This window comes from Euleptes europaea, chromosome 9 (genome assembly GCF_029931775.1).
Source record: "Euleptes europaea isolate rEulEur1 chromosome 9, rEulEur1.hap1, whole genome shotgun sequence".
In the NCBI taxonomy this organism is placed as follows: domain Eukaryota; kingdom Metazoa; phylum Chordata; class Lepidosauria; order Squamata; family Sphaerodactylidae; genus Euleptes; species Euleptes europaea.
The window spans coordinates 659,715-931,203 of NC_079320.1; the positions used below are offsets into that span (position 1 = coordinate 659,715).

A 271,489-nucleotide genomic window follows, 5' to 3' on the forward strand; every position below is an offset into this window, starting at 1 on the left:
GATCTGAATAGAAAGATACTGAGCTGGGTGTTGTCAGCATACTGATGGCATCCAATTCAAAAATGTCAAATGATTTCCCCTGAGGGCTTTACATAGAGATTGAATAGCAGGGGGGGACAAGACTGTGTCCTGCAGAACCCTCTGACAAATACCACACTGATAATAACAGTTCTTCAACAGCAACGCTTTGAGTGTGCTCCATAATCATTTAAACCAAGGTCCATTCCCAGATTCTGCCTCCAAATGTTTTAACAAGTTACCCTGGTCCACTGTATCAAAGACTGCAGATGAATCCTTTGCCTACATTCAAACAGAGACCATCAACTACAGCTACATGGGGCATCTCAATCCCATGGCCCAGCCCTGAACCCACACTAAAGAAGGTCAAGAGTACACGAGTCATCCAGAAGGCTTGGTCTTCCACTGCTCTCTCAATCACCTTGCCCAGAAAGGGCAGATCAGACAGGGAGAGAACTGGCCACGTCACTTTTCTCTGGCCATACAATAAACAACAATAAGCAGAAAAGCAGTAGGGGAAGCTTCTGGACCAAAGAGTGAGAGAATTACTAAAGGGTCATGGGGAAACAGAGAATAAGCTGGATGAATTATTTTCATCTGTCCATGAACCAACATCTGTCCATGAACCAACATAAAGGAACTGTAGGGGAGGATAAAGCAATTGCTGGAAAATTAAATGAATTCTTCTCATCTGTCTTCACTGTTGAAGATACAGGGCAGATTCCTTCTCCTGAACAGAGATTTTGGAGAGGGGAAAATGAGGAACTGAGGCAAACAGTGGTAACAAGGCAGGAAGTCCTAGAATGTCTAGACAAACTGCAAACTAACAAGTCACAGGGACCAGACAGTATTCATCCTAGAGTTCTTCAAGAACTCAAATGGGAAATTGCTGAACTTCTAACAAAGATATGCAATATGTCCCTTTGATCAGCCTCTGTACCAGAGGACTGGAGAATGGCCAATGTAACACCCATTTATAAAAAAAGGTTTGAGGGGGGACCCAGGAAATTACAGGCAGTTAGCTTAACGTCTGTTCCGGGTAAATTGGTGGAAAGCATTATTAAAGATAGAATTGTCAAGCATATAGAAGGGCAAGGTCTGCTGGGCAAAACCCAACATGGCTTCTGTAAGGGTAGGTCCTGTCTCACTAGCCTATTAGAGTTTTTTGAAAGCATCAATAAGCATGTGGACAGGAATGAGCCTGTGGGCATTGTGTATTTGGATTTCCAAAAAGCTTTTGACAAAGTCCCCCACCAAAGACTGCTAAGCAAACTTCATAGTCATGGGATAAGAGGACAAGTCCTCTTATGGATTGAGAGCTGGCTGAAAAATAGGAAGCAGAGAGTAGGAAAAAATGGTCAGTTCTCACAATGGCAGGATGTGAGCAGTGGGGTGCCTCAGGGATCTGTGTTGGGACCGGTGCTTTTCAACCTGTTCATCAATGACCTGGAGTTGGGGTTAAACAGTGAAGTAGCCAAGTTTGCAGATAACACCAAATTATTTAGGGTGGTTAAAACAAAATTGGACTGTGAAGAGCTCCAGAAGGATTTCTACATCCTGGAAGAATGGGTATTAAAATGGAAAATGAGATTCAAGGTGAGTAAGTGTAAAGTGATGCATAAAGTGAGGCAAAAGTGTAAAGTGAGGCAAAAAATCCCAGATTCACATATACACTGATGAGATCTGTGCTGGCAGCGACAGACCAAGAAAGGGATCTTGGGGTGGTAGTGGATAGCTCAATGAAGATGTCAACCCAGTGTGCGGCTGCTGTAAAAAAAGGCAAATTCCATGCTGGCTATAATTAGATGAGGAATTGAGAATAAAACTGCTGATATCATACTGCCCTTGCACAAATCTATGGTGAGACCACACTAGGAATACTGTGTACAGTTCTGGTCACCACACCTAAAAGAGGATATTACAGAGCTTGAGAAGGTGCAGAAAAGAGCAACCAAAATGATTAGGGGACTGGAGCAACTGTCCTATGGGAAGCGGTTAAGATGCTTAGGGCTGTTTAGCTTGGAAAGAAGGCGGCTGAGGGGAGACATGATAGAGATCTATAAAATTATGCATGGTTTGGAGAGAGTGGACAGGGAGAGGTTTTTCTCCCTCTCCAATAATACCAGAATGCGAGGTCATCTGCTGAAGCTGGAGGGTGAGAGATTCAAAATAGATAAAAGGAAGTATTTTTTCACACAACGCATAGTTAAATTGTGGAACTCCCTACCCCAGGATGTGGTGATGGCTACCAGCTTGGAGTGGGGAGTGGACATATTCATGGAGTAAAAGGGTATTCATGGCTATTAGTTAGAATGGATACTAGTCATGCTGCATGCCTATTGTCTCTAGTATCAAAGGAGCAGGCCTATTATATTAGGTGCTGTGGAACACATGCAGGATGGTGCTGCTGCGGATGCCTTGCTTGTGGGCTTCTTAGAGGCCCCTGGTTGGCCTCTGTGTGAACAGATGGCTGGACTTGATGGGCTTTGGTCTGATCCAGCAGGGCCTTTCTTATGTTCTTATGTTATGTTCTTATTTCAGGGAGGGTGTGGAAAGACTTTAGTCAAACAGAGGCGCCCAAATAAGTTTTATGGCAAATGGGCCAATTTAAAAAATCACTGGATCTGAGCTGCATACACCCAGCATCACACTATTAAAAAGGAACCCTGGGAGCTGCAGGACCAGGGAGCTTCCAGTCTTGTACTGGGTAGCTGGTACAAAGCGTTAATAAAAACAGACCTGGATTTGGCTTGTTGGATAAGAGGAAGTCCGCAAGTATGCTGAACACACAGAAGAGTGGCTCTTGATGAAGAGAGACAGGCTTTTGTAAAGGAAAGTCCTGCCTCGCCTCGCCAATCTCTTCGCCCCCAGAGCGTCAACAAGCGTGCAGACAGTGGGGCCGTCTGCAAAGCCCACGGGGTGCCAGACAAAGCGCCCCTCCAAAGCCTTCCATGTACTCTTAGGAGCCACAGGATGAGAGAACGGGCCCTTTCCTGGGTTGGCAGCTGGCTGAAACCCGAGCACCCCTAACCGGCGGTCGCCTCAGGAGAGAGGAAAGGCAGGCCTCCTTCACCCGAGAGGCAGCTGGCCGGCGGAACTCCCTGCCACAAGATGTGGCCACGGTCGCCGGTTGAGGCGGTTTTGAGAGGGGCTCGCGCCGGGGGGGGGGGTCGGGATCGATGGCTGGCCGTGAGCCCCGCCAGCCCGGGGGCGAGGGGGGGCGAGGCGGCCTGGGCCGGAGGCGCCTCGGCGAGGGGCAGGCGGGCGGTGACCGCGGGGCCGGACTGGCCGGGAAGCAGGAGGCCGGACGGGGCGGCCCCACCTCGGCCCGAGCCAGCGGGGACCCCCCGCCCGCTCACCCGCCCCCCCGCCCGCTCACCCGCACTCCTGCCCGCCAGCTGCTGAGGGCCGCCATCTTCCAATCCCACAATCCCTCTCGCGGCGAGGCGTGCCTACGACAACGCTGCGGACGCGTTCCGTCACCGGGAAGGGGCGGCGTTCTGGCGCCGGCGCCGCCCCTCTCTGTCGACGTCACGGTTTCGGGCGGGGCTTCGCGTGCTCGGCAGGACCTGTCGCTTGCCGGGGACTGCGCATGCGCGTGAGAGGGAGGCCGGCGAGCTTCTCTCCCGCGGGCTGCGCCGAAGATCCTGCACGTGAGAACGCGCAACAGGCGTTTTTAAGACGCTAAACCTCCGGGTCCCCGAGGTGGCGAACCCTAAAACAAGATTAAAATCATGTGTCAAACAGAACCAATAAAGTCGCAAGGAGGGGACAGAAGGGTCGGGCAGGGCCAGAGAGGGGATGTCAGACAAAACCAAGAAGTCGTCACCCTCCAAAAAAGCATCTGAAGGACAACTTGGGGATCCGGGGAAGTCAGCACAGATTTGTCCCCAACAGGTCCTGCCAGACCAACCTCGTTCCCTTCTTTGATCGAGTGATGAGCTTGCTGGATCTTGGGAAGGCCGCTGACACTGTTTACCTTGATTTCAGTAAAGCTTTTGTCAGGGTCTCGCGTGGTGTTCTGATGGGTTAGAGGACTGTGGACTGGACCCTGAGATAGTTAGGTGGACAGAGAACTGGTTGCAGAACCGCACTCAAAGAGTAGTTGTCAATGGCCTTTCATCTGAATGGAGGGAGGTGTCCAGTGGGGTGCCACAGGCATCCGTTCTGGGACCGGTACTTTTCAGTATTTTTATTAATGATCTGGATGAGGGGGTGGAGGGACTACTCATGAAATTTGCAGATGACACCCCATTGGGAGGAGCGGTGAACACACCAGAAGACGCAGATAGAATTCAACGAGATCTGAACACACTGGAAAAGTGGGCGGATGTGAACAAGATGAGAACTGATGTGTTTTTGAAAGTGAAATTGAAGGTGCCACAAGCAAATAGCAACAGTTTGTGCATGTATGGATGTCAGAGATATCAAGTCATGGATCTCTTTCTGGTCCCTTTTGTTCCAATAGTGTGTAATTGTATAATACATTGCAGATCGCGATATGGGTGCCCGTCATAGGGCCCGTGCTCATTCAATTCAGATTATGAAGGTTGAAGAGATTGCTGCTAGCAAATGCCGCAGACCAGCTGTCAAGCAATTCCATGATTCTAAAATTAAGTTCCCTCTGCCACACAGAGTTCTGCGTCGCCAGCATAAGCCACGTTTCACCAACAAGAGACCAAACACATTCTTCTAAACGAAGGCTTAGTTGGTTCTTGTAGGTTATCCAGGCTGTGTAACCGTGGTCTTGGAATTTTCTTTCCTGACGTTTCGCCAGCAACTGTGGCAGGCATCTTCAGAGTAGTAACACTGAAGGACAGTGTCTCTCGGTGTCAAGTGTGTAGGAAGAGTAATATATAGTCAGAAAGAGGTTGGGTTTGAGCTGAGTACTGTCCTGCAAAAGTAATGTGCTAATCATTGTCCTGTAAGTATCAAGATAATGTGCTAATGAGGGTGTGGTATGTTAATATGGAACCATTGTATCCTGAAGTTATTAACATACCACACCCTCATTAGCACATTATCTTGATACTTACAGGACAATGATTAGCACATTACTTTTGCAGGACAGTACACTTAAAAAAAAAAGATGCAGTTCAACAAGGATAAGTGCCGAGTCCTACATCTGGGTAACAAAAATGAGAGGCACGCATACTGGATGGGGGGATACAATTCTGGGTAGCAGTGTGTGTGAACAAGATCTTGGGGTACGGGTGGACCGTGAGTTATATATGAGCAGCCAGTGTGATGCAGCAGCAAAAAAGGCTCATGAGATCTTGGGGTGCATTAACAGAGGCATAACAACCAAATAGCAAGATGTCATAGTTCCGCTGTACGCTGCATTGGTCAGGCCGCACCTGGAGTCCTGTGTGCAGTTCTGGAGGCCCCAATTCAAAAAGGATGTGGGCAGAATGGAGCAGGTGCAGAGGAGAGCAACGGGGATGATCAGGGGCCTGGAGACTGAGCCCTACGAGGAAAGGCTGAGAGACTTGGGAATGTTTAGTCTGGAGAAGAGAAAGTTGAGGGGGGACATAATTGCTCTTTTTAAGTATTTGAAGGGCTGTCCCTTAGAGGAGGGCAGGGAGCTGTTCCTGTTGGCAGCAGAGGATAGGACTTGCAATAATGGGTTTAAATAGCATGCAAAAAGGTACCAGCTGGATATTAGGGGGAAAAATTTACAGTAAGAGTTGTTTGACAGTGGAATGGGCTCCCTAGGGAGGTGGTGAGCTCTTCCTCACTGGCAATCTTTAAACAGAGGCTGAACAATCACTTGTGAGGGATGTCCTAGGCTGATACTGCATTAAGCAACTGCAGAATGGGGAAAATATGCCTGCTCCACCTAGCCTCAGATAATAACCAAGCTGCAGCATTCTGCACCAACTGGAGTCTCTGAATTGACTTAGACGGGAGTCCCATGTAAAGTGCATTACAGGGGGAGTTCTCTGTTGAGCTTGTGGCTTCGGGTGGCCAGCAGACGAAGGGGCAGCTGCCATGGCTCAGCGGAAGAGCAGCTGCGTGGCATGAGAGAGGTCCCACATTCTGGCCCTGGCAGCCACTGGCGGTAGCAGGCAGTGGGATGGACAGAGCCATGCTCTCTGCTGGAGAGCCCTATCTGGGCCAGAGTCACCAGCATTCTGGCTTGGTACCAGACAGCTTCCTATGTTCCTTCCTCTGGCCAGCCACCTTTCAGCTGGCCATTTCCTGGTGCTGGAAACGCCTTCCCTTTCCTCCAGAAAGCTGCTCAGTCTTCTAACCCCGTAGTTTGCTTCTTACCAGCTAGCGGCTCATTCCAGGGCAGGGAAGGATCTGATCAGGCCAGGCCTCCGCCTGGGGCTGGACCTGCCCACCTCCCTGAGAGCCTCTTCCTGAGCACCTGCCTGGCAGCTCGTCTCTGTCTCCACAAATGGGAGGCTCTTCCCGGACCAGGTTTCCTTCCAGTGCAGTGTGCGGAAGTGGCCGACAGACTCCTGTTCGAGGCTGTCTGGGTCACCCACAGCGCTGCCCCTGCGATCAGATTCAGAGGAGAAGGATTCTTGTTTCCGAAGGATGTTTTCTTATCCAAGACTCCTGCACACTTCGAGATTAATAACACACATTTTATGTGGGTTTCCCGGGGGGGGGGGAGCAGCTGTCATGATATTCAAACAAATCTTGTTGGATGTTGTTTGTTAAGTCTTTCCAGCTCTGTCTCAATGTTGTACATTTGCAAATATTTCAGTGCAAACAGCATATGTAAATATGCGATGCTTGCTCTCTACAGGGAAAGAACTGGCAAATATGTTTTTTCATAAGATGTTTTGGGGAACAAGCAGGACAAACTGGAAATCCTCAACATGTGAAGGAAACACGGACATTGTGTGGGAGTGGGATGCCTTTACTCTTAAAGAGCTTCCCCCAGACGCACCCAAGGCGTAAGGTGTGGAGCCACCTGCCCAGCCCCCTCCCCTTGTGGCATTAAGGGCAGCACCGAAGCAGACCCCCATGCTGGCCATTGGGGCCCAATCCTCCAGGGGATAGTTCTTCTGCACAAGCCAAGCGGGACTCCACTGGAGCTGCACCCTGTCGTTTCGAAGGAGGCTCCTGCAGGAGAGTCCCGCCCCCGGGGTGGAGGTTGTGCTGTGCGTTCCTTAGAGGGACAGCCCTGGGTTCTCCGTCTTGGGCACAGAAACATCTTGGAAGTATCAAAAGCCCTGGACGCCCCTTGTGGGGTGCCAAAAGTAGCAGAAGGCTTTCAAGATGGCTCCAGAGCTTGGAGAGAGGTGTTGGCACTCACTAATGAAGCGGCTGTTCACCGTACAGGAGGAAGAATTCCTGGCAACCCCACGAATAGCCCGCCATGAGCTGCCCCTGTTATTGGACCTGGGAGCTGTACTTCTGTGGCCCCCAAACGCTGGACGCCATTCTTGTCTGCCAGGCAAGTGGCAAACTGACAATAATCTTTCCCTCCCCTGCTAGGCAGAGAGATTTCTTCACATCTTCAAAACATCCCTCCCTAGCAATGCTGTCCACACAAGATAAAACAATACATCGCAACATAAAACACGGCTGTTTCCCTGCTGCCGGAGCACAAGAGCTCGGCCGAAGGGCTCCATCTCAGGCTCCTGCTGCAGCCTGGAAAGGGGGCGGGGGCAGAGAGCCCTTCTTTCCTCCGAGCCCTGCCAAGAAGAAGAGTTGGTTTTTAGATGCCAACTTTCTCTACCATTTAAGGAAGAATCAAACCAGCTTACAATCCCCTTCCTGTGATTCCCCTCCCCACAACAGACACCCCGTGAGGTAGGTAGGGCTGAGAGCGCTTGAAGAGAACAGTGACTAGCCCAAGGTCACCCAGCAGGCTTCATGTGTAGGAGTGGGGAATCAAACCCGGTTCTCCAGAGTCTACCGCTCCAAACCACCGCTCTCAACTACACCACGCTGTGCCCAACCATTTGTCCCAGGCAGTGACTGCATGGGCAGCTCCCCATCCAGCTGATAAAAGGTCCAGATGGTCCCCTGCGTGTGTGATGGATGTTCCACTCCTGGGCTGCCGAGGCAAGCGGAAACGGACACTGTGAAGTGAGTGGAGGGGCCCCTGGGAAGAGAGAGGATGAAGACACCAGCAGCAGGGAAGATTCTGGACAGCAGGTGGCACCCGAGGCCTTCCAGTGAGCCAGGGAAGCGCTGCTGTTTGTGGCACCAGTGCCAGCCCAACCAAAACACCCTCTTCCTTCACCAGCCACAGTAGAATCCAGGCCAGAGTAGGGGCACCCAGAGCCAAGAAGGGCCACGAGATGCCTGCTTGGTCTGCAGGTGTCTTCTGTCCACATGCTGCCTGGCATCCTTCAACAAGCAGCCAACACATGCACACACACACTCTGCATTCCCAGTGTGGGAAAGACACAGCCGGGAGTGAAGCAGACAAATCTCCAAGGGGAGCAGGTGGGGAGGGAGCTCCGTAGGGAAGTGCTTCTCATGTGGATGGGGGGGGGGGGTCCAAGTCAGACATGTTCACGTCCCATTTCTGAACAAACCCCCTTAAGGCCCGCAGCTTCCTAGCCAGACTTCTTTCTCCATGCCTTTGCCTCTGCCCCCCCCCCTGCACCAGTAAGCCTGCATCCCCCAGAGATCAGACTGTCTACTGGCCTCCAGAACACCCCTGGAGGAGGAGGGAATAGAGCTGTCCCGGGGGGGGGGGGGAAGCATACAGGCGCTTTGGATTCTGAGAGGCTCTGAGGACCAGAAAAGCAGGCCAGCGGGCAGAAGGGTGCTCTGGAAGGGAGCATGGCCAAGCAGGACCAGAGCCCAGCCTGCTTCCTGCCTGAAGCATAAAAGAAAGAAAGCCGCTGGGGCTTGTGCCAGCCTGGCAGCCCTTCTGAGTCCCTGGTGCAGAGGAAAGGGTGCCAGCTTGGCCCCATGCCTTTGACGGCTGTGTGCCAGGCAGCAATGGAGTCGATGCAGAAGCTTTTCCCAGCACAGAGACAGTGAGCCTTGTTCTAGAAGGCAGCAGGAGATAGTGCTGAGGGAAAGCCAGGAGGCTGAACCATGTATTTTGTAAAAGTGCACAAGTGGTTACAAAAGCCATGTGCCCAATGTGCACTCTCTTCTGAACTGTTTCTTGGCACAACAATGCCGATTGCAGGGCTTTTGGCTCTGTGTGGTAGACACCTCCCACTTTCTCATTTGAGATTGTGATGCATCCACTCTTCATACAAACCTGCTTTACGTTATGCTTCCAGGGTTGAGGCTGCATGCTGAGTGTTGAAAACAGGTGCTGAAAACTGGTACTTCTGCCAATGCTCCACAAATCTAGCCAAACCAAGCATCTGGCCCAAACAAACTCCTGCCACAGCTTAGGCAGAATCTTGGGGTTACCGCACTTTGTATTCCCAGCGATGTATTAAGAGTTTGAAAATGTTATAAAAACATCGCTTTAAAAGGGTTTTTGGATACCACGGCTTATAAATGGTTGGAAGACGTCTTCACAGCTAAAGGGGCCAAACAAAGTGGGAATAGTATTTTTTATAACACATGCTGTTACCACACTTGTATTCCCAGTGATGTATTAAGAGTTTGAAAATGTTATAGAAAATACTGTTCGCACTTTCTATGTATTCCCACCTATGTGAAAACGTTATAAAAAATACTGTTCACACTTTGCTTGGCCCCTTTAGCTGTGAAGACATCTTCCAACCATTTATAATCCGTGGTATCCAAAAACCCTTTTGAAGCGATGTTTTTTTACAACATTTTCAAACTCTTAATACATTGCTGGGAATACAAAGTGCGGTAACCCCCGTTTTCAAACGATGTATCAAGAGTTTGGAAATGTTATAAAAAACATCGCTTTAAAAGGGTTTTTGGATGCCACAGCTAAAAAATGGTTGGAAGATGTCTTCACAGCTAAAGGGGCCAAACAAAGTGCAAACAGTATTTTTTATAACAGTTTCAAACTCTTAATACATCGCTGGGAATACCTAGTGCGGTAACAGCCTACATCAATGGGAATACATAGCAAGTGTGAACAGTATTTTTTATAACATTTCCAAACTCTTAATACATCAAAATATTGGCGAAGGCTTTCACAGTCAGAGTTCATTGGTTCTTGTAGGTTATCCGGGCTGTGTGACCGTGGTCTTGGTATTTTCTTTCCTGTCTTAATACATCGCTGGGAATACCTAATGCGATAACAACCTACATCAGTGGGAATACATAGAAAGTGCAAACAATATTTTTTATAACATTTTCAGACTCTTAATACATCGCTGGGAATACAAGTGTGGTAACAGCCGATGTCATAGCGTTGAAAGGGTCCATAGAGGCCATCTAGTCCAGCCCCCTGCTCAATGCAGGATCAGCCTAGAGCATCCCTGACAAGTGCTTGACCAGCCTCTGCTTAAAGACTGCCAGTGGAGGGGGGGGGGCTCACCACCTCCCCAGGCAGCCCATTCCCCTGTTGATCAACTCTTACTGTAAAAAAAAAAAAGGTTGGTTTATTGACTGACTTGTTTATTGACTTCATTTATAGTTGCAGTTCTAACTCAGACTCCAAAGGGATTATACGTTTTAAACATGAAACGAAATACCTGCCACACACAATGTTAGGAACAGATTTATTTTTAATGGGCCCCAGATGTCTTCTACCTTCAATTATCAGCAGCTAGTTAATAATTTTGAAGAACGCTTTTAACGCTGTGCCACTACTGTAGGAAACGTCTGGGTCCACCCTGTGGCCTTGGGACACTATCTGAGGGAGGCTCCCTGGGCTCTGCTTGCCGGCCAGACGCTCAATCCACATTGGGCCAGGCCAAGCCCAGACATGCCCCAGGAGAGACCCCTTGCTGACGACCGTCATTGTTCTCCAAGGGCTTCTGGTTTGCCCCAAGCCAAGGGCCAAAGGAACACCTGGGCATCTCCTTAATGGGCCATTAATACCCCCCCCCCACACAAGCAGGGAGGGCTCAGTGGAGCTTTTGCTCTCTGGAGGGAGCACTGGAAAGAAATGGGCTGCTGCCCTTTGTCTGTTTTTGGATATTTCACACAGCCTCATCAGGCCTCTGCCCACAACCTTCCAGCTCAGGATCTCTGCAAGCCACAATTTGCAATCACATTCAGCAAAGACCAGATAATTCGCCAGAGAACTGCAGGGAGGACAAAGCACAGATTGAGGCAAAAGGAACACAGCAGCACTTTTGCTCCTTCAAGTAACTCTGCTAGTTAATGGTTCCTCGTCCACTTGGAGAGAAGTGACTAGTGGAGTTCCTCAGGGATCTGTGCTGGGCCCTGTGTTGTTCAACATCTTTATAAATGATTTGGATGAAGGAATAGAGGGGATGCTTATTAAATTTGCAGATGATACTAAATTGGGAGGGGTAGCAAATAAGGTAGAAGACAGAGCCAAGATGCAGGATGATCTTGACAGGCTGGAGAAGTGGGCTAGAACTAATAAAATGCACTTCAACAAAGACAAATGTAAAGTTCTGCATTTAGGTAAGAAAAATCAAATGCATAATTATAGGATGGGGGAGACTTGTTTGAGCAGTAGTGTGTGTGAAAAGGATCTTGGGGTCTTAGTAGACCAAACACTGAACATGAGTCGGCAGTGTGATGGGGTAGCTAAAAAGGCAAATGCAGTCTTGGGCTGCATCAACAGAAGTATAGTGTCCAGATCACGCAAAGTGATGGTATCGCTCTACTCCACTCTGGTTAGACCTCACCTAGAGTACTGTGTTCAGTTTTGGGCACCACAATTTAAAAAAGATGTAGATAAGCTGGAACGTGTCCAGAGGAGGGCAACAAAGATGGTGAGGGGTCTGGAGACCAAGTCCTATGAGGAAAGGTTGAAGGAGCTGGGTATGTTAGCCTGAAGAGGAGAAGACTGAGAGGGGATATGATAACCATGTTCAAGTACTTGAAGGGCAGTCGTATAGAGGAGGGTGCCGAGTTGTTTTCTGTTGCCCAAGAAGGTTGGACCAGAACCAACGGGTTGAAATTAAATCCAAAGAGTTTCCATCTAGAGATTAGGAAGAATTTTCTAGCTGTTAAGAGTGGTTCCTCAGTGGAACAGGCTTCCTCGGGAGGTGGTGAGCTCTCCTTCCCTGGAGGTTTTTAAGCAGAGGTTGGATGGCCATCTGTCAGCAATGCTGATTCTATGACCTTAGGCAGATGATGAGAGGGAAGGGCATCTTCTTCTGGGCAGGGAGCAGGGGTCACTGGGTGTGTGTGGGAGGAGGTAGTTGTGAATTTCCTGCATTGTGCAGGGGGTTGGACTAGATGACCCTGGTGGTCCCTTCCAACTCTATGGTTCTATGATTCTCTGCATGAACTGTGTGTGTGTGTGGTTTGAAGGTGGGTGAGGAGGCTGATTTCCACCGCAGATGCTGCAACCTGCCCGTGGAGCAGATGGTGCTCGTCCTGCTAGTAACCGTCATACACCTGCTTGATCAGGCCAAGGGGTCTTATTTGTTGGAAAAATCTTGGACCTGATATTTCCGTTTAGTTCGCAGAGTGCTCAAGGTTACAGCTACAGTGGAATCCCACGTGTGCGTGCTCACAGGAACAAAAGAAAAATTTCAGGCTTTTGTTCTAACTCATTTATTGTGGAAATACACTTCTGATTCCAACATTATTCTCTCGGCCCCTGAACCGTGTGCCTCCAGCCGAGATCACTCATCATGTGTGGAGGGCCTGCAGAGAGTAGCTGGGTTCTTGGGGGCGGGGCCTCATCACAGAGGGGCGGGTCAGCTCAGAAATAGGTTTTGCTAACAATTCCAAATTATTGGCAGGACACTTGGGCTCTGTGGGTTCATGGCACATAGTTTGACCCTCTCTGCCCTGTTCTGCTTGAGTGGGGATGAAGCGGGAGGCATCGTCCGCTAGAAGCGCCTCACCGCCAGCATTTGCATCGAACGGCGGTCTTTCGGCAGTGGAAAGTGATGCTGGTCAATGTCAGGGGGTCTAGCAATGCGGGGGCTGGGAAGGGCCGAGTGGATCCCAGCATCCTCAGCCCCATTTGGGTATGCTAATGAATCACAGAACCATAGAATCATAGAGTAGGAAGGGGCCATACAGGCCATCTAGTCGAACCCCCTGCTTAATGCAGGATTAGCCTAGACAAGTGTTCATCCAACCACCGCTGCTTGAAGACAGCCAGTGAGGGGGAGCCTCACCACCTCCCTAGGCAGCCCATTCCACTGCTGAACGACTCTCACTGTAAAAAAATTTCCCCCTAGTGTCCAGCCAGTTCCTTTCCACCCATAATTTATACCTATCCTCTGCTGCCCTCCTCTAAGTGACAGCCCTTCAAATATTGTCGAAGGCTTTCACGGTCAGAGTTCATTGGTTCTTGTAGGTTATCCGGGCTGTGTAACCGTGGTCTTGGAATTTTCTTTCCTGACGTTTCGCCAGCAACTGTGGCAGGCATCCTCTGAAGATGCCTGCCACAGTTGCTGGCGAAACGTCAGGAAAGAAAATTCCAAGACCACGGTTACACAGCCCGGATAACCTACAAGAACCAAAGCCCTTCAAATACTTCAAGAGAGCAATCCTGTCCCCCTCAACCTCCTCCTCTCCAGACTGAACATTCCCAGCTCCCTCAGCCTTTCCTCGCAGGGCTGGGTCTCCAGGCCCCTGGTCATCCTCGTTGCTCTCCTCTGCACCCACTCCATTCTGTCCACATCCTTTTTGAAGCGAGGCCTCCAGAACTGCACATGGTACTCCAGGTACCCCTAGATCTTGTTCACACACAGTGTTACCCAAGATCTAGAGATATGAATGGGCAGAGCAAGAGAAAGCCATGAAGTCCGGCCTCCCTAGGGGGCTGTTAGCAAAAAGGATGAGCGCTGCGACCATCACGTGTGCCAGGCTTCTGGCTGGTGGCAAAGAAATCCCCCAGGCCAGACGCTATGCACCAGAAAGTGCTCAAAGAACTTTCTAGAAAGCTTGCAGAGCTTCTGTCCATCATCTTCCAGACCTCTTGGAGGACAGTAAATGTGCCACAAGACTGGAGGAGCGTGAATGTTATCCCAAACTTCAAAAAAGGGAGGAGGGACGACCCAGGAAACCAGTCAGTCTGACCTCTGTCCCAGGGAAGATATTGGAGCAGATTTTAAAGGGGTTAATCTGCGAGCATCTGAAAGGCAACTTGGTGCTCCGGCCAAGCCAGCATGGTCCTGTCATTTCCTTCTTTGATCGAGTGATGAGCTTGCTGGATCTTGGGAATGCCATTGACGTTGTTTACCTTGATTTCAGTAAAGCTTTTGTCAGGGTCTCACGTGGTGTTCTGATGGGTTAGAGGACTGTGGACTGGACCCTGAGATAGTTAGGTGGATAGAGAACTGGTTGCAGAACTGCACTCAAAGAGTAGTTGTCAATGGCATTTCATCTGAATGGAGGGAGGTATCCAGTGGGGGGTGGGGGGGATGCCACAGGGATCAGTTCTGGGCCCGGTACTTTTCAATATTTTTATTAATGATCTAGTTGAGGGCAAGAGAGGGACTACTCCAGATGACACCAAATTGGGAGGAGCAGCGAACACACCAGAAGATAGAGATAGCATTCAATGAGATCTGAACACACTGGAAAAGTGGGCAAATGTGAACAGGATGTAATTGAACAAGGGTAAGTGCCGAGTTTTACATCTGGGTAACAGAAAAGAAGCAGAAGTGGAAACCAGTAGAGCACCTTCTGCACAGTGGGGTGGTGAATGGCTGTGGGGAGAGTGTAAACTCTGCCCCCCCCCGGTTCCTTTTGAAAGAGGCACAAAGTAGCAGGAAGAGGGGCAACCTGTAGTAATAGGGGAGGGCTAACAATTGCCAGACAAAAAGGCCCACTGTTTTCTCCCCCACACACACACCATCACCCAGCGAGGGTCCAGATGTCCAGGGATCTCACAGAGGAAGAGGCCAGCAGGTCCCCGGTCTGTGTGTGTTCCCTGCAAACAAGGTGGAGATGCACAGTCCATCCATCCTCCCCCCGCCACGGACATGCCAGTTCCCTCCTGGCGAGAGGGAGGGGCAGGTGCTCACACACACCCCATTCTGGGACAGACAAATCCGTGTTTGCCCTTCCCTTCTGCACAGGGGTGTCAAGGAGGGGAAGTGCTGGCATGGGCAGGCGTCCTGGCAGCAGCTGCCCTGGTCCACCCTTTGAACATGTTTGACCACTCTGTTGGTGTGGGGGGTCTTGTTTGTGGAGGTGCCTTTGAAAAGAGGACCCTCCTTCCTAGCATGAGGGGCGGGCCAGGAGACTCAGGCCCCTCCAAATACTGCTCTGCTCATGTTGCCTTTGTCTCTTGGACCTGCTGGGGTTGCTCTTGAGACCAAAAAGGGGCGAGCCTGTTTTACGAGCCGGGTCTTTCATCTCCCCTTTACAAGGCCCTGTTTGCACTGGCTCAAAAGCTCCGCCCACCGCAGACCCCGGGCAAAACCGAGTGGCGAAGGGGCTGGCTGGGCCTTTCATTTCTGGGCGGCCACCTTGAACGTTTATGGCCTCGGAGCCGCAGTCCACCAGCCGGGGGCAATTCGGGCCAACAATCTTTTGCCCCACCCAGGCCAGCAATGCTGGTGCTGGTGCAAAAGTCCAGCCCCTCTTGGCTGAGAAGTGTGGCCGAGTCGTCGCTGAGAATTAGGGTTGCCAACCTCCAAGTAGGGGCTATAGATCTCCTGCTATTACAACTGATCTGAATTTGGGCCTCTGCCCCACAGCTGTAAGTCAGAGGGTGCCAGCTCTGGGTTGGAAAATTCCTAGAGATTTGGGGGTGGAGCCTGGGGAAGGGTGGGCCTTGGAAGGGGAGGGGCCTCAGTGGTGTATAATGCCATAGAGTCCATCCTCCAAAAGGGGCCATTTTCCCTAGGGGATCTGATCTCTGCCGCCTGGGGATATCTCTAGGCCCTACCTGGAGGTTGGCATCCCTAGCCACGAGGCTTGCTGCCAGTTCTATACCACCCTGAGGTGAGAGTTGATGGCTATTAACATTCTCCTTCCTCAATGCAAGAAAAGCAGAGACTTTAAGAGATGAGAGCCAGCAAAGACTCATGTTTGCATCTAGTTGGAAGCTGAGTTGAGTACTGGTGACAGAAAGCTGGTCTCAGCACTGATGGGTATCTTGGGTTGCCAGGTCCCTCTTTGCCACTGGTGGGAGGTTTTTGGGGCGGAGCCTGGAGAGGGCAGGGTTTGGAGAGGGGAGGGACTTCAATGCCATAGAGTCCAACAGGCAAAGCGGCCATTTTCTCCAGGTGAACTGATCTCTATCAGCAGATCAGTTGTAATAGCGGGAAATCTCCAGCTACCACCTGGCAGTTGGCAACCCTACATGTATCATTGCAATGCTCCTTGCTGGGCAATCATGATGTCATGTATGCCTGTTTTCAAAACTAAATGCAATTAAAATTGCAAGCAAATGAATGAACACGTGCAAAGAACGTGTCGTGGACCTGGCTCCTTCCAGCCCCACCCCCACTTGCCACAGCATCTCATATGGATCTTGGATGGTGCAGAAAAGAGGCTCCCTCACAGGAGTGGAGGGGTTTCTGGCTTGTTTTCCTCGCCCCCCCCCCCGCTCTGGGTCTTGTACTAATCCCCCAGCCCCTCCCCGCCCCGCCCCAGCTGTGTTTGATTAAGATGTCTCCAGTGGCTTCTCCCCCAATCTAGCGGCATGCCCAGGGCCTCCTTCCCGCGGTGCCCTTGGTTCAGAGTGAGTGCCCGAAGACGTCGGGGCGGTGGGGGCCCTTTGAGGCCTGGGCTAATCCCCGCTCAGGGAGCAAGCAGGACAAAGGCAGCTCTTCTCCGGGCGCAGGGGGCCTCTCCGCCCGCCGTAATCCAATTGGCCTGCTTCCTTTGATGACCTGGATTATGGCACCCGGGCATTGTTCTCTGGGGGCCGGCATTTCCTCCCTGTTGCAGAGGGGGAATTAGCAGGGCCTTCCATGTAATCCCAAATCGTGCCAGTTCCGCCCAGCGGTGGGTGCTTGGGGCAGTGCCCCAGGGCTGGGCATGAATGGCACCAGCAAGTCAAGCCCCAAGCAAAGCTCTAGGGTTGCCCAGTGGCGGATCTACTATGACGCTAATGAAGCTTAAGCTTCAGGGCCCTGAATCCCGGAGGGGCCCCCTGAAGCAATCTTTTTTCAAAATAAGTGAAATTTTCAGCAAAATCCATGAAGTTTTTTTTAAGGGTTTGTTATTAAAATAAAGCTATTTTAGAGATAGAATCAAAGCCAATGGGTTGAAGTACTTAATACTGACCTTAGAATATGCTCTAATATTAGAGCTGCCAATCTCCAGGTACTAGCTGGTGATCTCCTGCTATTACAACTGATAGAGATCAGTTCACCTGGAGAAAATGACTGCTTTGGCAATAGGACTCTATGGCATTGAAGTCTCTCCCCTCCCCAAACCCCGCCCTCCTCAGGCTCCGCCCCAAAAACCTCCCGCCGGTGGTGAAGAGGGACCTGGCAACCCTATCTAATATCCATTTCATATGGCCTCAAAACATCCCTGTAATTGGTCAAATTTCAAAAAAAAAATTCTTGGGGGCTTGCAGCGCCCAAACCCCCAGCTGTATGGGCTTGCTGAGCTCGCCAGAATCTATTCATAGCTTACATTTTGGCAGCTGGATCCTCTAATCCTTCGTTGGTGCACGGCTTAATAGTTCTACAGCTCAACCCTTAGGCTAGAGCCAATCGGAACCATAAAAAGACATCTGAATTCTCAGTTCAGGCTGCACATGTCTTGCTTGTGCATTTTAACACCAAAAATCAGATTTTCACCTCTTTATCCTAACAAATCCCCTCTGATGACCTCTCTGTTAGAGAATGGATCAATACATCTGCCATAGAACAACCCCACTGAAGAAGATAACAGCGGTTACCCAGACCTCGTTGCTGGTGGGAAGGGGCTCACTGTATGGCCCATTTGTAAGGACTCCACCCCACCACCACCCCAATCTCCGCCATTTGGGCCTCGAGGCCCTTGCGAGGGCAGCCAGGGCCCTTTGGACCTTGTTGGACGATGCCCTGTTGTTCCTGGTTGCGAAGGCCCCCCCCCGGAACAGTTCAAGCTTCAGGGCCCCAAAAATGTAGGCCCGCCACTGGGGTTGTCAGTTCTGGGTTGGGGAATTCTTGGAGGTTTGGGGATAGAGCCTGGGGAGGGCAGGGTTTAGTGAGGGGAGGCACCTCAGTGGGGTACGCTGCCATAGAGTCTGCCCACCAAGGTCTCCAAGAAGAGAGTCAAGCTCAAACAAGAGCCGGGTCGGTCAGGGAACAGCCTTTGGGCGAAGGGCAGGAAGAGAGGGCCAACGCCCCCCCCCCCCTTGCCAAAGCCACCACTCCCCACCTGCTGCATGAGAGGAGGAGGTTTTGCTGTGAAGGTCCAGGTGGTGCTCTGGGAGAGGCTGGAAGGAGGAGGAGAGAGGCAGGCAGGATGGGTGGAGGCCCATGCTGCCAGGGAGAAGGGCTGTTCCCCCGCCCTCCTCCAGGCAAGGTCCTTGCTGGCCCCGCTGCATGCAGCTGGGCTCACTGGCTCTCATCCCACGTCTGGCTCTGAAGCTGTTCCAGACAGCACTCTTAGTGGGCTCTGAGATCTGTGGAGAGATGGCTGGGGTCTCACGAGCTCCCCTTTGTTTAAATGGCCTAAAACGTAATCAGTATCGCTCAGCCCTGAAATGCTGAGGTAATCCTGCACACACCCCACCCTGGAGGGAAAGAGGCGCACAGGCTCTGCCTTTGCAGGACCACCGGGAAGAGGGATTGCCACAGGGTAGGGTTGCCAGGTTCCTCTTTGCCACTGGTGGGAGGTTTTTGGAGCAGAGCCCGAAGAGGGCAGGGTTTGGGGAGGGGAGGGACTTCAATGCTGTAGAGTCCAATTGCCAAAGCGGCCATTTTGTCCAGGTGAACTGATCTCTGTCGGCTGGAGATCAGTTGTAATAGCAGGGGATCACCAGCTAGTACCTGGAGGTTGGCAACCCTGGCATTTAAAGGGCCTATTAAGGCACAGCTGTCTCTGTGCAGGGGAGGGGGCTCGCTTGCCCTCCCCGGGCTCCCCCCTCAAATCTCCAAGAACTTCCCAACCCAGAATTGGCAAGTTTAGGTGGGGGGGACAGGCCCTGGATGTCAAAGCACACCAGTCCTCCCAGTAGCAAGGAGGAACAAAGGGGCTGGGGGAGGCCCCAAGGGCCAGGGTCCTCCAAACTGGGAGTGCCCAAGGGGGCGGACTTGGATTACACTCCCCCCATGCTGCATTTAAGGTTGCTAGCTCAGGGTTGGGAAGTACCGGTACCTGGAGATTTCGGGGGTGGAGCCTGAAGAGGGCGGGGTTTGGAGAGAGGAGCGGCTTCAATGGGGCATAATGCCACAGAGCCCACCTTCCAAAGCTAGGGTTGCCAGCCTCCAGGTACTAGTAGGAGATCTTCTGCTATTATAAGTGATCTTCAGCCGACAGAGATAAGATCACCTGGAGAAAATGGACGCTTTGGCCATTGGACTCTATGACATTGAAGTCCCTCCCCTCCCCAAACCCTGTCGTCCTCAGGCTCCACCCCCCAGTTATTTCCCAACCTCGAGTTGGGAATCTCCAGGTATTTCCCAACCTTGAGTTGGTAGCCCTATCCAAAGCGGCCATTTTCTCCAGGAGAACTGATCTCAGATGTAACAGAGAGAGATCTCCAGCTACCACCTGGAGGTTGGATAAAGATAATGGTATCAAGCTCAGAATGGTATGCAAAGGTGATATATTATTTACAAGTGCAGATGTTATACAGAAATACAAAGAATATGTAGCATAAAGCTACTCAAAGAAGGCAAATAATTTTCAAAGGTAAGTACAATGACTTGTAAAATATATTCGTATATATTAACAATATTCGTATATTCAAAGTCTTATTCGAATTATACTTTGAATATACGAATATTGTTAATGGCAAGACTTCTGTGAAGGAGCAACATTTTAAGGCCACCGGCTGATGAAGCTGTCTTTGGATGGCGAAAGCGTTTAAAGCATCCGGAAAACGCTCCAGCAGAGGCGTGCCTACATCGTTCTCAAGCTCCATTATTTCGTTCTGTAAAGAGAAAAAATTAAGTCATTGTACTTACCTTTGAAAGTATTTTACAAGTCATTGTACTTACCTTTGAAAATTATTTGCCTTCTTTGAGTAGCTTTATGCTACATATTCTTTGTATTTCTGTATAACATCTGCACTTGTAAATAATATATCACTTTTGCATACCATCTTGAGCTTGATACCATTATCTTTATCCAGCTTGTCTAAAGGTATCTGTGCTTGATTTTTGCTTAACCACCTGGAGGTTGGCAACCCTAGGTGCACAGGAAACCACTGTGGGAGCTGGGTGGGCTTCCGAGAGGGCAGGCGCTCCGGCCTGGGTGATGGTCTGCCATTCAAAGGGGGAGTCCAAGCTTGCTCCCCAAGCAGCTCTCTATTCCCTTCACAGCCTTGCTCCCGTAGTCTGCATGGTGGTGGGGGACAGGCAGAAGCTGCTGCCAGGCCCACCGTTGCTTGTGCCACTGCAGGATCGGGGCCACTGTGGGTTTTCCCATCTCTGGCTGGCCTGTTGACTTGATCAGAAGCCAGGGCTCAGTCGGCAGCGGGCACGCGAGACCAAAGGGCCTGCCGGCACAGCCGTGCCAGGCTTTAATGATGCTCCCTGGCGACTCCCCCACCAGCGGTCCCTTTGCTGTGGTGATTAAGAACACATGGTTATTGTCGGGGCCACAAGATAAATCCCCCCACAGCACCGTCCCTGATGGGATTGATTCCCTCCACAATTTGTGATCCCATTGTGGCGGCTTGTTTGCCCCAGGCCGGGGAGTCTGGGAACTGCTTTGGAACCTTCCCTCTGGTCATTAGCATCCCAATTAGAAGAGGACAATGCAGGGCGGGGGGGGGGGAATAGCAGGCAGCCCTTGGATTATGGCTCACTCAAGACTGTACTCCTGCCAAATCAAGGGCCATTTGGTTTATAATTCCCAATTAATTAAGGAAAAAATTAAGGTTCCGGATGTCTTATCTCCTGGGTCTAACACCCTCCATTAAAATGCAAGAGGAGGTGCATCATACATGGGACACCCCATTCAGAGACTGCCACTATGCTTGGGAGATGCCAGGAAGGTATCAAAGGCCTTCCATGCGCTGGAACACGGAGTGCCGGCTGCAGGGGCTGGCGAGGTGGCTAAAACGATGGCCCAGGAGCCAGCGGAGTTGAGCGGCCCTGAGGCTACAGGGGCTGGCGAGGTGGCCCTTGAGAGTCAGCGTGGTGTAATGGTTAAGGGCAGTGGTTTGGAGTGGTGGACTCTGATCTGGAGAACCGGGTTTGATTCCCCACTCCCCCACATGCGCGGCGGAGGCTAATATGGTGAACAAGGTTGGTTTCCCCACTCCTACATATGAAGCCAGCTGGGTGACCTTGGGCTAGTCACATTCTCTCAGCCTCACCTCCCTCATAGGTGTCTGTGGGGGGGGGGGAAAGGGAAGGTTATTGTGAGCCAATTTGATTCTTCCTTAAGTGGTAGAGAAAGTCAGCATGATTTAGAAGAAGAAGAGCTGGTTTTTATATGCCAGCTTTCTCTACCATTTAAGGAAGAATCAAACTGTCTTACAATCACCTTTCCTTCCCCTCCCCACAACAAACACCCTGTGAGGTAGGTGGGGCTGAGAGAGCTCTAAGAGAACTGTGACTGGCCCAAGGTCACCCAGCTGGCTTCATGTGTAGGAGTGGGGGAAACCCAACCCGGTTCACCAGATTAGCCTCCGCCGCTCATGTGTAGGAGGTGGGAAATCAAACCCAGTTCTCCAGATCAGAGTCCACCGCTCCAAACCACTGCTCTTAGCCACTACACCACGCTGGCTAATTTAATTGCTAGATTAATAAACATCACTTTGACAGGGGAATGCCATCAACAGAGAGGATGATTATCCTAAAAGCTGGCCATTTGCTGATAATAAGCTGTGGCTTCTATTCATTCATTTCCATTCTTTTACACTTCTTCATTACCATCAGAAAGATGCCTGTATTGAGGCTTTGGCACTATTCAAATTCATTTCTGTGGGGTGGATCCTTTTTTTTTTTTAAATCATTTGTACCCCACCTTCCCAGTTGGGTCCAGTTTGAAGCCTTTTCCTCCAATCTAAACAGCATTCTTCAGACTTAGGGGGCTCGTCCATTGGAGGAAGACCCCCTTAAGTCAGAGGAAGGCTCCATGAGGATGGTTGGACCCCCACTCCAACTGACCTTTCTGATGAAATTGACCTTTCAGACGAACCAGCCAAAAAGCCTTAGAGTGCCAGACTAGAATCTGGGTGACCCAGGTTCAAATCCCCACACTGCCATAGAAATTTGCTATGAAACCTAGGGCCAGTCACAAACTGTCCTACCTCGTAGGGTTGTTGTGAGGACAACATAGAGGAGAATGACATCAGCTGCTTCAAGTTCCTATTGGCAGGGAAACGCAGGGTATAAATGACCCAAACAAACAAACAGTTATCCTTGCAGGGTGGTGGTGGAGGAGAAATCTACACAATCTCCACAGTGAAAAGGGGTTTGATAAAGCCATAGCTTCAGGCCAGCTCCGCTCTCTCTGCGCTATGGCTGCCCAGCCTCAGAGGATCCCCGTCTGCGTTGCTGGCCACCCTTTCAGGCCCAGACAGGCAATCCACAAAGTAAGGCAGGTAGCTGGCTTCCCGGCATCCATTGTCAAGACCAGTGGGCCAGGAGAGACCCCCAACCCCCACCCCGTGCGGCTTGCATCAGCACCCGATAATCCCAGGCATCCGGTGGGATTCCTGCCTAGAGCCGCCAAGGCTTGCCTGCCTGGGGGCAGCGGCATAACCCCCCCCCACCCCACCCAGGGCCTCAGCCTTCTCCGTCAGGAACTTGTCAAGCCTCAATAACAGATGGAATGTCAAAAGTGGCAGACCTGAAAAGGCTGCTGTGAGAACCATGGAGACAATGCACAGGAAGCGCTTGCAACGCTCAGCCCATGAAGTACCCGAGGAACGGGGTTGCCAACTCCAGGATGAGAAACGCCTGAAGATTTTGGGGTGAAGCCTGAAGAGTAGGGTTGCCAACTCAGTGTTGGGAAATTCCTGAAGATTTGGGGTTGGAGCCTGGGCAAGGGGGAGGCCTCTGTGGGGTATAATGCCACGGAGTCCCCCTTCCAAAGCAGCCATTTCCTCCAGTGGGAACTGATCTCTGGAGATCAGTTGTAATTCAGGGAGACCTGCAGGCCCCAACTGGAGGTTGGGCATCTCTGGGAATAGCAGAGTCAGCTTCTCAGCCGGCAGATTTTAGGTAGGGGCTGCTGAAGAGTGGCTCCGTGGCACTTATTGCTCACTCCACGCTCACTGCTGGGGAGAGCGGCCAATCTGGAGCCAAAAGGTCTTGGCCGGCCCGGGAAACAGATGCCGCTTATTGGACAATTTGGACTAAGATCCGTCACAGTAAACAGTCCATACTTAGCATTAGAAGAAAGCTGATGGTTCTGGGAAACCTGGCTTCAGTTTTTGGTTTCCAGGAAGCCCAGAGATGGCAGGGTGCCCCCCCTCTCTCATCCCCCTCTGCCTGGTTGACAAAGGGCCCTCCTCTGCCCCCCCCCCCAGCCACCATTAGCACTGTGTGCTTGGCTAATGTGTTCCTGTTTAGAAGCTGGAGATTTTCACCCCCTGGTAATGACCTGGGAAATCTCACACCAGTGGGCGAGCTACCCAGGTGGGGGGGGGGGGGAGGCCTCAGCCACCTGCCTCTCGGGGCCAGGAGAGGAGAGCGGGCTTTGTGCCGCCGGAGGGCAAGGCCTCCTTCAACCCCACCTGCCTGGGAGGAAGGAAGGAAGAGTCGCTGGGGAGGGAATGCCCACGGGAGGGACGGATGCCCCCAAGCATTTCAGGGGAATGAAGACAAGAGGGGGGGAGCAGGCAAGGCCAAGCTCCGTGGGGCATTCAGGCAAGGGGGCCACCAGCCCCCCTTTTATAAACAACCTCCCCCCAGCCCAGAGTCCAGGAGTGAAAAGCATTTCCTGGTAACTCCATTAAAGAATGGGGGGCATTAACATTCCAAGCACCTTGACAAGAGATGAAAGGCCCCGGAGGAACGGCTGCCCCCTCCTCCTTCCAGATGTTATTACGGGCTGCCTGAAAGGAGGCTCTTTTTCTGCACAGGCACAATGCTGCTGCTAGCCACTTCAAACACTTCTAATTGATGCTAATGACTATTAGATGGACTGGGGGCTGGTTCCCCATCAAGCGGGGGTGGGGGTTGCATTTTACAATCCCCAGCACACAAAGCCCCATTCGGCCCACTCCTCCACTGGGTTTTTCAGGATCCAGGCTTTTCTCACCCCACACCCCCCTGCTTTCCCCGGCCTCCCTTGGTGCTCTGGGCACCCCCTGGGTTCCATTCCCCTGCTTTGCCCATGAGAAATTTCACACCTACTCTGCCCCCCCTTTCTCTCTGGCCGCCCCTCTGGGAAGGGACTAGCAGCATTTCCATCTTGCTCCAGCTGCTGTCCAAGGGGAAGACTGGAGCAGAGGCCCCCCCAAAGGTGGGGTCCATGCCAGGCCCAACCCTTTGCCCCCCACCCCCCAAGTGGTTGCACCCTGGGGCCCCAGGAGCCGGCCACCACAAGGAGTCCTGGAGCGCCTCTCCGGGACTGCAGGAAGCTTCACAGGCACCCCCGAAACTGCCCCACAGCCCCCACCGCATCCCTGGGTGGTCCGATCTCTTCAGTCTTCTTTAGAGCCGAGGTTCAAATTAGGAAACCGTAAATGGGGCTAGAAAGAAGCTTCTGGGGAATGAGGACAACCTCCAAACCTCTCCAAGCATCTTCAGGAAACCGGCCCACAGGGGATAAAAGCCCGGGTGGAAACCAAATGTCAGAAATGCAACAGCTCAAGCAAAATAACAGAACATGGAGAAACATCCCAGCCAAGACTCCTCTAGATTGGAGCTGATTTTTCATCTTCAAGCTCTGAAGCGATGCTAAAGAGTACATCTCTGAGCATATGCAGAGTGACTATCCATCATCTCATGGTAAAGGCAACTACATCAGATGATGTAGTTTTTTTAAAGAAAGGGGCTGCTGTTGGAGGCTAATGTGGGGGGAGTCCTCCTGCACAAGACTGTCCCAGGAAGCCAGACCCTGGAACTCCACTCTCTATGTATCAGTTCCATCTGCCCCAGGCTGGGGAAGATGTTTCCTCTGGGCATACAGGGAGTGCTTTTTCTCCGTCTCTGAGCAGTGATTATAACAGGCCTATCTGTTTTGGTGCAGATCTTGTTTCTTATGGCGCCACCCCTAAGCAGAATTACACCATAGGCTTAGAATGGGGTGACTCCGTTTGGGAACCACGCAGTCTTGCCCGCCGGACATAATATACCCACCAAAGAAGGGACTTGCTGGGTTAGACCAAAAGGCCAATTGGTCCAGCGTCCGGTTGCCACCTGTGCCCTCCGCAGCCTCACCAAGGTCGTGGGAAACACCGGCTATTTCTATGGCCAGTCCCTTCACAGAACTTGCCCTTTTTACCCCCGCTGCACGTGGACGGACAGCGTCACAGAACTCTCCACCACCACCGCAGCTCCGAGGTCTCTGCCCGTTCAGACCCCTCCAGCGTATATCTGGAGTGAGAATGTTTCCCCCTAATGTGCTGGAACCTCATTTCCCAGTTTGTGGCCCACCCCCCCCTTTGAGTAACACCTGAGGTCCTGATGGGGGGCACCCTCCGTAGCTGAGCAGCCTCGGAAGTCTTTGGCCAGGGACAATGGTCTTTCCTGCAAATTTGACATAGCTTTCAAATTCTGACCTCTCACCTCCCGTGGATCAGTGCCCTTTTCAGATATGACAGACAAGCATACCAGCAGCCTGCCAGGGACAGCTCTCAGGGTCCTGTGCTCATGGCGACCCTCCCACTGTGCAGACTTCCCACAGCCTGTGAGAGGGGCAACGTGCCAGTTTTGCGCATGCACACACAGTTTCTTTGGACGCCACATAAAACCCTGATTCTTCAGGGTGCTGATTTGCGTGTACTGAAGCTGAAAACCCACATGTTGGCCCTTTCAGACAACACGGTGGTCATGCATATGAGGAGGACGAACACTCAGTTCCCAGCCTCTGGGTATGTGTGGACTAAAATGTCTGAAAACATTCATTCTGCCTCAGTTATCCTTTTTTTTCCAGCAGAGACCGACACTAAGACAGTCTCCGTTTTTCTTTAATGTTTGGTCTTCATTTCAGCTGCTGTCCTCCAGAGCTCTGAACCAGCGCTGCCGCCTGACTTTGGCACTAGGGCTGAGCCCTGGACTATTAAAAAGAAATAAGAACAGTCCTGTTAGTACCTCTGAGCATGTGCAGAGTATCCTTATTTTATTGTGTTTTATGTAGTTTTACACTGGAAAACGCTGCAAGGTTCATGCAGAGAATGCCACAGATAAATCCCACACGTATATTATTTGTTCAAACAAAATTGCTGCAGCTGACCCCCCCCCCCCACTTCCCTCATGGAAGAAGGTCTGACCTGAGGCCCCACACCTCTCTCTTGCAAGCATCGCCCCCCGCTGGTGGAAGGGGTGGTTGCAGTGAACGCATGAAGCGGCATTAATCCATTCCAGGTAGAAAAGGGCCAGAGTCCAGTAGCACCTTAAAGACTAACAAAAATATTTTCTGGTAGGGTATGAGCTTTCGTGAGCCACAGCTCACTTCTTCAGAAAGCTCACACCCTACCAGAAAGTATTTTTGTTGGTCTTTAAGGTGCTACTGGACTCTTGCCCTTTTCTACTACTGCAGACAGACTAACACGGCTACCCACTGTGAATTATCCATCCAGATAAATCACGATGGGCAGCCGCGTTCGCCGGTCACGAGCAGCAGGAAAGAGTTCGAGTCCAGGGGCACCTTAAAGACTCACAGAACTTCTGGCAGGGCAGGAGCTAGCTGCAGCTGAAGAAGGGAGCCGTGTGGCTCAGGAAAGCTCCGACCCTGCCAGCAATTCTGTCCGTCTTTCAGGTGCTCCCGGACTCCGGCTCTTTTCTATTGCTCCATCGGGGTCTCAGGCCAAGAGAGGCTTTTCCCAACCCCTGCTGCCTGGTCCTTTTTGTGTATGCCAAGCAGAGGCTCTGCCACTGAGCCAGGCCCCTCCCATAGGGGATGCATTTGAGGATTTGGTGCCTTAGGGCTCCTTTTGGTTCCACAGCAGCCGACTCCCCGGGTGACCCCTCTGAAATCCATCACTTGTGCACTTGTGACTCTCCACTGGAGCAGAGGGTCTTCGGGCAGGCTCAAAACCACGTTGATGGGGAGGGGGTGACTGCAGAGAAGGGGCACTCACTTTCCTGGCCACTGAAAGAGAGCAAGCCCCCAGGGCTACTCAGGAGTAAGACCGAAATGAGACCCGTCGGAGTCCCCTCATTCTCACTCCTAACCCGGCCTGATTCCTGGCTGTCAGCAGCAGGCCGAGGAGGACGGTCCGGCCTGGGGCGAAAGGGAGGAGGAAAACGGCCCCCTCCCTTCGGTCTCGGCCCCGGCTTGCGGGCAAGGGCGGCGCGCTCCGGCTGCTCCGCAAGGAACGGCCCGGGACCGTCGAGGCCCGGCGCGCGCCTCCTCCTGGCCCTGGAGAGCTCCGCGCCCGGGGGGGGGGGGCTGCGCGCCAGCCTGGCACTTGGCCCCAGCCGCGGCTCCGACTGACCCGCGCTCGCCCGCCCGTTCCCACGAGCGCCAGGTGCCGGGCAGGCGGGGGCGCGATGCTCCCGGGGCTGCTCGGCCGCGCCCTCGCGCCCCGCCCTCCCCGCCCCCTATAAAGGGCGGCGCCGGAGCCCCGGCTGTCTGCCCCACGCCGCCAGGATGCTGCGGAGCCCGACGGCCGCCTGGCGGGACCTCCACGCCCCCCCCACCCGGGAGGCGCCGCCGCCGCCGCCCAAGAGCCGCTTCGACATCGAGTCGCTGCTGGCCAAGCCGGAGCCCGCCCGGCCCCGCAGCCCCCCGCCGCCCGCCGCCTGGCCGGCCCCGCGCCTGGCCTGCGCCCTCGGCCTGCTGCCCCTGCCCGCCCTCTACCTGGCCCGCCCGCCCGCCGCCACCCCCACAGGTGAGCCGCCCCGCCCCGCCTGCCCCTCGCGCCCCGACGGCCTTCGGCGGGTGGACGGGCGGGCTGGGGCGTCGGGCGGGGGGGGGGCTGGCTCTCCTGCGTCCTGCCCCGATTCAGCCCGCGCTTAACCGCGCCCCCCGGGCCCGTCCGCTCCGCCGGGTAAAGGTGATGGACTTCCTAGCCCGTCGGGCCCCCGCCTCGCCTTCGGGCTCCAGTTGGAAGCCTCTCTCTCCCCCCCCCCATTGCTCTGCCGCCAAGGGAAGAGGATGCATTTGGAGGGTGGTCTGAACCCCCCCCCCCCGTTGTTGAGGTGCCGGCCGGGTTGTGCCCTCTTCTTTTCCCTTCCAAAGGAGGCGGGCTGGCTTGCCAAGTCCCAAGGGAGGTGTTGTGTTCCGGGCCCAAGCGAGGGCTTTGAAGGCGTCGTGGACCTGGTCCCCGGGCTGGGGTGGTCCCGAGGTTGGTGCGGCTTTCGTCTCTGAGAAGGCGGCGTCTTCCATCGCTGCCCTTTTCAACCACGCCCCAAGCCCTGGCTCTGCTGCGGGCACCTCCTTGGCGGGGCCGCACCTCACCGATGCCTTTTTGGGGGCCGGAAGGGAAGGTGCTGCTCTGCCAGCCGCCAGGACGCCGCCCGGCAGCGTGCGCTACCCATCCGTCCCCAGGTTGGTGGCAGGGCTCTCCCGAACACCCGGAGCCCCGGCTGGCTGGGCAGTTTAGGACGGAGCCCGGGTGGCCGCCTGGCCCCAAGGCTGGCCTGCAGCCTGCCCCGTTGGAGCTGAGCCCTGCTAGCGGTCCTCCTCCAGGAACGTGACCGCCTGCCGCTTGCTTGCAGGGAAGCAGCCCAAATGCGGGGGCATCGAGGGCCGTGGTGCTTGGATGATGCCCTCCGCTTTCCTTGCTGGTCATGCAAGTTTTTCCGGGAGGGGGAGCAAATTCCAGGTTCAGCTGTTGGTGAACTGGGATTGTGGAAGGGGGTTCTTTGATCTTGGACAGCTAATTAAAACAGGTACAGAAATATTAGATTGTTTGCCTTTCAATAGAGATTGAGAGTTAAGTTTGGCCTTATCTTGCTTTAGAGAAGATAATGAGGACATATCAGATGTAGTCACATATGCAGCAGTGTGATTATCTCGTAACTAGTTAAGTACCAGTCCCTTATCTAGATGATAATCGCATGTTTAAGGTAAGACTGTTATTTTTTTCTATAAAAACGCATTGATGTGATAAGCAAATCAGATTTCTCTACACGAAATTCTCACAAGATATTAGGGGAGATTTCTCTGTTACTATAGAAAAATTCCTAAAAGCAGTTCAGGACAATAACTTCAAAGCTCGTTTGCTTTAAATTTTACTTGCTCTAATATGGTTGAAAAATGTTAGGAGCTTTGGTAAATTTGCCACTTGTTTTTGAGGTAGCTATTGGGTTAATTTTCACATGTTTATATTTTCTAACATCTTTTCTAAGAGAACTATTTATCTTTTTCAATAAAAGATAAAATTCTGTGAAGGTTTTCTGTCTGGTTTGCTGGTCTTAGTTCAAAGAACAGAACTCACAATTAATTCATTTGCACTATCAAAAATAAAAAGTTGAAAGACAACTTTGATCAGACAGGTCCTCAGGCTGAATGGCTTAATTAGGTTAATTATTAGGCAACTACTCAGTCCTGATTCTGTGTTGGGGTGCGGGGGTAAAACCCTTGCAGAGGGTGATGCGGGCCCTGGGAGCCTAGCTGGCCCTCTCTTCTGGTTGGCGTCTGCCAGTTGCCCCACCGCAAATGTTGAGAGTGGGACTGTGGAGCTCAGGGTTTTTAGACTCTGTGGCCGGCTAACAGCACTGTGGGGGCAGGCAGAGCAGGTCCCTCCGGGGACTCAAGCCAGAGCCTTTGGCTGTGCTGCCACATAAAAACTTCCTGTATGGGGAAAGGGAGCAATGCAGGGACTCTTCCTCATGGGCTACATTTCTGTGCACGGCCATGCAGACTTCAGCGTCAGGAAGCATTCAAAGTAACACACACACACACACACCCCGAGCGCATACACACACTCTGGTGGTCAGAAGCAGCACAGCCTTGAAAAGGCACACGGCACAGGGCATCTCCTGGATATTTGCCTCTCCTGGTGCTCAGCCTGGCACTCATGATGACCACTTGGCTGCTTTGGGGTGAGGTCTTCTGGGGCACCACGTCTGATGCTCTTGTCTCCCTCTTTGCAATGCCAGGCCTGGAGCTCTCTACATGTGCAGCAGCCCACGCCCTAAGCACTCCCCTTCCGTGGAGATCTGGGGGTCTCTGCAAGATGAAGAGGGTCCGCACAGTCTTTACTCCGGAGCAGCTGGAGCGGCTGGAGAAGGAGTTCCTCAAGCAGCAGTATATGGTGGGCACGGAGCGTGTGGATCTGGCTGCCACCCTGCACCTCACGGAGACGCAGGTAAGGGGAGCCCCCTGTCATTGGCACAGGAGATCTGTCCCTTTCGAAAACAGAAGCTCCACATTCTAGGAGCCAACTAGAATGGGGGTGTTGCCCCCCCTTGTGTGGTTGTTTTTCATATTACAGCTGTTACAAATCTTGCATGGCTTGCTGAGGGAGAACAATCCAAAAACAGCCATTTGGCATTTATGGAGCATTTTAGAGTGTACAGGCATTGTTGTAATGCTTCCCACTGCCCTTTGAGGTAGGCCGGTGTTGTCTCCGTATTGCATTGCCAGAGAGAGAGAGAGAGGGAGGGAGAGACTTGCCCCCAGCAGGCTCGGTGGCATCCACACATAGATGGCCATGACACTGCCTGTTCAGAAAATGTTCATGCAACCTGCAGCTCACAGCCTCAAACAAGGCAATATCATAAAAACATAATATTAAGAAACGTTTAAGAACCGTGACCACCTCAAGCCAAGAAGAAAGGAGTGGGCATCTTTTAATAAATGTGGAATAAATAAATGAAATGGCACAGCCCCCCAGAGCCACAGCGGTCATTGGCAACTGGCTTGTCTTGTCCATGCCAGGGAAATTCAGTTGCCAGAGACGGCTGTAGTGCAGCGGCCAATGAGGTGCGAAGGAAGCAGAGGAGAGGTTTGACTCTCCCGGATCTCAGCTCTTCCTCCCAGCCGCAGGGCAGCAACCGCTCCCGGGGCTCCATCTTCTCCAGTACTGGCTCAAGGGGTTTGGCTATCTCTTTTCATTTTTCAAAATAAAACAGGCAACTTTCTAGCCTTTATGGCTCGAAAACATGAACACAGCAAATTCCTGCTCCAATCTCATAAGCCCGTTGGGTGGCTGGATAACATTTTGGAACTTTCAACCAGATTAAATTATGCAGAGCAAGAGTTAACCATGTCCACTTGCTCAATTCAGTGGCTTCTCTGGAAGGAACTGAAAAAGACAATAACGGGCACTCTGACAGTTGAGGACATGTAGAATCTGACTGAAGAGGATGCCAGCCGAACTAACCAGCAAGCCATAAAGAGCAAACAAGGCGGATGAGGCGGAATGCAGGTGTTACCAAAATTACTGACGTGTTCTAATACTTTGGATACCTTGTAAGCAAGACTCCCTAATTCTCCTGCACTCACCGAGAAAGAGCACACAGCAAATCAGGAAAAATTGCAACTGTGTCAGCCTGAAGTCCTCTCTCTCTCTGGGACATGAGATTATCACAGGCTCTGGCTAAAGAAAGGAAAATAAATGGGAAACCAGTCAAAGCCAGACTAGGAGGAGCACACTGCTAAAAAGCAATAAGGCAAACCACAAGGGTTTTTAAAAAACTATATAAGTTAACTCATTGCCCCCACTGCCTCCTTTTCACTCGAAGGGGCTACCAGCCTGGTCTTTGGGGGCGTTTGCTGTCGAATCTGGGTTAACAATAAGTAAGAGAGATGAGGTCAGGCCTAGAAGGAACATCCTTCCAGAGCAGAGACTGCAGAGTTCAGAGCAGTCCAGCTGACTCTTAATTCCTGGCCCCCCCAGTGTTGGTTCTCACTGTTGGCAGTTTTACCATCGCTGCAGGTGAAGGTGTGGTTCCAGAACAGAAGAATAAAGTGGAGAAAGCAGAGCTTGGAGCAGAAGGCCGCGAAGCTGTCGCAGTTTGGGGCGTCGCAGCCGACTTCCACTGAGCGGCCTGAGGAACAGGACAGTGAAGGAGACCCCGTGGAAGTTGACGTCTAGGCGCTTTGGGGGCTTTCTTGCCCCATCTGCAGATCTTTTTTGTGTGTGCGCACCTCTGGTTTGCACCTGGCTTCTGGGAGGAAGGAGGAGGACCTGATCTGGTCTGGATGCCTCTGAGGGCTCTGCCTGGCAGAACTGAAGGTGAGCTGTGCCCGCCTGCCATCCAGCACTAGCCAGCCTTTTGTTTGGTCCTGCACTACAGGGGTGGCTGCTGTAACCCAGGCAGCAGGATGGTCCAAGGGCCTGGCTGTGTTGCCTGCGTCCATCGTAGGTAGCCGACCAGGTGGCCTCAGAAAGTTCCTCAGCAGAGCGTGATGGACAGCCGCGCCTATGCCTGCCCCTTGTATCTGGGGGCTGGAGGGGGGGCACTGCTGGTCTTCATAACAAGTCCCACGAAGCTGTCCTTGCTCATGTCCAGTGATAGACCCCTCCTCTTTTGGCTCCATGAATTTGTTGGGTTCTCAGTGAAAGCTGCCTTAGCCAGCGCCTCTCTGTGCTGCGTGTGCCAAGGTGTTGAACACACGAAGCTGCCTTATACTGAATCAGACCCTCCTTGGTCCATCAAAGTCAGTACTATCTACTCAGACTGACAGCGGCTCTCCAGGGTCTCAGGCAGAGGTCTTTCACATCACCTACTTGCCTGGTCCCTTTAACTGGAGATGCTGGGGATTGAACCTGGGGCCTTCTGCATGCCAAGCAGATTCTCTGCCACTGAGCCACAGCCCCTCCCCTTAATTATTGTATTGAACACATGAAGCTGCCTTTACTGAATCAGACCTTTGGTTCACCAAAGTCAGTATTGTCAACTCAGACCAGCAGCAGCTCTCCAGGGTCTCAAGCTGAGGTCTTTCACATCACCTACCTGTCTGGTCCCTTTAACTGGAGTTGCCAGGGACTGAACCGGGGACCTTCTGCATGCCAAGTGGATGCTCTGCCACTGAACTACAGGTTTCATAGGCTGGCTTTCTTTGTGGTTTCTTCAGCCCTGAAAGCACAGGAGAGGTGGAGCTCTGAGCAAGATGAAGGGATGAGCCTCATGGATTAGAAGATGGAACCCAAAATCTTTTAGTGAGATTTTGCAATGGTGAGCTTTTGACATTTGAACCAAGTATTGCAAACTGATGTCTTTGGTACACTCTGAGTGCTGATTGCTAAACATTCTTAACATGTTGCCATGTTAACATTACCTTACAGGATCTGGTTATGTTCTGGTTCATGCTCCTTTCTGCACAACTGGGATTGTTGTAAACTAATCTCAAATGAAGGGGATATTAATGCTGGCTCATTTGAGTAGGAAGGATTTTTGTTCCTGCCACGCTGACCCGCCCCATCAGGTGTGCGTGTGGGGCAGAGAGAGATGCAGAGGTCCTTCTTCGGCGCCATCAACGAGGCCAGCTCAAGGCAGCAGCCGGTCCAGTGTCCCTGGACTGGCCCTCTGGGGGCCCCTTCCTCTGGCCCAGGAGGCCTCTGGGAACCGCCTGTTTTTCCTGCTCTGGCCAGTGATGCTGGGGGCTGGGGGAGGGCGCTGCACAAGCCTCCCAGGGCCACACGCTTCCTGCTTTTATCAGCTCTGGTGTGAACCCCTTTGCAGAGCAGGTGATTTCAATCCTCGACTGCCTTGCCCTGTTATGCTCCTTCCGTCAAGCACTCAGCCAGGGGGAGGATGCCTCCTTTAGCAACTGGGAGGGAAGGGAGGATGCATCTTGCCCCCCAGCTGACAGGAAGCTGTTGCCTGCAGCCTTGGACTGGAGGGAGGGGTGTATTCTGGGCACCATCTTTTCCTCTACCCCACACCCTCAGGAGATCTTGCATGCATTGTCTGCAATTGCATGTGTTTATCTAAGGATTGGGGCCAGGGCTGTTTATATATTGTGCCAAAATCTGAATTGTGCAGAGAAGAAGTAATGTAAGAAGAAATAATGTAAGCAGCAAAATCCCAGGCCCTGATCTGCCTGTGCTGTCTTCTGCCTCTTCACCCCAGGCTGCCAGTCAAGGTGGGACTGGCGTTTCCGGGCCTTCCCTTGCAGCCAGAGCCCAGCTCTTGCATAGTTCCTGCTTGCTTGTGCAAGAAGCCTTCCTGCTGGAGCTCTGCCCTGCCCTTCGTTAGGCACTCGGGCTCTGCTCAGCAGGTGCCTGGATGGGGCGTCCTGCCTCCAGGTGGGATCCCTGCCCCTCGGGCTCTTGTCTGCAGAGGCCTCGCCTCCTTGCCTCTCCTGTGCTGGTGCCCCCTGCAGGTTTTGCATTGGCTGTACAGCCCCAGGGGGGTGGGGTCACAGTATTGAGGGGCTCTTCCTTGGAAACTAACTTCCTCCTAGAACCTGCTGGTCTAGTCAGTGATAACCCTCTGTGTGTGTGTGGGGGGGGGGTGTCAACATGATGTCGGCACAGTGACCTCTCTCTGGCAGGAGTGGGGGGGGGGGCTTGATCTTTGTGCAGACGCAACTGGCCTCCAGAAGAAAGCCAGGGTTGCCACTTTCTCCCCTCTGCTAAACTGCTATGAATGGCACAGTCCTTGGCTCAGAGCCTCAGAGCTCTTCTGAAAACTCAGGTTAACACACTCTTCTCCTCCGGCCTTTTTGCAGAGGGGCTGTTTTTTAATGTGAATTTATACACTACAGTTTGGTTATTGAGATGGTAAATCTGAAATATTTATTTATTTTTCCTCTGACACTTTTGTACCATAATAAAACTGAATTACAGGAAAACACAAGCAATGAGTGAATTCTTGGTGGGGGAGGCTGTGAGGGAGGGTGTGCCAGTCAGACATTTACTCCAGAGTAAGTGAGGCTCCTTAATTTTAAGTAAATGAGTTGGACTTGAAGTCCTTTTGGAACCAACGGAACAACAAGTCAAGGCTGGTGCGAGTTGCAGGGTTTCCGGCAGGACTAGTTGGCACTGGATTAGGCCCTCTTGGAGTCTGCGTGGCTGAAGCATCCTGTGCGGACTGCTGTGTGTGACAGAGCCGGGCCCGAGAGAACACCCGGGTCTCCTCAAGTGCAAACCTTTTCTCTGTGAGGTCGGTTTGCAGTTCAGTTACCACCTGTTTCAGGGACTGGTTGCCACATATGTGTAGTGAGGGGCTCAGTCTGGAGAAGGAGTTCCATAATCGTGGGGCTGCCACTGCAAAGGCCCTCTCTTGTGTACCCCCAAAACAAGCTTCTTTGATTGAAGGGGCAGTCAGGAGGGGCCCCTCCCTCTGACCTTAATTCCTGGGCAGGAACATAAGGGGAGAAGATGGTCCTTCAAATACCCCCTGTGTATATAAATGCAAAGACATAACACACACACACACACACAAATCCATGTATCTGAAGCCATTTTGTCCCATCTGCTCACTTCCTCTTTTGCCTTGGTTGAGCATGTGCTGGGGTGATGCGGCTGCAAAAAAGGCGAATGCGATAGCCAGCTGCATTAAGAGAAGCAATGTTATCCAAATTATGGAAAGGGATGGTTCTGTCTACTCTGTGCTAGTCGGCCTCAGCTGGAGAACGGTGTCCACTTCTGGGTGGTACACTTAGATAAAGGGGGGGTTCAACGGAGTCAAAGGAAGAGATTGTGGGGACGAAGATTGGAAAGTCAGTCTTACAGGGAAAGGTTGCATGAGCTGGGCATATGTTCAGTCTGGAGAAGAGATTGCACTCCTCACATACCTGGAGAGCCTGCGCTAAGAGGGCCTGGCCAGGTCAGATGGGCAGGAGGGGCAGGGAGGTAGATTTCAGCGGAACATGAGAAGACTAGAAAGCTGCTGCCCCTTCCAACCTGGGTCTCCCAGAGCCCTAGTCCATCACTGATCCAGGGATCTTCAGTGTGGCACCCATGGCTGCTGTGGTGGCTCCTGCCCACACCTCTCCCTGCTCTAGGAAAGTGTTTTTAGGGAGTGGGCGGGGCTTCTCATTGGCCCTTGGAGTTCTGATTGCCTGGGCTGATTAAAATAATGTTCTTCTGGCAGCAACTCCCAAATAGTGTTCGTTTATATTCTCTCTCTCTCTCCCCCCCCCTAGTTTATTTTTAAAATTACCCCTCTTCTGACCGGAACTTGGGCTTCCTCTGTATGTGTAGCTCCACCTCCTGCAGCAGCTATTTTGGGGTTGCGCCGCCTGGCCTTGCCCAGAGACTTGTGGGTACAAGGGGGTGGGAACGATGGGAGGCACAGCAGCGGAGAGCACCTGGGCTTGGGCCCCAAGGCACAGAGGCCCCAGGGAAAGCCAAACAGCTGTGTGGACAGATTTCCCTGCAATCTGGATCATGCTGGACTAAAGAACACCAAAAAGCCTGAACCGGGTCTGCTCCAGCACCTTGTTTCTCTCTCTGGCCATCCAGGAAGGGCCTGAGTAGCACATGCCTCTGCTCCATCCTCCCCACAATTAGGGTTGCCACCTCTGGGCTGGGAAATCCCTGGAGATTTGGGGGTGGAACTTGAGGGGCACAGGGTTTGGGGATAGGGTTGCCAACCTCCAGATAATTAGTAAACAAAACATTAGCCTGCTGTATAAAGGTTGTAGAATTAAACCAGCAGTATGGAGCCTTTAAATAGAGAAAATATGCATCAATAGCACATGTAAGATAGAATGATATATTCATATCATATACTTGGGAGCATACATTGTTGCCCCAAAATAAATCACAAAGTTACAGATATGATAAGCCGTTAACATTGACGGTAAACTAAACACTAGAGCACAACATGAAATGACACGCGTTGAATTCCCGCGTATTGAAGTGGCTCTTAATGTTCGTAACTTTGAGGTTCCAATCTTCCCCTGTGTGTTAGGGTGCGGTTCTTGCTTTACAGGGATCCGGTTGTCACCCTGTTTCAGCCTTTGTTTGGCCTTAAAAAATAATAAATACAAAGTTCAAAGGCATTGGCTTATAAGGAAGTTTGCCTTATGCTTTCAACTGTTAAGTATAACAATTTTAAAGTCATTGTTGCGCATTAATGATACATTGTATAACTTAATATAAGTATAAGAAAAACATAAAGGTACAAATATACATTACTTACACGCAACTGTTAAGTAACCTGCTTTCGTGTTGGTTAAGGACTGAAATCCTCACTGAGTTCTTAACTCTTTCCCCTCAAGGCTTGAATGTTGATTGCATGCATCTGGTGAATACTCTTTAAGGTACAACGTCTTTATAGGAAACAAGCCATGTCCAGTGCAGTATTATGGCCATGTGGATATAACCTATTGAAAATATGAATGTACTTAGTCTCCTGGCGTCTCAGTATTGTATCAATATCTACTTTATTGTTGTCACGTTTAACATATCTCCAAATAATAAAGAATGATAAATTTTTCTCCAGGAAGTGTTGTGTAAGAGGTGAATCTAGGACCCGATTCCTGATCCTTGAAAGATGTTCACCAATGCGATATTTTATTGGTCTACTAGTTTTCCCAATGTACCAAAGTTGACAGCTACATTTAATGGAAAATATCAATGATTTTGAATCACAATTATTAAAGCTGTTAATGAAAAATTTCTGTCCAGACATGGGATTGGTGATTTCTCGGACAGGTAACATATATTTACGAAATTGACAGGTCCCACATTTAAAATTTCCATTTGGTAAGGTAGACCTTGGTCTAATTTGGGTATTCCTATGTACCACAATATCTCTGATAGATCTGGTGCGTCTATATGCAATGCGAGGAGGTTTAGTGCAACCAGGTATCTGTTGCACTAGGTGCCAATGTTTGTATAAAATATTTCTGACCATAGGGGAAAGAGACGTGTATTGTAACATGCAGGTCAATTGGGAGGTGGATGTCTTAGAGTCTTGTCTTAATAATTCTGCCCTTGTTATAGATTGTGTTCTTTGCATAGCTGACAGTATAACCTTGTTAGGATAATTTCTCTGTTGTAGGGTAAGTCTTTTTTAAGTTGATGAGCTGAATTATTGAAATCAGAGGTTTCAGTTGCATTTCTTTTAAGCCTAAGCAGCTGACTATATGGGAGGTTATTTCTCAGGTGTAAAGGGTGAAATTCTCCTATCTTACATGTGCTATTGATGCATATTTTCTCTATTTAAAGGCTCCATACTGCTGGTTTAATTCTACAACCTCCAGATAATAGCAGAAGATCTCCTGCCATTACAACTGATCTCCAGCCGATAGACATCAGTTCACCTGGAGAAAATGGCAGCTTTGGCCATTAGACTCTATGGCATTGAAGTCCCTCCCCTCCCTAAACTCCATCCTCCTCAGGCTCTGCCCCAAAAACCTCCCGCCAGTTGTGAAGAGGGATCTGGCAACCCTATTTGGGGAAGGACCTCAGCAGGGCATGATGCAGTAGTCTGCTCCCCAAAGCAGCCATTTTCTCCAGGGGGGTGGAGCTCTGCAGCCTGGAGGCCAGTTGTAATTTCGGGAGATCTCCAGGCCTTACCTGGAGGTTGGCAAAGCTACACATAAGCACTGTACAGAGGTGCACTGCCTCTAAACATGGAGGTTTCTCACTGTCCAGCCCCGGAGGGTGCAGCAGTCGAGTAGTACCTCAGAGACCAACAAGATTTTGGGGGTGTCAGCTTTCCAGAGTCACAGCTCCCTTTGTCAGGTAGCCATGGAGGCACCCCCCACCCCCAGTACCCTTGGAAAGCCACCTCCAGCTGGGGTCAAGGAGGGCTGCTTCCATGTTTATTCCCCCAGAAGCATATGAGGGGGGAGCTGTTCGTAAGCAATGGCTGCTCAAGCTTACTGGGTCACTGAACTGTGTTTGAGGCTTTTGTGCAAAACCTGACTTGGCTGCATGGCTGCAATGATCGGCTTCCGTGTCGTGCCGTGGCCAGTGGAGGGCTCTGCTTCCCCACTAATGCCTCGCAATGGGAAGCGGCTGGCAGAGGCCTGGCTGCCCAGCGGGACCGGGCACTTCTCCTCAGGGTGGCTGCCGCCAGAGGCACAGAGGAGGAGCAGATGCCGCCTGCTCTTGGGCCCCTGCCCAGGGGTGCCTCTGCCCTAGGGCTGCCAGGTCCCTCTTCGCCATCGGCAGGAGGTTTTTGGGGCGGAGCCTGAGGGCGGGGTTTGGGGAGGGGAGGGACTTCAATGCCATACAGTCCAATTGCCAAAGCGGCCACTTTCTCCAGGTGAACTGATCTCTGTCGGCTGGAGATCTGTTGTATTAGAAGAACTCCTGCCACCACCTGGCAGTTGGCAACCCTACTCTGCCTTTGCCTTGGGTAACAGTGGGCTGGAGGGCTAGCCAGTCTCAGTCCGAAAGGGCAGGGCACCGGAGTCTGGACCTAGGAGAAGGGAACCGCTGTGTCCGAGTATCCGGAAGCTGCCTCTGGCTTGCAGCTGGCTGGGGGAACCAGGCTCCGGCCCCCTTGCATAAGTGGTCCCTTCTCAGCCTGCCGTGCCCCAAGAGGTTGTTCCACAATAAGATAGCAACAACACCGACTGGGACACTCGACCGAGCATTACAGGCGAGGTGGGTTGTGCTCACTCACAAAGCTGCTGCCTTGAGCCGGGTTGTAGGGCCGCCAGCTCTGCATCGAGAGATTCCTGGCGATTTGGGGTGGGGGTGGTGGTGGAGCCTGGGCAAGGTATGGTTGGCAACTCTAGCTGGATGGCAAACCGGAGTGGGCTTTTCAGGCAGAGGCTGGGAAATGCAACTCAAGCAGCAGCCCCAAGTGGTGCAGACTTCTCAGCTGGCCGCTGCCCTGGGGGACGGCAGGCAGGATGGAGCCCTGCAGAGGCCACAAGTCCTGGGCCCAATCAGCAGCCAGGGCAAAACACACCCCACGGGCACCGGCTCCTCCACCACCACGGCCCGTGCCACTCGAGGCCCAGGCTGAATCCATCCCCATCAGCTTCGTGGCTGGCTGGGCTGAGGGTCTCCTCTCCTTCTCTTGCTCCTGGGTCACCCCTGCTTTGTGAGAACCACTCGATGGGGGAGGGAGGACTAGTTCCACCCACTCTTCCAGCCACTGCCTGGGACTGTTTGAAGCCCCGTGGCCCCACCGGCTCAGCTGCAGTATCAGGAGTTCCTCATGGGGCCGGTGCCATTTGGGGGCTTCTTTGCTCTCAGGAAGATTGTTTCAGAGGGGAGCCCCCTTGGTCTGCGGTAGAACAGCGAGACTCAAGACTGCCAGCACCTGAGAGACCAGCCGGAGTTTCGGGATGGAGGTGGGTCTCAAAGGTACTCCGGGAGGTGACTCTTGCTTTGCTCCCAGGGTCTCCTTTCCGCACTTCTTTTGACGCACCCCCAGCAATTTGGGTAGGGTTGCCAGGTCCCTCTTCGCCACTGGCAGGAGGTTTTTGGGGCAGAGCCTGAGAAGGGCGGGGTTTGAGGAGGGAAGGGACTTGAATGCCATGGAGTCCAATTGCCAAAGCGGCCATTTTCTCCAGGGGAATGGATCTCTGTTGGCTGGAGATCAGTTGTAATAGCAGGAGATTTACCACTTAGCACCTGTAGGTTGGCAACCCTAAGTTTGGGGCCAGCAGCCCTGACTGGGGATGGCAACAGGGGCGGTGCGAAGCGTCCCAACGTTTTTTCTGAAGGGGGGCGCAGTCCTAGTCCTCCCTTGCCCTGAACAGGACCTCCTTCGCCGGGCGGCAGAGCCCTTTGCACCTCGTCCGGGGCCTCCCAGCCTGGTGCCCTTTCTGCCTCCCCCCCACCCTCTGGGTGGCTCCTGTGACGCCAGCTGGGCCAGTCGGGCCGTGGAGCAGAAGGCGGTGGGCCCATCTGCCCGGCCGAGGGTGTCATTGCCAAGCGCAGAGCGGAGCCACCAGCGGAATCGAGAGCGGGGGATTTCTGCCCTTGTTTGTCAACAGGCGCCCCCTCCACTCCGCAGCCCCTCTAAGCTTTGCTACAATTGCCGCTTGCTGTGCAAACAGATTTGGGGGCCGTGTGGTGGCGCCTGCATCCGAAAGAGGTCATTGGGAGCCGCCCGGTGGAATGCTGGGTAATCTAGCGAGTGAATCTGCGCATCACTAACGCCGGATGGAGGCGATTTGCAGAGGAATTGCCCCGCAAGGCCCCCTAATCCTGGCCACCAAATGGGCTTCCGAACTCTCTATATTATTCCAGCATTATTATCTATTGATTGACTTTTAGAAAGGGTAATAATGTAAACAGAATTATGCTTGGGTGGATTGCCTGGCTGGGAGCCCTGCTGCAAAGGGCCGCGTCCCTTTTTAGCATCCACTGAGACAACTGCTGGGAAGCAGCCAAAGGGGCAGCGCCCCACCCCCACCCCCACGATGGGGGCAGAGCTGTGGTTCCCTGGGAGAGAAGGCAGCAACATGGATGTGTGTTTGCGGGGGGCAGGGAATTCAGGTACTTAGAACAAGCCCTTCCCCACCCAGGCTAAACAGGGCTGGATGCAACCCAGAGGTGTTTGCAGCAGTTCTGGGGCTCCTTGAAGACCAACTCCGGCAGCCACCAGCTCAGTTTGGAGGCCTGCTCCACGTGCGCACGCAGAGCACATTTCTGCCCCTTGAATGTGGTATGCTGGCCCTTTCAGAGGCTGAATGTGCATGGGGGGGGGAGGCAAGACGCTTCTCCCTCCCTTGCCTCCAGCCCTCCTCATCAGAGCCTTTTGCATGCGTGCTCAGAGGCATGGGGGCAGAGATGGGGGGCAGGTCCCGACACACACACACCTTCAGCTCCCCCGGTGCTGAAGGGCTCTGGAAGGGCCCAGGCGTGGCAGCCCAAAGTCTGATCAGACTCCATTTTTAAAAATCATTGAATGTCATGATGGGAGCGAAGACAAAAGGTTCCTCTGGCCCACTGGGTCTTCTAAGTAGTCAAGGTATTTTATTCTGCACCTGTGAGAGCATGCCGCATCTCCCCGAGAAGGCATTCCTGGCCCTTGCACGGATCTTGATTGAAAAAGGCCACTACCAGAAACACAGAATCATGGAGTTGGAAGGTACCACCAGGGTCATCTAGTCCAACGCCCTGCACAATGCGGGAATTTCACAACTACCTCCCCCCCAAACCCCCAGTGACCCCCCCCCCACTCCATGTCCAGAAGATGGCCAAGTTGCCTTCCCTCTCACTTTGTAGGTGTCCCTTGCTCAAGAGCGCTGGCAAACCACCGCTGTTAGTCTCTTGCCTGGAAAACCCCAGCAGGGGTCACCATAAGTTGGCGGCGACTTGACGGCACTTTACACACACACTTGCCCAAGAGAGTGACCTAACCCCTCCTCCTGTTCCAACAGGCTCGGCTTTTCTGCTGAAACACTTCCTTAAACTTTGGGGGGAGGGACTTAAAATGGCCACTCAGTCCCTGCTTCAGCTAATAGACAGGAGCCCTTTTTTCTCCTGTCACATCCACACAACCTCCCAGTCCAGTTGAGCAACCCTCCCCCCATCCTCATCCTCATCCTCAGCACACTTCCCCCCTGACCAGCTTTTCTCTGACCTTTTTGCGAAGTCCAAGCGTGTTGGCAGGGCATCTGGGTAGGAAGGTGCCCATTTTCAAAGGACCTGCCCACTCTGGCACCATTTTCTGCCTGGCTTCTTCTGCACCCTGCAATGGGGCATCCCAGAGGCCCTTCATAGTCACACAACCCCTGGGCCTGTATAAAGGAATTCTCCAGATTGTGGCCAGCAGGAACGCTGGACCAGGCTCCGTCCCTGCCTTGGCCCCAGGATGCCCCCAGCCACAGGGTAATGGTGCTACTGCCCAACCCTCCACCCTCAAACGGGGGGCAGGGGGCATTGCATATGCCAGCCCCCCTCAGGCCAGGATCTCCACACCCGGCTTGACCCAGCCTCCCCCAATGGAGCCCTTTGGAATTTGGCTGGCCGGCAACAAGGGCTTCACTGGTGATCTTTTTATGAGCCACAAAATGATGGTTCGTGAAGGACTAATCAGCGATTGAGAAGGAAAGGAGTCGCTGTATCTTCGGAGGTCAGAAGCCGGGCTCCTCGGAAGGAGAGGCGGAGCAGGAATGCCCCCCCCACCAGCTGACATAAAGATAATAAAAATATTTCCCCCATTTCCTTTTTGTGAGATTAATGATAAACTGTCCATCCCCTAAAAGAAGCTGATAAGGCTTCTAATTTTACTTCAAGGCTCGGAAATGCCATTTCTACGCAAAGCAGGGGCACCGAGGCGCCGTCTCCGCTGCCGAGCGGGGCGCTTTTTCCCAGGCGAGACTTTGATAGAATTTTTATTATTATTATTATTTTGTTTTAAACTGGAAATGCCCCCGGAGCTACTGGCGACACGCAAAGCAGCACAATCATATTTTAGTCAAACGAGGCAGAATGGCGCTTGCAGCCAACTTTCAAATTAGCATTTTGAGGGCAAATATTGCAGCCAATTTGAGATAATGAGGCCTGATTATTCAATCCAATGAATGTTAAATAGGGAAGGAGGGGCCCTGCCGCCTTATCTGGCCTGCCTTCGATTGAGTTGCTTTTATTTTTAATCGGTTCACATTTGAACTCGCTGTTTGTTCCCAACGCCCCCTGGCCCCCGCCTGGTCCTTTTGTCAGTGGAAGAAGCGGCTGGGCTCCTTGGGCACGGGGCGGGTGTTTTGCATGGGGAAATTACCGCCGAAAGAGCCTCCTGGCAGGGACAGAGATTGTGCCCCCCAGGACTCCCTGGCAGCCCAATCACAGCTCAGGCAGAGATGACTTTCCAGCGATAGCGTCTCCCCACGGCCTGGCGGCGGGAGAGGAATGAGGGGCTCCCCTTGCCACATTCGCCTTCCCTGCAATGCGGGCCTGTCTTCCCCCCAACTCCTGCATTCGGAAGTGAAACACACCACCATGCAGGCGTGTGCACGTGCGCACCCCCGAAATGCGAGCGACTCCTCAGTGTGACTCCTTTTGGCTTTTGCAGACCTCTGCCCACAACAGCACAAGGGGCTACTGCAACATGAGGGACTGGGCAAAATAACAGCAGGCTCTCACCCTAAGGCAAACCGCCAGCCTTGGCTATGGGGCAGGAAGACTAGGAGAGATGCTTGGACAGAGAAGCAGCCTCGGTGTCCCAATACAATAAGCTCCTGCCAGGGTTCCTCAGCACAAGATGGGGGAAAGACGGCGTCCTGTCTTGGGTCAATAGAATGGCGCCTGTGCTTTTTTGAGTGCCTGGATTGGCACAGTGAGGGTATTTAAAATTTCTGTGGCATCAGAGGGCATTTTCCAGTGCTGGGGAGGGGCCATGCACCCACTTGGCATGTGGAAAGTTGCCGTCTGCAACCGTCCGTCTGCAGCGTGGCCCAGCTGTTGAGGATGATCTCTGGTCGCAGGACTTGCTCTGCTCTGGGCTCTGCAGAGCTGCTGTCAATCAGACACTGCTGAGTTAGGGGGACCAAGGACCCCTCCTGGGTGGAAGGCAGCAGAGGGTGTCTGCCTGGGCCCCTCTGGAAGGCATTTCCCACTGGCCAAACAGGCTCAGGGGGAGAGAAGCTGCTCCTCTGGCCCAGGATCCAGTGCCTCTTGAAAGGCAGAAGGGGTTGAAGACCCTTCCCAGTGACCCATGGCTGAGCCCAGCACACAGCTGCAATCCGCCCTTCCCCAGGACCCCCTATTCAGGCCATGAAAGGGGGAAATGCTTCATTTTGGAAATGGCATCAATGGGCCACCTGATGGCAAGGGGCTCACCACGTGGTGCCCAGGTCCTGCCCACTGTTGTGCCCATGTATAAGGGCTAATATAACATGGGCACAACACCATGACCCTCCCCGATCTCCACACTCGGGCTCTGCATCATGGGGTTTAACTGCAAACCTCCCACTCCCTCCCATCAGACCATTGCCTAAAGACCCACAGGTAGCCCTGGTAGGGTTGCCTGCTCCAGGCTGGGAAATACCTGCAGATTTTGGGGGTGGAGCCAGAAGAGGGCGGGGTTTGAGGATGGGAGGTGTAATGTATGTATATAGTTAGGCGACAGGCAGGGGGAAACTTAGGAGCTTGAGTCCTGGACGAAGGATCCTGTCCTGCATGCGCCATTGGTCCAAACCGGCTCGTGCCATTGGCCCTAAGCCGGCACGCTCCATTGGTAACCCGGGGTTGTTTCCCCCTATCACGGATCAGGGGGGGAGTTGCGCAGGCCGGCCAAGGGAGCATATAAGCAGGGCCGTTTGCACTGTGTTCTCCAGTTCTGTTCTGTTCTTCAATAAACGCATTGTTGTTGGAACTCCATCTCGACCTCCTGTGTCCTCCCCACGCGGACATAACATTGGCAACGAAGGCTGTTAGGCAGTCCAGCTTGCTGCCGAAATCACTCTCACTGAAATCGCCTGTCACAGGCTTTGACATATAGAGCACATGAACATGGTATTGGTGTTGTACATATGTAGAATTATTCAGAATATAGCACAACATACAGAAAATATATTTCCTTTTAAAATACTTAAATGTATTTCCTTTTAAAAGGAAGAAGAATACTCTTATGCAAAAGGCTTTCTGTCTCTTACATTTACATTTCACTGTTCACATTCTTACAGACACCTTAATAAGTTCAAATAACTTATCAAGTAACATTCACTGCCTACTGGAGACTTCCAGTCTATCATTACCAATGGCCTACTGGAGAAATTCCAGCTTGGACATCAGAATCAGTACTGGCTACTGGAATATCCATTAATAGCATACTGCTAGAATTCCAGCAGGATCACAGATGTTAAATGTTATGACATCATAGACAGGTGTACAACTGCACTGTCCAAATTATACAAATATTGTAATGTGAACTATATTATGTTTTATGATTTACATATGGATACTAGGCTCCTAGAAATTAATGTATAGGCTCAGATGAAAGCAATTTTTCTATAGATGAGAATGATACTAAATATGAATATATAGAGTAATGATAAAGCTTAAAACTGATTGTTTATAGTTAGCAATACAGTCTCCTGCCTTGAGAAATTCCAGCATGTTTAGGGAATAGGTGACTTGAAATACTGAAGACTGCTTAAAATAGAGCAGTAATGCACAGCCTCAAGGTAATTGAAATAGTATAAATATAGACCCAGAAAGACTGGTACTTCAGACTTCTCTCTTAGAGAGTCTCAGAAAAGGCTGATTGGTATGTATGGCAGTCAAGGAGGCCCCGGCGGCCAACTCCACCGCCAGGAGCAACCGTACCCAGGACCGTGGCGCCACCGCGCCACTTCGCAAAGCTACCCCCGTCCATTTTGAGGACGCCTGCGACTCTGACTCTGCGGATGAGATGCACAAGATATCCGCCAGACCGCACCAGTCTCAGGGCCCCATGGCTCGACCGTGCGCCAACTGCGGCGACCAGCACAACTGCCGTTCCTGCCGTTTTTGCGACGCCAAGTGCCGGGCTTGCGGCCGGGTTGGCCACATCGCGAAGGTCTGCCGCTCCATGCAGAAGGGCCATCCGGCAGGCCGAACCAGGAAAGACAGCATCGCTCAGCCCGTCCATGACATCGCCGATGATTAGTCCCGCCTCCTACCGCTACCGCCTCACTCCAAGCTGCACAGCATCCACGTGCATCAGGTCCACGGCGTGGAGAAAGTTTCAATCTCCATACGGATCGAGGGCGCCCTCTGTGACATGGAGGTCGACTCAGGCTCGGCCCTCTCCGTGGTTTCTTGGGACACTTTCCGCGCCCTGGAGCGCCACACTGCCTTGCCCAAACTGCAACCAACCGGCGTCCTGATCTCCGACTACCAGCGTCGTCAGGTGCCGGTCTGGGGTGTCGCCTACGTAAACGTCCAGTTCAAGCATCGCTCCAGCCGCCTCCGCCTCATCGTGGTCGATGGGCCCCGCGCCAGCCTCCTGGGCCTTGAGTGGTTCCAGGCCCTTGGGCTCCACATTGGGGGCATTCACCACATCTCCCAGTCCACCCTTGACTCCATCTGGTCCGAGTTTGAGGACGTCTGGAATGGCCCTCTCGGCTGCTACAAGGGGCCGCCTGTTCGCCTGCATGTCGACCCCACCGCCTCCCCCATCCGCCTCAAGCCATGCTGGGTCCCCTTTGCACTCAAGGACCGGATCGACGCTGAGCTCAACCATCTCGTTGCCCAGGGCGTCCTGGTGCCGGTGCCCAACACCAAGTGGGAGACCCTGATAGTGACGCCGTTGAAGGCGAACGACGACGTCCGCATCTGTGCAGATTACAAATGCATGGTGAACAAGGCTCTCCAAAGCCATGCGTACCCGGTGCCAGTGGTCAGTCACCTCCTGGCTTCCCTCACCGGGGGCCGGGTCTTCGCAAAACTCAACCTGGCCCAGGTGTACCAGCAGCTGCCTGTGGACTCTGAGTCGGCCGAGGCGCAGACGATCGTCACCCACCGGGGTGCCTTCCAAGTGACTCGCCTGCAGTTCGGGGTCAGCACGGCCCCGGGCATCTTCCAGAACCTTATGGAGGACCTCCTCAAGGGCTTGCCGGGCGTCGTCCCGTACTTTGACGACATCTTGGTCGCCACCGGCTCTGAAGACGAGCTCCTGCAGCGGGTCTGCTGGGTTCTCAGCTGCTTCTGGGATGCCGGGCTGATGGTCAAGCGGGAGAAGTGCCAGCTGGGCCTGCTGCAGGTGGAGTTTCTGGGCTACCTGATCGACGCAGACGGCATTTACCCCACGCCCGACAAGGTCAAGGCCATCCACTGCGCCCCGCCGCCCCGTTGCAAGCAAGAACTCCAGTCATTCCTGGGGCTCCTCAACTTCTACCACGCCTTCCTGCCCAACAAGGCGTCGGTAGCAGAGCCACTTCACCGCCTGCTGGACAAAGCCACCCTGTGGTCCTGGGGCACGATGCAGCAATGGGCGTTCGAGGCCACCAAGGGTCTCCTCTCCTCTGCAAGTCTTCTTGTACACTTCAATGAGCGCCTGCCGGTGGTATTGACTTGTGATGCCTCACCCTACGGCATCGGCGCTGTCCTGAATCACCTGTTGCCAAGCGGTCGGGAGGCCCCAATCGCCTTTTACTCCCGGACCCTTTCCACGGCAGAGCGCAACTACGCCCAGATTGACCGGGAGGCCCTCGCCGTCCTGGCAGGTGTAAAGAAGTTCCACGACCACCTGTATGGTCGTCCCTTCACCATCATCACGGACCACAAGCCGCTGCTGGGTCTGTTCTTGCCGGATCGCCAGACGCTGAAGATCCTGTTCCCCCACATGCTCTGGTGGTCGATTTTCCTGAACGCCTACGAGTTCAGGCTGCTGCATCGCCCAGGGAACAGCATCGCGAAAGCGGACGCCCTCAGCCACCTGCCGCTCGAGGACACCGATCCGAACCCATCCCCAGCCTACGATGTCATGCTGCTGGAGACCCTACCGGAGCCGCCCCTCCATGCCTCGGACATTGCCGCCCACATTGCTAAGGACCGCACCCTCGCCCGCATTCTCAACTGGGTGGGGAAGGGGTGGCTGGCCGCCAGGCAGAACAGCAAGTTCCAGACGTTCGCCGCATGTCAGCACGAGCTTTCGCTCAATAAGGGGTGCTTGCTCTGGGGGAACCGCGTGGTGGTTCCGGCGAAGCTGCGCACAAAGGTCCTGGAGGCTCTACATGCCTGCCACCTGGGAATTGTGCGCATGAAGGCCCTGGCATGAAGCTATGTATGGTGGCCGGGCATCAACACAGCCATCGAGGAGTGGGTGAGCCATTGCTGGCCATGTCAAGAGTCGCAACCTGAGATGCCGCGAGCCCCGACCCACCACTGGGAGTCCACACACACACCCTGGTCCTGCATCCACATTGACTTCGCAGGGCCTTTTCAGGGTAAGACTTTCCTCATCGTCGTGGACTCCTACTCTAAGTGGCTGGAAGTGGCCGACATCGGATCCATGACATCGCGTGTTGTCATCCGGGAGCTGCGCAAGGTTTTTGCCACCCATGGCTTGCCGGACACCGTGGTCTCCGACAACGGGGCCCAATTCACGTCCTCAGAGTTTAAGGAGTTCCTGGACAAAAACTTAATCCGCCACACAACCTCGGCTCCGTTCCACCCCGCCACCAACGGTCAGGCGGAGAGAATGGTCCGGACGACCAAAGAGGCATTATGGCGCATCGATCGCCATGATTGGGACCGGGGGCTAGCGGAATTCCTCCTTATCCAGCACACCACACCCAACTCTGCGACCGGGAAGTGTCCTGCGGAACTCCCCATGGGCCGCCGGCCAAAAACGCTGCTCGACCGACTGCACCCCGACCTGGCAGCAGAGTACTCCCATCACAAGTCCCCGACAGCCGCCCCGAGAGTTGTGGCACTGGATGCTCCGGTCTACGCCCGCAACTATGGGGCGGGACCCAGCTGGATCCCAGCCACCGTACAGGAGTCAATGGGACTGGTGTCTTACTGGGTCACCACCCCAGAGGGACAACTGCTGCGCCGACACATTGACCAGCTCCGCCGCCGCCCAGCGGACCTGCCCGTCGTTCCTGTCCTAGTAACTCCAACGCATCCTGATACCCCAGCTCAAGACCTGGCAGTGATGCTGGACCACGAGCAGCTGGGGGATCGGTTGTGGCCTAGCGACCCGGCCACCATGGACGACCCAACAGAGGACGCCCCTGCTGCTGCAGAGGCAAGCCCCATGCCGGATTCAGCAGCGACAACCCCCGTTCCCGTGCCACGCCGTTCCCAGCGCACCCGAGCACCCCCAAGACACCTACAGGACTTTGTGTGTTCCTGCATTATCCGGACTTAGGGGGGAGGGGTGTAATGTATGTATATAGTTAGGCGACAGGCAGGGGAAAACTTAGGAGCTTCAGTCCTGGACGAAGGATCCTAAGTCCTGCGTGCGTCATTGGTCCAAACCGGCTTGTGCCATTGGCCCTAAGCCGGCACGCGCCATTGGTAACCCGGGGTTGTTTCCCCTCATCACGAATCGGGGGGGAGTGGCACGGGCCGGCCAAGGGAGCATATAAGCAGGGCCGTTTGCACTGTGTTCTCCAGTTCTGTTCTGTTCTTCAATAAATGCATTGTTGTTGGAACTCTGTCTCGACCTCGTGTGTCCTCCCCACACGGACATAACAGGAGGGACCTCAGCAGGGTATAATGCTATAGAGTCTGCCCTCCAAAGCATTTTCTCCAGGGGAATTGATGCCTCCTGGGTCACCGTTGTCTACGTGCTTGTTCACTTTCTCAAAGAACTCCAAAGGGCGGGTGAGGCAGGACTTCTCTTGCCAGAAGCCAGGCTGATTTTCCCTCCCCGGATACCCCCAGGAAGGGAGAGTCTTTGTGCGCCAGCAGGTCGGCTCCCCTGGAAATGGGCGCTGTGCTGTTGGTGTTGAGGCTCGACTCAAGCTGCCGCCGCCTTCTACAGAGCCTTGAAGATGCCCCACGGCTTCCAATTTCCCAGGGCTAGATCAGAGGCCCCATATGGGCTTCCCCTCTGGGATTCCAGTGGGAAGTTCTTGTCTCACGCAAGCTTGGCTGGAATGAACAAGAGCGGCCTTGCAGAATGGTGTGTCTCCCTCTGAGGAGGCTTTTGCCTCTCATCTGCTGGGGCACAGAGAATAGCCTGCAGGTATGACTGACATTCACCTGGGCCAGATGGAGGGCCTTTGGAGGCCTGTGACTGTCCAGCCAGGGCCTCCCCCACTGAACATGCCCCAGACAGCAGGATGCTTGCCTGTGGGCTTCCTGGAGGCACCTGGTTGGCCACTGTGGGAACTGACTGCTGGACTTGATGGGCCTTGGTCTGATCCAGCAGGGCCTTTCTGATGTTCTTATGAATACTAGTCATGATGCATCCCTATCCTCTCCAGGATCAGAGGAGCATGCCTATTATATTAGGTGCTGTGGAACACCGGCAGGATGTGCTGCTGCAGCCTTCTTGCTTGCGGGCTTCCTAGAGGCACCTCTTTGGCTGCTGTGTGAACAGACTGCTATACTTGATGGGCCTGGGTCTGATCCAGAAGGGCCTTTCCTGTGTTCTTATGTTCTTATGATGCACTGGGGCTGTGCATGCTGCAGGCAAGACCTTAGGGTTGCCAGCCTCCAGGTGAGGGCTGGAGATCTCCTGGAACTACAGCTGTTCTCCAGATGACAGAAATGAGTTCCCCTGGTGAAATGGCTACTTTGGAGGGTGGACTCTATGGCATTATACCCCACTGATGTCCCTCTTCTCCCCAAATCCCACCCTCTGCAATCTCCAGAAATTTCTCATCCCAGAATTGGCAGCCCTAAGGGAAGTGGACCATTCCCAATCTCTTGCCAATGAAAAGAGGGACCCTCTCCTGCCCTCTGCCAGGCCCTGCTGTGCCTGGCCTGCGGCTCTTCCCCTGCCACAAGAATCGTGCCCAGCACCAGCCTCTGCAGTGTGGCAGGAAAAGGGAACATTCCCTCTGTTTTAGTGCTATATATTTTTAGATGTACGTGTTGCTTTTTAGCCCTCTAGGGGTCTAATATATTTTTAAGAGATTTAAATTGTGGAATAGACTGCTTAATCTCCCTGTGGATCTGGTTAAGCAACGTTTTCTGCCCAGGTAGTCCATTAACAGGGAAGCGGAAGGGAAACCTTCTGCTGAGGACAGACCCTGGAATCGTTTTGCCAAGGAATCCTGTCAAGGTACATAATGGACAGTAAATTTATCAGGCCTTGGACCAGAAAACAGGGACTGGCAAATTGCATCGGCTGGAGCAGGCAGGCAGGCACTCTGCACATGCACAGAAGCACCCTTATTTTTCCAGTCGCAGGTTCAAAAGGTTTAGCACCATCTGAACAGGTGAACTCAAGCCCCCTGGGGGTGGGGCTTGTCGTGCCCCTGTGGCTGGTTCTCAGCTGGCCCCATTTGCCCCCCTGCTCCATAAAGGTCCCCCGGATTTGGTGAGCAGATGGTTGGCTCACTTGAATCACGTTAGCTGTGACCTTTCAAGTTTTGCTCCAGATGCAGCCATAAGAGATCTAAGCCCTTCCTGCCCTGCCTGAAAAATTAAACTTTCAAATATCTGTTTTGCAGATAATTGCTAGCCAAAGCAGATAAATTGCTTTGGCTAGCAATTTATCCCACTGTTAGGGCAGCCTGCCAAGGGCAGGTGGAAGAGGATGAAACCAAAAGCCAGCGAGGGGGTTCAGGACCCCCACCTGGATGCTGGCTCTGCAGTGACCCTGAGCCTGAGCCAGGTTCCAAGGAGATGAGGTGGGATTGGAGAATTACCGCCTCACCAGGGAGACAGCGGGCAGCTTTTGCCCTCTCTCTCTGCCGCTGCCCTTCTGCAAACAAAAGGGGATCAATTGGGCAACGTCAGAAGTGACCCTGAAACACAAGGAGAAAAGGGCCGTGGCCAGCAAGGTGCTGAGCTCTGCAGCCATCCAGCCATCCGAGGGTCATTTAGTCACAATAGGATGAGCTGCAGCTTGCTGGGTGGGCCAGAGATGCCAGGGAGGGAGGGGAACGCCCCCCCCCCGGAAGCACCAGGAGCCATTCTAAAGGATGCACAAGAAGCCTGCAGGAGCCAAATCTGGCCCTTCTGAGCTGTGGTGCCCGGCTCATGGAACAGCCCGCCTGCAACCGCCTGCTGTACTGTTATTTGCAGATGCCTCCCTGCAGTCCCGCAGCAAAGGCCCCAGGTGACCACTTGGATGCTGGGGGGGGGGGCAGGTTTCTGCATGTGTTTCCCTTCCTTACAAAAGGAACAAGACTTACTGCCGGATTTGCTGCATGAATACTCGGCTGCCAGCCCCACCATGGTGTTCAAGGGGCCTGCTCCTAAGTCAGTCAGTCTACGTAGTCAGCGTTCCAATTAGTACCCTTGCGCTGTACCTTAAAGAGAGTTTTTTCATGGCCGCTGGCAATGGTCAGCTGTGCTCTCTCGGTGTTATTAAGTGTTGGACATTTATTTAAAGGTGCGTTTTAATTGTTGTCTTCTGCCTTGGGCTGGGAGCTGCAAAGCAAGAGATTCGTTCTGTAAGAAAGTCAATATGGGATGATGGTCTGTGCTCATCGCCAGCTGCGGCCCAGTTCCGAGACCCTGTTGCAGAACACCACATCAAAGCATGAGAACATAAGAAGAGTGATGCTGGATCAGACCAGCAGAGGCCCATCTAGACCAGCATTCTGTTCACTCAGGGGCCGACCAGCTGCCTGTAGGAAGCCCACAAGCAGGACGGCCGCAACAGCATCCTCCCGCCCCCATGCTCCCCAGCAACTGATACAAAGAGGCATTGTTCTGCCTCCGGGACTGGCGGGAGGAGAGATCCATCATGGCTAGTAGCCATCATGACCAGTAACACTCTCCCATGTGCCTTGTCTTCTGTAGTGTCCTCTTTGCTGCCAGGCAAACAGAGGTGAAAGGTACCAGACGGGAGGTCAAGGAAGGTCCTCAGAGCAGGCCTGGATGGGAGCCACATGCAGCCAGTGCTTAGTTGTTGGCGAGACCCTGATTCCAAGGGTTAAAGCAGAGGCTTCTAGGAAGAATATACGAAGACAATGAAGACTGAAGAAGGCAGCCAGACAACTCTGTCTGCCATATGGCGTAAACAAAGCAAAGGAAAGAAAATGATCCAATTAGCACTTGAAACTGCCAATTTCCAGGCTATGTCTAAGATGAGCAAGTGCCCCGGGGAAGAACCTCTCAGTTCCTGTGGGAGGAAGTAGCACGATCGCAGGAGCGTGGCACCATCCGCACATCCCATGCGTGGTCGAAGGCGGGTGCGCAACTGCAACCACACGCTGGGGCTCTCTCCCTGACACATGCCGGCCCTGATCCAGCTGAGTCTCGTGGGAAGTCCTGACTCCTGTCCCTTGGCCTGGGGTCCGTGAGCTTCCTTGAAACATCATTCAGGGGCCCCACAGCACAAGTCCGGGCCTTTCAGGGCAAGGGGGTTGTGGGTAACCAGTGCCTTCAGAGGAAGAGGCGTGTTGCATATTCATTTATTTATTTGAAACACTTCTCCTAAGACTCAAGGTGGCTTGAACAGGCAACCACACGGCACAAAAACTATTTAAGAGAACAGAGGTTCACGGCCAATATCACAGCCAATCCCTTCCCTGCTGTGGCTGCACCCTCCCCAAAAAGTTCCTCCCTAAAATGCTCTTCTGTGCTTGCCAAAAAAGCAAGGAGTAGAGGGGCCCCTCCTCATGCAGCCTGGCAGGGCAGCCCAAAGCACCCGCCCCACAACCCATGACACCCTTGTTCCAGCTGCCATGGCAGGGCACCGCTGTCGGACAGAGAGCACCCAAACAGTGCGAGTGGCACCCGGGAGGGCATTTTCCCTTTTGTCCCAGGTTGAATCCCTGGCATCCCCAGTTGAAAGGATCAGGGAGTAGGGGATGTAAAAGACGTCTGCCTGAGACCCTGAACAGTTGCAGCCAGCCTGAGCAGGAAATGCTGACCCCGATGGACCAAGGATCTTATTTGGTATGAGGCAGTTTTGTGTGTGTGTGTGTTGGATTGATGCAGGTGAGGTCCACTCTCTTCTCATTTGTTTGCTTATATTAAAATATATACATCTTATCCTTCCTTGTGACTCAAGGTGGCTTGCAAATTCAAATAATGTTTAAAAAGACACCCTAGGTAGCCCCCAGCCGCCAGAAAGGCCTTCCTTCTCTGCCCAAGATTACAAGAGCAGGCGGCAGGTGAGAGCTGCCAGCCTCCAGGTGGAGCCTGAAGATCTTCCGGAATGACAACTCGTCAGTGGACTACAAGGATCGGTTCCCCTGGCTGGAGAAAAGGGGAGGGTGGACTCTATGGCATGACACTTGAACCCGAACCCCACCCCTCCACAAGAACTACCCCCAGGACCCCTGGGTTTCTTCCAGACCGCTGCCCCCTGGAGTGGCAAGGGCAGTGGCCCTGCGTTCACCCAGCAGCCAGGCACCGGCATTTGAATTCCGGAGGGAGAGGTTCATCCTGCATTGTGGAGGGATTATAGATTGGGAATGCAAACACAAGGCAGGGGGCCAGGCCAGCGTTCTGAATAAAACATGTCGTGCCCATGGGGCCTCCACGCGCTAAGCCCGCTGCGGCTACTTAACGTGCCCGGAAGCCACCTTGAAGAGGCCCTCCCCTCCCTGCCTCCAGACCTTCCCTGGGCACCGGGGCCGCGCGAGGACTCGCCCGGGGCAGAGAGCTGCTTGGGGCCAGTCTTGGGCTTTGGCCCAGACGTCAGGCAGACTCCAGCCTCTCCTTGCGTGCTCTGAGGAGCCCCCCAACAAGACCAAAGAGGAAAGGGCCAGCGTCCTGGCTCCCTGTGGCACGGGGGTCAGGTGAGAGGGTGGCCAGTCTTGGGTTAGCTCCATGATCCTGCATCCTGCTCTTGTCCTCCTTGGCCTTCCCCATAGCCTCCCCTGAACATGGCAGGAGCAAGTGACACCCCCTCAAGATGTTTGCACCCTGCTGAGTATCAAGGGGGGGGGGGAAGAGAGATTTCTGCTCTGGTTAGACCTCACCTAGAGTACTGTGTTCAGTTTTGGGCATTGCAATATAAGAAAGATGTAGACAAGCTGGAACGTGTCCAGAGGAGGGCAACAAAGATGGGGAGGGGTCTGGAGTGTTGGAAAATATGCCCTTCTTAATGGTGTCACTTGCCTCCACATTCAGGGGGGGGGGAACTGACCAGAGAGTCAGATAGATAGACAGGACACAGAAGGTCGTCTCTGGTGACACCTCTCCCTCATTTCCTGTCCCCTTTGATGTTTAGAGTTGTATTGTCAGGGGAAACTTCCCTTCCCTCTCTCTCCCACTCGCCCTCATTCAAGCAAGCCGCTAGAGCCGAGCTCTACCGCGCTCAGGCCTTCTTATCCCACAACGGAAAGGAAGGCAGATTACCTTTTTATATCTAGAAAGCTAGCAAGATAGATTAGGATAGGGGACCCTCTTTGTCCTTTCCTATCCTTATTGTATTCCACCAATAAATGAGTTTAGTTTAAATACAACAGAAGCCTGATGCTTCTTTTGTTTCAGACTTGCACACACGTGTTCAGAATCTCAAGAGTAATTCCGTTGCGCTGAATGCCTTTTGCGCACTCTGCTGAATACTGGAATATCAGACCATAGATATTCCAACATGGAGACCAAGTCCTATGAGGAAAGGTTGAAGGAGCTGGGTATGTTTAGCCTGGAGAGGAGAAGTCTGAGAGGGGATACGATAACCATCTTCAAGTACTTGGAGGGCTGTCATAGAGAGGAGGGTGCCGAGTTGTTTTCTGTTGCCCCAGAAGGTCGGACCAGAACCAACGGGTTGCAATTAAATCAAAAGAGTTTCCGTCTAGACATTAGGAAGAATTTTCTAACAGAGTGGTTCCTCAGTGGGACAGGCTTCCTCGGGAGGCGGTGAGCTCTCCTTCCCTGGAGGTTTTAAAGCAGAGGCTAGATGGCCATATGACAGCAATGCTGATTCTATGACCTTAGGCAGTTGATGGCCTGGAGATCTCCCAGAGTTACCACTGATCTCCAGACGACAGAGATCAGTTCCCCTGGAGAAGATGGCTGCTTTGGAGGGTGGGGCTCTAAGGCATCACACCCCTGCTGAGGTTCCCTCCCCAAACCCCTCCACCACAGGCTGCACCTCCCAATCGCCAGTGATTTCGCAACCTGGGGCTGGCAACCCTATAAAATTCTCCCTCACACTCAGGAGAGGGTCCCGTGGCCGATGGGCCGGGTGCCCAGAGTGAACCGGGGGGGGGGCACCCTCTTTGGCACAGTGCAGCTGGATCCTGGGTCACAGGCTGGCTGCTCTCTGCTCCTACAGGCACCAGCCTGTCTACCTGTCTTTGGGGGTGGCGGTGGAATGCCCCCTGTGGTGGCGAGAGGCCCGGATTTCATCCTCCCCTCTCTACTGCACCCTGTGGTTTTGTCCACCTGGCATAATTTCTCAGCTGGAGTCAAAGTGCCAGCTCGGTGCCAGGCCCTCTTTCTGAGGCTCTGGGGTGGAACCAATGTCCGTGAGCACAGAGGGTGCAGAAAAGAGCGGGCGGGGGTGAGGCAGAAAATGACCCTGTTTGAATTCAGCAGCCGGGCCGGGCGAGATTGGCCGATAAGGCAGCGAAGGAAATGGCCTGGGAGGCCTGGCCTATCTTGCTCCCATCAGGCGCCTTTCTCCATGAAGCAGAGATCTGCCTGGGATAAGAAGGGTCGGCAGAAAAAATTAGCCTGAGAATGGCCTCTAATGAGTCAGGCCCGGCAGGATCCAATCTGGCCATTGCTCACAGGCACCGAAGCTGGCCGGGGCGTCCGCTGTGGATTCTCCTGTGACCTTGCTGGTGGTGGTGGTGGGGGCTTGAAAGGCCCAACGTCCCGCTCTAAAGGGTTTCATTACTTTCTTTATGAGCCCCATTGCAGACTGTTAGGATTGCTTAGCCAGGCTCCCCCTTCTTAGCTGGGAGGCAGCTGTTGTTCCTGCAGACCCATGTCCCCCAGGGCTGCCCAAGAAGAAGCAATGCCCCTGGCCCAGCCAGTCTCCTCAGCAGTGCCAACTCAATGCTGCTGAGGCTCTGGGGAGGATTTGAGGCCTTGCCTCGGGGACCCCTTTTGCCCAACTGCAAATGCAGGCCGGACCAGGAAGCCCCAGGCCAAGAGTAGGGATGGAGCATGACAGACGGCTGAGGGCAGGCAGGCCGGCCGGCCTCCTGGATGCTGGTGGCAATGGTCCCTTCCCAGGCAAGGTGACATCTGTGGGAATCTGCTCCTTCAGGTAAGGGACTGCCAAGAGAGACAGCTGGCACTAGCAATGCCTTCTGGCATCATTAGGCTACGGATGGGGAGCACAAGGCAGAGGGGGAGACCGCCCCCCCAGTTGGTAAGAGAGGGGGCACAGAGGGGGGCTGGAGACCAGACCTGCATCCCTGTCGCTGATCTCGCACAAGATGCCCAAGACTCGGCACCTGGAAATGCTGGGGACAGGCAAAAACGTGGGCACTCTTTGCTGCCACATGGAAGAGGGCATCAATGTGCCTTCCATGGCAGCAGCCAACAAGGCTCTGCCCTCTTGACCGTCCTTCCAGTCTTTGATGAAGGACTGAGCACGCCCTTTCCCAGTTGAAGAAAAAAACGTGGTGGGCATAACTGGGAGCTCAAGTCAACCAGACTGAGATGTTTGCCTGCCCCCAAAGATGCCCTTTGGCATCCCTGGAAAAGTGGGGCAGCCCTTTCGGATGGCCCCTGCTTCATGGGCACTGCAGAGATCTCCCTTCTTCCGAGTCACGTGCCAGGCTGGCCCTGAAAGTCAGGAGCAGACATTCTTTCCCAAAATAGACCACTTTAGGCAGAAACGCGGAGCACTCAAATAAAGATGTCCCAGATAAACACCGCCCCAGCGACTGTTTGTTGCTATTTAATATTCATTTAGTGCAAAGTCCGGAACCAGGCCGGGCTGAGGATCCTGCCTGCAGGGCTTAAGGTCTGCATTCCCGGCTTGGAGCGCCTCTGCTGCGCTTCCGCGTTTCCTGTAGGGCTGCCAGCTCTGGGTTGGGAAATTCCTGGAGATTTAGGGGGTGGAGCCTGGGATGGGCCAGGTTCAAAGAGAGGGGAGGGACCTCAGCAGGATGTAGCGCCATAGAGTCCACCTTCCAAGGCAGCCATTTTCTACAGGGAAACCGACCTCTGCCGTTGCCAGCTTCCAGGTGGAGCCTGGAGTTCTCCTAGAATCACAGCTCTTCTCCAGACTACAGAAATTATTTCCCCCGGAGAAAACGGCAGCTTTAGAGGGACTCTAGGGGGGACAAGTATTTAATGGCTTGTTTTCGGTACGGTGGTTTTTCATCATAAGCCACCTTGAGGAGGACTCAGAAGACAGTTTGGACCAGCCTGGCCAGTGCATAGGGTTGCCAACCTCCAGGTACTAGTATCTGGAGGGCTGTTACTTAGAGGAGGGCAGGGAGCTGTTCCTGTTGGCAGCAGAGGATAGGACTCGCAATGATGGGTTTAAATAGCTGGCGGAGAGGTACCGGCTGGATATTAGGGAAACATTTTTTCCAGTAAGAGTTTTTCGACAGTGGAATCGGCTGCCTGGGAAGGTGGTGAGCTCCTTCCCTCTGGCAGTCCAAGCAGAGGCTGGACAAGCACTTGTCAGGGATGCTCTAAGCTGATCCTGCATTGAGCAGGGAGACTGATGGCCCCTTCCAACACTATGATTCTAAGTCCCCACTGGGGTATAAATAAAGCAAGTACATTACAAAGCACATTCCTCACTGCAAGGATGAGAGCTCAGTGGCCGGAGAGCCCCTTCTCAGCTGGGGATGATGCCAAAGCTTAGAGTCCACCCTCCAAAGCAGCCACTTTCTTTGGGAAACGGACCTCTGTTGTCTGGAGATCAGTTATAATTCCAGGAGATCTCCAGGACCCACCTGGAGGTTGGCAACCATAGCCAAGAGCCTGCCCTTGGTTGGTGAGGAAAAGGGCTTTCTGGGGGCATTTTCCTTGGGTGTCAGGCTAAGGAGGGAGTCTTCATGAGAGCCGGAGTGGTGCCGTGGCTAAAAGTGGCAGACTCTAACCTGGAGCACCTGGTTGGTTTCCCCATTCCTCCACGTGAAGCCAGCTGGGTGAGCTTGGGCTAGTCACAGCTCTCTTAGAGCTCTTCCAGGCCCACCTACCTCACAAGATGCCTTTGGGGGGTGGGAAGAGAAAAGGTGATTGCAAGCCGCTTGGAGACTCCTTAAGAGTAAAGAAAAAACAGGGTATAAAAACAAACTCCTCCTCCTCCTTGTGGATTGAATACTGGTGAGGGTGCCTTCACAGCTTGCAGGAGCTAAATGTAATGAAAATTGCCATCCGGTTTTGTTTCTCCCAAAATGGAAAAAGAAAATTACTTTTCCTTTCTCAATGTTGTACCTGAAAGTTCTTTTGGGGACTGCTCTACATTTGCAGCAGAGCTCCCTGCCCACCAGGCTCTTTTGAAGTCCTGGTCTGGAATTTGCATCGAGGGAATGGATGTCAACAACTGGGTTGCTGGGCTGTCCCTTGAGAGGCTGGGGTGCAGAGAAGGGTGCCCAGCCAGCCAGCCAGCCTCCATCCCCCCCCAACCCCTGTGCCCTGAGCAAGCGTGGAAGCCCCGAGTGACTCTGAGAGGCAACATCTCGGCCAAACTACCTCCAAGGAGTTAGGGGAATTCCTCCGTATTGCTCTTCTTATTTTGAAACATTTTATTTACTTTATTTTCTTGCCGCCTAACCCATGATCAATGAAAATGGGCCCTCAGTGCCCTTCCTAGAGCTAAAAGGCTTGTATTACAACACAGGAGAGATAAATGCCCACCTCCTGCTAATACACGGATTGAGGACCTCACAACTTTATCAATATTCAAACGCAAGGCATATAGACAACAATTGCGTATGGATTTATTTTTAGATATTTGGAAACCTTTTCTAGACACTTTTCTGTAGATCTGCCTTATAACTGTTGTTATATTTTTGTTTGCTCTTCATATATACACCCCCTTTTTCCTTTCCTTTAATTAGTTGCTGGTCTTTGAGTTTTCGCCCTCCTTCTTCTCCCCCTCCTTGTTTTTTAAAACAAAGAATTTGAAAAAAACAACAACCCACGTTATTTATAGCGTGCCTTTCCTGCTAAAATTCAAGGTGGATCACGTTATCTAAACAATGTCATCAGACAGCATAAGACATCCAATAAACAATGCAAAGCTAGAAAAAATGCCAGAGAAAAGGGTATTGCAAGATAACAGACAAAGGCCTGTGCAAAGAGGGGAAAGCTCCCTCTTGCCCTCACCGCAATGGCTGGACTAATAATATTCAGAAATTGAGTCCTATCAGCTGTCTTTCTATAAAGCCCAAATGCAAACACACAACACAGCTAAATAAAATCCATCCACATTCCAAATGCAGTCAATCTTTGAAGCTATTAAAAAAAGAGCGCCGACAGATCAAGGGGTCCAAACGCAGCCTTTGGATGTCAACTTGGTCCAATAAAGAATCGTCCAGATGCATTTTGATCAGCGGAGAGACGGAGATTGCCCTTGACGGACCCATCTGATGGGGAACGTTCTCTCCCTGCCCCCCCCCCAGCCCTGAGGCTTTGCATGTGGGCCCCACTTTGTTCACCAAATTTCTGGAGGCCAGAAGAATTTCCTTCTGCAGGTGAAGAAGGTAGGAATGACCCTTCAGGGACACAAGCAAGAGATGGCGGATGGAAGTCCTGCGTGTCATTCAGTGGCCAGGGAGGAAAAGGGGGGGGGACAGATTGTGTTGGGCAGATTGTATTGAGCTGTCTTCTGGGGCTGAATGACTTGGGGACTCTTGGATCCATTAACGACTGCTTCAAAGCCTGTTCTTATTGGTAAAAACACAAAGACAAACGGTATGCATTTCTTGAAAGATAAGCACCAGGGAACCAGCTGGAGAGGCAGAGGGGTCCGGGGGTGGTTTTAGTAACAACTGGAGAGTTTTCTCTTGTTTCTAGGGTCTGCCTGCCAGGGATGACATCATCTTCATGGTGCCCTGCCCTCTCCATGGTGCCCTGCCCTCTCCGACATCAGAGAGCCCTGAGTGGGCAGCATTCGGCCAGCATCTGCTCTGCGCTCTCCAAGAGGCCCTGGCTGGGCACACTGCAGCGCCCTCAGCCACTGGGCCTTGGCTTCCTGGGGAGGGGCCCCCAGGGTGGAAGCAGCTGTGCATGCTTTTGGCAGACCATGGGGGCCACTAAGGAAGGGGTGGGGGCAACAGGAGGGCAGGAGGAGAGGCAGAAGGGAGCCAGGAGGGGCTAGGAGGGAGGGATCAGAGCCTCTGGCACACCTGAGAAAACCCTGGCAAAGGAGTGGTGAGGAAGGACTTTGAGGCTGTGGAGAAGTGGTGGGGCTGGGAGCCCATGAGGATTGCGCAGAACATGTGTGTTGATGTGGAATTGAAACCCTGGAGAGCCAGCATGGTGTAGTGGTTAAGAGTGGTGGTTTGGAGCGGTGGAGTCTGATCTGGAGAACCGGGTTCAATTCTCCACCCCTTCACATAAAGTCTGCAGGGTGACCTTGGGCTAGTCACAGTTCTTTTAGAGCTCTCTCAGCTCCACCTACCTCCCAGGGTGTCTGTTGTGGGGAGGGGAAGGGAAGGTGATTCTAAACCGGCTTGATTCTTCCTTAAGTGGTAGAGAAAGTCAGCATATAAAAGCCAACTCTTCTTCCTCTTCTTCAAGTTTGGCAGTCACAGCTCCCACCACCTCCTGGAGCAGCTCCCCACAGGAAAGAACCTGTGGGCCTCCAGGATAGTGCAGCCCTTCCTCCCCTGCCCTGTGGCTGCATGGGCTGTTGTCTCTTCTCCCTTAGGGAGAAACTGGCCGCTGCTCATCTCCAGGCCCCACAACCAGCTGCTCTCTGCCAAGCCCCCTTGTGTCGGGAGGGAGGGCCTCCCCTTCCCCTTTCTCCCTCAAGAAGCCCTCCCCATTCTTGGCCATTCCCTGCCAGTGTGGGCACCCTGCCCTCCCTCCCGGCAGCCTCTTGACTGACAGGGCAGCTGCTGAACCCCCCTCCCCCAAGAGCCTGGCCCACTTCAAATGCAACCTGATGAACCAGCCAGCCCAGAGGGTGGGTGGAAGACCTCTCAGCAGGGGCTGCCACGGTGGGGTGGGGGGCGAGTCACCTCCATTAACCCTTGGGGGGGGTAATTGCCTGATAAAACAGGAGAAAAGGTAGAGGAGGGGTCTCCCTTGCAGTCCCGGGCCTGGGAAAGGTAAGGTCAGAAGTTCTTGGCTCTGACTGGGGTGGGGGTGGGTGGCCTCCTCCTCTGCCTTGACCTCTGCCCATATTGCAGGGAGGGGCCTTGGCTAAGTAGAAGAGCCTCTGCTTGGCATGCAGGAGGTCCTGGGTTCAATCCCTGGCATCTCCAGTTAAATGGTTCAGCTGGGAGGTGATGGTAAAGGCCTCTTCTTGAGACCCTGGAGAGCAGCTGCCCATCTGAGTAGACAAGACTGACCTTGATGGACTGATGATCTGATTCAGTATAAGGCAGCTTCAGGTGTTCCAAGAATTGCCAGAGGTCATGCCCCCTCTTGGACGGCAGCCGGGATCCCCTTGGCTGCAAAGAGGGTACAGGCTGGAGGCAAACCAGAACCTGGCCAAGTTGGCATAAGGCTTTTGGCACTTTGTATGTTTAGTTTAGCCAGTTTTCTACTTCAGTTAAGACTCTGAAAACCAAGCCTTGAAAACAGAACCAGAGTGAGCTCAGAGCAACCACAGGCAACCCCCCACCCCAGCCTCCCCCTACTCCTCTCCACAGGACCCGAGCAGCAAGATCCAGATAATGTGCCCGGCTGCTTCCTTTTCTAACCAAGGCCCAGACCTGGGAAGTGGCTGAAGGAATCCAAGCCTGGATCAGGCCAAGAGCATGGAGGGGATGCTGCGGACCCACCTTTGGGAGTGGGCTGGGAATCCAAGAAGCGCCAGGACAGTGTGGGGGGAGAAGTTGGCCACATCTCTAAGGGGAGGGCATGTGCCAGCCCCCCCCCCCAGTCCAGAGGGCAAAGAATCCCCCAGCACCTGAAGGGTGTTTATCAATGACTTCTATTTAAGGACAGATGGAATCACTAGCTAGCTGTATCTGAAGAAGGGAGCTGAGGCTCACAAAAGCTCAGACCCTGCCAGCAATTTTGTTAACTTTTAAGGTGCTACTGGACTCTTGCTTTTTTCTATTGTTCATGAAAAAATGTCTCATAGAATCATAGAGTTGGAAGGGACCACCAGGGTCATCTAGTCCAACCCCCTGCACAATGCAGGAAATTCACAGCTACCTCCCTTACACACACCCAGTGACCCCTACTCCATTCCCAGAAGATGGCCAAGGTGCCCTCCCTCTTGTGAACTGCCTAAGGTCATAGTGTCGCTGTAGCAATGTTCTCATCTCCAGTATAAGGAGACACCTGTAGCTATGTCATCCTTTGCTTACAGTTTTAGGCCTAGGAAAGTTTTTAGCTGATGTAATCTGGGAAAGTTGGGGAAAGTTTTGAAAGGTTATTTTGATGAGATAGCTTATGGTCTTCTATCTAGCTATTTCAGAAATGTATTCATCATGTGATAAAGTGAACAGATGTGTTTGTGCTGATTTTGCTTATTATAATAGCCAACCAGGTACTTAGAAATAGTCACATGATTGTGATAAGTGACTTCAGAGACTGATCAGATAGATAAGTTTTCTCTATAACTATGCATGAGTCTGAGGACCAAATCAGATTTTCCTTGGACTGAAGCTCAGCTATCAGAGATTGAAGGACCCTTGCTTGGTAAGACATAAGGATCCTTTTGGCTTATTTGACATTCCTTAAGAGCAATGAATAAGAGACTGAATTCTGATTTATTCTAACAGACAACTAGTTTTAATATAAATTAAAATAATGTTAGGAGAATTGATTATACCTGCCTGCTTAATTACATTCTGTATAAGTTCAATAATTTTAGTTCTCTATTTTATACTGTCTTGTATAAAATGAATCCCTTTTTCAATAAAAATTAGAAAGATTCACACAGATTCACACAGGTGTCAATTCATTTGCTGGTTACCTGAACAGAGAAACAAAGGACCTACGGTCTGAAAAATATAGTTGTATTATCAAAAAGGTTGGATGAGGTGACAGCCTTTTCTAATTTGATAAAACGGGGAGAATTGTGACACTGTGGATAGCAGCCAAGAGCAAAAGCCTTGACTTATTCTCAGTTCACAGCTCTCTGAAGCTATGGGCAGAAACAGTGCCCGTTACAATAGAATCAGCATTGCTATATGTCTCCTTGGCTTAAGGTTTCATGAGCCACAGCTGTCTTCACCAGGTGCATGAAATGCCCAGCAAAAAAGAGAGAGAGTGTGTGTGAGTGCGTGCGTGCACCTAGGCCAGAAAGCCGGGCACTCCCGAGAGAGGGGGAGCATCGCCATGCAGAACAGAGGGGACCAAGAAGGTGCGGGCAGCCAGCCAAAGAACATGTCCCTGCGGGGCCAGCAGATGGCGCCATTGGCCCTGCATCCGAATGCTCCCAGGCTGCGGAGGAGATGCGGGAGGAAAGGGGACCCGCCAGCGCAAAAGGAGCCCTGGAGGTATGCTGAGAAGGAGTACGGGGAAGGGGCAGACGCCCACCACAGGCTGGAGCTGCCGGGACCCCCAGGCTCAGCCCCTTGCCCAAGGCCCAAAGGCAACTGGACCAGAGGAACAGGAGCCGGGCCCCCATGCCACCCACCCCCATAGTTCTAGACTGTCGGATGCTGCGGCAGCATCTGGGTTATCAGGGCGACTGAACTGTCCACCCTTCAGTGCAGATGTATGTCAAGGTCACATTTTGTTTTTGCATCAAACAATTCCTGGCATCAGGTCTTAAGGGGGAGCACTGGTAAAAGGAAGCGGGTCAGCCACCCCAACCCCCAGCCAGCCTGGTCCAGATACAAACCATGCAACCCCTCCTCTTTTACGTTCTCCCCCAAACTTCTTTGTCCAAGACGGCACAAAGCCAGCTCCTTTGAACATTATCTTTATTTTGAATGTCTTTCCGCCCTCTTCCTTGCAGCGCTTTGACTGCTAGCGGTTTGCTGAGTTCCTTCTCTGAAAGGAGCAACCCACCTGGCCTTGGAACTGGAGTGGAGGGCAGGATGTGTTCCACAAAGGGAGCCCTGAGACAGGATGGGTGGGCAGCCTGGCCTGCAGGAGGGAGCCAAGGCGCCCCCCCGGGCTTCAAGGGGCATGGGGCTCACCTGTGGTTGGTGCGTCTGTAGTAGCACTGATGCATACTTCTCCACGAACACATTCGACAGCTGGACTTACCATGTGCGAAGGTGCCAATCAGATTGGAGCTGATTGCCTGATCTGTTTGGTTCACACTGAGCAGCTGTGAACACCTGCCTGGTTTGCACCTAGTTCCCCTCAGTTTTTTTCAGAACTGTGCATGCGAAGTCGCTGCCAATTCAGATTATTTGGTGGCTGTTAGTGTCACAAAGGACTACTTAGACAGACAATGAAGAGTTGGATTTTATCAAATCACAGTGTTTCTTGATGACTGATTGACATGATGTGTGAGTGATGCAAATGTCTAGTTAAGCAATTGCTTACTGAGCAGAGCAACAAGGATGGGGGGAGTAGAACTTGGTTGAGCTGTGGGAGCAGGCACATGCGCAGAAAACCAGTGGCTCTGTGCTGCACTGTTAGGAACACCCACAAACAGATTGATGAACCATCAAACCGATTGTTAAAAAATCAGGTCTGGCTGTGAACAGAATGTTAGCCAAAAGGGCCAGGCGGGTGTTTCAGCATTGCTAATCTGGAGCCCAGGCTAGCCTGACCTCATCAGATCTCAGAAGCTAAGCAGGGTCAGCCCTGGTTAGTATTTGGATGGGAGACCACCAAGGAATACCAGGGTTGCTGTGCAGAGGAAGTAACTGGCAAACCACCTCTGTTAGTCTCTTGCCATAAAAACCCCAAAAGGGGTCGCCATAAGTCGGCTGCGACTTGAAGGCACTTTACACACACACAATCTGGAGCAGCATCTCTTGTGCACAGGGAAAATAGGGCTGTGCATTCTGCAGGCAGCCTCTCAGAAGCACCAGAGCGCTTGCTTTGCATGCACGAGGCTGCCGGTTCAATCCCCAACAGTAGAGAGAGGAAGAAACCTCTGCGCAGGCCTTCCCGGACATCCTGGGCCAGGTGGCATGCAGTCACAACACAGAGGCACCACGAATAACAGCGAGCCATCTTTGACAGACTTCTTTGATTATTTTAATGTTATTTTGATGCACCCTACTGGCCGCCCGGCTGCTGCCACGACTGCAGCACTGCTGGTTCATTCCCTATGGACATGCCAACGGGAAAAAACAACCCGTGCCCCTCCTCGAGGCCAAAACCACACAGCCAGGGCACTAGAGCCTCCATAAACCTGGCAGTACCCACCAATCAAGCAACGACAAGCCATGGCACACACAGGCACAGTCAACCAATGCCCACGCGTGTCCCCTCAACACCCTGCCCTCCCCCCAGTGGAGCACCAGAGGTAGAAAAGACCCAGGGGCAGAGGGCAACCCCAATGGAGGCACGTGGCAGAGGCGGCAGAAGCCCTGGAGCCAATGCATCCCTGGGTACCCCACAGATGAGTTCCTAAGTCCCAGCTCACGGCTGAATTAGGGGGGGGGCGTGGCTCAGTGGCAGAGAATCTGCCTGGCATGCAGAAGGTCCCAGGTTCAATCCCCGGCATCTCCAGTTAAAGGGACCAGGCAAGTAGGTGAGGTGAAAGACCCCTGCCTGAGACCCTGGAGAGCCGCTGCTGGTCTGAGTAGACAATACTGACTTTGATGGACCGAAGGCCTGATTTGGTAGAAGGCAGCTTCATGTGTTCATGAATTGCCTTTTGCCAGGCAGGGGGACAGCAGGCATCAGGGCACCAAGAGGGGGGGACACAACAGTGCCCCCAGCAAAGTCTTTCACACACACAGCCCCCAGGGGAAGGGCAGCCAGGCATCAGACGGGACCAAGCTGCGAGAAACTGAGGAAGGAAGCCAAAAGCTCCCCCGTTCTCCTGACAACAGTCCAACTAGCAGCAAAACACAAAGAAGAGGTGGGGCTTGAACCCAAGACCCCCACGCACAAGACTAGCCCCTACCCATTGGGCCAAGCAGGCACATGCAAAGGAGCAATGCCGTCGGGCATGAGGCATCCCACTGCAGCCCTGATGTCACCACAAGCCATATGGGGCCGGATAGGGGGCATCACAAGATAGGAATGGCCCCATGGAAAGGCCCAGGGACGGAGTGGCCAAGCCCCCCAGTTTGATTCCCCCATTGGAGAAGCCAGAGACAGGTCAGCTGAACACAGCTGATGTTTCACCCCCACAAACCACAAAAGGGGGAGGGGGGACGGTCCAGCCAATGGGCTACCCCTGATACTCATATTCTCGGCTTATACGCCCCCTCATGCCCCCTCCATGCCCCACTCAGGAGTCCCATCACTTTCCTCAGCTCCCCACCCCCAGGTCCCCTCGTGTGCACGTTGCATGGAAATGCAAATCACTGGTCTGTAAGGTGCTGCCAGACCTTGGTTTATTATTTTTAGAAAAACATTTTTATGCCACCTTTCCACCCAATCAGGGTTCACAAGGTGGCAAAGATTTTAAAAATTTTTTTGAACAATTAAGAAGCAATTAGTTCTCGTAGGTTATCCAGGCTGTGTAACCGTGGTCTTGGTATTTTCTTTCCTGATGTTTTGCCAGCAGCTGTGGCAGGCATCTTCAGAGGAGTAACACTGAAGGACAGTGTCTCTCAGTGTCCAGTGTGTAGGAAGAGTAATATATAGTCAGAAAGGGGTTGAGTTTGTGCTGAATCATTGTCCTGCAAAAAGTAACAAAGGTAATGTGCTAATCATTGTCCTGTAAGTATCAAGATAATGTGCTAATGAGGGTGTGGTATGTTAATACAGAACCATTGTATCCTGAAGTGATCTGTTAATGCGTGAAATCCAAAGCTAATCTGCATGGCTATTGTTGACTGTAGTCTTTGTTAGTCTGGAGGTTTTCAAGACAGGAAGCCAAGCCTTATTCATTCTTAAACTCTCTTCTTTTCTGTTAAAGTTGTGCTGATGTTTTTGAATTTCAATGGCTTCTCTGTGCAATCTGACAAAATAGTTGGTAGAATTGTCCAGACTTTCAGTGTCTTGGAATAAGACCCTGTGTCCTGTTTGTGTCAGTCCATGTTCAGCCACTGCTGATTTCTCAGGTTGGCCCAGTCTGCAGTATCTTTCATGTTCTTTCATGCTTGTTTGTATGCTGCGTTTTGTTGTCCCGATGTAAATGTGTCCACAGCTGCAAGGTATACGATATATTCCTGCAGAGGTGAGGGGGTCTCTTTTGTCTTTTGCTGGTCGTAGCATCTGTTGTATTTTCTTGGTGGGTTTAAACACTGTTTGTAGGTTATGTTTTTTCAAAAGTTTCTCCATCCTATCAGTGACTCCTTTAATAAATGGCAAGAATACCTTTTCCTATGGGAGACTGTTTTTCCTGAGTTTTCTGATTTTTGTTTGCTTTAATGGCCCTTCTGATTTCATTTCTGGAATAGCCATTTGCTAGCAGTGCGTGATTTAGATGATTAATTTCTTTCTTGAGTAACTGTGGTTCACAGATCCGTCTTGCACGGTCCATTAATGTTTTGAATATTCCTCTTTTCTGTCGGGGGGGGGGTTGGAGTTTTTGTGTAAGTAGCGATCTGTGTGAGTTGGTTTCCGGTAGACCTTGTGACCTAACTGAAAGTTTATTTTATGGATGACAAGGGTATCAAGAAATGGGAGTTTACCCTCAATTTCCTTTTCCATGGTAAACTGAATGTTTGGATGGATATTATTAAGATGGTTTAGAAAGTCCATTAATTTTTCTTCACCATGGCTCCAAATAGTAAATGTGTCATCTACGAACCTGAACCAGACTGTAGGTTTGTAGGGTGCCGATTCTAATGCTGTCTTTTCAAAATATTCCATGTAAAAGTTTGCTATTACTGGACCCAACCCCTTTCTGACTATATATTACTCTTCCTACACACTTGACACCGAGAGACACTGTCCTTCAGTGTTACTCCTCTGAAGATGCCGGCCACAGCTGCTGGTGAAACGTCAGGAAAGAAAATACCAAGACCACGGTTACACAGCCCGGATAACCTACAAGAACCGATGAACTCTGACCGTGAAAGCCTTCGACAATTAAGAAGCAACTTCTAAAATTATCAAGTAATTTGATCATGAGAGGGAGGGCAGGGAGGGTTACGTCAGTGCTGGGCTCCTGAGGCCCACTGGAGGGCACTTTAAAACACTCTCTGGATTCTTCTCAATGCAGAGCCCCCCCCCCCCCCGTGCCCCGCTGAAACAGTGTGAGGGGGAGGCTGTTCCCTGGGCCATGTGAATGCAACCATTTCGAGTAGCTAAGAATGGAAGATGTTTTTGAACAAGCTTTCCTGGGTACTGAAGACAGCCCGAGGAAACCACTGGATTTGAAACAGCCAAATGGTGGCGATGTCTGGTTTTTGAAGTTGGCAAGAAGGAACTGGGAGGGGTGGAGGGCAGCAGGGAGGATTGTTTTATTTGCAGTGCCTGAGTGTGAACACAATTGATTTACTAACATTATTTGTATGCAGCTTTCCCAAAACAACTCCCTCTGCATGGGTAACAATGATTACATCCTGTCTGCTGAGCTTCCATCCTTATCCAGCTCTCCCCCTAAGAAGTTCTGGGTATTCAGTTCCCCCCTCCTCCGTCAATATATCACTATTTTAAAATGCATTAAAAAGATATACATCAACATCAATTACACAGCAGAAGAAACTCTGCAATACAGCCGGAGCAGATTCCAGGAGCAGGCAAAACCTCACTGAGGTCAGCTTTTTGTACGGCTCCTAAATGCCAGCAGAGAAAGCAGCAGCCAGACTTCCTTCCTTCCTTCCTTCCTTCCTTCCTTCCTTCCTTCCTTCCTTCCTTCCTTCCTTCCTTCCTTCCTTCCTTCCTTCCTTCCTTCCTTCCAGAACATGAGAAAAGCCCTGCTGCATCAGACCCAAGGCCCATCTAGACCAGCGTTCTGTTCACACAGGGGCCGACCAGCTGCCTCTAGGAAGCCCACAAGCAGAACGGCCGCAACAGCATCCTCCCGCCCTGTGCTCCCCAGCAGCTGATACAAAGAGGCATCGTTCTGCCTCCAGGACTGGAGGGAGCCGTCATGGCTAGTAGCCACTGAGAGCCCTGTCCTACATGAATTTGTCCACTCTTCTATAAAAGCCGTCCAAGTTGGTAGTCATCACCTCACCTCCTCCACATGCAGCCTGCTGTGGGTGACCTTGGGCCAGTCACAGTTCTCTCAGAACGGATTCTATGATTCTAACTCTCTCAGCCCCACCTATCTCACAGGGTGCCTGTTGTATGTGTGGGGGAAGGTGATTGTAAGTCACTTTGAGACTCCTTTCGGTAGAGGAAAGCGGGGTATTGTTAAGTCCGCGTGGGAAGGATTCACGAGGTCGGAGACGGAGTTCAACAACAACCGCGTTTATTGATTACAGGAACAGAACTGGTTAACACAATGAGCAATCCCTGTTTATATGCCCCCTTGGCCACCTGCGGCCACTCCCCCCCTTGATCCGTGATAGGGGGACATAACCTCCTGGTGACCAATGGTACATATTGGCTTAGAGCCAATGGGGTCCGTTTGCTTGACCAATAGGGTGAGCAGGGTTTAGGATCCTTCGTGCAGAACTCAAGCTCCTAAGTCTCCCTTGCTTACATACACAACAAGTATAAAAACCAACTCTTCTTCATGGGGCAGCTGCTCTAGCCCGATTGTTTTGGTTGCTCTTTTCTACACCTTTTCAAGCGTTTTCAGGTGTGGTGACCAAAACTGTAGAAGATTAAGAGTTGGTTTTTATATGCCTATTTTCTCTACCTTTTAAGGAGACTCAAACTGACTTACAATCTCCTTCTCTTCCCCTCCCCACAACATACACCTTGTGAGGTAGGTGAGACTGAGAGAGTCTGAAGAGAACTGTGACTAGCCCAAGGCTACCCAGCTGACTTAATGTGGAGGAGTGGGGAATCAAACCCGGATCCCCTGATTAGAGTCCACCACTCTTAACCACTGTTCTTAACTACCACACCATGCTGTACACAGTATTCCAAGTGTGGTCTCACCATAAATTTATATAAGGGCAGTATGATAACGGCAGTTTTATTATCTATTCCTGTTTTCACTGAGGCCAGCATGGAATTTGCCTTTTTCACAGCAGCCACCCACTGGGTTGACATTTTCATTGAGTGATCCACTACCACCCCAAGAGCCCTTTCTTGGTCTGTCGCTGCCAGCACAGATCCCGTCAGTGTATATGTGAAGTTGAGATTTTTTGCCTCAATATGCATCATTTTACACTTGCTCACACTGAATCTTATTTGTCATTTTAATGCCCATTCCTGCAGTTTGTAGAGATCCTTTTGGAGTTCTTCACCGTCCGATTTTGTTTTAACCGCTCTAAATAATTTGATGTCATCTGCCAACTTGGCCGCCTCGCTGTTCACTGCCAACTCTGGGTCATTGATGAACAGGTTGAAAAGCACCGGTCCCAACACAGATGCCTGAGGGACCCCACTGCTCACATCCCTCCATCCCTGACAATTTATTCCTACTTCTGCTTCCTATTGTTTAACCAGCTTACAATCCATAAGAGGACCTGTCCTCTTATCCCACTACTATGAAGTTTGCTTAGCAGTCTTTGGTGGGGAACTTTGTCAAAAGCCTTCTGGAAATCCAAATGCACAATGTCCACAGGCTCATTCCTGTCCACATGCTTATTGACACTTTCAGAGAACTCCGAAAGGTTAGTGAGACAGGAAGCCATGCTGGTTTTTATTCAGCAGGTCTTGTCCTTCTATATGCTTGACAATTTTATTTTTAATAACGCTTTCTGTCAATTTAGCTGGAACAGACGTTAAGCTAACTGGCTTGTAATTTCCTGGGTCCTCCTCAGATCCTTTTTAAAAAATGGGTGTTATATTGGCCATTCTCCGGTTTTCTGGCACAGAGGCTGATCTTCGGGACATGTTATCTATCTTAGTTAAAAGATCAGCCAGCATGGTATAGCGGTTAACAGCGGTGGACTCTAATCTGGTGAACTGGGTTTGATTCCCTACTCCTCCATATATAGCCTGCTGGGTGACTTTGGGCTGGTCACAGTTCTCTCTGAACTCTCTCAGCCTTATCTACCTCACAAGGAGATTGTAAGCTGGGTTGAGACTCCTTAAAAGGTAGAGAAAATTGGCATATATAAAGCAACTCTTCTTTTTCTTCTTTGAGAACTCTAGGATGAATCCTGTCAGTTCCTGGTGATTTGTAAGTTTGCTGTTTTTCTATTAAGTTTTAATTCTGCCTTCCTGGTCCCCGCTATTTGCCCCAGCCCCACCCCTCCCGAAAACATCAATTCACTTCATTTGCATCATTACATCATTCACACCCCACCCTTCTCCGCAATGGGGACCCAAAAGCAGCTCACATCCTTCTCCTCTCCTCCATTTTATTTTACCTTGACAACAAGGGGGGAGGCAGTTGTGAATTTCCTGCATTGTGCAGGGGGTTGGACTAGATGACTCTGGTGGTCTCTCCCAACTCAGTGATTCTATGATTCCAACCCTGTGGAGTAGGTTAGGCTGAGAGCATGAGACTGGCCCAAGGTCACCCAGCAACCTTCCATGCAGAACGGGGATTCAGACCTGGGTTTCCGGAATCCTAGTCCAACCCCTCCACACCGTCTCGTGGCTCATGGTGCACACAGCAGTAATCTCCGTTTGATGTGGCTGGGTGTCCTTCGTCGTGCTGAAGAGATCTGCTCTCTTTTGTCTCTTTGGGGCCAGGCATTGCCCCCCTCCTTCTCTGGGCCAGCCCCCGGGCCAGAAAAGGACCACTTGCTTTCCCAGACCAGGGCTTTCCCAGACCCACTGACCACTCCCTTGGCTTGAGGCCCTGGTTTTATTGGTCTTTTCCTAGGAAGGGTTCAAGTCTGGGGAGGGGGAACGCTGTGAGGAGCAGCTTTAGGCAAGGAAGGCCCAGGTTCCAGGACGGCAATGAGTGAACATCCAGAGACAGCACACCTGTCAGACACACCCCAGTCGCTCACTTGTTGGTGCGGGAAACAGGAAAGGTTCAGATCCTGCCAAGGGGGATGTGGGCTAAGAGAAAAGCTTCAGCTGTTGGTTGAGCCTTTTCTTAAGTACTCTTCCTTGGTCCCCCACAGCAAAAGGAATTCTAGGGGACATGGTCCCCTTCCCCCTAGAGTCCCCCTAGGTCTATAAAATTATGCATGGTTTGGAGAGAGTGGAGGGGGATAAATTTTTCTCCCTCTCCCATAATACTAGAACACGGGGTCATCTGCTAAAGCTGGAGGGTGAGAGATTAAAAACAGATAAAAGGAAGTATTTTTTCACACAATGCATAGTTAAATTGTGGAACTCCTTGCCCCAGAATGTGGTGATGGCTGCCAGCTTGGAGGGCTTTAAGAGGGGAGTGGACATATTCATGGAGGAGAGGGGTATTCATGGCTGTTAGTTAGAATGGATACTAGTCATGCAGCATACCTATTCTCTCTAGTATCAGAGGAGCATACCTATTATTTTGGGTTCAATGGAACACAGGCAGGATGGTGCTGCTGCACTCGTCTTGTTAGTGGCTTCCTAGAGGCATCTGGTTGGCCACTGTGTGAACAGACTGCTGGGCCTTGGTCTGATCCAGCAGGGCCTTTCTTATGTTCTTATGTCCTCCCACCACCTTCACCCGGTCTACCAACTCTTGCCTGTTGGCTAAAATTAAGTCGAGTGTGACTGAGCCCCTTGTAGCTCCCTTGGCCAGGCAGATCAGGAACTTGCGTGACTGTGGACACTTTGCAGAGTTGGTCTCCCAGCACGCTTCAGGGAAGTCGATGTCACCCATAACTACCAGGTCATGTTGCCTGGATACCCTGTCAAGCTGCTCAAAGAGGGCATCCTCCTCCTCCTCCCCCTGGTCAGGCAGTTTGTAGAAGACTCCAACCATAATATTTTTCCTTCCTTCCTTTATCCTCACCCAGATACTTTTCACTGGGCCATCACCCGCCTCCTCCAATAGTTCCTGACAAGCAAACCCTCTCCTCACATACAGAGGCGCTCCGCCTCCTCTTCGACCCTTTTGGTTTTTCTTGAACAAATGGAAATGTTAAGTGACTATTCTACGGAGGCCGTGTCATTTTGCATCCATTCAGTGCCACCGCACCGTTTCACATCATTTTCATTTTATTAACTACCTTGAAAATGAAAAGGCTGGAAAGAAAGGAATGAATTAGTTCACTCAGAGGCAGCTGCAGCTACCTGAGGCGAGGAAGACCTTCCCCCCACCCAGACTGGAAAGTTAGCTTGGGGAGAGTCCAGTCTCACAGTAGAAATGAAGTCAATAAATTAACGGTTGGAATCATAAGTGGGGGGGGGGGAATGTGCTTAGGGAGCCAACTGACCTCCACAACGGCGTATCTCTGTGGCTGACCCCTCCCATTTCAGAACGCCAAAAGAGGTACCCCACCTCCGGAGGCAGGACCCAAAGGGCCCTGACAGGTAAGCGGGGGGCATCTTTTCCTAACCCCCCTCCCCATTCCCTTTGCTTGTGGGCAGGAGCCTCCCGCACCCCAGCCCAACAGCATGGCAGTTGCGTGGGGGTGGCCGGTGCCGTGGTGGACTCCCAGCCTGGGTCGTGGGCCAAGAGATCTGCTGGGGGAGGGGGCTCTGCTCTTTCATTTGCTGGACTCCATCTCAGACAGGGCACTTTTTTGGGGGGCGGAGCCCCTCCATTCATAGTGGAGGGGATTACTACACAACCTTTGTGCTCCTTCCCTTGCAAGAGCAGAGCCTGGTGGAGCAGCTGCTGAGCTGGAGGGATCTTTCGCCCTTGCTGTGTACATTCACATAGGACAGGTGAGCGTGGTTTGGATGCTGCCAGCCTTGGGGGGTGGGGGTGGCTGCAGCAGAGTACCATCCCGTGGGCCAAGGTGTGGGCTCCCTGGCACCCCCTGACAGACATGGCTGAGCACCCCAAGTCTCTCCTGGCCCCGTGTTCTGGCTGCAGGCATCCCTGTCTTGTTGTTCTGCAGGTGAGGACCCAACAGGGTGAATGCTGGCCCAGGCCACTCACACACACCCCGGCCCCACTGTGTGTCCTGGCTGCAGACCAAGCCTGCCTTCAGAAGTGGGCAGTTGTCAAGTCCCGGACAAAAAGGACTGGATATACAAGATGATGGAATTGATGGAGATGGCGAAACTTACTGCTTATATTAACCAAACTGATAATGTACAATTTTGGGGGGAATGGGAGATGTGAAGAATTTACTGTGAAAAATATTTTTTGATGGGTCATTTTAAAGGATACTCTTTGATTTAATCCCTCACAGTTATTTGATATAGTGATAATATTAGGATGATTACAGGTATATTATTTAGATAAAATAAGATACTTATAAAATAACTGAGTAGAGGGGGATTATACTGTTAGCAAAAGTATACATAATTTAATTTTGGACAGAAGAGAGTGAAGGGGAAGTAAATTTTTATTTTTTAGATTAGAAAATTTTATCAGTTTTATTTTACATTGTTAAAGTATTAATGGAAATTGATTTATGATGTATAAAATGAGAAAACAATAAAAATTTCATTAAAAAAAGAAGTGGGCAGTTGTCTTTGGCTAGCTTCTCCACGTGTGGCTTCGCCCCACTCGCATGCACGCTGCCCCATTTCCCTTGTGGTTGTGTGGAGGTGGTCTCTGGTTCCCTCAGCCCATTCCCCCATTAGCAGTCTGATCAAGTGTCATGAGTTGCCACAACTCTGTCTGTGTGTGTGTGTGGGATTGTGTATCTCAGGGCGGATGGGGAGGTTGTTTCCGAAGGTACAGGCTTCAGTCTGCCTGCAAAGCTGCTGGTGCCTCTCCCGCAAAGAACCCCCACACCTCAGGTTTGGTAGTCCAAGGAGTCCCATGTAGTCCGCCCCCAAACAGGGTGCCCCCAGCCATTGACAAACACCATGCATGGAGGGCATGGTGAGTGTGGCCAGCCCTTCTTGAACAAACAGCGGGGTTATTGGCGTCAGGGCTGCATCGGAGAGGAACGGATCAGCTCAGCAGCCATGCATTAGATTGGTTAGAGGGACCTCTGGAAAGTACAAAAAGGACCCAACTACTGCATTTCGTCCATCTGTCTGGGAGGCAAGAGGGTGATGAGGCCCCTGAGAATTTAAGAACACAAGAAAGGCCCTGCTGGATCAGACCCCGGCCCATCAAGACCAGCAGTCTGTTCCCACAGTGGCCAACCAGGCGCCTCTAGGAAGCCCACAAGCAAGACGACTGCAGCAGCACCATCCTGCCTGTGTTCCACAGCACCCAAGAGAATAGGCCTGCTCCTCTGGTCCTGGAGAGAATAGGGATGCATCATGAGTAGTATTCATTTTGTCTAGTAGCCACGAATACCCCTCTCCTCCATGAACATGTCCACTCCCCTCTTAAGGCCTTCCATGTTGGGGGGCCATCACCACATCCTGGGGCAGGGAGTTCCACATGGACGGGGAGCCGGCCTCACGCAGAGGCTCCCCCTGGCCCTGAGGCCAGCCGCCGGGGATGGCCCAGGGGAAGTGGCCCAGCAACCCAGAGGCCTCCCTGGCTCCCCTCCCCGCCCTGCCTTATCTAGGGGGCCACAAGGCTGGGGGGGGGGTCTCAGCGGCTCTGCTGTCCGGCTGAACTCCTCCGGCCCCCGGGGAGAGCAACAGGCTTCCTGGTCGTGCCCGCCTACCGGGACCCCCGCTCCGGGGCAGGGGCAGGGGCGGTGGCGGGGGGGGGGCGCCCGGGCGCGGCGAGGAGGAGGCGGGCCCGCGGGCGGGCGGGGCCCTTTAAGGAAGGGCGGGGGTCGCGGGGGTGGGCGGCGCCGGGGGCGAGGCTGGCCGGCAGCAGGCAGGCGGGCGGGCGGTTGCAGCTGCGCGGCCGGCGCCGCAGGAGCGGAGGAACTTGGCAGGCGGCCGTCCGTCCGTCCGTCCGTCCGTCGGGCGCGCTTTGCCGCAGAGGCAGCCATGAGCCTGCTGCGGGGGTCGTCGTCGGGGGTCTCGGAGGGGCGGGGGCCGGGCTGGCTGCCGAGCCACGTGCAGGTGTGGGTGGGGCAGGCGCGGGGGCTGCGGCTGAAGGGGGGGGCCCCGGGCGACGCCTTCGCGGTGCTGCAGCTGGGGCGGCACAAGCGGCGGACGGCGGTGGCGAGGGGCGGGCGGCGCTGGGACGAGGAGTGGGCGCTCGAGCTGCCGCCCCAGCTGCCCCCGGACGGGCCGGCGCCGCTGCTCAGCCTCACCGTGTGGCAGCGCGCCCTCGCCGGCCTCGACCGCTTCCTGGGCCGCGCCCTCGTCCCGCTCGGCCCGCTGCTCCAGGCCGGACGCGCCCATCCCGACCAGTGAGTGGGGCGGGCGGGCGGGCAGGGGGGCGCGCGTTTGCAGCCCTGGGCCACACCGGGCCGGGGTCAGCCGTGCGGGGGTGAGGCGGAGCGGCCAGGCACCGCCTCGCACGGGGGGGGGGGAGCGGAGGCGAACTTGGCAAGCTCCTGGGTACCCCCGCCAGCTTCCCTGCCAGGAGCCGGGGAGACTGGCGGGGGCCGCTCGTGCCCTCTGGGCTGCTGGAAGGAGCTTTGAGCGCAGGGCAGCTTGGCCGGCGGGGGGGGGGGGTGGTGGTGGTGAAGCGGGTCTCGCCTCCGTGGGACGGGGCGGGGGGCAGCGAGGGAGTGGGCTGGCGGGGGGGCGGGGCTTGCAGCAGCAGCAGCAGCAGCAGGTGTGTCCAGGGGCGCCGGGCAGCTTTGGGAAAAGGCGGGTGCAGGTGGGCCGGCCCGGCGGGGCTGTGTGCTGGCCGGCCTCCTCCTCCTCCTCCTCCTCTTCCTCCCCTGCAGCAGCATCCCCGGAGGAAGGAGAACTGCCGAGTCACGGCTTGGCGGCCGCTCCGAGGCCGCCCCGAAGGCGCTCTTTGCCGGCCGCTGACCCCGCGGCCGCTGGGCACGGGTGGCTCCCACCGCCGACCGGCCCCGCTTGGCTCTTGGGGCTTTCGGGGCGGGGTCTGGCCCAGGACATCTGGAGGTCTAGAGGAATGGGGGGGGGGAAGGGGCGGGGCGGTTGCCTGCTGACTGCAGTGCCCCCCCCCCCCAAGGCTGCAACACCTTCATGGCCAAGGGAGGCTGCGGGGGCTTGGGAGGCCGGGACCGGGCGGCGGCTGCGGGGCTTTGGGCAGGCCTGCAAAGAGGAGCAGGGGCAGCTGGTTCAGGCCCAGAATCCCCCCTCTGGCCGGTGGGGCTCGCCTGGACAATGAGGGGCAGCCCAGAGGGGGAGGGGGGCAGCTCACCAAGAAGCCCCGCAGGAGCCTGCTGGCTGCAGGTTGACTTCCTCTGAACAGGGAGGCTCGGCGCACGAAGGGGTGTGCCCCAATGGGGTGTCCATTGCTGTTTGGTATGAGATGTGGGGGGTGCCTTGGGCCTGGGCCCAGATTGGAGAAGGCAGCTGAGGAGAGCGGTTGGGGGCTGCAGCCCTGGGCCAGACCTCTGGTGGCTCTTGGGGGTCAAAGTTCATCAAATAGTGACCCTTCTGGCTCATCTTGACTTGATTTGGCGGCAACCAGATCTGGGGGTGGGCTCCTCACCTCTTGTTAATTCTGAGGGATTATTTGCTTGGGCGCACTGCTGAAGGGGCCAGTTATGGCCTGCAAAGTCCTGCGTGGGCCCAGAGCAGGAGCCCTGAAGGGCCAGTGGCCCGCATCACTGGGGAAAGTTGTGCCACTGCCTCGTCGCTGGTTCATCTCTCTGTCCACCTGGAGCGGCCACGGATTGGGAACCTTCAAGAATGGCATTTTCCCAGATGGTGATTGGGGGGTGGGGTGCTGAAAGCTGGCCTTTGTTATTGTCTGAAGCCGGGGTTCCTGTGTGTGTGTGTGGGGGGGGGTCTTGCAGCTGAGCATACGGAGCATCCTGGGCTCTCTGAGCTTCCTTCAAGAACAGTTCTGTGAACTTCTGGAAGCCTCTTTCTCTTCCCTAATCCTACTTCTGCAAAGCACCTTCCTGAGCCGCTGGAGCCCCTCCCCCAGCTGTCTTCCCTACTGATCCTGATACGTGATGGATTTTGGAGGGGGGGATAAAACCAGGCGAAATCAATTACCAACTTTCTCTTTTTTAATAGATCTGTGAAAGCTAACTCCTTCTCTCATGTAAAATCTGATTGATGTTCATGCCGTTCCCATTCTGCTGCGAAGCTTGCCGGGTGACCTTGGGCTGCTCGCACTCGCTCAGCCTAACCCCTACCTCACAGGGTTGTTGTGAGGACAAAATGGAGGAGAGAGAACCGTGTGTGCTCCTTGGATGAAGGGGGGGGGGATAAGAGACGATCTGGGCCCAAGCCTCTTCACGTTGATTGGCTGGATGCCCTCTGGAGCACTTGGCCTGCCGAAGTCTCCCCAAGTCCGAAAGGAGGCAGCCGTCTGTCTTTGCAGAAGGGCTTGAGCTGGTTCTGGCTGGGGGGGGGGGGCTTTTCTGTCTTTGCACAGTGGCGGCCGACACTGGTGAGAATCTGCTTTAGTTTTGCACATCTCACTGTGTGGAGGTTGGTCTTCTGTGGTCCTGTCGTGTGTGTGTAGAGAATGCTTCATTATTTTATTTATTAGATAGTTTTATGCCACAATTGGTTCTTGGTGTGGCTTAGAACATAAGAAAGGCCCTGCTGGATCAGACCCAGGCCCATCAAGTCCAGCAGTCTGTTCGCACAGTGGCCAACCAGGTGCCTCTAGGACAGGGATGGGGAACGTCAGGCCCAGGGGCCATTTAAGGCCCGCAAAATCATTTGGTCTGGCCCTTTGTGGGTCCTGGCAGATCTCTAGCTCAGAAGGATCTAAGACTGGTGATCCGCCCCCTCCCGCGGACAGGAATAGTCTCTATTCAAGGCAGATGTGAGTTTGTTTTGCCGAGAAAAGGAACCTTCCCCCCCCTTGCAGAAGAGTCCTTAGCTATGGAGCTGCTAGGACCGCCCAAGATACTGTGTTAACCCTTTCCCACCCGGGCCGTGGAGAAACTACGTGGCAGACACTTGGAGCCATCTCCGGTCGTGCCTCTTGGCTAAATGTTTGACCAAATATAGCAGGCTAATTTTTAAAGTTGATAATTTTGTATGGCCCGCAAATGATACTATAAATATACAAATGGCCCTTGGAGGAAAAAAGGTTCCCCACCTCTGCTCTAGGAAGCCCACAAACAAGACAACTGCAGCAGCACCATCCTGCCTGTGTTCCACAGCACCTCATACAATTGGCATGCTCTTCTGATCTTGGAGAGGATGGGTATGCATCATGACTAGTATCCATTTTGACTAGTAGCCATGAATACCCCTCTCCTCCATGAACATGTCCACTCCCCTCTTAAAGCCTTGTAAATCCATACATAAACAGTTAACCCCTTCCCATTTCAATAGCTCAAAAGTAAACATAACAAACAAATAAAAATATATGTCCCATAACAGAACAGCATTTCAAACCACATTTAAAAGCAGGATGGAGGCAAAATAAAACAGCCCCATCTCAATTGTAAAGCTTCATCCAGTGATGGAATGTTTTTTTTTGGGGGGGGGGGGAAGAAAAGCAAGAATAGCTGATGACGGGAGCACAGAGTGGACAAACTTGGTGGCCAGCCAGGAATCGGCAAGGTTTTGGCTGGCCCAAGAAGTGCAGCTGGTGGGGTGCCAGGCAAGGGGCTCTCCCCCCCTCAGGGACGCCTCTGTTGAACAGGCCCCGCTTCTTATAGTCTCTCACCATAGCTGGGGGGCACTAGGGTGTGGGATTAGGCATGTCCCTCCCCCCAGAAACTTGGGTACATTCATCTGGGGGGGCAGGGTTTTGAGAAGTGTCTTCCCAAAGAGAGATGGATCATTTTCTTTTTTGTACCTGTAGGTTTTTTGCCTGTGTTGTCCCATTAGTGGTGTGGCCCTTATCCCCCCCTCAGATGGTTGGCAAGAAGCGGCACATGCAAGAGAAGTATGGTTAAATATTGTTAAAGGGTGAAGAAGCTTACTCCTGTCAAGGCAGGGGCTCTCTGGAGTGACAGTCCGGGGACTTGAGATCTCCCCGGTCTCGGATGGGGTTACACTTCCCTTGAAAAGCCAGGTTCGAAGCTTGGGAGGGCTACTCGACACAGCAGTCAGCTTGTTGTGGGGCCGGTGAAATGGCTTTGGGGCTTTGCGAGCGGCCTGGGCGGGCTTGCCAAGGCATCCATTACAACCGCTCCTTGAAAACCTGGCATGGAGTGCAAAGCGGCCCACGTAGCCCAGGGTGACCTGATCTGAACTGAGCTTGGAAGCTAAGCAGGGTCAGTACTTGGATGGGAGACCACCGAGGAAGACCGGGGCTGCCGTGCTGAGGCAGGCAATGGCGAAACACCTCTGCTCTATCTCTTGCCTTGAAAACCAACGATGGGGTTGCCATAAGTCAATTGTCATTTGACAGCTCACTTTACCTTTGTGTAGTGAACTGTTTCCTTTTAAGTGGTGGTGGGAAATGGCATTAATTCATTAATTCTGACTTTTTGCAACCCAGGATTTTTAAGGCAAGAGGTGAGCTGAGGTGGGGTGCTATTGCTGCCCTGGACTTCCTCGGTGGTCTCCCCTTCAAGAACTAAACAGAGCTGATCCTGCTTAGCTTCTGAGGTCTGCCAAGATCGGGTTCGCCTGGGCCATCCAGGTCAAGACGAGACTAACAGAGGTGGTTTTGCCATTGCCTGCCTCTGCGTAGCAACCATGGACATCCTTGGTTGTCTTCTCTCCCAGTACTAATCGGGCCCAGTCCTGTTTAGCTTCTGAGGTCTGATGAGCTCAGGCTAGCCTGGACCATCCAGGTCAGGGCTTTATTTTACGTATGCACTGTTAAACCTGGAAATGCCAGTTTTTGTCTTGGTTCTCGGGAGCTTTTCTCCACTGCTCACTGACCTGACAAGTGGACAGGGCGCTGGCTGGGTGCGGCTCTCCCCTTGCCGTAGCCCTGCCCGTGTGCCGTAGCCCTGTCTGCCCTTGGCCTCCATCTGTACCCCTGCATAGCTTTCTGGGCCTGCAGGGCTGTCAGTGCAGCCTGTTTAAGACTGCGTGGAGAGAGTTTTTGTTCACCCGGAGGGAGTGTGCTAATGGGGCAATCCAATGCAGAGTCACTCCAGTCTAAGCCCATCCGGATTAGGATTATGTTGTAAAATATTAACGTTTTCTTTAAACATTTAAACATTTTCCTGCTTAAACTATTATATAATGGGTTTTTTTCTGTTTCTGAATTATTTACTGATCACGGCTGATGGAGTTGCCTTCTACTGAGTCATGCCCTATCCAGGTCAGGCTGTCCTCTGTGGGGGGGGGGGATTCAGATCACCCACTGAGCCCTCCTTTTCAGTGGAGATGTTGGGGATTGAACTTGGAACCTTCTGCATGTGAGGCAGATGCTCTGCCACTTGAGCTGCTGCTCCAGCCCAGCTAGGGGTCTCCTCTGCAGCCGGCCCGTAGCTTGTTCTTTTGTAGACAGATGTCAGTTGGTATCAACATTAGGAAGTGCTTTTCCTCAGCGTTCCTTTCTCCTTTACACCCAGTTCGTAAAGGAGGGGGTGGAACCTGTCTCTGCATTGCTTCAGGCTGTTGGCGACACATCACATGTTGGAATGGGCCTCTATTTGCAGAGGATTTTTAACACAGAAAACTAGAACAGCATGGGGGTATTTTTTTCTCCTCCCATTCGAGCTTTCTAGCTTGAGAGGTAGTGTGGTGTTGGGCTAGGATCTGGGGAGAGACTAGTTCGAATCTCTTCTCTGTCATGGAAGGTTGCTGGGTGACTTTTGGCCAGTCACACACACTCAGCCTAGATCATTTAGCCTGAAGAGGAGACGACTGAGAGGGGACACGATACCCATCTTCGAGTACTTGAAGGGCTTTCATATAGAGGAGGGTGGCGAGTTATTTTCTGTTGCCCCAGAAGGTCGGACCAGAACCAACGGGTTGAAATTAAATCAAAAGAGTTTCCGTCTAGACATTAGGAAGAATTTTCTAACAGTTAGAGCAGTTTCTCAGTGGAACAGGCTTCCTCGGGAGGTAGTAAGCTCTCCTTCCATGGAGATTTTTAAGAAGAGGCTAGATGGCCATCTGTCAGCAATGATGATTCTATGACCTTAGGCAGATCATGAGAGGGAGGGTATCTTGGCCATTTCTTGGCATGGAGAAGGGGTCACTGGGTGTGTGTGGGGGAGGTAGTTGTGAATTTCCTGCATTGTGCAGGGAGTTGGACTAGATGACCCTGGTGGTCCCTTCCAACTCTGATTCTACCTCACAGGGTTGTTGTGAAGATAAAATGGAGGAGAGGTGAATGATGTAAGCCGCTTTTGGTCTTTGTTGGGGAGGGGTATAAATAAGATAAATAGATGGACTGGTTATGTAAAGATGTGTTGAAAGCTGAAATCTACCACCTGCAGCTTGAAGTGGAGGAGTCCATTCTGCTAAAGCCTCCCCATCAGTTCGTTTGTCACAGAACCGGCTGGCCTCACAGAAGTAAGTGATTTCAAGGAGAAGCGAGGGCCGGCGGGTTTCACTGTGGAGTATAGGGAGATGTCTGTGTTCTTTGGTAGGCAGAACCACTAACATTTATAGCATTTACAACTGGAGTCCTGATTCCATTGCAGTGAATGGGTGGCTATTGGGCATAAATTAGGAGCACCCTCCAGACGGATCAGTGGGGTTGCTGTGCTATTCCCTGCTGCCAATGGCTGATACTGGCTCGGCCTTTTCCCTTCTTGGGCTCGTGGGCTCCAAAGAGGGCCCAGATTTCATTTGGTGATGCTCCTGCCAACCTTGGAGTCTCACGGATCTGTAGAGAAGAAGTCGCCCGGCAGAACCACCAGCTGAGAGAGCTGCCTGGCTGCCCTGTCTACACACAGCTGCACTGGGGCAGAAATGCATGCTGGCATGTAACCTTGCAAAACTATGTTTCCCCCACGTAATTAATTAACTAAATATAATAATAATATTCCTCATCTAAGACATGGGTGACAATCGACATTAACTTCCTACCAGAGATGGTGGTTTGTTTTGGAGGTCTATGCATGGTAACTTTGGGCCACTATTGGGAGCAACGTACTACTAAATAGTGAGGGTGTTTGTGAGCTTCTCTCCCCACCAAACACAGTGACCTAGCTGGAGTCTGCCTGGAGCTGTACCTTTGATGTGCAAGGAGGTTTCCTTCCTGCAGAAACATCAATGCCAAGCCAGGCCAGTGGGCCGGGGCTCAGCCGCCCTCCGTTTCCCTGAGGTTTATGTGAGCAGTGCAGGGTCATACATAGTGCTGTCCTGCCCTCTGTTTGGAGGAATCTTTTTGGCCAAAATGGCAAAAACTCTGCTGTGGGTACCTCAGAAGATGGTGTGCTGGCAAGAAAAAGGGCAGGGCCCACTGGGAGCCTGGGGAGGCATTTTATTCATTGCCTTTATTTACAGCGGGCCTTCCTCCCTGAGGCTCAAGGTGGGTCACAGCATAGATAAACGCAGCATGAGATGCGCAGTGAATGGAGCCGTAGGGCTAGGATTGGGAACGCCTGGGAGAAGGACTAGTGCTCTCAGGTGCGCTGTGATGCAGAAAGCGGGCTGCAGAGGGAGGAGGCCATGCAGACCACGCAGGAAGATACCTTCACTAAACATTGCAGTATAGTTATTTATCTCATTTGTATCTGGGCTGGTGACTGGGTGGTAGTTGAATCTGGGGATGATATTAATTCCTCATGGGCACTGCAGGCGATGTGGCCCGCTAGTGGGATGCCAGCTTCAAGTAGGATGGTGACCGCCGTCTTCTTTCAGTCCTGCCAGTGTGTGTCTGTGACAGTACGCATGACCTCATTTGGTGGCAGTGTCCCAAGTCTGATTTTGAGGCCCTCTGTGAATGTGAGGCCCGGGCCGAATGGCCCTCCTGGCCTCCACCTTCTGTGATCTGCAGGAGAGGCGTGGTGGGTAGAGGTAAGCATACCTGTCAGAGCACCCTTCAGCCCTTCTCCATAGCCTGAGACGCCGGTCTCTTCACTGCTTCCAACCGGGAGAGGATGCGTTCAGGTGAAGAACACCAAGATGTTCACTGGAGGACCTGGACAGGCTCCAAGGGCTCATTTTAAAGGATGCGCACCTGTATGCATCACAAGAGTCCCTTCTGTCATTTCGACCACATTGTGCCAAGTGCAGGGAACACGCATGAGATAGTGTGTGCCTCCGGATGGCTCCTGGTGATGCAAGTAAGTGAGCCAGGCTGCACGCTCCAGGGGAAAGCAGAGAGGCTAGTTGCTGGGTGATCTTGGGCTGGTCACACTCTCAGCCTAACCTACCTCACGGGGTTGATGTGAGGATTAAATGGAGGAGAGGAGAAGGATGCAAGCTGTGTTTGTGTGGGATAACTGAAGCAAACGACTTCCTTGTCTTTGGAGCCAAGCTTGAGAAACTGTTGGGGATGGGGGGTCCTGAGGTGTTTTCCCTCCCTACCTCCTCTCTCCTGCCCCCTTGGTTGCTTCCTCTCCCTTTTTTCTTCTTGCCTCCATGCAGAGTGTTGGTGGGCTTGAACAAGGTGTGTTGTGTGTGGGGGGAAGGGTGTCTGAGCTGCTGTGATGTAACCTGTGTTTGTGCAGGTTGTGGCGGGGGGTGGGTTGGACTGTTGCGAGTGCTTATTTTTGCCGTTACTCTGCAGATTGAAGGGTTTTCCTGGATGTTGAAACCTGCGGTTAGCCAATGAGATCTGCAGAGGAAAAGAGGGGCCACGGCTGCGTTGGGCTCTGCTTGGTCTGACTGCCTTTCAGGGCCTAAACCTGCTCGGATATTCCGGAGCACTCCGAAAGGGAGCGTTCCTCTGGGCTGGGGGGGCTAGCAGCGTCCAGCTCAGCAGGCAGCCTCCCTCCCTCCCTCCCTGACCCCATTAGTTCACGGCCAGTTGGGAGTGGCAGCTGCAGAGTCAGGCGTGAGTTTCCAAGATGCCTGTTCAAATCCCCTCTTGGAGGAAGAGAGCCTGGACTCGAATGGAGCTCCTATCCCAAAGGTCTTGTTGGCCTCTGAGGTGCTGCTGCACTCGTCTTGTTGGTGGGTTCCTAGAGGCCCCTGGCTGGCCACTGTGTGAACAGACTGCTGGCCTTGATGGGCCTGGGTCTGATCCAGCAGGGCCTTTCTTATGTTCTTATGGGCTTAGAGGGAGTGGCTCCCAGAGTGAAGGGCACAGTGACTGAGGAGCGCCTGCACCTTTGGAGAGGAAGGAAGGGGACAGAAATCATAACATATTGTTAGATGCATTCGTGATGGTGCCTTATTGAGGCCTCCCATTCCTGGGGCTGGAAGGGGTGGCAAGGGAATGTGTGAAAAGGTGCCTGGGTGAGCCTTCCTGTCATCCATGGCAGCCCACCCCCCTGAGAGGCGGTGCTGTGTGCCGGGCTGTGCCCAGCAGAGGAGGTCCTTGCAGGGCCGCAGGAGGGCCCAGAGCGCTGTTGGTAGAAATGTGCTTTGTCTGTCTTCTGGCTGCAGCTCTCTGCCTCCTGCCCTCTTCCTCATGAGGTGCTGTCCAACGGTTGGGGCACCTGCTCATCTTTGCAACGTCCCACTTGGTGCCTGGAAAGCTCGGGTTGGGACTGAGGTTGGGTCGCCCCCTTGTTTTTCCTACTGCTGCACCCACTGCACAACTCTGCCTTGCCTCATGCATGAGCTGGGTTGTGTGTCTGTCCCTTGGCACAGGGCCCAGAGCCTGGCTCTTCCTGGTAGACTCTTGCCCGACATCTTCCTGTCTCCCTCTGCCGTTGGTGTTGGGGGTGGCAGAGAGAACTTGTGCCTTTGGGGCAGAGACGATGCCCAGTCGGGGGGTGGGGACAGGATGAAGGCCCAGCTGCCTTCTCCCCTGCTCCTGGCACTGGGAGCCCCGAGGGACGGAAGGTTTGCTTGTGCCTGAGAGTCTTCTAGACAGGTGTCCTGATGGAAGAGCACGCCTGGGACTTTGTACTTGCTCTGTGCTTTCTTACTTCCCGACGTGTGCAGCTGTTTGGCTCAGGAAGCCGTCCAGTCTAAGCCGCAGGCTGGGCAAGGGTCCCATCCCGAGGGGAAATTCTTCCGCCTGGCCAGGGCCGTGTCTTGGTTCTCCTCCGGGGCTGGCTGGCACGGCTCTCCTTCCTTTTGGGACTGTGGCTGAGTGGTAGAGCATCTGCTCAGCATGCAGAAGGTCCCAGGTTCAATCCCCAGCATCTCCAGTTAAAGGGACCAGGCAAGTAGGGATGTGAAAGACCCCTGCCTGAGACCCTGGAGAGCTGCTGCCGGTCTGAGTAGACAAGACTGACTTTGATGGACCGAGGCAGCTTCATGTGTTCATGGACTGAGTCAGGTGGCCTCCTTGCCCGGAGCCTTCTCTGGAAAGCAGACAGTGAGCTGTGGGGATTGTGTGGGTCGGCCTTGCCGGACCGAGGGACGGCTTTGTAGAAACTTGGGGTGTGCATAGCTGGGAGGGGTCAGCTGTGATGCTCCGGTTTCCCTGGGGAGGCTGTCGGGCCGGTCCCTTGCCTTCCCTCAGTGGCTTTGGCAGGCTTGCCTATCAGCCCTTCTCTTGCAGCCAGAGGGATGAAATCTGTCAGGGATAAATGCTCTGTGTCGGAGTGAACGTTTGTGGGGAATCCTGCTTGCAGGAGTTAATCTGTTGCCGCTCATGCCCATGTACCCGTTGCTGTTTGTTGTCTCAGTTGTTGAGCAATGGCGCATGCCTGTGTGGGCTTGGCCTACATGCTCTGGAGGGCCATACAGCATTTTCTTGCTAAGATTTGGATCCTGCATCATTCAGGTGCTTGCAGCAGGATAGATCTTAAATTGCTGGAAAGCTTATTTTTATTTGAATGGGGAAGGTTTGGATGGGGTTGTCCTCCCCCTAGAGGAGGCGGCTTGTAGCGAAGGGGTGTCGTTGGGCCTGGGCCTCCAGCTGGATAAACAGGTAGCTGTGGCCAGCGGTGCCGTTCACAAGCTTCGCCTGGTGAGCCAGCGGCTGCTCTTCCTGGGTAGGAAAGATCTTGCCAATATAGGGCACGCCCTGATAACATTTGGCTTTGATTACTACAATGCACTCTATGCAGGGCTGTCCTTGAAGACTGTCTGCAAACTACAGTTGGTGCAGAATGCTGTGGCCAGAATGCTGATTGGGGTGAGTCATAGGGATTATTTCACTCTAGCCTTGTTCCACCTACACTGGCTGACAATTTGCTTCCAGGCTCGTTGCAAGGACCTTTAAAGCCCTGTGTGGCATGGGACCAGCATACCTTAAGACTGCCTGCTCCCATATTAACCCCCCCTGACCACTATGTTCACCTTCTGAGGTCTGCTTCAGGTGCCCCCTCCACCTGAGGCTAGATGGGGGGGGGCAACCCAAGAAAGAAAGGGCCTTCTTGGTTGTAGCAGCAAAACCTGAGCTCCATCCCCAGAGATATTTATCTGCCCTTCTTGGGTAGTTTCCCCCCCTCCCGACCTCTTTTCAGTTTTTCCCATGGAAATTTTGGAAAGTACTGAAAAAAATTTTATGAAATATTTTTATCTTCTAGGTGGGCATGCTGTAGACCTATGCAGTTCTTAAATCCAAGATGCATGTATACACCTAGAAGGATACCTAATTTTCACAAGGGGAGCATGCAGGGCTTTCATTGCTTCTCAACAGTTGCATGCCTTCTGTTACCCTTTTGACCTGAGTCTTCCCTTGTGGTTGACCTTTTCACCTCTCCCTCAAACCAGTGTGACAGGTATACCCACAGAGTGGGTTAAAAGTGGCTTGCTGCCCTACCTTGCAGGAAGGAGAAAGATCAGAAGGAGGTGGGGCAGAAACTGCACCAAAGCTTCAGAGGAAAACTCTGGATGTTTCACTGAGAACTGAGCCCTCTCTAATCAGACAGCAAAAATTAAGGTCCACATGCTAAGGTCACATAGGATGTATCAGCTTGCTGTTTTATCTCAAGAGTTGGGTATATTTGCAGTTCTGCTTGTCAAAAACTAATGCATTTGTACCATTTAAATTCAATAAATATGTCAAATATTGCGATTGTTGTATGTTAAGTAAGTTACAAATGATGCATTTTATGTTAAAGCAGTAAAATTAATTTAGGTTTGATATGACAGTAAGTATTGTATATGTTTAATCCCTCCCACCGTTCCATTTCCCCCCCCCCCATGGCTTCAAAATTTCCAGAAATGTTACATTTCCACTCCCTGTGTTATTGTTTTTTTGCCAGCAAGTGAAGACGTTTGTTTTGTTCTGTATTTTACATGTTTTTAAAGATATTTCTGTTTGCAGTTTTCATGCTTGAAATGTCCTTGGGGGGACCCTAGGTTTGGTGGAAAGTTGGCACGGTGCTTATGCATGTACGAAGCTTTCAGCAGAGATCGGTTTCTGAGCCCTGCCTGCCAAATTCGGGCTGCTGAAAGGGTTGGGGGGGGGAGGCATGCTGGGGAGTAGCGCCCAGCCCCTCGAGCAGGCTGATGGGGGATGTAGATAGGAGGGCATTCCTGGTTGATGGGGGGGGGGGTCACATAGACCCCAGCCCCTCTGGCTTCTGGGCAGCCTTCGTGCCCTTCAGAGGCCGAGGAGTTCTTCATAACCTCGCCATTTCCTCAGGCCCGTTTTCAGGAGGGCGAGAAAGAGGCTGCTGCTTGTTGTTCGCGGGGTTATCTGGCATGTCCAGCTGGCCTCTTGGGTGTGTGTGTGTGTGTGTGTGTGTGTGTGTGGAGGGGGGGTGTTCTGGCCCTTGCTTCCTCCACCGGTAACTCTGGAGTTCAAGGCTTTCGGTGCATCTGTGCCGTGGGAGGGGGGGAATTGGGTTTCCTGCATTGGTGGCTGGCTAAGGGAAACGGTTCTGGCTGGGGCAGGGTGGCTGGGGGTCAGAAGCTCCCTTCTGACCCCCCCCCCGTTTCTTTTATTAGTATTTAGAAAATATATATCTGCTGCCTTCCTCTCCAGAAAGCTGCTGACAGTGGCTTAAAACTCAAACAGTAAAACAAAACCATGAAGATCGGGGCCCTGAAAAAGGGAGCCATTAAACAAGCCCCTGAAAAGAGGGATTGTGGTGGCAGCAGCAGAAAACACCCACTGAGGAGCCAGAAATGGTCCTTGGTCCAGAAACAACCATCAAACATTTAAGAGCTAAAACCCTTCAGTTAAAAGGCTGGGCAAGAGGGGGTTGTTGTGGCCCCTGGTGGCTGGTGGTCAGCAAGGTGAGCCTCCGGGTGGAGCCTCGGGGTGGGGCTGGGGGGTGGGAGAGCAGTCCACAGGCAAGGCGCCAAAGCTCGTAAAATGCTCTGCGCTCCATCCAGAGGCCCGGATCCAGGAGCACCCCCGAGCTAGGAACCCGCTCCTTTGGGGGTGAGCGACCACCTCCAGAACAGGCGGACTTCTCAGTCCTCGAGGGGCTTCCTCATTGACCAGCAGTGTCTCAGTCTTGTCTGCGTTGAGCTTCCGTTTATTGGCTCACATCCATCCCTTAACAGGAGACCTAAAGCAGCTTATGGCAGTGTTCTCCTCTCATCTATTTTACCATCTCAACAACTGCCCTCTGTGGTAGGTTAGGGTAGGTTAGGTGCAGTGTGTGTAACTGGCTCGAGGTCACCCAGCAAGGTCACTCCATGGCGGAATGGGGATTCGAACCTGGGGCTCCCAGACCCCAGTTTGGCACTCCAGCTGCTTTACCACGCTGGTGCTCAGGTAGGTATAGGCGACAACTGGCCAGGTTCCCTTCCCTCTCTGGGGCTCGTGTTGCAGGCGAGTTCTGGGTGTCGGTCTGTTCCTTCGCTTTGGGTGGGTGTTGTAATCCCAAGGATGCCTGATGTAAGTCCTGAGACATGGGTTCCTGCCCAAGGACCTGGAGCAGAGGTGCCTGCAGTGGAGCGCTGGCCCGTGGATGAGGCCGTGGATCGGGTGGTCTCGTTAGGAGGGTAGCCAGAGGCACGAACACACGGGTGGTGGCAGTAGTTGAGTTTCTTATTTAAGGTAGTGCCCAAGTATCTGTCAGGGCATTATAGAGGGGTGCCCAGAAAATGGGCCTGCCCCGTGGCACCAGTGGTGGGGTGAAAGCCGTTGACATCTGGGTGGAATTTCAGGGGAGGGGGGAGGGCTTCCTTCCTAGGGGCCCAGAGGCTGAGTGTTGCTGACTTGCTAGACACTGGACCCAGTACAAAGCCCACAAGAAGGCACGGCGTTGTTTTAACCTACCAGATGTACCTTCCTGTATTTCAGATGTAATGTTTAACTCTTTGTGTACGTTGTGTGTGTGTATGCCGTCAAGTCCCAGCTGATGGTGATCCCATAAGGTTTTCAAGGCAAGAGACACTCGGAGGTGGTTCTGCCATCGCCTGCCCCTGTGTGGGCTGAGAGAGTTCGGAGGGAACTGTGACTGGCCCAAGGTCACCCAGTAGGCTTCATGTGGAGGAGTGGGGGAATCGAACCCGGTTCTCCAGATTAGAGTCCACCGCTCTTCACCACTACACCACACTGGCTCTCTGTGTATTTTGTAGGGCCTGCCATGTAATTTTTTTTTTAATAGCCAACGGTTCAAGAATTTTGTAAAGCATTAATTTCATGAAACCAACCCCCCAAAATACTATCGTGACCATGTAAAACAAGCTACTGTACTATAATGGCAAAGCTATAGGATTCCCATGGTCAGTTCACGAGCGGGGGCCCCACGGGCTGTCACAGGTGTTTGCCCTCAGCGGCCGCCTGGCTCTAGTCTGGAGGTGCCCAGTCCAAGCATCTCTGTGGGGCTAGAGGACCTGGGGGCACGTAACCCCCTCTCCTGCCCTTGCCAAGCAGTGGGGAGAGGGGGACTGGGACTGGCAGAGGCGCCGCCTGCCTTGGCTTCATGGGGGCATTTGGCCTCGTAGTTAGTGAAGAGGGCGACCAGCTGCCAACTCACTTATGGGTCACACGTGTAACTTTAGATAGTTATTGTATTCTGGCTCATTTCAAGCCAAGATTTTGTAATGTGATGATTTGGGTTCTCTGCTGAAGGGATCCTGGGGGAAACCCCGTTCCTGAGACACTCTCTGGAGTGAGGCTAGCCTTAGGATTGTACCTTCAGCTTGTCATATTGGGCTGACTCCTCAGGAAAGGCCCGGATCCTGCTGCTTCTGCATGTGGAGGGTGCGTAGGAAAGTGCAGACGCCTCTGAGGGTGAGGAAAGGAACGGGACCGCCAAACCCCCAGCAAGTGGCTTGCTGGTTCCACAAATCTCTGCTTTGCACAGCCCAAGTGGGATGCTGGGTACTGCGGGCATGCAACTCCTGAGTGTGTGTGTGGGTTTTACATCAGGTCTGCAAGACCACAACTCCCAGCTGTGAGGAGGGAAGGAGTAATTCCTTCCCCCTCTGCGCCATTTTCCTCAGGTAGCCCCATGGGGCTCAGGGCAAAGGGCAGCACTGCAGGGCTGTTTCAAGTTGGAAAATGGCATGGGGAGGAAGGCTTAAACCTCCACACTGGGTGGGGGGATGGGTGTGTGTGTGTGTGTGTGTGTGTGTGTCTTTCATTGGCTGTTTCAAATGGAAAAAAACAGCCCTGTCTGATTTGGCCCTCCAAGGAGGGTGTGTGTGTGTGTGTCCTGTACAGTGTGGGTGGGGAGCCTTCATAGCTCTCTTGGAAGTGGGTGATTGTGGAGCCAGTCCATAACTTGCCGGGCACCTCAGGCCCTCCGGGCCCGACTGGCCTTCTGCTGTGCCCGGCTGCTGCCCTGTTCCTTGGGATGCTGCACTGGGGCTCTCCGCTGCCTCTTCGCACGGCTGAAAGTGTCCCCACGAGCATGCTCCTCTGTAATATTTGGGCTTAAGCTGCAAAGCCTGGGCATGTGAACTTGTGACAGGCACACAATGGGGCGGTTGTCTGGGGGCTGCTAAGCTGCCCACATGTAATTCTGCTTGAGCTTTGGGAGGCAGGTTTCTGGAGGCACACGGATCTGGGGCAGCCATGGCCCGAGCGCTTAGGAGCAGAAGGCCCCCTTGAATGGAAGCAGTGTGTGTGCGCGCTAGAGTGCCGTGCATGTGGCACCCGGGAGTTGAGCCAGGGTGGGGCTTGGCTTCCAGGCTTTCTGGGCACTGAAAAACTGCCCATCTGGCGGTGGGGCTTTCCAGTGGAGGGCTTTGTTTTTATGAAAGCTTGAGCTGTCTCCTTGCTGGTCCGGCTGTGGAGATCTTAAGAACATAAGAAAGGCCCTGCTGGATCAGACCAAGGCCCATCAAGTCCAGCAGTCTGCTCACACAGTGGCCAACCAGGTGCCTCTAGGAAGCCCCCAAGCAAGACGATTGCAGCAGCACCATCCTGCCTGCGTTCCACAGCACCTAATATTATAGGCATGCTCCTCTGATACTAGAGAATAGGTATGCAGCATGACCAGTATCCATTTTAGCTAATAGCCATGAATACCCCTCTCCTCCATGAACATGCCCACTCCCCTCTTAAAGCCTCCTAAGTCTTGGTGGGAGCCAGGGGGCTTGGGTGCTGCAGGAGGTTCCTTTAAGAGCCCCCTGGCAGTTGAGCTTCGCTGAATGGAACTAGGAGCTCTGAGAACACCAACAGCCTCTGCTGAACCTTGAACCGGCCATGCCGTGGGCAAGGAGGTGGCGGGGCCATGGCAGGTGGGCTAACAGGGAGGGGAGCGATCATTCCTCCCCCCCCCGGCATATAAAGGGGTGGGAAGATGACTCATTGTGGGCACCGTTGTGTTTGCAGTACTTGGTGTGAGCTGAGGCTCCCCTTCCCCTTGGCTGGCCCCAGACGTTCTGGGGCCTGAATTTGGGCAAGTCAGCTGACTCCCACTCCTGTGCATGGTGCATCCCTCCCGCCCTCATCCTCCTGCGAGGGAATTGCCTGTACGTGGAGCCCTGGGTTCCAGGACATCTCCCTGGGGGACCCAGCCTGGACACGCCAGACTGCCTTCTGAGCCAGACCATCAGCCCTTTGGCTCTGGTGTGGAGCTGAGGGCCCTGCCGGGTAGGCCAGCCATGCCTTGCTTTGCTGTGAACTGGTCTGGCCATAAGGACCAGCCCCTGAAGGGCCCCATAAGAGAGCCAGCTGCCCACAGGGTGGGCACCCAGGAGCAAAGATTTCTGCTTGACCCTTGTGTCTGTGGCCGTTTGTGTCAAGTACAACCATTAGTCCAGGGGGTGTGGGAGCCAGTCGGGCATGGGGTGTGCGTTTGGCAGCCATGGTGGGGCCTGCAGGGGTCTCAGGAAGGGGCTTTGGTTCCAGAGGTGACCTTGAGGCTGGCCAGAAGGCACTGGGGGGTGGGCTTCCTTAAGGCCTCCCCGCTGAGATTATGAGGGGGGCTCCCACTTGGTCTAGAGCTGGTTTCCGGGAGCAGGCCTTCTCCTGGCAAGGAGGCACTGGGTCTTGCCAGCCTGAACTGTGTACCCGCCTTAGGTGGGCTCTGGCAATGAGGCGAAGGGCACATTGTGGGGGGATCATGAGTGGGACCCTGGCAGAGGGGGACGGAGGCAACTGATTGGGGACTGTGTGTCTGTGTGCCCCACTGCCTTGTATCCTGGGTTGGGGGTCCAGGGGAGGGCTCGGTTGCCAGCTTTGCGGGTGAGGGGGTATAGAAGGCTTCATCTTGGCCCATCTCCACGTCAGTTGGCTTTCTGATCTGTGTGGGAGGCTCATGGTGCCTGAGATTAGGTGGGGGCAACCCAGGAGAGGGCCTTTCTCAGTTGTGGCACTAGAGCTTTGGGATGCCAACCTCCCCAGGGAGGCTTGCCCGTCCCCATCTGTTGCTGTCATTTGCTAGTGGTGGAAACTCGTTTTGTTTCGTCTGCTGTTCCCTCAATGATCCCTCCTTCCGGCCTGGTTTTTAAATGTGGTTTTTATGCTTTTGTATGTATTTTGGCTGGGGTTTAGGGAGGGGCTGTGGCTCAGTGGCATGCGGAAGGTCCCCGGTTCAAACCCTGGCAGCATCTCCAGCTGAAAGGTATCATGTGGTGGGTGATGTGAAAGACCTCCGCCTGAGACCCTGGAGAGCGGCGGCCACTCTGAGTAGACAGTATTGACTGTGGTAGACCGAAGGTCGGTTTCAGGATAAGGCAACTTCAGGTGTGTTTCTGTGCTTTTGTTTGTTTTAATGATGTGTTGTTTGGCTTGAATGGTTTTTAATCTGTGAGCGGCCTCTAGGCCCCGGCGAGGGCAGAAATGATGGCTCTTGGGCCAGGCATGGAGGCTTCTGGTTGTCTGTGGAAAGGTGCAGACTGGGCAGAATTCTTCAGGAAACATCCGTTCTTCTCCATCCGGCACAGGGGGTGTGCGCGTGCATGTGGGGGTGTGTGTGTGCGTGTTTGGCTGCTTTTTGTGGAAAGGGCGCAGTGGAATGCCGAGTGGGGCAGGGTCCTCGGCCGTTGCTGCTTCTTGGCTGTGAGCGGCCCGGCCAGCCCCTCTGCTGAGCCTCCCTGGCTGGGCCGGCTGTCACGGGAGCTGCACCTTCTCCGCGTGATGGTCCTCCTGGGGATTGGGGAGCTGAGCCTGCAGAAGGCTGGCCAGCACCGCCCGCTGGGGAGGGCCGGGGTGGGGGGAGTGGCTGGGCCCCTGGGAGTGCCCGGGAGAAGATGACGGGGCTTGAGCCAGCCCGGAGCAGGCTCTGGCGCTCTGAGTGCGGGCTGCGCACGTCTCCCTCCGCCTGTGTGCCTGAATGGGGTCTTGCCAACTGGCGTTTGACTTGTGATGTTTGGTCTGATGCCAGCAAGCGTACTAAAATGGAGAAAGGCATGTTTTGGGGAGGGAGGATGGGCTGTCAGCCTCCGCACCCTCCTCAGCCCCTCCGTCATCTCAGTAGCTGCAAGAATTTCTCTTCCCTCGTTCTCTCTGCTCCCCAGCCTCGCGCTTTCAAACTGCTGATAACCTTCTGGGTGGCAGAAAGGTTTTCCCAATTAGGACAAAAAGCAAAATCGGTCTCACGCCTTTCCTTAGGGCCAACCATGAGGACACAGCCAAGAATGCAGGGCCAAAATACCATCCATGGGGAAGGGGTCTGCCCCCTAGAAAAGTCACATGGCCGGTTCTTCTGTGTGTTTGGATGTGGCTCCCGGTTGTGGCTCAGAGAGCTGTGAAGTCATGTGATGGGAAAAGGAGCCAGAGGTTATGACTTCCCCGGTGGGGAGGGGAATTTCCCTCTGCTGACACAACCTGGAGCATCAGAGGACTGACAGAGGGGTGTTCAGCGGCCAGGCTGCAGGAGGAAAGAGAAGGCAGAAGAGAGGGCTTGCCTTCCGTCCCCAGAGTCTCTGAAAAGGACTCTGCTTCGCCACGGAGTGACTTCTCCTCGCTGCCCAGCTCAGCGCATGTGCAGAGAGGCAGGAGATGTGGAACCTTTGCTCGTTTCACATGTGGACGCACAGTGGGTCCTTCCTTAAAGTAGTGAGAAGCCCCTTCTGGCCCAACCGGTTGGACTCCATCACCCTTGGGGTGGGGTGGGGTTGTTGCTTCTGTCTTCAAACCTGTTTGTTTGTTTGCTTGTTTATACCCTGCCTTTCCCCCCTGATGGGAACCTGAAGCAGCTTACATCATTCTCCTCTCCCCCATTTTATCATCACAACAACCCTGTGAGGGAGGTGAGGCTGCAAAAGTGTGGCTGGTCCAGGGTCACCCAGCGAGCTTTCAGGGCACGAATGGGGATTCAAACCTGAGTCTTCCAGATACCAGTCTGACAGTCTTAGACCCTGCTCCACACTGACTCTTCTGTTGTGGGGCTGTCCTGCTTTCCCCATCACTGGGTGTGCTGCGGCATTTGGGATCCGGAACACGAGTCCCCTGCCCAGCCAGGCTCTGGGGTGCGAGAGGCTGCTGGGCATAAAGGAGGTGCCCTCTGGCTGACCTGGAGGGGCACTGGCAAGTGGGGTGGGGGCATCAGGCCTTGGAGACGGCCTTCTGTGCTCAGCTGTATCAGCCTTCTACTGCCTGAGTGCCCAGGTTAGCCCTTGGCAACATTACCTGCATTGACCCCTCCCTCGTGTCTGGGAACGGGGCCACCTGCCAGGCGAAGGAGATGCAGGCTGGCATGTAAAAGGATTGCCTTTGTGGGTTCCCGTTGGGATGTTGCGGGTAGACCTTGTGGGCCCTGCTCACTGCAGGCAGGAGAGGCAGTTGACTGTCTGCCTTTAGGAAGGGGGGGGGGCTCAGGAAGTTTGGGGAGTGATCGAGGTTGGACCTCTGGGCTTGGGGGGGTGGGCTCCGTTCAAATGAGCCCAGGAGGGACCTTGCAGGTTGTCCGGCCCCACAAGCTGCTAGCCCTCCTTGAGGAAGTTGCCTCTGTGGCTTTTATCCCTCTGGTTCATTCCCTTTCCCAGAGAGCATTTGCTCTCCGTTGCCACCAGCAGGCCACAAGTAGGATTGCAGCCTGTAGTCAGACTGTGAAACAGCAGAACCCCTTCCCTAGTTCAGCCAGTGTGGGAATCACACTCATTAGAGAGATTCCCGGCCAGGCAGGATCTCCCTGCTTCTCTCTTGTACTTTGATAAGCATGAGGCTTGTTCCATAGTTGCAAAGACTCCAATAACTCCAGTTTCAGAAAAAGAATTTTTTTTAATATGTAAACAATCAGTCAAAGATAGGACATTTTGGAGGACTTTCATTCATAGGGTCGCCATGAGTCGGAAGCGACTTGACGGCACTTAACACACACACACAAACAATCAGTGGATACCACAAGTAAAAGCATACAGTTGAATGGTAAAAGTCAGCAGGCACGGGAGCAGAGGAAAATCAAGTAGGTGTAAGCGCAGCCCTCTTTCCCCGGGGCTACAACTTACCTCTGTGATGTTCAAGAGCGAGGCACCAAGTTTGTCATTCAGGCTCAGTTTTCCTTCTGGCTAGTCGCAGGCCAATGGGCCTGTGTGTGTCCCCTTCAGAGCCCCCATGAATTTAGTAGAATCACAGAATCATAAAGTTGGAAGGGACCGCCAGGGTCATCTAGTCCAGCCCCCTGCACAATGCAGGAAATTCACAACTACCTCCACCCCCAGTGACCCCCCATTACATGCCCAGGAGATGACCAAGATGCATTCCCTCTCATCTTCTGCTTAAGTAGTTTGTCTCCTTTTCCCCAATAATGGCTGCTGCCCTCCAGGGAGACCCCCCCTTCTGCGAAACCACCACTTCCATGATCAAATCACCAGGGAGGGAAGAGATAGGCAGAACCATTTCTTCACTTTTTAGTCTGGAAAGTATCCATTCTGGGTGTGCACAAAGCCCCCGCCTCTTGGGCCACCTCCAGCATAAAGTCATGAGGCTTTACTGCCCCAAACTCTGTAGCTTGGATTTCAGAAGGCATCGGAAACGGGTGCGGATAAGAACTAGCGCTTTCTTTTGACCAGACTACCTGTCAGGGCAGTTTGAGCTGAACCCCTGGGTATTCACAGAGTGCCCACCCGGCATTTGCAAAACCAAGGGGAAACGCCTCGTGCTCTTGTCCTTGGGTGAAGCGTCATTTCATCACAGGGGGGCAAATGTCCCTCTCTTGCTCCCTGGCAGGCCTGGCCTTCTCCAGCTGCTCCTGCTCAGGCAGGTGGGCTGTCCAAGGGGCCGTGGGGAGGCTGCATTCCTCGGGGCAGCCTGGGAACTGTGCCGAGGCATGCGCGCTCCATCTGTGGCTGCTGCAGGAGCGGACAGCAGCCCTGCCGCTCCTGGCACGAGTGAGTCAGCAGAGGGATTTTTCCAGAGCTCTGCTCCCGGGATCAGGTTCTCTTCTGTTGGGGGTTGCTAAGCAGGAAGAGGAAGGGTCAGGATCTGAATCGGTTTCAAGGAGTTCTGCCTCCCCCCCCCCCCCGGTGTTCCAACGGGAAATGCTGCCCATTGGTCATGTATGGAAAGGGATTCTTCCAAATCTAGTGAATCAATCTGTTCAGCATTTAAGTTCATGTTCGCCTAGGGCGAGACTGCGTAGGTGAGACCCTGACTGGACCAGAGTGGCTTCATCCTGGTGGCGCTGTGCACTGCGTAGGGCTATTTGTTCTGAAGGGTGCTGGTTCCGTCTCCCACTAGGTCTGGGAGAGGTCTTTGCTGCGTAAACCGCCTTATGGGAGAGCCAGGCGTAAATACTCCCAATGGAACTGCAAAATCAGTGGAAACCCCCCCCCCCCCAGCAGTCTTCTTGCAAGAAAACTGGAGAGAGGGGCAGGGGCTCTTCCTGCCCCCACAGTTCTGTTCTGAGCCCTTTTGGGCTCACCCGTTCTTTTCTTAAGAAGCTATTCTCTGCAGCTGCTGTTCTCAGGAAAACAAGTGTAAACAAGTGAAGAAATGTCAGGTGTAGTTGACCCCTTGGGTCTGGATGACCTGGGTTCAAATCTCCACGCTGCCATGAAGCTCATGGTGACCTTGGGCCAGGGCCTTGCTTTCTTAGCCTGCTTCCCAGGGGACTTGTGGAGATAACGGGGGGCCCACGTCTGCTGCCTCGAGCCAAGCAGGGCCTGCAAATGTCCTGGGTTGGCAAATGGTGGAGCTTGTTCTTGTCAGTCTTCCAGACTTTAACTTGATACCCAGATCTGCTGCTTGGCTCATGAGAGGCTGTTTCTGTCCAAAGAGCGCACTTCCTTTTGTTTACTACAACATTCCTTCCTATTTTGAACTTTGATTTTTCTTCTGTCTCGAAACATGCACTACAATAGAACTGCGCAGTACAGACATGCCCTGGAGGGGGAAGGCACCCTGCCCTGGTCAATGCCCCCACTTACCAGGGGGTCCAGCGGGCTGTCCCCAAGCAGCAGGGAAGTTGCCTGAGGGTGGCGGGAGGCCATGGTCCTTCCCACGGCTCAGCTGGCCAGCGGGGACTTGGCCAGGAGGCAAGGCTGGGTCAGTCATGCCTCTGCAGACCCGTTGGCCAGCAGGAATGCACAGGGTGGGGCACAGAGAGGGCCCAACCCAGTCGGGGAGCCAGTTGGCCAGGAGGGGACAAAGAGGGGGGCCCCAGCCGGAAGGAACATAAGAACATAAGGAAAGTCCTGCTGGATCAGACCCAGGCCCATCAAGTCCAGCGGTCTGTTCACCCAGTGGCCAACCAGGGGCCTCTAGGAAGGCCACAACCAAGACGATGGCAGCAGCATTGTCCTGCCTGTGTTCCACCACACCCAAAATAATAGGCCTGCTCCTCTGATGCTAGAGAGAATAGGTATGCAGCATGACCAGTATTCAGTCTAACTAATAGCCATGAATACCCCTCTCCTCCATGAATATGTCCACTCCCCTCTTAAAGCCCTCCAAGCTGGCAGCCATCACCACATCCTGGGGCAGGGAGTTCCACAATTTAACTATGCGATGTGTGAAGAAATACTTCTTTTTATCTGTTTTGAATCTCTCACCCTCCAGCTTCAGCAGACGAACCTGCGTTCTAGTACTATGGGAGAGGGAGAAAAACTTCTCGCTGTCCACTCTCTCCAAACCATGCATAATTTTATAGACCTCTATCATGTCTCCCCTCAGCCGCCTTCTTTCCAAGCTAAACAGCCCTAAGCGTCTGGGCCGAGGCGTTCGTCAGCGAGAGAGGCCCCCCCCCCCATGACTCAGGGAAGCTGATGAGGCCATGGATGTCCTCAGCCTCCAAGGAGATGGAGGATGCCTCCAGGGGCCAACTGGCCAAAGCAAGAGGGGGTAGAGCATGCGAAGGGGGCGAGAACCTGTTTAAACCCTCTCGGCCCCCACCAGGAGGGAGGTGGTTGGGGCGGCTGCTGTCCCAGAGAGAGGGCCAGGAGGGGCAAGCAGGGAGCGCCCCGGGCGGGGGAGGCGGCGGCTTCGGCCACCAGGCTCAGCTTCTCTTCCCTTCTCTTCTTGGCTGCACGGAGCTGCATTTCTGTGGCCCCCTTTCCCTGTGGCACTCCAAGGGGGCCCAGGCCTCTCCCCCCTGTTTCAAATGGTTCTGCTTTCTGCTCATTTTGGGAAAGCAGAGCCCAACCCCCTTCCTGTGGGGAGCCCCTCTTTGCCGCCACTGGCCTGGTTGCACATAAATCCAGGAAGGTGAAACAACAGGTTTCCAGTCTGAGACGGTGTTGGCTAGCATCGAGCTTTAGATCCGTCTGTCATGATTTTAGTGCCTCTCCTGACCTGCATCCCAAGACCAAGCAAGCAAGTCCTGGGATCCGGCTTCCGGTTTGGGGGGTTTCAGCTTGGAGCTCTTCATTGGCTCGGATTTGGTCTCAGCTCCCTCAGTCGGCTGAGTCCTGACCTCCCTGCCCCGTGGAGAGCTAGGGGGTTGTGCTTGCTGATTCCAAATGGGCAGCCGTGTTAGTCCGCAGTCGCAAAATAACACAGACGCCCGGGGGACATCTGAAGGGCTGGCAACCTTTTTTTCTAGGCGAGGCGCTCATCAGCGATGAACTCAGGGATGCTAATGAGGCCATGGATGTCCTCAGCCTCCAAGGTGCTCCCCTCTCTTGAATTGGCTGCAGAAAGCGGGGGGGGGGAGGGGGTGCTTCAAGCTGCCCTTATTCAGTGGGGGCTTCATTCTTTATTTCACTTTACAGTACAGAAAGGGGATTGCGAGGTATAAGACCCTGCAGGAGAAGGGGGTGATGCGTTCTGCCATCGCTGCAGTGGGCTACAATCTGATTCCGTCGTAAAGGTGTCTCTCTCCCCCCCACCCCTGCCTGTTCCATCCTGCTGCAATTCTAAACCCCTTACAAAAATCCCCCCCCCCCGAACATTTCTGCCTTGCGCGTTCTGCGGAATGACTGAAGCCTGGGGGCCTTCTTGACTTCCACAAGGTGTGGGGGGGGGACACCATAGAGAATGCACACGAGCGAGCCCCTCCCTCCTCCCCTCCAGAGGGGGGCTTCGGGGTTTTGCAAGCCTGCGGGTTCGTTGTTTTCTTGCTGCCTGGAATGTGAGCGGGGCCGGGAGGGGGGTGCGAGGCTGGTTCTGGACCGGGGGTGGGTGGGGGGGCGAGGGTTAGCCTCTTTGCAGCTCCTTGTGCCCTGCAGGTCCTGCTGGCCCGCTCTCGGCCAGGTGGGTAACGGTGGGCTTCCACAGACATGGCCCTTCTTCGATGGTGCTGCTGACTCTGCTGAGGGAGGGGAACCCGTAGAGACAGGCCTGTCTTAGAAGGAAATTCTCTGTATGGGGGTGGGGGGGGGGAGAGGGAGGAAATCTGGAGCAGTGCACAGGAGAAATTAGAGACAGACAGTTAGGAGTGTTTGCTAGGGAGAGGCAGTGATGTGGAGTGGTTAGGGCTAGGGAAAAGCCCAGGTTCAAATCCCTGCAACTGCCATGAAGGTCTCTGGGTGATCTGAGGCCAGGTAATCTCTTTGAGCCTCACTTACCTCACACGGTGGGGTCTGGGGATAAAATGGGGGAGGGGAATTAATCATGCCTGCTGGAGAAGGGGTGATCTCAGCCAAAGCAGATCAAGCAAGCTTCACGGAGCAGGGCTTGTGCTGATCCCAGACAGACGGGAGCCCCTGGGGCAGGCAGAGGCCCCGCGTGACTCTTGCTCTAGCACCCTAGGCTGCTGCCTACTCGCCAAGCAAACTGCGGTGGGCTTTGAAGGTTAATCCCACAGCTCAGAGCCCTTGCAGTGACCGGTCTGCAAGCTAGCTCAGCCACTACTGCTGTCTGCGCATGCGCCAAGTGTTTCTTGCTGCCTCGGAGGTACCGCTTCATCCAGCTTCACTCGTGGAGTTTTGGATCAGGCTGAGACATTGAAGGCAAACCTCACCTGGGGCAAGTCAGAACGGTGTAGGGTGGGTCTGAGGCCCGGAATGAGGGGGGAAATGTGTCCATGAAGACCCCTCCCCCTCGTGGGCCAAAATAGAGAACGCCAGCTGTTGCGCTTGCCTCACCTGCTCTTGTGGGAGCTTGGTGCTGGGGAGAATTCTGGAGCTGACCCAGGCGGTGTTGTGCTTTCTTCTCCCCGCTGTCCCTCCAGGTGGCACAAACTTCACTCCAAGCCCGGGAAGAAGGAGAAGGAGCGCGGGGAGATCCAGCTCAGCATCCACTTCACCCGCCACAGCCTGACCGCCAGCATGTTTGACCTGTCCGTCAAGGACAAGCCCCGGTCGCCCTTCGGCAAGCTGAGGGACAAGATGAAGGGCCGGCGGCAGTACGACCTGGAGTCGGCCTCGGCCATCGTGCCCAGCAGCAGCGGTGCCCTGGAGGAAGACCTGGGCCTGGGCGGCAAGAAGGCCAAAGGCGGTGGCTTCTTCTTCAAGAACAAGCTGCGCAAGTCCTCCTTGACTCAGTCCACCACCTCCCTCGGCTCCGACAGCACCGTCTCCTCGGCCAGCAGCATGGTGGGCATGGCTGCCTTGGAGGTGGCGGCAGCCCCCTCCCCCAGCCGGCACGGCAGCCTCCCCGCTGACCGCTCCGGTAAGAAGAGGCCACCATCTTTACGGCCTGGTCTTTGTGGCTCGATTCTGTCCCACATAGGAAGAGCCCAGCTGGATCAGGCCAGTGAGGGTCCATCTAGTCCAGCATCCCGTCTCACACACAGCGGCCAACCTGTTTCTCTGGAGGTCCAGCGAAAGGGCATAGAGGCCAAGGCCTTTCCCTGATTTTGCCTCCTGGTACTGGGATTCAGAAGCTGCCTGCCTCTGAATGTGGAGGTTCCATTTAGTTGCCATGGCTTGTAGCCATTGGTAGACCTCTCCTCCCTGAATCTGTCTGATCCCCTTTTAGAGCCACCTATTCCCATAGCCCTTGTGACAGCTGCTGGCACCTCCTGGGGCCTGTTTGGACTGTGAAAGCTGCAGCCGAGATCTAAAGGAATATGAAAGCTCAGGAGGAGGAGGGAAGGCTGGCTGGTGTCCTGCAGGGGGGACGGACCAGAGAGGGCTCAGGGGGCCACTGGAGTGACCCGGTCTCTTGGGTTCTGCCAGAGAGTGAGACCTGGAGGGGAGTGCTGGAGCGAGGCGGCCAAGGTGCCGGGGGTGTGTGGGTGCTGGCCCAAGGAGCCCCGGCTTTTAAGATTCCCCCCCAGCCCATGCTGAGTGACGCGGTTCTAATGATAGCGCATGTGAGGGGGAGATTTGCAGAGTGCCCACGGAGTAGTTCCTTCAGCAGCTGTGGTCGAGGTATCGGTGTTCGCACCCGGGGCCAAACAACGGCTGGCTTCCCAGGGCCACCCGACTTCAGGGGCCCTTCCTCCTCTTCTGTGCTGATTGTTGAGCTGAGCAGAGCTGCTAGCGGGCGAAAGGTCCTCCTGCCTCAAGCCCCCACTGATCACAGCAGGGGGCATTTGAGTGCCGGGGAAGTGTGGCGCGGTCGTCAGACCATGTTTGGCCTGGATTTGTGCGTTTTTCGTTGCATTGGGTGCTCTTTGGGTTCTCTGCTGGAGATGTCCAAGAGGGCAGGGCTGGCATGGAGTGGGGGCAGGAGGTTTCACTAGCACTTCCCTTCTTTCCTTTCCAGTGAGAGACTTCCTGCCTTCCCCGAGGCTGACCCACAAGAGGGCGTTCAGTGACGAGGTCTCCCAGATCAACTCCTTGCCGGAGTCCAGATCTGTCCAGAGCTTGAAGTCGCAAAACGAGCCCGTCTCCCGGTCCTCCCTTTGCATCAACGGAAGCCACATTTACTGCGAGGAGCCCTCCCCCAGGCCTGCTGTGTGCCCGTCCCCTGCCGCCGCCACTCCCCCGAGCAAGCCCAAGAAGCTGGCAGAGAGCTTCAGCACGGGGCCTCCTGCCCCGGAGTCTGAGCCCTCTCCCTGGTCCGGAAGCAGTGGCAGCTTCCAGAGAGCCCCGCAGAAGGACCCTCCCCGCTTCATCCCCTCCCCGCCAATCCTGGCCGCTCAGGAAGAAGACAAGCTCTCTGTCAAGACACTGGCCCTCAGTAAACACCGTAACAGGGCCAAGATGGACGAGGGGGTGCACACGGAGGGCAGGCCTGTCCAGATAGCCATGCCCATGGTGTCCTCAGCCGAAGCATGGAGGGGGAGGACCCCGGAGGAAGCCCAGAAGGAAGAGAAGCGAGCCAAGTCCGGCTTTTTCTGCCAGGGCAGCACCAAAGAGGATGCTGGCAAGAGCCGTGTGGCCGAGAGTGTGGGGCGTGTCGTGGCTGCAGGGGGGCTGGAGGGAGAAAAGAGCGGCAGCTGGTTCAGCATGAAGGATGCCCTGGACCCCTCCCAAAGACCCAGGTGAGCGGAGGGGGGGCATGGTGGGTGTCCTCTGTGGGGTGGCAGCCATCTCCAGGCTGCGGGTGAGGGGGGGAGTGTTGTGGCTGGATGCCAGCTGCTGCGGGGTCTGCCCTTGAGGCCTTGGCAGGGTCGTGTGCCAACCATGTATGTGTGGCGTTGCTCAGAGCGTAGTAGTGGTGCAGCTCCTGCCCAAAGCTCTCCCCTGACACACCTGCATTAGATTGGGGGGGGGGGAGAGTGAATGTTGGCGCGCTGGAGAGGAGGTCTGTTGGTGGAGGATGTTCCGGGCAAGAAGGAAGGAGGTTGATGTCCGGGGGGGGGGGGCGGCAGGCGGCTGTTGTGTGCATCAGGAGGGGCCTGCTGGCAGAGGGAGGCTGGAGGGGGACAGGGAGAAACTGAGCCAAGTCAATAAATTTAGGGAACTACTGGGTGTGACCCCGTGGGTAAGAATACTGAAAGAAAAGGGAGTGCATGAAGGATGGGAATTTTTTTAAAGTGAGATATTGAAGGTGCAGTTTCAATCAGTTCCAATGAGAAGAAAAAATGGTAGAGGTTTGGAGAAACCAGAGTGGATGTCTAAAGAACTTTTGATTGAGATAGGATTTAAAAAGGGCATGTACAAGAAATGGAAAAAGGGGGAAATCAACAAAGAGGAATTCAAATAAGTAGCTGGCACATGCAGGGAGAAAGTCAGGAAGGCTAAAGCGCAGAATGAGCTCCGGCTTGCCAGGGAAATTAAAAACAATAAAAAAGGGTTTTTTGGTTATGTCCAGAGCAAAAGGAAGATCAAGGTAATGATGGGGTCATTGTATGGAGAGGACGGTGAATTATTAACAGGGGAGGCAGAAAAGGCAGAATTACTTAACACTTTCTTTGTCTCAGTCTTCTCCCAGTAGTGCTCAGCCTGGGAATAAAGGAGCAGAGGATGCAGTAGGGGGATTACAGCATAGTATAGAGAGAGTGGACAGGGAGAAGTTTTTCTCCCTCTCCCATAATACTAGAACACGGGGTCATCTGCTATAACTGGAGGGTGAGAAATTCAAAACCGATAAAAGGAAGTATTTTTTCACACAACGCATAGTTAAATTGTGAAACTCCCTGCCCCAGGATGTGGTGATGGGTGCCAGCTTGGAGGGCTTTAAGAGGGGAGTGGACATATTCATGGAGGAGAGGGGTAGCCATGGCTGTTAGTTAGAATGGATACTAGTCATGCTGCATACCTATTCTCTCTAGTATCAGAGGAGCATGCCTATTATTTTGGGTGCGGTGGAACACAGGCAGGATGGTGCTGCTTCACCCGTCTTGTTAATGGCTTCCTAGAGGCCCCTGGTTGGCCACTGTGTGAACAGACTGCTGGACTTGATGGGCCTTGGTCTGATCCAGCAGGGCCTTATGTTCTTATAGACACTGGGATGGTACGGGAATACCTGGCTACTCTTAATGAATTCAAGTCTCCTGGGCCGGATGAACTGCATCCAAGGGTGTTAAAAGTACTGGCCGAAGTGATCTCAGAATCATTGGCAATAATCTTTGAGAATTCCAGGAGAACAGGAAAAGTTCCAGTAGACTGGAGGAAGGCAAATGTGGTCCCCATCTTTAAAAAGGGGAAAAAAGAAATCCCAAACAATTATCGCCCAGTCAGCCTGACATCAATACTAGGAAAGATAGAAGAGGAAGAAGAGTTGGTTTTTATATGCAGACTTTCTCTACCACTTAAGGAAGAATCAAACCAGCTTACAATCACCTTCCCTTTCCCTCCCCACAACAGACACCCTGGGAGGTAGGTGGGGTTGAGAGAGCTGTGACTTACTCAAGTTCACCCAGCTGGCTTTGTGTGTAGGAGTGGGGAAACAAATCCAGCTCACTAGATTAGCCTCCGCCGCTCATGTGGAGGAGTGGGGAATCAAACCCGATTCTCCAGATCAGACTCCACCGCTCCAAATACTATATACTAGAGCAGATAATTAAACAGACGGTCTGTAAGCACTTAGAAAGCAATGCCGTGATCACTGACAGTCAACATGGGTTTCTCAAAAACAGGTCATGCCAAACTAATCTCATATCTTTTTTTGATAGAGTGACAGGTATGGTAAATGAAGGGAATGCTGTAGATGTAGTGTACCTTGATTTCAGTAAAGCCTTTGATAAAGTCCCCCATGATCTTCTTGAAACAAAGCTAGTAAAATGTGGGCTGGACACTGCTACTGTTAGGTGGATTGGTAATTGGTTGACCAACCGAACCCAAAGGGTGCTCGTTAATGGCACAACTTCATCCTGGAGAGGAGTGACCAGCGGGGTGCCACAGGGGTCTGTCCTGGGACCGGTACGATTTAATATTTTTATAAATGACTTGGATGATGGAATAGAGGATATGCTAATCAAATTTGCAGATGACACCAAGTTGAGAGGGGTAGTTAATACCCTAGAGGACCTTGATAGACTGGAGAGCTGGGCCATAAGCAATAAAATGGATTTCAATAGGGAGAAGTGTAAGGTACTTCACCTAGGCAGAAACAATATAAGGCACAGGTACAGGATGGGAGAGAGTTGGCTTGACAACAGTCCATGTGAAAGAGATCTGGGAGTCTTAGTGGACCACAACTGAACATGAGTCAACAGTGTGATATGGTGGCTAAGAAGGCCAATGCAATTCTGGGCTGCATCAATAGGAGTATTGTGTCTAGATCAAGGGAAGTAATAGTACCACTGTATTCTGCATTGGTCAGACCTCACTTGGAATACTGTGTCCAGTTTTGTGCTGTACAATTTAAGAAGGATGTTGACAAGTTGGAGCATGGCCAGAGGAGGGCGACCAGAATGGTCAAAGGTCTGGAATCTATGCCCTATGAAGAGAGACTTAAGGAGCTGGGTTTGTTTAGTCTGGAGAAGAGAAGGTTGAGGGGTGACATGATAGCCATGTTTAAACGTTTGAAGGGATGTCATGTTGATGAGGGAACTAGCTTGTTTTCTGTTGCTTCAGAGACTAGGACATGGAGTAATGGATTTAAACTAAGAGAAAAGCGATTCCACCTAAACATTAGGAAGAACTTCCTGACGGTGAGGGCTGTTTGACGGTGGAATGCGCTGCCTCGGGGTGGTGGTGGTGGTGTCCCCGTCTTTGGAGGTCTTTAAGCAGAGGCTGGATGGCCATCTGTCTGGTGTGCTTTGATTGTGGGATCCTGCATGGCAGGGGGTTGGACTGGATGGCCCTTGTGGTCTCTTCCAACCTTGTGTGATTTTGGCTGAATTTGGTGTAAAAGTAGATGAGCAACGGCATTGGGCCAAAAGTACAGGATTTGGTGGAATTTGGGTTGATCTGTGATTGGTGCAACTTTAGGATCTGAGACCCAATGGTGTGAGGGTCAGGGTCTCAGCTATCGCAGGACATTCAGACTGTCTGTTGTAAGGGGTACCAGGGAAGATGGCCACGGTGACATAAGGGGGACCAGGAGATGTGTCTGGCTGAGAGTGATTGAATCAGCAGGGGTGGCAGACGTGACTCAGAACTGCTAACGATGGCCCACAATGGGTTGATGGTCCCCCTTCCTGGGCTTATGATTGAATCACCGGGGAAGTGGAAGAGGTTCTAAGAGCTTTAGCCATTATCCTGTAAACCTGGGTTGTGGGTCAGGATGTGAGGAGCTTTGGAGGGTCAAACAAAAGATCCTCGATTAATGTGCCCCTGGAATCCTCAGGCTGTTTTCTCTTGAAGGCGCCTGGCAGAATACTTGCCTTAATCGAGAGACCCTTCCTCGATATCTAAAGCGATGGGCTTCAGAAGGCCAGAGGACCTTAGGGTGCAAAAAGACATGGGGGGGGGGTTGAGGGCACCATTGGGGAGGGCAACAAGGGTCAATGAGGTTGTGGTGAAAGTGGTGCTTCCCGGCTTTGATGCTCTTTGGGAAGGCTTTTGGCCCAGCTTTGGACAGTCTCCATGTGCCGATGGATAAAGGGAATGTGGTTTTTTAGGCTTGTGTGACCTTCCAGTGGCCTTTGAGAGATTGGTCACCTGCCGTACCTGATCAGTCCTTTGGAGATGGGACTAGAGGGTGGTTTAAATCTTCAGTGGACTGTCTTCAGAGGGTGCTTCACAAGCATGGCATGTGACCTGTGGCATTCTACAGGATTTGTTGCTTTGAGACCTGGTTTTCAATATTTATCTGAAACTACTGAATGAGATTGAGCAAAGACTGAGTGGTGGTAGTTACCAGTTTGTTGATGATGCCCCACCGTTAATTTTTAAAATAAGCCCCGTTGAGTGAGAAAAGCCTGGACTTTAAAAAAGAGAAAATTGAGAAAATCCTGTTTTTTCATGCTAGAAATGAATATTTATAGCATGAAAAATAGGATTTTCTCAATTTTTACGGTGGAAAAATGGGGAAATTTTGGGTAACATTGAAAAACAAACTCTTATGATGGAATAAAGTGAAGTGAAAGACAAGGTTTTACTCCAAATGAAAGTATCACATTTTTAATTTCAGGCAATCCATGGAGACGTGTAAACATTTTCAGGAATGAATAATTGCAGCAACAATTAATGTTATAATGTGTTTACATTAAAGAGTTCACTATTCTCGGTGTTATAAAATTCAGTTTAATATCTAAACCATGGGACTGTATGTGAATGCTTTTATCCAAATAATATTACAGAATTTGTTTACTACAGAACTTGTTTTCTATCTTCAACTTTCATTGTTATCTACTTCTCAAATGGTGAATGTTAAGATACCTTATTTGTGGAAAAATAGCTTGTGACAGGTTGAACTCTTTCAAGTACTGGATATACTTGCAATTTTTCATATAGAAAATGAAGACATTTGTACTTCTAAATTTCATGAATATGCAATGAATAGTATGGTTTTATATGTAAATCAAGTTGTAAATGTATTTTATGTTTTTAAGTCACTAAAAGAAGCTTAGGTTCGATTGGAAGTGTTGCATATGTTCCAGTTTTCAACAAGGTTTCCTTTTCCAAGGAGAGGTGCTTTCCCTCCTGGCTTCAGAATTTCCAAAAATCATGCATTTCTGTGGAGACCCCCAGTAGTGTGTGTTGGGTTCCATTGTGTGGTGGGGGTGGGGGTGGCTGTGGTGCGGATTGACCGGTGTCCATCTTGGAGGAGCCAGTGGGCTGTAGGAGTCCTTGGCAGGTGACTGTGGGGCATTGGGGGTGGAAGTTTGGGGTGGCTTTTCACACCTGCTTGGATTGTCATCCCTGCCTCCATGTGGTTCTCTTCATTCCTTTTAGTTTCTCCATCGTCATTGCTCTGCTTTAGCAAAGTCTTCAACTTTTCCGGTTTGCATGGTGGCAGCCCCCGCTGTCGGAATGTGTATGGGGGGCTGAGGGTGGAGAGAATCCTGATAACTGTGTGGCTGCATTAATGGGGGGGGGGAGACTGCTCTGTCTCCCACCCCAACCTGGAAGTCTCCCCTAAGGCACACCCCAGAGCTGCTACTGTTTTCCCCTTTTTGGGTGTTCCGCTGCTGACCCCGTCCACTCGCCCCACAGCCCTCTTGCAGTGGCCCCTGGTGATGGTCGCGGTGGCCGTCCAGCCCCTCACCTTCTCTCCCCCTCTCTCTGAGGCCCTGCTCGCTGACCAGGTACTAAACTCCTCTCCCCCTGCTCACTTTCTCCCTAGCTCCCCGCCTGGGCTGCTGGCTGCAACTGAGGTCACCGAGCACACTTGTGTCTGTGAGGATCGTGGCCCCTCCGCCTTCCTAAGAGCTGGAACCCCACAGCCCGAGCCGGCCCCCCCAAGCGTGAGTGCCTTTGAGCCAGCCGCTGCCGCTAGCCCCCCTCTGGAATGGGGCGACCCTTTCGATGCCTTTGCGACCAGCAGGCTGAGGCCCGAAGCCGAGAGGGAGCCGCTGCCGCCGCTGCACTGGGACGCTGCCTTGGGAGGCCTCGCTGGTCACGACCCTCCAGAGGACGCCCGCCCACCCCAGACCTCGTCCGGACTCCCCCCGCGATGGCCGAGTGAGGCAGAAGGGAGTCCAGGCGTGGCCCCTGAAGAGACGGTGGCCGGGGGAGGGACCCTGGGCCAGGAGCCGTGGGTCACGTGCGTGGAGAGCAGGCCCGGCCACCCTCCTCCGCAGGGGGCAGGGTTTCCCTTGGGGCCCCGCGAGGAAGATGCGATTTCTGGAGCGAGTCTGGACTGGAAAGAGCCGCCCCTGGCAGTGGTCGAAGCAGAAGCGGCACACCCCTGGGGGGAGGCCCAGCGGGCCTCATCTGCGGGGGCACCTGCCGGGTTCTCTTGCTCCGAGCTGCCCCTCAGTCAGGCCTTGGAGGGCAACGCCAGCCTGCCTGGCTCTTTGGAGAAGACCCCTCTGAGCACCCCCACAGAAAGGCAATGGGAAAGGCCGACCGTGTTGCCGCTTGGAACTGGCCCGGCTGCCGAGGCTGAGACAGGGGAGGAGGCCTCGGCTGGCACACGTTGCTGGGAAACTGCCAGGCAAGAGCCAGCTGTCCTCCAGATGCCCCCAGATGCCCCTGGGCAACAGCCCGCTCCTGGCAAGGGCCAGCTCCCTGAGGAGGCAGTTGAGCTGGGTGGCAGTGCTGAGGAGGGGGTAGGCATGCCCTCGGGTAGCTGGGAGCAAAGAGGGGAGGGCAGGCAGGGGGCAGAGGCGGCCCCGGCAAAGCCTCCGAGGACGTTCACCTCCCTCAGCCTAGAGGAGGAGGCAAGTGAGGCTCTTTGGGGGGCACGGGTGAGGTGTGAAAGGCAGCAAGGCCCAGGGGTGGCAACTGATGGGCAAGGCCCCCCCGTAAGTGACGGCAGCGCTCCTTGGGTAATTGGCGCAGGTGGCGGGAGCGGGGGCCGTGGCACTGAGGGCCTCCTGCTTCCTGCTGCGGAGGGCGGCCCTGCCAGAGCTCCTGAGCTAATGAGGCAGGCAGGCCCTTTGGGGGATTCTGTGCAAGCAGCAAATGAGGGGGCCAGGGGGGCCGAGCAGCTTGGAACTTGCCCTGGGAAGCCAGGCCTGGCAGGGGCAGGTGGGGAGCCTTGCTCTGGGCTCTCCTCTGGGCTGAGGCCGCTGCTTGTGGCCGAGGAGGGGGGCCTGGGGTCTTCCGGAACGCCTTGGGAGCCAGAGCCCAGCCCTTCTGCGCTCTTCTGGACTGCCTTGGAGGAGCGGCTGCAGCAATCCTGGGACAGCGGCAGTCCCGAGCAGCCCAGAGGCCTTGGCGAGGGCACGCCAGATCCAGGGCCCAGCCTGGAGCAGGGAGATGGGGTCGCCCTCTCCTCGCCCGAGGCAGGCCAAACTGGAAGCCATAGCAGCCAGGCTCTGCTGGTCTTGCCTGCAATCCCCCAGGTTCTAGCGGGCGGCGTGCTGAGGCCACGGCCCAGGGGCAGCTCGGCCAGCGACTCGGAGCTGTCCTCCAGCTGGTCGGATGACAGGGTGATAGACTTCAAGAAGGCTGACTTCTGGCAGGCGGAGAGGGGAGAGGACGGCAGCTCCCCCAGCAGCAACCCCTTTGTATCCTGGGTCAGCCCCCAAAACAACCCCTTCGTGGAGCGGCCTCCAGATGCGCTGCTGCCTGCCCTCCGGGGCTCCCCGGCTGAAGGCCCGAGCTTTAGCGACCTCCACGCAGAGGCTGCCCCGCAAGCCTTGCTTCCGGCTCCCCTCTCTCAGGACTGGCCCGCTGCTCCCTCCCCGCATGACAACCAGCCCTTGGCTTTCTCCACTCCTCTCGAGGCGGCCATCAGCTCCAGCGAGTTCGACTTCCCTTCTCCCATCATGCCTCCTGCCCCCGGCGAGGGGTCAGCGGCCAGTGGCCTCCTTGCCACCCGCCTCTCCCTTGCTGTGCCATCACCCAGCACGGAAGCCACGGCGTCTTCGGTCTCACCTGTGGAGACTCAGCCGGCTGAGGAGGTGCCTTCCCAGCGGACAACCAGGTGAGCCCCAAGGGGATGGCTTCCGGGTGTGGTGTTCAGGTGTGGCTCCATCCCCTGCCCTTCTGTGGTTGGGAGGCTCCTGTCCTTTGCACCCTTCACGCAGCATGGCACATCTGCATGGCACGTTCCCATGGCTTCACCTCTGGCTTGTTTCTTTTTGATGGCTCCATAGCTCACAAGAGGCTGCATCAGCTGTGAAGTTGGCTGGCTTCTCTCCTTGTGTGGGTTGTGTGTGGTGAGATGCAGGTCTGGTTCGTAGGTTACTATCCAGTGCAGAAAAGTCCCCACACTGCCCCTCCCTCTTCCTCATCAGAGTGAGTGTCATTGTTCAGTCTCATCAGGCAGGACAGACTGTTTCATAGGAAAACTTGCCATGTGGAACTTGCATGAGGTGCCGTGGCTCAGTGGTGGAGCATCTGCTTGGCATGCAGAAGGTCCCAGGTTCAATCCCCGGCACCTCCAGTTAAAGGACCATGTAGTAGGTGATGTGGAGGACTGCAGCCTGAGACCCTGCTGCCTGTCTGAGAAGAAAATACTGACCTTGATGGGCCAGTGGTTGGATCCAGTATAAGGTAGCTTCATGTGTGGAGGCCTGTTAAGAACATAAGAATGGCCCTGCTGGGTCAGACCAAGAAGGCCCATCAAGCCCAGCAGTCTGTTCACACCGTGGCCAACCAGGTGCCTCTAGGAAGCCCACAAGCGAGACGACTGCAGCAGCACCATCCTGCCTGTTGTAGAGAGGGATTGTTTTAATCAGAAAGTTAGCAGGAGGATCTGGGGTGGGGGGGCTGGTGGTGTCAAGTCCTAGCTGTGAGTCATGATGCCTCCGTCTCCAAGGAAGGTCTCCAGGACAGGAAGCTGCAGCTTCCTCAGGGGACCTTCTCTGCCCTGGAGCCCTGGTCCCAGGTCCAGGAGAGAGAAGCCCCCTTGTTCCATGGGCCAAAACCTCAAGTCTCCCTGAGGTGGTGGTCAGTAGTCTTGCAGGGGATCTTCCAGTGTCTCCAGATGCACTTGTTAGGGCTGGTGGTTCTTTCATTACCATAGAATCACAGAGTTGGAAGGGACCACCAAGGTCATCTAGTCCAACCCCCTGCACAATGCAGGAAATTCACAACTACCCCACACACGCCCAGTGTCCCCCTACTCCATGCCCAGAAGATGGCCAAGATGCCCTCCCTCTCATGATCTGCCTAAGGTCATAGAGTCAGCATTGCTGACAGATGATGTCTCCTATTATCCCACTGACATAAATACTTAAATCTCCACCTGGCTTCTACGTCTGAGGTTAGTTTTCAGTTATTCGTTTTCATGTGGCTGCATCTGGAGGAAGATGCTTGGGTGAGAAGGACCGGGAGGGGACACCTCCAAAGTGTTCCTTCTGGGGTAGCTCTAGTATTTGCTGGGGGCACGAAAGGGAAATGGCTACTGACTCAGAAAGCCCTTTAAAATGAGGCTGCCCTGAGATGCCTGTGGATCGCCATGGCATCTGTGCCACAGAGGCCTCTCCTAGTGGGGCTCCAGCATTTGTAGACTGGAGTCTGCTCTGTTGGGTGCCTTGTATCACCTGGCCAGCAAGGCAGGTTTTTCGGAGGTTCTGAAGCAGGAATTAGACAGTGGGTCCCAAGGGCCCCAAAGTGCAGAGTGAGCCAACGATGGGAGAGTTCAGGCATAATCAAGACAAGTAGAAACCCCCGTCTCCCTCATGTCGACCAGCTTAGCAAAATGCAGAATGGCTGTTTGTGTGGCCAGGGAGAGTCTTGAAGGGGAGCTCTGTGGGGACACGTGGTGCCCTTTCAGCCATGGTTGGACTTTCTGGGGGAAGAACTCAGCCTCATAAGAGGGTTGGTTGTTCAAGTCCTCTTGGGGAGAGAAGCGTTGCCTCAGGTTCAGAGGGGCATCTCCCCAATCCATCCACAGAAAGAAAGCCTAAATATACAGTGAAAGAAAATGGGGAGATTCACTACAATGGGCCTACTGCCCATAAAGCATTGTGGAAGTTCATGGAGGGGGGCAAAACAAAACGTTCTCCCCCTTTTCTCACCCATCTCAGGTGCTTTTTGCAGGTGGAGGAGTTGTTCATCGTTGGTCTTCAAGGGCAGTCCCACATAGGGGCTGTGCTTGCGCAGAACTGCCTCCAGAGGAGATTTCAAGCTTTAGCCAGTGGGGGGATGGGGCGCTGAAGTGCGCAGGCGCTAGGCTGGAACAGCACATGTTACTGGTGCGGCACGCCCACTTCCCTCAGTTCTTTTGCTGCCGTCTGAGTCAGTTCACTGATTTATTTTTATTATTTTATACCCTGCCTTCTATTCCTGGCCAGGCCGGGCTCAGGGTGGCTACCATCATTAAATAATTCAACAATATAATAACGAATAAAGCTCCCATTTCTTGCTCCGGAGCTCCGCAGTATACCACGGAGCCTGGTTCCGACGGGGCGAACAGGGCGTCGGGGAGCGCTCACCTCGATGGCTTCAGAAGTTCGGCAGGACCTACTCCTTTTCTTGGGACAGATGGTGAGGATGGCCCAGTCTCTGGACATTCAGATTACCTCTGTGTTTCTGAGGCCTAAGGACAAAATTCTAGGAAGGCCTTATTCGGAGTCACCAGGGACAATTGTGTTCTCCCTCTTAGAAGATGTACGGGACATGGCCAGATCCAACTGGGACAAACCTTCCTCCATTCCTGCAACCTCCCTCAGGGTGAAGAATATGATAGAGTCCAGCAAGAAGACTGTCCATTCCTATTCATGCACCCTGCCCCTTCTTCACTCATAGCTGAAGAGGTGCAGGTGAAGCAGAGGCACGGTTCGTACGCAACACCCGCTGACAGAGGAGGCAGAAAGATTGCTGAAAGGCCTACTCTTCTTCGGCGTTGCATCTGTGTAGAGCAGATGACCAAGTTATCATGGGTGCCTGTCAGCTCGACTTATGGGAGAACCTCTCTACCTACCCTGATAATGAAAAAATCTTTGGCAACGTTTATTCAGACTGAGGCCCTGAGACAGTCAAAGCAGCAGATCAATGCTGGTTGGCATTTGGCTGATACATCTGCTCGGGCTACGGCATCTGCAGGTGTATTGAGGAGGTGAGCACGGCTTCGCTCCACGGCGCTCCCACCTGAGACAAGATCTAGAGTGGAGGGCTTGCTCTTTCAGGGTACATTGTTGTGACACAGACAAAGACTGATGAGTTCCTGACACAAAGTAAGAAGAACTGACAAACAGTGCGGTCCTTTGGCGTCACCCAGGGGGCCACTACTCCGCAAAAGCCACACGACTGCTCTTGAGTATCAGTACCAGCAACCACACCAACCCTCGCATCAGCAGCACTCTCAGCTGTATCCTCCACAGAGGCCTTTTCTCCCAGTCATCTCCGCATTTGAGGCCTGGGTTGGGGAAGCCGGTCTAAGACCCAGACCACAGCAGCAGTAACCTTCTAAGGACATCTCACAAGCTCAGAAACTTTCCTTCTGACAGTTGGGTATCTGCCCTTGTAGTTTTTGGAACAGATTATTCAAGTTCCTACCAAAGTGGCTTGTAATTACTTTGGATTCTTGGGTTTTATCAATAGTTGCACAGGGGGTGACCTCCTAGAGTTCATAGAGTTACCTTCATTGCTTTGCAGCTTCTGCTGCCACAGACAAGGTTTTTGCTGAGTTGGGTCCAGAACGATGACCTCCGCTGTTGCTTCTGCACATTGTGTGATGAAAATGCTTTATTGGTGTATTCAGCCCCCTGTGTCGCTCTCATAAACCAGAGGTTTTCTGTGTCCAGAAGGGTTGTCAGACTGTTATCCTGGTGGACGCTTGACAATAATCTGTTCAGGGGAGTTCTTTTTGGCTCCCCTTCTCCTCAGGTTACGGTCATCACAGATGCATCTTTGGCTGAGGTGCGCTCACTGTAAGAAATGCATGGCTTCACAGCAAACAGAAATTACACATTAATTTGTTGGAATTAAGAGCCATTAGTTATGCCCTGAATTCATTTGCAGCTCTCCTCCGTGGGAAGGTGGTCCAAGTGCAAACAGACAACACAACCGCCATGTTTTATCTAAACAAGCAGGGCTGCACAACATCCCTGCCTCTCTGTGCAATGGCTACAGCAATTTGGGAGTGGGCTATCCAGCACGAGGTGTCTTTGCATACTGTTCATATAGCTGGGTTGGACAATGCCAGGGCAGACTTATGTAGCAGGATCGGAGTCCCTACTCAAGAGTGATTGCCTGGACTATATTTCCCCAGTTTTTTCACGGTAGGGGTATCATACGGTGGACCTTTTTACCATGCGTTCCAATGCCAAGGCCATACTTTTTTTGCTCGCGGGCTGAAATCAACCCCCCCTCTTTAGGGGACACATTCCAGATACCATGGGTGGATACACTTTTCTAAGCATTTCCCCACATTCCCTTTGATAGGCAAGGCACTATCCAAGATCTACAGGGATGGGACATGCTGTATTCTGGTTACTCCATTCTGACCCTGTTGGATTTGGTTCTGTGTTCTGTTCAATCCGTACCGGGGCAAATATATGCACCTGCCAGTTGTCCCAGACCTTTTGCAAATAGGGAACATGCTTTATCACAAGGTCGAGCGCCCTTCACCTGACCGTGTGGCACATTATCCTGCAACGCTAACTGTTTCAGAACCAGTAGCTAATGTGTTGCTCAATGCCCATAAACTGCCCACTAGGCTTTCTAACGGTCATAAGTGGAAATGCTTTTCCTTACTGACCCTGTCTGAAGGGGTTTCCCCTACTTCCTTGCCTTTGGTCTTGGAATTCCTGTTCATCTTAAAAACTGTGAGGTTGGCAGTGTCCTCGGTCAAGGTTGTCTCACTGGGTGAAAGAAAAACCACTCTTTTCACATCATTCTTCCCAGATGTTTCTAAAATAACCTCCTAGGGCACCCATTGTTCCCTGTGGTCACTGCTGGTAGAATCATAGAATTGGAATGGGCCATACCTAGTCCAACCCCCTGCTCAATGCAGGATCAGGCTAGAGCATCCCTGACAAGTGCTTGTCCAGCCTCTGCTTAAAGACTGCCAGGGAGGGGGAGCTCACCCACCTCCCTAGGCAGCCGATTCCACTGTTGAACAACTCTCACTGTAAAAACATTTTTCCTAATATCCAGCCTGTTCCTCTCCACCCACAATTTAAGCCCATTATTGTGAGTCCTATCCTCTGCTGCTGACACGAACAGCTCCCTGCCCTCCTCAAAGTGACAGCCCTTCAGATTCTTAAACAGCAATCACATCCCCCCTCAACCTCCTCTTCTCCAGATGAAACATTCCCAACTCCCTCACCCTTTCCTCATAGTGCTGACATGTTTAATGCGGCGTCCTTTTGGGCCTTTGGGTACGTGTCCTTTAGATATGCGGTGGGCTTTTTAGTAGCATCACTTCAGCTAGATGGGGGGACAGGACTGGCAAACCTTGGTACCTGTATAGGCGAGATGGGTGAGACTGGCTGCCAAAGTATCTTGGCTATAAGCTGGCACAGTGGGGGCGATGCCCAAGGACTTAGCGGTTATCCTTCATGAGACGATCAAGAAGGATAGACATGTTCTCTCTCCGTGGCGGCAGAAAGAGAACTGGAGGGGAGAGTGCTTCCTCCCCCTGGGTCATGACCCAGGGGGAGGGAGCACTCTCCCCTCCAGTTCTCCAACCTGCCGCCATGGAACCAATACACGGAACCAATACACGGAACCACGTGTATTGCGGAGAGGTCCCACAGCGGGGAAGGAGGGAGGGATGTGTTACTGCATAGAAGATCCACCAGATGAACAACAGTTACAGGTAAGTGAAACTCTGTTTTCATCTGCGTGGCTTCTATGCAGTCCCACATTGGGAGAGTAGCAAGCTTGGTTCCCTGGATGGTGGGTGTGGGACCAATGTGCAATATGCATCACTCTGGCCCAACGGCAAACCGCATCTGCTCATCTGAGAGTGGCAGGACCTTGGGTATTTAACATATGAACAGCATATAAGTTTGTGGATCTCGACATCATCGTCAATTCCCCAGCTCTAGAGGGGGGCGCTCCCCGTTTTTGTTGACTAGGTACCCTTGCCAGAAAAATTTACACTTCCACTGCGGTGGGTCTCCACATTTCCAATTTCCTTGCCATCATGGCCAGGTATCAATACTCCCTCTGGGATCGTATATCCCCTCAAATCTCCATCGTTCCCGACGATCAACGTCCCTCGGCAGTTGCCATTCAGTCCGAAGGGAAAGGTACCTTGGTACCTGTATAGGCGGGATGGGTGAGACTGGTTGCCAATACGCGACGGAGGTGCCCTCAAGGGCAAGGTCCTAGATACACGATCGAGTGTCATACAGAGGGTTGTCATGCATGTCTCCAAAGGACTATGGACGAGGCTATGACCTTGCTGGAAGGGTCTGCTACGTGATGCGCTGCAATAAACTGCTGTCTGTCGAGGGTCATGTTTATGCTCTGAGCAGTTTCGTCTGACGGGCGTTGATCCTCTGGTAGGATACTAATTTGGGATGAATTCCATCCCAGAAGGCATAATAGTATCTGGCCATGATTGCCATGAAATAGAAATGTGAAGGCCAATGGCACTGGAAGTATAGACTTTCCTGGGTAAGGCATCCAGCCTGCGTCCCTCCTGGTTTAGGGGCAAGGAAGTAAACACGGGTAGGTGCGGCCAGTCGTGTCAGAGATTTAGTGGCTCTTGCCGTTCCTCACCGTTTACTAAGTTTCACGCTGATCAAGTGGTGTTGACACCCAAGCTTTCTTTCCCATACAAGGTCTCGTCTTACCCGTGTCATTGCCGACCCCTTCTTCCAATAAGGAGGGGGCTCTATTACAAAGAACCTTGTTTGCAGGGAAAACATCAATATGTTATTGCTGTACTGACCGCCGTAGGGGGCACCGAGCTTCCCAGCAGACCCTGTCCGGGTGGATTGCCTCAGCCATTAGACTGTCTTATGAGAGAGCACGTGTGGATTGCCCAGACATGATCAAGGTGCACTCCACAAGGGCTTACGCTGCCTCCGTCGCCTATTTGTCTAAAATTGACCTCCGAGACATCTCTCGAGTGGCGACGTCGTGACGCACTATGCGGTCGACGTGGATTCTTCTAGAGAGACAGTAGTGGGACGTGCCGTCTTGCAGTCATGGGTTCGGTGGCTGTCCCACACCCACCATCCAGGGAACCAAGCTTGCTACTCTCCCAATGTGGGACTGCATAGAAGCCACACAGATGAAAACAGAGTTTCACTTACCTGTAACTGTTGTTCATCTGGTGGATCTTCTATGCAGGCACACATCCCTCCCTCCTTCCCCGCTGTGGGACCTGTCCGCAATACACGTGGTTATTGGTTCCGTGGCAGGTTGGAGAACTGGAGGGGAGAGTGCTCCCTCCCCCTGGGTCATGTGACCACTGGGCGGGAAGGCTGCATGCCCCGAGGGGAGGGGGAGCACTCTCACTTTCGATTTTGCTAGAAGCTGACAAATCTTATCCGTGGCTGGCCTGCACCTGCGCAGTCCCAATGTGTGCCTGCATAGAAGATCCACCAGATGAACAACAGTTACAGGTAAGTGAAACTCTGTTTTCATCAGGATCCATGAACAGAAGGTGCTTTTGAGGTCCAGAATACGCTTTCTCCCTATGGTAGTGTGGAAGTTTCACTTGGCACAGGATGAAGAGGACAAGTCAGTTTTGGAAAGTTCTACAACTACTTGCCTGTTTTGCGCGGCCTTTGAAGGGGACGGATGCCTCACCTCAGACTTTTCCCAGACAGATCGTCCCTGCCATTGGCTTGTGTGACGGACGTGCCGGACCCCCCTTGCCCTCCCCATGCACAAGTTGCTTCAGCCCCTTTTTCACAAGGCGTCCCACTGGTGGAGATCTGCAAGGCCGCAACTTGATTGTCTGCTGAAACGTTCATCAAGCATCATCACTTCATCATCTGTGGGCATCAGTACGAGAAGGGAGACATCAGTGGGGGCAGCAGTATTACCTTCTCTCTTCCTTTTTTTTAATGATTTTATTTATATTATTGGAGGGTACAGGAAAAGAAAAGGGAAGGGGTAAATGTAATCATTGTAAAAACAATACAGTCTTGAATTGATTTCTGATAAAACATAATTACAGAATATTTTTAATTTGTCATAGCTGCATCAAACTACTTTCTAATATTTTAAACGTTCATATTCTCTTTTAGTTAGAGTAAGAAAATATAGTACAAAGTTTATAATAATGTTTAAAAATAGTTCATTTAAGTTGGTCGCATTTCATATAAGTGTAAAAAGACACCCACTTCTCCTCGAATTGCTCAGTGGATTCACTAAATTTGGGGTTTAGTTCAAAAGTCATTTTGGCCATAGTTGCATATTCCAAAAGTTTTTCTTTCCAGTCATCAATTTCAGGTATGTAAGGTTGTTTCCAGGTTCTTGCTAAAGTTGTTCTGGCAGCTGTTGTAGCTTATTTGAAAACGTCATACAGTTTCAAAGGTAAATTTGACGGCGCTATACTGAGTAGATAGAATTTAGGGTCATATGTGAACTTCACATCTAAGATCGTCTGTAATTCTCGATGGATTCTTTTCCAATATAGTTGTAATTTTGGACACGTCCACCATACATGAAAGTAAGAGCCGTCTGACTCTTGGCATTTCCAACATGCACCTTTTTTTCCTGGAGTTGTCATCTGGGATAACATATTTGGAGTCAGATACCATCTGTAGAAAGTTTTATACCAATTTTCTTTCACTTATATTTCACAGTATATTTCAATGCGGAAAGACAGAGTTTTTCCCATTGGTCCATGTTGATCATTTCTCCGAAATTTTGCATCCACTTTATCATATTTATTTTCACTTGTTCTTCTTCTGTATCATATTTCAGGAGAAGCTTGTATATTTTTCCTAAGATGTGTGATTCATTTTTAGATACTAACTGCTCAAATTCTGTTAATTCACGAAATGGTTGTGGATGTAAACAATCTTTTTGCAGATTGGATCTCAATTGTAGATATGTTAACCAATTCAACTTTTGAAATTTTTCTTGAAGTTTAATCATAGTCTTAATTTCTCCCGTGGACTCTATCATTTCATTGTAGGTAAAATGAACACCCGGTTTCAGTTTGACATTATCGTTATATGCTTCAGTTGGTGACATTATGGGGGGCGGAGAGGGACGTATTCTCTTTTTGTATCTTTTCCACACTTTCAGTAACGCTGTTTTGACATCGCAATCTTCTAGTACTTTATCTTTTTGAATTTTTGATTTAGAATCCCACAAAACTTTGTGAAAACCTTGTCCCAAATCCGCCCGCTCTAGAGTGACATGCCGGCTTTTAGGATATTTTATCCATTCAGTTATCCAAGTTAGGCAGGCTGCGTGGTAGTATAGTTTAAGTTTGGGCAATGCCAGTCCTCCTCTTTTCTTTTCGTCTTGAAGGACTTTGAATCTGACTCTCGGTTTTTTCCCATTCCAAACAAATCTGTTGACTTGTTTTTGCCAGTTTTCTAATATCCTGTCTGGGATGTCAATTGGCAAAAATTGAAATAAGAAATTTAATCTAGGGAGAACATTCATCTTTATCGTTGATATCCTTCCTATCCATGAGATATTCATTTTTGACCATAAGTTCAAGTCTTTTTCTATTTCTCCCCATATTTTCAGGTAGTTTGACCTTAGAAGTGTGTTATTGTGTGAGGATATGTTGACACCCAAATATTTCACTGGTTCCTTAGTAATTCGACATCCAATGATATCCTCGATATGCTTGTCTTCGTCTGCTGTTAGATTGAAAGTCAGAATCTTCGTCTTCGTTTTATTAAGTTTGTAACCAGAGTACTTTGCATATTCGGTAAGATGATTATAAACATGTGGGAGTGTTTGTTCAGGGTTTTGGCAAATTAAGACTACATCTGCGTAGCTTTTGATTTTATGTTCTTCATTTCCTATTGTTAAACCTTTGATTTTTGGATCATTTCTTATATGATTTGAAAGGACCTCCATAGATAAATCGAATAGAAATGGAGAAAGAGGACATCCTTGTCTTGTACCTTTTGTAATGTTTAATTCTGTTGACAGCTGACCATTGATCAAAAGACGAGCTTTTTGCACCGAGTATATCGTGTTGAAGACTTTGAGTAGAGTTTCTCCACAATCCATTTGTTGTAGTGTTTTAGCGATAAAGTGCCAAGAGACATTATCAAAAGCTTTTTCTGCATCTAAAAATATCATTGCTGTTTTTAATGATTTTGACTTTGCATATTTTATTGCACTAAGAACCAGTCTAACATTGTCTCTCATTAGTCTTTTAGGAATAAAACCTGTTTGATCTGGATGTACCAAGTCTCCGATATATTTTTGGAATCTTTTGGTGATTATAGAAACAAAAATTTTGTAATCAATGTTCAGTAACGATATTGGTCTGTAAGCTTGGGGAAGATATTGATCAGCAGCTTCTTTTGGGATTAAAGAAATATGTGCTTCTTGCCATGACAGAGGGATCTTACCATATTCAATTACCTCGTTGTAAAGAGAAAGTAAGACCGGGGTTAGTTGTTGTTCTAACAACTTGTAGTATTGTGGTGTTAAGCCATCCGGACCAGGTGCCTTGTCTAGTTTTAGATTATTGATGGCATCTACAATTTCTTGGGTTGTTATCTTCTGATTGAGAATCTCTTGTTCTTCTGGTGATAGTTTAGGTAGTTGTGCGTCTGCTAAATAAGTTGAAAGTCCTTGTTCTCGCAAATCATCTTTCGAGTAAAGTTGCTTGTAGTACTCCACGAATATTTTTTCAATTTCTTCTTGTTTGTTGTAGGTTATCCCGTTAACTTTAGCACCAGTTATCTTCCTTTTCTTTACCTTCTCTCTTCCAATGAGAGGCTCACCCCACGTCCTGGCAAATTAGCTTGCTGGTCTCCCAATGTGGGACTGCGCAGAAGAATGGCGATGAAAACAGGGTTGCACTTACCTGTGACTGTTGTTCATCGAAGTGTCTCCTGTGCAGGCGCACCTTCCCTCCCTCCGACCCTGCTGTGAGCTCTCATTTCTTCCCTTCTTTGACAGAGACACGTGATGGTGGCTCAGGAGAACTGAGGGAAGGGAAGCTCCTCCACCTGGAGCATGTGAGTGTTTGAGCAGGAAAACGGCCGCTAGAACGCTCCGGAGGGGAGAGGCCCCTGCTATGCCTCTAGGCTAAAAAATAAGCTAAAAGGTCCTTCCGAGTGGCTATCCTGCACATGCATGGTCCCAATGTGTGCCTGCATAGAAGACGTGATGAACAACGGTTACAGGTAAGTGCCACACTGTTTTGTTATTTGGGTGGTCCAAGGACTTTCTTACCGTGGCCTTTAGGTGGTGAGGAGTGACACGGGCGTGTTCTTTAGAAGTTCATTTTTTGGCTGTTTAGGACATGCTAAATCTTTGATGTCGCCCCTCAGGGAATAAGGGCCACTGTCCTAAAATGCATGTGGAAAAACTGTGCCCTGGTCACTTGCCCCCATCCTCCAAGAGAAGATGTGATCCAGCCAGAGCTGAGCCACTGTGTGGGTGGGAGATTTTCACGGCCTTCGCAGGGGAAGGCTGCCTTGCCTCAGTAGTATCAAAACTACTGTCAGCATTAGGATGTTTCTCTCCTGCTAAAACTTGAGCCCAGCAGATTCCGGCCTGCCCCTCTGCAGTGGAGATATTATGTTTGTGGGACTTAAACTTTCCTGCTTGGAACTCCAGCTGCTGTGGGGCTCCTACAATAGCTTGGTGATTGCTGGCGGATCCCACAAAGTGGACTTTTTCATAATGTGGGGCACACACCCTGCTCTCCTGGTCTCTGCTTCTCCCCTGCCTGGGCCAGTCACAGTTCTCTCTCAGAACTCTCTCGGCCCCACCTACCTCACAAGGTTGTTATGGGGAAGGGAAGCCACGTTGAGACTCCTTAAAGGTAGAGAAAAGCCGGGTATAAAAACCAGCTCCTCCTCCTTTCTGATGCCGTTGCTTTATTTATTTATTTTTTTTGCAGACCACACCCGGTGAAGCCCATCAGTACTTCAAGGCCAGTGGAGAAGCAGCGCCGGTCCAGCCTGCCCCTCAGCCAGGAGAAGCTTAAGCCAAAGCCCACAAGCAGCAACGATTCAGGCGCTCCCATTCTGCCGTTAGAAAAGACAGGCCCGAAAAGGGTAAAAGGGGGTTGAAATGTGGGGCGGGGTGGGACGGTCACAGAAGGCTTTGGCGCTCTCGCACCCCCATGCTTCTGCAGACCTTTCCCACGGGCCAGGTGCCACCACTTATTTATTCATTTAAAATAGTTATTAACTATGCTGCCTTTCTGCCCAATTCAGGGTCTCAAAGGCAGCAAAATATTAAACCATTCAAGACATTAAAATATTTTATACATGTGTGTGTGTTTTAAATGGTTTTTACAAATGAAATAAAACATAACACATTAAAAACACACACACAACCAGGGAAGAGGGCTATAATAAGAGTTAGTGAGGGAATGCCAAACAAACTTGCTGGCAGAAGACATCGCTAGAGGAAGACAGCTGGGTCTCCCTGGGGAGGGAGTTGCAAAGTGTTGGTGCCGTGACAAAGAAGGCCCTTCTGTGGTTTGCCACCTCACTAGCATCAGATGGTGGGGGCAATTGAAGCAGGGCTGCCTCCGAGGATGGCTGGAGTGAGTGGGTAGGCTCATATGGGAGAAGGCGGTCCTTCAGGTATGTTGGTCCTGGTCTGCGCAGGGCTTTAAAGGTCAATACCAGCACTTTGAATTGAGCCCGGTAGCAAATGGGGAGCCGGCATGTAGACAGGCCAAGACTGGAGTGAGATTGTCCTCATGACCCCACTCTAGTCAGCATTCTGTACCACTGCAATTCCTGGACAATTCCTGCAGTTCAAGGACAGCCCCACGTAGAGTTCCTGGCACTGGTCTAATCTAGATGTTGCCAGGGCATGCACCACAGTGGCAAGAGTTTTCCTGCCCAGGAAGGGCTGCATCCAGCTTACCAGACAAAGCTGGCGGAAGGCGCCCCCGGCCACTGCTGCCACCTGCGTGCCCAGCAGGAGTCCCGGGTCCAGCAGCGACCTCCACGTGCAGAGGCTTCAGGGCCACCCTGCCCCATTCTCCAAGCATAAGTTGCAGTCTCCCCTGCTGGGCTGGTCAGGGCCAGCTGGCCTTTTGCCAAGTTGGCCATGGGCGGCCCTTGGCTGCCCCACCTCACCATAACGGAGCGAAGGGTGCCACAGAAATCTCTGTGCCTCACTGCAGCCCCTTTCCCTCTCCGTAGGGCCCTTCTTTGCCGGACTGCTCGGCCAAGTACTACCACCTGACGCACGATGAGCTGATCCAGCTGCTGCTGAAGCGAGAGGCGGAGCTCAGCAAGAAGCAGGAGCATGTCCGGGAGCTGGAGAACTACATCGACCGGCTGCTGGTGCGCATCATGGAGCAGTCGCCCACCTTGCTGCAGATCCCCCTGGGCGGCGGGGCCAAGGCAGCCAAATGACCCCGCCTCCTCCCCCAGCCCGCCTCCCCTTGCCCCGAGACCCTCCTCCCACCCCTCTCCCCGTGGCCTGAAGCAGGGAGAGGGGGTGGCCTTGCAGAGTGCCCTGTGCATCCTGATCCTCTGGCAATAGACTGTTTCTGAGAGCGAAGTGTGGCATGTAGACCTTACTTAGGCCCACCACATCAGGCTTTCCAGCAGATCAGCCGATTTCTCCACGATGCCGCAGCTCCTCTGGGGGAACCTGGGCTTGTCTGGGTACTGAACCACCACTGATGCAGAAGGGCAGCCGCGGCCCGGTGCTGACCTTGGTTCTGTTTCTGAGGGGCATCGGGCTGCTGTTGGCAGGCTTTCCGGACAATCACTGCGCGAGGGCACACTTGGGCCCAGTGTGGGATTCCAGGCTGGGTCTGGGGCCGTTGAATCTTGGCCATCCTGCCAGTCTGCTGCTGAGGGAAGGCCGCTGCTTGGGGGGGGGGATGAAGGCGCAACCCACCCAGCGTCCCTCGACGTCCACTTCTCCAGTCTTTCCTCTAAGGAGGAAGCTGCCACAGAAGCATCAGTGCCCCCCCCCCCCACTGGCAGTGATGATCAGGAAAAGAGTGCCTTTGTGTTCCTCAAAGGAAGAGCAGCTGGTTCTTCCCTCTTGGGCAATAACGGACTTCTCCTTCACTGTGACCCTGCAGAATTCCACTTGGTGGTCTGGGTGAGGGGAGGGTCAAAGTGATATGCCCTTAATCTGTGGGGCGGGTGGGCTGACTTTTTCTTTACTGTTGCCAACCTGCCTTTTGCTCCCCCCGTTCTTTGCCGCCTGAACTGGTGATGGGGAAGAACAGCTGCCGGGGACTTGGGGCAGCCTCTCATCTGTCGGCTGCAGGCCAGGATGCCCTTCCGGGGGTGGGATTCCGCTTCCTGTGTGGGGCTGCCTGCTGCCAGTGGGGCAGGGTCACCCTGGGGCCTGGTCCTTTAGCTGGAGCTTTTGCTTTGCTCCGGGTATGCCTCTGCTTTCTGTCCAGGGCAACCCTGCCCCACAGGCAGCAGGCAGCGGCCACAGCTTTCTTCCCAGCAGCCTCGGCTACTGCTTATTACATCCACCTGGCTTACCTGAACAGAACGAGCTGGCTTGAAGAGGACCAGGCAGGCAGGAAGTGGTGTCACCTGGGCTTCCTTTGCTCTGCCTCGCTGTGGCTGCAGCTCAGTCGCCCCCCCCCCCCCGGGCATCCCTCCTCTCCTGACAGCCCCCTGTTCCCAGCCTCAGCTGGTGTTTCTGCCACTCTTCCAAGGCTAAAGGGCCAATCTGGGTCAGGCATAAGGTCGGGTGGGAGCATTTCAGAGTCTCCACCTTTTGGCTTGCTTCCGTATGGCAAGACGAAGGGTGGGGAGTCCAGGTGTCACGTTGGCAGAGCTGTTGGTTCTGAAACCCCCGAGGCAGCCGTCCCCTGCTGGTCGCCTGTCCTCGTTTGTTTAGGAAACACTGGCTGAGATCCTGCAGTTAGGAGCAACATCCCCACTGAAGAGAGACCTGGCATCGAGCACCTTCGTTTCTTGCTTTTCCTTCTCGTTCCGGCGCCCCTTGTCTCTCAGGGTCTTCTGGACCTTTGAGGAAAATGTTGCTTGTTCTGAAAAAGACTGGCTGTCTCCCTGGAAATCTGGCTCCATTTGTCCTTCCATAATTTACCACCGAGAGATGCTGGGGAGTTCTACCAAGGAAGAGGTGAGCTGGTGGTGGAGGCTGCTGGAGTCTTGCTTCTCTCGTGCAGAGTCTGGCGGCTGGAAAGGGAGTGTGTGCAGGACGACCCTGGGCCTTCCGGTGGGCTGGACATGACAGGTCTGCAGTGTGGGAGGCAGGCTGCATGCCGCTTTCCTGCGCTGCCCCTGCCTTGCCAGCCCACCCCCCCCCCCGCCAAGTGCTGCTGCACAGTATTTCCTGGAGAGATCCCCTTCCGCAGCCCTCTCTTTGCTTCCTTCTGTTGCCCTGCCAGGGCCCAGTTTGATCTGCTTGCTTTTGCTGACCCCTCTGGTCCAGGCAGGGGAGACCCCCAGCCTCGCACCTGAGAGCAAAGGAGGTGGGGTGTGCGCAGGTCACCTTCCATCTGTTGGGATGAGAACAGTATTGGTCTTCCTTCCCTGTGAGTGTCTGGGAAATGTGTGTATGCATTTGTGTGCAACACTGGAGCTCACGGTGGGACTTCTTTTTGTCCGCATTCCCTGTATATGGTGCCCGAAGGGAAGAGGATCTTGCTTGTATTAAGAGTTTTTTGCGGGGGTGGGGGGATGTTACGAAGAAAAAAACCCGCTTGTTAAATATTTCAAGCACTTTAAAGAGAAAATAAATTGTTGAATTTTGTTGCTTAGAAATTTCTGGCTGCTTATTCTGGATCCTTGGCCTGTCCAATGTCAAAGCACAACCCGGGAGTCACCGAAACCCTGTTTGTGTGTGTGCGGGTCATCTCAAAGGGGGGAGGGTGTTAACTAAAGCTGTCTGCTTTCACTTGGGAAAGGGAAGTTCCTAACAGGAAACCTTTGTGTAGATCCCTACCAGTGTGCTCTGGAGAAGGCAGTGTGTGGGGCTGCTGGTCTTTTGGGGAGGGGTATGGGAGGAAAATGATAGTGTGGGAGACCTAGTTAAGTCGCTGTCACTCTTGGCAAGAATGCTTTGCAGAGAGGGGGGTTCACTGTCGGGAGGGATCCTGACGCACCTGTGAAAACAGAGCCCAACGTCAGCTGTTCAGGCTGGGGCATTCTGTTCTTCAGACAAAGGCCTGTGGTGTCCATGGGCAGGATGTCTGGGAGTGACCTACAGCTGTGGCCCAGCAGCCCACAGACTGAGCCTCTGCCTAGCTCCATCCCACCCCTGCTTGGTTTTGGGGGTCTGTCTGGTCACCCGTCAGCCTTCTAGAAGTGGGGTTGGTGCTCAGTTCGTCTTGGCCCAGCTCCAGGCTCTCCGCTCCCTGGCTTGTCTGTAGCCAGCAGCAGGGCACCTGTCTGAATGCATCATTGCTAGCCTGCCTGCCACACATCCATGAGGGAGGGGCCAGGGGGCCTGGCTGCCCCTGTAAGGCTGTGCTGACCGCAGGCTCCAAAGAACTCCCAGGCCGAGGCTGGCTTGTTTTTCAGGTCTTCTGCCGGTCATCGCCAGCTCTCTTGGGGAATCTGAATTGGACACCAAGCAACTGTGTGGCATGAAAAAGGGGTACTCTTCTCTATTTGCAACCATGTTAAAATGGGAAATGTATAGATTTTTGCTTCGTGCTTGTGTTTACAATTGCATACGTCAAGATTGGCCTTTCGTAAACACACCTTGGGACTTGAGATGCCAGGTAGACCCAAGTTGTGAGCAAACAGGTTCTCTCCTAAGTGCCTGCCGTCAAAATGGAATAGAACCTGTGGTAAACATTCTACCTACATCAACTGTTAACTCATTACCACAATTCCCATTAGCCCTCTTCACAGGAAACCCTGGACACCCATGCATGTTGGCGGGGTGTGTGTGTGCTTCCATTTGTCAGAGGCCAGGCAGGCTCACTTTACGGGTTGACCTGTATTGCAGGGCTATCACAAGCATCCTACACTCCATGTGTTGAACATCACATGAGGATTACTCAAATGCATCTATAAAAAAGAATCGGCGGGCTAGGATCTGGGGCAACCTGGTTTCAGATCCCCACTTCAACCATGGAAGCTCCCTGGGATGACCTTGGGCTTGTCACAAACTCTTGGTCTGGCCTACCACACAGGGTGGTTGTGAGAAAATGGAGGAGAGGAGAATGATATTGTAAGCCGCTTTGAATCCCAATGGGAGAAAAGCGGTATGAATTTAAAAATGCATCCCTAACTTTTGAATGGGGTTGTAGCTGCGTTTGCAATACAAGGCCTTGGGGAGGGGTGTGTGGCTCAGTGGTAGAGCATCTGCTTGGCATGCAGAAGGTCCCAGGTTCAATCCCCGGCATCTCCAGTTAAAGGAACCAGGCAGGTAGGTGCTGTGAAGGACCCTGGAGAACCTCTGTCTGTCTGTCTGAGTAGACAATACTGACTTTGACGGACCTTGATGGTCTAATTCAGTAGAAGGCAGCTTCATGCGTTCACGTGTCTTCTAAGGCAGACAGGCTGAAACGGCACCGCCACAGACTCTGATCTGCCCTGCTTTTCCTGTGGGTGCGAAATGTGGGGCTGGCGGGTCATGTTTCCCTGCGAGGCCTCCGACGGCTCCCCCCCCCCCGCCCCGGCCCCTTTTGCCTCCGGCTCGAGCCCACCCCGCTGCAGAAGGTGCCGGAGTCCATGCCCGACCCCCCTGCCGGCTCTCCTTCCAGGGAAGCCGCGGCCAGAGCCAGAGCTTCGCCTCCCTCCTTGCACGGAAGAGCCCAGCCCGCACCCGGGGTTCGGGTGGGAGGTCGTACTGTGCAGCCGGAGACTCTTCTCGTGTCAGGCAATCCACACGTGCGAGTTGCGTGCAAACGCGAGCCAGGCTCCTGTGCGCCCCGAGGAACTCCGCGAGCAAGCGCCGCTCACGTGTCGCGCGATGCGAACTACGCATCCCGTGATGCACCTTTGGAATCCTGACCGGAGCAGGCCCCAAACTACACTTCCCACAATTCCCTTCTTCACGCCGGGGGAATCACGTAGATCTGCCGGCACGACTACGTTTCCCAAGATGCACCGGCAGCTCCCTGTCGCCGGGCCCCTCTTCTTCTCCTCAGACTATATGTCCCAGCATCCTCCGCGGGATCTGCGGAGCGCCTCAGCCAATAAGAGGCGGGCCTGGCGGCGTGAGGGGAGAGGAGGGCGGGGCTAAGCGGCGAAGGGAACTACTCTCCTCTCTAAACTAAAGTGGAGCCGTGAAGGGAATGGAGGAGAGCGCGGGATACCCGCCCTTCCAGCTGGGCAAGTCCCGCTTCGAGCAGGTGCGGCCGCCGTTCCGCGAACCGCGCGAGTCGGGAGGGGCGGCCGACCGGCCGGGGAGGGTCTTCGCCGCTGCCGCTCCCGCAGAGGGGCTTCGCCGCCGCTGAAGAAGCGCCAGCTTCAGCCAGCCCCGCCTCCGGTCTTGCGACGCCGCGCGGCTGATTGGGTCTCCGCGCTGTCGCTCACCGCTTGTGCTTCCCGCCCTTTTCTGGTTCCAAACGCTGGCACCTGATTGGCGCTCGCGTTCTGTGGAGGCGTGGCTTGCTGTGGTTTGGGGCGGGGCTTCTGCTGGGTACGGGCTTTGAGCGTCTCTGCTGGAGGGAGGGATGTGGCGACTTGTGGAACTCACCGCCTCAAGGTGCTGCTGTCAGTAGCTCGGGAGGCTTTTAGCAGAGGAGGAGGTGCCTGTCCTGGAAAGGACCCTCCTCTGCCTGAGGCCTTGGACTGCTTCTGCCAGGCGGGCAAACAGTGCTGACTCTGCATCAGTCCGCTTCATTCATAGTTCAGTGGAACCCCCAGGTTCAGAGACAGTGTACCTCTGAATACCAGTGGCTTGACTGCAGTGGGCAGGCTTTTGTTGGAAGCGTGATGTTGGATCAGAGGGCCACACAGTGACATCTTTCTATTGGTCCAACCCATTTGTATCTTGCTCCATCTCTGTTTTTTCCTAACAACAGCCGTGAGGCCTGTAATGCTGAGAGGTTTAACTAGCTCAAGGTCACCCAGCAAGCTCTGTGGCTGTGTGTAGATTTGAACCTGGGTGTGTCGGACCTTGAGCTAGCTGTTCCTCTCATGGTCTTGTCCACTCGTCTCATGCAGAAGGGCTGTTGTTATGTTCTGTGGGCAGTGATTGGTTCAGGGCATATGCCCTGTAAAATCTGCCTGTCTTCAGGCTTCTCTCCTTGTACAATGCTAATTATTCTCGCGCTGGTAGTTCCTTTTGCACTCCAGTAGGTAGAGAACGCCACACCCCAGTTACTGTCGGGCATCCCACTCTGCAGTCACACCTTTGGTTACCAATCAGTTACTTGGTTCAGTTCAAGGCCCCGGTTATTGCCTACCAAGCCCTTCATGGCCTCGGGCCCACATACCTGCAAGGCTGCCTCTCCCACTGTGTTCATCTGAAGCAAAGCCTTCTGAAGGTACCTTCCTGCACATGGGTCAGCTTTCACTGTGCAATCTGCTTTCAGTCTCAGTGAGAAAGGTGGATTATAAATGGGATGCAGCGACTAAAAAAGCTAATGTGATCTTGGGGTGCATCAACAGAGGCATAACACCCAAATTGCAAGATGTCATAGTCTCGCTGTACACTGCATTGGTCAGGCTGCACCTGGAGTACTGTGTAAAACTCTGGAGGCCTCACTTCAAAAAGGATGTGGGCAGAAGGGAGCGGGTACAGAGCAGAGTGACGAGGATGATCGAGCCTGGAGACCGAGCCCTGCAAGGAAAGGCTGAGGGAGTTGGGAAGGATCAGTCTGGAGAAGAGGCAGTTGAGGAGGGACAGGATTGCTCTCTCTAAGTATTTGAAGGGCTGTCACCTAGATGAGGGCAAAGAGCTGTTCCTGTTGGCAGAAGAGGACAGGACTAGCAATAACGGGTTTAAATTGCAGGAGGAAAGGTACCAGCTGGATATTAGGGGGAATTTTTTTACAGTAAGAGTTGTTCTGACAGTGGAATCAGCTACCTAGGGAGATGGTGAGCTCCCCCTCATTGGCAGTCTTTAAGCAGAGGCTGGACAAGCACTTGTCAGGGATTCTCAGTCTAGGCTGATCCTGAATTGAGCAGGGGGTTGGACTAGATGGCCTGTCTGGCACCTTCCAACTCTATGATTCTATAATAAAGATCAGCCACTGCCCATTCATGCACATGCTTGGTTGTGGCTCCCACATTGTTGAACAGCCCATCTGAGTAGGTCAAGAAGGCCCCCACATTTCTATCATTTTGCCAGATGTGCAAGACAGGAATGTAAAAGGATTAGAACTGTAGTAGAATGAAACAGTCCAGAAGGTTGCTTTTAGAAGGCAATACGGTTATAGCCTACTGCAATGTTTATTGCATGTATCACCTTGCTTTTACTTCAACCTTTGTAACCTATTTGCAGCATTATGGTACGTCGTGCCTTTGGCAGGGTTTGTGTGTGTGGGTTGCATTGTTTTCCAGTGCTGTAGTCCTAATCTTGCTGCATTGTGTATCGGATACCTTCTGCTGTTTGATTGGATTTATCTGCCCTTAGTCTCTGAGAGAAAAGTGGATTGTAAATGACGCTAACAAAAATACACTTCACACTTTAACAGAACCAAAAAAGGGTACCTAAAGACCACCACTTCACCTTGTACCTATCTCACTGTGCAGAGAGGAAGCCAAAAAAGTCAAAAAAGAATCTAATCTAAGAACAGATCCTAGCAAATCTATAACCAGTGGGGTTCTCTCTTTGTCACTGTCTTCAACCTTTGTAACCTAATCTAAGTCCAAGCATCTCCCCTTCTTCCCAATGCTGAGCTGGAATTTGTTGCTTGAAGCAATAGGGAAGGGAGAGGGAGACCTGCCTCTGTTGCTGTTTTTGTGGTTCCCCTCTGCCTGTGGGTTGCGACTCCTCGACACTCATCCTCCAGGGAGGGAAGGAAGGAAGATGAACAAACAACGGTTGACACCCAGAGACTGGCAGTGAATGGGAGACCCTAAATGGCCAACAATCCTTATCCAAATTTACTTTAGACACAATATTGTTAAATATGTCGAAATAAATTTGGATAAGGGTTGTTGGCCATTTAGGGTCTTCCATTCAGATATAATTCAGTAGTGGGGGATTTACATATCTTCATATATTTACATATCTACGTATCTTCAAATTTAAATCTTTTTTGTAAACATAATCTTGCCCAAATTGTTTTGAAACTTAAAACTAAGCTAATCTATTGGTTATCTCTGAAATAATCTCTTTATGAAAGAATTAATGTCATCAAGATGCTTGCGCTTCCAGAACGTATTTTTCTCCTTTATTAATTTACCGCCTTTCTCACTGGGCCTCAAGGCGGATGACGCAGAGTGAGTCAATACAATCAACAAGATGGGACCTTCAGTAAATAATGAAATAGGATTAGGGCTGCAGACCCAACAAGAAGTCTAAAAAACAGAACTGAAGCAAAGCATAAAACGATGCAAAATAACACAGCAGGAGCCAACCCACAGCAAACTATACACAGTAGTACAGGTCACCGTCCCCAGTAATTTATCCAGTAGTACAGTGCCCCAGCTAGCCTGATCTCGTCAGATCTCAGAAACTAAGCAGGGTCAGCCCTGGTAAGTATTTGGATGGGAGACCATCAAGGAATACCAGGGTTGCTGTGCAGAGGAAGGCACTGGCAAACCACCTCTGTTCGTCTCTTGCCATGAAAACCCCAAAAGGGGTCGCCATAAGTCGGCTGCGGCTTGAGGGCACTTTACACACACACACACACACAGTCGAACAGGCCACAGTCCCGCATCCCTTCACCAAATGCCGTTTTTCCGTTTTGCATAGTTTGAGGAAAGCCAGAAGAGGGGGGGGGGGCTTCCTGATCTCAGGGAGGCCATTCCATAAAGTGGGGGGCCACAACAGAGAAGGACTGCGTACAGGTGATTGTTGGTTTTGCCTGCTCACAGATTGGCACCTGCAGAAGGCCCTGTTGAGATGACCAAAGCTGTTGTGGCAGGACCAAGGCCATGAAGGGCTTTGTGTGTGATAGCCAATACCTTGTTGAGCCAGATAATTGAGAGGCAACCAATAGAGTGCCTGTAGAATGGGAGTTATATGCATGCTTTGCCTAGCTCCTGATAATGACTAAACTTGTGGCATTTTGTACCGATGGGAGTCTCCAAATAAACTGTGTGTCGAGACCTATAGAGAGAGCATTACAGTAGTCTAGTCTTGATGTTACCATGGGCATGATCAGTGAAGTCAAGTTAGGGAGCCATCTTGCAGGCTACCCTAAGGTGGAAGAAAACATATTTTGGCAGCTGCATTAATTTGCTTTTTCAGCAGCAATGCTGGAACCAACCAGCATCACTTCCATCTTGTCTGGGTACAGTTTAAATGTATTTGCTCTCAGCCATTGGACCACTGAAGTTAGGCATCGGCTCAAGACTTCTATGGCATCACCAGGGGTTTTCAATAGAGCAATGTAAAGTTGGATGTCATCTGTGTATGGGTGACATCCAATTCCAAAGCTCTGAATGATTTCTCCTAAAGGCTTTACATGGTGGTTGACTAACATGGGGGATGGGATCGTGCCCTGTGGTACTCCCAGCTGAAGGTAGCTAATCTCCAATGGGCAACCTTTGAGTCCAATCCCAGATGAATGATTTAAATCAGTTCAAGCACATGTTGCTGTGGCTCAGTGGCAGAGCAACTGGTTGGCATGCAGAAGGCTGATAGACAGTGTGGTTTAGTGGCTAAGAGCTGTGGACCATAATCAAGAAAACTGGGTTGGTTTCTCCACTCCTACACATGAAGCCAGCTGGGTGACCTTAGGCCAGTCACAGTTCTCTCCGAACCCTCTCAGCCCCACCTACCTCACGAGGTGTCTGTTGTGGGGAGGGGAAGGGAAGGAGATTGTAAGCTGGTTTGAGACTCCTTTTGGTAGAGAAAAGTGGAGTATAAAAACCTACTCTTCTTCTTCTTCCCAGCTCGATGTCTACTTTGACAGAAGGCCATGTGGCTGGCAAGTTATTGTTGGTCAATTCCTGACTGTTAAGTGATTTTACAAGATGGCTGAAGACAACCTAGATGCCCTTCTGCAAAGCAGATATGAGATTTCTGGGGCTGCTGAGGAGGGACCAGTGATAGTAGCCATGGGGTGGGGGGACAGAAGGGGAGAGGGCAGAGAGTTGTGCCAAGCACCAGAGTCCGCTTCAGTGGATCTAACATCAGTGATTGCTTTGTCTTGTGATGTGTCTCTGCCCAGAACTAATTTATTTTATGAAAAGATTTGTTAATTAGTTTTGTTTTTTGTAAGCGAGCCAAGCTTGTTTGTGTGAGGGGAAGAAGCCGGAGGTGTTCTATACCAATTATAATTTTTTTTCAGACGCTTGATTTAACAGAGTTTCTCTCTAAACTCTTTAGACTTTGAGTGAGTGTGGGAGGGAATGAATTCTGCTGCGACTACTGCGGCTTTGTGTGATGCAATTTGGTGAAGGAGCACAGAGTTAAATGCTCCTCAGTGGCGTGGAGAGTGGGCCATGGGGCTTGGGTTCAGGTGGCAGAGGCCAGGGCCCCTCCTGCAACACACGGCGGTCTCTGCTTCAGATTCTGCGTAGTCACAGAAGCACTCCATCGAGTGGGTGGGAAAGCCAGCTTTCTGTGAATGGTGCAGAGGAATCTTGGTAGACCTTTAGTCTACCAAGGCTGGCATGTGTAGCCTGTGCCACCCAATCCGCCTTGAAAGGGTTTGGAATAATGGCATGACAAGTAATAGTTCGTGGCCTTGGCAGGCAGTTGAGATGACCCTGTGCACGGCACCCTTGGAGTGGAAGAAGGCAGAGCAATTTGTGTGAACTGTCTGATGCTGTAAGGACTGTTTGTCTTGGTCTGCAGAGGTCCATCTTGTCCCGCATCCTGCCTCCTGCTGTGGCCGACCCTGTGCCCTGGAAAGCTGGGGCATGAAGCCGTGTCCTTCTCCCATTGTTGCCTTTGACATCTGGTAATTAGAAAGGTTTCGTCTGCCTCTAAACATGGAGTTTCTAATTAGCCATCAAAGTTAATAGTCCAAGTTAGATGGATCAGGCAGTTTCATGGCTGATGCTTTTAAAACCATCCATAAACGTGGTGATGAGTCCTATTTCCTTTTGTCTGTCCCAAGCCTTCGGCCCCTTGGCTTCATCCTGTAGCCTGGGAACATGCTACTCTTCTAGAGTCCATGGGCAGGGCTGGCCAGGCAGGCAGGTGGGCACTGGGCAGCAGCCGTTTTGTATGGGACCTGTTTAGAAAAGCAGAGATTTGTTGGAGATCATGTGGTGGGATCACGGGTTGGCTGCTATTCCGTATCATCGGGACAACCTTCTTTTTGCTGTTGGCTATTGGTCTCGCTGACAGAACACTGCATTTTTCTGGCTGACCAGAGTAGGAATATAACAGAAGACAATCTATGATAAAATACATTTAAAGCTTTTTTTTTTTTGTAATTGCACATGTGGAATAAGACGTTCTTTATCTGACATGTGAATGTTGCCTTTACTGAGAGGTATGAAATTTCTCAACATTTTATGTCCTGTGGCGGGGGGGTGGGGGAGAGTGGGTTTTTTCCTTGTTTGTTTGGGGGGGGGAGTGGGGAATCAAACCCGGTTCTCCAAATTAGAGTCTACCACTTTTAACCACTACACCAAACTGATAAGGGAGATGACAAAAGTAGATAATGCTTTGATAATGGGTGACTTCAACTACCCTCTCATTGACTGCCTAAACATGTGCTCAGATTGTACTGTAGAAATGAGGTTCGTGGACTTCATAAACGACTGTGCACTGAAACTCTTGGGTCATGGGCCCAACTAGAGGTTAGCAACTCTGGGCTTCCTTTTGAGCAGGGTTCATGACGTGGTGTGAGAGGTAGATGTTTCACTGATTGGGAACAGTGACCACAATGCTATTAACAGTGCATTCCTAAGGAGAGTTACTCCAGTCTAAGCCCACTGAAAGGAATGGACTTAGACTGGAGTAACTCTCCCTGGAAATGCACTGTAAATTCAGAAGGAAGTTAAAAAGGAGAATTAAGACAGTCAAATCCCTCCAGGATGCCTGAAAACTATTTGATACTACACTAATTGAGCCAGTGGATGCATATCTTAAGTCAGAAGGCCCCCCCCCCCCGACCAGCCTTGCAGCACCTGGTGTCACTTGTGCCTTTGGCTTGTGGGTGAAAGACCGGCGCTACATCTATGACTGCCTCCATGTCAGTGATGATGCAGAGGCCATGGAGGCGTCAAGGCCAGATGGCTTCTTGCAGCCATTCTCAGATGTCTGATTGCTCAGCTATCCTCGCCTACAAGCCACTTGGCAGCTCTGGAAGGGAGGTGGAAAGGGGCTGTAGCTCAGTGACAGAACATCTGCTCGGCATGCAGAAGGTCCCAGGTTCAATCCCCGGCATCTCCCATTACAAAAAGGACCAGGCAGGAGGTGACGGGAAAGACCTTTCTCTGCCTGAGACCCTGGAGAGCTGCTGCCAGTCTGAGTAGACAATACTGACTTTGATGGACCAAGGGGGGTCCGACTCAGGATAAGGCAGCTTCACATGTATTCACATGGAATGGTGTGGATCCATCACGTGTCTTGCAGAGTCTGTGGTGGTGGTGGTGGAACTGGTCTGGTGTCCCTGAGGGCATTTTTTCAGAGGGACTCCCATTGTCTGTGAAATAAAATCAGCTTTCTTTGGGCGAGCTGCAGCCATGGGCTTGAGTCAGCATGCCAGCTTCCTGCACCAGTGTGGATGCTTGTGGGCAGGAACTCTGTGTCTGTTTTGGGCAGGAACTGTCAGGGCACCAACTGGGCTTTGCAGCCTCTTTCCCATTTTGATGCCCTCAATGGGTTTGCAAGGGGACCCCCCTCAGGATCCCAGCTAGCAGATCTCAGGACTGCACTTGAGAGATGAGGTTCTAGCCTGCAGAATGGTCTGGCACCTTGTTGGACGCTGGCCTGCCCTGGGGGATGCATGCCCATTCAAGCTCCCTCCCACCCCTATTTTGGCTTCTCACACTGAGCTGCAAAGGTCTTTCAGGTGTGAAAATACCTTGTGAGTGAAGTTGCGTCGAATTCAATCTTTCGCAAACCGTCTTGGCTCTCATACTTTTCAAAGCGGGCATGGCACCTTGCCCTGCTTCTCTGAGCAAGCCAGCTGGACTGGCTGAACCCTGCAGGCAAACTGGGCAGCTCTCTGGGTTGGCACAGTCCAAGGGTGCTTGCCAATCCAGGCTCTTGTGCTGTATCTGCACATCCGGCACCCCATGCGACCCCAAGTGCTCCAGGGGTGTAGTGTCACTGGGGGTGATGGGGTGCACTCCCAGTGGAAACGGCCCTGACCAACCTAGGACAGCGCATGGCCTGGCCCTGCATGCCGGAACTCTCTTCTGGAGTTGCGAAGCCGCTGTGTATCGCCAAGTCCCATTTCCTGTGTCAGGAGGTCTCTCTGTGTGGCCTGATCATGCCTGGCCGGACTTGACTTCTTGAGCTCTTCGGTTTCTCATCTCAACTCCCTTCCTTGCCATTCAATGGCTGCATAACTCGTGGCTGGAGTACATTTTGAACTGGCTGGCGGGAGCTGGAGTCCAGCTTTATTACGTTAAATGGGATTTTATGAGGGCATCAAGCCGTAATTGGTTTCATTGGTAATAAGTTTTAGTTGGTGAAATAATGGCAGATGATTTTAATTGTGGCCTCTAACTCTTAATTGGTGGAGCTGAAAGCAAAGGGTTCATTTGCCTGTGTTTTGGGGGGTGTTTTAGTGCTTTACTATAATAGGGAATAAATAAAAAGAATTCTCCCTGGTGGTCTTTCCTGCTAAAGATGATTGGCTGAGTTGGTTTATTTGATTGTAGGCTACCTCCTGCTTTTTTACTGTCTCATAACTGAAACAGTTTAGTAGATCAGTTGGCCCCTTTCCCCTCTCTCCTCCCTTCCCCCCCTTCTTCTTTCTCCCCTTTGCTGGTTCCTCGCCTTTTCCTGAATCTCTTCTTGTCTCTACTCTCTGCGGATTGTTATTTCTAGATCATTGTTGGTCCTCTGCCTACAACCGTATGAACCCACCTCACCATCAGGAAAAAATTAGTATTTATAGTAGATGTGAAATTAGATTGCCATCTTTTAAAATATTTTTAATCCCAAGTTTTTTTTAATTCTGTGCTTTTAATTTATATTATATTGTATTATATATTGATTGTTGGAAGCTGCCCTGGGCCCGACCTGGTTGGGAAAGGGTGGGGTGTAAATAAAATAACATAAAAAATAAATTTGTTTAAGGTCAATCAGTTAAGTGGTGAGGAGGCAGGTGAAAATTGTTTTGGTGGTTGACCTCCATACATTAGGAAGAATTTTCTAACACAGCGGTTCCTGAGTAGAATAGCCTTCCTTGGAAGGTGGTAAGCTTTCCTTCCCTGGAGGTTTTTAAGAAGAGGTTAGATGGTCAGCAATGCTGATTCTGTGACCTTAAGCAGAAGATGAGAGGGAGGGCATCTTGGCCATCTTCTGGGCATGGAGTAGGGGTCACTGGAGCTGTGTGGGGGAGGTAGTTGTGAATTTTCTGCATTGTGCAGGGGGTTGGTCTAGATGACCCTGGTGATCCCTTCCAACTCTATGATTTTATATTTTACATGTAATACAGAGATACTGCTGTGGGTAAATATCCTCTGGCACTATTGGCAAATTGACTGGCCATCTAGGCAGCAAAGATGAACCCAGCTTGGCTCCTGCATCTTGACTCTGACCCATCTTTTCCAGAGCAGGTGTGGGTTGAGCTGCTGAGGGTGGTTGGGAGGGTCCCTGGCCTGGCCGTCCAAAGCGTTCTGAGGTCAGGGCGTAGCTCGGTCCAGGGTCATAGCACCAAAGTGTCCTGGCCTTGTGATCCAGTTGAACCAGCATGGCTCTCTGCTGAGGCCGTCAGGGTTTAAGTAATCTCGAGAGGCCCCACCTGTCGCTGAGTTTCTCCAGCCCCATCTTGATGGAGACCTGATCCCACAAAGTGTCAAATGTGCCCAGATGTGCTCAGTAGCTGGAAACGGGCTGCTAGTCTGGTGTCTTGTCCCATTGAGTTGCCTCCTGGCGGGTTTGCTGTCTCTGCCACTCCCATTGTGTGTGTGTGTATGTGTGTGTGTGGGGGAGATTCCTGGTGGTCCAGGGCCTGGCCCTACAAGGCAGGAGGCTGGTGGCTCTGGATTCTACACACTTGCAGCCCCATTTGAAAGGAAGCCTTCAGGGGGTGCTGTGATGGCAGTCTCAGAATCCAGGGGCTCTGGAGGGGCTTCAGTGGTGTCGGCTTCCTGATCTTTCCCCAGGATCGTCTCCAGTTTGTCTTGGTCATCCCCAGCTAAGGAGTCCACTCCTGGGTTTGGATCTGGTGAGGAAGGATGTCCTGACAGCCACCTTGAACTGCCCGACCTACTATCTGGTGCCAGAGGGGAAGCATGATGTGTGGAGTGGGCAGTTCTTTCCACTTGGCCAAAAATTGCCTCTGGTGGCTGGGGGGAAATGGCCCGCCCTACAATGTGAGCTGCTGTCTGTGGATGGCTTTCTGTGGTGACTGCCTCGATTGGGAGTGATTTGAAGTGGCGGGGCAGAGTCTCTGGCTGACAATCTGGTTGTGAGGGTCTGTATGCCTTGCCTTGAGTAAGGCCTTTGCCTTGTATGATTTCTCCCCCCCCCCCTCCCTGGACTCGTAAAAGCAGTTCAGGTCTCTTGCCTTTCCTTGGTTCAGGCGCAGCGTCTGACAGGCCCCAGGTTGGAATGTCTCTTCCCTCTTCCCACGCCCCTCCCTTGCTCTCACTGACTCCCTTCCACCAGCTATGGCCTTGGTGGGTAGATAGTACTAACAAGCTCTGTGTTCTTTGATGATTTGTACCATGCACAATTATCTCGTAGATTCCCATAATATACGTTTGGCATCTGCTTTCCTGTAGGGGTTATAATTCTGTCTTTGTGAAATGGTATTCACTTGCAACTTTACCAGTGTGCGGCCTGTATCATCTGAAGCTTCCAATTAAAGTTCCTTGTTTCTGCATGACTGTCTGAGCAAGTGATTTTATGGAGTTTGCACAGAAAGGTCGGGAACCCTCACACTGGTCCTGAGAAAGAGGTGGCTTAAAATGTCCTCCTTGTGTGGAAGCTGCCCTGGGTCCGACCTGGTTGGGAAAGGGTGGGGTGTAAATAAAATAACATAAAAAATAAATTTGTTTAAGGTCAATCAGGTAAGTGGTGAGGAGGCAGGTGAAAATTGTTTTGGTGGTTGACCTCCATACATTAGGAAGAATGCGGTTGACCGCATGCCTTTTCTGTCTTTGCAGACTACGTTTTATGGGCGATTTAGGCACTTCTTGGACATCATCGACCCTCGCACCCTCTTCGTAACGGAGGTAAGGTGGGTTGTATGTGTGTGGGTAGGATAGAGAATAAATGCTGTTAGCCTTTAAGGTGCCCCTGGACTCCTGTTTTATTTTGCACTAACAGTGCTATCTGGAGGAAGAAGTGCATTTTTCCAGCAATGTGATATTGCAGTTTAAGTGTTATCTGTAGCAGAGAAACACACTGCCTTGGGGAGATGGTATCTGAAGAAAGCCCAGCAAAGAGGTAACTTTCAGCATTATTTTTCATGAAATACTTGGCAAGACTCCTAATGTCCTGGATAATGCATGGAGTCAGGGAGGTAGTTGTGAATTTCCTGCATTGTGCAGGGGGTTGGACTAGATGACCCTGGTGGTCCCTTGCAGCTCTAGGATTCTATAAATGGGGTGGTGATGGGGGTTCATTTTACTGTGAAATATATTTGTTGGTCTAATGGGAATGGTGTTACAAGTGTTCCGGCCTGACTTTGGAATGGAATGGGTTAGAAGTGAACCGAACCTTTTTGTGTCAAAGAAAAGGCATTTGGTCAGCTGTCTTCTCCTTTGCTGCTGGCGTTACTCATTGCTTGACCAGAATATTATGCAGTTCTGCCTTTTGCAACATGATTATTTTAGTTCACAACTGTCTTGGTGCTTTTCCCTGTGTATAGTTTGGCTCCTGTGGTGACCACTTCTTTTTGAGTGCCGTGCTCTCTGCACCAGGTTGAAATTGTGCCCAGTAGGGACTTAGCTTGGCTTCTTGCACAATTGGTTGACTTAATTTGAGGACATGATTGGACTGGATGGTTCCTCTGAGTCCTCTTTGGATGCTTGCCTGTAAAAATTGCAGCACAGGAAAGAGTTGTTTTGCCAGAGCGGTGCAGAAGCTCGTGGCTTCTTTTCATACAACCGCCAACGAGATCTGAAAAGGCTGCAGAAATGACTTGCTGGAGCTGCCCTTGAATTGAGGATCATAGAATCATAAGAGTTGGAAGGGACCACCAGGGTCATCTAGTCCAACCCCCTGCACAATGCAGGAAATTCACAACTGCCTCCCCCCCAAACCCCCAGTGACCCCCCCACACTCCATGCCCAGAAGAAGGCCAAGATGCCCTCCCTCTCATCATCTGCCTAAGGTTATAGAATCAGCAATGCTGACAGATGGCCATCTAACCTCTTCTTAAAAACCTCCAGGGAAGGAGAGCTTACCACCTCCCGAGGAAGCCTGTTCCACTGAGGAACTGCTCTGTTAGAAAATTCTTCCTAATGCCTAGACGGAAACTTTTGATTTAATTTCAACCCGTTGTTTCTGGTACAACCTTCTGGGGCAACAGAAAACAACTTGGCACTATCCTCTATATGGCAGCCCTTCAAGTACTTGAAGATGATTATAATTTCCCCTCTCAGCCTTCTCCTCTTCAGGCTAAACATACCCAGCTCCTTCAACCTTTCCTCATAGGACTTGGACTCCAGACCCCTCACCATCTTTGTTGCCCTCCTCTGGACACGTTCCAGCTTGTCTACATCCTTCTTAAATTGCGGTGCCCAAAACTGAACACAGTACTCTAGGTGATGTCTAACCAGAGCAGAGTAAGGTGATACCAGCACTTCGCGTGATCTGGACACTATACTTCTGTTGATACAGCCCAAGATCGCATTTGCCTTTTTAAGACCCCAAGATCCTTTTCACACACACTACTGCTCAGACAAGTCTCCCCCATCCTATAATTATGCATTTGATTTTTCCTACCTAAATGCAGAACTTTATATTTATCTTTGTTGAAGTGCATTCTTATGCGAGTCTTCAAAAAGGCAAATTAAAACCACACGGAAGTGATTCTGTTACTGCTGCCCTATTGCTGATCCAGGAGAATCCCAAAGCACACTGCTTTGGGAGAGCTGCCTGCCAAGGAAACCCACCCCTGCCCCATTGCTCAGGCACGCGGCAGACGCTCTCTGAAGTCCTCCCCACAGTGTATGTGGGGAACGAGTTGCTGCCCTTCCAGGGCTGATCCCAGCCCTTACTTGTGGCTGGCGCTTTTCTGTAAGACTTTTAGCTGTCTTTCTTGCCTTAATTGGGGGCTGGGAGCACAGCAGGGACACTTGACAGGCCTGAGGAAAGTGTGAGACCTTTGAGGCCCTTGGAGAGCAGGCAGAGGGCTGTTGGCACAGGCCTGGGATTTGGGGGGTAGTTGTTGGCTGCACTCTGACCATGCTCCTGGCCACTCAGACCCCCTGCTGGGTCCGTTCAGGCCCTCTGCTGCCTCTTGGCTCCTGCAGCCTCTTTTGCTGCGAATGGCACAGAACAGCTCCTTGGCCCTGCGCCCAGCCATCCTCATCCTCTCCCACCCCTCTCCCTCTACCGGTGCGATTCCTGATTCTAGGCCAGCTACCCGCCTTGTCTTCTTCCTGGGCCCTCTTTCCACAAGGAAGGCTTTCCTGGGCCCTCTTTCCACAAGGAGCTCTCGGCCTCCCTGTCCACCAGCAGAGATGTGCTTTTCCCTGGACCCCTTGTGATCTTAGTTGGCTTGCTGTCACCAAGAGAGATTCAGGACTATCCAGTGAGTAGGGCAGGCGAGGAGAAGGTAAGACAAACTCTGGGCGGAGTGCTTGAGTGAGAGCGTTGTGATCCGTACATGGCAAAGATGAGGGGTGAAATGGCACAGCTGCCCTTTGCAAGAGGAGTGTGCCTTGCTCTTCACACTTGGCGCTACATTACTGACCAAGGAGGGTGGCAGTTTCGCCCTCAGGCCTTCAGCAGCCCCATCGTGCTGATTCTTCCTCAGGCTGAAGGTTGGCTTTCTCAGGAGCTTCTGTGTCGTGTTTGGCTGAACGGGGGGGGGGGGCTGCTTGAAGCAGGATATTAAAAGGAAAGCAGGTTCCCTCTGCTGCACTTCTGGGCAGAGTGTTGGGGAGGGGACTGTGGCTCAGTGGAAGAGCCTTGGCATGCTGAAGGTCCCAGGTTCAATCCCCAGCATCTCCAGTTAAAAGGACCTGGAAGGAGGTGATGCAAAAGTCTCTTCTCTGCCTGACACTCTGGAAAGCCGCTGCCAGTTGAGTAGACAATACTGGCCTTGATGGAGTGATGGTCCGATTCAGCAGAAGGCAGGCTCGTGAGTGTTCAAGTAGCTGCTTTAATGTGCATTTGATAACATTAGTAAACAATCCATTGTTAGTCTGTCTGTAGCAGTAGAAAAGAGCAAGAGTCCAGTAGCACCTTGAAGACTAACACAATTTCCGGTAGGGTCTGAGCTTTCATGAGCCACAGCTCCCTTCTTCAGATACAGCTAGGATGTGAGTCCATCTGTCCTTAAGCAGAGAAGAGTGAATTCAGACAACCAACGGCCATAGCATGTAAATGTCAATAACAGGTAAATGACAATATCAGGCATGATTGGATTAGGTGTGATACTCAGAGGGGTAGAAGGCATGGGGAAATTGGTAATGAGACAGGAATCCTAGAACTCTTACAAAGGGATTTCAAAGGAAGATTAGAATGAGAGACTGCTGAATTACAACTAATAATGAAGCTCAAGAGGATGCATTCTGCTGCACTGAATAGAGACCAAGGCTGATTTCCCCATGCCTACTACCCCTCTGTGTATCACACCTAATCCAATCATGCCTGATATTGTCATTTACCTGCTGTTGACATTTTACCTGCTATGGCCATTGGGTGTCTGAATTCACTCTTCTCTGCTTAAGGACAGATGGACTCACATCCTAGCTGTATCTGAAGAAGGGAGCTGTGGCTCACGAAAGCTCAGATCCTGCCGGAAACGTTGTCAGTCTTCAAAGTGCTACTGGACTCTGGCTCTTTTCTTCTGTTTAATCTGAAATTGACTGTCTCGTGTATGTGACGCCAATAATTTAAAACTGACCTCTAGCTGTTGCTGACAGTTTTCATTTATGGAAGTGTTGGATTAAGTGTAATTTTGTGGGGGAGGGGAATATATGTGTTAAATATAATTAAGGAAGGTGACGATTACTTCTTACAGATAGACCCTTTGTTAATGCTAAGGATGCGATTAAAGAAAGGGCTGCAGAAAGAGCAATTAGTTAAATCCCTTCTCTTTCAAGGTCTGGGGCTGAACCCCCTCAGTCCTCATCCCGGAGGGCCCAGGAACCGCCTGGGTGGGTGCAGCCTTGCCCTTACTTTCCCATCCCTCTGTTGCTCTCCTTTCCCCCGTCAGATGAACATAAATTGGGGGTGTGTGTGTCAAGGAAACAGTGGCAGTTTCCAGGCTGAAAAGCGGCAACAAATACTTCAATAAGGTAAGGCAACAGCAAGGAATGTAGTTTGCTTTTGTGACTTTTTAATTCTTGTTTTGCTAAAATTCAATTTTTTGCTTTTTTGCATAGGGCATTCTATAGGATCTGTGACTGTATTATATGAAAGTCCACAGAAAATAGGAATAAATAAAACAAATCTTCTGTGCAGCACTGTCTCTTAGATGACTGAACCGTGGGGCTTTTTTGCAGTCGTGCCTTCTGTCCTTCTTCCCCCTTTGTTTGCACTTGTCTTAGTGTTCTTGTTTATTTGATCGTCTTCTGCCTGGCTCAGATCAAGCCCTGGCTTGGGTTACCTGCTGCTCAAACCAGCTCTCTCTGCTACCTGCTTACACCTATGTGGGTTAACTGCACATGCATAGGGTGCGCTATAAGTCTCCTGGTGAATCTCTTAAAGATATATATGTTAACATACAGATTCCTCCTGTTCTCCCCCCCCCCCACCCTTGTACCTCTGACAGCACAAAACTTTGAACTTCCTTCACTAGCTCAGGTGGGGGCTGTGCCGACTTCCTGGCAGGTGTGAGACTGCAGTGCTTAAAATTAGGCTTTTAATTGCTTGTAATGAAACTGTGTTGGGGTAGCTGAGGAGATCAGCAGATATTTTTGTGAAGCTAATTTAGTCCATGTGACATTTCCTTGGACAGATTGCTGCAAACACGCAGCAGGAACTGCGGTAGTCAAGCAGTCTGAGAGACTGTGGTGCCTGAGAGCAGAAGGGAACTAAGTCTGGCGTGCTTCTCTTTGTCTTGCCTCTGGTTCCACCCAGACGGTGGCTGGGGGGCTTCGTCCTTCGCAGTGAGGGCGGAGGAACCCTTGAAGGGGGTTTCTGTGCCTTGCCCTGTTGTATGCGGTGTGGCTCCACTACTTGGAGGTGTTTGCTCTGCAGAGACGTCTGGGGGGGGCAGACCTATTCCCTGATAGCCTTCCTCTTTTGAGTCGGGTCTGCGGAAGGATGGTTGCTGGTCCTGCCTTGTCCCATTCCCAGAGGGGGCAGGGCCCTTTCACCAGTGATGCAGCAATCCCCCGTGCCTGAACCTGGTTGGAGCCTGCTAAAGGGGGGGGGGGGCTCTCTAACTCTAGATGAGGCTTCTCCTCATTTGGGGCAGGTGAAGATTCCTCCGGAACCAGCAGGTGAACAGACTGGCCACACTTCTCTCCTTTGGCATGTCCCACTGTGCTGGAACAAAGCAGTCCTGAAAGATACTTGGGTAAAGAGTTAGGAATTGTGGTCTGTTCTGTCGTGTATGTGACACTCATACTGTCTGTTGTTGTAAGTGAGATCTTAACATGTATTTTTTGCATCATTTAACACGTCATACTAATGCTTAAGGAGCCCCGTGGCACAGAGTGGTAAGCTGCAGTACTGCAGTCCAAACTCTGCTCACGAGCTGAGTTCGATCCCAACAGAAGTTGGTTTCAGGTAGCCAGCTCAAGGTTGACTCAGCCTTCCATCCTTCCGAGGTCGGTAAAATGAGGACCCAGCTTGCTTGGGAGTTAAGGGAAGATGACTGGGGAAGGCAGTGGCTAACCATCCCGTAAACAGAGTCTGCCTAGTAAACGTCGGGATGTGACGTCACCCCACGGGTCAGGAATGACCCGGTGCTTTTACAGGGGACCTTTACCTACTAATGCTTATCTTTTGCTTCAGTTCTGTTGATATTTCTGGTTGGTTCCACAATCCTACAATCCATATCCTATTGCATTGTCTATAGGATGTTCTATCCTGTATTGTATTGACTTACTCTCTGTAATTCACCTTGAGCCCCAGTGAGAAAGATGGACTATAAATAATTGTCAGGAGCAGGCCATGAGAATGGTATGCGGTAGTGTGATTGTGCTGCTCCCAGGTGCTGTTGTGCTGTTCTGTCGTAGGCCATTCTGTGCCCCGTGTTTAGTCTTCCTAAATTCCCATATTGTTGCCAAGTGCTCCTTCCTGCCTCTGGGAGGGGGGTTGCCAGGTTACCAGTTATCTCCTGTTGCTTTTCCATATATGCTCTGCACCTTGCCTTTGCCCCTTACTAGTGTCCTTCTGAATATGGCTTCTGAAACCTGTCAATGATAACCAATAAAACTGCTTTTGTGGATTTGCCGTCTGCTGGAATCTGTTTATGGTTTGCCGCAGGGCTAGAGCTCACAATAATGTAAATAAATAAAACAGACCTTCTCATACAGGAAGTGGAGTTCCCAGTATATGTGGCAATTCTCTTATTACATCCTTGAACTGTGGCATGAAAAAAAGTCTGGGTGCATTTTCTTATTCTGAAGAAATCTGGATGGGCCTTGAGTTTGCGTGGTCAAAATGCCTTCATGGCTTCTTGCTGAGTAAGGCTCATAATTCTGCAAGTTATTCTTGTCCTTCCCACTCTGAAGGAAGGTCATCTTGAATCGTTGGGTGTTTCTCGTCCCATTGCTTGGAGAGGCAGGACTAAAATTAAAACTATTTCCTTTCTTGGGGCGAGGAACGCCCACACTTCCACTTACTCTTCTGCCTTGCTGGAGAGAGGACATCCCTGCCATAGCCGGGATCTTAGCCTTTAGCTAGACTTTTAAAAATTCCCTTCGTTTTCATTTCCCAGTGTTTCCTTACCTTACCTACCTTTTGTGGATCAGTCCCTGTCTTCGTTGTCCTCCCGCCGCTTGCCTAATCGGCCAACGCGCTGTAAAAGCGAGGGAGAGGAATTAAAATGGCCACCGCAGCTCTTAGGTCCGAGGAGGTCGAACTCCTCTCAGACACAGACCATGATAATACCTTTTGCGGACAAGCCAAAACTGCCCCATTCCCGTTGGCCGCCTCGGTGGACTAACAGACAGAGAGCAGGGAGAAGCCCCCCCCCCCCGCCTCCTTTGAAGGACGAAAAAGCTGCGGACGGCGCCGCGGCGGCAAAGTCAGGCGCGAATGGCGCCAAAAAGAGCAGGAAAAGGACGGGGCACAAACGCCACATAAAACCGAGTGCCGCCTCGACCTCTAAGGTCCCTGCCGGTTCCTCATCCAAGGACAAACGATCCAACAAGACGGCTAAGGGTAAGATACCCCCACCCTCGGCTGAGAGTGGGGCCCCTTCTAATTCCCAATGGACTGAGGAGAGAGTAAATACTCTCATTCAGAACACTTTTGAATGTCATTTCCAAAAGCTTCAGGCCTTGGTACTCTCTGCCCAGAACCCTGTCAGAGACCTAGATTCGGCCTCCCAGTCCTCTGCTTACTCTGAACCTTTACAGGGAGCAAGCTGCAGCCATTCCATCTCCAATAGACAGTGGTTGACTAAAGCTGCAATGAAATCCAATCCCAATAGGCAAGACATGACCTTGGGAGAGGATGCCTCCTCTGTCAGTCGGGTTTCTAATTCTGAGGAGATAGAGGAAGGAGAATTTGTGTCAGACGAAGAGCTCCCAGTTGTACAGGAACAACAGCCCAGGCTTTTTAACAATGATGACTACCAGTCACTGCTAGCCAAGGCTCTCTTCGCCCTAGACCTGCTTAGTGAGCCAGAGGCATCTGAGGAACCCAAATCCAAATCCAAAGTAAAACGCAAGGGCTCTAAGGATTACTTCCCTCAGGGAGACTCCCAGGTCATTAAGGTGCCACTTCCAGAGCACTTTGAGAACCTTATAAGGTCTGAGTGGGAAAAGCCCCTCCATGACAAACAGTTCTCCGGTGCGGCAAAGAAGTTGTACGAGATGGCTCCATACGCCATGGACATGCTTGAGTTGCCAGTAGTGGACGCACCGGTCACTGCACTTCAGTCCTCTGACTTTTTTACAGAGGATGGGGGAGGTTTTATTAAAGACATGCTGGATAGAAAAATGGACTTTCTCTCCAGAAAGGTCCACGAGGCCTCATCTCTGGCCATCCAAGCTAATACTACCACTGCACTCATTGCCAGAGCCACAAATGCATGGACCAAGAAACTCATCAAACTCCTTCCAACAGCTGATAAAAGGGTAGCCGAAGGCCTCTCCAGAGTACTTCAAGCGTCTTCCTTCATGGCTGACACATCCTTGGACGCCCTGATCTGTGCTTCTAGAGCAGTAGCCTCCAACACTGCCATTCGAAGAACTCTATGGCTCAGACCCTGGCAGGTCGACTATAGGTCCAAGGCTATTCTCCTAGCTCACCCCTTTAAGGGGCGCAAGCTTTTTGGGGACAGATTAGACCAAATGCTAACTGACACTAAAGACAAAAATAAGTATATGTTGAAAAATCAAAAGAGGGATTTCAGAAATAATCAATACCCACAAACCTTCCGATCCTCCCATACCCTGTCTAGATTCAGGCAGGATCAGAGACGCACCAACTGGCCTCCGCAACGAAGTTCCTTTCGGAGGTTCAACAAGTTCGGTTGCCCCCCACAATTCCAACCCTTTAAAGGGGACAAGTTTGATAAGTTCCCCAAAGGGAACAAACAGTGACGCCAAAAATCACCGGGTGGGAGGAAGATTACATTTCCTTCCACAGTGGAACAGGACCCAGACGGACGCCTGGGTCCTACAACTCATCCAACACGATTATCGAATAGAGTTCCGAGCAACACCTCCAGACCGGTTTTTGGCTTCGCCACAGTACCACAACCCAGCCAAACACAACAGATCACTCAATGCCATCACACATCTCCTAGACATCGAAGCCATAGAGGAAGTGCCTCCTTTGGAGCGATTCACCACTCAGTATTGTTTACGGTCCCGAAGAAAAATGGGGACTGGCAAGCGATACTAAACCTAAAGTTCGTCAATCGCTTCGTCCAAAAGAAACACTTCCGTATGGAGACACTGAGATCCATCATTGAGGCATTAAGAAAGGACACTCACATGACCTCGATAGACCTCATGGAGGCATACTTTCACGTGCCCATTCATCGTAGGTTCCTCCGCTTCAACTACGCAGAACTCCACCTCCAATGCAAGGCCCTCCCATTCGGTCTTGCTTCTGCTCCGAGAGTCTTTTCCAAGATTCTGATAACAATTGTGGCATCGTTGAGAAGGGAGGGGATCCAGCTGCACCCCTATCTCGACGACCTTCTCATATGCGCTCCATCAATTGCATAGGCCAAAGAACACACTGCTCGGGTCATACAAAGCTTGCAGGGCCATGGGTTCCTGGTCAACACAACCAAGAGTTCCCTGGTGCTGACTCAGCGCATCCTGCATCTCGGAGCTATCATAGACTCCAGTCAAAACTCAGTCTATCTCCCACAAGACAAGGCCCTCAAACTAGCAAAAGTGGCCAGGGCCTACGCCAAGGCCCCACAACACAGGTTCATGGCGCTAACAAGACTCCTTGGTTCAATGATCTCTTGCATAGGCTTAGGACCTTGGATTCGTTTTCACTCCAGGCCACTTCAGAACACCCTTCGCCCCTTCCAACTACTCATATCTCACAAGATAGACAAACACCTTTCTCTAGACACCTCGACCAGAACAAGCCTACTATGGTGGGCCAAAGCACAAAATCTCACCTCAGGCCAACCATATCTACACGAGACCCCCATCCAAGTCTTCACCGACTCCAGTCTCGAGGGCTGGGGGGCCACAGCCCCAGGCTCAATGGCTCAAGGGTCCTGGTCCCCATCAGAGACCAAACTTCACATCAAAGTCCTAGAACTGAGGCTGGCCCTCCTGCAGTTTCAACATCTACTGCAAAACCATCACGTCCTGGTACGCACAGACAATGTGGCCTCGAAAGCCTACATCAACAAACAGGGCGGGTCCAGATCCAAGCTACTGAACAAGGAGGCCTCCATCATACTGACTTGGGCGGAAAAGAATCTCTTATCCCTCAGAGCAGAGCACGTCAGGGGCATCCACAATCTGGAGGCGGATTGGCTGAGCCGACAGGCCATTCAAGAGGGAGAATGGGCCCTAGACCAACTTATATTCCAAAAGGTGACGGACAAATTCGGAGTTCCGGAGTTGGATCTTTTTGCCACGGCACAGAACCGGCAGGTACACCGATTCTTCTCCAGGTACTATCACCCGAACGCCGAACAAGTGGATGCCCTCCTGGTGCCATGGCCCCGCGGGCTCATGTACGCTTTCCCCCTCTACCTACTCTCCCGAAGGTAATCCGAAAGATCAGGTTAGAGAGAGATTATTCTAATAGCACCAAACTGGCCTGGGTAGGAACGTATGGGAGAAGGCAGTCCTCCAGATGTTCTTTAATGATTCTGGGGTATTCTCATCCACAATACAGTAAAATAATCAGGGCATGGGGACTAGGATGCTGGTGACTCCTGTGAGCAACGGGACGGAATGGGCAGAGGCTGAGCAGGCCAGCTGGCATAGTCTGGCAGAGCTGGTGAGGTCTACGGACCACCAGCTGAGAAAGAGGGAGCTAAAATCTCATTTTCGAGTCCAGGAGCGCTCCGATGGTTCATTATTCATAAATACCTTGCCCCCGTGCCCAGCAGGAGCTAGTGTTTGGACGGCATCCCAAAGCCAGAGGGACAGAATGGGTCCCTTGGAAAGGAGGGGTTCTCTCTCTTCTTGCTTCTGGTCTGTTGCTTGTGAAACTTCACATGATTTTCAGCGACTCTCTGCTTTTGTCCGTGATTCTCTGTGAAAGGCTTAAGAAAGATGCTGATTTGGTGCCAAGAGAAAGATATTTATAAGGCATCCACAACTGTCTAAAGCAAAGATTAAACATTTCTGTTTGTTTGTGGCACTGGTCCTGTTGAGCAAGATGGCCAGGGTTGTTATAGTAACTGTTGAGACTTCCTCAATAAGTGGAGGGAGGGACAACAGAACTATTCACTCCTTTTTTGTTTTGTTTTGTTCCAGGTTCTCACTGAAAGTAGCACAGTGTACGCATGCAGATCACTTGCAAGGATCTCGTGGTGGGAATTCCACTGACAGAAACCCCATGAATAACAAGCAGCGATAGTTTTGGGAATACCAAGCAGAAAACTCCCATTTGGTTTGCTTTTGACACGAAACCATGTTGTTTTCTGTGGCTCCCGAGCTGCATTTACTGTCCTTGGTTTTTCCTGGGACGGGAGCAGCTCCAGGAAGACAGCATGAGGCTTTGAGGTTTTCTCCTCTGGATCTTGGATCATTCCCCTGTCTCCCCCACACCCGACTCCCTGGCTTTATTTTACTGTAAATCCTTCCCTGCTTTTTAGGTTTATGTCTTGGGACTGTTATGTTGAATTTGAACTGAGAGCAAAGGAAATGTTCTTGTTTTCATCATGGCTGTTCAAAAGTAATTTTAGCTCCATCTTCCTGAGTGTATAAATAAAGCTGGGTTTTTCTAGTCATGCGTGAAGGTGCCTTCTACTGAGTCAGAGCCCGAGTCTGTCAAGGTCAACAACTGGTCCATCTAGTCCACCATCCTGTCTCACACTGTGGCCAACCACTTCATCTGAAGTTCCAAAAACAGAGCATAGAGTCCAAGGCCTCCCCCTGATGTTTTCTCCTAGCACTAGAATTCAGTGGTTGACTGCCTCTAAACGTGGGTAGCCACCCCGGCTAGTAGCCACTGGTAGACCTCTCGTCCATGAATCTTTCTAATCCCCTTTTAAAGCTGTCTATGCCTGTGGCCATCACTACAGTCTCTGGCAGTGAATTCCACATTTTAATAACTCTCTGTGTAAAGAAGTGTTTCCTTTAGTCTGTCCTGAATCTACTGCCCATCAGCTTCATTGGATGCCCTCGAGTTATAGTATTTTGGGAGAGAGAGAAAATTATTTGTGTCAACTCTCTCCATCCCATGCATAATTTTATAAACCTCTATCATGTCCCCTCAGTCGTGTCTTTTCTAAACTGAAAAGTCCCAGACTCTTCAGCCTTTCCTCATAGGTAAGAAGCTCCAACCCTTTGATAGTTTTGGCTGCCCTCTTCTGTACTTTTTCCAGCTATGTGATGTTCTTTTTGATATACGGTGACCAGAACTGCACACAGTATTGCAAATGAGGCCGCACCATAGATCTGTTATAGATATTGACTGTTTTATTTTCAATCCCTTTCCTGATAATCCACAGCATAGAGGCTGCCTTTTGCACCATTGCAGCACACGACGGGGTTGACACTTCCATGGAGCCATCTACTATGACCCCCAAGATCTTTTCCCCTCCTCAGTCTCAGCACGTTCAGACCCCACTTGCCTATGCTTGAAGATGGGATTTTTTTTGTCCCAGTGTGCATCACCTTACGCTGACCAACAGTGGACTTCGTGTACCACATTGTTGCCCCCTCACCCAAGTTGTGGCGATCCTCCTGGAGCTGTCATGTCTTACCTACTGTTGGTGCCAACCTCTTGCATCATTTCCCAATGCGTATGGATGCTACCTCTGTAACTTCTGATGGCATCAGCTTCTTTTAGTTCATCCTGCACAAGATGTTTACATTTTGCCTATCTAACAACAGATGGAAGAATCTCATACTCTTGTTGAGTTGACTGATCGCTCTTTTCATTCAGTCTTGTTTTGAACCAGTCTTTCTCCTTTTTCTGTTATTATTATGTTATTATAAATGTACAAAATTACACACACTAGCATCATGCATACCGCCTAACTTACAACTTCAAAATTAAGTTACTTTTATTCATAATTCCAAATAAATGCTAAATATAAATCCTATTATTACATATCTAAACATTACATCAGATTCAGAGGCCAGATGACCATCTGTCAGCAATGAATGAATCAGCATTCATGAGAGGGAGGGCATCTTGGGCATCTTCTGGGCATGGAGCAGGGGTCACTGGGGGTGTGGCGGGGAGGTAGTTGTGAAATTCCTGCATTGTGCAGGGGGTTGGACTAGATGACCCTGGTGGTCCCTTCCAACTCTGTGATTCTATAACTTCCTTCTTATTCCAGAAATCAATAAACTTGGACCAAGACAGTACAAAGAGTTGCCAGCCTCTTCCTGGTAACATTCCTAAATCCACAGATCTTTCTGTGTTCTAGCATACGTTGAACCTGGTAGATATAAACTCCTCTGCATCTGATGAAGTGAACTCTGACTCACAAAAGAATATTTGGGAACACATTTTGTTAGTCATTGAAACTCTCTAACAAATGTGAAAAAAGTTACAAAAATTGTATTCTGGGGTATATTTCTGTGTGTGTGTCTGTGCCATCAAGTCACAGCCAATTTACGGTGACCCCGTTGGGTTTTCAAGGCCAGAGACATTTGGAGGTGGTTTGCCATCGCCTGCCTCTGTATGGGCTGAGAGAGTTCTGAGAGGTCACTCAGCAGGCTTCATGTGGACGAGTAGGGAATTGAGCCCGGTTCTCCAGATTAGAGTCGCGCCGTTCTTAATCTCTACGCCATGCTGGCACTCTGGGGTATATTTCTACTCCAATCCAAATTCGTAATGTTATCTCGAAGTAAAAAATATCCCACGAACAAGAGTTTCCTAGTCAACATGTTTCACCTGGGTTTTGGACAGAAACAGGCATGGTCATCCTAACTGATGATCTTCAAGGGGAAAGTGAGGGGCAGTGTATCTCTGTTGGTTCTCCTGGACCTCAGTCCTATTGACCAGGGTGTCCTTCTGGAGAGGATGGCTGAGCTGGGAGTGGGGGCTGCCGTGCTCCTAACTTGACTGGCTGAATCCAGAAGGTGGTGCTGGGGAGACTCATGCTCAGCCCTGTGGCAATTGTGTTATCTTGTCCCCGTGATGATTAGCATCTATATGCAACTGCTGGGACAGGTTGGGAATTTGGAGTGAGGTAATGTGCAGATGACCTGGATGGCCCAGGCTAGTCTGATCTCATCAGATCTCAGAAGCTAAGCAGCGTCAGCCCTAGTTAGTATTTGGATGGGAGACCACCAAGGAATACCAGGGTTGCTGTGCAGAGGAAGGCACTGGCAAACCACCTCTGTTAGTCTCTTGCCATGAAAACCCCAAAAGGGGTCGCCGTAAGTCGGCTGCGACTTGATGGCACTTTACACAAACACACAATGTGCAGATGACACCTAGCATGTGACCTGGCTCTGTTTCTCTTTAATGGCTGAGTTGGATTGGCCTGTGGAATCCTGGAGAGATTCCTGGAGAAGGTAGTGGGTTGGATGAAGAAGTTGAATCCAGAGAAGGCTGAGGGGCTGCTGGTCAATGAGATAGCTGCTCAAGGACTGAAGAGTCTGTCTGTCCTGAAGAAGGTCCCACTCCTTCTGAAGGAGTAAGTTTGTAGCTTGGAGGGGTGGCTGGATCCTGGCCTGCAGTGGGAAGTGCAGGTCTCTTCTGTGGTATATGATGGAAAAGCAGGATATCAATGTTTTAATACATAAATTAATCATAGAATCATAGAGTTGGAAGGGACCACCAGGGCCATCTAGTCCAACCCTCTGCACAATGCAGGAAATTCACAACTACCTCTCCCCCACACCTCCAGTGACCCCCTACTCCACACCCAGAAGATGGCCAAGATGCCCTCCCTCTCATCATCTGCCTAAGGTCATAGAATCAGCATAATCATAAACCACCTTCTGTCAGCTTTGGCTGATAATGCCACCTTAATGGCAGCTGATTCTCAAAACGGGTGATCAAGGCATAGTTAAGCGTGCTCTGATCATATGCGTGCCAGATTATAGGAATGTACTCCGTGTGAGGTTTCATTTGAAAGTGTTCTGGGAACTTTGGCTGGTCCAAAATGTGGCAACCAAACCATGGTTGGTGGTTGCTTGCAGGGATCGTATCTCCCCAGTGCTGGAAGATCTGCACTGGCTCCGTACGTGTTCCCCGGCACAATTCATAGTGCTGGTTCTTTCTTCTAACTTAGTATTTTTTAAAAAAAGGTCCATCGCTAGTTACATTTAACAAAATGCCTGAAGCGTTACCGACAGAAGGGCCCAAACAAATTTGTACAGTTTAGTTAAGACAGAAAGAAGCAACAGAAGAAAGTAATTACTGCAACTGTCACTCTATAATTATCATATTAAAATGTCAGTTTTAACCAATAAATTATATTCAGAAAATATGTGTTGCCTCAATTAGTGCTTAAAGTACTTGGAGCTGAATTTAGTGGGGGCCTTTTTTTTTTTTTTTTTTACATAGTAATTGTTTTTGGGTAATGTATAGGAAAGGAAAGTGAGCCATTTCTCTGTAAAGTTGCTGGTAAATGTGGGATTCTCCAGAACTTTCCGTTAGGATGGTACTTTCTCTAGCACCATAATTTCCCAGATCTTGGAATATCAGGCTGAAATAACAGGAAGGTATTTCTTTGCCCACTTTTGAACTGTTTGTAATTTGGCAGCTACCCAAATTAAGTTTTAATACATTGTCGCAGAATTGAAAGAATCCTTTTTATCATCAATGTGTCCCATATAGAATTGTTTTGACTTGAAGAGGAATAGCTTATCCTGTGATATTTTGGATGTGATATTTGATTAGATTCCAAACATGTTAAAAGCAGGCTTTAAATCAGTGGGCTTTATGTAGACATCCTCTGTGCATGTTCACTCACTGCAAGACAGCTTTCTTCATGTTGTGAACCATCATCGTTTCAGATCATTTAAAATATTATTAATGAAACGACCCGTATGGTTCTGCTTTCATAGAATTTCTTCCTCCAAGCTGGACCTCCAGCACTGCTTGACATTTTTGATATCTTGTAGGATCTTAAATATGTGTGTATGTAAGTGCTGTCAAGTTACCCCCGACTTCTGGCAACCCCAAGGCAAGTGAGAAGCAGAGGGGGTCTGCCATTGTTTGCCTCTGCAGAGTCTTCTTTGGTGGTCTCCCTTCCAAGTTCCAGCCCTGCTTAGCTTCCGAGATCTCACGAGATCGGGCTATGCCATGCCACATTCCCTCCCAGGAAATCTTAAAAACCATTGTGAAAATTATTTTTAACAGTTCTTTTTTAAAGATGAACATGTATACACATTTTTTTGCTTCCAAATATATTTCCATGTACTATTTGGAAATAAAGTTTGCAATTTCTCCCCCTCATGTTTGTATATATCCAGGTTGAGCTGTTCTTCCCATCGGTACTATAGATTGACAATGGATAAACAATTTTTTTTCTTTTTTCTGTTATTATTTCCAGTTTTGTTCAGGTTCTGAGCCACTCATGATCATTTTAACCAATCCAATAAAAATATCAGACACGGAAGAATTCCAGTGAGGGTGCATTATTTCCTGCCATTGCTCCTTGGTTAACCATACAATTTAATTGTTCCCTTTGAATGTGCATCACAACTGGTTTTATTTGGCTTACCTGCCTTCTTTCACACTTTTACATATTTTCTAAAATTTATTCCAGTTTTTTCTCTTTTTGCAAATACAATGATCATCTGTTGCCAATTTTAATGTCCTTTCTGAAACGGCTATTGGATTAATTTGTAATAAAATGAATGTGTTGCCAAAAGTTATTTTTAATCGCTATTGTTCTGTCCATTTGTCCAGTACCATTTTAATTGTACTCAGCAATCTCTCAGTTCTTATTATAGCTGTATAAATCTATATTTCTATCTAGGAAAAGATATACACATAACACACTGGAGCTTTTAAAATATGGATTTGGTTATGCCCACGGGCTTCTTTTTCTGTTTAACCAGGATAAAACTAATGATGTTTATTGTATTTATTGATCTAAAGCAGTGGTTCCCAACCTTTTTTTGACCAGGGACCACTAGGACTTTTTTGTTCGGTGCAGGGACCCCAAGGTTCAAAATAAAAATTCCGATAATTTGAAAATAAACTTTAATCATAACTGTTAGTTAAACATTAAACTTAGAATAATATTTGAATATATTTTTATAATAGAGAACTTTTAATTGAAAATATTAATTTATTATGGGTTTATAACTTTGTTTTGCGGACCTTAATTTAGTTCTCGTGGACCCCTGGGGTTCCACGGACCCCCGATTGGGAACCAGTGATCTAAAGACAATACCCTGCATTTTTCAGAATCTGTCTAAGGCAGATAGCATTTTGTTATTATTAAATTTATATCATACATTATCAATGTATGCATGTACTTATTTATTTAGAACAATTTCAGGCCGCTTCTCCAGGGAATCTGCTTGAGGTGGCTTACAGTGTTGTTTTTTAAAGCAAAACATTAGAAGTTATTAACAAAAAATTTAAATTATTTGCTAACTTTCAACCTTTGTACCAATGAACAATGATGTTTAGATAAACAGATATAGATCTCTGCCCTTGAGACAGAGCAGAGTATGCATCGTAATAAATGCAAGCATATGCCTCTGATTTGGTTGATTTGGATCATGCCGGGCCACTACGGAAGGCAAATGGGCCAACTTTCCCTAGAGCTTCCAGGGTTCCCTTTGCCTTGCTCACAGAGAGGCCCGCATTATCTGCCGATCTTCCTTTCGGTGGCCCTTCCTCTCTCCTTCTGCGCTTCTGTCCGAGGGAGGGCGTTCTGTCGCGGCAGGGCCACATGAACACATGAAGCTGCCTTATACTGAATCAGACCCTTGGTCCATCAAAGTCAGTCTTGTCTACTCAGACCGGCAGCAGCTCTCCAGGGTCTCAGGCAGAAGTCTTTCACAGCACCTACTTGCCTAGTCCCTTTAACTGGAGATGGGGATTGAACCTGGGACCTTCTGCATGCCAAACAGATGCTCTGACACAGAGCCACGACCTCCTTCTGCTTGGTCTTCATGCTGCACATCTCTCATGACAGCTGTTGGGAGCTTCAGTGAGGCTGGTTCCTGGCACTGGGATCTCTCCAGGCCGTCCCTGAGACTCACGCAGCCTCTAGCTGCAGAATCAACACGCCAGAAGTCAGAGCTCACCTAATTTTAGACTCCAGCTGAGTGACCATGAAGTGAATCCAGTGGTCTTGAAAACACCCAACAGCTCTCAGGATGAGAGGCAACCTGGTGCTGATTGCAGCGTTTTCTGATTTCCCTGGAATAGCTTTTAATAGCTGCTGTGCTTGTTGTTTGCAGAGTCGCCTTAAAGAAGCTGTGCAATTGCTGGAGGATTTTAAGCATGGGACTTTGCCCCCTGGAGTCACAAAAAAAGAGGTAATGAATGAACAAATGAATCACTGTGAAAAGTTCATGTGGCAGAATGACCTGCGGATCCAGTGATTGTGGGGTTCGTGGCCAACAGCTAAGCAAATCGACAAATGAATGGGTCAGGTGAACATCAGGTGTGCTCCAAGGTGCATCAGGATTCTGCTGTCTACTTGGATGCACCATCAGAGGAAGGGGGGTGGGGGGATGATCTGTGCATCAGGGCCAGGACACACCATTGCAAGGGTGATGTTGATGTGAGGCTGCTGGGGTACATGCGGGTGCATCCGGGGAGGATTTCTCGTACTTCTCTTGTTGCTGCATTATTAACAGAAAGCACAAAGAACTATCCTTGCTGCATCCAACAAACACTCTCATAGAGATTGCCTTCTGTGAATTTTGCGATTGCGTATTTACTGGAGGTTCCTCGAATATTTGTAAAACATGCAAGGGCTGTTTTATATTGGCATTTGATATCCGGTGATATTGGAATCCAGAGTTTGATATTTTAGAATTTTTCCTTGATAGTATCTGGTAGATGACAGGTAGTGGTATGTGATGTTTTGACAGCGGTTCACAGTTGGTGAGGTTTCAGTCCTTGACAGCTGCCAAAATCAAAGGTGCCAAGAAATCTCAAGCAACTTGGTTTCAAATTTTGATGTAAAAATTTGACATTCAAAATCTGACTGGAAAAATTGGGAATTCTGGTGATTTTTGATGTTTTTGCTGGCTTTCCATTCCACTCTTAATAAAACAGCCTCTTGTAGTGGCCTCCCAAATCCTCTGGGAGAGGAGGCGTGAGGGACGGTGATTTGTCTCCCAGCTGCATCGCGTAACCAGAGAGCTGCTGCCTTTGAATGTGGAGATTCAATTTTAGCTACCGCGGTTAAGGATCTTGTAGGTCTGTCCCGTTAGTTTGTTTTAATCTGTTTTCAAGATGCCTGGTGGGGTCATGGCCCCTCCTGGCATCCAACTTCCCCTTGTGCCCAGGAATGCCAGTCAGGGCAGCCTGGTTAGGCATTTTAACGAGCATCCAGAGGAAAACCAAGGCACTGGGAATGTTCTGCTTGAAACAGAGGAGGTTGAAATGGGGATACAGTCACTCCTTTTAAGTATTTGAAGGGCTGTCACTTACGGGAGCATAGGGCAGTGTTTCAATCGGTAGTGAAGGATAAGGCTCGTAATAATGGGTTTAAATTTTGGGTGGGGAGATGTCAGCGAGTAAATAAGAAAAACGTTTTAACAATAAGGGCAGTTCAGGGGTGGAATCGGTCGCCCAGGGATGCTCTGGGGTTCTTCCTCTTTGGAGGTGTTTAAGCAGAGGTTGGGCATTTATTTGTCAGCGATGCTTCAGGTCATCCAATATGGTGCAGGGGATTGGACTGGATGGTCTTTAGGCCCCTTCCAACTTTTTTTTTAAATTCTGTGATTCTAGGAAGATGCTTCTGGGCTTGGCCCGGCTGAGGTAGGGCTTGTGCCTTCCTAGACTCGAGCAGGGCTCTGGCACATTGTGGTATCTAGCAGGATTCAAATGTGTCTTCCTTTGTCTTGGTTTTTCTGAGGCGGCTGATTCCCTCACCTTTATTTTTCATGAATTATTTTCCTCATGGGCACCCATGGAAAAGTTAAACAGAAATTTTCACCCATTTAACACGCGATCCTTTTGCTGAGAAATGGGATGATGGTCAGCGTGTGAGAGAACCACGAAGCCTCACAGCCTGCCCGGCCACCTGCTCCCAGGGAGACCTGCTTTCTCCTTTCCCATCCAATCTCCTTCCACAGCATCCACCGCAGCTTCACACCCCGTTGCCTTCCCATACGCAGCTCATTGCTCGGAAACTGTTTCATCTCTTTCCGTGGCAGAAGTGCAAAGAGACCTGCCACCCTAATGGGCGTGTATTTATTTCTGGGCGCTCCCTTCAATCAGGTTAGCAGCAGGACGGGCTGCTCCCGCTGGCTCAGGCATAGCAGAGGACGGGGAATCTGCCAGAGGCCCAACAGGCACCCCTTGGGGGGAATAATGGCTTTTTTTTACACTGTTGATGAAGAGTGAAGAGGCCCATTTGCAGTAAACTGCATTTTTCATCTCCCCCTGCTTCCAAGCCTAAGGATTGCTCAGCCCTATGCAGCATACGGCCCACCTGCCATGCATCTTGGTCTGATAGGCCATTTCTTATAGGGGCTCTCTTGACCCACATTAGGGACAGACCACTAAGACTGTGGGGCAGGGGGCCCATGAAGGGGCTTTGTAACATGACATGGGGGGGATGTACTCTTAAGGTTCCAGCAGCTCCACCCAATCTGTCATTTGGGGGCTGGCTGATGGCGTTGCAGGAGGGTATTAGTACTCACAGCTCAACAAGGGGTGTCGCCTGAGGTCCCACCCACCCGTCTGCTCCCTGCCCGCTGTGCCCACAGCCTCCACCCTCCCTCCTCTCAGCATGGTGAGCCATGCGTTCGGGAACCCCTGCTGGTTCTGCACAGCTGGCTGGTGCTGTGTGGGGAACAGGGAGCTACTCTGGCTGTTGGGTGGGGGTGGAGGGGGGCAGAGGCTTCCACATCCAAATGCATACTGAACTGACTGCTAAAAAACCACCCAGGTCCAATTCAGAGGATGCTTGGGGAGCAGCTGCTGTCCAGCTGGTTGATCTTGAAGAGGGGGTGGGGCATCAGGAAGGAAGGAGGCAGTACAGTCTCGGTGCCCCGGAGAGGGGAGCCACTCATGCTGGGATTCTTCAAAACCGACGCCTTGAATTGTGCTCCCAAGATCGCAAGCAGCCGGGCAGAGAGCCGGGGAGCTTACCGGGGACACACTGTGGGGGACATATTCTGACCCTCTGATTGTGGCACAGACTAAGCTTGTAGTTGCATTTAACCTGACATTTTAACATTTTGACTCAGACCGGGGGTGGTGGTGTGAGTTAAGTGCCGTCATGTTGCTTCTGACTGATGGCAACCCTATGAATCAAGGTCCTCCAGAATGTCCTATCCTTGACAGCCTTGCTCAGATCTTGCAAATTGAGGGCTGTGGCTTCCTTTATAGAGTCAATCCATCTCTTGTTGGATCTTCATCTTTTCCTGCTGCCTTCAACTTTTTCTAGCATGATTGTCTTTTCCAGTGAGTCTTGTCTTCACATAATTAAAGGAATCTACTTCCTTCCTATCAGCTTTCTTCATTGTCCACAGACCTGGGGGGGTGGGCCTTGAAATGGATTTAGCCAGAGCTGGGGAAAGAAAGTCTGAGCTTTTTTTCCCCCTTCTGAGCTGTCCTCCCTGGAAATATCTTGGGTCCAATTAGCCACGTGGAGAGAACAGGAATCTGTCCATACTGCCCGCTCCCTTCCCCACACATATGAATTTGATAAGGTGAAATAACCTTTAATTAGTTAACGTCCTTCTTTAAAATAATTTTTTACAATGTATATTAAGAATTCACTTATTCCATACATTTATATTAGGATTAAAGAACATTAACTGAATAAGTCATTTCACGAAACCAGCATATACCAGGGAACTTGTCTTATCTGTACAACTGACAACCTGAACGCGTTTATATACGACTGAACACTACCAATGGAATTTACAACCTGAATTTATTTTGCATGTTTATCTGTAGAACTGGCATCCTGAACGTGTATATATAAGATTGAACATTGACTGTTAAATTTACAACTTACATTTTTTTTGTAACTTGACCTGTATTATGCTGGTTTAATTTCAAGAGACTGATGTTAGAAATCCACATTTGTATTTAATGGAATTTTTTTTTAAGAGGTACTACTATATGCATTTTTTCTTATCACCTAGTCAAGTACAGTCGCCTCCCCCCAGCTCCTTAAGGGTCAGTTCTGAGACTGGAATAGTCTCCCCCACCCCCATACATACACAAGTACAATGTGCTTTGGAGTGGGCAAGGCGGTTGAGGTCGCACCCCCAGGGTCTGGCTTGCACAGAGGCACGCTTGGGCTCCTGGGAGAATGAGCTCAGTGACTGATGGCTGGCAGATGGCCCTGTCCTGCATGGGACATGCCTTCCATTTTGCGTGAGCCGGGTGTTGGCAGCTTCTGGATTCACCTGGCTGGTTCTAACACGCAACTTTAATTATGTCTTTTGTTTTTCTAGCTGTGGAAAGCGCAAAAAATAAAACAGGTAACAGAATTTTTGCTTTTGCTTTGCCTATTGCTGCTGTGTCTTCTGGGTCCTAATTTTTGCATTGTTGGATGTGCCATGTTAATACTGATGCTTTCCTTTAGCTTTGTTTTCAGATTTCTGCTTGTTTTCAGATTTCTAATTCTCATTGCTTTGTTCATTGGATGTCCTGCCCTCTTGGTTGTATTGACTTACTCTGTGTAGTCTTGTGAGAAGGGTGAATTATAAATAACAAAAATAAAATAAATAAACATCATATTTAATACTTTCTAACTTGTTCCAGACTGCTGAAATCCTATATTGGTTGCATTGACTAACTCTGTGTAACCCTCCTCGAATCCCAGTGAGAAAGGTGGACTAGAGATGAAATAAATAAATAAAAGTTCTTTTTTGTCTTCTCCCAGAACCATAGAATCATAGAGTTGGAAGGGACCTCCAGAGTCATCTAGTCCAACCCCCTGCACAATACTGGAAATTCACAACTACCTCCCCCCCAGTGTCCAGAAGATGGTAAAAAAAATATCCTCCAGAATCCCTGGCCAATCTGGCCTGGAGGAAAATTGCTTCTTGACCTCAAAGTGGCGATTGGCATTACCCTGGGCAAGAAAGGGGCCACAAGAGCCAAACACTGATGCAAACCTTCCTGTCTTCTCTCTCATGAACTGCCTAAGTTCACAGAATCAGCCTTGCTGACAGATGGCCATCTAGCTTCTGCCTAAAAACCTCTAAAGAAGGCAAGCCCACCTCCTCCTGAGGAAGCCTATTCCATTGACAAACCACTATGTCAGAAAGTTCTTCCTAATGTTTAGCCGAAAACTCTTCTGATTTAATTTCAAGTCGTTGGTTCTGGTCTGACCTTCTGGGGCAACAGAAAACAACTCCACACCATCCTCTATATGACAGCCCTTCAAGTACTTGAAGGTGGTTATCATTTCACCTATCAGTCATCTCCTCTCCAGGTTAAACATACCCAGCTCCTTCAACCTTTCCTCATAGGACTGGGTCTCCAGATCTTCATTGCCCTCCTTGGGTCATGTTCCAGCTTGTCTAAATCCTTCTTAAATTGTGGTGCCCAAAACTGAACACAGTACGTGATCTGGACTCTATGCTTCTGTTGATACAGCCCAAAATCGCATTTGCCTTTTTAGCTACCACATCACACTGCTGACTCATATTCAATGTTTGGTCTACTAAGAACCCTAGATCCTTTTTTGCATACACTGCTGCCAAGACGGAAGAGCCCCGTGGCGCAGAGTGGTAAGCTGCAGTACTGCAGTCCAAGCTCAGCTCACAACCTGAGTTCGATCCTGACAGAAGTTGGTTTCAGGTAGCCGGCTCAAGGTTGACTCAGCATTCTATCCTTCCGAGGTCGGTCAAATGAGTACCCAGCTTGCTGGGGGTAAAGGGAAGATGACTGGGGAAGGCACTGGCAAACCACCCCGTAAACAAAGTCTGCCTAGTAAACGTCGATGTGACGTCACCCCATGGGTCAGGAATGATCTGGTGCTTGTACAGGGGACCTTTACTGCCAAGACAAGTCTCCTCCATCCTATAATTATGCATTTGATTTTTCCTACCCAAATGCAGAACATTTATCTCTGTTGAAATGCATTTTATTAGTTTTAGCCCAGTCTTCCAGCCTGTCAGGATTATCCTGTATCCTGGCTCTGTCTTCTACTGTATTTGCTACCCCTCCCAATTTAGTATCATCTGCAAATTTAATAAGCATCCCCTCTATTCCTTCTTCCAAATCATTTATAAAGAAGTTGCAGGTGCAGCTTTTTTTTTGCTAGCTCAGTGGAAGGTGAAGAAGCAGCTCTTGGTTTCCTTTTGCACTGTCCAGACTGAGGGCCACGTCTCATGTTCTGGGGAGAAAGGCAGGGCACGAATGAAATCAATAAATAACTCCCAAGTTAGACCTGGCAGGGATGGAGAGCCAGGGAGTCAGTCAAGACTTGGCCCTGCCTGTGCTTCTGCTCCTGACTGGCTATGGGGCATGCCTGGAGGGTGCGGCTCTGTGGCCTGTGGCTCACTGTGTCTGTGTCCTGCTCCCTCTGCAGGCCATCATCCACCCGGACACCAACAAGAAGATCTTCATGCCTTTCCGGATGTCAGGTAAGACTCAGGGCTCTCTGTTCACTGCGCTGAACCCGGCCTGGCCTTCTGCCGTGCTGCTTCCTTCCTCTTCACCTTCTCCTGGGTGCCACAGGGTGTGCGTGTGTGTCTGTCCCAGGCCGTTGCAGCTTTACCTCTGGGGCTGGAACTAGCTCTGGAAAGCAGACTGAGCTTTTGAATTGGGGGAAGGTGTGTGGAACATAAGCACGCTCACTTTAGTTTGAAAGGCCTGAAACTTGGGAGTGGAGCCTCAGGGCTGCATCTGCAGGAGTCCTCTGTTCTCAGAATGAAACGGTGCAAAAGAAGGCCCTTTATGGGGCTGATGCTGCTTCCTGCAGAGGAGGCCCCGATCTTTTCTTTTTTCACAGTAGCCGCAACACTTGGAGGTTCATTCTTATCAGTCCGTGCACAACATATTGTTTGCATCTGTAGCTTTGGTAATTCATGTGGCACACAAAAAGCATTATCATGACCCAAGGGGCTGGCATGTCACCGGTGGGGAGGGAACTACTTGGGGTGGGGGCTCACATGAACTCATGAAGCTGCCTAATGCGGAATCAGACCCTTGGTCCATCAGATTCAGTAGCAGCTCTCTGGGGTCTCAGTCAGAGGTCTTTCACATCACCTACTGTCTGTTCCTTTTAACTGGAGATGCTGCCAGGGATTGAACCCGGGACCTTCTGCATGCCAAGCAGGTGCTCTGTCACTGAGCCACGGCCCCTCCCCAAGAGGCTCATTCCTCTTAGCACATCTGGCATCAGCCGTGGTTGTGACCACTGGCAGCATATTGGTGGGGCTAATTGTTCTGCCAAGTGGCTTGGGGAATAATTGTTGTACTGAAAAGCCCCCCTAGGATTGCATAGGCGTTAGTGTCTTTGCTGGGGGCACATAAGCGGGGGTGGGAGGGGTAGGACATGCCCAATGAGCAGGAGTGGCAAAGCCAGTTGTGGGAAACGGGGAGGGGGCTGCTAGTTCCTTCCACCTGCTGCTGCACAAAAGAACATAAAACGTTTTGGAGGTGGCAGCTTCAGGAAGCCCCCCACGCTTCTATCGTTTTGCCAGATGTGCCAGATAGGATTGTTCAGGAGGGCATTCTTGTAGATGAGTAGAACTGTGAGCTGTGGAATGATCGGTCATCTTGGGGAGTGACCCCTCTTTGGGATCATGTGTTTTTCCTCCCAGTTCTTCAATCCCAGCCCCACTGCATTGTGTTGCTTAACTACAAATCTTTGCTGTTAGACTCAAATGTTGTTATCATATTTTGTAATCTCCTTGCTGATGGGCAGAAAAGCTTTGTCTGCTAGGAATCTTTGCTACTGGATTCAAATGTTATCATTCAAATGCTAACATGGTTAGTAATCAGCTTACTGATTGACTGAACACGTCTATCATACTTCTAACGTGCCTTGAGTCCCCGGGAGAAAGGCAGGCTATAGAGGAAAATAAATAAATAAAGTTTTTCTTCTTTTTCCCCATAGGTTACATTCCTTTTGGAACACCCATTGTAAGTATTTGAGCAACTCTTCACAGTCTTACTTCAGTGTAACAATAAAGTGCATTTTTGGTTGCTTGCTAAGCAGTCTCCCAGTCCCACACTACTTCACATAATTCAGGACTTCCCTGAGTTCAAAGGTGCCTTTGTGGATTTTAAGAGCCTTCCGTTCTTTTTGGCTGTTCACATGAAGCTGATTCTGAGAGCCAGCATGGCGTAGTGGTTAAGAACAGCAGGATCTAATCTGGAGAACCAGGTTCTATTCCCCACTACTCCACATGAGCGGCGGACTCTAATCTGGCGAACCAGGTTGGTTGCCCCACTCCAACACATGAAGCCTGTTGGGTGACCTTGGGCTAGTCACAATTCTCTCTGAACTCTCTCATCCCCACCTACCTCACAAGGTGTCTGTTGTGGGGAGTGAAAGGGAAAGAGATTGTAAGGTGGTTTGATTCTCCTTAAAAGGGAGAGAAAGTAGGCATATAAAAAGCAACTCTTCTCCTCCTCCTCCGCTGGGGATGAGGGGGGAATCATAGAGTTGGAAGGGGCCATGGCCATCTAGTCCAACCCCCCCACTCAATGCAAGATCAGTCTAGACTAGAGCATCCCTGACAAGTGTTTGTCCAGCCTCTGCTTAAAGACTGCCAGTGAGGGGGAGCTCACCACCACTCCGCCTGCAGTTTAGCGTAACTATGACATCTTGCGATTTGGATGTTATGCCTCTGTTGATGCACCCCAACATCACATGAGCTTTTTTTGTCGCTGCATCACACTAGCTACTCATATTTAACTTGCGGTCCACCCATACCCCAAGATCTAGAGATTTAGAGATCCTGATGTATTCAGTGCAGTTTTGCTTTGCAATAATTGCCACAGTGTCCCTGTGACTCGAGTCTCTTCCATCTGCCACCCTCTGTGTACCTTTTCAGAACACTAAGAAATGGTCCCAAGGGAAGCATTTAACTGGGATGATAGAAGTGATGTTAACAGAGTTTAGGGTAGAAGAGCACAGGGCCAGAGTTTGGGGTTCAAAACAGAAGAGGGCACCATATTGAGCACATGGAGCTGCCTAACACTGAAATCAAACATTGGAACCTCAGGGTCAGAATGGTCTGCTCAGATTGGCAGCAACTCTCCAAGTCTGTAGGATCACCTGATCCTTTGAACCAGAAACGGTGCTGGGACCTCCTGCATGCCAAAGAGACGCATGCATTCTGAAATGCATTTATTTATGTTTATATCCCGTGCTTCTCCCCACCGGGGACTCAGCACAGCTGAGAGTGCCACTCTTCCCTTCTCGTTTGCTCACAACTGTCCTGTGAGGGAGGTTAGGCTGAGAATCATAGAATCATAGAGTTGGAAGGGACCACCAGGGTCCTCTAGTCCCACCCCCTGCACAATGCAGGAAATTCATAACTACCTCCACCCCACACACCCCCAGTGACCCATGCTTCATATCCAGAAGATGGCCAAGGTGCCCTCCCTCTCATGAGCTGCCTAAGGAAATGTGACTGGCCCAAGATCACCCAGTGAACTTCCATGGTGGAAGTGGAGATTTGAACTTGGGTCTCCCAGGATCCTAGTCCTGCACGCTATCCACTGTGTCACACTGTCTCTGAAGATCTTCAGCTCTGTCTTCAGTTTTAGGGACAGGACAGGCAGAGTTTGGCCCAGCACTTTTGGGACTTATGAGTACCTTCCCCTCCGTGCCTTTGCTCTAGATGTTTGAGAATTTACTGAGCTCTTGACTGAAGCAGTGGACATCTTTGAATCAACAGGGCTCCCATGTCAGGGCTGTGGGAGGGGTTGCCCTTGTGTGGGCCCAGATCATTCTTCCGGAGCTCACGCGGAGGACCTTTCCAGTCGATTGCACCTTCATGGGTCACATTTTGGCCTTCTGCTCTGCCCTTTGTAACGACCCCCCAAATCTTAACCCCTGGCAGGCTGCTCCTGGAGAGTAATCGAATCTCGGGTGCTCTTTCTCTCTGCCCCCACCCTCAAATCCTGCTCGCGCTTGGATCCAGACGAGGCCACATTGCTGGAGACATATGGCCCTTCCCAGAATGATTCCTGGAGGCTGGTGGTGGCAGGGTTCCCAGTATAAAGAGGGGAAAGGTGTCCTTATTTATGTTTAACATTTGGGTGGTAATCTGTAATTAACTGTGGAAAAAGTTAAACACAAATTGGAGTTAGCGATCAGGTTGACACCAAAATCGGCCTGGATCCAGATCTGTCAGATGAGCTGAGAGCTGTCAGCAGAACCCGGTTTTGCGAGCTGTAAATGATAAACTGGAGGCTCTTGTCAAGAAGAAGGGAAAAAAATGATTTTCAAATGTTACATTTTAATTTTAACATTTATGCCAATTGATCTGTGAAATGGAGTGACATAATTGGCAGGCTGCTCTCTCCGGCTGAGTCTGGAACGGAGCGTACTGCGGGGTGGGGGTGGGGGTGGCCTGGGAACTCCCTCCCATCTCTTGGTCTCTCTTTCGGCCCTCGCTGCCTGCCCTGCAGTGAAGGGAGGCCGGTCCAAGCTGCCTTCCCCAGAGAAGAGGGCTTAAGGCTCCCATCTGCCTGGCTTGACGGGGCTCAGTGCCCACTGCGGCAATCAGGAGCAGGGGTCCCCAATGTGGCGCCCGTGGGCACCTTTCCGGGCGCTCACCAAGTCTTTTTAGAAGGTGGATGGGGCTCTTGCTCAGCAGGGTTTCTGCTTGGCCATTAGAGATCTGAGTGGCTGGCGCAGATGGAAATAACTTTGCTTCAGCAGCAGCTGCTGCCACAGTTTTTTAAAATTCTCCCTCACTCCTTTTGCCCTGTGTATTTTTAAAGCTACCCCTCTTCTCCCCCACCCCCGCACTTTGGCTACCTGTGTGTGGCTGGCTCCGCCTCCTGCGGCAGCCATTTTGCCATTGCGCCCACCACCTCTGAGTTCCAGAGGTGCCCACAGGCCAGGAAAGGCTGGAGACCCCGGCTGGGAGGGCAGGCAGAGCAGGAACGCTGCTTGGGGGCTGTCTGGGCGGAGAGGGGAGGGCCTGGCCCGGCCTGGCCCAGCGTCCACTCAGGTTGGAATGGAGGTGGGCAGCTTTGAGAGGAGGGGTGTTGTGTGGAAGGCCAACCTGCTTTGCAGGCCTTCGAGGGGGCTGGAGTCCTCGGTGCTGGGGTGGGAAGATCTGGGCCTTGGTGGTGCCAGACAGGCCCTTGGCATCCAAGCAGGGGCTCCTAACTCTTGCGTTGTGCAGCCATTTCTGGAGGTTTGGATCCCCCCCCCCAGTTTGTTTTCTTCTTTAGATTTTTTCCCCCTGCTGCCAGTAATTAGTTGTATGTTCTTTGGCAGACTCCTGCCCATATGGAGAGCTTGCATTAAATGTGCCTCTTGCAGGCACGTAGCTCCTTCCCCCCACCATCTCATGACGGAGAGGCAGCTGCCTCCGCTCCATCCACAGCCTGTCCCTGTTCCCCAGCATCCTCTGTTGTCCCGTGAGGACCTTAACCCATCAAGGGGCTCGAGTGGGAAGGAACAGCTGAGTTGTCGCCCAGGTGCCGTGTGTGTGTGTGTGTGTGTGTGTGTGTGTGTGTGTGTGTGTGTGTGTTTGCCACCTCCCCTCCCCACTGATGAGGCTGTGGCTCCCCTCTGCTCTGGGGCTCAAGAAGGGCAGCGGCAGGGGTGAGGTGGGGGTGGGGAGCCTCAGCTCTCCAGACCCTGCCAGTTGTTAGCAGAAGGAAGTTTCCTGTCCCCTCCTCTTGGGCACAAGGGAGGATAGTGGGGGGATTGCCTGGAACACTTGTGGGGAAGAAGAGGGGCTAAACCCAAGGAGCCCTATCTGCCAGGCCCTCTTCCCTCCAACTTAGAGGTAGGGTGGGGTGCATGGATCATGCTCAGGTGGAAACCGGCATGGTCAACCAGTGGGGAAAAGCAGGGACAGTCGGCAGCAGAGGGAAGAAGCAGAAGCGTTTGGGGCCACTCAGTGCCACGTGGCCTGCCTTTGCCTGCTCCTTTGGGTAGGGCATGAGCCTGGCTGCCGGGCCCTAGACCCTGCTGCCCACATGAGCCCTGGCCATGGAGTGTCCTCCTTTGGGTAGGAGGGGAGAGAGAGGCGATGGCCAGCCAGGGGGTAGGTCGTCTTGGAGGTGTCATCCTGAGAGAACAACCATTCCCACTGACACCAGGAGGTCCTTCCTCACAGACTGGCTGGGGAGCTTCAGTGGCCACAGGCGGGCGTTGCTCTGCATAGTTGTTGTTGGAGGGAAGAGCCGGCTGTTGGTGGTTTGCTCCACTGCCCCAAGAGCAACCTGAGAAGCGTGCCTCCCTCCCTCCAGTAGCTTGCGACTGTGTTTCAGGTCCACCTCTTGAGCATATCAGCAAGTGGGAAACTGCTGAAGCAGATTGCTCGCGGAAAGTGCCGTCAAGTCACAGCTGACTTAAGGCGAACGCATAGGGTTTTCAAGTCAAGGGACGTTCAGGGGTGGTTTGCCATTGCCTGCCTCTGCATAGCAACCCTGGACTTCCTTGGTGGCCTCCCATCCAAATACTAACCAGGTCCAACCCTGCTTAGCTTCTGAGATCTGATGAGATCGGGCTAGCCTGGGCAATCCAGGTCACAGCAAATTCTGGGGCTTTTATCTCAGGTGAATGTCAGTCATGTGAAGAGACCCAAAATGGGGCCCTTGTCTTTCCTCTTGGCTCCCATTTGGCTTTCCCGCTTGCTGCTGGCCCTGATCAGCACTGAATACTCCCCATCCGCATGCCGGCGCTGCCCAAGGCATGCCTGCCACAGCAGTCCCCGTTCCTTGTCTCAGAAACGTTGGTCTTTTACTTTTAAAACTGTACTTATGTATTTACTTACTTCCTTACTTTACTCACAGAGACTCAAGGCAGATTACAGTTCAGTCAGACAGCATAAGATGTCCAACAAGCAATGCGACAGGACAAGGATTACAGAATTAGGAAACCAAGCAAACAAAAAACGCCTAAAGCTTGACATACCGTAAGACAGAAAGTGGATTGCAAAGGTAGAACACAAAGCAGTTAAAGTGAGATGATGCATGCAGTGAACCTTGCAACAGAATAAGCTCCTGTTCCCTTGTACAAAGCCCCCTCCTGAGCTGTTCCGTTGCATTACTGTTCTAATCCCTTTAAACTTTTCCATTTTGTATAACAGTGTACAACATTATCAACAGTAGCTCCATCCCAGCTGTTCATTCTTCCCTGAAATCTTTCTCTTCCTCTTCCAGGTTGTGGGTCTTCTCTTGCCAAATCAGACGTTGGCATCCACTGTCTTTTGGCAGGTAAGGATTCTGTGCCCGTTGGTAAAGCCTCACTTCTATTTTTGCTGCACCCAAAATGCCAGCTGATCTTTGACCCTGGTCTTTTTGCCTTGGGGGGCAAGGGATTATTTGCTTTGGCTCTTGACTCTCGCTGAAGGAAGGCCCCTTTTTACATCCACCTAGTGAGGAATTGTTTGGATAAGTTAGCTCTTCCAATCAAGATCATTTCAGATGGTAGCCGTGTTGTTCTGCAGTAAATCAAAGTCAAGTTTATTGTATAAGGCCATAGGCCATTACAATCTAAAACAATATAGCAACAGATCTAAACCAATTTAACAGCAAATTAACATATACAAAATCATTAAAAGGAATACAAAAGTTAAAAAATTGAAGTACACCCATGTGGCTCTATCTAGTTTCTCCACCTTTTGTGGTTTTGTGAATTCCCTGCACAATGCAGGAAATTCACAACTACCTCCCCCCCACCATACCCCCAGTGACCCCTACTCCATGCCCAGAAGATGGCCAAGATGCCCTCCCTCTCATCATCTGCTTAAGGTTATAGAATCAGCCTTGCTGACAGATGGCCATCTAGCCTCTGCTTAAAAACCTCCAGGGAAGGCGCGCTCACCACCTCCCGAATAAGCCTGTTCCACTGAGGAACCGCTCTCACTGTCAAGAAGTTCAATCTAATTTCCAGGAGCACTGCCCCGGCTGCCACATCGGCTATTGGGCCGGTGCTCCTGAGCCGTTGCCGAGAACAGCCGGTTCCTTTGCAGTGGTGAAAGGAAGCAATGGATTGCTCTCCTGGGGAACGTGTCCACTTTCGCTAGACATTGGCTGGCTTTCTTCAGATCTGGTACACCTCCTAAGCTGGTGAGGCAGAGAGGGCGGGGCCTCAGCCTTCAGGTGGGGGTTGCCTGGATGCAGGGGGGGCTCCCTGTTGGATTGGCACGTCCTGGATTGAGGCTTCCTGGCGTCTTTGAGGGGCTCCGCTGCTGCCCTTGTCTGTAAGGATGCAGAGCAGAAACCTGGTGTCCAGCAAGCATAATGGGGGAGGCTGGCCAGGAGTGTGCCCCCTCTCTGTCCTTCTCTCCTTGGCCTGCATGCACTTCTGCCCCAAGCTGCAGCTGCCTTTTGCAAGAGATGCTTTGGCCTTGTGGGCGTGATTGTTTGGGGGTCTCATTTCTTTGGCCAGGCGCCTGGTCCTGCATCACTCGAGAGCTATTCTTGGGGGGCGGGGCTAAGAGGGGCTGATGGTCGCTAGTGACCACGGGTGGCGCACTGCTGGGAAGAGTTCCCACTGCCCTCAGGTGTACCCCCTATGCGCAATACTTGGGATGGTAAAGGGAAGATCCACGGCTGGTGAGCTCTCCAAAGCCAGAGTGGTTCTGGGCTTGGCCGGATGGCTCCGCCCAGGGTCCACCTTTGGAGCTTGCCAGAGCTCTTCGTGAAGAGGCACAACCTCAGTTAAGGGCCTTTCTTCCTTGCCTGGTTTATCCAGGTCGCAGGCAGGGACGGTTTTCAAGGTTTCTGTATGGGGAAGCTTTCAGAGCAGTTTCTGGTGACAACAAGGCCCTGAGCTGCTTTGCGGCAGGGGAAAGTCCTCCGCTCAGGGTTGCGCCTCCCTTGGAACTGATAATTAAGTGTTGCTGAGGTCTTGACTTGGCTACCAAACGTCAGAGAAGACGCAGCATGCCTGGGGAGGAGGACCGAGACCTGTCCTCAGCTTTGGTCTCTCCTCCTGCCTCCCCCCACATTGTGCCATGCCCTTGCCAAGGTTCATTCTCTCTCGCTCCCCCCCCCCCACGAGTCTTCTCTGTTTCTTTCCCTCTCCTCTCCTCTCCTCTCCTCTCTGCCTCACTTGTCAGGTTCTGCCCGGCAGCTGGAGAGGGGCCAAGCAGCCCCTTGCCAGTGCAGGGCCAGGTTTTAGGGTGCAGGTGTCAGCGCCGAGTCATGTCAGGGCCCAGGCCGAGGTGGGCGCCACCGCAGCAGGCTCAGCAGGACTAGCCAGCCCTTCTTGCTGGGGCTGCAAGGGACCCCCCCACCCCCGGATGCTGAGAGTGTAGGCCCACCTCTGCTCCCTTCCCCCCCCCCCAAATCTTTGCCTTTTCCACAAGGTCACTAAGGAAGGAAACTGGAGCCAGAGGAGGACGAGGCTATTGGCCATCGTGCTTGTGTAGAAAAGCTCAGCTAAGAGGTGGGCTCCCAGTGAAGTTCAGTCGGGCAGAAGCTGTGCCCCCTGGGAAGGCAAAACCTCAGAGCCTGATGCCAGCGGGCCTTCTGCAGAACTGAAAGGCATGGACGAGAGCCGCCTTTCGTCCGTGGGCCTTCGCCCCGCCTGTCTGGCAGTGCAGCTCCGTGGAGGCGGTGTCTGTTCTGAGCGTCCAAGGCGGCATCCCTCAGGAAAGGGTGTTGGGTGGTCCCGTGTTGGCCAAACTCCAGCCCCAGGTGTGCAGCTGCAGCAATTATTTATTTATTTGTTTAAAACATTTATTTGCCCCCTTTCTTCTTTACAGAGCTCAAGGGGGTTCGCAACTTAGATAAAATACAGGGGGAGAGCTGGCAAGCGTGCCAGAGCGAGGAGCGGCTTGAGAGCAGGATGCACTTGCCTGCCCTCTGTGCCCTTCTCTCCCTGATTTTAAAAAAGGGGTTGTCTGGCTTAGGTCACAAAGCTTCCCCTTCCCTGCGGGAGACAGAACGGGAAGTGCCACTTCCCAGAGTGTTCGCAGCGCTTGTCCAGCCGCGGCCTCCTCTCCCCCATCCCTCTCGTTCAGCCTGCTGATGCTCCCTCTTCTCTCCCCCCCCTTTTGTCTTGTCTGTAGTGGTTGAATCAGAGCCACAATGCCTGTGTCAACTATGCAAACCGAAATGCAACAAAGGTGAGTCTGAACCAGGTCTCTGCCTCTCCCGGGCAGGCGGAGCAGCCAGTCTGTGCCTCAATCGCTACCTCCACCTGGGAGCCTGAGGGTTATGGCGGCAGTGCTGGGGCTTTGATGGGGATGCCCAGAATGTGGCTTAGTTGGCCCAGACACAGCAGACGGGGGGCGGGGGGAGGTCCCGGGGATGCCTTGGCTGTGGGTCTGTGCCACTCGTGCCATTGCCAAGACCCAGGGGCAGCTGCCATGCCAGCAACACCCCGGCACTTCCACCCCGCCTCTGGTGCAGTACTATTCTCCCCACCCCCGCAGGCATGGAGGCATTCTGTGCCTGCGACTCAGCCCCCTGTCTCTGTAGAGCACCTGCTTGGCCTGCAGGCGGAGGGTCCTGGGCCCGGTGCTCTGCCTCTCCAGTTCCAGGCCCTCTGTTGAAAGAGTGGGGAAGGATCCCTGACAGGGGCACAGAGAGTGGATACCAGTTGAAGTAGCCTACTCTGGGCTCATTAGGTCAGTGCTCCAGCTTTGTTGACGGCCATGTTGAATACGCAGCACGTGCTAGAGTTGCCATGCTGAGGGGTCTGGCGTCAGCTTGTGGTGGGATCTTGGGATTTTTGATAGCATTTGGTGGGGGTGTGTGTTAAAGATTCTGCTGCCTGGAAGCCGATCCAAGCTGCGGTTTTGTTTTGCTCCTAATAACTTTAATTTGGAGCTGAATTGATCAGTTTGGATTAACATTTTCCTTTCCTTCCTGAAGCCTTCCCCGACATCCAAGTTCATCGAGGGCTACTTGGGAGCCGTCATCAGTGCTGTCTCCATCGCAGTGGGTAACACTTGGTATTCTCTTCTCCTGTTTCTATAAGTCTGTGCTCCGCCTTCTCCTTGCTGCCCGGGCCTTCTTGCTCCCTGGCAAGCCAGCTGTGCTCTTGCCCTCTTCGGGAGCTCCGTTTGCACTCAGACAGTATTGCCAAAGCTGCTACCTTTGCTGGGTCAGAAAGGTCCTTTGCCATCAATATGTAACTACACTGAACTGCTGATCCCAATGCGTGTGGATCTTGTGCTGGAGAGAGGACAGTGGTTGAGCTTCCCAAGAAGGTACCTATTCCATGTCTCCTGGTACCAAAAATTGAGAAGAAATCGCCTCTTTCTTTGTTCAGCAGATTTGGAGGCCTTGGGCCTCATTATATGCTCTTCTGTCAATTAGCAGCCCCTCACCTCCCAGGGTGAGCCTATTAGGACTAGATGACCTGAAAACATGGGCTCTTCCCCACCCTGCAGTGGTCTGCTGAGATCTCGCCTTAATTAAAACCAGTGCCCCTTCTGTGATCGCAGCCTGGTGTCGGATGAGGGCAGAGCAACGAGGGCTCTGAGGTCGGGGTTGATCGTTAGCTGAAATGGTCCCCAAAACATAACTGCTGCAAGGAACTTGAAGCGTCAAGGGTGACTGGCTGGGAAGCAGCCAGTTTCCTTGGCCCCTGAGATCCTACCAAACTGCAGTGTCTTTCCTCTGTTTCTGAAAGCAGCACAGTTTGGCAAAGAGATGACTAAGGGGGGACATGGTAGAAGTTTATAAGATGTACAGGTGGAAAGATTTGACAGAGAACTTTTTCTCCCTCCTAAAATACTAGAACTCAAGGCCATCCAATGAAGCTGATGGGCAGTGGATTCAGGATGGGCAAAGGGAAATACTTCCTTACGCAGCGAGTGATTAAGATGTGGAATTCACTGCCAGAGGATGTGGTGATGACCACAGGCATAGACAGCTTTAAAAGGAGATTAGACAGCTTCGTGGAGGAAAGATCTATCAATAGCCATAGTGACCCAAGGGAACCTCCACATTCAGAGGCAGTCAGCCTGTGAATACCACCAGTGCCGGGAGGCCACTTCAGAGAAGGCCTCGGTCTCTATGCCATTCAGAGGGAGTGGTTGGCCATCCGCCGTGTGAGACAGGATGGGGGCCTAGAGGGCCCCTCCCTGGCCTGACCCAGCGGGGCTCTCCTGGTGTTCTTGTGACCATTCCTGCCCCAGCCCATTCGGGGGAAGGGATGTCCCACAGCCACACACGTTCCATGGCCTGCCCTTGGCACCTCTTCACTGTTGTATATCTAATAGCCGAGAAGGGCACACTGGGCTAAGATTAATATTTCTGCAAAACCGGGGGGGATGACGACTTTGGGTTTCTAATAGCAATGCAAAATGGACGACTTTGGGTTTCTAATAGCAATGCAAAATGGCACGTGACACTGGAAGGAGGTGAGCAGGGTGACAGCAGGAAAAGTGGGGGAAGGCAGGGGGTGGAAAGAAGGCCTGTGGGGGCAGTGAGGGAGCCAAGAAGAGTGGGTGGGGCAAGTGGCCACTGGAAGGATGCAATGGGTGGGAGGGCTGGCCGAGCCTGGCTAGCCCCTGGGCCAAGCCCCCCCCCCCAGGCAGAGGGGGCAGCCAGAAGCCTTTGCTGTCATTGGAGGGTCAGGACAGGGGAGGCCAGTCCACTCCAGGCCCTGCCATCTGTCCTTGGATGTGCTGGAGTGTCAGGGGGAATCGGGCCATCACCTGGGGCCCCTGTTGCGGGGGAAAGGCTGAGCCCCTCTGGCATCACTTAGGAGGACAGTTGCTTCATCCCATAGAAGTGGATGGCAGCTGCTCCGTGCTGTGACTGGAGAGCAGGGCTGCTCCCCGAGGCACCGAGCGTTGCCTCCAGGTGGCCTGAGCTCCACCATGTCCGAATTCTGTCCGCTGTACTACCCTGACTTGCCTCACTGGATTCAGTAGAGACTGGTTGATATTACGCTTTGTTCCCAGTTCCTAGAGCTTAGTAAAATAAGTATCAGGTACACAAGCATCCTACAACAACCGCACATTATTCTACCAAAACCGGCTTACAATCACCTTCCCTTCCCCTCCCCACAACAAACACCCTGTGAGGTAGGTGGGGCTGAGAGAGTGTGACTAGCCCACTGTCGTTTTTCAGAGCAGGCACACACTGGGACTGCGCATGTGCAGACCAGCCGTCCGAAATACGTTCAGTTTATGAGTTTGGCCTAGAGATGGGGTGGGGGTGGCGGCTTCCCCTCCAGAGCACTGTGGCAGCTGCTTTCCCACTCAGACGGCCACATGCTCCCCGAGGAGGCACTCTCATCCCCTCAGTTAGTTCTTAGCCGTTGCTCTGTGAAGATCGTTCTTGGCTTTCTGTGAGTTTTTTCAGCTCGTCGACTTTGGATTTCTTCTTGTTTGGAAGTGCAGCTTGCCTTCTGTGAGGTCTAAGAAGGCATCATTTTAAAAACCTTCCTCTTGCAGGCAGGATGGTGCTGCTGCACTCGTCTTGTTTGTGGCTTCCTAGAGGCACCTTGTTAGCCAAATTGCTCTTTAACTTGGGGAATTAGCAAGCAAGATGGCTATTTTTATTTCTATAGCGGTATCACAACCTTTGTATACCAGAGACGGTATCTGTGACCTTTAAATCAAGACAGAAGCAATGGATTCCAGATTTTTAAAAAATGTTTATGTAGTTCTCAATCGAATCAATGTTGCATACAAACATACAAAGAGTTCTAGGAAGTAAAGAGAAGAGTACAAGCACAGATAGGATTCGTTGAGGGGTGATATCTACCTTCCAGATATGGTGTTGTCCAAACTCACGTAGACTAAGACAGGTTGAAAGTTAAAGCCGAGGTGGGGGCAGGGGTTCCCGTAGACTTGACCAGCAAGGCGGGAGGGAGCGTGGTCGGGCTGCGCAAAACCCAAACCGACAGAGTAACGGCAAAGGTGCCAGGAAAGACCTAAGGTGTCATAATGGGCTAGGGGCACCCCAGATATACTATTTTTCTGGGGGCGGGGAGAGGGGGTTTACTCCCTCCTAGGTTCCCAGGTGACAAAAGGTGACAAAGGAACTAATCTGTGGCTACCAGGGTGGGGTAGTGAGAATTTGGAAATCTATTCTGATTCCGATGGCTTTTGCACCCTGGAGGAACCGGGAGATCTCTTGCTGAAGTGATTAATGTTCTGGAACAATGGGTGTGTTCTCTGCAAACGCCTGGGGAACGCTGCTGCATAGCTGGAAGAACGAGTCATTGCTGTTATCAGGATCGCTGTTGACTGCCCATTAGCTGTGGATGTTGCAATGGGGAGGGGGGGTGTTTGGCATTGACTACGTGACTGTCTGCTTTTCATGACATGGCTGCGGCTGGAACAGGGTTTGCATAGGAACATGGCTTCTCTCAGGTTCACTGGAGGCTGCCCTTGCATCTGCTTCCTAGCTGCTATTGCACGCTGCTCGCAGGAGCGGCCGAGTCCGTTACTACGGAGCACGCAGCGACCGTCCCGTAGCGTTTGGGGCGGGCGCGCGGCCAGAACAGTAGTCAAGTGCCTGCATAGTGGGTTGCCAGGTCAAGTCCAGGAGTTTTAGGCAGGCCCGTATGCTATCAACCTGGTTGGCCACTGTGTGAACAGACTGCTAGACTTGATGGACCTTGATCTGATCCAGTAGGGCCTTTCTTATGTTTTTATGCAGGACAAAATGACTGGCACTGATGAGCATGCCTGGGGCTTGATCGGCCTGGGAGAGGGTCACAGCGCAGCAGCCTGTAAACAGTGTGCCAGGGTACCCCTGAGGCCCACGGTGACCGTGCTTCCTACCCCGAAGGAGCCTGAGTCTCCGGCCCCTGCACCGAGGGCAGAGGAGAGAAGGGGCAGCCTGGGCCTCTGTAGGGTCCCCAAATGCCATTGCTGAGACCCGTCCAAGGGGCATCCGGAAGCAGGCAGTGGCTGTTGCCCCTTCTTGAAGCACCTTCCTGGCCCCTGATAAGGGATGCCTGGTATTTTTTGGGTCTTGCTTTCCACGGGCCTCTTCTCCCCCCTCCCTCCCCCGGCACACACACAGTGAAACCATTTTTCACCCTCCTGTCTAGGTGAAGGTTCCCCTGCGGCTTTGCCTAATGCCTGCTCCCTCTCCTTGATAATTGTTTGTGAGCAGCGTGCAGCCACCGCGTTGACAGCCTGTGAATTTGCTGCCCTCATCCATAATCGGTTAGCAAGAGGAACCGGGCGGCCAGCCGCTGCCCTCGGCTCTCTTGGACACTCAGTCCTGGAGAGGGACTCTTGAGTCTTGGTGGCAGAGGCTGGGCAGGCTCTCCTTCTGCCCCTTCCTGTGTGGCTCCAGGAAGAAGGCTGGGAGGGGCTGTGGCTCAGTGGTAGAGCATCTGCTTGGCATGCAGAAGGTCCCAGGTTCAATCCCCAGTGGCATCTCCAGTTAAAGGGACTAGGCAAGTAGGTGATATGAAAGACCTCCACCTGAGACCCTGGAGAGCTGCTGCCGGTCTGAGTAGACACTACTGACTTTGATGGACTGGTGGCCTGAGTCAGTATCTTTAGGAGGCAGCTGGAGACCATTTTATTTAGGACTGTGTTTGGTTAAGTTTAGTAGCAATCTGGAATTGGGATGTTAAATTTTGGTCTTTTATCACGATGGGTAGCTGTGTTAGTCTGTCACTAGCAGTAGAAAAGAGCAAGAGTCCCGGAGCACCTTAAAGACTAACGAAATTTCTATCAGGGCAGGAGCTTTCGTGACCTACAGCTCACTTCTTCACTTCTTGGTCTTTTATGTGTTCTTATAGTCATCGTTATATATATATATATTGTTTTTATTGTGTTTTTATAATTGTTGGTTTATTTAGATTTTAAGCTGCCTTGAGTGGCTAATAAACATTTTAAAGAAATAAATCAAATAAAGGAAGGCCTGTCGGAGGTTCTGTTTTACAGGCTCCTTCCCCCCCCCCCCCCAGTTAAAGCAGCACATTCTGGGCACAGGGGGTGCTCACAGTGCAGGGGGACAGCAAGAGATTCTGGCCGCTGCGACTCACCAGGACTCAACTCCCCTCTGCCGCTTCTTCCTGCAGGTGGGCCTTAATGTTCTGATCCAGAGAGCGAACCAGTTCACGCCGGCCACGCGGCTCCTCATCCAGAGGTTTGTGCCATTCCCTGCTGTAGGTAAGAGAGTGAGCATTTCTCTCCGCACTTGTGCCGGCAGTGGTGCTGCACTGATTCAAGCTTTGTCATCTTTACCACGTGATTTAATACTCCTTTCAAGTTTCACGAGCGGGTTATTTAAATAGCAGCAGACGCAGCTCCAGAAAAAAGGGAGGAGCAATCCCCCCCAAAGCCTAAAAGTCTGTTGCTTTGGTTTGCTGATGTTTGCCCTTTGGATCCCACCCTCAGTGGGGCTGTAAGTTTAACCCATCCACCAAATAATCCAAAAATAAAATTGGAAACGTGTGTTTGTGTGTGTGTGTGTGTGCGCCCACAATCCTATCCCACCCAAACCTCTGCTACTGATTATTGTAGCTCATGATGCTTCAGAGGAAGAGGACAGAGAATCCAGAGTGTGCACGCAAACTGGAAACTACTACACCTCCCTGAACCTTTGGGGCGGGGGGGGGGGCAGAACACGGACTCCTTGATCTGTTGGCCTATTAATCATTCCTGTCTGTTGAAACTTCCTGTGATCACGAAGTCCTGACCAGTGCTCTGGGTATCTCTGGATCTGAAGGAAGACTCTCCCAGCCTTCCACTCAGCCACAGTTCAGAGGTCAGCAGCCCAAATAATATCATGTTTCAATAGCTGGGGCTCAGGCCCAACCTCAGCAAACCGTAGCAGGGTAGGGAGGAAGATCTCTCTCCCAGGTTGTTCTGTTCTCCTGCCAAGGTGTTAAGAGGATGAGGTTAAGCTGGTGTCAGGATTGATTGAGAGCCCGTAATTAATTTGTTCAGCTCTTAATTAATTCTCTCATTCTTCTTTTATTTGTGTACCGTCATGCTTAATTGTATGCCAGGACTCTGGCTAATTGCTGCTTTGTTGTCTGGAGGGCTGGCATCTATTGGATCAGAGTCCTGGGCAAACCATTCAATTAAAGATCAGCTCTATAGATTTGCTGGAAACCACCATCTGCCGGAACGGGCTAAGCACGGCTGTGTCAGGACGAGATTTTGATGCTCCTTGGCCCAGGCGTATTTCTCACCACTGTGTGGCAGCCATTGCCGCACCTGCCCTGGGCCCAGGATGTCAGCGGAGACAAAACATCAGCCTGGAAGAAGTTCTGGCCCTTGGCTCGTTCTGAGGGACCATTGACCCTCCATGGAAGGAATGAGCGTAGAGGAAAAGCAGGAATGAGGAGGGGGATCTGACCTGTGAAACCCATGTGGATTTTTAAGTGTGTCATCCTAGTCTTTGTGTGGCACATTCCCTGGATGTGGTTCCCAGGAACGTTCTTCACGCAGAGCGTAAACTTGAAAAATTCACTGCCACCAGATGCAGTGATGGACATGAGTTTAGGTAGTTTGAAAGAGGGCTAGACATGTTCATGGAGGAAGAGGAGGAGGAGGAGGAGAGGCCTATCAGACCTGACAGAGAAAGGACATGTTACATATTGTTAGAAGTTCAGCAATTTCCCATTTGAGTTCTTGAAGAACTCTAGGATGAATACCGTCTGGTCCCTGTGAGTTGTTAGTTTGCAGTTTGTCTAGATGTTCTAGGACCTCCTGCCTTGTTACCACTATTTGCCCAATTCCTCATTCTCCCCTCCCCAAAACCTCTGTTCAGAAGAAGGAATCTACCCTATATCTTATTGTTCCTTTACTCCCATTGTCATCCAGTGGTCCAACCGCTGCCCTAGCTGGTTTCCTACTCATAATGTACTTAAAGAATTTCTTATTGTTGGTCTTCATATGTTTAGTGATATGTCCCTCAAAATCTTTTTTGCATTTCTTTGCTTGCATTTCCTTTGTGCAAGTTTGTGTTTGCTTTTGTATGTCTTGTTTGGGCGATCCTTCCAGTTTCGGAAGGAAGCCTTTACTAGTCATGATGCACATCCATTTTCTCCAAGATCAGAGGAGCATGCCTATTCTGTGAGGTGCTGTGGGACACCGGCAGGATAATGCTGCTGCTGTTGTCTTTTGTTGTCTTCCTAGGGGCACCTGGTTGGCCACTGTATGAACAGACTGCTGGACTTGATGGGCCTGGGTCTGATCCAGCAGGCTTTCCTTATGTTCTTGAAAAAAACAATCACCGCAACCAGTAGCAGAGGATCAATCTGTCAGTCATATTTCAGATCCTTTAAGGCCCAAGAAAACCAAGCTTTCTACACATCTGATGCTTAAAGACTGTGAACCTTGGCCGCCACTGAATATAAGTGGACAGAGAACCTCCTGGTAGCCTTAGGCTGGGAGGAGGCATGGGAAAGCCCCCCACTAAATACTATTTGGCTGAAGCAAGAGCTTCAGGGATTGTGAGCCAAAACAATTCCAGTGTTACCACCAAGCTATCCACAGATGGGCATATCTGATGCAGTTCTGCTGGCCTCCCAGCTGCCATCCTGACCTGCTATGTTTTCTCCTACAGCTAGTGCCAATATCTGCAACGTGGTCCTGATGAGGCATGCAGAACTGGAGGAAGGAATCAACGTCCTGGACAGCAACGGGAATGTTGTTGGGTCTTCCAGAATCGCTGCCAAACATGTACGTGGCTGTGGGTTTCCTCTGTCTCCCAAGGCACCGTGGGGTCTTTGTTGCATGGATTGTCCATGTGGCATTCCTAGGCCACAAGGGAAACGGCGACTGATGCCTGTGTGACTAGCCCACGGGGTGGCCCTGGCCTAAAGAGACTCTCAGTCTCTTTAGGAATGCTTGTCTTTCTAAAAGTGACCTCTCGGCTCACCAGGCTGCCCCTGTGGGACAGAAGGCATGGGTGCGCACTCTGCACGCTGAACTCCAAGCTCTGGCGGCAGGAGACTCGGGGTCAAGGCTGCTGACCTGGAGAAGCTGAGAGAGGCAGAGAGGGATGCTGAGGAGGTTTTTGAAGCCACCCAGTTCCTTTGGTGTCAGGGCCTCTATTGTCGTGATGGGCTATCTAAATACGACAGTGAGGTCTGAAATGATGGGGTGGGGGAGATCTTGGAGCAGTAATAGACAGCTCAGTGAAAATATAGCATCACAGTGGTGAAAAAGGCAAATTTTATTTTATTTTATTTACTTCATTTATAGCCCACCTTTCTCACTGAGACCCAAGGCAGATTACAGAATATATAAAGCAGACAGCAGAAAACTCCAATTAACAGTGCAGCAGAAGGATAAATGTTACAGAATTGGACAAGAGTGGAAACAAACATTTAAAAACTGTTTAAGGTGTGAAATACTATAACACAGGGAGTGGGCAACAAAGTTAGGGAAAACCAGTGCAGTAAAAGGAAGGCGGTCCATACAAGGAATATTGCAAGACTACAATCCCTTATAAAAGTGACCTCCTGTGCTGTTCCATTATGCTACAGTTTTCATCTCTGTGCAAAAATGGCCTCCTGAAGATTTCTGCTCTGCACATTCTGCAAAATGGTAGTCGTGCGGGGGGCTTTCTGGGCCACCTCAGGCGGGCCGTTCTATGCAGTGGGGGTTACCACAGAGAACGCGTGTGAGTGGGCAGCCGCCAACCATACCCGTTTGCAGAGTGGCGCCTTCAGAAGGCTTGGCTTGGGTGAGCAAGGCTCTCAGAGTAGGGCATAGCGGGTATGACGCGCGCAGCTGAGCTGGAATGCAGGAGTATACCTGGCAGCAATTCAGTCCACACCAGGACAGCTTTATACAATTTATTTACAATATTTACAGTCAGGATACAGTTCTCTCCACCAAACTGCTCTGCCAAACATCTGTTTTCTCTCCACCACACTTCTGTACATATATCATGGACTTATATACATTTACATCCATACAATTGACCAATCATATACAATTGCTGTGTCATGGTGAGTCATTCTGGAAATTCCCTTCTCAGGCTGCTCACGCCACCTAAACCGGTTCTGGCTGGCTTAGACATATGGCACTAGCTGTCACTTTAGATCAGTCTATGTCCAAACTGTTGACTAGCTACACATTACATATGTTGTCAGGGTATGGGTCCCCTGGGGAAGCTCGTGCATGTGGCCATTCACCCATTCACCCCCCAATCCTGGCCTCCTGGGGGCCCTGAGCCTTTGTGTTCACAGGTTGCAGATTACTGCGGCATTTCCCCATAAAATAAGACAACCATGGTTTTAAAAGGGTTGACTTTTATTAAATGCAAATGGAAAGATTGAAGGCAAGGCAGAAAGGAAATTTGAAAGGCAGTTGGCGGCCAGAGCATTGGTAAGTCATAATATAACACTATAAATATCTATTTTGGCAAGTCGTTATCAAACAATTACTAAAATCTTTGGTTGAGGTGCCCAGTTATGTCTCATTAAGAGCTATTTCATGAGAGAGCTGTGTGGATGCAGGCCTGTCTCCAAAGAATGCAAGAGACGGAAGGCCAGATGGGGGTGGGGGGAGAAGGCCAGAGAACACCAGGAGGGGGAGGGATCTGACAGGGAGAGTTTTTTTGGAGAGCTGGACAAAAAGGAGGGGCTGACAGGAAGCAGAGACCCATGGGGGGGGCCGTTTGAAGAGGGATGCTGGGAAGCTCCACAGCAGGTACCAGAACCAGTGTCAGAGCAACAGGGGCAAAGAATGCAGGGACCACCATGGGCCGTAGTGAAAGAAAGAGAGAGAGAGAGAGTTTGAAAAAGACAGGTTACATCATAGCTACCTGTCTTGAAGAAGTCATGTTGTCTCCTTAGTAGCAGAGGGAGGATAAGATTGAAAAAGCCTGACGAGTTTTGTGGCTACAATCGAAACTCTTATACACTTAATTCTCTGTTTGTTTTTGGGGTGGAGCGGGGTGTCCTGTGATAGTGGATTCAAATTAAATTATTTACTAGTGTCAGGAATCAAGAAACTTCCTTTCCTAATGTTTGTGGCAGAAGGCTCACCGTTGACAGAAGATTTGTCTTGATATTGGAATTAAATAAAACATTATGACTAAACATTTGTTTACATATATGTTGGGATTCAGGAGATGACTTTTTGCCTGTGTACTTAACTCAGAAAGGAGACCAGTTTGCACTCTTCAAGGTATTAGACATTGTCATAAGAATCAGAGAAGATTTGAAGGGATTTTTGTCGGGCCATTTTTATATGGTGGAATCTGAAATAATCCCAGTGAGTCGGGTTTGTTTGCTTTTCAGAAGTAACTTTATTGCCAAGGCGTACCCATAAACCTCCTTTTGCATTTTAATGAATTTTGGCAGCTATTTCCCCTGGGCCTGGTCATGCGGCTTCTTCCCCTGGCATTTTGGCCTCTCTTCTCTGGGTCAAACAGCGAGTGGGCAGCTGCCTTTAGCTGCCCTCTTTTCTGTGTCCTGGGGTGGGTGTAGTGGTGCTGGTGGTCTCCCATCCAAGAACTAACCAGGGCCGGCTCTGCTTAGCTTCCAAGCTCTGAAAAGATCGGGCTAGCCTGGGCCACCAGATCTCCGCTCTGCCCTGTTGTGCGGTACTTCTAGCGTAGCACCCTTTGCATTCGTTCCCCACCCCCACCAAGGCTTCCTGCCCAGCAGGCGTTGTCTGTCACACCTGCTTGTTTGGTCAGCAAAGAGAGTCCCGTGTGGGTAGCTCGCCAGGGATTCCACCACAGCCCTGCCTCCCGTTACACGCCATGCCTTCCCTGCACTTCTGCTGTGCTTTGGGAGTGGCAAGTGGGCGTCTGCGCGGTCTGTGCCTAGAGGCTAGCTCTGTCGGGGGTTATCAGGGTCTGTCCGCATCGGCTTGTGGGTCAGGCCCCTTCCGAGTCAAGGACTGTTCCCCCCTCTGGAACTCCCTCTGGTGGACACGTGCAGCTATGGAGGCAAGTTAGGACTGCAGCTGCAAAAGCCTGAAGTCTCTGATGTGGAAGTGAAGAACTGCAGGACTTTTTCATCTCTCTCCTTGCTGGCATCCAGGAGCAACTGTCAGCTGTGCATTTAGGGAGCCAGCGTGGTGTAGTGGTTAAGAGCGATGGTTTGGAGCGGTGGAATCTGATCTGGAGAACTGGGTTTGATTCCCCACTCCTCCACGTGAGTGGCGGACGCTAATCTGGTAAACTGGGTTGGTTTCCCCCACTCCTCCACATGAAGCCAGCTGGGTGGCCTTGGGCTAGTCACAGCTCTCCTAGAGCTATCTCAGCCCCACCTACCTCACAGGGTGTCTGTTGTGGGGAGGGGAAAGGGAAGGTGATTGTAGGCCGGTTGGATTCTTCCTTAAGTGGGAGAGAAATTCAGCATATAAAAACCAACTCCTCTTCTTCAGTAGGCAATAGAGCTGGTCTCTGGAGAGACCAGGTCTACTGCCTTTTAAAAAAAAAGGGCAGTTGACCTGGTCGCCAGTGTTTGAAGCCGTGTCTACCGCCCACTGGAAATAGTGGGCAGTACTCCTGGCCCCCTGGTCTACCACCCCCTGTTTTCAGCTCCCCCCAGCTATGTTCAAGGGCATAGAGCCCCTTGGAAGTTGACAAGGCCGTTCTTTTCAATGGGTGGCAGACCAGGTCAGGTGGTACAAAATGATTTCCTTCCATATAGCACTGAAGAGGTGAGCTCTGACTCGGGAAAGCTCATGCCAGAATAAACATTGTTAGTCTTTAAGGTGCCCCCACCGGACTTAAGTTTTATTTTGCTGCAATAGATGAACACGGCTGGCTCTCTGGAATTCTTATAGAGTGGGAACCCTGGGCAGATCTGTGGCCCCAGACAATTACAGTTCCTATAAACACCGGAAGAGGGGACCGCCTTCCTCTCCCTGCCGTGCCCAGTGCAATTCAGGAAGGGCCAAATGGTGTCCCCCTTACAAACAGTGATCCTGGAAAGACGATAGCAGAGACCCATGCTAGCAGCAGGTCAACTAAGCTGTTGACATGTGACGAAGGGTCTTCTTTTCCTCAGGCACTGTTAGAGACAGCCCTAACCAGAGTGGTCCTGCCGATGCCCATCCTGGTTCTACCTCCAATCATCGTCTCTCTGCTGGAAAAGTAAGTGTTGAGCAGCTGCTCTTTGGGGAGGGAGGGAGGGAGGGAGGAGCTTTCTGTGAGCACGGCCATAGTGTGATCCTTAACAGCAGCAAAATATATTCAGGTTATAAACCCCACATAAGACACCCCCTAATAACTTATTTTCAGCTAGGTGTCCCTTGAAATTAGGCGTAGCAAAAGTGAGCCTGGGGTTTGAGAATATCCATCCACCCATCTAGGCCAATTATTCTGTGCCTCTGCTCTGGGCAGTCTTAATGCCTATCTGTCTGTCAACCGCATTTTTAGAACATGTCTGTGCTTCAGATATGGAAAAGGAAGTGGGGGGCAGTGCACAGTGCTTCTGCTTCACCTTTCCTCACAAGGAAGCCCACCTCTGGGTCTGGGGATGGGTGAGGGAGTCAGAAGAGACCAAAGAGAGCCCTACCGTGCACAGACCACCAGCCATGGATGGGATTTGCTCACATGAAGCTACCTTATACTGAATCAGACCCTTGGTCCATCAGAGTCAGTATTGTCTACTCAGACCGGCAGCGGCTCTCCAGGGTCTCAGGCAGGGGTCTTTCACATCCCCTACTTGCCTAGTCCCTTTAACTGGAGGTGCCGGGGACTGAACCTGGGACCTTCTGCATGCCAAGCAGATGCTCAACCATTGAGCCACAGCTCCCGCCGGGGTGGTGGCTGTGGCTTCTGTGTCTTAAAAAGGGCCTGTCTGTGGGCAGCTCTTGACTGTGCTGGCTGAATGGAGGTTTAGGGCAAGATGCCCCTGCATGCCTGCTTGGGGGCTTCCAGAAAGTCTCTGGCTGACCACTGTGGGCACAGGAGACTGGGCCAGCTGGCTGCTGCTCAGGTTCAGCAGGGCTCTCGGGATGCTTTGCAGCTTGCTGTCCAGCCAGGCAGCCAGCCGAGGAAATCGGCAGGCTCTGTTTGCGTTATTGACACTCAGGGCAAGAGGTTCCTTTGTTTCAAAGTGTAAATAAATGGTAATTGCAAGTAGTTCTTTTAATGAATATCCTTCCAAAATGAATCTTCTTAATTGATTGACTGGTAGAAATGTGAAATTGGCAGAAGTGACCATCCAAAACAAGGAATGAGATCAGACTGCACTAGCTAGTCTGGGAGGCTGCCCGCTCCCTACTAAAGTTCCAGAGTCGGCAAGAAAAGTGCGTTGTGGAAATGTTCCAAAGCCGTTTCACCTTTTGAAGGGCTGGGGCCTCGCATGCATTCAACCCCCCTTCCAGCTGTGAGCTGAAATGAAGCCCTGCAAAGCTCTGGACCCGCCCCCCGCCTGTGAAGTGCGCAGACTCCTGGCAGGCCAGGAGTATCCAGCGGTTTGTTGCTCAGTGGCAGAGCATCCAGTTGAATGGATCCGGTAGAAGGTGATGCGAAAGAGCTCCGCCTGAGACCCTGGAGAGCTGCTGCCAGCCTAACTAGACCATACTGATATTGATGGACTGATTTGCTAAAAGGCAGGTGTGTTCATAAGATTGGCTCAATGGCAGAGCATCTGCTTGGCATGCAGAAGGTCCCAGGTTCAATCCCCAGCATCTCCAGTTAAAAAGGACCAGATGAAAGACCTCCACCTGAGACCCTGGAGAGCCGCTGCCAGTCTGAGTGGACAAGACTGACCTTGATGGACCCAGGAGGGTCTGATTCAGGCGAAGGCAGCTTCCTGTGTACATATCACTACAGGTCCTCGGTGGCTGTCATCTCCTAGCAATGGCGGAGGCATCTCAAGAGTCTCTCCATGGTGATCTGCTTGGTGGCAAGTGGTAGATGGATCCGTGCTGGGGTCTGGGCCTTTGGCTTCTCTTGGCCCTCCGTGGCCTCTCTCCATCGGCATGCTTTCACTTCCCCAGGTGCTTTGCTCATCCTTCTTGCGTTTCCTCAGTTTCCTGGGCGTTCCTCTCCTCTCTCTTGCATGACATTTGAGCTCGAGGAGACCCTCCGGTGCTCTCCAGGCAGCCCATCGCTGCCTCACATGGTTGGGTTCTAACATTCAGAGGAAGCAACCAGCCCAGGGAAGTCGCTTCTATTTTGAGCCGCCTGCTCAGGACATGGAAAATTTCCCAGTTGTCTTGCGATGCATAAATCATATGACTCCCATCTTCGAGCCCCAACCACAAATAGTTATGTATTTATTAAAACATTTATATCCTGCCATTCTTCGTGGTGCAGCGCCCACCACCCGGCAGGTGCAGGGCAGGAAAGGAGACAGCCGGGCGAGGCCCTTGTCTGACACGTCATTGGAGGCAGCTCCAGGCACCATTTGTGGATCGCCAGCCTCCTATGAAGTGTGGATACAGGGTAGGCCAAAGCACACTCTGTGGGCTGCAGGTGACCCCAGACACGTTTTGTGCTACTCTCTGGCTTATCTTCACATGGGGCTGGGTGGGGTTGGGGGAGGGATTCCCAATGTTAAATTTCAAAGAAAACTGAATTTCTGGCCGTGATGATTAAAGCAGTAGGTTTTAATAATGTGATGGTGAAATTACTTAGGGGTTTGGTGTCATTTTCCAAGCTGCAACATTTTTTGTGGTAGAGTTAGGCTGCTCACATCTGAATGTAACTATTTTAGTGATCTAAAATATGCCTGTATTTGTGCAAATTGTCATTCTGATTTGGTCCTAGGGTCGGGTACCTGAAGTAGCCACCTTGGTAAATCTAAGCAGGCCTGGGACGAGTCAGTGCCTCGCTGAGAGACATCCAGGAATCTCCCCCCTCCCCAGTTAGGGTTGCCAGCCTCCAGGTGGGGTCTGGAGATCTCCTGGAATTACAGCTGATCGCCAGGTGGTAGAGATCTGTGAAATGGCTGCTCTCTGGCATTAGACCCCACTGAGGTCCCTCCCCACGCTCCACCCCCATATCTCCAGGAATTTCCCCACCCAGAGTTGGCAACCCTATCCTCAGTGCACCTCCTGGACTTCCATGATGGAAGAATAAAATCATAGAGTTGGAAGGGACCAGCAGGGTCATCTAGTCCAACCCCCTGCACAATGGAGGAAACTCACAACTGCCTCCCCCACATACGCTCCCAGTGACCCCTACTCCATGCCCAGAAGATGGCCAAGATGCCTTCCCTCTCATGATCTGTCTAAGGTCACAGGATCAGCATTGCTGACAGATGGCCATCTGGCTTCTGCTTAAAAACCTCCAGGGAAGAAGCGCCCACCACCTCCCAAGGAAGTCTGTTCCACTGAGGAACCGTTCTCACTGTTAGAAAATCCTTCCTGATGTCTAAGAAGAAAGGCAGCCATGGACCTGGAGATTAATCTAGATTTCCAGGGTTGCACTCTGAGCTGAGCCTTGAGGAGCCCCTTTCCCTCCCAGCCGCTCCTCAGTGCTACCTTTCCCATCTAGCTTAGACCCCTGTGCCATTTCTGCCTTCTCCATCGCCTCCCCTAACATGTGGCTCGCACTGAAGAGATGTTCTTCAGTGGTGGTCAGCCTCGCAATGGGGGTGGGAGCGTCTCCACTGAGGCAGAGCGGGGCCGGGGCCTTCCGCTAGCCCAGAAGTTTGGTGCCACACACAAGACATCTGCCTGGCGTTTGGTGCCCCTCCCGCCCCGTCGTACTTCCCAGAAACTTGGGAGAAAGGCACCAGTGGCAACACTGTGTAATATAAACGTGACACTTCCCCCTGCCCCGCCCCGAATCTGTCAGTTTGGGAGCCTTCGGTTAACTCCTGTCATATTTAGTTTAGCATCTCACACCTTCTCAGAGGCAAATGCCACTCCGGAGCACGAAACCCGATAACTCCTTTGGAGTTCCGAGAGCAACTTCCATATGGAAGACATTGCAGAACCTCCCAAAAACGCCGTCGGCAGCTGCCACATTATGCAAAATTTGAACCACTAATCAACAACGTGCTGAAAGTTGACTGAAGGTGTATTGGCGAGATCTGCGACGTGCGGAGTCTGCGGAACAGATGCCCCATCGGCAGCACGTGGTCTCTGCATGTCATTTGAAAGAGCCGCACTGCTCAGGCCCACCTGCTCACCTTGCCAGCCCACACCCAGAATCTTCCACGATGGGAGGAAACTCTGCCCCCCCCCCAGCCAGCTAGGGACAGACCCTTTGCAGGGGTGGGGAGACGTGGGAAGAGGGCAACCTAGCAGAGCTTGGCAGAGAGGCACAGCACGGGTGCCAGAGGAGGATGGAAGGAGGTGGAGGAGGGGGACTCCTCCTTTATAGGAGGCTGGATGGGAGGAGGGGGGCCATGGACAGAGGCGGCTGCAGAGGCAGCCTGGGGAGGCCAGCCCGCTCTTGCTGCCTCACTGCCCTGGGTTTCAGCCTTGTCCCTCTCACTCCTGCTGAGAATTATTTTTCCATTTGTCTGCAAATCGCTTTCTGTCGCAGTGGTGCCCAAAGTGATGTGCAAACCCCATGGCTTCTTCTTGGCACAAACATCCTCTTTTCTGTGGCTCAGTGGTAGAGCATCTGCTTGGCATGCAGAAGGTTCAGTCCCTGGCAGCATCTCCAGTTAAAGGGACCAGGCGAGTAGGTGACGTGAAAGACCTCCGCCTGAGACCCTGGAGAGCCGCTGCCGGTCTGAGTAGACAACACCGACTTTGATGGACCAAGGGTCTGGTTCAGTAGAAGGCAGCTTCATGTGTTCCTAGTGGCCGGCACCCGGTTGTGCTTCTCTCTTCTTTCTAAAAGCTGACACAGCCTCTCCCACCAAATGTGCCCACTCCATTGTGTTCATGCAGTTTCCTAGGAAAAGGGGGCGGGGGGGGGGGAAGCTTTCTGCAGGCTTTCCTGAAAGTGAAAAGGCACCAGGCAGGATTAGGCCCTGCAAAGGGCCCAGGAGGTCCGGGTGGTGGGGGTCAAGCGGAGCAGCCCTTCCAGCGCTGCCCACAAGGGCTTCTGGGCTCTGCTTGACTGGCGACTGGCTGCTGCTGCCCTCTGGCAACTTGCCTTGTAAGCAACAGACCGACCCACCCCAGAAAGAACTACAGCGCTGGATTATTCTTTTCACAACAGTAGAAGAAAGGGACCCTCAAGAAGAGGGACAGGGCTGGACCTCTGACCGCCCCACTCATGGAGAGGGGAGTTCCTTTTCAAATGGGGTATGTGAGTTTCGGTGCAAGTTCGAGTCCGGCTGCACCTTAATGACCAACCAGATTTCCGGGTATAAGCACATGAGAGTCAGAGCGTCCTCATCAGATAGGAAGCTTTTGTGCGAGTGTTTTACACGAGAGCCAGGATGGGGGCCAGAGGGCACAGGGGGCCCAGTGGCGGGCAGGTGCTGCCAGAGCCTGCCTGGCTGGCTGGCTGGCTGATGAGAAGGGGGTGGAAACCTAAAGCTCAGGGTGAGGGCTGGCAGGGCTGTTGGGGATGCTGCTGCTGTTGATGTGGAGCGCCTTCCTTCATTGTGGCCATCAATTGCTGGCTTCTGCTGGCCCAGATGGATGGCCCACTTCTGCCTCTGAGGTATGGTGCAAACACTGGCCTGGGAGTTCTCCGGGACTGGTACCACCACGGCCCATCTGGCAAGATTAGGCAGGCACTGCCCCTGGGAGGTTGGTCCTCGTTGTGGTTTCCCCACTACAGAATGGCGGTGGCAAAGTGTGGATTCCCAAGCCCTGGTCTGTGTCAAGAGCATGCCGCTTTCCATCAGCTTAGAAGAATGGAAGGAATACACTCCAGGCTCTGCATTATCCCGCAGGCAACAAGTGAGACGGGAGGCCAGTCTCTGGGGGATGCTTTGCAGTTGGCGTGCTATGTTTTGAGAGCAAAGATCTAAAGACAGGGAGTGAACGTCCCTCTCCACTAATTGTGAGTCATTTAGGCTGAACTTTGCAAATGGTAGGATCCGAGTCCCAATTAAGACATTACACTTCATGTGTTAATTAAGGCTTTTTCTTTAAATCAGGCCATAACTCCTCTTAATTAGGAGGCTCTCGCCATTGTAATGTGAACTGGCCTGAGTTTAAAACACCCGTGGCGGAAGTCACACCTGGCAGCGGCACCAGTGAATACTCCAAATTGGTTTTGTTCCCTTGTGGTGGTTGTAAGGAGCCCGGCGGGGGTGTCGTTCAAAGGGTGCTGCCGACAAAGGGGAGCGAAAGGGGCTGGGGAGGGGCCTTTCAGCATGCACCCCAGAAGCTCCAGGGGGCAGGCCAGTTTCTCCCTGCACTGGGGCCCTTTCTGCACGCTGCCGCAGCTCAGCGCCACAAGGTAATGACACCCCTTTAGCTAAACTCGTAGGGTTGCCCACCTCCAGGTGGAACCTGAAGATCTCCCGGAATTACAGCTGTTGGTTAGACAACAGAGGTTATTTCCCCTGCAGAAAATGGCTTCTTTGGAGGTTAGACTCTATGGCATTCCATCCTGCTGAGATCCCTCCCCTCCTCAGACCCCAGCCTCCCTCCCCAGGCCCCACCCCCAAAACCTCCATGTAGTTCCCAACCTGGAGTTGGCAACCCTATAAACTAGCAGGAAGGGGTGGGGTGGAGGCTGAAGAGCTGCTTGGGTTCAGCACAGTCTATCTGTGCCAAAGAGAGAGGGAGAGATCAGGAAGCAGGCAGGGGCAGAGGAGCCCTTGGACTGGTGGGTGGAGGGCACTAGGGAACCAAGCGGCGCACCCCTGGCTCTGGCAGCGCCACAGGGCCTGCTGGGCTTGGCTCGGCCCAGGGCAGTGGGGCAACGTGGGCACCAGCTTGTGCATCTCCTGCTCCCGCGTCAGCTAGCTGGCACAGCAATGCCCGCAAGGCCTCCAGCCCCAGTGCCTCTCAGCTTGTTCCGGGCCCATGTTGATATCCCCGTCTCTCCAGGGCTGCTTTTGTGGCAGCTCAGCACCTGTTCATACGAGCACAGGTTGGCTTGTGGCCGAGGGGCTTCATGGTGGGTGGCGCTGGAAGGTTGAGGTGTAGAGGAGTCATCATGGGGCCCATCCCTGCCAGCAACCCCCTTCCCATTGTGTGAAAAAACAACAACAACCCAGACCCAGAGGAGTGGAGGCCAAAAAGGTTGGGGACCCCCGGCATAAGACATCCAGTGAACAATGCAATAGTGCTGGAATTACAGAATTAGAAAACAAGGTGAACAAGATGGTGTTTGAGATAAAGCTATACTACAAACAGTAAAGAACGTGGATTACACAGTAAAGAAGGTAAACCCAGGTGATACCTACAATAATTATTGCAGTGGACTACAATCCTATCTCATTAGATATATATTACTGAGAATGGTTAGCATGAGTATGCCTGAGAATCTGTTTTTCATGTTCTGTGCGAAATAGCAAGTGTGTATTTTTCTCATTGTTCGGCAATTCAGAGTCTCAGCCTCAGATAGAAAACTCACAAACCAGTGAAAACTAGATCTGCTGTTCCTTGTTAGAGATGATTTAACTTGCTTCTCCAGCAATAGTGCTGGATCCAGTATACACCTATGACTGAACTGTGTCAGCGGGGTGTGTGTGTGTGTCAGCAACCCTCGGTGCCCTGCCCACAAGGAATGACTTAGACCAATCTAAAGCAGATCCCTTAATCGTGCCTTCTGTCTCCAAACACTTCAACAAAACGGCCGTGGTCCAAAGTATTAAAGGCTGCTGGTATTTTCAGTAAGAGCCACAAAGAGGCACAGTCTGCATCTACATTCAGACAGAGATCAATAGAATAGCCTTGGAGAGGAGCAAGAAATTAAAGAGCCAGCGTGGTGTAGTGATTAAGAGCGGTGGTTTGGAGTGGTGGAGTCTGATCTGGAGAACCATGTTTGATTCCCCACTCCTCCTCATGTACAGCGGAGGCCAATCTGGTGAACTGGTTTTGTTTCCCCGCTCCTCCACATGAAGCCAGCTGGGTGACCTTGGGCTAGTCACAGCTCTGTCAGCCCCACCCACCTCACAGGGTATCTGTTGTGGGGAGGGGAAGGGAAGGTGACTGTTAGCTGGTTTGATTCTGCCTTAGGTGGTAGAGAAAGTTGGCATATAAAAACCAACTGCTACTACTACTACTATTCCTCTTCTTCTTCTAACATAATTATATGGCCTTGTATAGATTAGAAGCTGCCTAACTCATTATCAATAGATACAATTTGTTGAGGCCCTGAGGCAGAGAGCATCGGAAAACTTTCTTTCTTTCTTTCTTTCTTTCTTTCTTTCTTTCTTTCTTTCTTTCTTTCTTTCTTTCTTTCTTTCTTTCTTTCTTTCTTTCTTTCTTTCTTTCTTTCTTTCTTTCCTTCTTTCCCTGCCTTCTCCAGCCCAAAGGCCAGGCTCAGGGCAGCTCACAAATACAACAATAAAATCAATAAAAACTCTTAAAATATAATTTAAATACATTTAAAATAGCCCAAATTATTCAATGAACATTCAGTAAACAAGGAGTCATAGACTCCTTGATGGCGCTGAAATCACTTAATAACGGTCTGCAGCATAATAGATGGAACTGACCTCCCCCTAAATAGGGGGAAAGGCTCAACTGTGGGATGGGGGAAAGGACTAAGGAGGCCAGTATTTAAATGGGAGAACCGTCACTGGCCTCAACAATAAAGCCCGGCGGAAGTGGAGATATTACTCAAAGATGGGAGTGTTGGTTGAGGACCAGAATATATTCATAGGTATGAGAAACTTTTCATAGGTATGAGAAACTTTTGAATAGACTTTGTTAAGATAAAAACTAGCAAGAATGAATTAGCAGTGTTAATATATTTTAAGAAGGCATCTCAAATATAGATAACTTTACGTGGTGTTTGAAGTTACGAGATAATGTGCTAGCCAAGCATGGGCACCTTTATCAAGTGGGACAGTTGGTGACTATGAGGAGATGATGTTAAAATCCTATAAATAGGGGAAGCTCAATTGATTGAGACCTTTCTTCTCAGCCGTAGCGCGGTAATTTTTGGGTAAGAAGCTTTTATGGACTCATGTAACAGTTCTGTTTTGATAAAAAAAAAAAGGTTAAAATGGAAGCAGAGATTCTCTAATGGTTTTAACTTGTGTGCTATACCCAGAGCAAACCTCAAGTGTTACCAAGCGGTACCTCTAGCCAGGGGTTGGAAAGCCAACTAGATGCCTAAGGCTTCTTAAGCGCACACTTAGATCTGAATCAGGCCTGAGTCATGCAGAACAAGAGTTCTGCTCAAGGCGAGCTTACCATTAAGCACATTGCAGTTCCTTCTGTCCTGCCCTAAGTAGGGAACAACCCGACATTCTCCATTCTCTGGCCACCTCCTTTCGCCCATAGTTGACTTCACTGTTTGGATGGCTTTGTGTGGCCCCAGAGGCTCGGCAGCCACAATGGCCTCATTTAACTGGTGTGTGTCCCAGCATCTGATGGTTCAGGGAGGGGGGGAGGGGTTCCTCAGCCCTCTTGGCTTAACTAATCCGCCCTTCTTCTTGCAGAACAGCTTTCCTGCGATCCTGCCCGCGGATGGTTCTCCCTGTCCAGAGCCTCGTGTGCCTTGCCGCCTTCAGCCTGGCCCTCCCGTTGGCCATCAGCCTCTTCCCGCAGATGTCTGAGGTTAGTGGTGACCCGTCCCTTTCCAAGCCCTCCCCCCACGGTCATCTTCCGACTGGAATACACTGAATCTGGCAAGGTGGCCCACTTGGCCACGTCATGTGATTGGCCCGGTGGGTGGCGGGGTCTGGGTGGCATGGGGATCAGGCCTGCCCTTTAGTATAAAAGGGGGAGCTGTGGGTTTGTTCTCAGCTGCACTCTCTTGCATGCTGCAGACTTGGGGGTCCTTGCGGAGGAGCCGGTGGTGTGTGTGTGGGGTGGGTGGGCTGGCAACCCCGGCTTCTTCCTTTCTCATCCTGCTCCATCTTGTTGCCTCTCTCAGACCTCTTGTGCTTTGAGTTGCCAGTAGAGCCTCCTGCTCGGTCCAGGGATCTTTCTGGATCTGCCTTGTGAGTTTAGCTGATCAATTGAGTGATCAGAGCTGCATAAAGCAGCACACAATTTCCATGCCTTGGCAGGCAACACCTTCAAAGAGGCTTTCCTTGCATCCTTCATGTGAGAGAATTGTGGAACTCCCTGCCCCAGGATGTGGTGATGGCTGCCAACTTGGAAGGCTTTAAGAGGGGAGTGGACATGTTCATGGAGGAGAGGGGTATTCATGGCTGCTAGTCAAAATGGATACTAGTCATGATGCATACCTATTCTCTCCAGAATCAGAGGAGCAGGCCTGTTCTATGAGGTGCTGTGGAACACAGGCAGGATGGTGGTGCTGCAGTTGTTTTGCTTGTGGGCTTCCTAGAGGCACCTGGTTGGCCACTGTGGGAACAGACTGCTGGACTTGATGGGCCTGGGTGTAATCCAGCATGTTCTTTCTTATGTTCTTATGAGGAGAATGTCTTTCCTACAAGAAGGCCAGTTTCTGCCAGCACTTGGAGTGAAAACCATTATTTTTTTAAAAAAATCTGCTGTTCAATTAATTCTGAGCACCTTTTAGTTAATTAAATGATTTAAATCTAACAGATCTCAGAGATAATGTGCACCAAGCAGCCTGAACACTGAAACAGCATTTTGTAAATGCAGAGCGCTGTTATCTTCACTCTTTATATGTAAAGAGGGTTGTTTGTATGCAGAAGCCCTGGAGCCTAAATGGGGGGTGGGGGTGGTGTTCTGTCCTCTGGGGGGCAGGGTGCTGGTGGAGGGTGCCGAGGGAGCAGGAATCACCTGGGCAACCAGCTTAGTGGAGTTTGGCAACAGGGCTGCCCCCACACACACATACACACACCAGCAGCACCAGGGTCTTGCTCAGGTTTTGTCATGGGCCCTGCCTTGGGAGCTGAGGACTCGAAGGACTCTGAAGCTGAAGTGGAGGAACAGGTTGCCTCTGGGTCCTCAGTACCTCCATTGCAGCCAGTAGCACAGGAGCCTAAAACAACTCAGCAGGAACCACAGCTAGGCAGAGAGATGGAACAAGGGCAGACAGAAGCTACTCTTCCCCCAACCCCTGCAGTGGAAGCTGAGAATGGCAGCCCTCCAAGCTCACCTGAACCTGATAGGCGTATCAGGACTCGGCACCGTGTGGTTCTGCAAGGTAGAAGAAGAAGTGCTCGCTTGGAGAGGCTAAGCAGACAGAGAACTGGTGCGGAGTCATTTCAGGATGAAGCCTAGCCTGGAATTGCACTGACTGATAAAGGCAGTGCAGATGTGCTTTCACTTTGCGGAAGCAACCATGCAGTTTCTCTGTGTTCCCGCTACTGCTCATGATTAATCTCTCCGGCCGTTGACTCCTGCCTGCTTTGACGACGCCTCCGACTTCTGACCTCGGTAAACAGCATAATCTTCGCCACCTGCTCCGAAAGGGGCTAGATACCTCCTACATGTCTGAGGACTGCGGGCACCGCCCGGCCCTTGGTCTATGCCGGCACAGGTTTATAGTTCAGAAGATGAGCAAAGTGCACTTCGTTCTCCATGAGAACCAGCTGGATCAGCTGGCTCCTAGCCGGGCCTGAGGCTGAAGTAGTCCAAGAGGGAAGTAGCCCCCCCCCATTCTGAGGGCTGTTTCCTGGGCCTTGTCCGACAAGGATTCCATGGGGCGTCACCCCGTACAGCGCTGCATCCTCAGGAGCAGCAGTCTTGCTGGGTGGGGGGCAGGAACCTGGTTTGCACGCTGGCACTTCTTCCTCTCAGGGTGACTTCCTGGCAGGCCAGCTGGCTTGGTCTGTCCATTATAGGGTTGCCAACCTCTAGATGGGGCTGGAGATCTCCCAGGATTACAACTTATCTCCAGAGTACTAAGATCAGTTCCCCTGGAGAAAATGGCTGCTTTGGAAAGTGGGCTGTATGGCATTACACCCTGCTGAGGTCCTTCCCCTCCCCAAATCCCACCATCCTCAGGCTCCACCCCTAAATCTCCAGGAATTTCCCAACCTGGAGTTGGCAACGCTCGCCCACTCAGGCTGGGAGAGACCCCAGGGCGGGGGAGGATGCCATTGGGACTGGAAGGCGACTGAATCTCTTGGCCCTGAAGCATGGTCCTGGTATGAGGCCTCCGGACCCAAGGACTTCAAGTATGAGGGGCCCTGGAAGGCAGGAGCAGGGGTCTCCTGAGCGCCCCCCCAGGTCTTCCTTTGAAGCATTTCCCAGACTATCCTGCTCTCCCTCAGATGAGCAGTCTGTTCCAGGTCCAGCCCTGGAAAGCTCCTGTTTGGGACAGGGAAAAGTCACTGATCTGCAGCAGAGACCCTTTCCCTTGCAAGAAAGTCATATATTCTAATAATGAAGTGTGGCCCCATCTGCAGATATCTAAAGCTGTGGACTGGGGACACATAGAAAGAAAACAGACACTTCTGCAAACTTGGGGAATTCCCCAGTTTGCAGAAAAATCTGAAAATGTTTGTAAAAAATACATTGAGGATTAACCCCCCCAAACGAAATCATTGCCTTTGCATGTGCAGACAACACACATACCTCCCCCCCCCCAGGTGCTGGCATCAGTGGCAGCAGTTAAGGTGGTGGGGGTGGGGTGGCCGGGAGCTCACTTCTGGCTCACTTGGAGGCTCATTTTAAAGCATGAAGATGTGGAACAAAAGTCAGTGGCCCTTTTTGCTGCCTGTCTGGTACATTTTTGCCCTGCCCTTTCTCCGAAGAGCTCCGAGTGGCAGCACGACTCCTTCCCCCTTCCTCGTTTTCTCATGGATTGCAGGGAATGGCCTAGGAGCAGCTGGGGGGGAGAAGAAAAGTTGATTTTTATACGCTGACTTTCTCCACCACTTAAGGAAGAATCAAACCGGCTTACAGTCACCTTCCCTTCCCTTCCCCACAACAGACACCCTGTGAGGTAGGTGGGGCTGAGAGCTCTAAGAGAGCTGTGATTAGCCCAAGGTCACCCAGCTGGCTTCATGTGGAGGAGTGGGGAAACAAATCCAGTTCACCAGATTATCATCCGCCGCTCATGTGGAGGAGTGGGGAATTGAACCCCATTCTCCAGATCAGAGTCCATTGCTCCTAACTGCTGCTCTTAACCACTACACCATGCTGGCTTCCACACTGGGGAGAGTGTTGCAGCTGCAGTTCTCTACACTGCCTGATCCATGTAGAGTAGAGTTGCCAGCTTAAGCTGATATCCCCAAGAGGACGACCTTGACAGCCCTTGACAGCTGTAAAAGCTATCCCGTAATAGCCAGGCGGTGCAGGCTCGGGAGCCGCAGGTGGGGCGGTGCGGGTCTGGGGACTATGAGTAGAGGGGAGGAAGGGGGCTTCTTGTCCTTCATGTCTCTCCCGATGCTCCGCCACAACAGCTTTGCTCGTTTGAGCAGGGTCTTCCTCTGGTGCCACCTTGCAAATGGGCAAAATCAACCACTGCCCACACCTGTGCCTTCTCTGTTGTGCCCCCCCCCTTGTGGAATGGCCTGCCTGGGGAGGTCAGGACCCACCCTCCTGGCTTTCCGCAAGCGATGCCAAGCTGAATTATTCAAGAGGGGTTTTGCACAGGAAATAGGGCTGGGCTGTAACAATATGCCTCAGAAAGAAACTTGGGGTTAAGAGTTAGGGACTGTTGATGATACCACTGTCTGTAGCTCGTATTAGCTGTTGCTGTCAGTAGGATCCTACTATGTAATTTTTGCTTTTGTTTAATATGTCGTGTTTCAAAGAATCATAGACTTGGGAGGGGTTATCTAGTCCTGCCCCCACCCAATGCAGGATCAGCCTAGAGCAGGGGTCGGCAAACTCATTAGTCAAAAGAGCCAAATATCAACAGTACAACGATTGAGATTTCTTTTGAGAGCCAAATTTCTTAAACTTAAATAGGTAGGTACACTGTTTATTAACCTAATAAACTTTAATTAAAGTTTTAAGTCTTAATTAAACTATAGGTACACTGAATAAAACTTGATATCATACTTAATAGTGATCTTATTTATTGATAAAAATTAAATTGTAAGTCCCTGCCATTTCCCCCTCCCCGTCTGGAGTCCTCGTCTGGAGGCCTGGTCTACCGCCATAAAAGCCTATTGGCAGACCTGGCCTCCGTCCCATTGGGAGGCCAGCTCTACCTATTGGCTTTCTTGGCAGTCGACCTGGCCTCCGGAGGCCCATAGAAGCCAATTGGTAGACCTGGCCTCTGAAGGGGGACTTTTTCCCCTCCTCGGAGTCCAGGTCTACTGCCAAGAAAGCCAGTGGGTAGACATGGCCTCCCAATGGGACTCAGCCGGAGGCCAGGTCTACCAAAGGAAGCCCACCCCGCCCAACAGCTGATAGGCGGGGGGGGCAGGAACCGCTGAGCTGCCCACCCAGCAATCGCGTGGCTAGAGGGGAGGGGAGGCTTTAGCCTCCCAACCATTGAGGGCAAGGGAAAGGGGGACCCAGCCATTCTCCACGGCGGGGGGCGGGGAGAGACAACGCGCCCGCTCTCTCTCTAAGGCGCGCCTGCTCCGCAGCCCGGCTGCCGGCACGAGCGGGTGCAAGAGCAGGGGCTCCGAACCAAGTTCAGAGAGCCACACTCAACGGGCCAAAGAGCCGCATGCGGCTCGGGAGCCGCAGTTTGCAGACCCCTGGCTTAGAGCATCCCTGACAAGTGCTTGTCCAGCCTCTGCTTAAAGACTGCCAGTGAGGGGGAGCTCAACACCTCCCTAGGCAGCTGATTCCACTGTCGAACAACTCTTACTGTAAAAAAATTTTTCCTAATGTCCAGCCAGTACCTTTCCGCCCACAATTTAAACCCATTATTGTGAGTTCTGTCCTCTGCTGCCAACAGGAACAGCTCCCTGCCCTCCTCCAGGTGACAGCCCTTCAAATACTTACGCTGTGTTTCACATAAGAACATATGAAAGGCCCTGCTGGATCAGACCAAGGCCCATCAAGTCCAGCAGTCTGTTCACACAGTGGCCAACCAGGTGCTTCTAGGAAGCCACAAACAAGACGAGTGCAGCAGCACCATCCTGCCTGTGTTCCACCTCACCCAAAATAATAGGCATGCTCCTCTGATACTAGAGAGAATAGGTATGCAGCATGACTAGTATCCATTCTAACTAATAGCTATGAATACTCCCCTCTTAAAGCCCTCCAAGCTTGTAGCCATCACCACATCCTGGGGCAGGGAGTTCCACAATTTAACTATGCGTTGTGTGAAAAAATACTTCCTTTTATCTGTTTTGAATCTCTCGCCCTCCAGCTTTAGCAGATGACCCCGCGTTCTAGTATTATGGGAGAGGGAGAAAAACTTCTCCCTGTCCACTCTCTCCAAACCATGCATAATTTTATAGACCTCTATCATGTCTCCGCTTAGCCGCCTTCTTTCCAAGCTAAACAGCCCTAAGCGTCCTAACCGCTCCCCATAGGACAGTTGCTCTAGTCCCCTAATCATTTTGGTTGCTCTTTTCTGCACCTTCTCAAGCTCTGTAATGTCCTTTTTTAGGTGTGGTGACCAGAACTGTACACAGTATTCCAAGTGTGGTCTCACCATAGATTTTTACAAGGGCAGTATGATATCAGCAGTTTTATTTTCTATTCCTCGTCTAATTATGACCAGCATAGAATTTGCCTTTTTTACAGCAGCCGCACACTGGGTTGACATCTTCATTGAGCTATCCACTACCACCCCAAGATCCCTTTCTTGGTCTGTCGCTGCCAGCACAGATCCCATCAATATATATGTGAAGTTGGGATTTTTTGCCCCAATATGCATCACTTTACACTTGCTCACATTGAATCTCATTTGCCATTTTAATGCCCATTTTTCCAGTATGCAGAGATCCTTCTGGAGCTCTTCACAGTCCGATTTTGTTTTAACCACCCTAAATAATTTGGTGTCATCTGCAAACTTGGCTACTTCAGTGTTTAACCCCAACTCCAGGTCATTGATGAACAGGTTGAAAAGCTCCGGTCCCAACACAGATCCCTGAGGCACCCCACTGCTCACATCCCGCCATTGTGAGAACTGACCATTGATTCCTATTCTCTGCTTCACCTCTGGTCGGTTTCCAGTCAAAGCCTCTTGCATTATCTAACGGATGTCCCACTTGGCTGATTGTATGGATTTATTCTGCGTAACAATCTGTGGACAGAATTCTGCAAATTCTCTCCCTTGAGCTCTTTAATGTTTGGACTCCTCTGCCTGCTACTTACCAAGCAAAGCCAGAGAGTGTAATAGGAAACCACAAATCATGTTCTTAGTACAGTCTCAGACCACACATTCATAGCAGTAAAGTATATAGGTTTATAGAACTTACAAAGGTTGTAAGGCATAGAGAAGAATAATACTTAGACAGATTTAACACCACCCTACATAGATACATAGACAGACAAACAATAACAAAGGCCTTTGGGTCACTTCCAAAGAGAGAGACAGAGATGGCAACCATTCAAAGGGTTTGTGGTCTCTCCGTGGAAGGACAAAAAAAGGATATTTGCACTGTCCTTTTTATAAGCTGGATCATCAGGAGAGGGTCTCAAATGACCCCTCCCTCTCACATTCTTTAGGAACTGAGTTTTCACAAATCATGACTAAAATTGTTTAGAAATATCTTGTTCCATAATAATTCTTTCAGTGTCCGGGTCTGCTTAACTGATTGTCCATCAGTGTTCCAAAACAATCTCCTTCCTTATCCCTTAAGCGGACAGATAATTTGTTGTCTGTTTTAATGACCTTAGTGTTATAAACATAAATTTGGGGCATCTGATGTGCTGTGGGTGATTAACTGCTAGCAATGCAAATCTCCGGTTACTTTCTAAAGTCAGGAACCCAATGGAAAAGTCAGCTAAAGGGGTGCTTTCTGAAAGCCTTAGCCAGGTTTCGTGTGACTATAGGTTATAATATTAAGGTATGCATGTGGTTATTTTTTTTAACCCAAACTCATTTAATATAAACTAATATATTTAATATGAACTAATGTTCAGTACAAAAATTCTCACGACACAATCCACCTCAAGTCCCAGCGAGAAAGGCATATAAATTACGTCAATAAATGGAGAAGGTGCCTTGCACCTGGCCCGTGGCAGTGGCATTGCCGGGGGCCAGGCGGCTCCACTGCAGGGTGACCCTGGCCTGGCTCTTTTGCCGTCCTTCTCAGCTGCCCCAGGCCTGTGCCAAGTATCTGAAGGGGCTCTGCAGAGCACAGTGCCTGGCTCGCTGGCATAATGCCGGGCGCTGGTCTGGAGCACGAGCTTTGCGGTGTGGCGTTCTCCAGAGAGACGGTGAGCAAAGCCCCCTTCCCCCCCCCCCTGCCTTGGATGCGAGACGAGTCATCTCTGCGGATGGGTGTGCTCCCAACTGAAATTCTGTTCCTTCTGGATCTCCAGGCCAGGGGGGGAAATAACTTTCTCCTGCCAATCTGTTGGAGCCTCCATCTTGCTGGCAGGTGCCGTCAGACAAGCAAAAGGTTAATGAGCCAGTGCGCGGGGTATGGCGACAGCGGCAGAGCTGCCGACGAGGACGACCGTGAACTAGCAGTGACTAATTAGATGCCGCTGAACAGGAGGAGCAAGAGACATCTCCTCTTCACCAACTGTCAATAATTAACAGATCCGGCAAGGCTGAAATGCGTCCACAGTTACCAGGCGGCTTTTGAGTGGGGAATGGGGAAGGCCCCCTAAGGAAAGAGCTGCTCGGAGGTCACCGCAAGGATCCTCCCAGAACTGGATCCACTCCAGACTGGGGAGGAATCACACGGCTCTGGGAATAGGGCCCGAGTGAGTCCCTTGGGGGAGTATAGGGGGGGGGCACAGGGCTCTGGGGCCCAGCCCTGCTGGAGGTGGACTGCTCTTGCTGGACGTCTGTTCTGCTTAGCCTCGTGCTAAGGTGGGCCAAGAGGCACAGGGGGCAGCTGCCATTCAGGTAGCCACAGGGCCTGCCCCACAAAGCATCACACCCTCCTCTCCGCACACCCCAAAGCCCTCCTGCAGTAGATCCATTGAGCTGAGAACGCAGCCATCGTTTGGGGCAGTTCCTGTCCCTTGTGTGTGTGGGTGGGTGAGTGGGGCGGGGGGGGGGGGAGCTTGTGCTGAAGAACTTCCCCATGGACTGTGCCGGAGGTTGCTTTGCCTGTTTTTTTGAAAGTTTTCTGTGCCGCCTCATAACACGGTTCTCCAGTTACCTTACAACCAGTAAAATCTGCAGTAAAACCAGTAACTGCACTGTGCCGATGAAAACCGAGCAGCCAAGATTCAAACTGTCCCTGAGAATGTCAAACAGGAGCGTGAAGGAAGAAGCAAAAGCTATCACTGGTTGCGAGCACGCGGTGCCCTGCTGTGCGGGCCAGATTTTGCTCCTGGTCAGCCCCAGAATATCCTGGGCTGCCATGAAGCAGGCCTCAAAGCAGGACGGGATCTCCAATTAGCATGCTTTCGTTGCATGAAAATCAGGCCGTCTGAATGCCAGTTTCTTGAGCGTGAGCGGTGTGCGTTAGAGCATGGCTGTTTCGTTCCGTGTTCTTATTTCGGAAGTAGGAAAGCGAGATGGATTCCTTGACGACGCTGCTGGGTGGCCTCCTGCGTTTCAAAGGGAGAGAAGCCAGAGGGGTCCTGGACTGCCTCTCTTTCTTCTGTTTGGGTTCTTTTTAGTGGTTTACGACAGTATTTTTGGTCCTCTCTCTCTCTCCCCCCCCTCCCCCCCTCTCTTTTCTCCAAGGGAAGAGGTCTCTGTTGTCTGCAGGTCCGTTGTAATTCCAGGAGATCTCCAGGCTCCACTTGGGGGCTGGCAACTCCACTTTTCTGTCGCATTCCTGGCCACACCCAAGGCTGTGGGGGCACGTGGCTTTCTCATCTGGGGGACCACAGTACATCACAGCCTCTCCCCCCCCCTCCTGCTGTATAGGAGCGTTTCAGGGATTGCTTAAAGCTGGAGCCTCTGGGTGTCTCCAGGGGCTACATTGCATGACCTTTGGGCCCCTGTTATGCCTTCCTCCCAGAGCTAGTTGGACATCTGTTCCAGGGCACTGAGTTCCAGTCTCTGTTCAGTGTGGAATGTGCTCACTGAGGGAAGGGGTTCTTCCCCATTCGCATCCGGGACGTCTGGCCACACATCAGTCAGTTGCTCTGATTCCTCCAATTCCCAGGCAGATGCTGGAGCTTGTGGAGGCCACGTTGTCTGTGTCGCTCTATCCTCCTTCTGTCTTCCTGCCCTCTCCCCGGACCCTGCTGTCACGCCAGCTATGCCACATGGCAGACGAGGCAGGCCCTGCTTGTGACTCCAGATTTCCTCATCCCTTTTGCCCCTTGGCCTTCGCTTAGCTCTCCCTCCCCCTCTTCACTGCCCCCAGCCTGGCATCTGCAAAACACCGTTGCTGCAAAAACAGCTGGAGGGAGGCGGTTGGCATGGAGAAGACTCTGGCAACTGCTTTGCCCTCCAGTCTCCACCTGGCTGCAGAGGGGGAGCTGTCAATCGAGCAGGCCGGCCGTCTGCTGGGAGCCCCGGAGGTCGCCCTCCTCTGCCCATCCCCAGAGCTCTCCAGTGGCTGGAAGCTCACTTTGGAAAGGGAAAGGTGGCTTACTCCAAGGGGCCGTTTCTCAAGGGAGAGGCGCTGGGGACCACACCGGCTTCTCGGGGGAGAGGAGCCAGACCTTTCCCAGGCAGGGGCTGTGTGTCACAAGGCTCTCCACTTTCTGCCCTCTGCAACTTCTTCCTAGGAGAGAGAACTATGCACTGGCTGAGCCATTGTATATTTTTGGCAAAAGCTGAGATTGTGGGATATCAGATTTGCAAATAAATAAGGAGTGAAGCCGGAGTTCTTTCTGTATTTGTTTGCAAACCTTCCTCCCTGCCACGGAGGAGGCTTCGCCAGCCCAGCCTGGGCAGGATCCGGTTTCAGGGTCTGCCTTCCCTGCCCCGGCTTCAAGTATGTAAACTATCTGCTTCCCCAGGTGTCTGGGGTGGTGGGGAGCAGGCAGACATTCCTGGCAGGGCCTGGCTTTCAAGGCCGCTCACCTACTGATGCCTGCGAGCCATTTCAAGCCAGACAAAAGGTAAACAGCCTCGCGGGGGCTTGGCGGCTGTGCATGGCCACAGTGGAAAGAGGATGGGATTTCCGCTGGACACCCCTCATCTCCCCCCTGCCCGGATGGCTAACTGCTTCCCTTCTCTGGGCTCCCCTCGGGAGGTTACTCTCCTGCCTTAAAGCCGTGCCTGTGTCTCTGCCCATGTGGAGAACGCCCTCCCTGCCCGGATGACGGGAGCCGCAGCAGCAGCGGGGCCCGGCTGGCTGGGCTCGGTGCCCATCCTAATAGGGCGCCACACATTTCCCAACAGTCGGAGCAATTAGGCAGCCCCACCGCCTGCCGTCTGTGCTTGTGTGCGCGGCTCCTCCCTCCCTCGCACTTGTCCCATCCTGGCCGGCAACCACGGCGTAGCAGGCGGCCTTGGCTGATCGGTAGCCGCTGCAGAGGGAGCAGAAGAGGTGGGGCTGCATCTCGGAAGTCCCATCTGCCATTGCTCTCCTTCCAGACCGGCTTCGTCACAGAGCCCTCCCCCCCAGGCACCAGGCGGCGGCGGCTGCTCTGCTCTAGGGGCTCCCCATCACTCCACTCCTGGGCCAGGTGCTGTCCTCCACCCACTGCCTTGTTCACCTGCTGAAAGTGGCCACCCCCACGCTGCTTTTTCCCTGCTCTGGATGGGCCAGGATATCCCGATCTCATCAATTCTTGGAAGCTAAGCAGGGCCGGCCCTGAGTAGTGCCTGGATGGGAGACCACCGAGGAAGTCCGGGGTTGCTCTGCAGAGGCAGGCGATGGCAAACCGCCTCTCTTGGTCTCTACCCTGACCTGAATGGGCCAGGCTATCCCACTCATGTGAGATCTCAGAAGCTAAGCAGGGTTGGCCCTGGTTAGTATCTGGATGGGAGACCACCTAGGAAGTTACGCAGAGGCAGGCAATGGCAAACCACCTCTGCTCATCCCTTTCCTTGAAAACCCTATGGGGTCCCCATAGGTTGGCTGTGACTTGTCAGCACTTTCCTCCACCACCAGGCCACTTTTAGTCCAGCTGGGCGAAATTTCTGGCGAAGAAGAAGAGTTGGTTTTTATATGTCGACTTTCTCTACCACTTAGGACAGAATCCAATCAGCTTACAACCACCTTCCCTTCCCCTCCCCACAACTGACACCCTGTGAGGTAGGTGGGGCTGAGAGAGCTGTGACTAGCCCAAGGTCACCCAGCTGGCTTCATGTGGAGGAGCGGGGAATCAAGCCCGGTTTCAAGTTGCTGATTGCCAGTGGCAATGGAGCTGTCCTTCAAGAGCTGGGCTCCTCTGCAGCCCTTGCCCATCCTTGGTGGGGGGTGGGAAGAGGGGTTGAGCCCAGACGAGGGAGGGTGTTGGCTCCACGGGATCAGTACCATGTGTGTTGTGGGGCTTTTTCAGAGCAGCCTGGCACTCGTGGCAGGGGCTGCCAATCTCTGGCTGCCCCTTTCCCCCTCTGTGCCTCCCAAGTGCAGGGAGGGGCTGACCCGGATTCTGGCTCTCGCGGGGGGGGGGCGGGTGGGCTGTGCTTGGCAGCGCTGCTCATCTTCACAAAGGGAGGGGCTGCTGATGCTGCCGAATGTGAGACGGGAGGTTGTGATTTCTCTCCCACCCCATTCCTTTGACACTTTGAGAGACAACAGCACTTTCTCAACGCGCAGTTACTCATTCCTCTGCAAGGAAAGCTTCAATTATCCTACTTTGTGTTTGTCGAATGAATCCGATTAAAACGGCATCCTTGCATAACATGGCTGGCTGGCCTGCTGCTGTGCCGTGCTTTCTGCCTGGCTGCTTCTGGGGTAGGATGGGGGGCTGTGCTTGGCCCCACAGAAGACTGCAGTACAGCAATTTCCAGTCCAAAGCGGGAGCTCCCGGATGTAGGGCACAGGTAGTAGTTGTGCCTGAGCATCCATGCTCTGCCCCAGGGTCGCCCAGTGCAACATAACATTCAGTCAGATGAGCCTCCTGCAGCGGAGATGACCCTGAGCCTATATACATGAACACGCTTCCAGCTTGCTTCACTTGCAAACGTGGGGGGGGGGGGCAGCTCAGGCCTACTCCCCGCATGGAGGTGAGCTGGTTACCTATTGAATAGATGCGGCTTTGGAGTCAGGTGCAAATAGCAGCTGCCTCTGTACCCTAGACACCCTTTCTCTGGGACATGCATTATGGGAGGTGTATATAGCACACGCACCTCACAGTGATCTGGCAGTAACTTGGGTGGAGAACACGCAGATCCAGGGTCCAAAGACATTCCCTCTACGCTCATTGCTCCTTTGTGTGCGATGCTGGGAAAGATCTAGGATGAAGCGGAAGGGTTCCTGCTACTCTTTGGAAATCACCTGAGTTCCAGCGCGGCTTTGAGTGGATGCCTGGCAGAGATGCCGGGCAGGGAGAGCTAGTGTGATGTGGTAGTTCAAGTGTTGGACTAGGATCTGGAAAATCCCCACTCGGGCCATGGAAGCTTGCTGGGTGACCTTGGGCCAGTCACACACTCTCAGCCTAGCCTATGTCACAGGGCTGTTGTGAGGATACGATGGAGGTGAGGAGAATGATGTAAGTAAAAGGCAGGCTATAAATAAAGTAAATCAAAAATTTTAAAAAATAAAGGGAGGGGCTTTGCAGGTATCCTTTCCTCTGGTGAGCTGGGTGCAGAATGCTGTGCAAGGGGGGTGCACCCTCATCATGGCCCTGCAGCTAACTCTGTCCCCCCCCATTATCCATTATTTCTTGATCCCTTGATCTCAAGGCTGCAGAGGGGTAAGGAGCCTCCAAGGGGCTGAGATATCTGCTGCCCGGGGCCACTATTGCCCTCGGCTACAGAACTAAAAGTTGGGAACAGGAGCCAGTGCTGGCAGAAAGAGGGCCAACAGCCTTGGGCTCCCCCCATTGGGCTCTCCCAGGGCCTTCTGGGAATTGGGTCTCAGGTTCGTTGCTTGGAGTCATGCAGGGTTTGGGGAGGGGAGGCTCTTCAGTTGGGTATAATGCCGTAGAGTCCAATTGCAGAAGTGGCCGTTTTCTCCAGGTGAACTGATCTCTGTCGCCTGGAGATCAGTTGTAATCCCAGGAGATCTCCAGCCACCACCTGGAGGCTGGAAACCTTAGCTTCTGGGCACAGTGCATTGTCCGGGGCTGGAGGGTGCAGCCCGTGGGACAGTTTCATATCAGGGTGATCTGAGCGCCAAGGGCTTGGCTGGCGCGTCACTATCTGTGCAGCTCGCCTGCTCCTGACAGCAGATGTGCCAAGTATGCCAGAGACCCTCCCGCTGCCCCCACATGAGGCTTGTGGGGCAAGGCTGCTGGGTGGACTTGAAAAGGCCTCTCAGTCTAGAGCATCGGGATTGGGCCGAGTCTCACATTGTGGTCGCATCCGTAAATTGGTCAGTCTCTGTGGCCAAAGGTTTTGTTTTGCAGAGTGTGATTCTAGCTAATTGTTTCCACTTGCGTCGTTCTGATTTTCAGGAGACTTTGAACATTTCAGCAAGGAGGGAGGGTGGGACGGAAAGGAATGGCTGGCCCAAAGACAGCATGCCAAGCCAGGGCATGGCACCACTTTCATCTCTTTAAAGAAAGTTTTCACTCTTTGCCCACCATTCTCTGCCTCCTCCTGCCATCCAGTAGGCTTTCTGACTTTGTCCTGAAAAATTCCTGGAGATTTGGGGATAGAGCCAGGGGAAAGTGGAGTTTAGGGAAAGGAGGGACCTCAGTGGGGTACAAAGCCACAGAGCCCACCCGCCAAAGCAACCATTTTCTCCAGAGGTGTTGATCTCTAGTCCAGGCATCAGTTGTGATTCCAGAAGATGTCTAGGCCTCACCTGGAGGTTGGCAACCCTGCTATCCAGTCTTCTGCCCAGTGGGTTCAAAGGCCCTGTGGCAGCTCACAGCGCCAGGCCAAAGATTTCTGGCACCCGAGGCAGAGGACGTTGCTGCCCCCCTTGACTCATGCCACCCTCACTGGGCTTGGGCTTGCTGTAGTGCCAGGACTCCCAACAGGGGTGGATTGGGAAGCAAACGGCTCTGGGAAAGAGCCCGGCCTGCCCACGGCCCGGTTCCCCCAATGGAAGGGGAGACAGAAGGAGGAAAAGGGAGGGAAGGAACAGGCCTGCCGCGGGCTGCCCAGTGGGTCCAGGGGCACTGGTAGGGGCTGCTGCTTGCCCTGGCAGAGCTGATGTGGCACCAGGGCTGGCTCTAGGCCTCTTCTCCATCTCTGGCACCCGAAGCGATCACCCATCCCCAGTGGCTGGCAAACCCTTGGCACTGGATTTTAGCAACATTTCCTTTGCTTCAGTAACTTGCCTTTGGGTCTTTGTTGTTCCGCACTGACTTGATGAGGTGTTCCCTTCCCCAGTTTCGGCATAACTATTTGGACTGTGGCTGGACCAGAAACAACGGGTTGAAATTAAATCAAGAGTTTCCGTTTAGACATTAGGAAGAATTTTCTAACAGAGCAGTTCCTTGGTGGAACAGGCTTCCTTGGGAGGTGGTGAGCTCTCCTTCCCTGGAGGTTTTTAAGAGGAGGTTAGATGGCCACCTGTCAGCAATGCTGATTCTGTGACCTTAGGCAGATGATGAGAGGGAGGGCATCTTGGCCATCTTCTGGGCATGGAGTAGGGGGTCACTGGGGGTGTGTGGGGGAGGTAATTGTGAATTTCCTGCGATGTGCAGGGGGTTGGACTAGATGACCCTGGTGGTCCTTTCCAACTCTAGGATTCTATGATTCTCTTCACACGAAGCTATGTTGGCTCTGGCCATCTCCAGCATCTGTCAGAGTTACTCTGTCTCAGCCCTTTTAGCTATTGCGGCTGATACTCCCCCACCCCCAACAGGCTAATCCTCCATTTATTTACTTTTGTGCTCTTGCAAGATCTGGCGGCTGTGAGTTCCAGAGGTTGATTTGTGCTTGCAGAAGAGTAGTGGTCCTTTGAGATGAATGCCTAGCCAGCTGCTGCTTACTACAGACAGACAGAGAGTCCTTCTGTTGCTTTTGCCTGGGCCTCTTCTGTCCAGAGCTGGCCCAAGACAGACTTGCCTGCCCAGCTCTTGTTTTGGCTCCTGGGGTGGGGGGAGATTGCCCAGCTCTCCTGATGCGGCTCATTCTTTGCCAAACTGCCCCCTGGAGCTCCATCGCCGCCTCGTGTTGCCTGGAACTTGACAGGCGTTGCTCAGTGAGTGGGTCTCTGGGCCCCGCTGCTCCTGGAGATTCCAGCTGGGGTTGCTGAGATTTCCCTGGAGCTAGCTCCCCCGGTGTGGGGGGGGGAGGGCAATCCACACACACCCTTGGGGGGCTGGGCCTCCCTTTGGCCCCTTCCTTTCACACCTGACACCTGTGAGGATGCTTTGGTGTGCAGAATGAAAGGGGAGAGCTGCGGGACTCCGCCAGCAAAGAGAAAGCGGAGCCACTGAAAGCTGTTGTGCGGCATCACTCGTCCCTTTAAAATGCCCTGCTTTAAAGTGTCAAGCCCCGGCAGATGATCAAAGCCCAGACAGGAAGAGGTGAGGCTCTCCCGCCCCTCCCCCAGCAGGTAATGGCCCTTCCGAGGTCGCAGAGCCTGGCAGGTGTGTGTGGGGGGGCCCTCTTGGGTTCTCCATCTCTCCGTGGCTGGAGCACCAAAGGGCAGGCAGGTGGGGCACGTTAGCAAGGCCGAAGCCTCCTGCCCCATGAACCCCCAGGCAGGAAAGAGACCCTCTTCGGGGCTTTGTCTGCTGGGACTCTGCTGCCGAGAGCTTCAGAGGGCAGCCATGTTGATCTGCAGTGGAAGACCTGGATTTGAGTCCAGTAGCACCTTGCAGACCAACAAGATGCCCCTGCCCTCCCTTGGCCCACCTTCCTTTCTCATCCCAACAAGCCTTTGGGCTGGTTCTAATGAGGCTGAAATGCTGTTTTACTTTTGGTTTTAAGCTGGCGATGTTTTTAACTTCTTGTAAGCCACCTTGAACCATGAGGAAAGGTAGGGTGTAAAAGTTTTAATCAGCAAATTCTCCGGCCCACTGGTGAGAACCTCATCTGGGATGTGGGGCATCAGCCCTTTGCCATGGCGCTTTCGGAAGACTCAAAGCGCTGGTGGAGTGTGGAACCAGCGCTGCCTCCTCTGCCCCATTGCTCTGGGCCCCAGCCTGAGATGGAGGCGCTTTCCACCAGGGCCCCTGCCTCCTTCCTTTCGGTTGCTTTTGGATTTGGGGCGCCTCGAGGCGGGGCTCCCTTCTGCTTGCCCCCGCCCCCCGTGCAAAGCAGGGCCCTGCACCCCGCAGCCTCTGCAGCCGTCGGGGTGTGGATGTGTTGTTGCCGCCATCCCCCGTGGGCAGGGCGGAGCCTCCCCCCTCTGGCCACAGCGCCAGGGCCCATCTGCCGCTCACCATCCTTGCCACTGAGCCGGCCTGGAGAGGAGCGGCGAGCCCCGGTGCCGAGCAGCTGCCTTCTGCTTGCAGGACCAACTCCTAGCAGCCCCTTCCCCCCCCCTCGGCTGCTGCGACCCCCTGCTTCCCCGGAGCCGCTGCCGCCTCCCCCAGCTGCAGCCGCGGCACCCTCCCTTCCTTCGCGCCGGCTCCTTCGTGCCCCAGTTAGCCTCATCTCTGCTGCTGGGGAAACGGAGGCAGGGAGGGGGGGCTCCTTCCTGGAGGAAGAGGCCCAGCCCGGAGCGGGCCCCAGAGGCCACGGCCGGGCCCTGCCCCGCTTGGCTGGCTGGCCAGCCCGCTCATAGAGATGCCAGCCTCCAGGTGGGGCCTGGTGATCTCCCAGAATGAGGACGGAGCCCCGGACTCCGGAGATGGCCTCCCCTGGAGAAAAGGACTGCTTTGGAGGGTGGCCCGGAGGGCCCTGGCCCCTGCTGAGGACCCTCCCGCATTGGAAAGATGGCCGGAATAAGAAGGGAGTTATTTGGGGTGATCCAAAACTTATTTTGGGGTCAGAGGGCAGGCAGCTGCCCCTGTTCTTTATTCAGGGCATCTTTCCATTATAATTGCAGAATCTTCCCTGGGGGCGCCTCAAATAGAAGCTCTTGGTGCTAGAACCAGTGTTTGAACTGGGCACCAGTGCATGCCCCTTGTAGGTCACACTCCCCAGATTGTGTGTGGGGGTGTGTGACTTGGGGTGGACCAAAGCTTATTTGGGGGTACAGCGATCCTGGTTGTTAATCAGCATTTCTCCGAGGGGAATCCTGCTTTGCACCGATTATTACAAGAACTGGGCTTTGGACCAGGGAAAGCAGAGCTTCTCTTGCAGGGCAGAGTCCCCTGAATGTGGGGGTGTAGGATTTGTGATGGACTAAAGCTTATTTTTGGAAGTGTTACAGTGGGAACTTACTTGGTAAAATCCTCCAGGTTTCCCAGCCATTTGTGAAGGCGCTCAAGAGGTTCTATTTACACACAGACAACTTGGGACTGGAGGCCCTCACTGCGAGAAACTCCATCGGCCGTCTGAACAGCCCCAGCACAGCTTCTCCTGCCCAGACCCCCCCCCCGCAAGAGACAGATGGCCCCTCTGCCAAGCACTGGGCCTCTCTTAACTGCTTCATCCTTTGTAACTCTTGACCACAGCAATCAGAGCTTTTTGAGCATCAGCATGTTGGTGGTTGGATTTGCGAATGAAGAGCTCAGCCATGTGAATAAGAAGCTGGGAACCCATTCCACCTTTGTGGGAAGGGAGGGAGCATCTTCATGAGACTCTGGGTCCAGCAGCAGTTGGCAGGGGCGTGTGGGAAGCAGGACCTCTTGGTCCCGGGCCCTGCTTGGCTCTTCTGCTCCATAGAGACAGGACAGTGTTTCCGCCCCAGAACAAGTAGTCAGGAAGTCAAATGTCAGAGGCCCTGTTTCAAAGCCCCACTCTTCCATGAAGCTTTCTGGGTGACTTTAGGCTAGTCAGTCTTTCTTCATGTCATCCACCTCACAGGGTTGTTGGGAGAATAAAATGAGGGCGGGAGACCGACGTAGGCTGCCCTGAGCTCCATGGATGGAAATGCTCTAGAGAGATTACCAAAGGGAATGGACAGGGAATCTGTGGCAGCTTCTCTTCCGTAGGCATTTTAACTTTGCAAAGTAGGGGGGGGGAGTTATGGGGGGAATGGAGAGGGCCAAGGCTATTTGGTTATGGGGGGGTTGTAGCTCCATGCGCACTTGAGTGAACAGAGGAGCAGGTGTGGGGCTGCTGCTTCCCGATAGATCCCATGTTCACCGCCAGCTCCCACGCTTTCCGTGTGCTAAAAGGCTTCTTTATGTCAGTCCCTCAGGCAAACCAAAGCCAAGTTGCACAGGAATAGCTGCTCCCGCTCACCTGGAGCCACGCCTCTCCCACAGCCCCGTGCCCACGTGGCATTTGCCCACAACCCTGCAAGTAATTTTATTATTTAAATCATTGTTTACTCTGCTGTTCAGTACCAAATACCCTCATAACTGCCGACAGGACTGCAGCTTTCTGAAAAGCTTCATTCGCTTTCATGAAATCCTGATGTTTAAATATTTGAAGGGATGTCATGTTGATGAGGGAACTAGCTTGTTCTCTGTTGCTCCAAAGACTAGGACACGGAGTAATGGATTTAAACTAATAGAAAAGCAATTCCACCTAAACATTAGGAAGAACTTTCTGACGGTGAGGGCTGTTCGATGGTGGAATGCGCTGCCTCGGAGGGTGGTGGAGTCCCCGTCTTTGGAGGTCTTTAAGCAGGCTAGATGGCCATCTGTCGGGAGTGCTTTGATTGTGGGATCCTGCATGGCGGGAGGAGGGTTGGGGTCACTGGGGATGTGGGGGGAGGTAGTTGTGAATTTCCTGCATTGTGCAGGGGGTTGGACTAGATGGCCCTGGTGGTCCCCTTCCAATTCTATGATTAAGAAAATTAACATTGGTTCACCCAAATTCCCTCAGGCACCTGGAACTGGTTCTGCCCATCCAGTTATTCTTAGCAAATATCTTTCTTGGCCTAATCAGAATCAGACAGCTGCAAATCTCTGGGCATCCGTCATTCCCGGAGTGGCCCAGGAGTCTGGACAGCCTGTCTACCTAGGTTGTCTCGCCAAGCGACATCATCCACAATCCTGTAGCCAGAGCTCACCGGTGTGCAGATGTTGCGTGTGGCACTGGAACGAGGCAGCCATGTGCTGTGGCTCTGGGGTTGAGAGACCCTGCTTGGCACGCAGGAGGTTCCCGGTTCCGGTGTGTGGACGTCCCTTTTCAACTGCTTAAGAGCTGGAGGTCTTGGGAAAGCGCTGCCTTTGTCTGAGACCCTGGAGAGAGACCCCCGCCAGCTGGAGCAGAGGCGCCAAGCTGATAGACCCACCGCTTTCTGTTTCCTGTGCAACAGTCCCCACCCCTGCTTACCTCGCCAGCTACGGGCTGCTTCCACACCTGTATCCAGCAAGTCAATCCAGCTGTGGTGTGAGGCTTCTCCGAGGCCCTGAGAAATGCCACAGAAACATCTGCCCTTGCCTTCAGGATAGGACCCTGCCTAGCTCGACCAGCCAAGAGTTTTCACTCTACAGCAGGGAGTGTTTCCAACTCTCACCTGCTAGGGGAGTAGATCCCCACGCAGGGAGGGTGACTCACCCCTCCCGGTACTGCTGAAGAGCACCAAATCCCCCTTTTTGAACGTTCTGCTTTGTGTTTCGGTAAGGAAAGAAATGGTGAAGTTGCTAATAATGGCACTAAAAGAAAATATGCTACATCTGTTATGGATCGCAGCACAAAATTAGCTCCTCACACCTCTGACACCCAAGATGTCTTCCCTTAAAATACCCATCGGCTCCCTTTACATAACTTGCTGATTATATTTAAAAGAAATACAATTTTGCAATTACTCTTCTTTCTCGTGTGCATCATTTTCTTTTTATGTTTATATATTTCTCCTTCATTAGTGCAGACTGAAGGGTGATTAGATCCCTTCAAACATTTTACAGAGGTTAAACGTTGATTAAGATTTAATTATTACTGTAAATAGCTTGGAATGACATATGGTGCAAAAACCTGACATATGTGCATTTGAATAAATGAAGTGCTATTTCCCAGAATGCACCGGGAACTGTTTAACAGTTTTGCAGAAGGGTTATGTTGCACCTCGTGTTAAGATTGCTTTGATGTTATATTTTGTTGGGTTTTTGCAGCTGAAAGCTAAGAACAGTTTTTCCAGTTTTTAAAAACATTGAATATTTTAAATACCTAAATTGTTTTGCACAAATTTTTGCTAATTTGTCTAACTAGGTTAAACATTTTCAAAAGCATTTAGTTTTCCATGTAGGTTCCTAGCATTGTTATGTCAGCCTTGGCAGCAGAGTCAATGTACAGAATTTCCTATATGTACATATATCTCTCTTGTGTGTAAAACGCACAAAAAAAGCACAACCAATCAGTTTTGGAATGAGCGATTGCTGGACACAACTATGAGATTCCTCCAAATTATGGAGATTTGCAGCATGATTTTAGAAGATCCGTGCAAACCATTCTGAAATGTGAAGACCACCTAGAATGAGAGAGACGGGCAGGGAGAGTGCGGGGGGTGGGGGGAGCACTGTGCAGTCTCTCCATTCTGCTGTGGAGGCAGCAGTGATCCGTGTCTCCAGGACTGTCATCTGGGAGGACTCAAGGCAGGCCACGGTTGCCCCCAGCCCTTAGAATCATAGAGTTGGAAGGGACCACCAGGGTCATCTAGTCCAACCCCCTGCACAATGCAGGAATTTCACAACTACCTCCCCCACACACACACCCAGCAACCCCCACTACATGCCCAGAAGATGGTCAAGATGCGTTCCCTCTCATCATCTGCTTAAGGTTATAGAATCAGCATTGCTGACAGATGGCCATCTAGCCTCTGCTTAAAAACCTCCAGGGAAGGAGAGCTCACCACCTCCCGAGTTATTAGTTAAAATGGATACTAGTCATGCTGCATACCTATTCTCTCTAGTATCAGAGGAGCAGGCCTATTATATTAGGTGCTGTGGAGCACAGGCAGGATGGTGCTGCTGCAGTCGTCTAGTTTGTGGGCTTCCTGGAGACACCTGGTTGGCCACTGTGCGAACAGACTGCTGGACTTGATGGGCCTGGGTCTGATCCAGTAGGGCCTTTCTTATGTTCTTATGAGGAAGCCTGTTTCTCTGAGGAACCGCTCTGTTAGAAAATTCTTCCTAATGTCTAGATGGAAACTCTTGATTTAATTTCAACCCGTTGGTTCTGGTCCGACCTTCTGGGGCAACAGAAAACAACTCAGCACCCTCCAATATATGACAGTTCTTCTGCAAGCCATCTTCCCCAGGCATGGGAGGAGAAGGGGGCAGCCTGCTGCCTCCTGCAGCCGCGGGACAGAGCTTTGCAGGTGCCATTGGCAGTTGGCACAAGAGGACCGTGCCAGTTTGCCTCTTGCCATCAGATGTGTCATCCTTGACACGCTGGTGGTCGCAGCACTACTAGCTGAGGACACTCTGGGACTCTGTTCCAGAAGGGCTACAGGCCATAAAGGAAAAGCAAACAATGGGGGGGGGGGGAACCCTGGCTTCATTCTAGAAAGCTCTCAGGAGGGGGAGACCGGAGAGGGGGTCTGGGGGAGATGACCAGGCTTTAGTGGGGGAGCATGGACACGATCAGTGAACTAATTCATAATGGGAGATTGGTCTGGTTAACTGCATTGCTGGACTGCTCTTTAGTTAACAAATAGCCATGAAGTTTAAACTCTCCCTCCTTCCTGCAATATAAGCCTTGGTTTCTTGTCATTCCCCCCTCCCAAGTATTTGGCTGCTATCAACACTTCCTGCCAGTAATCTACCATACCCCAGTTTTGAAGATGGGTCCTTTTGACCTTAAGTTTTCCAGGGGTCTCCAGACAAGCCCCCCCCCAACCCCCCTGGCAAACCACTGCTCTCTCCAAGAGGGCTGCATGCGAGGGCATTTGGGGGGAGGAATGGCTGTGATGCTGAGGAGAATCTCAAGGAGGACACACTTTTTTTGTTGAGCCTGGGATTGGGGGCATTCTGGTGGGACCGCCCATGTCGGAGATCTCAGCCCAGGCGGGCATCTTGTGTGAGGACCAGAACGGGTTCATGGAGGGCAAGAGCCCAGGGCAGCTAAGGCTTCCAGTACCCAGGGAGGAGAGGCTGGAGCCGTCACCAAGAATGCCAGAGTAACCACGTCAAATGCATACCTTTGAGAGAAAGACATGCATTCACATGGGGGAATGGCGCCAGAGAGGAGAACTCTCATTTATGTATAGAAAGGTATTGCTTGAAAATGTAATACAACAGCTAAACTATCTTCAGACCTGTGGGAGCTGAGTGCCAATCAAAAGTCTGGCAATGCTTTCATGTTTTCCTTTATTTCTGTCCTTTATGCATGCAGACCCAACAGGTCATAAACACAGTGCTTGCACGTAATCCGTGCGCAGAGCTCAAGCATGATGGGGCAGCCCCCTTGGAAATGGCTCTTTCCCCATGCTTGTGATGCCTGGCTGACTGGGGACCCGGCTGCCTTTCCCCACAGCCAGTCTTGACCTGGCCTCTGCTTCTTCCTTGCAGATCGAGACCAGGCGCCTGGAGCCCGAGATCGCCCGAGCCACGGCCAGCGAGACAGTGGTCTACAACAAAGGCCTGTGAGGCAGAGCGGCGCGGAAGAGGGCGAGCGCAAGGGGGCACCCTTACCAGGGGAGGCAGGGGGAGAGGCAGGCTCCACGCACAGCGACGCAGCCTGGCCCTGGTAACGTCTTCCCACTGTCAAGCGCTGAGAGTAAATTAACACTTTCCGAGACTCGGCATCTCACGTTGGTCGAAAAGATTAATATTTAAAGTTTTAAATTAGCGACAGTAACAGCAAGAGGCAAGGAGTGAGGAGGAGGGGTGGGAGCTCGCAAGTGGAGAGCGCCTTCCTCCCTCTGCAGAGCCGCAAGCGGGCAGGCACAGAGGGGACGGCAGCGACACCTTCCCCTGCTTCTACCACGCTCTTCCTGCGAGGAGGAGTGGCTGCTCGGAGCTCGGCTTTCCACAGGGAGGAAGAGCAGCCGCCACTCTCCTCCTCGGTACGGCACAGAAATCCACACCTGCTGCATGAATTGGGAGATGTGGGGAGGGCGCCTCGCTAGTCAAAGGGGGTCAGTTCCGCTTCAGCCTCTTGGCACTGCAAACAGGCCGTGCTGCAGTAGGGGCCGGCTGGCCTTTGCCCCCATGCTCCCTGCCTCTCCCCGCCCCCCACTCAAGCAGCGGCCCCAAGGGTTGCCCCAACCTGCCACCGTTCCTCCCATGGGGGAGTTCACCAGTGGCATCGGCCACACTGCGGCACAGCTGCAGCCCTGGGATGCTTACCAGAGCTGGGGATGGGTCTCCTGGGCGATCCAGGCCTCTGTTTCCCTCCTGATGGGTCCCCGGGGTGAGGCAGGGAGCCCCACGCAGGCCAGACAGACGGCACTGGGGCAGAACGGGAGCTCGCTGGCGTAGTGTGGTCCTGTGCAGCTCACCACTCCAGCCCTGTGCGTTAGGACTGTGTTTCTCCTCAAATGGTCTGTGCCCCCCTCTCCAGCCCACGCAGCCCCTGCCTTTGTCCCCATGGCTTCCTTGGATGCCTCACTCCCTGGCGCCATGCTGCTGCCCTGTGAGAGTGAGCCTGTGCAGCACCGGGGGCAACTGGGCCCAGGAAAAAGGCCCTGCCCTGGACTGGGAGCTCAGGGAGAGATGAGGCCAGCTGCCAGGCACACCTGCGCTCCTGCAGAAGCAGGCGGCCCCTTTCCGCAGCACTGGCTCCAGGAGCAGCTCTGGGCTCCCATAGTGAGCGGCGCGGCTCACGATCACATCCCCCTGGCAGCAGACTCTGCCCTTCCTGGCACACATCTGGCGAGGAGAGAGGGAAAGGGAGCCCACCGGAACACTCTGAAAAGACTGGGGTGGGAAGCAACGAGAGAGAAGCGGTTCTGTGACACAAAAGCCATTTTCGCGTGAGCCTGCTGGGACTTCCGTGCAAGTGTGGCGCTTGGAGGGCAGGAGCTGCAGCACAGATGTGCAGCGAATTCCTTGCAGTGGGAGTGAAGCGGGGGAGGGTGGCGGCCCCCTCAGCGGTTTCCAGGCGGCAGGTGGTGATTTCCAGGAAGGAATGGAGGGGTGAACTGTGAGTACCTCTGAGCTGCTGCCCCAGTGGTCCCCCCAATGTGCAGGGCTTGCTGCCCTGGCTAGGGGTAGAACTCTTCAGGAGACGGGCAGTGGGGCCTGGTTTGCTGCCATGTCGGTGAAAATCCCACAGAGAAATCCTGGCTCCAACGGACCTGCCATTAAGCATGGTATAGATGGGGGTGGGGAGAGTACCTGCCCCGGGTCAATGTGGGTAGAAGAATATTGAATCTGCATTTGATTTGCACCTGGCCTCTGCGTGGTGTAGTGGTTAAGAGTGTTGTAGTGGTTTGGAGCAGTGGACTCTGATCTGGAGGACTGGATTTGTTTCCCCACTCCTACACACGAAGCCAGCTGGGTGACCTTGGGCTAGACCCACACTCTCAGCCCCACCTCCCTCACAGGGTGTCCGTTGTGAGGAGGGGGAGGGATGGTGATTGTAAGCCAGTCTGAGTCTCCCTTAAGTGGTAGAGAAAGTTGACATATAAAAACCAACTCTTCTTCTTTCTGCACTTGACCATGTGAATGAATGCCTGCCATTTAGGCGAGAGGTGGGCTGTGTTTGTGTGTGTGTGTGTGTGTGTGTGTCTAGGGGTGCTTTGGGCTGGCTCACGGTGTGGGAACAGATCTCTCCCGAGCAAGGAACCACTTGGCAGGATGGACTCCAGAGTCCCAAACACCCCATTCTGGTGCAAATCAGCACTTTACTGGGGGAGGGTACGGCCCTGCCTCAACCATCTTCCCCTACCTGGGCACCTGGGCTGCTGCTCAGACAACGTGTGTGTGTGTGGGGGGGCTCTTTCCTGGGCCTGACTTGTTTGGAGTTTTTGCCTTTCGTGAAGCAAAAGAGGCAGGAGGCGTCGGCTGAGGTCACCGGTCCTACCGGCTGGAAATGCAGGCAGCTGCCGTGCCCTCTGCCAGGCTGCAGTCAGAGAGCCCTTCTTCCTTCCACTGACGTGCCCAGCAAACTTCCATGCCAGGAAAACACCAAGCAGTTTACGGGAATCCGCAATGGGTTTTTTTTTTCCAAACTAAGTTCGGAATAAGCAAATAAGGTCAGGGAGTTGGAGGGGGGTCCGTCCTCATTGCAGTCAGCCAGGGGCTGACCTGGCGGCTCCCCCACAGGCCCAGCTGAAGCTTTTCACACCCCTTCTTCTCCCTGCTGGCTCTTCAGAACGGCCGCTGGAAGGAGGGGCAGGGAGTGCCGCCCCCCTCCTTTGCACTACATGCCCACAGAGGCTAATGCCACCCAGGGGCAATGCTGGGGGGCTCGGAAGCAAGGCCCTTTTGGCTTTGCTCATTCCCAAGCAGCCAAGGGAGTCAGGGACAGGGTGGCGGCAGCCAAGTGGAGCCGACTACTCCTGGGGATCAACTGGTGGTTCAGGCAGCTGGAAAGCAGCCTTGCGGCCAGGCAGGTCCTCCGTGGGCAGGGAGAGGAAGCCCCTGAACTGGCAACGAGGGCCGTTTCAGACACAAGGCTTTAGGGCACATTCAAGTCAGCTCAGAAAGGACGCCAAGAGCGTCTTCAGAAGGCTTCCCAGCGCCCAGTCCCCCCACACTCAAACCTCTCTGGGTTCCAGACAGAGGTGAGCATCTTGGGTGTTCCAGCAGTTTTAACAGATTTGAATTTGAGGTTGAAAGGAAGGAGTTTTGGCAGGAAATAGGTCTGGCTTCTCCATCTTGCCTTGCATTTCCCCAGATTAGTTCTGCTTCAACTTTTTAGGACTCTTCTTTGCTCAGAGCCTTCTAAGCATATTCTGGTCTCAGGAAAACTGGTGGGGGGGGGGCTTCCATTTTAAGATCCCCCCACACTTTCTTGCTTTCAGGAGAGAGGGGTTTCACACACACAAATGTATGGATGTGTGACAAAAAAAATTAACAAATTAACAACGTTTTTGAAAGGAAAGCCAGAAGCTGATCCCAGATCATAGAATCATAGAGTTGGAAGGGTCCACCAGGGTCATCTAGTCCAACCCCCTGCACAATGCAGGAAATTCACAACTACCTCCCCCACACACACCCAGTGCCCAAAAGATGGCCAAGATGCCCCCCTCCCATGAACTGCCTAAGTTCATAGAATCAGCATTGCTGACAGATAGCCATCTAGCCTCTGCTTAAAGACCTCCAGAGAAGGAGAGCTTACCGCCTTCCGAGGAAGCCTGTTCCACTGAGGAACCGCTCTGTTAGTCTTCTGATTTAATTTCAACCCATTGGTTCTGGTCCGACTTTCTGGGACAACAGAAAACAACTCGGCACCCTCCTCTGTGTGACAGCCCCTCAAGTACTTGAAGATGGTTATCCTATCCCCTCTCAGTCTTTTCCTCTTCAGGCTAAACATACCCAGCTCCTTCAACCTTTCCACATAGGACTTGGTCTCCAGAACCCTCTCCATCTTTGTTGCCCTCCTCTGGACACGTTCCCAGATGCCCTGGGAAATGTCCTCTTCTTTCCCAAAGCCTTCTGCACTCATCACAAGAGAAGCCAAACAGTTCGAAGGGTGTTCTCCTGTCTTTGGGGCAGGGCCTCCCTCAGCCACTGTCCCCTACGTTAGAGGTCACCCTCACGCCCGTGCCCAGTCGCACCCCAGAAGGACTCAGGGATGGCATTTGGGGGCTCATCTGCAGCAGAGCAGCAAGCAGCGCCGGAGTGAACGCACAAACAGCCGCCGCACATTCGCCTAATGGCTAATTAATTTTGCCATCTCTCTTGGAGTACAAAAGGAGTCTTGGATCTGCGGGAGCGGCGGCTGCCTTTGCGTTTATCATTTCCCATAATTGGGGAAACGGGGGAGGGGAAGGAGCCCACGCCATGTTGGGTTGCTCACCTCAGTAGCTAATAATAATGAGGTGATCATCTCTAGCTTTTAATTAGGAGCTCAGCAGTTAATTGATTTCTTGGGTATGTTAATTAAGAAATAATGAGGACTGTGCGGCAGCAGAAAGAGGCAGCGGAGAAGCGGCCTTCCCCGGATCCGTGACAGCGAGCGAGCAAGTGGCGGAGGTCCACGGGGGTCTCAGTGTCACGGGAACCTTCGAAGTTTATGTCCCCATGAGCGAGCGGGGATTCCCAGCTGCAGTGGAAACCTGGGAAGGGAAGTCAGGTTTCCCCACTCCCCCGTGCCCTCCTCTCCCCTGGAGCCCCCTGGAGCAGAGCATGAAGGCCGTCTCCACATCTCAGGGCTGCCCCACCCTCAAAGGTTCTACTCTTCCCCGGTCCCTCACAAGGCAGCTTGGAAGGAAGAAAAGAAGCCAAGAGAACCCTACTGAAGACAGTCCCCTCGGCCCACCGTGAACTGTGGGATCAGAGCCCCGACAGCACAGAACTTCCTGGATGGCCTCCCCATGTTCTGGAGACGTCCGCTTCTGAGGGCAGGCCCATCCCTTGGCAGATCACAGCCAGGTTCAGGGGCAGACTGGCTCTGCCACCTGCCAGGAGCTGTCCTTAGCTGGTTGCTGGGGGCAAGCGGAAACCCAGGGGCAAGGGGGGCACTTGGCCCGGCCCCGGCTGGGAGGGACAAAGAAGGGTGAAGACTCACCAGTTGCTTCCTCCTGCAACTCTGCCAGCTTGGACCCAGTCCTGGCCCCTGGAAGGCAGGCAGGAGGAACAACAGGGGAGCCAACGGCCATCGTTCCCACCTTGCTCCTCCCAGAGCATTTGACGGGTCCCATCCACTTCTGGCCTGGTTTATTGTGCTGAGAATATGGCCTGAGTGGATCCATGCCAGGGTCATCTTGGTTGCTTTGGAGTGCTGTGTCCACTTACATCCTAGTTCTGCTCTTTGAGGAGCCCCTGAGGGGTCATCAGGACTTTGCCAGGATGGTGAGTGGCAGGTTTTCAAGCTGGGCACACCGTGCAACGGAGGCATCCAGATGGTTCCGTCTCCCAATGTGAATGGGGCATGAGGGGCCTGGAGGCACAGGGTTGCTCACCAGGGGTTGGGCAATTCCTGGAGATTTGGGGGGGCAGAGTCTAGGGAGGACGGGGTTTGGGGAGGGGAGGGGCCTCAGCAGAGCCCACCCTCCAAAGCCTCCGTTTTCTCCAGGGGAACTGATCTCTGTTGTCTGGAGTTCAGTTGTAATTCTGGGAGATCACCAGGCCCCACCTGGAGGTTGGCAACCACAAGGACACATCTTGGGGTGGGCTGTCCTTGGACTTCCTGGCTATCACTTGCCATGGGGCCCAAGAAGAAGAGTTGGTTTTTACATGCCAACTTTCTCCACCACTTAAGGAAGAACCAAACTGGCTCACAATCTCCTTCCCTTCCCCTCCCCACAACAGACACGCTGTGAGGTAGGTGGGGCTGAGAGTGTGTAACTAGCCCAAGGTCACCCAGCTGGCTTCATGTGTAGGAGAGGGGAAACAAACCCAGTTCACCAGATTAGCCTCCGCCGCTCATGTGGAGGAGTGGGGGAATCAAACCCGGTTCTCCAGATCAGAGTCCACCCCTCCAAACCACTGCTCTTAACCACTACATCACACTGGCTCTCCATTTGTTATTGAAGAGGAACAGTGTGAATTGGGGGGGGGGCAATATTGCCCGATCTGCTGAAAACGACGGTGCCCCAAAGCTGTGTGGATCTCAGGGTTGCAGGTGCCAGAGTGCAGCATGCACAACTGGGGTGCGTGAGAGAGAGGAGAGGGGCCCGCTGTTCCTTTTGCTTTCTGCCTTTTGCATTCTTTCCCTGAGACTCCACAATCCAGGTTTGGATGGCAGAGGCAGCCGCCTGTCCAGGGGACCTTCAGGGCCGTTGTTCTCTCCACTGCCCCTCCCAGGCCTCCTGGGCCTTTCCCTGCTGCTCAGAATGCCCTCCTGTCTGCCCTGGTCTCTAGCATACGGCAGGGCACCCGGCACTCGGACCAGGAGGGCAGGCTCCAGGGCGCCAGGCAGTGTGTCTCTGGGGCCACTGGCCTCCTGGGTGTGCTGGTCCGGAGGGCCTCCAGCTGAACACAGACCAGCAAGTGCAGCGCTGGCACAAGAGCCTGCCGAGCCTGCTGCCGTCGCAGTCGAGCCTGCCCGCCCAGGCCTCAGCCTCCCGGTCCTTGTGACGCAGGCCTGTCCTAAGGACCAGACAACTCCACCCGGGGTGCGCCTTCTTGCTGCAAGGCACTGCAAACTGTAACTCAGAGGAATGGGGTGGGGGGTGTTTCCTCCTCCCCTGAGCTGTCACTGGTCTTCCAGCGGTTATGATGACCCATCCTTACAAGAATATATACCTCTGTCCATGTTCATCAACTCTGAAATGCACACTGGGTCTTCTTAACCTCCTTAATAGATTTATTGATGACAACATTTTATGTAACACAACTAAACGTCTGGAATAAAAGCTAATGCATCGAACCCCCTTGCCTGTTATTCCGGGCGGGGGGTGTTGGCTGGGGGGCTGCAGTCTGTAGGGCAGGGCTCAGCAAACACGAGCCTGGGTTCCGGTGGAAATCGGTGATTTCAAGGTCTGACTCGGGCTTTGCTGGGCTCTCGGGAGGGTGTTGGCTGCTCCCACGCAGAGGGGTCTTTGGAGTCTCCACACAAGGCCATCGTCCATTTCCCCTGTTTTCCTCCCACTCTGCGGTCATCTTTCCCAAACCTGGTTTGGAATTATCTTTAAGGGGGGGGGAGTCAAAGTGCCTTTGCACCCCATGTGGATGGGAAGATGCATATTTTTGTAGGTCCCACTCACACTGGTGCCATTTTCCTTGGCTCAGCCCCTCCCCCACTGCAGCCGCCCCCCCCCCCCCGTGCCACCAGAGGGCTTTTTTGGGCAATAAAAACGAGCAATTAGCATATTGCGATAGTGTTATCTGCTAGTTCCTCTGAATTCCCAGCTTGCTTGCTTGCTTTTTTTAAAGGAAGTGTTTAGTCCTTTTCACTGCAGGGATGTCTTTCCCCTTATATCTCCACAATGAATGGGGCTATAGGCTTTTTCTTTAAAATGAAAGATAGGGATTCAGAGGACTCAGCAGACAGATCGTTATACCATGAAGAAGAAGAAGAGTTGGTATTTATATGCCGATTTTCTCTACCTTTTAAGGAGAGGCAAACCGGTTTATAATCTCCTTCCCTTCTTCTTCCCACAACAGACATCTTGTGAGCTAGGTGGGGATGAGAGAAATTGGAAAGAACTGACTAGCCCAAGGTCACCCAGCAGGCTGCATTTGGAGGAGTGGGGAATCAAACCCGGTTCTCCAGATTAGAGTCCACCACTCTTAACCACTACACCACGCTGTTAAATTGTAGTTAAATTGTGGAACTCCCTGCCCCAGGATGTGGTGACAACTGCCAGATTGGAAGGCTTTAAGAGGGGAGTGGACATGTTCATGGAGGAGAGGGCTATCCAGGGCTACTATCCAAATGAATACGAGTCATGATGCATACCTATTCTCTCTGGAATCAGAGGAGCATGCCTATTATGTGAAGTGCTGTGGAACACAGGCAGGATGGTGCTGCTGCAGTCATCTTGTTTTGTGGGCTTCCTGTAGGCACCTGGTTGGCCACCGTGTGAATGGACTGCTGGACTTGATGGGCCTGGGTTTGATCTAGAGGGTTGTCAGTTGCCATTTGTTAACCCAAAAAAGCCCTCTGGTGGCAGAAGGGGGAAAGAACTATGGGGGCTGAGGCAAGGGAAGGGGGGTTGCTGCACTCCATTCTCCCCACACATGCAAGCATCTCCATGTGGAAGCGGCCTCAGTCACCGTGCATGTTGGCTGCCTTGTGCTGGAGGAGACTCTCTTCCATTTCCGATTTCATGCCAGCAAATGGCCTTTCCCCAGACCATGCAAGAAGAGCTCAGAATAGTGTCTGCACCAGGGTGTTAAAAACAGCTCTACTGGATAAGACCCCAAAAGCCATCACGTCCCACATACCAGCCTCTGGCAAGCAGGGTATAAAGGCAACAGCTGTGAGCTCCCCCCTCAAAGATGGTATTCAGCAGTATACTGCCCCTGGCTATGGAGGTTCCACACAGAAACCATGACTCAGAGCTGCCTCAAATTGATAGCTCTTTGCACCTGTGCAGCCCCTTCTTGCCCCACAGGTAGTCATGATGTGCCCCAAACACTCTTCTTCCTCCCTCACCCCTCAGGATTGGTGAGCATTCCCCCACTTGGTTGCAACAGGTGCATCATCTGGGTGTGGCCACTGGCGCATCAATGCTCTAGACTCCTTGCATCCAGGAACCCACCCATGGCGCTCCCGTAGCTGAGTCAAAAACCCTGCTTGTGTGAGTGAACTCCCGGATGAAGTCAGCTCAGGACGGACCAGCCATCACACTGCCCAAATAGACAGGGCTGACCCTGTCACAAGGTTGGTCAAGGCAGCAGCATCCAGGTGTCATTAAAGGGGGCAGAGTCTGCCCAATCCACCAGGATGTAATCCCATGGGCAGGAAAGGCCTGCCCTCGTGCCGTGCCGTTTCATGATGTTTCAGGGGGGCTTGGGTAGGAGAGAGGGAGACGAGCCCTGTGGGGTCAGAGCAAGGGAGGTCCCATGAGCACACTGTCCATTCTCCTGATGCCCCAGGAGGCTCACCAGCAGAGCAAGAGCCTGCTACTGACCCTCCCGCCCCAGCGCCTGACTTTCCCTCGCCTCACGCTCCTGCCCATGGCACTCAGCCTCTCCTCCACCACGAATTTTCCTCATCTTTTGAGACCCTCCCCTCCAGGGGCCATGGCTCCATCTTGGGGCAGTGAGTTCTGTAAGCTACTGCTTCCCTGTGCAAATGAGTGCTGGCTGGCCTGCCCTTCTGTGGGCCTCTGTGTCACTGGATGTCACAAGTTCTAGCATCAGCAGGAGCAGAGGGAGTGTGGCAGGTTTGCCCAGGTGGCAACTGTCTCCTGGGCTGCAGAATATCTTGGGGCCAGCACCGAACAGGTTCCTGTTGATGTGGGGCACCCCTCTGCTGCCCTCATGCCTGCCCTGTGTGACAACTGCTCCTGAAAGGCCTTCTTAGCCCTCTTGGCTCAGGCAGAGCCTGGAGCTTAACTGCCAGCTGGGAAGGAAAAGCAGCGTGCACAGGGTTGCCAGCTCTGGGTTGGAAAATACCTGGAGATACCTGGGTTTGGGGAGGGGAGAGACTTCAATGCCATAGAGTCCAATTGCCAAGGGGGCCATTTTCTCAAGGTGAACTGATCTCTGTCGCTTGGAGATCAGTTGTAATAGCGGGAGATCTCCAGCCACCACCTGGAGATTGGCAACCCTAAGCCTGCATCAGAGGAGCTCCCCCTTTGGAAAGCTGCTGACCAGGCGATGCCCATTCCCAGCAGGCTGTAGCATCTCCCCTGGCTCTGCAAGCCCCACCTGGCCACCAACACTGCTCATGCATTGCTTGAGCCAGGCCGCTGGAGAGAGTTCCCATCGATTGCTGCTCACCTTCGGGTGGCCCCGAGGCCTCCGCCTGTGAAACAATAATGCTGCCCTCTAAAAGGAGTCCTCCCAAAGTGATTCCCCCCCACCACTTTCCCTGGCCATTAAAAAGGTAATTATTGCCCAGATTCTGGGGGCTGCGTGCCCTTTATTGGGTTACGGGTAATTGGCAGAACCACGGAGGTGAAATTCAAAGGGGATGACTCTGCCCCATTGCAGGGAGGAGCCTGGGAAGGGGGGGGGGCTGCTTTGCCCTGCTGGATCCACCTGCTCTCACCTCCTACTTCTCACTGTGCCCCTCCCCATGCTTCCAGGAATCTCACAAGCAGAGTGGGAGGGGGGCAAAAGTCCTCCCACCCTTCCCACGCTACTCCCTGGCTTGGCACACAGTGCTTCCAGGGGGCAAATGCCTGTTGACAAACCACCCATAGATTTTCTCATCCTTGGGCGGGGGGGGGGGGGTCGTCTACCCTGGTGGTCATCAGCACATATTGTGGTAGTGAATTCCAGACATGAATTGTGTATGTGGGGAGGGGGTTCTGTTCCCCAGCAACAAAGGAAAGTGCCGCCTGAGAAAGTCTATCTGGTGGCCCAGGCAAAAAACAACAACAACCCACACACCAACTGATACCCATCAGCCGTGACGGCCAGCCTGGCACAAAGGGCCAGGGCATGTGCTTTTGGCAAGTGCCAGGGTGTGCCTCTTTGCCTCCTTCCTTGTGGGGCCAGGCCCTATGGGGAGCCCTGAGCAGCTTTGACCAAAACCTTTAGAGGAGAGGGTTCATGGCTCAGTGGCAGTACATCTGCTTGGCATGCAGAAGGTACCAGGTCCAGTCCGTGGCATCTCTAATGTAAAAATAGGACCAGGCAGGAGGTGATGTGAAAGACCTCTGCCTGAGATCCTGGAGAGCCACTGCCAGTCTGAGTGGACAATGTGGACTTTGGTGGACTGAGGGCCTGATTCTGTAGAGGGCAGCTTCACCTGTGTTCAATCTTGACACTCAAGTCTGAACACTGAAAAATTCTCTGGTGCGCTCATCTCTGCCCCCTCCATATGGAAATACTGCCCAGAGTTATGTGGGGCCGGTGTGGGGGTTAGCCTGCCACTCCCAGGGCCTCAGAGGAAGGGCAGGGCCTGGAGCTCAGGGGCTGGGCCTGGCGCACGGCCCTTTTATCCACCAGGCCGAGGCACTTACAAACGGGAGAGGCGGCAAAGGCGTTTTGAAATGGCCTCCGCTTGGACATTCAATCCCCGGTGCAGGTGTGAAGCCCCCTGCAACTGTCATCCCCCTCGCATACCTGCCATACCTGGGAAGCGCCAGGTGCTCCTCCCGGCCTCTCCGTGCCCCTCCTTTGAGGCCTGGTGAGTGGCAGCAGTGTTTGAAGTGCTTGGCGGGGGGGGGGAGCTGTTCTAGCAAACCACAAGAGGGCTCTGGGTGGGGGGCTTGCCAAGGACAGTAACCGGAGCATGTGTGCCTCCACACTCTCAGAGCTAGGCAGCCACAGACAATGCAAAGGCGTAGTCTGTCTCGCCTTCTATCACTTTTCTATTCTCCCTTTCTCCAAGGGGTATGTGGTCCCCCCCATTTTGCTCTCACAAGAGCATCTTGGCCATCTTCTGGGCATGTAGTGGGGGTTGCTGGGTGTGTGTGTGGGGGGGAGGTAGTTGTGAAATTCCTGCATTGTGCAGGGGGTTGGACTAGATGACCCTGGTGGTCCCTTCCCACTCTATGGTTCTATGATTCTAAGAACCCTGTAAAGTAGGCTAGGCTGAGAGAAACAGCTGAGCAGGAGCTTCCTAGCTGGGTGGGGATTTGGACGCATCCTGCTGAGGATTTTATGACTCCCTCGGCTTTCCCCTCCTGTGCTGGCCTCTGGTTGCTTTCAGCCGCACTCCGAGCCGTGGCGACCAGCCCTCAGGAAAGAGGCAGCATGAACAGAAGGCCAGCACTGAGCTCCCCAACCAACAGCCCCTCTTCCCCAGCCCTGCTACCCCATATCTGTTTTATGGGGAGATGACCAGGAATCGAACTTGGGACCTTCTGGATGCAAAGCACAGATTTGCCATAGAGCAGCTGTGGCCCCCCGTGGAAAGGCTGCCCACTCTTGACTGAAAGGCCTCTAGAACTAGGAGGAGGACTCCTGAGGCCGACCCCCACAGAAACAACCTTCGTGTCACGTTGTGTCGGCCACTCCAAAGTCAAGGGGGCTGCCAGAGACAGTGTGCTGCACAGTGTGCCCCCCCCCACACACACACAAAAACACACAGGGGCTTTGTTGGCCCACATGGACAGCCAGCTCTGGCTTTGTTGTACACCGCGAGCATCACGCCCATATAGTGATCCTTGATTGGCACTGCAGCCAGCATGATATAGCGGTTAGAGTGTCAAACTAGGATCTGGGAATTCAAATCCCTACGCAACCACAAAAGCTTGCTGGGTTACCATGGGTCAGTCATGCTCTCAGCCTAACCTACCTCACAGAGTTGTGGTGAGGATAAAATGGAGGGAGGAGAATGATCTTGTCAGCTGCTTTGGGTCCCCGTTGGGAAGAGAAGTAGGACATGAAGGTCGAAATCAGCCCCAAACCTTTCTGAGCCCACGGGCACCTTTGGAATTCTGACCCAGCGTGGCCACAAAACGGCCACCGCAGGAGTGGGGGAGCCGGCCACAAAATTATTGTTGCAGCTGACCTTCAGAGTCACCCAGTGGAGGTCCCTTGTGCTGTGGTGGCAGCTGCTGCCCAAGCAACACTTTTAAAAATCTTCACAGCCAATCCACTGTCCAATAGCCAATCAGAAGCCCTGCTGGGCAAAAGGCCCACCTGGCCCCGCCCACTTTCTAAAACCGCTTGGTGGGCACCAGAAAAGGTGTGGGTGAGGGGCACACAGCACCCGTGAGCACCACGCTGGGGACCCCTGATCGAAATAAATACATGAATGGACAAATGAATGAATGTCTGTGAACTTCTCATGAAGAATGGAAAAACAACCACAATGACACTTAATCAGCAGCCAGTGAGGAATACTGAAAGGGTAAGAAGTATTTTAGGGGCATTTCTGCCCCCTTTAAAAGCCCCTTTTCCAACCTGAACATGTACTCAAGCAAAAATTCAGCACAGGTCTACTCACTGTGTTCTTCCACATCCCAAACCCTGCCCTCCCTGGGCCCCACCCCCAAATTTCCACAAATTTCCCAACCTGGAGTTGGCAACCCTAGCAGGGAAGACCTCTCTTTGCTCAAGGTCTTCGGGGGCCGCTTCCAGTCAGAGTAGACAAGGCTGGACCGGAGGGTCAAGTGGTTTGCCTTGGAAGAAGGCCGTTCCCTACGTTTCTCTCAGGCTCCCCATGAAGGCGTCTCCTGCCCTGGCTCATGATGATGGGCCCCAAAGTAGCTCCATTTCCATGTGCTGCAAAGGTGGATGCACCATGCGCCCCCAAAGGGCCACGAAGGCCAAGCAGCTCCCCCACACACACACTTGAACACAGGAAGCTGCCTTCGCTTGAACCAGACCCTCCTGGGTCCATCAAGGTCAGTATTGTCCACTCAGACTGGCAGCGGCTCTCCAGGGTCTCAGGCAGAGAAAGATCTTTCACATCACCTCCTACTGCCTGGTCCTTTTAACTGGAGATGTCGGGGATTGAACCTGGGACCTTCTGCATGCCAAGCAGATGCTCTGCCTCTGAGCCACGGCCCCTTCGCTTCATAGGCACCAGCCACTCCTGCCGAGCCCCTGGTTCCCGGGCTGTTCCCCCTGCCGTGCCCTCAGTTCCAGAAGACGTCAGAGTCCACCTCTGCCTGCTCTCGCTGCCTTTGCGCATGGGCAATGGAAGCCCCTGTGGGCTGCACACAAGTCCTCGGGCTTGCCGCAATCAGGCAATGGAGTTCAAACCCAGGTAGCTTTTATTTCTGCACAGTAACACACGCGACAGCTGCGTGCTAACTACAATACGGGGACAGGCACACGCACCAAAGGCTGACACACAAAAGAATAAATTAAAAGGGAAAGGCATTCTTCCCAAGAGAGAGAGAGAGAGAGAGAGAACCACCCCAAGGCCCACAAAGACAAGAGGAGTGTGTATGTCATGGGTCTTGCCTGACATGTTTATTTGCTCGTATGGCTGATGGATGGCTTCCTCCTGGGGCGGGGGGTGCCGCCTTCCTCTCCTGGATCCCAGATCCTCTGGTCACCACAGATCCTAGCCAAGTGGCCTCTTTTCAAAGACTACACCATGGGCCGGAGTGTTGGCTGGTATGCGGGGCGGGGGGCGGGGAGCCATGCCCTGTGCCTCGCATTCTCTCCTGAGTCCCCCACAGAGAAGACCTCCTGGTGCTGGAGGGAGGCAGCTCTGTCCTTGGTCAGTCACCAGAGCTTGATCCCCTTCCTGTTCCCCACATGTTCCTCTCATTGGTCTGTTTGCCATCAGCCACCTCCAACATTGGTCTAGTCATTGGATGTCACGTCAATGTCTTCGCCGCTTGACTGTTTGGTGGCTATCCGCCACCGGTTGATGTGGTGGGAACCCTTCTTTTTCTGGTCCGACTCAGGGCCTTCCTCTTCCAGCTTCTGCCTCTTGTATTTGGTCCTCCTGTTTTGGAACCAGACCTTCACCTGAATGAGACAGAAAAGCGGGGACACACACCCACACACACATGAAGCTACCTTGTACTGGATCACATCACCCGTACATCAAAGTCAGTGTTGTCTACTCAGACTGGCAGAGGCTCTCCAGGGTCTCAAGGTGAGGTCTCATCACCTATGACCTGAATTGTACTGGAGATCCTGGGGATTGAACCTGGGACCTTCTACATGCCAAGCAGAGGCTCTGCCACTGAGCCACAGCTCCTCTCTTAACCAAACTCAACCAAAAAAAGAACATGTACCCGAGAGCCAACCAAACCTGAAACTTTCTCTGTTATCTGGGAAAGAGAAACAATTAGGAAGGAAGCGGTTTCAATGCATTTCCCAGTAGGCTGGAAGGGTTTGTAAAGCTCTTCCTTATTTATTTTATTTACGTCGTTTGTAGTCCGCCTTTTTCACTTGTACTCAAGGTGGATTACGTAGCATGAGGCCCTACAATCAACAGGTTGGGGCATTCAATAAACAATAGAATAAGGATAGGGTTATAGAACCAATCAGAAATCTAAAAACAGAACTGAAGCAATGCGTACAAAAATTACAGGATCCTAGTTTCAGTAAGCGAAACAGAGAAATACACACCGCAGTTCCTAATAATGATCTAAGTAACTTTGTGAATCATTGACTACAGGGCAACTCTGTTGCTCGCACAGAAAAGCGCTTTACAGTAATTCCCTTTTGCATAGTTTGCAGAAAGTGGGAGTTTTCTTGACCTCCTCAGACAGGCCGTTCCACAAGATGGGGACCACAGTGGTACGAGCAGCAGTTGCTTTTGCCCATTTGCCGGTTGGCCCCTCCAGAAGGCCCTGCTCAGATTAGCAAAGCTGTCACGGCGGAGCATCAGGGGAGGGGAGGTCTCGCAGATATGAGGGCCCAAGGCCATGGAGGGCTTTGTAGGTGATAGCCAATATTTTAAATTGATCCCACTAACTGATGGGCAGCCAGTGGAGTGACTGCAAAATGGGAGTAATATGCCTGCCCCACCTAGCTCCCGGTAGTAGTAGTAGTAGTAGTAGAAGAAGAAGAGGAAGAAGAAGAAGAGGAAGAAGAGGAAGAAGGAGGAGGAGGAGGAGCAGCAGCTGGTTTTTATATGCCTTCTCTTCCACCTAAGGAAGAATCAAACCTGCTGAAAATCACCTTCCCTTCCCCACAACAGACATCCTGTGAGGTAGGTGAGGCCGAGAGAGCTGTGACTAGCCCAGGGTCACCCAGCTGGCTTTGCGTGTAGGAGTGGGGAAACGAATCCACCAGATTAGCCTCCGCCGCTCATGTGGAGGAGTGGGGAAATCAAACCCGGTTCTCCAGATCAGACTCCACCACTCCAAACCACCGCTCTTAGTAGCTGAGCTGTGGCGTTCTGCACCAACTGGAGTTTCCTAGTTGATTTTGAGGGCAGACCAATGTCGAGTGCACCACAGTGGTATAATCAGGTGTTTTGCTTTATGTGGATGATGCTGTGATCTTATCCAGGACACCAGTGGGATTAAGGAGAGAGCTTGCAAGAGTGGTTGTGTTCTGTGAAAACGAACGATTAACAATCAACTATGAGAAAACAAAAGCCTTTGGTAAACGTCCTAGGAATAGGATTTGGAGTATCAATGGACAAAGGTTGGAACAGGTGTCTTGTTTTAAATACCTAGGTGTGATTATTCAGGCTTCTGGATCTAAGATGGCCCATAATACCTATGCCGCCAATCTAGGCATGAGAACAGCTGGCAATATAATTAAGTTCTTGCGGACAAAAGGGGCTTACTATGTCCCAGCAGCCCTTAAACTCTTCCAGGCAAAAACATTAGCTCAGATGCTCTACGGAATGCATCTTGGCTCTACACCTTCTTGCTTTACACCTCTTGAACTGATGCAATCCAAATTTCTTAGAGCTGCCCTTCAACTCCTGAGATGCATGTCAAATTCCCTGATCCGATTGGAAACTGGTATGATGAGGGTAGAGGCAAAGGTCTGCTTATCCTCTCTCTACATATGGTTTAGGATGAAAATCCTAGGGGTCTTTTGCCACTGGTACTGAGTGACTCCTTTAGGTCAAGATGGATCATTCTATAGGGGACAAACTAAATAGTTTGGGACTTGTCCGTCAGCACTTTTGCAAATGGGTATGGACCAAGCTAGAGTAACTGTAAAGGAAAGAGTCAAAGATACTGAGCGTCAAACAGATCTCTTGAGATCCCCTGCATTTATAGCACCTCAACATTCCAGGTATATTCTAGCACCAGCTGCATATTTATACTCCCTGGAAAGGAACACACATAGGAGGGCCTATACACTGGCCAGATGTGCAGCCCTACCATCTGCCATATTAGAAGGGAGATTTTAGAAGATCCCCAGGGTGGAGAGACTTTGCCCGTGTAACACAGGGGAAAGCATGGAAATACATTAACTGAACAGGACAAAATAAAGAAAAGGTGGGAACAATACACTGAAGAACTATATAGAAGAGATGAAAGGATAAAAGATTCTTTCCAAAAAGAATCTTTTGAAGAAGAACCTACAGTTTTAGAAAGTGAAGTGAAAGCTGCATTGAGAGCAATCGGGAGAAACAAATCACCAGGAGCAGATGGGATATCAGTAGAGCTATTCCAAGCCACAGAAACGGAGTCCATCAAAATCTTGACAAGAATATGCCAACAGATATGGAAAACAAAACAATGGCCCACAGACTGGAAACCATCCATTTACATTCCAATTCCCAAGAAAGGAGACATCAAAGATTGCAGCAACTATCGGATCATCGCATTAATTTCTCACGCAAGTAAAGTGATGCTCAAAATTTTACAGCAAAGGCTGTTACCATATATGGAACGAGAAATGCCTGATGTTCAAGCTGGTTTCAGAAAAGGAAGAGGCACTAGAGATCATATTGCAAATATACACTGGTTACTGGAGCATACGAGAGAATTTCAGAAGAAAATCAGCTTGTGTTTCATAGATTACAGCAAAGCTTTTGACTGTGTGGATCATGAAAAGCTATGGCTGGTTTTAAAAGAAATGGGTGTGCCACTACATCTGATCGTTTTAATGCGCAGCCTGTACTCTGGACAAGAGGCCACAGTTAGAACAGAATATGGAAAAACGGAATGGTTTCCAATCGGCAAAGGTGTCAGACAAGGATGTATTTTATCTCCCTATCTCTTCAATCTATATGCAGAGCATATAATTAGGAAGCCTGGATTAGATTTAGATGAAGGTGGAGTGAAAATTGGAGGGAGGGAATTTAATAATTTGAGATATGCTGATGACACTACATTATTGGCAGAAAATAGTGAAGATTTGAAATGACTACTGCTGAAAGCTAAAAGAGAAAGTGCCAAAGCAGGACTACAGCTGAACATCAAGAAAACAAAAGTAATGACTACAGGAGAATTACACAACTTTAAGGTTGACAATGAGGAAATTGAAATTGTTCAAGACTTTCTATTCCTTGGCTCCACCATCAACCAAAAGGGAGACTGCAGCCAAGAAATCAGAAGGAGATTGAGACTGGGAAGGGCAGCCATGAAGGAGCTAGAAAAGATTTGGAAGTGTAAGGATGTGTCACTGGCCACCAAGACTAGATTAATTCATGCCATCGTATTCCCTATTACTATGTATGGGTGTGAAAGCTGGACAGTGAAGAAAGCTGATAGGAAGAAAATAGATTCCTTTGAAATGTGGTGTTGGAGGAGAGTGTTACGGATTCCGTGGACTGCCAAAAAAACAAATCAGTGGGTTCTAGATCAAATCAAGCCTGAACTGACCCTAGAAGCTAAAATGAATAAACTGAGGCTATCGTATTTTGGTCACGCCATGAGACGACAAGAGTCACTGGAAAAGACAGTCATGCTTGGAAAAGTTGAGGGCAGCAGGAAAAGAGGAAGACCCAACAAGAGATGGATTGACTCAATAAAGGAAGCCACAGCCTTCAATTTGCAAGATTTGAGCAAGGCTGTCAAAGATAGGACATTTTGGAGGACTTTCATTCATAGGGTCGCCATAGTCGGAAGCAACTTGACGGCACTTAACACACACACACACACACACACACACACACACACAAACACACAGGGGAGCTGGAACCATTGAGCATGTATTTTTTAGATGTCCCCTCTACAAGTCAGCCCGCTTCAATATTATTGACCCTCTGATTAGGGAAATGGGCTCTGGTGATGAGGGTGAATGGACCCAAAGGTTTCTGCTGGGAGACAGCTCACCAATCACCACCCAGGCTGCAAAATACTGTGCAGTAGCAATGAAGCTTCGTCGCCTTAATGTACATCCTTAATCTGTGGAATTGTAAAATTGGGTGATTCCTAATTTTGTTGGCCTTGGTTGTAAACATCTGCTATGTATGGTCAGTTTCTGTTTTACCTGTTTTATCTGGCATACCAGCCGCAAATAATATTTATTTATTTATTTATATTGCTGTTACAAAATGAGTTCAGATGGGGTTGGAAAAAAGAGCAGAATCACGCTGCTCACTTTGGAAGTTTCAAGAGGGGTCTGAGGGAACCCTTGATCTGCTGTGATCTTTTGCTGTTCAAGGGGCTTCTTCATTTGCCTAGCTGGTTCCCTCCTTTAGCCAGTATTTGGCATCACACAGAGGCTCCGTTCTTGCCTCACATCCCCGAAGTTTCAGGCTCAAAACCTTCTATATATTCAAACCATGACTTGGCTTTCTTTCGAGACAGCAAAATTATCATATCTGGTGCAAGCTTTCGTCTCCTCACTAACAGCTACTTATGAAATAAAAAGAACATAAGAACATAAGAAATGCCCTGCTGGATCAGACCAAGGCCCATCAAGTCCAGCAGTCTGTTCATACAGTGGCCAACCAGGAGCCTCTAGGAAGCCCACAAACAAGGCGACCGCAGCAGCATTTATCCTGCCTGTGTTCCACCGCACCTAATATAACAGGCCTGCTCCTCTGATACTAGAGAATAGGTATGCAGCATGACCAGTATCCATTTTAGCTAATAGCCATGAATAGCCCTCTCCTCCATGAACATGTCCACTCCCCTCTTCAAGCCTTCCATGTTGGCACCCATCACCACATCCTGGGGCAGGGAGTTCCACAATTTAACTATGCGTTGTGTGAAAAAATACTTTCTTTTATCTGTTTTGAATCTCTCACCCTCCAGCTTCAGCAGATGACCCTATGTACTAGTATTATGGGAGAGGGAGAAAAACTTCTCCCTGTCTACTCTCTCCAAACCATGCATAATTTTATAGACCTCTATCATGTCTCCCCTCAGCTGCCTTCTTTCCAAGCTAAACAGCCCTAAGCGTTTTAACCGCTCCTCATAGGGCAGTTGCTCTTGTCCCCTAATCATTTTGGTTGCTCTTTTCTGCACCTTCTCAAGCTCTGTAATGTCCTTTTTTAGGTGTGGTGACCAGAACTGTACACAGCACTCCAAGTGTGGTCTCACCATAGATTTGTACAAGGGCAGTATGATATCAGCAGTTTTATTCTCTATTCCTCGTCTAATTATGGCCAGCATGGAATTAGCCTTTTTTACAGCAGTCGCACACTGGGTTGACATCTTCATTAAGCTATCCACTACCACCCCGAGATCCCTTTCTTGGTCTGTCGCTGCCAGCACAGATCCCATCAGTGTATATGTGAAGTTGGGATTTTTTGCCCCAGTATGTTTTAGGGTTGTTGTTTTGTGTGTGTGTATAATCAGGATGTCACCATGGATGCAGGTGGCCAGATCAGTCAAGTCCAGGCCAGGGTAGTCCAGGACAAGGGCCGTCTTATAGGATAGGCTGAGTTAGGAGAAAGCCTTCTTTGCAGCTGAATTAACTTGCTTCTCCAACAATAACTTTGGGTCTAGTATAGTCCCCCAGGCTTTTAACCAATTCAGCAAGGCTCAGCTGAACCCCATCAAAAGTGGGAAGCACAACGTCCTTCAAGATCTCCCCCTTCCCAACCAATATCACCTTTGTCCTTTCAGGGCTTTCTTTCAGTTTGTTCTCTCTTAGCCAATTTACCACGGCAGCCAGGTGGTGATTTAGGGCCTCTGCCGCATCGCCAGAAGACTTGGATACGAATATAAAGAGCTGGAAATCATCTGCATCTTGGAGACAACCAAGCCCAAAACGATGAATGATTTATCCTAAGGGCTTTACATGGAGATTGAAAAGCAGGGGGGATAGGACTGTGCCCTGGGGGCCGCCACAGGTTAGGTCCCACCCTGACGATAACTGGTTTCCAACAGCAACCCTTTGAGTACGGCATATGAGGAATGATTTGAACCAGTTTAAAGCACATCCCCTGATACCGACTTCTGCTTCCAGGCGGCCCAACAAGATGGCAAGACTCACAGTGCGTTCCTAAGGAGAGTTACTCCAGTCTAACCCCATTCATTTCAATGGGCTTAGATTGGAGTAACTCTCCTTAGGAATGCGCTGTCAGTGTATCAAAGGCTGCAAAGAAATCCAGGAAAAGCAACCCGGGGGCCTCTTTGTCAACACTCAGATGGGGATAAACAACTAAAGCTAGCCAAGCCGTCTCTGTCCAATAGCCTGGCCTGAAGCCAGACTGACAAGGCCCTAGGTTAGATGGGTTACACCTCTCTCCTCACTTGAGCAGGAGTCCTTTCCCTTATTCGTCTGAGTGTTTAACCTATCCCAGAAGGAAAAGGCAAGGAACAATGTTCAAAGCATCTCCTTTAAAATTAAAACTTTAGCCTTGTCGGCACAAGGGGAGCGCTCTCAGAGGGACTGAATCCACCTGGACCGCTTCGGCCCTTAAAGTCAGAAAGTCCTGAGAGCAGCTTTTCAATGGCCGTCTTGGGGAAGGCTAAAGGAGCAGAGGAACATCCCCTGCGAAAGACCACATTCCTGGGGACCACACCTTCAAGGTCCTCCTATAGAACGGGGCTGCGAAGACCACACGGAAAGCAGGCAGCCAATCAGAAAGACTGAAGTAATTCTAGGAATAAGTACATACTGTCACATCCAAAGAGAGACAAGATGCAGCAACAAGTGACGTTTCCTTGCTAGTAACACAAACTTCAAAGCCAGGAGAAATCCATTCAAGGGCTGGAACCCAACAGACAGCAGCAGACGGCAGGAACCAATCTGAGCCCAGGGGGGAGAATGCCAAATGGGGGTGGGGGTCTTCTTTTTATTTTATGCTACTTACAGGGCTTGAATTTATACTTGGGAGGTTTTTTGTAGTGAAAATATATAATATAAATGGTTTAAATAAATAAGAACACTTTTATCCATGTGCATAAAATCTGAAAGGAGGACAGAGCCGAGCCTATATGGAGATGATGGTGTGCTGGCCTTTAAAGGAAGCCAGGAGAAACCCAGGAGGATCATCCCAGAAACAAGCTTAGCCAGTCTCTCTGAGAAGAAATGCCAGTCCCCCCCCCCCGAATATAGGGAAAGGGACATATTCTGCCGGCCCCCTCTCCTAACTACCACTTTGAGGCTGGCTGTAAGAAACAATGCCGAAGTCCAGCTACACTCACGCTGACCAAGGAAAGGTCAACTCAGGTAATGCCAAAGAGGCAACATCCCATAGTGTGCCTGCCCTCGAATGGCGACTCCTCCTGAGAGACACCAAGAAGCCCTTGAGTGGATCTTGCCAGAGGTGTAAGGTCCAATCAGGGAAAGTGGCTAAAAACACTACCCAAGGCACTGTCTTTGCAAAGACCAACACATGAAGAACTTCAGTAGGAGGTATTTCTTTTAAATGAGGGGATGTGTTTAAAGCAAGCTGGGAGGTACAGAGAAGGTGTTTGATTACTTCACCAGTTTTTTTCTTGCTGATTTCGCATGTTAACCAAGAGTTCACACGCTCCTCAACTGTCAGTGAACTCTGTTTGCTTAAGGTTACTTTAATCTTTGACAGTTAATTGAAACAGTTACAGAAAAGTTAGACTAATTGCTTTTTAATAGAGGTTAAGAACATGAGAACATAAGAAAGGCCATGCTGGATCAGACCAAGGCCCATCAAGTCCAGCAGCCTGTTCACACAGTGGCCAACCAGGGGCCTCTAGGAAGCCCACAAACAAGATGACTGCAGCAGCAGCATCCTGCCTGTGTTACACAGCACCTAATATAACAAGCATGGTCCTCTGATACTAGAGAGAATAGGTTAAGAGTTGAGACTGTCTTCTTATCCTGGTATATCAGAGGTATCTCATATGCACCAGCTGACTGGCTTATTTGCACTTGTGTTGATAATCAATTATCTAGATAATAATCACATGATTATGATAGCTGAGGTTTAGAAAAAAGATAAAACTGCTATTTTTCTATAAATATGCACTACTGTGATAAGCGGTTCCGATTTTTCTAGAGGGAAGTCTCAGAAGAAGAGTAGGTGAGGTTTTTGGGTGAGTGTATATGAGTTGGGCATTTTGGTAATCCCTAAAAACAGTGAGATAAAACCTGAAACCCAGTTTGCTTTTAAAATTATTAGTCACTATAATATGATTAAGCAATGTTAGGAATTTTGATAATTTTAGCACTTATTTTTACAGTAATTGTAGGGTTAATTTTTACATGTCTGTACTTCTTAATGTCTTGCATAATAAAGAGAACGATTTCTTTTTTAAATAAAAGATAAAAGTCTCTAGAGGTTTTCCATCTGGTTTGCTGGTTGTAGTTCAAAGAACTGAATTCACACCTTACTTGTTGGTATTACCGGATTTAAAGGTTGATAAGCAGCCCTTAATAAGTAAATCCTAGAGAACTCTGCCACTAAATGGTTTGAATAGGCAAAGTCCTTTTAAAATTGTTTAGTTCAAATTCTCTAATTGGATGTGGAAGTGAAGCCTCTCCTTACAAAGACTCAAATCCCTTCAAGAAGCTTTCTGTCCACACTGCCTCTGCACTGGACAAACAAACTGTATAGTACAGATTGTAAACAACACATGGAAAAGTACAGGAAGACACCAGCAGAGTCAAGAAGGTCACCATATAAGAGGGCTGCCCTGTAACCGTGTGGCGCAAAGAGAGACCTGTGGTGGTGGAGGGTTGGGGGCTGTGGACTATACCACTGTGTATAGTTCCTGCCGTCTGCTGCTGTCTGTTGGGTTCCTGCTATATAAAATTTGCTTTCATTTAGCACGTCACATTAATACTTATGCCATGCTTCATCTGTGGTTGGTTTTCCAGATCTCTACATGTTAAATTCCCATTTTGTTGTCTTTTGGACGTTTCCCTCTGTTGATCATACTGATTGTTTTCTATATAATCCACCTTGAGGCCCAGTGAGAAAGGCAGAGTATAAATAACATCAATCAATCGATAAAAATGCTGCTCCTGTGCACTTTCTCTGAGTTTCCCACAGGAAATGCCTGGCCCGCCACCTGGCCACTGGAAATGGGACATATCCTGCAAACCACCCACATGAAAGAAATACGGGGGGGGGGGATCTCTTTGGGTGGCCGGGCTGTGAGGGACAATGAGAACATGTGACTGGCTGCTGCTCAACCAAATTGTCTCATGCCTCTTCATGTAGAAAAGGTGCTCTGGGTTCAAGACCTGATCCCTTGTTTCTCTTTCCGTACATTCTGTCAACTGCCAGCATCATAGGCATTGCAGTTCTTTCATTAATGCCACTCATGGGGGGGGGGGGGAGCGTTGGTCACAGGAGTCACCTATAGACTGTATTATGATTCAAATCTCCACTTCTGTCACGGAGGATCACTGGGTGAACCTGGGCCATTTGCACACTCTCAGCATCATGTGAGGTTGAAATGGAGGAGTACATGATGTTGTATGTTGCTTTAGGTCCCCACTAGTGGCAAAAACAGGGTATGAATGGATACATGAAGTTGACTGTGCCTCTTTCAAACAGGGCTGCCCCTTTCACTAAAAGGCATGCTGTGTGCATCATGCTCTTCAATAAAGCCTTGCTTCCCTAAGCATTGTATATATTTCAGTGTTTCTCCAAATCTACCAGCCAGAGTTTCCCTGGGACGCCTTCGAAACCTCCACCCCTTCTGCATCTCTAGTCAGTCCATTAAGGCTTGCACGTGCTCAGAGATACTCTCTGTTTTGCCAATTAAGCACATGTACTGGGCACTCAGAACAGAGCCTTGGGTTTAGTTCTGGTTCCCGTCAAGTCTGGACTGCTTCATAACCAGCTTGTTCTCCACGTCTGCCTCAGCAGAACCCCCTCTTGCAGCTAACTTGTCTGTCCTCCTGTTAGATTAACCGAGGGGTTCTCTTTCCCTTTCCTCCTTCCCACTACAGTCTGCTCTGCCTGCCTGTGGGGGGGGGGGGGCTGTCTTCCACATTTATCTTCTTTCTTGGACACCACCCACACCTTCTACCAGGTAAGGCTGTGCCAGATGTTGCTGTCCTTGCTCAACACACAGCCGCAGCATCTTCTCTGAAGGGGAGGTGCATCTTCCAGGAAAAGAACCCCCCCCATACACACACACACAAGTGGGGCCTGGTTTCCAAGACAAAAACAGCACCCCGAAGAAGAGCTCTTTGCTAGTGGGCTGTGGAGCAGAGGGGTCCTCCTCCAACAAAGGGAGAGGGGGCTGGCCCCCCAGTGCTAGGGACAATGGGCAGAGTTTGAGACTTGATGTGGGCACAAAGCAGGGCAGACCCATCAGAGGAGGGGCTCGTGGGAAGTCACAGGGACCTGCATTTGTGTTCAGGAGCCCCCAAGTGGCTAACCCTGCCCTCAGTTGAAAGGCGAATTGAAACAGTAAGAGATATATTTAAATCCCATAAAATTATTTTAAAAACTAATTAAAAGGCTATAGATGTCACACACAAGAGTGCTCTCTCTCTGTGTGGTTATATTCACATGTGTGCATAAACACATTTCCTTAGACCAATTTTCATCGGCATTATTGTTCCAGTTCTGTAGTCTTAATCCCATTGGAGGTCTTTGATCTCTGTCTGAGTTGTATTTCATATTTTGTAATCTGATTTGAGTATCAGTGAGATGTTGTGGTTGTTGACACAAGTTCAAAGGGAGGCATATCCTTTTATGTGGGTCACCAAATACCCAGGGAGTGAGCCCGCATCTATGGTAACCTGTTTGTGAAGACCCAAAGAAGCCCAGGCAACCAAATAGACAATTGTATACATGGACATCACCAGATGGCCAGTATAGAAATCAAATAGATTATATAATTGGAAGCAGAAGATGGAGAAGCTCTATTCTCTCGGCCAAAACAAGACCAGGAGCCGACTGCGATACAGATCATGAATTGGTAATATCGAAAATCAAGATAAAGCTTAAGAAAAACACCAAAACATTCATAGCACCAAAATACAATCTAAGCAGTATTCCGGAAGAGTTTAAAGACCATATAAGGAACAGATTTGCATTACTAAGTTCAAGTGAATGTAAACCTGAAGAACTAGAGATATTATCAAGGAAGAATGTGCAAAGACTATTCCTGTAGCCAAAAGACAAGAAAAACCTCGATGGATGTCTGAGGAAACTCTTAAAATTGCCAGAGATAGACGAGAAGCAAAAGTAGTAGGTGACAGAAATAGAATCAAAAGTCTAAGTGCAACGTTCCAGCGACTAGCACGTAGAGACAAAGAGACCTATTATAATAACAGTGTAAAGAAATAGAAGAGAACAACAAAAAAGGAAGAACAAGAGATCTGTTCCACAAGATCCAAGAAATCAAAGGGAAATTTAAAGCACGGTTAGGCATGCTGAAAGATCAGCATGGAAATACATTAACTGAACAGGACAAAATAAAGAAAAGGTGGGAACAATACACTGAAGAACTATACAGAAGAGATGAAAGGATGAAAGATTCTTTCCAAGAAGAATCTTTTGAAGAAGAACCTATAGTTTTAGAAAGTGAAGTGAAAGCTGCATTGAGAGCAATCGGGAGAAACAAATCACCAGGAGCAGATGGGATATCAATAGAGCTATTCCAAGCCACAGAAACGGAGTCCATCAAAATCTTGACAAGAATATGCCAACAGATATGGAAAACAAAACAATAGCCCACAGACTGGAAACGATCCATTTACATTCCAATTCCCAAGAAAGGAGACATCAAAGATTGCAACAACTATCGGACCATTGCATTAATTTCTCATGCAAGTAAAGTGATGCTCAAAATCTTACAGCAAAGGCTGTTACCATATATGGAAGGAGAAATGCCTGATGTTCAAGCTGGTTTCAGAAAAGGAAGAGGCACTAGAGATCATATTGCAAATATACGCTGGTTACTGGAGCATACGAGAGAATTTCAGAAGAAAATCAGCTTGTGTTTCATAGATTATAGCAAAGCTTTTGACTGTGTGGATCATGAAAAGCTATGGCTGGTTTTAAAGGAAATGGGTGTGCCACTACATCTGATCGTTTTAATGCGCAACCTGTACTCTGGACAAGAGGCCACAGTTAGAACAGAATATGGAGAAACGGAATGGTTTCCAATCGGCAAAGGTGTCAGACAAGGATGTATTTTATCTCCCTATCTCTTCAATCTATATGCAGAACATATAATTAGGAAAGCTGGATTAGATTTAGACGAAGGTGGAGTGAAAATTGGAGGGAGAAACATTAATAATTTGAGATATGCTGATGACACTACATTATTGGCAGAAAATAGTGAAGATTTGAAACAACTACTGCTGAAAGTTAAAAGAGAAAGTGCCAAAGCAGGACTACGGCTGAACATCAAGAAAACAAAAGTAATGACTACAGGAGAATTACACAACTTCAAGGTTGACAATGAGGAAATGGAAATTGTTCAAGACTTTCTATTCCTTGGCTCCACCATCAACCAAAAGGGAGACTGCAGCCAAGAAATTAGAAGGAGATTGAGACTGGGAAGGGCAGCCATGAAGGAGCTAGAAAATATTTTGAAGTGTAAGGATGTGACTCTGGCCACCAAGACTAGATTAATTCATGCCATCATATTCCCTATTACTATGTATGGGTGTGAAAGCTGGACAGTGAAGAAAGCTGATAGGAAGAAAATGGATTCCTTTGAAATGTGGTGTTGGAGGAGAGTGTTACGGATTCCGTGGACTGCCAAAAAAACAAATCAGCAGGTTATAGATCAAATCAAGCCTGAACTGACCCTAGAAGCTAAAATGACTAAACTGAGGCTGTCGTATTTTGGTCACGTCATGAGACGACAAGAGTCACTGGAAAAGACAGTCATGCTAGGAAAAGTTGAGGGCAGCAGGAAAAGAGGAAGACCCAACAAGAGGTGGACGGACTCAATAAAGGAAGCCACAGCCTTCAATTTGCAAGATCTTAGTAAGGCTGTCAAAGATAGGACATTTTGGAGGACTTTCATTCATAGGGTCGCTATGAGTCGGAAGCGACTTGACGGCACTTAACACACACAAAGAAGCCCAGGGCTGGCCTACCTTAAATAGTTCAGTTGTGGAACTCCCTGCCCCAGGATGTGGTAATGGCTGCCAACTTAGAAGGCTTTAAGAGTGGAGTGGACATGTTCATGGAGGAGAGGGCTATCCATGGCTACTAGTCAAAATGGATACTAGTCATGATGCATACCTCCAGGATCAGAGGAGTAGGCCTATTATCTTTGCTGCTGTGGAACACAGGCAGGATGGTGCTGCTGCAGTGGTCTCGCTTGTGGGCTTCCTAGAGTCACCTTGTTGGCCACTGTGCGAGCAGACTGCTGGACTCGATGGGCCTCCTGGGTCTGATCCAGCAGGGCCTTTCTTATGTTCTTATATACCTGTCCTGCTGCAAAGGTACAGGGAGGGGTTTTGCTGCAGTAGTTCTCTTAGGCTATCAAGGGCCTTTCTCTGCTCCAGGCAGAGGGATGGATGTGTTTCCCTCTGCTTCAGGAATTAATGGGCCTTTTTCTCCAACAGGCAAGAGGCTGAAACTTTCCAATATCTCCAGCCCTGTTTAAAAATTCAACTCCCAAATCCTCCTAAGCACACTTGCTTAGACTTGCTGGAGCAAATCGATCTTACTTCTGAGAAGAACTGTTTTGCCTGAAGAAGATGTCCAGGCCCCTTGGTCTATAAGCGGCATGTTGGTGGCCCGGCAGCTGGAGCTCTCTGCAGCCGTCTCTCGGGATCATGTGCCTTTGGCTGAGGCAGGTCGCAGCAGCCTTTCTAGCTCTTCTGGCTTCCCCTCCCTCGCTTTTCTCCAAGTTTGAGGCAGGGATATTTCTTATGTGGGCAACGGCACAAGGGCCCTGAGCCTAATCATAAGGTGTCGTTTGAAGTCAGTTTTAAAATGTTGGTTCCACACACCACTGCCTGGAGTTTCTTACAGCACACTCACAACAAAGGAAGTACACAACTGCAATTCAACTTAAACAATAGAGATTAAAAACACACACAAAATCACAGCAGAAACAATCCTAAAGGAGCATGTTTAAAAGAAAAAAAGCAAACTAAGACAAATCTATCAAGCCATACAAAACAGAAAAGTGAAAAATTAAAACCAATGGAGCAAAACTGCAGAATTAAGTACTTAAAGTAAAGCATAAATCAAATTATCAATCAACAAAACAGAAAAATAAACAGCAGATAGTGCTACTATTTAGTCAAAAGGATGAACAAAAGTGTTCTTCACCTGGCACCAAAAGCCTGCCTGATCCAGCAGCCAGGTGGGGGCAGGCCACAACTGGGGGTCACCACAGAAAAGGCCCTGCTTCTCGGAACTGCCACCTCCCAGGATGCCAGGCCATGGGAGGCCCTGAACGGGTGGTGGTGGGGAAACCATTTCCCCTGCTCACAGGCCGGTCCTACGTGGAGGGGTCGTCCCATCCCAATATTCCATGACGGCAAACCAGGGGGTTGGGACTGATCCCTCAATGAAGGCTCATATTTTGGATTTGTTTCACCACAGGTATTACTATTATTGTTGTTGTTGTTGTTGTTGTTGTTAATTTGGTTATTTGTTTCTCACTGAGACTCAAGAAAAAGAAGAAGAGTTGGTTTTTATATGTTGACTTTCTCTGCCACTTAAGGGAGAATCAAACCAGCTTACAATCACCTTCCCTTCCTGTCCCCACAACAGACACCCTGTGGGGTAGGTGAGAGAATGACTTGCCCAAGGTCACCCAGCTGGCTTCATGTGTAGGAGTGGGGAAACAAATCCAGTTCACCAGATTAGCCTCCGCCGCTCATGTGGAGGAGTGGGGAATCAAACCCGGTTCTCCCACCATTCTTAACCACCACACCATGCTGGCTCAAGGCGGATTACATAGTATAAGTCAAGTACAATCAACAGGATGGGGCAGCCAATAAACAGTATCAGAGAGTCTGGACTACAGAAATCTGAAAACAAACAGAAATCTCACACAGAGCTGAAACACAGCAGGAGCTTTTAAACATGATGCCTTAAATGGTGTAGAGACTACCTAGTCTGGAGAACACCAGCAGCCACAGAGTAGCGCAGGCAACAGCCCCCCTCCCTTTACACATGCAGCTCTCTGACCATTTCCTTACAATACAGACCTATTTAACCACAGGACAACATTACTCAGGAAAAGATCTTTATCAGTCAAGGAAAGTGGGGAGGGGGACCCTGCCAGCACAGGAGAGCTCAAATGTGCTCACAAGACCCTGCAGCCTTAGGGGTTCAAAACGCTTTGCAGACCTGGCCTGCACTCCTTACAACCGCCCTGCACCTAAGGTCAGTGTGACTACTTCCATCTTGCACACAGGAGAGGGGAGGGGCTTGCCTGAGGAAAGGCTCCAGCAGGGCCCTCTCTGCCACCAGGTGCCAACCGACAGCCCCCCCCCCCCGCAATCTGCTCCCTTGGTGTGCAGCTGCTGCTGCTACGGCCAAGCAACCTGCCTCGGGATTCACACTCATGCCCCGACCATTGAATAACCGGGCCCAGCTAGAACCAAGAAAGCAGCACAGGGAAGCCAGCATGTCTGGGACTTCTTTAGGCTGGAAGATGCCTCAGGAGAGACTCTGGAGAGGCAGCATTGAAAGAAAGAGATAAAGCTAAACTAGGGGAAACTGCAAGTGATGGGGGTGGGGGTGGGGTGGGGTGGGGGTGGGGTTCAGGACTTGATAAGAAAAGTTCTCTTGTCCTTTTGTGTTGCATACCCAGCCTGAGGAAGTGCTCTGGGGAAGAGAGAGACCCCTCTCTCTTGTGGGGTTTTTGCAGGTCCACAAAAGTGGCCTGCAGATGTGTTCCTGTTGGGCTGTGAAGGTGTCTTCCAACAGCAGGGAGAAAGAGAATGCCCCCCCTTGCCCCCCTGGGGATTGTCTGCTCTCCACACTGTGTCCCACTCCCGCAGCCTAAGCCACAGCACCTGCTTGAAGGCTCCTTGGGAAAGGCTGCTTCCCACCCCGCCCTGCCAGACCCCTTTCCCTCCAACGCCACCCCATCCTGCCCACGGACTGGGGATGCAGTTTAGAAGGCAGCCCCGGGATCTCTGACCTCTGGCCCGATTCTCCCTTCAGCCAACTCTGGGCTCTGCCCCGCTTTGGGCAAAAGGGAACCAGCCCTGTTCTCCACTGTTGCTGTCGCAGCTTCTTGAGAGATGCCCAAAGGTGCCCCCGAGCATCGCTTGAAGTGCCCTGCCTACCTGGCACAGAACCACAGACTGATTAAAACCACCGAACCCCCAAACCACAAGCGACCCCTTGCACAGCCTGGACTCCCTGGCGAGATTCCCACCGGCTTTGGCCTCCCCACAGATCTGTGGCTGCTCTGAGTCCACCACCCAAGAGCTGGGCCAGAAGCCCCCCCCCCTCCCTGCAGGACTGCTCTGCCCCCATATCTAGGGATCCTGAGGCGGAGCTTCTGGCCTCTGAAGAGCCCAGTGAGCCTGGAGAAGGCGGTCCTCCTATGACAGGGGGAGAACTCAGACTGACAGACTGGGGGGAGGGGGGCAGTGAGGGCCCCATGACCTCCCCTTGCCCAGGCACAAAGCATTCCACTCTGCACATGCACAGAAACGCTTGGCCAGCCAAGGTCTTTCTGCAAAGCTCCTCTGCTGCTAGCGGGCTAGAGGGACCTTCCTCTGACCTCAGAGCCCCGGAACCCGAAGGGTGGGGCTTGGGGTGGAGCGGCCTGGGTGTGGGTCTGCATATTCCCCCCCCCGTGTTTTGTGCCACAGAGCAAGGAGGCCCCTTTGAAAGAGGAGCCACGGAGCGCCCCCCCCCCCGTTTGCTCGCAGGGCCGCCGGAGCCGGGCCGCCGTCCCCATGGCCGCTGCGGCCGGGCAGGGGCCTCCTCCGGCCGGCCCACGGGCCCCGCGGGTCTCCCTGCGGCCCCGATCCGCGCGGACTCACCTGCGTCTCGGAGAGGCTGAGGCTGGCGGCCAGCTGCTTGCGCTCGGCGCCCACCACGTAGTGGTTCTTCTCGAAGGCGCGCTCGAGGCGCAGCAGCTGCGAGGGCGAGAAGGCGGTGCGGATGCGCTTGGGCTTGCGGGCGAAGGGGCCGTGCAGCAGCAGCCCCTCCTGCGACACCTCGCCGCCTGCGGGAGAGCGACACGCGTCAGCCGAGCCCGCCCCAGCCCCGCGCCCGCCTCCCCCCGACGGCCTTTGGCGCCGCCGAGCCCGGCTGCAGCGGGAAGGAACAGGAGGGGGGCCGGCCGGCCGGCGGCTCGATTGCTCCACGGGGCCAGATCTGCCCCCTTAGCTGAGGCCCAGATCCTGGGTGCAGCCGGCAGCTGGGGTGGGCGGGGTGCCCGACGCCCGCTCTGGCCCCTCGGGGGTCCCCCTCCCCGCTTTACCCCAGCCGGGCCAGCAGGCGGGCCCTTCCCCAGCCCCGCCAGAACCCAGCGGCCCTCACGGCTGAGCGCCGATTTGAACCCGGGCCCGGGCCTCTCCCTCCCCGCTCCTACTCTCCAACCGCCAGCCTCCAAGTCGCCGGAAGCCCGAGAGGCAGGCCTGGGCAGGAGAACTTTGGTCTACCTTACAGGGCGGGGGGAAGGATTACTGTGAAGCATTTGGAGCTGGGGGTGGGGTGGGGGGAGATGCTGTCCGAACGTCCAGCAGGGTCGCCCTGGCGCCCGGCCTGTGGGGACAGGGCAGGGGGGCGCCCAGCTGGTCCCCGCCGCCGCCCGCTCCCGTGTGCTGCCGTTGACCGGGGCGCCCTACTGGGGCTGGCAGCGGAGTCTCCGCCCCGAGCGGCCAGCTGAGGGCGCGGGGTGCCCGAGAGGGGCTTTGCTTGCTGCCCGCTCGGGGCCCCCGGCCGAGTCGCTCGCCGGGCAGCCTGTCGGGCGGCGGGGCTGCCCCGGTCTCCGCTCCCGTCTCTTCCTGGTCGTGCTGCCTGCATCGCCGCCAGCGCCGGGCCAGGGCTGCCCAGGTTCTGCGGGTCTCGCCCGGCAGCCGAAATACCTCCCTGCCGGTCGCGTCGCAAGAGCGCCCGGAGCAGCGGCGGGTTGGGTGGGCCGGGCCAGGGGCAGTCCGTGAAACACGGGGGCATTGCACGTGTGCGCGGGTTTTCAATCGTTGTTGCTTTCTTTACATTGCAAGCAGCCCGGAGCTCCGCAAGGTAGAAAGGCGGCTAACAAATGTTTGAAACGAATCCACAAACAGGCTTCGGTGGTCTTGGAAGGGTGCCGGGAGCGCAGAGTCTCCGCCGCGCCCCGCCGCGGCTTCTTGCTGGGTTCTGCGAGGCGGCGGGGATTTGGCCGCGGCTCCCCCCGCCGCAGATCTTGCCTCGCTTGTTTTTCGTTCTCCTTCGGGCTCTGAGAAATCTGTGGGTTTTAAGGTGATTTTCTTTGGGTGCGGGTGTGTGTGGGGGGGGAGATAATATTTTACTTTGCGTAAAAAACAAAACAAAACCAGAAACAGCGGGCGCAGTTCGGCCCCGATTCTGCCCTTTAAAATTCAATGGCTTTCCCTCCCCTCGCCTGCACATTGGCGCCCTTTCGGCACGTCGAATACACAGAACAGTTTCCCCAAAACCAGCCCGTCAAAATGACTGGGGAGTCCTGTCTGTTTTCTTCCTTCTCCCCCCCTGCTGCAAACGACGAGGCTTGGAATCGGTTGGATTCTCACGGGTCGGACTGCTGCGAAGAGAGAAATGTCGCCTAAGGGGGGGGGGGGCGGCGGGCGGGGAGCGCCCCCAGATGCCTGCCTGTTGCGAAAGTGGCGCGGCCTCTCCAGCCCGGCCACCGGGGCTGTCCCCTGCAAAGGAACCGGGGAGAGGAGACCGGGTTTCCATCTCCCCGAACCTCAAATGTCCTTCCCAGGGAAGCGTCTGCGTTGGCCCATTTTCTGCACGACCCCCGGACTATCTGCCGAGGGGGGCTTCGGTTAAAAGGCAGGCGGGAGAAAGGGCGGAGAAGACCCCGGGGGAAACGCAGAGGTTTGTTCCCGGGAAAGGTCGTTTGCGCGGAAAGACATAAAGGGGTCCGGCGACAGAACGCCTCGGTCAAACCCGCCGCTTGAACAAGAAGACCAGCCGTCCCGGGGAGGTTCTCCTGCGCAGCCCCGGCCCTTGTGCGGGTTCCGCTGGGTTTCTCCGGGGAAAATGCCCCCTAGATCGTGTTGAGTATTATCAATCATTGCTATTAAATTTTTCTTGCAGTTTAGAATATATCACCCCAGACTGTAACAGGGTCAAGCAAAGTAACAACAACATCAACTATTATTATTGTTGTTAATAATAATAATGTTGTTGTTACTTTTATCATCATCATAATTATTGCGGATTATCTGGAGAGGCAACATATAATTTTTGAAAATACATAACCGGCACCGAAGCGAAGGGTTCCGTTGTCATGCGCTCTGGGCCAGCTTGTAACAATTCTGGACTTTCCTCCTTTTCATTCAAGGGACCCGACCCTTCGGACTTCTTCCTGCACGTTCCTGACAGTGACATTCTGCTGATTTCGGTTTGGGGTGTGTGTGCTTCAGCCTGCGTCCGTGTTTGAAACTAAGGCGACTTCGAGGTGTTTAATTGTTCATTCATCGATTACTTTTACGGATCATTTATAATTCTAAGTGGCTTACAATAAAGGGCCTTTTTAAAGAAAAAAAGATGCGAACATAAAAATATAAAATTCCGTATATTAAAACCATTTTTTGCTCTGATTACAATTTAAACTAACATCCGGACACAGGCAAGAATTAAAACCATCCTCTTTACTATTGAAGATTAAAATTAAAATTCGGCGATAAAAGCACTCATTAGCGTTGGGCGGGGGTCTAACCATTCCGGGCCCCACTGCGAACGCTGCCCCTCCCGCCCCGCTTCGAAAGCGATCTGAATGGATCTGGCCGACTCTGCGTGTGTGTTGGGGTAGTGTACTTTTCCTCCTAGTGTCCGGCCCACAGGTCGTGCAAGACAAGATCAAAACCAGCCCTTTAAGGTCGGCCCCTAAACACAAGTGAGGCTCTGACGGGCACAGAGCAAGAATCCTGAGAGGGGAGCCCCGGCGCCAGGAGCGCGGCCGCTGGATCGTGGCCTCTGCCTCCAGAGAGCGGCGGGTCTCAGAAGCCGGGGCCGTCCGGCCCTCAGTTCCCCGCGCGAAATCCAATGGATCTTCACTAAACACATGGATCCTGCGGGATCCAGCCAACGCCCCTTCGGAGGGAGTCGGGGACGGAGGCACGGAGCTCTCCCGTTCGAACGAAGGGGGTCTTCACCACCAGATCCCTGCGGTAGCAATGCCCCCCCTCGCAACAAAGAAAGGGCGTGGGAACCGCTGAAGGGGCGAGGTCGAATCTGGCCCCTGCCCGGACTCACTGGGAGGCCATCGGCAAGCCTCCGCCGCGCACCTGCAAGAACCATACTGGCCGACCTGACAGGACTGTTGTGGAGCTGCCTTGGAGTCGAGTCCCGCAACACCTGAGGGAGCCGCTCCTGAGACTCCAGCCCTGCTGGTCTACCCTGCGGGAGGAGTGGGTGCGCAGAACCCCTCGCCTGCTCAGCGCAGTCCGCCAGCTCGACTCTTTTCCTAAGGGAGCCGCTCCCGTGTCCGCGGAAAGACAGGCTACCCCACCTCCGGCCTCCGCAGGCCCGCGCCAGCTCAGGACTGCCGGGGAGTGTGTAGAGGTGGCTGGGGGGCAGCCCCGCCCCACCCCCAATTGGGGGAAAAGGTTGACCCCCCCTCGGGAGCGCTGGGCGTCCCGCGGGCTGCCCCAGCGCCCCTGTCCGGCCCTGGCGGGGCCCTTCCCTGGCTGGAAGGGGGGCGCCTTAATCCCCGGGCCCGGCCGAACAAAGGCCCTTTGAGGCGGCCGCTCGCCTTTCAGGAGCGGGCCGCTGGGAGGGCGGCGGATTTGCATTGACAGCCCGGTAATGAGAAGCGGGCCGCGGGTCTCTGTCCCCCGGGGCGGCCGGCGCCCTCCGCCTCTCGGGAGGCAGCCAGGTCCGCCGCCCTGCGAGGGGGGAGGGGGCGTTTTTCACGGGCGGGGGGGACTGGAGATCAAGGGCACAAAAGACCTGGGGAAGAAAGGCCGGCCCAGGGAGCCGCAACGGGCGGTGCCCCCCCCCCAGCGGCTCCGCGGGGTCCCACCGGCCGAAGCAGGGGGCGGGTTGCCCGGAGGGTGGCGGGGATGGATTCGCAGGAGCGTCGGGCGTTGGGTCTGCGCGCCACTCACGTCGGCCGCGTATTTTGACCGGCCCTGGAAGGACAGGCGATTAAAACGAAACTCTGTACGGATCGGCCTTGTGGGTAGGGCGGGGGGGGGTGTAATTGGAAATACTGGCATCTATTACGGTTGTTATTATTAATCATAATAATTTTAGGGACTGGAGATATTACTAATTCCTCCGTGAGGGCGCTGAATTGGCAGAGGGTTCCCTGCCTTGTTGGAACCGGACTGATCGCCTTCTAAATCTCAAAACTCAACAATAAGCCCCCATGCAGAGTTTTGAGAATTCAGATGGGGGGAAATGTGCATTTAGAGAGTGGCAAATCCAAGGCCAAACCTCCTGTGCGTTTTCGCCCTGTGAGTCCGCATTCACCGCTTTCGTTTCGGATCTTGCCATGGGCCGAGGCGACGTCTTTAAAGGGCGAAAACGCGCGGGAGATTTGGCCCTGGATTTGCCACTCTCTAAATGCACAGTTCCCCCAGCCAAATTCTCAAAAAGACGTCCCCATGCAGAGTTTCGAGAATCCGGATGGCGAAAATGGGCCTCTAGAGAGAGGCCACATCCAAGGCAAAACCTCCAGTGCGTTTTCGCCCCTAGCCTCGGCTTTCCCCTACACTCGGAACGGGGGGTGGTGGTGGTCCCGCAGGGCCAGGAGCCTTCCGTGGGCGCTGATTTCCGCGGGGGGATCCTGCCGGCGCCCCGGCACTTCCTGCGGAGACCGGCGCGCGTGGAAGGTGCTGAAGTGTGCCCGGAAGGCGGCCGAAAGCCCGGCCAGGCCAGGCCAGGCCCGGTAGACGGAGAGAAAGGGCCTCGGCTGTCGGGGAAACGGAGCTTTGGGCCGGGCTCCATTCCGAACGCTTTTGTTCAGGAGTCGGGGGTCACTGAAAGCTAAGATTTGGGCCCGAGGGGGCTTCCCTACACCGTGAGAAACTTCCACGGGGCGTTTACGCTTCCCGCCGGATCGGGCCCACGGCCTCTCCGGCGTTTGGGGATTATAAAAAAGGCTCCCGGGGCACAAAGGGGCTGGGTCCCGTGTCTGCTTTCAAAAACTCGGGCATGCCGCCGTTTTCCCGAGCTCCCTCCACCTTTCAGGGGAGCGCCTCGCGGGCACGTCTCTCCCCCTTCCCCTTTATCTGGGCAGCGGGGAATCCCTCGTCTGTTTGCATGATCCGGCGGGGAAACGCGACAGCTCACATTTGCCCCCCGGCAAGACCTGTTGTCGATAAAAAAACTAAGATCGTATAGAACGAAATATTTCAGACCGGGCTGTGCGTCCCAGAGGATTATTTTATATGTATATCGGTGTCCGGCTACCGGATGGTAAAGGGACGATATTCAGGGCCCAGAAAAGAAAAACCTGTTTCTGATAACATTAATAGCCCTAAGTGGTGCGCTGGAAGAAGGAAGCTCAGGGCGATTTGCTTTCAAGTAACAGCGCTCAAATCCGCGATGACTTCCTTTGCCATCTCCTTAGCTGGGGGGCAGCAAAAACCCCAAGAAACTCGCTATTGCCTTCGGGGCCGACCCAGATAGATCGGCCGGAGCCTTCGCGGGCTCTGGCAGGTCCGAGGCCGGGAGAGAAAATCTTTCTTTCTTTCTCTCTTTCACTCTTTCTTTCTTTCTACAGGCGAAACGCGCGATCCTGCACAAACCGAGCCGAAGCCGAGCCCAGCGGGCAGCTTCTCCCAGAGGGGGCTGTTTGGAAGGTGGCCGGCCTTTGCCTTGTCCTGGTTTGCCTTGCAGCCCCCTTCCCCCACCCCCAGCTGACGATATTTCGTGGGGGAAGAGCCCGGCGGGCTGCTCTTGAGCCGCCTTCTACGAAAGCAGCCGGCAAAGGTTGTGTGTGTGGGGGGGGGGGGTTGGGGGCTTCCCTTCATTTTGCTGGTTTATTTGGTTTCATTTTAAAGGACTGGGTTGTTGGCTTTTATTTACATTTTTTATTTTATTTTTACAATTCTGCCCTCCCGCCTGTGGGCGAGAAGCACGGAGATCCCGGCGGGTCTGAGCGGGGCGCTTAACCGGGGGGATTTCTGCGCCGAGAGTCTCGACCCGAGCTCTTGCAGGGAGACGGAGGTTTTGCCTTGGATTTGCTGCTCTCTGGAAGCACATTTTCCCTCTCCGAATTCTCAAAACTCAACAATAAGCCCCCATGCAGAGTTCTGAAAATTTGGATCGGAAAAATGTGCCTCTGGAGAGTGGCAAATGCAAGGCAAAACCTCCCGTGCATTAACGGCCGTGGCCCAACAAGAGCGGCGGGCCTCAAGCGAGAAACACGAGGCCGAAGGGCACCGTCGCCGGCCCAGCCCGCCGCCCCTCCTGCCCGCCGCCCCGGCCCGGCCGCCGGGCGCGCCTACCTTGGAAGCGGTGGCCGAAGAAGCGGTTGCGCAGCACCCAGGGGTAGAAGCTGAGCGGGTCGCGGGCTTGCGGGCCGAAGAAGGGGTGCGGCGAGTGCGGGAGGTGCGAGGCGGCCAGCTGGGGCGGGGGGCCGGGCAGCGGCGGGTGGCTCACCGCCTCGGGGAAGAGCAGCTCCGGGCCGCCGTAGAGGGAGCGGCCGGCGGCGGCGGCGGCGGCGCCCTGGAAGCCGTGCGCGAAGGCCTCGACGGCGGCGCTGGCCGGGTACCCGCCCAGGGCGGGCGGGCGCAGCGGCTCCTCGGCCGGCGGGTGGCTCTCCTTGCCCACCAGCGACTCGATGGTGAAGCAGCGCTTCGACGCCCCCCCCGCCGGCTGGAACATGGCGCGCCGGCCCCAGGCAGCCCCGGCCGCGCCACGACGGCCCGGCCCGGCCCGGCGGCTGAGCGAGCGGGCGGGCGAGCGGGCGAGCGGGCAGGGCGCGGCGGGCGGCGGCGCTGCTGGCTCTCCGGCCCGTTCACGCGCGCGCTCAGCCCCGCGCCCGCCCCATCCAACCGGGGCGCAGTGGGCGCGCTCCCCCGCCAGCCGGCCAGATAAGTCGGCCACCTGCCGCCGCCGCCGCCCCTCCGATTGGCCAGGCTCACCTGCCCCGAGGTGGGGGAGGGCGCGGGAGGGGCGGGGAGGAGGGAGGGAGAGAGGGAGGGAGGGAGCGGGGTCGCCACCAAAAGGCGGACTGGAGCCCCCAGGAGGCTGCGCGCCCGCTCCGGATCCGCCTCTGGCTCCCTCCCTCCCACCCTCCCTCCGACCCCCTACGAGGGGAGGGGAGGGGAGGGGAGGGGAGGGGAGGGGAGGAAACGAGCGAGCGAGCGCGGGGCACAGAGCGGAACCTTCCCGGGGCTGCTCTGCGGCGCTCCGGAGCCCCTTCGCCCCGCCAGCCACCCACCCACCCACGGCCGAGGAAGGTCTCCCGACGCTGGACTGGCAGCAGGTAGGGCTCCTCTGGCCCTCCACCCCCCTCCCCATACCGGCAGGGGAGAAACTCGGGGCTTCCACGCCGCAATGGCCGCGGTGAGCTGCTGCCCGGTGGCCTGCCTTCCGCGCTGGCGCTGCCCACCCCCTCCAGAAACCCGGCCAAGGCCCAGGCAGCTGTCGGGTCCCTCCCTGCGCCGCCGCCCCCTCCCTCCCTCCCTCCCACCCACCCACCCACCCACCATCGGCCGAGGCGCCCCAGCAGCGGTTCTCCGAGGGTGTGTGGGGTCGGAACAGGAAGCGTTTCTTGACGGCAATCCAAGATCAAAGGATCCCGAAGCAGATTTGGGGGAGGGGGGGGGAAAGAAAGACCGAGGCGCCCTAGCCCGCCAAATACACTCACAAACCCGGCCGGCTTCCTAGGTCCTTTCTCACGTGACCTCAGACTCGGGGCCCGGCCTGGCCGGATTCGTCCTCGGACCCGCAGGTTCCGGCGCCAGACCAAAGGCCAAGGTCTCCCCCGGGGCCCCTTGGCCCTTGCCCCCACACACCTGGGCCTTCGCCCTCTTCCGGGACTGTGCTGGACTTTCCCGACCCGCAGGTGGAACTGGACCTCCCAGGGAAAAGCCGGCTCGGAGAAACCGGAGCTGGGGCCGGGGAGCCCCGGGGGACTTGGCCCCCTGCCATTCCCGGGAAGGGGTGGGGAGTCCCAGAGCTTGTGAGGGGGGGGCTTCCGGCCCGTGGGAAGGGTCTCCTTCGAGGGGTTCAGGCTCCGCTCCGAGGAGCCCCTGGGAGGGGCCTGGGCGTGCGCCGCCCCCACCCCACCCCGCGAAGAAGCGAGGGCTGGCGCGGTGGGTCGGGCAGAGCAGCTGAGAGCCCCCAGAGCAAGGAAGCTGTGGGGCGGGTGGGCAGAGACCGGGCGCGGAGGGGGGGGGAGCTGCGAGGGGGGGGTGCAGAGGCCAGAAATGTAGCCTGCGGGGAGAGGCGGGGGGAACGGACAGAGAAAGGACGCCGGCTGCGTGGAGGGGGCGACATCGGAGCGTCCGAATGCGGCCCGAAACCGGGACCAGGATTTGCTCCGCGTTCTCCTCTCACTTCAGCAGGGCCAGGGCAACTGCCTTGTGGGTCGTGCCCGCTTGACCAGGAGTGCGCCACGAATCTCAGCAGAGGTGGCGCCGGACCGCTTCCCTCCCCCCTCCCTCCCTCCCTCCCTCCCGTCCAGGCCAGGCCGCCAAGGCCCAGGCTGCGCGGAGGCAACAGCGCCCAACTTGCTGCGTAAAAGCGCGCAGGGCCGGCGGCCGGCTCCACGGGGGGTGGGTGGGGGGGATGCCGGACCCACTCCAAGAACGGCGGGGCTCCAGGCTGGGATTGTCAGCCTGTCGATGTATTTCAGGGGACATCCAGAGAGGAGGAGACGCGCCCCCTCCCTGGCAAGCAAGTCGCTCTCAGTCCGGACTCACTCCGGTTGGCCGGCGTCTCCCCCCAGGGCTGCTGCGGTGGGGATCCGGTGGGTTCTCGCTTCCTTTCAGCCCACGACTTCCCCCGGCCTACGGCCGCCCCCTCGGGCTCCTTCCCTTTGCGGAAGGCGCCCCGGCACCCAGAGCGCCCGATCCACCGGGAACGACGCCTGCTCCCGCCGCTTCCTCCCGCCTCCCCGCCAACCGGCTCAAAGCGGCCGGGAATTGCACGAGGGCGCAGTCCTGAGCCGGCCAGGGGGGTCCCCTGGGCGGGGGAGCGGAGACTCCGCGGCCGGCTTCTGCGCAGCTCGGGATCTGGCCCCGGCTTCGCGCCAGCCGGCGACCCCGCGCCCCTGCGGGAAAAGGGGCCCGCCCAGCCCGCAGCGGCTGCTGGTGGATCCCGAGAGGCGGAGGCGGCCAAGGCCTCCCCCCCCCCAGCGCCCCCGGGGGAAATAAGGCTAACAATTAATTCGAACAATCTCTCATCCGCGGTAACGGCCCCCCCGCCCCGCCCCGCCGTTCGGAGGCCAGCAGGCGAAAGCGGCCACGGCTGGCCCGCTGCTGCAGCCAGAGGGGGGGGGGCGCGCCGGGGCGGGGGGGGCTTTCCTTTAGTCCAGCCGGCCGCCGCCTCCTCTTCCTGCCTTCGGTGGCGTCGGGGCCTCTCGGCGGCCCCCAGGCAGAAGAAGGGAAAGCGCGGCCGGGGAGGGGGGCAGAGGGAGCCCCCCACCCTCGCCCGGGACATCCGGACGGGAATGCTGGACCCGGCCGACCCAAAGCCCATCTCGGCCGCCACCCGGAAAGCGACGCGACTCTCTGCCACTCTTTGGCGCTGCTGGGCCTGGGGAGAAGCGGGCTCGGCGCTGCGGAGGACAAGACCCCGACCCCCCCCCCCCGCCACTCAGGCCGGCACTGCAGGGACCCCCGGCCAGCAGCGCAGAAGGCCTGGCCGTCTCTCGGCCACCCTCCGCGGGTCCCCCGCCGCTCCCTCCTCTCTGTTTCTCGGCCAGATAAACGCGCGTGTGGATGCGGGGCGGCGCGCGGGGGGGGGTCAATTCCAGGCGGCCTCCCGAGAAGCTCTGACTCCCCGCCCCGCCCGGCCCGGCCCCGCCGCGGGGAACTCTCGCGGGCTGCCCAGAACCGCCGCAGCGCCCACTGGGCCGGGGTTGGGGCCAACGTGGAAGAGCCAGGGCGGGGGCCGCCTGCAGAGGCCGAGGAGGACCCCGATCGCGACACGTGCAGGCCGGAGCGGGGACAGAAACAGGCGTGGAAACCCGATGGGAGCCAAGGAGATGGAGCCGAGGGCCTGCCGGGACATTTTTGGAGGTAGAGTCACAACATAGCTGCAAGGGGCTCTCCTTGCATGAACCCCAAAGTGTGGCAAAGTTCGGGACCGGGGGTCCAATTTTATGGGGTCCCGAAGGGTTCGACCCCTCCAGAGAGAAGCGTTGTAAACTTTACCATGCTTCTCTATGGAGGAGGGGGGGTGACCCCTTCGGGACCCCATAAAATCAGACCCCCTAAACCAATCTTAATCAAACTTTGTGGTTCATGCAAGGAGAGTCCCTTGAAGATAACCTGAACATTTGGGAACTCTACCTCCAAAAATGCCTCCATGGGAGCTTTCAAAAACATCCCTATAGACTATAATGGACCCAATTTTTTTCCCAGTAAACCTGGAAATAAAGCCGAAATACCCTTTACCAGAATGGGTATTCAGCTTATTGAGTTTACAAAAATTAATCGGGCCCAATAAACCTGAACCCAAAATTTAGCAGATTCCCCCCCCCCACACACACACACAGCCTTACCTCCAAGGAATACCACCGGGGTGAGGCAGAGGCAGGTAGTGGCAAACCACCTCCCAGCATCTCTTGCTTTAAAAACCCTACAAGTATGTCAGCTGTGACTTGATGGCAAAAAAATAAAATAAAATTAAACAAATAGAAGCCACAGCCTTCAGTCTGCAAGACCTGAGGGAGGCTGTGAACAAGAGGACATTTTGGAGGTCATTAATGTATAGGGTTGCCATAAGTTGGAAGCGCCTTGACAGCCCTTACCCCACAAGCAAATGGTGCTAGCCAGTGAAGTACAGTCACATTCTGTGCCGCTGCCCTGACACACCGAGGGCATTCCACGTGTGGTAATGTGGCTGAGGGAGAACAGTCTGAAGATAGAGGTGATGGGGGCTAGGGGGGAAGCTGGAGCCTTGGGGTGGGGTTGTTCTGCCCACTCTTGAGTAGGGAAGCATGACCCCATCAGACTCAGTCACCAGTTATGGACCCGTTACCACAATAGTCAGTATTTGATTATTAATTATTTATTAAGTGCTTCTAGTTCTTTTGTTTTTAGTGTGTAGTTTAGAAAAATGACAAATTGAGGATTAAAAAACCAATAACTAAAGTTTAAAGTTGGTAAAGGGGGTATGAATGCATATAGATAGATAGATAGATAGAGAGAGAGAGAGAGAGAGAGAGAGAGAGAGAGAGAGAGAGAAAGTTATGGACCCAGCTGTTATTGTTGTTGTTGTTAATGAAGTCATGGCACCATCTACCGTTATGCTGGGTTTGGTGACTGCCCCCCCCCCCTGGAGCCAGTGAATCTGACCATGCTGATCCATGCTACAGTAACCTCAAGGCTAGACTGTGGTAACTCTCTCTGTTCAGGGCTGCCCTTGAAACAATCTGGAAGCTTCAGCTAATCCAAAAGGCAGCAGCCCTCTTACCAGCTGGGTCCAGCTGCTTGGCACCTGTGGCACCTGTTTTGAGACCTCTGCACACGTTGCTGGGTTCTTTCCAAGCTCGGTTTGAGGGGCTAGTTCTTCTCTTCACAGCCCTTCCTTGCCAGGGACCCTCATACCTACAGGGCTGCCTCCTACAAGATGAGCCCTTGAGGCAGACTTTTTTTTTTTTTGCTGTAAAGTCACAGCTGACTTCTGGCAAACCCCGGTAGGATTTTCAAGGCAAGAGACATTGGGAGGTGGTTTGCCACTGCCTGCCTTCACATCACCACCCTGGTATACTTGGAGGTCTCCCACCCAAATACTTGACATGGTCGAGGCTGAGAGTGGGTGACTGGCCCAAGGTCACCCAGCAAGTTTCCATGGCAGAGTGGGGATGCGAACCTGGGTTTCCTAGTCCGACACCTTAACCACTACACCACGCTGGTTCTTAGGCAGACCAATACTTATGGTTTATTCCTTCTGGTAGGGTAGCTAGGATGATTGTTACCAGAGCCAGGGCGGTTTCAGACTTTATTCCTGCTTTACAGAATAGCCTTCCCAATACTTTGCCAATGGTCCACAGGTTGTACAAAGCAGAGTTACTCAGAAGGGCTTCTGACATCATCACCTGTTGTTTTAATTTGTGGTTCATATGGATATTACAATATTTTTATTATAATTATAAGTCTCTAAGTCCAGTTTTGGGAACAGCATGCTTAAAATGCTGTACATAAGTAGATACATGTGGAAACAGGATTTGAGAGCCAGCATGGTGTAGTGGTTAAGAGCAGTAGTTTGGAGGGGTGGGCTCTAATATGGAGAACTGGGTTTGATTCCCCACTCCTCCACATGAGCGGCGGAGGCTAATCTGGTGAACTGGGTTTGTTTCCCCACTCCTACACATGAAGCCAGCTGGGTGACCTTGGGCTAGTCACACTCTCTCAGCCTCACCCACCTCACAGTGTGTCTGTTGTGGGGAGGGGAAGGGAAGGTGATTGTTCTTCATTAAGTGGTAGAGAAAGTCGGCATATAAAAACCAACTTCCCCCCCTCCTCCTCGGAATATGTGCCTGGATCATTATGGATGCCAGATGAGAACCCTCACATACCAGACCGGAGGTTTGCCTCTTGTTGCATTGGAGTAATGTGCAACCACCAAATAGATGGTGGTTGGAGCTACCAGGGGTTGGCCAGAGCAGCCCCTCTAGCACCAGTTGCCTCTGGGGGAGTGGATTCTGAAGGCTCCTGTCTCCCACTGGCTGATCAGGGCTGTCAGATCTTGGTTCAGCCGGGAGAGTTTCTCACACAACAAGGAGGATGCCGCTTGCTGCCCCCTGTGAAGATCCAGCCCATGGAGGTGGGCGTCTCTCATCTGGTTTCCACAGCCTTTTGCTTCCCAGTTCTGTAAGGCAACCCTGTTTGGCGGCCTTGTTTTCTGCTGATGCTGTATGATATCTGCACTCTGTATCTCGTCTGGTATGCTGTGCTTATTCAGGTGTCTGTAACCCTAGTCCTAGTGGATTGCTTATCAGCTGCGATTGTATTGGCGTAAACTTTGTAGTCTGTCTTGAGTCTCAGAGAAAGGCAGATGAAAAATGTAGTAAACTAATAAATATTGCTGCTTAGAATCCAGACTACCATAGCTGTTGATCGAGCTCTGACCAGCTAGCGGAGATGCTGTCCCGTCCTCAACCAAGCACATCCCTGAGGGGAAGTTGGATCCTTCTGGCATTCATGCTTTATCCTATGATGTGGGATGTGAGCTCCCTGCCCCAGGGTGTGGTGATGGCTGCCAACTTGGAAGGCTTTAAGAGGGGAGTGGACATGTTCATGGAAGAGAGGAGTATTCAAGGCTAGGCTACTAGTAAAAACTGATACTAGTCATGATGCATACCTATTCTCTCCAGGATCAGAGGAGCACAGGCAGGACACACAGGCAGGATGGTGCTGCTGTAGTTGTCTTGTTTGTGGGCTTCCTAGAGGCACCCGGTTGGTCACTGTGTGGACAGACTGCTGGACTTCATAGGCCTTGGTCTGATCCAGCAGGGCTTTTCTTATGTTCTTATGTTTTTATTTGGCTTTTTTGGGAATTGCCCATTTGGCGTTGGGCAGATTCCCAGGTTTTGATATTTGGTAAACCCAAAAAACGATTATTGCTGAAACAGTAAATTTTGGGTTTATTTTCGCTTCGGGTATATCGATATGCACAACCCCTAGACAGCCAGACATGCAGCCATGAAACCACAATTCTGCTGAGCCAAGCCCTGAGGCTAGCCGCCCTAATATAATAGGCATGCTCATCTGATCCTGGAGAGAATAGGTATGAATCATGACTAGTATCCATTTTTAGTAGTAGCCATAAACATCAGGATGTGACGTCACCCCATGGGTCAGGAATGACCCGGTGCTTGCACATGGGACCTTTATCTTTTTTTTACATTAATACTACTCTCCTCCACTACGCACTCCAGCCTTCCAAGTTGGCAGCCATCACCACATCCTGAGGCAGGGAGTTCCACAATTTAACTATGTGTTGTATGAAGAAATACTTCCTTTTATCTGTTTTGAATCTCTCCCCCACCAGCTTCAGCAGATGACCCCACATTCTAGTATTATGAGAGAGGGAAAAAAGTTTCTCCCTGTCCACTCCCTCCATACCATGCTTAATTTTATAGCCTTATATCATGTCTCCCCTTAACCGCCTTCTTTCCAAGCTAAACAGCCCTAAGCATCTTAACCTCTCTTCATAGGGCAGTTGCTAAAGCCCCCTGATCATTTTGGTTGCTCTTTTCTGCACCTTCTGAAGCTCTGCAATATCCTTTTTTAGGTGTGGTGACCAGAATTGTACACAGTACTCCAAGTGTGGTCTCACCATAGATTTGTACAAGGGCAGTATGATATCAGCAGTTTTATTCTCTATTCCTTGTCTAATTATGGCCAGCTTGGAATTTGCCTTTTTCACAGCAGCCGCACACTGGGTTGACATCTTCATCGACTATCCACTACCACCCCAAGATCCCTTTCTTGGTCTGTCGCTGCCAGCACAGATCCCATCAGTGTATATATGAAGCTGGGATTTTTTGCCCCAATATGCATCACTTTACACTTGCTCACATTGAATCTCATTTGCCATTTTAATGCCCATTCTTCCAGTTTATAGAGATCCTTCTGGAGCTCTTCACAATCTGATTCTGTTTTAACCACCCTAAATAATTTGGTGTCATCTGCAAACTTGGCTACTTCACTGTTTAACCCCAACTCCAGGTCATTGATGAACAGGTTGAAAAGCACCGGTCCCAACACAGATCCCTGAAGCACCCCACTGCTCACATCCCTCCATTGGGAGAACTGACCATTGATTCCTACTCTCTGCTTCCTATTTTTCAGCCAGATCTCAATCCATAAGAGGACTTGTCCTCTTATCCCATGACTATGAAGTTTGCTTAGCAGTCTTTGGTGGGGGGTTTTGTCAAAAGCCTTCTGGAAATCCAAATACACAATATCCACAGGCTAATTCCTGTCAACATGCTTATTGACACTTTCAAAAAACTCTAATAGGTTAATGAGACAGGACCTACCTTTACAGAAGTCCTGCTGGGTTTTGCTCAGCAGGGCTTGCCCTTCTATATGCTTGACAACTTTATCTTTAATAATGATTTCTATCAATTTACCTAGAACAGATGTTAAGCTAACTGGCCTGTAATATCCTGGGTCCCCCCTGGAACCTTTTTTTTTTTATAAATAGGTGTAACACTGGCCCTTCTTCAGTCCTCTGGTACAGAGACTGATCGAAGGGACATGTTACATATCTTTGTTAGGAGTTCAGCAATTTCCCATTTGAGTTCTTGAAGAACTCTAGGACGAATACCATCTGGTCCCTGTGACTTGTTAGTTTGCAGTTTGTCAAGATGTTCTAGCAGTTCCTGCCTTGTTACCACTATTTGCCCCAGTTCCTCATTCTCCCCTCCCCCAAACCTCTGTTCAGGAGAAGGAATCTGCCCTATATCTTCAACAGTAAAGACAGATTATAAGAATTCATTTAGTTTCTCAGCAATCGCTTTATCCTCCTTTACTCCCATTGTCATCCAATGGTTCCACCACTTCCCTAGCTGGTTTCCTACTCCTAACGTACTTAAAGAATTTCTTATCAATGGTCTTGATGTGTTTAGTGATATGTCCCTCAAAATCTTTTTCTTTTCTTTTTTGCATCTCTAATTGTCTGCTTGCATTTCCTTTGTGCAAGTTTGTGTTTGCTTTTGTTTGCTTTGTTTGGGCAATCCTTCTAGTTTCTGAAGGAAGCCTTTTTTTCTCTAATAGCTTCCTTCACCTTACCCGTTAGCCATGGTGGTGACCTCTTGGACTTATTACCACCTTTCCTGACCTGCGATATACAATCTAGCTGAGCCTCTAATAATGTGGACTTGAGTAACCCCCAAGCCTTTTCCAGAGATTTAACCCTCCTCACCGTTCTTTTCAACTTCCTCTTTACCAGGTTTCTCATTTTAGAGAAGTTCCCTCTTTTAAAGTCAAAGGTAATTGTGTGAGATTTCCCAGGCACTTTCCCTCATACGTATAAATTAAATTTGATGCCATTGTGGTCACTATTGCCAACTGGCCCAAGTACATCCACATCCCACACTCACTGGCAGCACCACAGAGTATTAAGTCCAGGATCATCTCCCCTCTGGTTGGGTCTGTGACCAACTGTTCGAGGGCACAGTCATTTAGGATATCTAAATATTCTATCTTTTTGGCTTGACTGGAGCATGCATTTATCCAGTCAATATGAGGGTAGTTAAAGTCTCCCATTATTACTACTTCATCACCTTTGCATGCAGGAGTGACCACGGCCTGCCCCACACAGCTGGAGTCTTGCCTCAGCCTGTTTTCTTGAATCCTGCCAGGGCTGTTCAAATGGGGTCGGGAATTCCACAGGGCATCCACCCCCACCCACCATTCTGAAGCTATTCTCTCCAGAATCCACTGGAAATGGCTTGAGGGAGCCTGGGAGGGGCCGTGGCTCAGCAGAAGAGCCAGAGGGTCTCAGGTTCAGTCCCAGGCATCTCCAGTTCAAAGGATCAGGCAGTAGTGATGTGAAAGACCTCTGCCTGAGACCCTGAAGAATCGCTACCGATCTCAGTAGACAAGACTGACCTTGATGGACTGGTCAGTAGAAGGCAGCTTCACCTGTGGCCTCACTTTTGAACTAGGGAGGGCCCGTGGTTGGGTGGAAGAGCGTCTGCTTGGCATGCAGAAAGTCCCAGATTCAACCCCGGACCAGGCAGGAGGTGATGTGAAAGACCTCTGCCTGTGACCCTGGAAAGCCCCTACTGGTCTGAGTGGACAATGCTGACCGGGAGGGTGTGATTCAGTGTTAAGTCAGCTGCACGAGCTGGCAGGAAGCCCGAGGCAGGTCTCCGTTGCCTTCTCTCCCTGGCCTTAGGAAAGGCAAACCAGCCCCGTGTCTCCGTCTGCGACTTGGGCCAGGTGCTTCCAGCGCTGACGTTTGCCTGAGACAAACAGGCAGGGAAGCTCCTTAGCAGGAGTTTGATTGTGTTAATAACTTTGGCGTCTCTGAGCAACATATGCGGGGGGGGGGGCTGCTATACTGTCTGGATGCCATCTCACGTGATGCTGCCAGGGGCTCCTGCGCCAAGTCGCAGCTCCCTGAGGAGGACTCTGCACCGGCCCTGCC

The 271,489-nt window shown here is 52.1% G+C and overlaps 4 protein-coding genes across 5 annotated transcripts; 3 read left to right on the plus strand and 1 right to left on the minus strand.

The window, feature by feature from the left end:
- Window positions 1-27,828: 27,828 nt before the first annotated feature.
- On the plus strand, window positions 27,829-32,224 carry LOC130483016 (homeobox protein not2-like). The gene is made up of 3 exons (XM_056855907.1): window positions 27,829-28,108; window positions 30,285-30,493; window positions 32,066-32,224. Exons 1-3 carry the CDS (start codon window positions 27,829-27,831, stop codon window positions 32,222-32,224), a joined length of 648 nt encoding a protein of 215 aa, XP_056711885.1.
- A 45,595-nt stretch (window positions 32,225-77,819) lies between these two features.
- On the plus strand, window positions 77,820-126,996 carry RAB11FIP5 (RAB11 family interacting protein 5). Its single transcript, XM_056855729.1, has 7 exons — window positions 77,820-77,949; window positions 103,441-103,880; window positions 104,922-105,642; window positions 111,279-112,125; window positions 112,171-113,528; window positions 125,517-125,673; window positions 126,781-126,996. The coding sequence occupies exons 2-7, from the start codon at window positions 103,538-103,540 to the stop codon at window positions 126,994-126,996; spliced, it is 3,642 nt and encodes a 1,213-aa protein (XP_056711707.1). The 5' UTR covers window positions 77,820-77,949; window positions 103,441-103,537.
- A 4,829-nt stretch (window positions 126,997-131,825) lies between these two features.
- Window positions 131,826-222,392, plus strand: SFXN5 (sideroflexin 5). Of its 2 annotated transcripts, XM_056855412.1 has the most exons (14): window positions 131,826-131,894; window positions 142,912-142,980; window positions 161,095-161,172; window positions 165,286-165,312; window positions 167,373-167,427; window positions 168,906-168,931; window positions 174,152-174,205; window positions 177,010-177,066; window positions 177,818-177,883; window positions 182,952-183,042; window positions 185,450-185,565; window positions 189,864-189,949; window positions 199,293-199,410; window positions 222,274-222,392. In XM_056855412.1, exons 1-14 carry the CDS (start codon window positions 131,838-131,840, stop codon window positions 222,349-222,351), a joined length of 978 nt encoding a protein of 325 aa, XP_056711390.1. In that variant the 5' UTR covers window positions 131,826-131,837; the 3' UTR covers window positions 222,352-222,392. The 2 variants fall into 2 exon arrangements, with proteins under 2 accessions (XP_056711390.1, XP_056711391.1); XM_056855413.1 differs by lacking the exon at window positions 165,286-165,312.
- Window positions 222,393-236,599: 14,207 nt separating this feature from the next.
- On the minus strand, window positions 236,600-261,034 carry EMX1 (empty spiracles homeobox 1). Its single transcript, XM_056855746.1, has 3 exons — window positions 260,656-261,034; window positions 254,044-254,228; window positions 236,600-236,814 (listed from the first exon to the last, which is right to left on the minus strand). Exons 1-3 carry the CDS (start codon window positions 261,032-261,034, stop codon window positions 236,647-236,649), a joined length of 732 nt encoding a protein of 243 aa, XP_056711724.1. The 3' UTR covers window positions 236,600-236,646.
- Window positions 261,035-271,489: the final 10,455 nt, after the last annotated feature.

Excerpts from the sequence above, each read along its gene's own strand:
- LOC130483016 (XM_056855907.1), top strand. The coding sequence starts at position 27,829 with ATGCTGCGGAGCCCGACGGCCGCCTGGCGGGACCTCCACGCCCCCCCC. Across the intron at positions 28,109-30,284 it reads CTGCCCCTCGCGCCCCGACG|GCCTGGAGCTCTCTACATGT; the intron begins GCCTTCGGCGGG and ends TTGCAATGCCAG. Across the intron at positions 30,494-32,065 it reads TGCACCTCACGGAGACGCAG|GTGAAGGTGTGGTTCCAGAA; the intron begins GTAAGGGGAGCC and ends CCATCGCTGCAG.
- RAB11FIP5 (XM_056855729.1), top strand. The coding sequence starts at position 103,538 with ATGTTTGACCTGTCCGTCAAGGACAAGCCCCGGTCGCCCTTCGGCAAG. Across the intron at positions 112,126-112,170 it reads TCCTCCAGATGCCCCCAGAT|GAGGCAGTTGAGCTGGGTGG; the intron begins GCCCCTGGGCAA and ends CAGCTCCCTGAG. Across the intron at positions 125,674-126,780 it reads AAAAGACAGGCCCGAAAAGG|GGCCCTTCTTTGCCGGACTG; the intron begins GTAAAAGGGGGT and ends CCCTCTCCGTAG.
- SFXN5 (XM_056855412.1), top strand. The coding sequence starts at position 131,838 with ATGGAGGAGAGCGCGGGATACCCGCCCTTCCAGCTGGGCAAGTCCCGC. Across the intron at positions 167,428-168,905 it reads CATGCCTTTCCGGATGTCAG|GTTACATTCCTTTTGGAACA; the intron begins GTAAGACTCAGG and ends TTTTCCCCATAG. Across the intron at positions 177,067-177,817 it reads CAAACCGAAATGCAACAAAG|CCTTCCCCGACATCCAAGTT; the intron begins GTGAGTCTGAAC and ends TCCTTCCTGAAG.
- EMX1 (XM_056855746.1), bottom strand. The coding sequence starts at position 261,034 with ATGTTCCAGCCGGCGGGGGGGGCGTCGAAGCGCTGCTTCACCATCGAG. Across the intron at positions 254,229-260,655 it reads CTTCGGCCACCGCTTCCAAG|GCGGCGAGGTGTCGCAGGAG; the intron begins GTAGGCGCGCCC and ends GCTCTCCCGCAG. Across the intron at positions 236,815-254,043 it reads TCAGCCTCTCCGAGACGCAG|GTGAAGGTCTGGTTCCAAAA; the intron begins GTGAGTCCGCGC and ends TGTCTCATTCAG.